The 213,753-nt window shown below is 44.6% G+C and overlaps 2 protein-coding genes across 2 annotated transcripts; one reads left to right on the top strand and one right to left on the bottom strand.

Moving 5' to 3' along the window:
• Positions 1-35,734: 35,734 nt before the first annotated feature.
• On the bottom strand, positions 35,735-38,651 carry lsm6 (LSM6 homolog, U6 small nuclear RNA and mRNA degradation associated). The gene is made up of 3 exons (XM_072462945.1): positions 38,551-38,651; positions 38,366-38,479; positions 35,735-36,061 (listed from the first exon to the last, which is right to left on the bottom strand). Exons 1-3 carry the CDS (start codon positions 38,642-38,644, stop codon positions 36,027-36,029), a joined length of 243 nt encoding a protein of 80 aa, XP_072319046.1. The 5' UTR covers positions 38,645-38,651; the 3' UTR covers positions 35,735-36,026.
• Positions 38,652-60,731: 22,080 nt separating this feature from the next.
• Positions 60,732-170,968, top strand: znf827 (zinc finger protein 827). The gene is made up of 14 exons (XM_072462525.1): positions 60,732-61,168; positions 89,179-90,417; positions 93,531-93,703; positions 94,500-94,989; positions 107,776-108,048; positions 126,284-126,526; positions 131,735-131,786; positions 133,156-133,256; positions 140,504-140,641; positions 143,527-143,698; positions 145,086-145,252; positions 156,310-156,513; positions 157,219-157,396; positions 168,767-170,968. Exons 1-14 carry the CDS (start codon positions 61,126-61,128, stop codon positions 169,551-169,553), a joined length of 4,260 nt encoding a protein of 1,419 aa, XP_072318626.1. The 5' UTR covers positions 60,732-61,125; the 3' UTR covers positions 169,554-170,968.
• Positions 170,969-213,753: the final 42,785 nt, after the last annotated feature.

The following is a 213,753-nucleotide window of genomic DNA, read 5'->3' as shown; positions in this document are numbered from 1 at the left end:
TATCTAGATTCTAACATACACAGTTCATATTGAACAAAAAGACACATCTTATCTGTCGCTTTTTGCATGATTCCAATAGAAAGTTGGAAACAGTCTCCATGGAGATGGATGACGGCCACACAAAAGTTACACTGCATCTTTACAAGTGTTTTTACTCTTACTCTAAGTTTAGTGCAGTTACAAGTCTATTTTTAAATAGTCTGTCTTGCATATTCTCTTCCTGCACGAGTCTGTTAAGGTTTGATATCTTTATCTCTTCCTGTACCCGGGACCCCTCTCTTCCTGTACCCGGGACCCCCTCTCTTCCTGTACCTGGGACCCCTCTCTTCCTGTACCTGGGACCCCTCTCTTCCTGTACCCGGGACCCCTCTCTTCCTGTACCCGGGACCCCTCTCTTCCTGTACCCGGGACCCCTCTCTTCCTGTACCTGGGACCCCTCTCTTCCTGCACCCGGGACCCCTCTCTTCCTGTACCCGGGACCCCTCTCTTCCTGTACCTGGGACCCCCTCTCTTCCTGTACCCGGGACCCCTCTCTTCCTGTACCCGGGACCCCTCTCTTCCTGTACCTGGGACCCCTCTCTTCCTGCGCCCGGGACCCCTCTCTTCCTGCGCCCGGGACCCCTCTCTTCCTGTACCTGGGACCCCCTCTCTTCCTGCGCCCGGGACCCCTCTCTTCCTGTACCCGGGACCCCTCTCTTCCTGCACCCGGGACCCCTCTCTTCCTGTGCCCGGGACCCCTCTCTTCCTGCGCCCGGGACCCCTCTCTTCCTGCACCCGGGACCCCTCTCTTCCTGCGCCCGGGACCCCTCTCTTCCTGCACTCGAGACCACCTCTCTTCCTGTACCCGAGACCCCTCTTTTCCTGCACCTGGGACCCCCTCTGTTCCTGCGCCCGGGACCCCTCTCTTCCTGTACCCGGGACCCCTCTCTTCCTGTGCCCGGAACCCCCTCTCTTCCTGTACCCGGGACCTCTCTCTTCCTGCACCCGAGACCCCCTCTCTTCCTGCGCCCGGGACCCCTCTCTTCCTGTACCCGGGACCCCTCTCTTCCTGCGCCCGGGACCCCCTCTCTTCCTGTGCCCGGGACCCCCTCTCTTCCTGCACCCGGGACCCCTCTCTTCCTGTACCCGGGACCCCCTCTCTTCCTGCGCCCGGGACCCCCTCTCTTCCTGTGCCCGGGACCCCCTCTCTTCCTGCACCCGGGACCCCTCTCTTCCTGTACCCGGGACCCCCTCTCTTCCTGTGCCCGGGACCCCCTCTCTTCCTGTACCCGGGACCCCCTCTCTTCCTGCGCCCGGGACCCCCTCTCTTCCTGCGCCCGGGACCCCCTCTCTTCCTGTGCCCGGGATCCCCTCTCTTCCTGCACCCGGGACCCCTCTCTTCCTGTACCCGGGACCCCCTCTCTTCCTGCGCCCGGGACCCCTCTCTTCCTGTACCAGGGACCCCCTCTCTTCCTGCGCCCGGGACCCCCTGCACAGTTGTCAGGGGTCTTTAGAGTGGTCCCTCTGATGACTCGCCCGGTGAGATCAAAACAGTCTGTGGATCAGGTGGTCTCTGGGAGTTGTAGTTGGCGCTCAGTGATGACATCAGAGAGCGGACAGGGAAGCGTCATCACCACGGTAACAGCAGCAGAGGCGCTGTCAGGTGCCGTGTCCTGATCAAGCGCATTTAACAAATGATGTCTGTTAAAATGTCTGTGATTTGAGGTTTGGTCACAATAGAAAGTATTAAAGTTTTTAGAATGTGTCAAGTGAAGGCGCTTGATATATAAATATACCTTTAAATATTATATACCGTAACTATCAAATGTACTGAAACTTCAGGTTAATATCTTGAATTCAAGTCAAGTATTTTTGAGGCAACAATTTCAAAGTTTCTTCTGGTGTTACAACCTCAATAAATAAGTTTTTGGTGTGGAAAAACCTTGGAGCTGATGCTAATGTTCTGACTCTGATTTGAGCTGCGGTGGCACTCCAAAATCTCTATTAAAAACAACTTTTACAAAAAAATTACTATTTGTCATCAAATGATTATTATGATGTAAATGAGATGTTTTGGCCCTTGATGACAGTAAAATGTTATAGAATTACTTCTGCTCATGTCCAAAAACAAATACAATTAAAGCCGCGGTAGCAAGACTTTTCCTCCATGTTCAGGGGTCAAGAATACACAAGTTGTGGCAGAAAGAATAAAGTCTAAAGAATAAAGTCTAAAGAATAAAGTCTAAAGAATAAAGCCTAAAGAATAAAGCCTAAAGTCTAAAGAATAAAGCCTAAAGAATAAAGTCTAAAGAATAAAGTCTAAAGAATAAAGCCTAAAGAATAAAGCCTAAAGAATAAAGTCTAAAGAATAAAGTCTAAAGAATAAAGCCTAAAGAATAAAGTCTAAAGAATAATAATTCTAATGCGACACGAGAGGAAATGTCCCATCAAAATAAAAGCGGAAGAGGAAGTGAAGGCATTCATTGCGCCCCTGCTGGCCAATTGTGAAAATACACAATATCTGCAATGCACTTTTTCATGGCGTCTCGAGGAGAATATAAACCATGAGTTTCAAACAAATCAGACAATGTTGAGTTTTTCACACAACGGGTAGGGGGCGCTATAGAGTAAATTTGTTAAATGGGTATTTATTTCCACTCAGACATAAAAACACATTAGTGAGTGAAATATGAGCTCCGCAGATCAATTCCAATAGGCGTGACTTGTCCTTGAAAAACAGGAAAGAATATCAACATTCTTTTGGATATTTATTACATTTCAATGTCTTTAGATGCAAAAAGTGTTGTTTTGAGCTCGATCGGACATAAAACCTAGGACAAGTACGATTTTGAAAAAAAAAAGTCAAGCGTGGCGGTGCCACTTTGATTCGACATGGCTGACTTCCTGTTTATTATAGAGCGATGCTGCCAGGTGTGTTTTACTCCTCAAAGGTCAGAGGTCAAAGGTAGCTCTATCACTGTCCCAAGTCTCATGTGCCTAGGCCAAAGATTAAGCGTTTAATGTTTTTTTCTTTTTTGAACTAGTCGGCACTGTTGCGACGGGCGTTCTCACAACCTTACTCGCCAATTATGAACTTTACCCAAAGAGAAAACAAGAAGATTTTTAGCTAAATCCCAAATATCTTATTTTTTGACAAACTTTTACTGAAATGTACAAAACCTTTAAAAAAAACCTTTATAAATATCAGTGTTGGATCAGCAAAATATAAACCTATTTTTAAACAATAAACAATAGAAAATAAGGGAGTGGCATCAAAAAAATAAACACATTTAGAGCATTTTAGAGTCAAAGTGTTTTGAGTTTCAAATAATTGTCTATTGTCTATTTTCAAGTTGATTTTTTTGTTTTGATAAAGATTTGTTCAAAGAGGTTTAATGCCAAAGTGTGGGACATTCCACTAAATGCATCTCCACGGAGACCATCGGGCAGAAAAGTGCCACCTCACCCTGTCCATACTGCACTGAGGAGGGAAGCAAGTTAAATGCAGCTAACAACAATAGCTTTGAGGGCTGGACCCATCAGAATGAAAGTCTGTGTGTTTTAGGTTTATGGATTTCAAAAACACAGAGGAGCACTGAAGGAGGTCAAAGGCGGAAAAAGGTACATTTCTTTGTCAATAAGAAATAAATTAAAAAGAAAAAAAAACTAATTACAAATTACAAAGACAAATTCATTTTTAAAAAAACACACAAAATATTCCTCCTTCAATCTTTGAAAATCCTCTCCTCATTATCTGGAAAAAGGCACATTTCTTAATTGATAAACAATGAATTAAAAAAAACAAAGACAAATGAATCTAAAAAATAAAACACAAGATATTCCTCTTTCCACCTGTTCCCCTCCTCCATCACCTGGAGAAGGCTCATTTCCTCACGATTCAGGGCGAGAGGCATTGAAGCGTCACGTCTTTTAAACGTTTCATCTCTTTATGTTTCAGGCCTGGTTTAGTGTCGTGGGAAACGCTGCAGGCGACGCTGACACAATCCACCGTTTTCATCAGTGCTGAACAAATCCAGGTCAATTCAAATAAAGAACAGGAGCTGGGGCTTGGCTCGGCCACAAGAGGGCGCATGGAGCTTACGTTTGACTTTGTTTGAGGCGCAAGGGGAACGTGAGCTGACGTTTGAGCTTGTGCATAATATGTTTGTCATAAAGCAGTGAAACTTATCAAACACATCGGAAATATTAGGATTTGAACCGATTCTAAACAGCAAAACATAATGTGGGAATTGATTCGATCTAAATGAGGTGTGAACAAGAGCTTAACTAGAACTAAACCAGGACTAAAGAAGGACAAGGCCTACTTAACTAGACCTGAACTGGAGGTAGATTTTTGTTTGTAGGCTCCATGGAGATGTTATTCCTTTGCCTGAAATGTTCCACAGTATGGCATTTAATCCATCCATCTATATATCTGTAAGGCTGATGAATCTTACATTCATTGCACGTTTGACTTTATGACTTTATGATTTTCGTGAGTGTGTTTGACTCCATCAGCTCCAGAGACGGAAGAGGAAGTCACTCAAAGGCCTTATATGGAAGAGCCTGAGCGCCACGGTAACGGAAGAAGCTTTTCACAAAACAACATAAGTTAACAATTACCATGACATTTGTTATAGTTTTTTTTTAAATAAAATAAATACAATTAAATACAGAAAATATTTATTTGTGAATGTTTCAATTAAACACATGTTTGATAAACAAATTAAAAAACACTTTTCAAAAAATAATTAAAAAAAAAAGAAGATAAATCCTTTCAGGAAAACCTTCTGTTCTTGACCTTTCCCTTTCCTCCTGCTCCTGGATAATGCTGAGTGAATAATAAAAGTGACCTAGTAAGGAGCGCTCTGATTGGTTAGCACAACTTGTAAACCAGAGAGCTCTTTATCAGATCATTTGTATTATTTGCTTTGCATTAGCCTGGAGAAGCTAACGAGAGGCTAATCAGAGAAGCTAACGAGAGGCTAATCAGAGAAGCTAACGAGAGGCTAATCAACTACTTTTGTAAACACTACTAAAAGTATTTGTCAAATTATTTATTAAATTTTCCTCAAATCCTATGTTTAAAAAGTACAACTGTAAATGCAGTCTTAAAAAAAACACTTTTACTAAAAGATATAGGGGGGATTGAGATACATTTGACCCATCTGAAGATACATTTGACCCATCTGAAGATACATTTGACCCATCTGAAGATACATTTGACCCATCTGAAGATACATTTGACCCATCTGAAGATACATTTGACCCATCTGAAGATACATTTGACCATCTGAAGATACATTTGACCCATCTGAAGATACATTTGACCCATCTGAAGATACATTTGACCCATCTGAAGATACATTTGACCCATCAGTCATTGCCTTTGGTCGGTCAGCAGTGTATTTCCATATTTTGTGTCAGGATTATGCATTAATGCATGTATTTCTTCTCGTGTATGTACAGTAAATGTCCTTCACATGATGTAGTATCATGTAAAGCTGAAGGACGTGGTGTTGTTCAGCCGGCCAAATACATGAGAACCCTGTAGAAACAGCTGTTACTGCTGTTGGTCATAGATAATACAGTGTATTCATGTACAGAAGAACTTTTCCACCTGCAAAGTACTCAAAGTGCTTTACTAGGCAACATGTGAAGTGTCTGGCCTAAGAACACAGTTCCACATATCCTCCAGCGCCCCCCTGTGGCCCCTGGTGCTCCTGTGGTCTGTCCAGGCCCTGTCCTGCTTCGCTTTGGGATCCGGCATTGGCCAGCAGGTGGGGCCAAAGGGCAATAAAAGTGTTCTTCACTCATGGTTCAAAACTGGGTACAGAACCTTTAAGCAAAGGAAATTAACACAATTTTAGAGGATTAGTCTAATTTAATTAACATAAAGTCACAAAGAAGTTTCAAGACACTCTGAGAAATGAAAATACATTAAAACTGCAAGCAGTGATAAATGGCCCTGGAGGGCTGCATCTCCAAATCCTTCTGTAGTCTTAAAGGACACATATTATGCATTATTTCTAGTTGGCCTTACTGCACATACTCTTGATAACATGTACTTAGACAGCTCATGTTCTAGAACCTAAAAAGCACACATTACTCAGGAGTTTCCTATGGCCACAAAGGGAATTACGTAAGAGAGATGAGCAAACCTAGATTTCCCCTGACATGCTCATTTCAATTCAATTTATTGTAACGCCTAAAATCCCAACAGTAGTTGCCCCAAAGGGCAATGTAGTTATGCTGTTTGTAAAGAACTGGATTTTACACTGGAAATGCTCAAATCAAGTCTGGTGATGGTTTATGGACTTAAAACAGTGCAGACAATCTCAGAACTTATGATGTCACAAAAGTGGGACATTTGGAATGGAGTGTTTTTGAGGCTCAGATGGGAGAGGACTTACTAAACATGATTCACCAAATAAGCATAAGTCCAGCTAAATACAGCTCCAGTATGTTTTTGATGAGGAAGAGTGTTATTATAAGGTTTAACGCGAAACATTTAACATAATATATAACCTTTAGGGCTAACAGATTACAGATTCATCCCCCACGGCCCACACACGATCAGGAACTCAAACCCAGCACCTTGTGGCTCTGAGGCAAAAGCACCACCAGCTCTTAAACCACTCGTCTGCTCTTTTAAGACCACATTCTGTCTGATCAGCCCTCTCTTCTCCACCAGTTCATAAAAGTCCTTTCGAATTGTGTTTTCCTAATCTGTGCCTCGTCCATAAAAGCCATTCCGCCGCGTCCGTATGGCCGGGAGCGCCTCCACTCTGCACTCTCCGCGCTGCTCGTTAAAACTCTCAAAGTGACGCCGCGTCCACCGAAGAGGCATCAACCTGGGGAGTGTCACATTGGATTTAATGGCCTTTTGTTCGCCGCTCTTTCGCTCCCGACCGGAAATCACTCCTTGATGAGAAAGGTGCTCTCGCCGAGACGGCCTCGTAATGCGGCGCTGTACACGCGAAGCCCCTCACCCAGCGCTGAGAGGCATTAACCGTGTTTATGGAGGTGCCCCGGCATGGATGTGGGCGCCGCGCCAACATGGGGGGGATGTGCACTGCAAAAAATGACTTGACTCGACTTCTCTGTTAAAGTACATTTTTATAACGATTATTCCTGTTTTTAGCGGTTTGGATTGTGATTTTAATGCATATTTTAATGTTATGTAAAGAACTTTGAATAACTTTATTTAAGAATTTTGCTATGAAATAAACCTTGATTGATTGATTGATTGATTGATTGATTGATTGGTGGTTTTTGACTAGTTTAGTATATTTTTGGACCTTTATTCAGCCACAAGGGGAAACTATTTTTGTTGCGTACATGCAGCCGACCAGTAGAGGTGGAAAAAAAGAGGTTATCAAAAAAATAGACTTTTTAAAAATAATAAACTAAATTAAATATCAGGATCATAAAGAGAGTAAAATACAATAAATCTGTTTTTACAAGAGAATTTTACATTTCAACTTCCATATCTGGAATTATGGACGGATGCTGCAGTTTCTTAAAAGGTGCACTGTGAAACATTTGTTCTGAAGATTGACAAGTTTAATGGTTCGTTACTCAGTGTACCTTTAAACATCTAAAGTGTACTGGGCTTTTCCTCGGGAGAAAACTCACACTTATATTACAAATACAAGAAAAAATGCTTTACAAAAATGAGAGTCATCGGTTTTATCTCTTCCAGTTCAGAAGGATGTGATTGACAGGTGGATTAGCACGTGGTCGGTCCAGAGCAAAACAAATATGGCTGCGTACGAGAGACAAGAGAAAGGAATAAGGAATATCACAGGGGACTGAAAAAATATCATATTGTGCTAGTAAAGTAAAGTAAAGTGATTCTGTTTGAGACCAAATCATGATCTGAGTGATTGAGAAACAAAGAGAAGGTGTTAGCCGTCACCTCCAGCCTCTCACTCTAAAACCTACAAACGAAATGAGAATTTTAACAGCCACGTCAAACCAGTAACATCAGCAGCTTTATACAATCGAAAAAACATTACCAACATAAAAAACATACCGTCTAAACCCGACTTGGAGAGACTTATCCATGCGTTTGTCGCCTGCTCACTGGCCTCTCCAAACGAGCTAAAGATTGAAAAAGTGCGGGAATAAAACTAACACCGACATCACCTCTGGGTTCGATCCGCAGCGCCGACTACAGCGCTCTCCGACCTTGAGCGTGACTCTCGCACGTGCGCATGTCAGTCTGGAGCGGCCGGAGCGTCACGGAATAACGTACGAAACCGTTTGCGTCGGGGAAAAGCGACACGTAAAAGAAATCCCACCGCTGTGTCATCGCTAATGCCGTCGTTTCAACTCTCGCGCGCCGCCATGTTTTTGCAGTGCGCGCGACCCGGGCCCCGCTTACGAGCGACAGCGATGAAGCCAAGTCATAACTCTTGTGTCTTGGACGTTATCCTTGAGCAATATCACCGCCGCTGGAGAGCTGAGGACACGCACCGTCTGATGGCACGCTGGCCCCGGGGAACAGGGCACTTGTTGAACCATAAAGAACAATTAGGCCGGTCGTTTCATCAGAGACGCAAGTCACTCTGGAGCATAAAAGTCTGCGTTTTTCCGATACGTTCAGAAGGAGATTGCCAAATTGAGTGATTTTTGATTTATTTTTCTGTGGATTGGCGACGGCTTCACTCAGAGCACGTACCGTAATTAAGCCTTGGCGCCATTTACGCGCTCAAAAAGAGACTTTTAACACAATGATTTGAATTCTGAATATAACATTTTAGATTTATTAATGTTACTGTGTTAACCTAGATTATGTTGCTGACAATGCCCCTTGTTTTGGGCTAATGGGGTTCTAATATTGATATTTCTTTATTTTCCCTTAGTAAAGAAATAAAACCTGTAATATGTGGTAATTTAACATGTGGTAACTTCATATACGATGCTGACATGATGATCAAATGTGTGGTACATTGTGGTTCAATTTTGGTCTATGTTTTATTCGATGCCATTGAAGGCACCGTATTTTCTGGACTATAAGTTGCACTGGAGTATAAGTCGCACCAGCCAAAATATGCATAATAGAGAAGAAAAAAAACATATATAAGTCGCACTGGAGTATAAGTCGCACCAGCCAAAATATGCATAATAGAGAAGAAAAAAAACATATATAAGTCGCACTGGAGTATGAAATGCGGTTGCAAGTGTGAAAATAACAAATAATATCACATATAAGTCGCTCCGGAGTATAAGTATAAGTATAAAAGTATAAATATAAGTGGCACCCCGACAAAAACTATGAAAAAAGGTGCGACTTATAGTCCGGAAAATACAGTATATTAAAGAATTTGGTATCTAATTTAATATTTTGTCAGTAAAATCAAAAAAAGGGGTTTTATATAATCTAATCTGAAATGTAGTGAGGTCCCATGGTGAGCTCGTTTCAGTATGAGAGGATATTGAAATTATTACTTTTTTTTTAGATAAGACTAATTCAACACTACCACCCCCACTACCTGATATTTCATGTATCGAATATTCATAGATGTTGTTCATGTATGTGCCAAGAGTGAAGAGTGTGACCCTATTACGTTCTGAGATCATTTGAGTGAAAGATGCTATGAGAGGCTAATACAGGGGTGTCACAGAGGGTGGCATTTTGAAACTTATACGGAGCAGAGGGCCACAAACAACCCGAAAATGTCGATTTTTTTTTTTTGCATTTGACATAGTTTTGATACCTCCACACCCTTAATAAGACTTGGAACATTAATATTATGTTGGTATAACATCAAAATGCATCAATCTCTCCAATTTAACAGTAAAAACTACTACTTTTTGTTTTTTGGACCAACTTAGCAGGAAGCCGGAGGGCCGACAAAAATTGGTCTGAGGGCCGCATTTGGCCCCCGGGCCTTAGTTTGGACATGCCCGGGCTAATATGTCCAAACTTTCATAAACTTCAAAAGTCGATTACTCACCAACTGCTGTATTTTACCAGTCTTTTAATAATATTGATGTTCCTTTATTTTCCCTCAGTAAAGAAATAAAGCCTGTAACACATTATAGAATAGAATGTGCTGGAAACTCTCAGGGGGCTTAACATGTGGCCACTTCATATTCGATGCTTACATGAGGCTCTTTTCAGAAACACTATCAGTTTTATTGCCATTTTCAGAAAGAAGTTGATGCGACAGTAAGAAATAAAGCCATGAATAATTATAGGATGAGTTATGTCATCAATACAAACATAGATATTGGCCTAAATCAAGCTTAAAAGGAAATGACACGTGGAAAACAACAAACGCCGACACTGACAGTGAAAGAAGCTCTGAAAAAGACAGATTTACATCCTCAGAACTGAGACTGAGTCGTGCAGGATGAAGGTGATGAAGGGGATGAAGGGGATGAAGGGGATGAAGGGGATGAAGGTGATGAAGGGGATGAAGGGGATGAAGGGGATGAAGGTGATGAAGGGGATGAAGGGGATGAAGGTGATGAAGGGGATGAAGGCGATGAAGGGGATGAAGGTGATGAAGGGGATGAAGGTGATGAAGGCGATGAAGGGGATGAAGGGGATGAAGGTGATGAAGGGGATGAAGGCGATAAAGGTGATGAAGGTGATGAAGGGGATGAAGGTGATGAAGGGGATGAAGGTGATGAAGGGGATGAAGGGGATGAAGGGGATGAAGGCGATGAAGGGGATGAAGGGGATGAAGGTGATGAAGGCGATGAAGGGGATGAAGGGGATGAAGGTGATGAAGGGGATGAAGGCGATGAAGGGGATGAAGGGGATGAAGGGGATGAAGGTGATGAAGGGGATGAAGGGGATGAAGGTGATGAAGGCGATGAAGGGGATGAAGGGGATGAAGGTGATGAAGGCGATGAAGGGGATGAAGGCGATGAAGGGGATGAAGGGGATGAAGGGGATAAAGGTGATGAAGGTGATGAAGGTGATAAAGGTGATGAAGGGGATGAAGGGGATAAAGGTGATGAAGGGGATGAAGGGGATGAAGGTGATGAAGGGGATGAAGGTGATGAAGGGGATGAAGGCGATGAAGGGGATGAAGGCGATGAAGGGGATGAAGGTGATGAAGGCGATGAAGGGGATGAAGGGGATGAAGGCGATGAAGGGGATGAAGGGGATGAAGGTGATGAAGGCGATGAAGGGGATGAAGGGGATGAAGGTGATGAAGGGGATGAAGGCGATGAAGGGGATGAAGGGGATGAAGGTGATGAAGGGGATGAAGGGGATGAAGGGGATGAAGGTGATGAAGGTGATGAAGGCGATGAAGGGGATGAAGGTGATGAAGGGGATGAAGGGGATGAAGGGGATAAAGGTGATGAAGGGGATAAAGGTGATGAAGGGGATGAAGGGGATGAAGGTGATGAAGGGGATGAAGGGGATGAAGGCGATGAAGGGGATGAAGGCGATGAAGGGGATGAAGGCGATGAAGGCGATGAAGGGGATGAAGGTGATGAAGGGGATGAAGGTGATAAAGGTGATGAAGGGGATGAAGGGGATGAAGGTGATGAAAGGGATGAAGGTGATGAAGGTGATGAAGGGGATGAAGGTGATGAAAGGGATGAAGGTGATGAAGGGGATGAAGGTGATGAAGGGGATGAAGGCGATGAAGGGGATGAAGGCGATGAAGGGGATGAAGGGGATGAAGGTGATGAAGGGGATGAAGGCGATGAAGGCGATGAAGGGGATGAAGGCGATGAAGGGGATGAAGGGGATGAAGGTGATGAAGGCGATGAAGGGGATGAAGGGGATGAAGGTGATGAAGGGGATGAAGGCGATGAAGGGGATGAAGGGGATGAAGGTGATGAAGGGGATGAAGGTGATGAAGGGGATGAAGGTGATGAAGGGGATGAAGGGGATGAAGGTGATGAAGGTGATGAAGGGGATGAAGGCGATGAAGGGGATGAAGGGGATGAAGGTGATGAAGGGGATGAAGGCGATGAAGGGGATGAAGGGGATAAAGGTGATGAAGGGGATAAAGGTGATGAAGGGGATGAAGGGGATGAAGGTGATGAAGGGGATGAAGGGGATGAAGGCGATGAAGGGGATGAAGGCGATGAAGGGGATGAAGGCGATGAAGGGGATGAAGGTGATGAAGGGGATGAAGGTGATAAAGGTGATGAAGGGGATGAAGGGGATGAAGGTGATGAAAGGGATGAAGGTGATGAAGGTGATGAAGGGGATGAAGGTGATGAAAGGGATGAAGGGGATGAAGGTGATGAAGGGGATGAAAGTGATGAAGGTGATGAAGGTGATGAAGGGGATGAAGGGGATGAAGGTGATGAAGGGGATGAAGGTGATAAATGTGATGAAGGGGATGAAGGGGATGAAGGTGATGAAAGGGATGAAGGTGATGAAGGTGATGAAGGGGATGAAGGTGATGAAAGGGATGAAGGGGATGAAGGGGATGAAGGTGATGAAAGGGATGAAGGGGATGAAGGGGATGAAGGTGATGAAGGTGATGAAGGGGATGAAAGTGATGAAGGTGATGAAGGTGATGAAGGGGATGAAGGTGATGAAGGTGATGAAGGTGATGAAGGGGATGAAAGGGATGAAGGTGATGAAGGGGATGAAAGTGATGAAGGTGATGAAGGTGATGAAGGGGATGAAGGTGATGAAGGTGATGAAGGGAATGAAGGGGATGAAAGGGATGAAGGTGATGAAGGGGATGAAGGGGATGAAGGTGATGAAGGGGATGAAGGGGATGAAGGTGATGAAGGGGATGAAGGGGATGAAAGTGATAAAGGTGATAAAGGGGATGAAGGTGATGAAGGTGATGAAGGGGATGAAGGTGATAAAGGTGATGAAGGGGATGAAGGGGATGAAGGTGATAAAGGTGATGAAGGGGATGAATGTGATGAAGGGGATGAAGGTGATGAAGGTGATGAAGGGGATGAAGGGGATCAAGGTGATGAAGGTGATGAAGGTGATAAAGGGGATGAAGGGGATGAAGGTGGTGAAGGTGATAAAGGTGATGAAGGGGATGAAGGGGATGAAGGTGATGAAGGGGATGAAGGTGATGAAGGGGATGAAGGTGATAAAGGTGATAAAGGTGATGGTGGTGATGAAGGCGATGAAGGTTATGGTGGTGATGGTGGTGATTATGGTGATGAAGGTGATGAAGGTGATAAAGGTGATAAAGGTTATGGTGGTGATGAAGGTGATGAAGGCGATGAAGGCGATAAAGGCGATGAAGGCGATGAAGGGGATGAAGGCGATAAAGACGATGAAGGCGATGAAGGTAATGAAGGGGATGAAGGTGATAAAGGTGATGAAGGGGATGAAGGGGATGAAGGTGATAAAGGTTATGAAGGGGATGAAGGTGATGAAGGGGATGAAGGTGATGAAGGTGATGAAGGGGATGAAGGGGATGAAGGGGATCAAGGTGATGAAGGTGATGAAGGTGATAAAGGGGATGAAGGGGATGAAGGTGGTGAAGGTGATAAAGGTGATGAAGGGGATGAAGGGGATGAAGGTGATGAAGGGGATGAAGGTGATGAAGGGGATGAAGGTGATAAAGGTGATAAAGGTGATGGTGGTGATGAAGGCGATGAAGGTTATGGTGGTGATGGTGGTGATTATGGTGATGAAGGTGATGAAGGTGATAAAGGTGATAAAGGTTATGGTGGTGATGAAGGTGATGAAGGCGATGAAGGGGATGAAGGTGATAAAGGTGATAAAGGTGATGAAGGTGATGAAGGTGATGAAGGCGATGAAGGGGATGAAGGCGATAAAGACGATGAAGGCGATGATGGCGATAAAGGCGATGAAGGCGATAAAGGCGATAAAGGCGATAAAGGCGATGAACGCGATGAAGGTGATGAAGGTGATGAAGGCGATAAAGGCGATGAAGGTGATGAAGGTGATGAAGGTGATGAAGGCGATGAAGGCGATAAAGGCGATGAAGGTGATGAAGGTTATGGTGGTGATGGTGGTGATGGTGGTGATGATGGTGATGAAGGTGATGAAGGTGATGAAGGTGATAAAGGTGATAAAGGTGATGAAGGTGATGAAGGTGATGAAGGCGATGAAGGGAATGAAGGGGATGAAAGGGATGAAGGTGATGAAGGGGATGAAGGGGATGAAGGTGATGAAGGGGATGAAGGGGATGAAGGGGATGAAGGTGATGAAGGGGATGAAGGGGATGAAAGTGATAAAGGTGATAAAGGGGATGAAGGTGATGAAGGTGATGAAGGGGATGAAGGTGATAAAGGTGATGAAGGGGATGAAGGGGATGAAGGTGATAAAGGTGATGAAGGGGATGAATGTGATGAAGGGGATGAAGGTGATGAAGGGGATGAAGGGGATGAAGGGGATCAAGGTGATGAAGGTGATGAAGGTGATAAAGGGGATGAAGGGGATGAAGGTGGTGAAGGTGATAAAGGTGATGAAGGGGATGAAGGGGATGAAGGTGATGAAGGGGATGAAGGTGATGAAGGGGATGAAGGTGATAAAGGTGATAAAGGTGATGGTGGTGATGAAGGCGATGAAGGTTATGGTGGTGATGGTGGTGATGATGGTGATGAAGGTGATAAAGGTGATAAAGGTTATGGTGGTGATGAAGGTGATGAAGGCGATGAAGGCGATAAAGGCGATGAAGGCGATGAAGGGGATGAAGGCGATAAAGACGATGAAGGCGATGAAGGTAATGAAGGGGATGAAGGTGATAAAGGTGATGAAGGGGATGAAGGGGATGAAGGTGATAAAGGTGATGAAGGGGATGAAGGGGATGAAGGTGATGAAGGGGATGAAGGTGATGAAGGTGATGAAGGGGATGAAGGGGATGAAGGTGATGAAGGTGATGAAGGTGATAAAGGGGATGAAGGGGATGAAGGTGGTGAAGGTGATAAAGGTGATGAAGGGGATGAAGGGGATGAAGGGGATGAAGGGGATGAAGGGGATGAAGGTGATGAAGGGGATGAAGGTGATAAAGGTGATAAAGGTGATGGTGGTGATGAAGGCGATGAAGGTTATGGTGGTGATGGTGGTGATTATGGTGATGAAGGTGATGAAGGTGATAAAGGTGATAAAGGTTATGGTGGTGATGAAGGTGATGAAGGCGATGAAGGGGATGAAGGTGATAAAGGTGATAAAGGTGATAAAGGTGATGAAGGTGATGAAGGTGATGAAGGCGATGAAGGGGATGAAGGCGATAAAGACGATGAAGGCGATGATGGCGATAAAGGCGATGAAGGCGATGAAGGTGATAAAGGCGATAAAGGCGATGAACGCGATGAAGGTGATGAAGGTGATGAAGGCGATAAAGGCGATGAAGGTGATGAAGGTGATGAAGGTGATGAAGGCGATGAAGGCGATAAAGGCGATGAAGGTGATGAAGGTTATGGTGGTGATGGTGGTGATGGTGGTGATGATGGTGATGAAGGTGATGAAGGTGATGAAGGTGATAAAGGTGATGAAGGTGATGAAGGTGATGAAGGCGATGAAGGCGATGAAGGCGATAAAGGCGATGAAGGCGATGAAGGGGATGAAGGCGATAAAGACGATGAAGGCGATGAAGGTAATGAAGGGGATGAAGGTGATAAAGGTGATGAAGGGGATGAAGGGGATGAAGGTGATAAAGGTGATGAAGGGGATGAAGGGGATGAAGGTGATGAAGGGGATGAAGGTGATGAAGGTGATGAAGGGGATGAAGGGGATGAAGGTGATGAAGGTGATGAAGGTGATAAAGGGGATGAAGGGGATGAAGGTGGTGAAGGTGATAAAGGTGATGAAGGGGATGAAGGGGATGAAGGGGATGAAGGGGATGAAGGGGATGAAGGTGATGAAGGGGATGAAGGTGATAAAGGTGATAAAGGTGATGGTGGTGATGAAGGCGATGAAGGTTATGGTGGTGATGGTGGTGATTATGGTGATGAAGGTGATGAAGGTGATAAAGGTGATAAAGGTTATGGTGGTGATGAAGGTGATGAAGGCGATGAAGGGGATGAAGGTGATAAAGGTGATAAAGGTGATAAAGGTGATGAAGGTGATGAAGGTGATGAAGGCGATGAAGGGGATGAAGGCGATAAAGACGATGAAGGCGATGATGGCGATAAAGGCGATGAAGGCGATGAAGGTGATAAAGGCGATAAAGGCGATGAACGCGATGAAGGTGATGAAGGTGATGAAGGCGATAAAGGCGATGAAGGTGATGAAGGTGATGAAGGTGATGAAGGCGATGAAGGCGATAAAGGCGATGAAGGTGATGAAGGTTATGGTGGTGATGGTGGTGATGGTGGTGATGATGGTGATGAAGGTGATGAAGGTGATGAAGGTGATAAAGGTGATGAAGGTGATGAAGGTGATGAAGGCGATGAAGGCGATGAAGGCGATAAAGGCGATGAAGGTGATGAAGGTGATGAAGGCGATGAAGGCGATGAAGGCGATAAAGGCGATGAAGGTTATGGTGGTGATGGTGGTGATGGTGGTGATGATGGTGATGAAGGTGATGAAGGTGATGAAGGTGCACTAATGAGATGTTCACTACAAGTACAAACATTACACTTACCTGAATGATTTCAGGTTTAGATCCTTATTTAAAGCCAAATTGTCTTGAAACCATTTTCCTCACTCAAATATTGAATCCCAGACAGTTATTTCCACATGGTTCTCATCCAGCGACGTCTCTGATTGGATGGAACCGTCTTGTCTTTTAAAGTGTCCCGCATTATTGTTCAGTCACATCTTTTTTTCACCATCGGCTGCTTTTTACCATACATTTTAATAAAAGTTCTCCTGAGCAGGAAGAAATAAAAGTTAGGCACGCGTCCTTTAATTTACGGCGATATCGCGAGCCACGTTTTTAAGGATGGCACCTATAGGTTAAAAAATATATACCATTTGTTGATTCACACAACTTATCAACACAGAATTAATGGCTGATAATAAATCAGTAAGAATAACGCATAAGTATTAATAAAACAATAGTGCAAAGGCAAAGATTAGGGACCGAACGCCAACTACAGCAGCGAATCGTAGAGTCAGGTATTCGCAGGTTCAATGTTCACGTCGCACGCCGCTGTGGCTCGTGGCCCTCGGTCTGAGAGGAAACCGCGACAAAGAGCTCGACGCGATACCCTCATTGCCATTTTGGGTGCGGGCCAACATGAGCACTTTACCTCGCACGGCAGACGAATTGGCCAACGGAACAAAAGGGGACAACGGCGGTAATTGCCTGTGTTCAGGGATTGGGTTGAAGCAGCGTGCCAATCTCCGGTGCGTTATGGCAACGCGTGGTTTCACAAATAGGACGTTGAGAAATGAGAGAGAGAAACGAGCGATCTCCAAACGCCGGTTTGACTTCACTCGGTTTTCAGTTTTAGCGCGGGCCGTGGTCATCGTTGGTCGCGATCGGTCTTGCGGTCGCGTGGGAGGAGCTCGGAGTGGAGCAGCTGATCTTCGACGGCGAGCAGAACTTAGGCGTCTGCTCTGGATTCCCACTCTGCTGCTCCGGCTTGAGGCTTGAGGATTCCCTGGTGGAGCTGAAGAGCATCTTTGGTCTTCTGCAACTCCAAATTGTACCATAATCACTCTGTTCCCCCCAAAAATACATCTCTTTTTTCACGAAGTCCCAGCTGAGGTTGTACATAAGTAACTTAACATTTCAGATGAAAACGGTCAGATGTGCAAAACCGAACGTAGGTATTAAAATCTAACTAGTTCCCCTTAAACTCCTCATTTCTAAGGAGCATGGATGGCTTTTTGGAACAGCTTTTTTACAGACTCTGAAGTGAAACTCTGTGGTTACTTTCGACTTCGTTATTAGCCACAGACAAAGTGCAGTGGCCCATTTTTGTCACAACGTGCTGGTTTTACGGGTTTTACAGGTGTCCAAGCTTTGAAACATTCTTGATTTAAACTGAAGAGGGGAAAAAAGCAGTCAAAAGAATGTGTGTTTTCAAGATATTTTTCTGCCCCTTCATTTGCCAGAAGAAAGTATGGTGAGAAATACGAGGAGAGACACCTGACAGCTAATATGTTGTGTATTTTGAAGGTAGCGGGACGAGACAAAGCCCGTAGCATTTACTCCACAGAAAACGCACACTATCCAACACAACCCTGCCTTGCCAAGTATAATGTACTATGTTTCCAACTGAATTGACATAGCAGCTCATTGTGCGGCGCGCAGGGCCTGCAGAGTGCAAGGGGTTACTAATAGAATTTGGTGAACATACAGTAAGTACACTTTCCCAAAATAGAAAGAGCGTGCTGTGTGCAAAGGTCAAGGACTCGCCTGGTCCGTGTTACTGTACTCACACGCACAAAAAAGCGCGGCGTATAGAATTAAGACCTGTACAACTCACTCTCAGACAGAGCTCGGCCATTGCAACAGTTGAAGGGTACCAAGCTACGCTCAGCTAACCTCACCATCTGCATCGGGCTGCCATTTGGAGCCCAGATAAATCACAGAAGCCCACGTCCATGCTGGGAACTGCTTCTTCCAGATAAGAAGGTCAAGGGTCACATTTCTGGCCAAGGTTGCACGTCCTCTGGGCTAAATAAAGAGCCACGGGGTCGCGGGGGGAGAACAGGCGCTCGCTCCTGATTAGGATGAAGAAACTGGACTTCAAATGTCTGTAATGCTGGAGTTTGTGCAGTTATTCTGAGAGATTGTTGACTGCACAATGTCAAATCTGGTCTTTCAAATGCAAAGCTCAAACAGCACCAGTCTATTCTATCCAGCATGTGATAGGAAGCAGTCATCATTGATTATTAGATTAGGATGAAAACAAGGGCTGCATTCTCCCGTGGCAGCTGTATTTTGCATTAGCGTTCCATTGTCTTGCTGTTGCTAAGGTGTATGTTTATTCTACGCTGACCTCACGTGCCCTTTGACCTCTGCAGCGGAATGCGAGCTCACAAGGTTAAAGGCGTCATTTACATCCTAAACACATGACGGTCTGTCAGGAGGAGGTCAAGTTCAGCCTGTTCCCACTGCACGAGGACCACAGAGGGCTTTTTAAAATGCAAACAAAAAATAGGCCCTTGAAGCAACATTTGCATTTATATGTGCGAAATAGGCTCTGATTTTCCTTGACAGGCTTTTTCAAACCCCTATATGTCCGTCTGCTGCGTGACCTTGAAAATCTGTTTCCTCATGAAGAAGGTATAATCACAAAGTAAGGGTTTAGTCCCTGTAGGAATGTATTTCCTCCACATTTATCTCTCTGACCTCGCAGAAGCCAGATTGTAGCACTTAGAGTCCCCCCCCAACCCAGTAATGCCCCCCACCTGCCACTTTGCATTGGCAGCTATGCTCGCACTTGTTTTACAATATAGTTTTCACAGTTAGGTTTTGTGTTAGGTCAGGTTTAGGAACAGTTTATTTCAAGTTGTGATTTGATTTAGCTATAGTTCCCTTTGGTTGAGGTTAGAGCTTTAGGAGAGGTGAGCTGACCAGGTCGCGGCAGAAGAGCGTTGTGAAAAAAATAACATAAAAGTGAGTGAAAGGTGAATACTTGAATGGTCAGGAGTATCTGTATGTGTAGGTGCATGTTTTAGGTTGAGGACGCCAGAGGAGAATGACCCATCCAGAAACAGAGAGAACGTGCAAACTATCCCAGCCTTATATAAATATATTTAATGTCTTTAATACAAGAGGGCTCACCATGGCACCAACATAACCATGTCTTGTAAAATACTGAACAAACTTCTGCTCTTTCCACTGAAAGGTCATACGAGCCTTTAGCTGCAACAATGAGCCATGGTCAGGGAACACACTGGACAATGGCCAAGTATTTGCAGGGCTGAAAGACAATGATTCACCACCGATTCTCCTATTGCCCCAACATATGCAGGGTGGATGGTGAGAGTAAAGGACCTGCAGCTTCCTGTCTGAGAAGTACAAGCTCTAACAACAGCAGAAATACATTTACTGAACTAAATGAAAATAGAAATGGTCAGAAATGTTATCACTTTTTATTTGAATATGGTTTCACAAAGGCAAGTCACCTCCTTTCAAACTGGAGGCAAAATTAACTTGAATATTTAACGGACATCAATTCCAAATGCTACTGGTTGAAACAAAACAAAAAAACAATTATGAATTTACAGGATAGAAATGTCAGTTAGTTTGCTTCTTTATTACAAACAATGGGAAAAGTTGCCTCAAAATTATATTCGCGCTTCACAAAAAGTATGATTTGTGGTTAAGTATGTTACATGTGTGTGAATAAAATAAAAACTATCGCAGGGTAAACAGTATTTGTGCAGTAAAACCTAAATATTTGGATTTTTCCTTCGTCAAAAATGCTAAAATTATATAAATAAAAAGACTATACCAATTTACTATCACACAAACAAACAATCATGCTCTGGTTTCACTCACATCTGTCTGAGTTGATTTAATTTGACAAAACCACATTGAATTTCACCCTGGAGAGACAAAGAGACCACAAGAATGGACTGTTTAGCAAGCTTTATTCGTGAGTTATTTGGCGCTCAGACCCCGGCGGAAGACGTTGCAATCATGTGCACTCCATGATCTATTTGTATTAGATGTCTCCCCCGGAGCCTGGAGACTGGTGGTGGTAGATGTGAAGAGGAGGTAGAGGATGAGGGGAATGTAGAGGAGGAGCTGGGGAGGTGGTGGGTCGCAGTACGGTTTGAGCGGCCGAGCCATCTGCCTGAGGGCTTAAATGCGACTGGTGCTGATTGGGAGCGGGGAGGAGTGACTGAGAGCGTTGATTGGGGATGAGGAGCAGGTGCGAGGGCCATGGTACAGACGCCCCCTGACCTTTCACCCTCCTTCTTTGGCCAGGAAAAACTGCATAACCTCTTTGGGATAAGCGCAGAAACCTGGGAGAGTCCATGGTGAAGTGAGGGATCTGACTCTCACAGACGGACAGGCGGGCGCTGCTTGAGTGCGATGATGGCGCTGGGGAGAGGGGTCCTTCCATGGTGGCCTTGACGTAGATGGATGGAGTTAGGTCTTCCAGGCTGAATTTACGCAGGCTTCATTTGTCCTATTTTATGACCAAGGAGCTAAGATAGTCCCACACAATTCCAAAAACGAGTGCGCCACAAAACAAAGATGGCCACCAACGAACGCCAAGACTCTCGATGCAAAAAAAAGTGCAGCGCTTCATTTCACCACCGTGGTATGATTTTGCCGTGAACCGCGCCCGATCACTGTCAAGAGACCGCCGACGTGCTGCTAAAGAAAACGGTTGCCAATGCCACCCTGTGTGTGTCTTGAACTTCGACCCGTGCCGGAGTTATATCCGTGAGAAAAAACATGTGTTATTCATTTCTCGATAACGCCGCGATTGTGCGTCTTTTGCCATCGATTGAACCGGGGCCGCCCACGATGCAGCTATTGACCGCGCGACGAGCTCACCTTGACCGCATCAACAGAAGACTTGCCCAAACGAGGGCCGAAAGCCAAACCGACGTGCCCAACCTGCCGTTTATTTATTTATTTATCCATTTCTTTATTTTGTCTCCCCCTAACCCTGGCCATTCACATGAAAAAGCTGAATACATTTACATAGAAGACAGAAAGTTGTCCTTGTCCAAGTGGGAACACGCAAAAGAGAGGAAAAAGAAAACATGTACGAGAAGAAAAAAAAGAGAAAAAATACACAGATTTTTTCCCCCGTCCTTGTCATTCTTTTATCCCTTGTGAAAAGGCTAGACAGTCATGCTGCAGTGATCACTCAGGGTCACGCAGCTCTTCTCCCCCTCACCCTCCCTCCCTCCTCGCAGGCCCCCCGGCTGTAGTTTATGTCCTCGGGCAGCAGGTGGTGCTCTAGGACCCTCTCTCTCTCTCTCTCTGTGTGTCTGCGCGTGTCCATTGCTTTTGCACATAACAGCCTGTCACCTGCTCCAAGTCTGTCCCCCCTTTGTCCCCCCTTTGTCCCCCTCACCCCGGCATCACTCACCTCCAGAGCCTCTGCGGCATCCAGGGGCGGAGGTGACGCGGAGGTGACGCGGAGGTGACGCGACCGGGGGACAAAAAGTGATAATAATAAGACTAATAATATAATGATAATAATAATAATAATACTGATAATAATAACGATGATAATAATAATAATCAAAAAAATAAAAATAATAATACTGAAAATAATAATAATAAAAAATATAGCCGCAAGCGGCAATGATCGGCCCTCGCCACGCCGCCGCCGCCACGCCGCAAGAGGAGGGGGCACTAACGCGCCCCAATTGTCCTTTTATTACGCCTACTGCTGAATCTGTGACGCTGTCACATCTTCTCCCCTTTGTTTTACCATCAAAAAGCTATTCTATTTTGAATTCTTGGCAAAATGTGCGGCTTTGCCGCACAGACACCGTGACTCTTTGAATAAAAATGTGGATAACTTTTGATGGTCCACCCCTGAAGATGAGTCTCACCAAATTTCAGGTTAATTGGGCTGACGCCCTGGGAGGAGTTTGTGAAAGTCTAAAGTGTAAACATGTTCTGGCGATTTCCCCATTGGAATAACATGGAAGGTTTCGGTCATCGTTACGGCAAAGCCATAACAATTAAGACATGGGTCTCATTGACTTTTTTGATGGGGATTCTAAAATTGAGTTGTGTGTCAAATTTCATAAAATTTCGCAAAACTAAACATTTAACCTCCATACAAGATCTGTAGGGGGCGCTGTGGCTCCAAATTAATTTATTTCACTTCAAGTAGGTTTAGGGCAAAGAGTTTAACAACTGATTCTAATTTGACGCAATTCAGACTTTATCTGCGCAAACGGCAGAAATGTTAAATTTGGGAGATTTCTGAAATTCTTGCTATAATTTGCGGCTTCGCCGCACAGAGACCGTGACAGGTATCAATGTAATTTGGATAACTTTTGATGTCCCACTCCTCAGTAGCATTTTCACCAAATTTCAGGTTTTTAGGGCCAACGCCCTGGGAGGAGTTCGTAAAAGTACTACGTTTGGAAAAACTCCAAAGTCATGTTTAGCCATTTTTGAAGCAATATGGCCGACATTTGGTTGGGCGGACGGCGTTGCCGTAATAATATTTTTTACTTCTCTTGTCACCATCTACCTCAGCGCCAAATTTCATGATTCTACGATCAGATTTTTTTTGGGTCATTTCTCATCTCTCAATGCATTTTTGGTACATTTGGGGGCGCTGAGGCGCCAATTTTTTTTATTTTAGAAAAGGGAAATAGCCAGAATGTAGAGAGGCACGATTTTTAGAGGTGTGCAAATTTTTGTGACTTTTCGTCAATGTTCACTGGGTGAAAAATAGGGGGGTTGGTCCCGAGAATAAGAAGAAGAAGAAGAAAGAAATATAGCCGCAAGCGGCAATGATCGGCCCTCGCCACGCCGCCGCCACGCCGCCGCCACGCCGCAAGAGGAGCCCCAATTGTCCTTTTATTACGCCTACTGCTGAATCTGTGACGCTGTCACATCTTCTCCCCTTTGTTTTACCATCAAAAAGCTATTTTATTTTGAATTCTTGGCAAAATGTGCGGCTTTGCCGCACAGACACCGTGACTCTTTGAATGAAAATGTGGATAACTTTTGATGGTCTTGAAGATGAGTCTCACCAAATTTCAGGTTAATAGGGCTGACGCCCTGGGAGGAGTTTGTGAAAGTCTAAAGTGTAAACATGAAAGGTTTCGGTCATCGTTACGGCAACGCCATAACAATTATGACATGAGTCATTGACTTTTTTGATGGGGATGCTAAAATTGAGTTGTGTGTCAAATTTCATATAATTTCGCAAAACTAAACATTTAACCTCCATATAAAATCTGTAGGGGGCGCTGTGGCGCCAAATGAATTTATTTCACTTCAAGTAGGTTTAGGGCAAAGAGTTTAACAACTGATTCTAATTTGACGCAATTCGGACTTTATCTGCGCAAACGGCAGAAATTTTAAATATGGGAGATTTCTGAAATTCTAGCTACAGTTTGCGGCTTCGCCGCTCAGAGACCGTGAGAGGTATCAATGTAATTTGGATAACTTTTGATGTCCCACTCCTCAGTAGCATTTTCACCAAATTTCAGCTTTTTAGGGCCAACGCCCTGGGAGGAGTTCGTAAAAGTACGACGTTTGGAAAAACTCCGAAGTCATGTTTAGCCATTTTTGAAGCAATATGGCCGACATTTGGTTGGGCGGACGGCATTGCCGTAATAATATTTTTTACTTCTCTTGTCACCATCTACCTCTGCGCCAAATTTCATGATTCTACGATCAGATTTTTTTTGGGTCATTTCCCATCTCTCAATGCATTTTTGGTACATTTGGTGGCGCTGACGCGCCAATTTTTTTTATTTTAGAAAAGGGAAATAGCCAGAATGTAGAGAGGCACGATTTTTAGAGGTGTGCAAATTTTTGTGACTTTTCGTCAATGTTCACTGGGTGAAAAATAGGGGGGTTGGTCCCGAGAAGAAGAAAGAAAGAAAGAAAGAAAGAAAGAATAATATTCCGATGCGAAAACAATGTTTCCCATTTTTCAAATATCATAAACTATACATTTTCGGAAAGCGCTCGCGCTTTCCTACCTCATGGTGTGGGTCCCTGGTCACTGACGGGTACTTTCGATAATTTTGAGTGGGCTCCGCCCACTTTGTGTTTTTGGCCCTCTATACAGTAATAATGTTCAATTTTTGCATTACATGCTTATATGCACGGAACATGCAAGAGATGGGGAACGTATTCGTGAGCTACTTAGCGCAAATGAGTGCTTTATATGGGGATGACGACCGCTTCGCGGTCGTCATCCCAATGTAAAGTGCTCGTTTAGTGCGAACTTTTGCACGGGCTTCGCCCGTTTACAACGGTAATGTTCCATTTTCCTACAACTAATTAGTATGCACGGGGCGTGCATGAGTGGAGGAGTGCGTTAGTGAGTGTTTGGAAGTGGGCGAGCGCTTCGCGCTCGATTTCGTGCGCACTACGTGCGCACTTTCGCAGCCGTGCTTCGCACGGCCTTACGAGATTAATAGGCCTCTCGCCAGCTTGTGGCGCTCGGGCCTAATAATATTCCGATGCGAAAACAATGTTTCCCATTTTTCAAATATCATGAACTATACATTTTCGGAAAGCGCTCGCGCTTTCCTACCTCATGGTGTGGGTCCCTGGTCACTGACGGGTACTTTTGTTAATTTTGAGTGGGCTCCGCCCACTTTGTGTTTTTGGCCCTCTATACAGTAATAATGTAAAATTTTTGCATTACATGCTTATATGCTCGGAACATGCAAGATATGGTGAACGTATTCGTGAGCTACTTAGCGCAAATGAGTGCTTTATATGGGGATGACGACCGCGAATTTAAAGTGCTCGTTTAGTGCGTACTTTTGCACGGGCTTCGCCCGTTTACAACGGTAAAGTTCCATTTTCCTACTACTAATTAGTATGCACGGGGCGTGCGTGAGTGAAGGAGTGCGTTAGTGAGTGTTTGGAAGTGGGCGAGCGCTTCGCGCTGAAGTCGTGCCTTGGTGTTCTGATGTTTTGGTGATTGGATATAGATTAGTGGGTTAAATATGCTACAAACACTAACCGTGCGCCTTTTGGCAAGACACTTCGGCCGATAGTTTGACTGTGTCACTACGGAAGACAACTACAAAGCATCATCAGTTTTATTTTGTATTAGGGACGTCGCGATTGTCCAGTCACAATATAATCATTAGAGCCCAAAAATAATAATCGCGACAGTTTTAGAAGCAAAACTAAGTTGTTTTAGTTCACTATAGCGTCCAAAAAATATACTTAAATGTAAATAACTTTTCGTATCCGGCTGTTGTTGTCATATTTAACTTTATTTTGTCTTAGTTCATTTTCAAAAAGCCTGACACAAACTTGAGGAGCAGTAAAGTCAGACCATGAATGAAAAGAAAATTAAGATTTGAGCGTTGTTCAGTCACAGTCACAGCAATAATCGTTAAATTGTGATGTTTTCTTTTTCCAATAATCATGAATAATCGTTAAATTGTGATGTTTTTTCTTACAATAATCGTTAAATCGTGATGTTTTTTTTTTACAACAATCATGAATAATAGTTAAATTGTGATGTTTTTTCTTACAATAATCGTAAAAAACTAAAATTTTATACCGCAACAGCTCTATTTTGTATAGATATCATCAGAGCGACATCAAGCAAAAGTATAGCCAGACTGGACCGGATCCGACTGGATGCACACAATCGCAATGTCTGGGGGTTCACGTCTCCGGGTCTGACGGAAAATAAACTTCTCCTGCATTACAACCCCAGCCTTATGCCTTTTCTTTCAACTCTCAGAATGCTGCCATTTATCTACAACATATATATGAACCGGATGATGAGAGAGTTCTGCAGCAAAGAACAGAAATCAAACACACTCAGAACTAGAGCCGACAACCGCAGACAAGACCAAGCACTCAAACGGTTCAAAGTCAGTGATGACGAGCGCAGCCTTCACAGCGGTCAGCAACAATTGATGCCTCTGGAAATGAGAAGAACTGGTTGGCTACCAAGACCTGTTATTAGAGCATTAAGTCCATACAGGGCTGGGCGAGATTGACAAAAATGAACATAACACGTCAACACAACAGAAATGTGTTAAAACATGTCTTTAAACGCGTTTAAATGTCAGAAATGTGAAATATCTGTGAAAATTATTACAAAAGTGAAGCAATATCACCTTTAATTGAAAGTTTAAAACAAAATGTATGTATTTTCAATAGCTTTTTGTAGCATTTTTCACTATAAACAATACTCAATAGTCAAATGTTGCCTAAAACAACACTCACGATACGATTTGAGTTTTGTCCGTGAATGTTGTTTTTAAAAAGACTACACAGTAACACGGTGTTTTAAATGTTCAGCTCAATAGTCTTGTTGTAGGTCATGCATCTGAATGGTATTAATTGGTTTCCCTGGGAGGCGTGTCGCTTATGATTCCGCCGAGGTAAATATTTGCCCGAGCTAACCCTCGCTAGGTGCCATAATGATTCTTTGTGTGTTGTGTACAATGCTTTGGCTGAGCACACATCACTCGCCTCAGCATATGTCTGGACCGCGTGTTCGCCCGTGTTCGCAATGCGGCTCAATCCCCCACGACATCCCTCCTTCCTCTTCTCCTCCTTCTTCTTCCTTCTTCTTCGTCTTCTTTTCCCTCCACAGCTGCAGCTTCGGCCCCAGTTTGATCAATAACGCGTCCTTCATTCTCAAGTCAGGCCTGACCTTGGCAGCCTTTTGTCTCCTTACAGGGGCCAGAGTGCGCATGTACAGGTTGGAAAACAAGGCTCTCAAAAAGGATTCCACCCTCGGATAGAAAAAGGGAAAAAAAACAGAATTCTACTTAGTGCTTTATCCACTGCAGCCTTCTCATTAACAGCCTAATGAATCATGTATTTATAGCGTCCTTATCTTAGACTAATGAGGTAGGGACACTTTTGAACTCATTTGCTAAATGACCACAGGCCACACTGAAAAAGGATAAACGTACAATTACCGGCCTATGGCTCCACAAGAAGGCAGCGTCAGTCGATGGCTTAAGAAGTAAAAGTGTGTTTGGACAAGCAGCGATGAGCGATGGTCGGCTGAGGCCGGTAAAGGCTCGCACACAGACCACCACAGCGGAGCGGGCAGGGGGAGTCCATCTAATAGATCTGTTTACATGCTAATCGTGCCCACAGTCGCCTGCAGGTGGCACCGTGCAAAGATTAACCCAGCTCTGAGAATTCAACAGCAAGATGATTTCCAAGTATCTCAAAGCCGCAGTCAACTAAATGACTTGCAGAGACGAGTGTTCACAGGTCAAACTCTGGTAAAGCGCCAAAACACACATAAAAACTAAGGTCAACAGTAAAGCTGCCATAAAACAATCATGCTTGTACAAAAGGTAATTGACCTGTTTTGTGTAGTCTTTGCAATCAGGATTTGTATCAAATAAAGACATATTCTTCAGTTATTTAAAGGAGACACACTTTGCACGCCTTCAATGAGCTTTTAACCTTGTTAGAACGTCGTTTCCTCGTCATTAGTTTACGCAATAAAAAAGTACCAGGAGGAAAGTGATGCCTTCTGTAGAGTGTGTAGGTGAGGAGGAGTGTAGGTGAGGAGAGGGGGAGTGTAGGTGAGGAGAGGGGGAGTGTAGGTGAGGAGGAGTGTAGGTGAGGAGAGGGGGAGTGTAGGTGAGGAGGAGTGTAGGTGAGGAGAGGGGGAGTGTAGGTGAGGAGAGGGGGGGTGTAGGTGAGGAGAGGGGGAGTGTAGGTGAGGAGGAGTGTAGGTGAGGAGAGGGGGAGTGTAGGTGAGGAGAGGGGGGGTGTAGGTGAGGAGGAGTGTAGGTGAGGAGAGGGGGTGTAGGTGAGGAGGAGTGTAGGTGAGGAGAGGGGGAGTGTAGGTGAGGAGAGGGGGGGTGTAGGTGAGGAGGAGTGTAGGTGAGGAGAGGGGGAGTGTAGGTGAGGAAGAGTGTAGGTGAGGAGAGGGGGAGTGTAGGTGAGGAGGAGTGTAGGTGAGGAGAGGGGGAGTGTAGGTGAGGAGAGGGGGGGTGTAGGTGAGGAGGAGTGTAGGTGAGGAGAGGGGGAGTGTAGGTGAGGAAGAGTGTAGGTGAGGAGAGGGGGAGTGTAGGTGAGGAGGAGTGTAGGTGAGGAGAGGGGGAGTGTAGGTGAGGAGAGGGGGGGTGTAGGTGAGGAGGAGTGTAGGTGAGGAGAGGGGGAGTGTAGGTGAGGAAGAGTGTAGGTGAGGAGAGGGGGAGTGTAGGTGAGGAGGAGTGTAGGTGAGGAGAGGGGGAGTGTAGGTGAGGAGAGGGGGGGTGTAGGTGAGGAGGAGTGTAGGTGAGGAGAGGGGGAGTGTAGGTGAGGAAGAGTGTAGGTGAGGAGAGGGGGAGTGTAGGTGAGGAGGAGTGTAGGTGAGGAGAGGGGGAGTGTAGGTGAGGAGAGGGGGGGTGTAGGTGAGGAGGAGTGTAGGTGAGGAGAGGGGGAGTGTAGGTGAGGAAGAGTGTAGGTGAGGAGAGGGGGAGTGTAGGTGAGGAGGAGTGTAGGTGAGGAGAGGGGGAGTGTAGGTGAGGAGAGGGGGGGTGTAGGTGAGGAGAGGGGGAGTGTAGGTGAGGAGAGGGGGAGTGTAGGTGAGGAGGAGTGTAGGTGAGGAGAGGGGGAGTGTAGGTGAGGAGAGGGGGGGTGTAGGTGAGGAGGAGTGTAGGTGAGGAGAGGGGGAGTGTAGGTGAGGAAGAGTGTAGGTGAGGAGAGGGGGAGTGTAGGTGAGGAGGAGTGTAGGTGAGGAGAGGGGGAGTGTAGGTGAGGAGAGGGGGGGTGTAGGTGAGGAGGAGTGTAGGTGAGGAGAGGGGGAGTGTAGGTGAGGAAGAGTGTAGGTGAGGAGAGGGGGAGTGTAGGTGAGGAGGAGTGTAGGTGAGGAGAGGGGGAGTGTAGGTGAGGAGAGGGGGGGTGTAGGTGAGGAGGAGTGTAGGTGAGGAGAGGGGGAGTGTAGGTGAGGAAGAGTGTAGGTGAGGAGAGGGGGAGTGTAGGTGAGGAGGAGTGTAGGTGAGGAGAGGGGGAGTGTAGGTGAGGAGAGGGGGGGTGTAGGTGAGGAGAGGGGAGTGTAGGTGAGGAGAGGGGGAGTGTAGGTGAGGAGGAGTGTAGGTGAGGAGAGGGGGAGTGTAGGTGAGGAGAGGGGGGGTGTAGGTGAGGAGGAGTGTAGGTGAGGAGAGGGGGTGTAGGTGAGGAGGAGTGTAGGTGAGGAGAGGGGGAGTGTAGGTGAGGAGAGGGGGAGTGTAGGTGAGGAGAGGGGGGGTGTAGGTGAGGAGAGGGGGAGTGTAGGTGAGGAGAGGGGGAGTGTAGGTGAGGAGGAGTGTAGGTGAGGAGAGGGGGGGTGTAGGTGAGGAGAGGGGGTGTGTAGGTGAGGAGAGGGGGAGTGTAGGTGAGGAGGAGTGTAGGTGAGGAGAGGGGGAGTGTAGGTGAGGAGAGGGGGAGTGTAGGTGAGGAGAGGGGGAGTGTAGGTGAGGAGAGGGGGAGTGTATGTGAGGAGAAGGGGGTGTAGGTGAGGAGGAGGAGAGGAGTGTAGGTGAGGAGAGGGGGAGTGTGGGTGAGGAGGAGGAGAGGAGTGTAGGTGAGGAGAGGGGGAGTATGGGTGAGGAGGAGGAGAGGAGTGTAGGTGAGGAGAGGGGGAGTGTAGGTGAGGAGAGGGGGAGTGTAGGTGAGGAGAGGGCGAGTGTAGGTGAGGAGGAGAGGAGTGTAGGTGAGGAGAGGGGGAGTGTAGGTGAGGAGAGGGGGAGTGTAGGTGAGGAGAGGGTGAGTGTAGGTGAGGAGAGGGGGAGTGTAGGTGAGGAGAAGGGGGGAGAGGGGGAGAGTAGGTGAGGAGAGGGGAAGGAGTGTAGGTGAGGAGAGGGGGAGAGGAGGTGAGGAGTCAGGTGAGGAGAGCGGGCGTGTAGGGTGCGGAGGAGGCGAGGTGGTGCGGCGGAGCGTAGGTGAGGAGAGGGGACATGTGTAAGGAGAGGAGGAGGATGAGGAGAGTAGGTGAGGAGAAGGGGAGAGGACGGTGAGGAGAGGGGAAAGAGGTGAGGAGAGGGGAGGAGTGTAGGTGAGGAGAGGGGGTCGGTCGGCTGAGGAGGATCTGTCGGTGAGGAGAAGGCGCAGAACTGAGATGAGGCGTCGACGGAGAGGGTGAGGCGGCTGAGGGAGAGGGGCGAGCGGAGGTGAGGCGAGGGGTAGGAGTGTAGGTGCTGTGAGAGGGGGAGTGTAGGTGAGGAGGAGTGGCACTAACTTCCTAACGGATCGGCGGCAGTGTCGTGCGGCTAGGGAAGAATGTCTGGGACTATCAGCACAGGAGCTCCACAGGGCTGTGTTCTTTCTCCCCTGCTCTTCTCCCTGTACACAAACTGCTGCACCTCCAGCCACAACTTTGTAAAACTAATCAAGTTTGCGGAGGACACCACCCTCATCACCATGACGACACCACCCTCATCGGGCTCATCTCGGACGGGGATGAGTCTGTCTACAAGAGGGAGGTGGACCGGCTGGTGTCCTGGTGCAGCGGTAACAACCTGGAGTTCACCCTCTCAGACTCCCCCATCTCCACTGTGGACTTCCTCCGCTTTCTCGACACCAACATCTCCCAGGACCTCAAGTGGGGGCCCACCATCAGCTCCCTCATCAAGAAGGCCCAGCAGAGGATGTACTTCCTGCGGCAGCTGAAGAAAGCAAAGCTGGCAGCAGAGATGATGGTGCAGTTCTACACGGCCATCATCATTATTAATTGTAAAAATGAAAGTTAGTTTTGCCCCTGTTTCAGGTGTGGTTTGCTTTGATCTGTTACACCAGGAACTGGTACTTTTACCAACATGCTGCACATGTGTCTCAGCGCACACGGCAGGTCTGGGATCTGCTCTACAGCTGATAATTAGTGATCGTTTCTGACAGTAACAAAAACAATAGAAACAGAGAGAAGTGCATCTGTGGACCCAAAATCCTGTAAGTACAACTGTCGGATTTATATATTCATCTTACTAATGTATCATGTATTTTGCTTAACATGTAATGTATATTATGCTTGAACATTTAGTTTGCTTAAAAGTCTACAGAATGTAGAGTCCTCAGAGGAAGAATTGTGTGAGCTGTTTGCAGACAGAGCAGTTTCTTATGAAAGACAAAAACAGATGGAAATATCTAACTTGCTTCGCAACGACAGGACTAACTAACTTGTTAACTTCACTACCAACAGTCTGTGTCAACAGTGTAAAGTGCTGAGATGTATTAAAAGTGTGGGCCAGCTGTCCTGTATGTGACCTGTACCAGTGACCTTTTCCACTTAGGGGAGGCTGGTTCATGTGTAACTAGTGTCCATCCATCCATCTTCTGCCGCTTTATCCGGGGCCGGGTCGCGGGGGCAGCAGTCTGAGCAGGGACTCCCAGACTTCCTTCTCCCCAGACACTTCCTCTAACTCCTCCGGGGGGATCCCAAGGCGTTCCCAGGCCAGCCGAGAGACATAGTCTCTCCAGCGTGTCCTGGGTCTTCCCCGGGGCCTCTTCCCGGTGGGACATGTCTGAAACACCTCCCGAGGGAGGCGCCCAGGAGGCATCCGGAACAGATGCCCAAGCCACCTCAGCTGGCTCCTCTCGACGTGGAGGAGCAGAGGCTCTACTCCGAGCTCCCCCCGTGTGGCCGGGCTCCTCACCTTATCTCTAAGGGAGCGCCCAGCCACACGGCGGAGGAAACTCATTTCGACCGCTTGTATCCGCGATCTTGTTCTTTCGGTCACTACCCAAAGCTCATGACCATAGGTGAAGGTAGGAACGTAGACCGACCACAACGGTCCGATGCAGCGACTGCATCACTGCAGCCGCTGCACCGATCCGCCTGTCGATCTCACGCTCCATCCTTCCCTCACTCGTGAACAAGACCCCGAGATACTTAAACTCCTCCACTTGGGGCAAGGACACCCCACCCACCTGGAGAGGGCAAGCCACCTTTTTCCGGTCGAGAACCATGGCCTCGGATTTGGAGGTGCTGATTCTCATCCCAGCCGCTTCACACTCGGCTGCAAACCGTCCCAGTGCATGTTGCAGGTCCGGGTTTGATGGAGCCATCAGGACAACATCGTCTGCAAACAGCAGAGATGAGATCCTGTGGTCCCCAAACCGGACACCCTCCGACCCCCGACTGCGCCTAGAAATTCTGTCCATAAAAATTATGAACAGAACCGGTGACAAAGGGCAGCCCTGGCGGAGTCCAACATGCACTGGGAACAGGTCTGACTTACTGCCGGCAATGCGAACACAGCTCCTGCTCCGGTCATACAGGGACCGGACAGCCCTGAGCAAAGGGCCCCGGACCCCGTACTCCCGAAGCACCCCCCAAAGGACACCCCGAGGGACACGGTCGAAAGCCTTCTCCAGATCCACAAAGTACATGTGGACTGGTTGGGCAAACTCCCATGAACCCTCGAGCACCCGATGGAGGGTATAGAGCTGGTCCAGTGTTCCACGACCGGGACGAAAACCACTCTGCTCCTCCTGAAACCGAGGTTCGACTATCGGTCGGATTCTCCTCTCCAGTACCTTGGAATAGACCTTACCTGGGAGGCTGAGGAGTGTGATCCCTCTGTAGTTGGAACACACCCTCCGGTCCCCCTTCTTGAACAGAGGGACCACCACCCCGGTCTGCCAGTCCAGAAGCACGGTCCCCGAACGCCACGCGATGTTGCAGAGACGGGTCAACCAAGACAGTCCTACAACATCCAGATACTTTAGGTACTCAGGGCGGATCTCATCCACCCCCGGAGCCCTGCCACCGAGGAGTTTGCGAACAACCTCAGTGACTTCAGCTTGGGTGATGGATGAGCCAGCCTCCGAGTCCCCGGTCTCTACTTCCTCTTCGGAAGACGTGACTGAGGGATTAAGGAGATCCTCAAAGTATTCCTTCCACCGTCCGACGACATCCCCAGTCGAGCTCCACCCGCACCGTAAACGGTGTTGGTGAGACACTGCTTCCCCCTCCTGAGGCGCCGGACGGTTTGCCAGAATTTCTTTGGTGCCGACCGATAGTCCTCCTCCATGGCCTCCCCGAACTCCTCCCAGGCCCGGGTTTTTGCCTCTGCGACAGCACGAGCCGCGGCTCGCTTGGCCTGCCGATACCCCTCGATGACCTACGGAGACCTACAAGCCAGAGTGGCCTGATAGGCCTCCTTCTTCAGTCTGACGGCATCCCTTACTTCCGGTGTCCACCACCGGGTTCGGGGGTTGCCGCCACGACAGGCACCGGAGACCTTGCGACCACAGCTCCGCGCAGCCGCATCAACAATGGAGGCGGAGAACATGGTCCACTCGGACTCAATGTCCCCAGCCTCCCCCGGGACATGGGAGAAGCTCTCCCGGAGGTGCGAGTTGAATACCCTACTGACAGAGGGCTCCACTAGACGTTCCCAACAGACCCTCACAATGCGCTTGGGTCTGCCAAGTCTGTCCGGCTTCCTCCTCCGCCAGCGGATCCAACTCACCAGGTGGTGATCGGTTGACAACTCTGCCCCTCTCTTCACCCGAGTGTCCAAGACACGCGGCCGGAGGTCTGATGACACGACAACAAAGTCGATCATTGACCTCCGGCCTAGGGTGTCCTGGTGCCATGTGCACTGATGGACACCCTTGTGCTTGAACATGGTGTTCGTTATGGACAATCCGTGGCTAGCACAGAAGTCCAATAACTGAACACCGCTCGGGTTCAGATCGGGGAAGCCGTTCTTCCCGATCACCCCTCTCCAGGTGTCACTGTCATTGCCCACGTGGGCGTTGAAGTCCCCCAGTAGAACAACGGAGTCCCCGGTCGGTGCACTGTCCAGTACCCCTCCCAAGGACTCCAAGAAGGCCGGGTACTCTGCACTGCTGTTCGGCCCGTAGGCCGCCACAACAGTGAGAGACCTGTCCCCCACCCGAAGGCGGAGGGACGCGACCCTCTCGTTCACCGGGGTAAACTCCAACACGTGGCGGCTGAGCTGAGGGGCTATCAGCAAGCCCACACCAGCCCGCCGCCTCTCCCCGCGGGCAACACCAGAGAAGTGGAGCGTCCAGCCCCTCTCGAGGAGATGGGTTCCAAAGCCCAAACTGTGCGTGGAGGTGAGGCCGACTATATCTGGTCGGTATCGCTCAACCTCCCGCACAAGCTCAGGCTCTTTCCCCCCCAGCGAGGTGACATTCCATGTCCCCAGAGTTAGTCTCTGTGTCTGGAGATCTGGTCGCCGAGGCCCCTGCCGTCGACTGCCGCCCAGATCTCTCTGCACCGGCCCCTTTTGGATCCTCCTGCGGGTGGTGGGCCCACGGGAGGGCGGCCCCACGTCGCTCTTTCGGGCTGTGCCCGGCCGGGCCCCGTGGGGTAAGACCCGGCCACCAGGCGCTCGCCATGGAGCACCCATCCCAGGCCTGGCTCCAGGATGGGGCCCCGGTGACGCCGATCCGGGCGACGTAAACTGCCTTGTTTGTGTTGTCATCATAGGGGGCTTCTGAACCGATCTTTGTCTGACCCGTCACCTAGGACCTGTTTGCCTTGGGAGACCCTACCAGGGGCATGAAGCCCCCGACAACATAGCTCCCGGGATCATTCGGGCACTCAAACCCCTCCACCACGTTAAGGTGTCGGTTCAAGGAGAGGGTAACTAGTGTATGGTCCAACCTTCCTTTTATTAAGGACCATGTAACTAGTGTATGGTCCTTAATAAAAGGAAGGTTGGATGGAGGAGACCGGCAGAGCGCTCAGAGTGGTGGGCTGTCCGGTGTGTGAACTGGAAGCCTGGTCCTCTTTGTCGTTTCTCCCCCGTATTCCACCGGGGTTAAAGATATGGATGGTCTAAAGCTTCCTATTTCTTCTAACGTTGTCTTCCTTCTCTCTGAGTAAAATATTTAGTATCAACAACTTTGAGTTGTCATTTTAATTTAAGTGAATTCATCCCTCAGCAGGTGATTTTTATCAAACAATTTATATCAGCTTGGAGTTCAAGGACAACTAAAGTATTTGAGTGATTTAACTCAACTCACTATAAGAGTAAACAGCCATTAGCTGTTCAATGAACTAAAGTTGCAATTCTGCTACTATAATTTGAAGATAGAATTAGCGCTTGTAGATTCATGTGCTATCACCTTTTTGTGTATATTGTTTGTGTTCTAATATTTTCTGTAGCAACAGAAGTATTCCCCGTTTATGCTTTATGTAAGTTTATATTTGGATGCAAATATATTACTGAATCTGGCCAATGATAACAAAAACAATAACAAAAAACAATATATATATATTATAATAAACCATACCACATCATATACACAAAAAGCCTTTAATTAGGAATATCATTTTTAACAAGGGCCACACTTAATCCTGTAAACAAACTCAGGAACAAGTTAAAAAAAAAAACTACATTTGAAATACAAGCCCAATTATTTTCAGATGACAATAACAGCAAAGTAGTAAACTGTTATTGTAGTAGTAACGTAAAACTTTGGATTTATGATAATCAATGATTATCAGAAAATAAAATAAAAATCGGTTTTCCCCATTTCAACATTTTACAAAACCTTTTATTCACTGATGTTTTTACAGAACCAAAAACACATCATTAGCAAACTCACAAAGAAATCACAACTAAAAACTGAAACATAAAACGGCCGCAGTTAAACTTTCCTCTTCTGCGTGCTGATGTAGAGAACTGTAAACAGAGGAAAAGTCCAGACGTCAAATCTCCGCTCGGAAAACACGCGAGTCCAAGTCCACATTACCGAACCTTCCGAAAGCGGGCGAGAAGGTGCGTGCGAGAAGGTGCACGGTCTCCGAGTGCAATTACTGTCAGTAAAAACTGTCATTTTCACTCTACTTTTAGCAAGCTGCTCATTTTGGCCTGAAATAGAAGTGTGCGGATGGAGCTTTTATCGCACTCAGCACTCCACCTGCCAGCGTGAGTCACAGGAGCTGAAGAGGGCCGCGGGTATAATACACGGCCGGCGTGAATGGACCGTCACACAGTGTGGAGGGGTCAAAGGGCAGAGAAAGATTGATTAAGCACGGCTTTCTTGTCCTTTCTTTGTGGAAGATGCGGATTTTCAAACATTGCTACATGAAAAATGACTAGTAGCCTCAGAATGGCTGACCAATTTGAGTTACAGAGAGTTTAATGCATTTATGAAGTATCCATATTTTTTCCAACTAATAACCCTGACCATATTTTCCGGACTCTAAATCGCATCTTTGTTCATAGTTTTGTCCAGGGTGCGACTTAATACTCCAGAGCGACTTATTTGTGCTATTATTTGTTATTTTCACCCTGACAACTACTAGGAGGGGCGGGCGCTCTAGGCTCTAAGCGACGCAGAAGAAGAATCTGCACTTCCTCTACCTCTGGAGTTTGTGGAGTTGTTTAGAAGTGACACAGAGGAAGAAGAATTCAATGGATTTAGTGATTTGGGGTAAAACTGATGCTTTGGTAAACTTGTTAGCATGTTCTTTATGCTATAGTTATCTGAATAACTGTTAATATGTTACGTTAACATACCAGACACTTACCACAGTTCTGTCTGTGCCTCATGTAGCTGAAGGTGTTAGCGTTAGCATACGTACACCTATTCACCATGTTCTCTAATCTTCTCAAGATGAAATATCTGTTCTTGGTCTTGGATTTTATCAAATAAATTTCCCCCAAAAAATGTGAATAATACTCCAGTGTGACTTAGTTTATTTTTTTCTTTTCTATTATGCATTTATGGCTGGTGCGACTTATACTCCGATGCGACTTATACTCTGAGCGTGTTACTAGAGGCTATGTGAGACTGCGATCCTCTGAGAAAGAGCACATTTAGTCTGTCGGCCGGGTCGATACCAGAGGTTATTAAACACGTGCAAGGTCTTTACTAAACCACTGAGAGAACGGCTGCTAAATACATACACTGTCGGCATTAAAGAATATAGTACATGTTGTGTGGCTCTGTGTGTAATTTAACACTTTACAATAACTACATGTATTTCTGCCTTGGTAAAGCACGAACTTAACAAATAGTTTATTAAGAATGATTCACACTTACTAACCATTTAACAACCCCAATTCTTAACCCTAAACACCTAAACTTTAGTTACTAAGCATGAAACAAGCTTAATAAACTATTTGTTATGAGTTAAGGATTTGTTCATACTTAAATTAAAGTATAGCTATTATATTGTGGTAACTGTAGTTTTTGTAAATAATCTAAATCTGTACTTCTCCTTGTACCGTAACCATGTACCGTAAGTTTATTTCATCATTGTGGCCAGAGAACTACAGATAAAATCTGTCTTTTTTACTCACGTTTATTCAAGTGCTTTATGAAACGGCACTGTCCCCTCTCAGATAAACAAATCTAATCTATTTCTGGGCAGTAACGATTTAAGGATCACACATTTAGTTCTTAATTCTGGAGAGACATTCAACAGTATTTCAAACTTCTAATGTTTTTGATTATCTGCAAATAAATAAATCTTTAGAAAAACGGGAAGTCTTATTAAAAAATCAAAAGTCTTTGGTATTCTATTAGTCGACTCTTCGCTTATGTTAAGACTTTTGAGAATCAGAAAAGTGAAACGTTGAAAAGTGTATCGTAAAGTAAGCGTATTTGTCCTCGTAACATATTTTTTTATGTAATTTTTGATTTTATATAGGTTGTTTTATCATTCGTTTTATGTCGCACCGAATCACCAAAGCAAGTTCCTATGTTTGTGACTTCTATTCATAAGCAATAAACCTTTTCTGACTCTGATTTGAATGGAACTACTTTGGGGCTGTAATGAGGTCACGTTCAGTGCTGTTCGAGGTTAATTATGACAAAAAGCCTTCCTGTTTCTCTTCCGCACAAATGACCTCAAGATTGACATCAAGTAACACTTCAAAACAAACACCCAAAATAGTGTTGCAACCCTTTTTTTAATAGTCTGAGGGGCTTGAACTGAATTCTAAAGCCCAGAATGACCCAGCCTGCCCGGGACTCACCATTGTTTCCCCTCAGAAAAGCATCTCCGTACTTGTTCTTGAGCTGGCCGTTCACGTACTCCTCGGTCTGCTCGATGGCGATGTTCATGTAGCCGTCCAGACACGCCAGGACCCCTGCGCACAAACACCACACGTGAAACACACACACACACACACTTGAGGGGAACCGCGTGGGGGGCTTTTACCTCTGTAATCCACCCCAGAGTTGAGCTTGACTACCACGGGTCTGCCGATGATCTGCTTCAGAAAGTCACTTGGCGTTTGCTTCCTCAGACTCATGTTTGGACTGGAATTACAGACAACGATTGTTAGTGCCAAGATGGCTACAACGATGCTAACAACAACTCTTTTATTTCAGTCTCTTTCTAAACAATATTAAACTCGTGTGTCGCGTGAAGTACGGGGCATGCATCCTCTCTCGATATGTCAAATGATGCAACGTGATAAAAAGCGAGGCAGATCGTGCAGTGTGTTAGCCACCGGAGGCTATGAGGCTAACGTGCTACGATGCTAATCATAGATATCCATGCTAACTGGCTACTGCGCTTTAAATGGGAAGGAGCGATGCATGTTTTGTGGGATTTAAAACACGTAGCTGTATATTTGAAGTACAGCAGAGGCTAAGTAGACCCGGGCGTACCTCGGTGTAGGGTTTGTGTGGAGTTAGCTGCTAGCAAGTCGTTCATTCAACGATTATTTCCGGCATGGAATTCCGGCTGGACCAATCAGAGGTTTGTTGCGTACGGCGGCTGACCCGGGTCAAAATAGCAAAGCGGTAACCTCCCAGTTATGTTTACTTTACGGTACAGACTATAGTGGTATAAATAACTCTAGAAAAACATACGCCGTGGTTACAGACGTCCAGCTACAGCAGCCATGTTCTGACTGTAAAATCTCCTGCAGTTTTTTCAGCAGTTTTATTAATTTGGCTTTGTAAATGACGCTAATGAAAATCACAACCAATTTAATAAACATTATTCAAAATGGATCTGTGTTTTGGGAGGTTTATTGACATTTTCAGTGAATTAACGCTCAAGATTCACGAACCAGGAACTTTCTTCAGTGAAAAGGTGCAATATGAAACAACAATATAATAGCAAAATATAAAAATTGGCTAACTAAATAAGATGAGAAATGAACTTACACTAAATACTTTGACTGAATATATAAGTAAATAGTATAGTAATTAGTAATTATAATATTTTCTTAAATCAGTATTATTTAAAATGTATCTGTTTTGAAGTCATTTGTATAATTATCGATGGTTGTGTCGATGTAGTGAATCAAGGTGCAAATACGCTGTAATTCTGCATTAAAGATCAGATGAGGTCAGAAAAGAGAGCCTTTATTTGTACCACAGTGGGAAAATTCCAATGTTGCAACGCACAGTTTATGAACAGCAAGGGAATATGAATATGCAATCAAAAATCAAGATGAATAACTATTACAATAGACTTAAATCTAACACATAATTGTGCAAATAGATTAAAAACACAAGGCTGCTAGTCGATAAGTGGCTATGAATATGGTTATGTACAGTGCAGGACGTGACCAGAATAATTAAGTGACTGACTTGTCACATATTATTAGGTTAAATGTGCATTTTCATAACTCAAGGAAAAAGGTCTACCACAGGCAGCAAACGTTTTTTGCTTTAGTGGTACTCAAAACTACCACTATTTGTTCTTTTAAGGCATTTAACCTCAACCAATAACATTTCTGACTCTGTTTTAATCATTTTACTGTTAGAATGTTGTCTTTTCTACAGTCACAAGATGAGATAACACTTAAAATGTCTGTAAAAGGATGAATCTGTTTGTTAATTAGGCTATTCATGAATAAAGAGATTGATTGAAAGGTGAACATGTAAAGACACTTCAAACTAAATAAAAATACATTTATATTCTCAATGTGACATCCATTATTAAGATAGATAAGCATGTTTTAATTGTTATAAGCCTAAATTTTAAACAAAAAGTAGTCATTGCGAAGATTTAATGATAAACTACAATATAATTAGCACATACATATAAGCTTTTATCTGTTTAACGTTCCAAAACAAGTCAGAGGGTATTTTGTACGATTCGCCGCATGCTTTGTCAGAGATCTGTAAAGCATAGGCCCACTATTTGCAAATAAGTTCTGAAAATGTTTGTGTAATTTGAGGAGAAATAAGGGTTCTTCTTTTCCTCCGACAACAATACAAGCCTTGATGTGGACTGGGATGATACTGGACAGAGGGCAAAGCTGCTCTCCAGATGCGACTGTGGTTAGATCTGGCACCGCGGAACAAAAGGAAAGAAGGCCTTGCATTTTATTTTCTCTTTATTCAAACCAGCGTTCTTCTTTTTTAATGATATTTCCTCCCAACCTACAAAACACATCAAACTAATCCTGTAATATTAGACAAACATACCATGCTGAATAACTTAAATCCCTTGATCTGCCCTGGAACAACTGAAATATCAATATTTCAAGATGGACTGTGGAAAGGGTCATGTCATAGTGTAGAATTACTTGCAATTATTTTCATATTCAAACGTATTTACATAAATTAATTCTCGCATCAGCACACAAACTAAGGGTTATTTAAAAATACATGGTAAATTATGATTTGTTTTTCTTCAGGGTGTAGTTATTGTTTCATTTGCATTCATCCAGTTCGGCTGTAATGCGCACTGTGTTATTCAAACTGATGTTTAATGGACGCGTGTAGCAAAGGAATAATTACAGACTATTTTAGTAATTATTATTTAGATATCTGGACTGGACTGACTCAATACACATGCTAAAATAGTAATAATCAGATCAAGCAAAGACAGCAGCATATTTTAAATATAAATGGGGGAAAAAATAGGTAAATAATTGGTACATAAAAATATCAGAAAGCAAAATAATAATTAAATGACTGCGCTACTGGACACATTTTAAATATAGCCAACAGTCTCACAGCCAATGAATGCTGTCATCGCATCCTTGGGCAAGACACTTCATCCACCCAGGCCATGCATGCAGCAGTGAGTAATTAGCGGTAGTTGGAGCGCTCCTTTTTCCAAAACACTGTCCAGTTCCTTTTGGTCACTCGCGGCGAGCTCCCGTAGCCCCACAAGTTATAACAAATATTTTTGCTCCTCCTGAACTTCCCTCTATTCTCTTATATCAAGGGCAGACGGCGTTTTGAAGGATACGCCAAAGTGAACCATCTGATACAAGTCTGAACGCTCGGTGCGCGACCCACACCGCACAGGTGCAGGGCTACAGGGAAAAGAAAGAAGAAGGGGGGAAAAAAAGGAAGAAAAAAAATGGGTCTGAGCGAGACGGACGAGGGTGGGATGTGCCCGTACATACTAACGCCGACACATCGCCGGAGAGGAGCGCGTGCGGGCGTGTGAGAGGCTGGAATCATAAAGTACTTCTTCTTGTGTGTCTAGACAGGTTGCTTGTTAGCAGGGCACGGCTAGCCCTGTGGAGGCTAGAGGTTAATTTGGTATCTGCTGCCGTGTTAAACTAAGGTCAGCGCTACAAGTCCTTAAGTCATAAACAAGAGTGGTTAAGAGCCATGTATACACCTAGGCACCAGTTAATGAATATTCAATGAAGATTTTCTGTTTTCCCCCCGCCACGTCCCCCTGGTCCCCGCGCCGTTGAAGGAAATATTTTAGGAATGAAGAAAACAACAGTTTATCTGCGCGGCCTTGAAAGCGTGACCTCTGCTCACTCCCACTTATGCGCTGCTTTGTTGTATCGCGGCGCAATTGAAAGCCGCGTTTCTGCTTTTCCGTGGCAGATTCATCGTAACAGTTCTGATGCGCCGATCCGAAATTAGACTGTGGCGAACGCGATAAAGACGTTACGATGTGATGCGTTTTTCCGGGTCGTAAAGTTTGTGGCGGGAGTAAAAGCTTCATGACATTACGATTGCGTCAGTGGAGTGGAGCGTCTTTGTGAGTGGACGGCGTGGGGAGCGTAAACGGGCGACGCGCGAACACGACCGTCGTTATTGCCCGTTACGGCGGCGTCGAACGGGTGATAATCAACCAAGCGCTGAGGAAGAAGTCAAAACATTAAGGCGTCAACACGGAAAGGATGCTGTTGTTGAGAGTCAGGGAAACTGGAAAGTGTTATTTACTTGGTCCATTTTGTAATTTCCCCACTTCTGATCTGATCCAGCGACACAATATGTTCAAATTAAACTGATTTGGAGGAAGGAAAAGGCATTTTTTTGCTACTTGACTCAACCTTAGAAAGTGCTCAGGGAATTCAAAGTGACACGACAACAACGTGTTTTTAAATTGTTTTATTACAGTTGTTGAAATGGGGTTAATTGTTAAAAGTCACATGTCAATGCATTCAGCCGTCTGTGCATTCTTTTAATTAGAGAGTAGGTGTAAATGACTGTAACAGGATTGTTCATAAACACTATCAGGCTGTTATCCACATTTGAAAAGATTCCACGTTGAGAAATTCAAAACCATTTACAATTTGAGTAAATATGCAGTGAATAAAAAATAGCATTTGTGTGTGTGTGTGTGTGTGTGTGTGTCTGTGTGTGTGTGTGTGTGTCTGTGTGTGTGTGTGTGTCTGTGTGTGTGTGTGTGTGTGTGTGTGTGTCTGTGTGTGTGTGTGTGTGTCTGTGTGTGTGTGTCTGTATGTGTGTGTGTCTGTGTGTGTGTATGTGTGTGTGTCTGTGTGTGTGTATGTGTGTGTGTCTGTGTGTGTGTCTGTGTGTGTGTGTGTGTGTCTGTGTGTGTGTGTGTGTGTGTGTGTCTGTGTGTGTGTGTGTCTGTGTGTCTGTGTGTGTGTCTGTGTGTGTGTGTGTGTGTCTGTGTGTGTGTGTGTGTGTGTGCCTGTGTGTGTGTGTCTGTGTGTGTCTGTGTGTCTGTGTGTGTGTGTGTGTAGTTATATTTTGGATCAAACTACATAAAAAACAGCCAACTACAAAGTACATACATGTCTTTACTCCCTAAAGGCCATAACCATTCAACACAAAACCGCTTGGACACACATCACAACGACACTGCTGTCAATTGGCAGACAAATCCTGTCTCCATCCCCAGACCTCTTCACCCCGAGGGGCGGGCTGGCCAAATAGAAAGATTATGGTGACGATCCATGCTATTGTAGGAGGGAAATGGGGGACCGGACCAGCGCAGACAGGCGAGCTTACAGACCCCCCCCCCCCTCCCTTCTGTGCCCTCATACATATACCCCCCCCTCTCCACATACTCATGTGGAGAGGGGGGGGCGGGGTCAGCGTGGGGAGAAAGTCTGGACTGCATTGACCTCTGTGAAGCCAGGTTTTCTCTGCAGGCCAAGCTCGATATGGAGAAGATAATGGAAAAGCTTGAGGGAGTTTTCAAATATAAAAACAGATTGGTAGACAGTGCATCCATGTTCCTGGTGCCAGTGTAATCCCCAGCTGGACACAGGTAATGGCTCCGAGGGGGCGGGCAAATGGCAGCTCCCATCAGGCTCAGGGAAGCACGGGATGGTTGCTCTGATGGTCAACTGGCTGTTGTATGAAACCGCACGGTACGATATGTGTGACATAACCACGACTTTTAGCTTTATTTTAGTATAACAGGCATTTGTGTATTAACTGGCATTTAGCTTTAATACTGCATGATAAAATACTTTGTAATGAACTAAGGTTATTAAGAAGTTTATTAAGAATGAGTCAGGCTTAATAACTAGTTTATTAACGGGTTTGTCGTTAGGGTTTTAAGTTACTAAGCCTAAATCAAAGTCTGTTCATCAGGAATTATGTGATGGTCACATGTAAATATATATATAGGGCTTTTCTACCTTCAAAGCGGTTTACTACAAAGAACTACTCACCCATTCCGTTTGTGATTTATTAAAACAAACTAAAGTTATATTAATTTCTTTTGGTCATTTGCTGCTTACAAAACATGAATGAATCAAACTAAAATGCATGCTGAATTATAAAATAACAACATAATAACCGCTTAAAGTCTACAAAATGTATGGACTATTTGAGATTACGTGTATATATAGGCAAATGTATACAGAATAATAAAGATAATGATGGTGGATCATGGATGCAGCATGTTAAATAGGACAACATACAGTAATATATGTGTACTTAATATTGTGTTACTGGTGTTTTTGCCTGGCTCCAGACCGGACACAGTTTCACAAAAGACTAGGCATAGTTATCTCAAACTTGTGTTGCTATCATCATGACACTTAAGACTTTAATCCATACGATAGATGTGCTTCAGTTCAATGTAGTCCACTTATGTAGTCCACTTATGTACAACATGTAAAGCAGTGGTGGTCCCAGATAGTCACTGAGCTTTTGGGCTGGCTCCTCATTATTCCATGCCAATGACACATCAGTCAGCCTCCACTTAATGACTCGTCTGTGGGCTCTGACAGTTGACAGTTCTGGCTTGCCCCGGGGCCCGTTCTTAGGAAAAGGGAGGGCTGGTAGGTGCACGGGGAACGAGGTGGGATGTAATCACTCCCTGTAATTTGGAGTAAATCCACTGAGCTCCTCAGTAGAAGATGAAAGCCTCGCTCTTGTTCGTCTCCCCCCAGTTACCAAGCTCCGGTGCTCGCAAAAAGCCTGAAAAGAGCGGTTCAGAGAAGCAATTCTGCCCGGCTTATGTCCCCCTGGGGTTAGTCCTGGGACCATCTCAAATCAGCTCCAGCCCTGGAGCCATGTTCGCTCCCAGAGGAGAGAGACAGACAGACGGGGGACGAGGAGACAGGCCCGGCCGGTGCTGTACAGTCCAGACGCAGCCAGCCAGCACAGAGGTCTCCTGAGATGCTCGGGAGAGAAGGGCTCAGCAGAGCTTATGCTGAGGGCTCTGCTGTCTGTCTTCTGTTGGTCACCATCGCTGTCACTTTATCTTCCAGCAGGCTTTAATGTCTCAATCTGAGGAGGGGCTTTTGGACCCTGTACAGCCTAACTCAACAATAATACCACATGATACAATGTAGAAAGCACAAGCAAGACCTTTTACATGTTTAACGTTTGTGTGCTTCAGGAAGAAAAACCTTTACAGCTGTGTGACTGTATATGACTGTATATGATTATAAAGTGTATCAAAACGTAGGTTCTTATGGCACTATAGAATCAATAAAGGCCGTTGTCTAGAATGTCCCAGGCAGCTGAATGACATAAGTGAAATGAATGACATAAATGTAAAACATCAGTATCAGCATTTCTGTGACATTCTGTATGACATAAGTCAATAAAAAGTGAGTAAAAAGGTCTAATGAAGTGAAGTTCTTTTTGCCGTTGTCCTTTTATGCTTAGCATGTCACTACAGACTCTCTCTGTCTAAATCAGTCCTACATTCCTTATGACCGAGATAACAAGACAAGTGTGCTTTTGTGTTGAGTCAGTAATAAAGTGCATATAGCCCTGAACAACAGGTTTTCTACATTAGATTTCCAGTCTAAAATCCTGGCTGGGTACATTGGCAGATCGCTCAGTTTGATGGTTTTGTCACAGTGTGCTATGCTACCAAGTTGTCAGAGAACCACTGTAGTGGCTTTGCTTGATAGATGGTGAATGGTGCTTATACAAGGAGCCACTCCAGCGCGCCCATAAATATGCATCGTGACATTTGGAACAAAGCCGCTCGTCCCCTCTTTCCTGATGAGCTCTGCCTGCATACTATAACATATTGCCATACTGTCACACCTTGTGTTTCATAGCCAATCGCTCTGTTCATCAAGTTGGCAGATAACCTCTAGATGCTGACAGATGATATGGGCAATGGCATTAGGGCTTTATTGTATGCAAAGGCACCTAGCGATTTTTCAGAGAGGCTTACTTAAGCCATTAATAACAAGTCCATGTAATCTAAAGTAGATGTAGGTAATATATTTCTGATCGAATAAGAGTTGAATGGATGCATATTTAAACAGACAAAAGCCTTTTGTTCCTTTAGGAGGGTATACGTGGTGTAGTTTAGGCCAATAAAACTGTATAAAAGAGTGCCTGGTGCCACACTATTTTGGAATCCCCTCAGCTCTTGTTCCATCTGTGTGTTCTGGAGCTAAACACTACAGTCTGTTGATGAGACTACAGAGAATCCTCTCACAGTCAGTGGCTTATCTGTCCCAGTCGGGTCTCCAGCAAATCACTCATTGCTCGGATATGTTATAGCAACTTTTCTATCAGGCATTTGGTAATCATAATTATTGCTTCGGTTATCTGTGCTTGTATGCAGATTGCCACATATTAGAGAGTAAAAATCCCTCCATTTTTTCCTTGCTTCTAACCTCACAAGCCCAACCCAGTTTCCTTGATCAACCCGGGGTCAGAGGAGAAGTGGTGTCCTCATTGTTTCACGCCGCCGTGTGTTGTGCAAAAGAATGCTGCACGTTCTCGTTGGAGCTGGCCTGCTTCTCCAAACACCTCATTGCTTCAGAAAAGAACAAATATCCGAGACAGCCAGCAGCAGCAGCAGTTCCTTTCAAATCCCACACACACACGCAGATTCCTCCCTCTTTCTTTCTTTCTTTCTCTCTCTCTCTCTGTCATTTGACCAGCAGTGCTTCCTGCCACCGAGGACCTGTGACTCAACAAGCAGAATACAGCAACTAGCCCACCCTTTTGCATATTCATAGCAACGAGAGCACTCCAGCAGCAGACCCATCCATCTTGTATGTAGCCATGTAAAAACAAATGCTGTGAATACTGAAGCGCAAAGAGGCGGACCGGGGTTTGCTGCCGGTGCTGGAAGTTGTAGGTCATCTGCCGAGAGTACACCAGTTTGAACGATGTCATAATGGATCGTTGTAGGAAAAGAAAGTGCACCCGGATCTGTCACGATTTTGTTGTTTCGATATATTTGAACAGATGCGTGATTGATGGTTGCCAGGGAATGTAGGCAATGTTGTCCAGTGCTGGAGTCTGCCAAAAGAAGGAAACAGCACTTGAGTGTCTCAATGTGTACTTTACAATATGATAATGTCGTATTATACAACAGCCGACAAAGTAAAAGGTAATCTTTTTTTTTTAATGAGGTATTAATGTTTATAAGAATGGGACATGAGCTAAATAAAATTGCATACGCTTTAAACTATGTTATATATGTTTTCCCTTCTCATTTACCCACTTGAAGTAGCATTTAGAGTGATTTGTACATCTTTATTCTTCAATCAAGATGCCATTGCACGAAAAATCCCTGTTACACGCCCACTGTACCTACTTCATGCTAAAAAAATTCCCTTCTTAATCGTTGGTATGTGCAATTTAGCCGTGAGCATGATTTGTTTTTTTTAGATCAATATTGCAATTTAAATGTCCAAAATATAAAAAAAGAAACCCATGAGTGTCATAGATTATAACTTTATAGCAGACGAAAGCATATTGTCTTCTTTAGTGTACTTTGTTGTGATATGAGGTGACATTTTGGTCCCGTACTTTGAGCTTTAACTAAAGAACACACACGATACATTATTTGTACATTTATCGACCTTTAAACATTCTCTTGAATAATTACTTCTCATGTTTAAGAACAGTAAAATAATGTTTCTATTGAAAGCACACATTACTTCACATCTGTGAGGCGTTCCTCGTCAAGAATTGTGTCAGAACTCCACCTACTGGCAACAGAGGGCATTACCATGAGGAAATAAACAAACGCTATCTTGCCCCTGACATGCTAATGCAGGCACGCATTTGTAACAAGCACGATTGACGGCAGAACGATCCCAACGAGTCTGGCAATGATTTATAGACTCAAAAACAGCACTAAATATGATTTGAATTTGAATTGAGTGTGAGGCGTGAACAGGATTCATCAAACAAGCTCAAATGAAGCGTAATACAACTTAAAGTACGTTTTTGATGCAGAAATAATGCGTTTAATATCTGTCCCTTTACCATCTTTCAATGCAATAAAGTAAAAAATCCAGTCGCCCTAGAACCAGGGGCTTGTTGGTTGGAATCCAGGTCTGTGCACGATATTTTCACCATTATGATTTAGGGCAGTGCCTTGGCAGAGGTCCGTGCTCTTTGAGTGCTGCTTGTTAGCATTTGATTTTATTGGACATATTCGCTTGAGCCAACAAAGCCACTACATTGTTTTACTGCTTTGGTTATTGACGAAATGCTTCTCCCCGGTCGTATCCATCTCGCATGTGCACCCATGTAAAAGCCCGCGCTGTAAATATAGGTGGCTGCATTAGAAATGAGCGGCGCGGCCTGTTTTACACTAATTTCTTTATCCCTTTCACAGGAGTGCCATGTTACAAGAGAATTCCTGAGGCGAGCCAATGGGCCGATAAATCTGCCCGAGCCTCTCTCTCTCAATTTGTCTCCGTGGAATGTCAGCTGGCACCGGCCCAGACACTGAAAACCTCCTTTCACAATGCGCCAATCCTACCAGACGAGATCCCATGTTGGAGCTGTGGAGGGTGGTGGTGGCGGTGGTACAAGGACTGGCGTGGATAAATTGCCACGTGCCTTATCTAGGTGCCTCGCAGACCCGGCTGTTAACCTGGAGCGGCTAAGTGGGTGACATTGACAAAACGCCGGTGTCGCCAGGAAAGAGTCCACGCCGTGATATGACACAGACACGGAGGAGAGCCCGTCGCGGCGCATCTGTCCCGCCGCTGCGATGCCACTGTAGTTATGAGAAAGTGTGAACGTGGAGCAGTGTAGTGTGTGTGAGATCGCGGTCGGGTCATGAAAAGACATCCATGCTCGGGGGGATCGTCGATAGGAAAACTAGCAATGCAACGTGCTCATTTGAACAAGTATCGATGCTGAAGAAATCGCAGAGATCTGAAAGGCTCTGATCTTTTCTTAATTGTTATAGAATGAGCTTGACCTTTATCAGAACTAAGAGTAATCAGAGTAATCCCTCGTTTGTATTTATCGCTTTATCGGACGTGTCACAAGACTGCATGCACATAATGAAGAGGCTGTAACTTTGTGTTGAAAAAGAGTACGTGTGGTGATTGGTATCGAATGGTATCGAATGGTATCGGGCCTTATTCCTGACACAGAGTTTGAATTGTGTGTTTATTGTGTCCACGACAGATGTTGTGAGGCCCAGAAATAGTCTGTAGCACTTTATTGATCTCCTTCCCAAATACTTCCGAGCGACAGGACAGTCCAATAATAACATGGTATTGGTATTTCACTTAAGCCAATATCAGTAGGCGAAGGGCCACACCTGTATTTCCGATTAAAGTGTCTGTGCTATCGCTAATGCTAAAGGAGAGCTACTGTAAGTATCCTCTGGTGCAGGGGCTGCCACGTCTCCACGGTGATGATAGGGCTTTGAATATTTCACGATACGCAATCGAAAAGGTTCACCGCCATTGTAAACGAAACAAAAGTCACAAACTAAACATATCTAGAGCCATAGTGACAAGCAGATGATGTCACCAGGTCAGGTTACAAGTCAGTTCTGTGAAGAGGTGACCCGTCCACAGTAAGAATGCTTGTTTTAAAATGTTCTTGTTTTAAAATGTTCTTGTTTTTGTTTCGTCAATAAAACACTGTTAATTGATAAGTTTATTGCCATGCTGTGGAACATACCAGGCAAAGGTAATAAAAAGAAGGCAAAAGCATCTCCATGGAGACAGCACCTTTAACATAGTCAAATATTAGCTTATCAATGCCCGTGACTCACGACTTTACAATATGGCTTAGTTAGTGGCAAAACACTAGACACTGGGCACTAGTTTTCTGTTCGTATTGAGCTCTCATGACAACATTTATTTGACAAATTGACAATTGGAATATTCATTTAAGTATAATAATCAAACCAAAGTATTTACTCAAATAAGAGAATGATAACTTCAAAATTCAAGTAGAAGTAGTAGTCCAGGAAATTGCTCAATTAAGACAGGTTCTGCTTAAGTAAATGTAAAATAAAGGTAAAATAAGCCTTTATTTGTCCACACAATGGGGGGAAAAAATAAAAGTCTAAACTTAACTTCTGGTTCATAATCTGTTAATTTGTGAAGGATAAAACACAATAAACTGCACAACATCTGAGATTTTCAAAGGATAAGCTACAACAATTAGAAAAAGTGATCATATCTGACTCATTTAATCATCATTTAACATTGTCAGTATAAAGCTTTTGACACTAATAGATTCAGTGGTAAGAGTAACAAAAACCTTTACTCGAGTAACTACTGTCACACTGTAAAATAATCACGACAATCAAATAGGAGTAAAATATTGTGTCTGGAATCGACTCAAGCAAACTACGACGCCTTGATCATAGCTGATATTTACTTGTTACTTTCATGTTGAAGAAATGACCATCATATGAATTGTTAGCTCAGAGGATTACATTTGTTATCAGCTCATTCTACCGCATCAACCGAGACAAGATAGCAAACAGCGCCAACGCCAAAAACTCTCCACCTCGCCTCATCATTCATGTTGGATGGTCTCACATGTGGTAAGTAAATGAAGCAAATGAGCTCCCACTTTGATTAATGGCATGCGATCTCCACGGCTGAACTGTTTGGAGAGTCAGCCGCAGTGTGAAGAGAAAAGGCCTGCATGGTGGCGTTCCGTGGCAGCGTGGCGCAGTCTCCCACATAGCCCGGGCCAGGTGGTGGAATGGCAGAGTGGGAGAACAGACCATGTTTGTGTGAAGATGCAACAACTAGCTCGCACTCTGTCTTTTTTTCTTCTTCCTCTCCTTCCTCTCCTGCCTCTTTCCTCCCCGGCTCCTCAAACAGACTGCCCGAGCACTCTTTGTATTGTATTAAAAGGTTGTAGGTTAGCAAACAACAAGATGTCTTCCCACCTGTATCCCCCCCTCCAATGAGTCATGAATGAATCTCCGTCTTTGTGCAGTATTTGCAAGAGGCATATTGATAGAAGCAGAAGATGATTTAAATGTCAGGATATCAGTTGCTTCTGCTCTGCCTTCTGCGGGTTAGAAGCAAGGTGTGGTTAGCATAATGCAGGCTGATGTTATGCTGTTTTGTCTTTTTGATAGAATTTGTTTTAAACAGGTCAAAGAAGTTGTACATTTGCCGATGCATTTGGGAAAAAAAAGAGTGCAATAGAATATAAAATAGTGAATATTTCATGTTTGACCTTCTGAAACTAAGGCAGAAGTTGTGATGTACAAAACATTGCTTATTCCAAAACTTGTACAGTCAGTAAAGGTTATAGAAATGTATAAATCCATTGTTTCTCCATGAAATGATTTATCACATGGCTGCCTGCCATGTAATGCATTCCAAAAAAAATCAGAAATGCAGTCATGTAAAGACACTGTATTTTGTAAAACATGCACTATTAAATTGTGCCGAGCAAAATAAAAGCCCAGATCAATACCACTCCAGCCTCACCAACACAGACATTTCAGCACAGCCAAGTACACAAGCGTATTTAAGAGGTTCATGTTACTGCATGACAGTTGGCATGAGTGTAAAACAGGCATGTGCCAAGAGGAGCTGCCAATGCCCAGCACGGCTGGTTTTAATATTTTAATGTGTTTCATTACAACAGTATGGGCCAGATAGCCTTTCTGACGTCCAGACAATTGTCTGCAAATGAACAAGATTACATGACAAGCCCTGAATGACAGAGCTACCCACTGCTGCCTACCCAGGCCACTTATCTGATGGTAGCCTAGCAACAGATCCCTGACCTGGCTTTGACCTCCACCCGATAAGGTCAACACCTGAAGGCTTTCCCATTGGAGGGCTAGTGCTGGGAGGGGTGGAGCTTGGGGATGTGGGGAGACAAAGGACTCACAGAGCAAGGGCTGCTCCTCTGCATATAACTCTGCTCCCTGCTGACAAAGTGTACGTACAAAAGCCTGCAGAGCCTCGGAGCAGGATTTATCATAGCCAATGTACCCATTTATTCATGTTGAATAAGAAAGAGTGCATTTGCTGATACAAAAGCCTCTTAGCATATCCAGGTAGTGCCTTATTCTATACAAGGTTATGTACATCTCCCCTTTGGACGCTGCATCAGCTCCAGCTCTAACTGTTTATAATGAACTCTTTTGTTGTGGCAAAACACGGCAGACGCATCACGAAGGAGGTGCTGAATGTGAAATTAATGGAGCACAGCAGCCCACCCCGATAGACACACACTTCCCTCTCTATCACCAGCGGACAAAGCTCACTTGATTTAGCAGCAGTGATATGCAAGTTAATCCAAATTGTGATGGTGGCAATATCCTATTAGAGAATGGCAATAAAATCAAGCTGGGACTGGTAACACATTACAGATATCAGAACATGTTGAGCACGCTCCATTACAATACGAAGTGACATTAATCAGTGGGGGTCCGCTTGCACACATTGGGGCATAAAATAAACAGCAAATCATAGAGTCGCAGTAGCAGGAGCGACGCAGAGCCCCAAAGAACACGCAGTCGCAAATTCAAGTGCTCGGGAACGGATATCATTTGAACAGGAGAATAAATATATATAGAAAAAAACAATTTTATCACTGGCCTTCTGCTAAAAAAATTACAGCATATTGTAAATGGAAGGTTAGTCAACGGCCAAGGGCATAGAGGTGCGCCGATTAATATCTGTTCATTCTTTTTATAAGTATTTTTGTTCACGCATTTTTGGAAATTAAATGGGGTTTTCAAAAGATACGGGGAAGAGAGTAGTAGTTTTGTGGTTTTTTTGCATTGGGAAACTAGTTCATTCTCCTAATCCCGTAGACACCAAGCCGTTCGCTCTTGGTCTACATATTTTGTCAACAAGATTATCACTTTTTTACTAATTGTGCTTCTCAGAGCAGGTGGAAAGAGTACTCAAACTGTATACTCAAGTAAAAGGGCAGCTGTTGTTACTTAAAAGCATAAATGGGACTCTTATGTTAGAAAGGTGCCAGGGTATTTGGATGTCTTGTACATTTTTCATGTATTTTTTGGTTACTCTGTGCCATGTTTTATGTGTTTCCATGTGTTTTGTTGAAAAGCTGAATAAATAACAGAAACTGACAATAAATAATAAAAAAGTACCCAAAAATCTACCTAATATTTACTCATATTTGTATTTACTTTCTTTACTTAGAAGTTACTTTACCTGATACTTTTACTCCTACTCAATACATTTATTATGAGTAAATTACCCTAAATATACAGCTGTATACAGCTTATAGAAAATGATTTGAACAATTGTGTTCCTTACTCATTTTTTTCTTTTCTTTGTGACCTTCCTTTTAAAAATACCAGATTTTGCGCATTATTATATTTTTTTGTTTGTGTCTCTATTTACATAAGCTTCAAATTATAAATCAGATGTCATTCTTACTTGGGCAGTAGTTTCCCCCCAAATAATGTATTAGACCAAGTTTATTGTAACAGCCCTCTTATTTAAGTATGCTTTTTTTTTTACTTCAGACCTGAGTCAGATTGATGATAATAAAGCATACATTGCGTCTAGAGGAGCCTAATAAACGTGCAGTATTACATTTTTAGTTTGGAGAAAATAGCACCGCTAAGAGGAAGGACTGGCCTTTTTTTTCTTCTTTTTTTCATAAGACCTCTGGCCCAGTTCACCCGGGGCAATAGGCTCCTCCTCTGTGTATGTGTGTATACATGTGAGAGTGCAGGCGCTGGCTCCTACTGCAAGGACCGGCTGAAGGTCATAGGGCAGGAAGTTGGCCACCTGCCTCTGTCACACTGCACCCGACAGAGAGGAAGTGGTGGCACACTAAGTAGACTTTCTTTGCCCTGTCCTAAAAGTCATAAATTATACTGAAACTATCAATGCACATGTGGAGTATTGCAGCTGAACTTGCCTGTACATTATTCATCACATTTATACTAATTATCTAAGAGCTCAATTTCAGTAACCTCACGACACAACTTCAAAAATCAATAACTGTTCAGCATCATTTAACAAGGCATAATATAATATTTTAAACTGTATTTTGAATTAACATGCTAAGGTGAAGCTGTCAAAACAAATAAAAGGAGTCCAAGTATCGAGCCCTGTGGTACGCCATGGAGAAACTGTGAACCTTTTTTTTTCTTCTTTATAAATAGATTTTTGAATTCCATGTGGTCCTATTCATGGGTTTCAGGCATAAGGATTTTGTATAATAATGGAGGGCACTTGTCAAAGCAATAGCACAATTCAATTCAAAAAATGATATGAATAAAAGCAGAGCTAGTGAGCACTGCGTGGGTCTAGAGTTAGATCGCAGTCGGGTGCTCATCAACCATAGAAAAGACAACTTACAAACAATAGCGATTTAACCACTCAGAGTGCTTCAGTTTTTTGCCTTTCTCACTCCTATTTTTTGACACTCTTATGAATAGGGCATTCTTTGACATTTTTTGTAAGTAACAATATAGTAAAATATATCTTGTGAATGGGGAAAGGTCCTCAGAAAATCTTCAAATCAGTAAAGAATCTATGCCTTGAACCCATGAATATCAACACAGACCAAACCTTGCAGAAGCTCATCTCATTTTTCACTTTTAATACAATCAATTTTGATGTTAACAGAGGAGCTTCCACCTCAAGAAAATGTATTAAGATAGTCTATTGCCATGCCAAGGATGCAAATTTTACAGTGGGCTAGAATCGTGGCACAAAAGGTCAAGCAGAGCATTATCTTTTAAACACACTGGACAACCATGTAATGTACATTTTTGAGGCAGCTTAATGTTTAACATGAAACTTCTTTTTGTAAAATAAAGATTTCATCCCCGGTTAATGCATGTGACTAGTTTTTAGGTCCACCACTGCTGAATCACCAGACCGGCACAGGGATCTTTCCATTGGTATGTGCTGGAGGCGACAACCCTTCTCGCTCCGTGCATAAATGTGCCAAGCGAGGACGAGAGCATGGAAGGCCAGAGGGCAAAAAGGGAGTGAACCACCTGCTTCTGTCACACTGTCAGGATGAAGGCGGATGAGTGCAAATAGGGTGAGTGTGTATGCTTGGGCCCGCTCGCTACATCGCGTAGGAGTGGGACAGGTGGCACACCGGACAGGCCTGGCACAAGCAAACCCAGGATTTATCACTCAGCCACAGTCACGGATAGGCAGGGGACAGATGTTTCTGCTTACCCCAGGGCAACATCCGACTGGCCGAGCCTAGTGTTAGCCCCGACAAGCCTATCCCAGTGCAGGACGGGGCCCATGGGGGGAATGTGGCGAAGGAGCCGGGAGAGAGGCACGAGGAGACAGGAGGAAGGAGGGAGAGAATCTGGAGGATGTTCACTATGCCCCGAGGCGCAAGCGAGTTAGCTCGTTTTTCTCCTGTTCCAGCATCCACCTGAAACTCATTTAGCCCCAACTAACTGTCGAGCCACTATAGGGAACCATTTTAATAAGTGGTAATAATGCTGTCTGACAAGAAGAGCTGTTTGCAAGGCAGGGAGGCCGCTGCAGTTATTAGACTTTCGCATTTACATGTTTTTCCTTGGCAAATTTGCAGATCTTTGGTCGCCCAATAAGGCATCTCTATCTCTCCGTGACTATTTAGACTGAAGTTAATAAGAAGGCAAAGCAGGAGAAACTCGGTGTGCTAAACACTTGTTTGGCATTCCAGAGAAAAATGGGAATCCAGAGTGAGCCATAATTTACACATCACAAGGTCTTTGAATGAATAAATCAGAGTGGCCAAAGGGGATTTATTTTGCTGCAGGAGCGAGAAAAACAGAAGACACAGAACAACCACATAAACTGCAATACTTTAGACTCAACTTTGTGCTATTTCCCTTAACACTGGAGGAAAACATAAAAACGTATTAAGTTGGATCTTTGCCTCATTTTTGCTTTGTTATTAAAACAATATATATAACCATATATAACAGAAACACAAGTAAAAAAAAAAAACAGACACTGATGGCAAAGAGAGCATAAAAAAAGAACTGAACAAAAGGACAATATGAAACTTGAAGACAAAGGATTTGACCAGCCAACTTTTGGGATATAGTTCAGCTCAACCGCCTGAGTCCTGAGCCACTTTAGCGCACTCTATTCACCACTGAAGATTTGACCAATGCGAATGAATGATAGAGCAAGACAACGTTACCGCTCTTCTCGATTAAAAACGTGTTGACTTGCTTGCTCGCGCTGTCTCCTTCAAGCAAAGCTAATATTGACACTAAACTGCGAACGGGCGTAGAAGAAGGTTACAAATACAACTTGCATTTTACTCCTAAGTCCTAAAGCGACAAACGATGCATTCACTTCAACAGCCATGCCTTTTTAACATTTTTATTTATCCATATTTTCTGGAGTATAAGTCGCACCAGCCAAAAAATGCATAATAGAGAAGAAAAAAACATATATAAGTCACACTGGAGTATGAAATGCAGTTGCAAGTGTGAAAATTACAAATAATATCACATATATAAGTCGCTCCGGAGTGTAGGTATAGAAGTATAAACATAAGTATGTCACACCCGGGCCAAAACTATGAAAAAAGATGCGACTTGTAGTCCGGAAAATACGGTATTTATTTTTACATTAAATAAAATGGGCTCATCGTCAAGGCCAAATACCTACAATTAATTATTTAACAAGCTCAAATGGACAAGTGAGCAATAACATCAGAAGTATATGCACATAATGCATTCCGATTACAATTATGATTACATAAAACCCTAGATTTGATTTAATTTCTACTGAATAACCCTGGATCATAATGATAATCATGTGCAGACATTTCAGATGTTCTCTCCTCCAGTGTTCAGAAGGTTCAAGTGTCCAACATCATCAATGAGGAAATACAGAATGAAACGGACAAAAATATCTCCCAATAGAGGACGAATGGGTCTAATGACGATCCGAACAAAACGTGCTCGAACAATCTCACAAAGAGCACGTGTTTTGTCGCATTCAGAGGCCGCTTTTTGCATTAGCGCGCGGCGCGTGGGGAGCGGAAGAAATCTGAGCGCCCGCCGCCGGTAATATGGCCCCGCGCGTTCGTCCCCGAGCAATGAGGAGCGACCTTTAGGTTCAACCCTGCGCCGGGGTCGTGTCGTGTCGTTGCCATAGCGACAATCGGGAAGGAGCGTGCGCGCGCGGCGGCCCGGCATTACCTCAGCTGCCTGGCATTGTCGGGGGTCACGGAGCGGACTGTGACCTCGCCATGGCGACTGAACTCGACTGGGAATGAAAGCGGCGCGTTAGACACACGTTAGGAGAGGATTATTACTGTTAATGATGACTTTTATAGTGGAATGATGTGGTGGGCTGGTCACTGTGGTGTACTTTTATGTATATATTGAGGTAGGAGTGTGGTATGATGAGCTTACAGTACTAATTATGGAGGAAAGACTGGATACAAATATTATGTACATTAGTACACGTAATAAGGAGATTATGCTTGTGTATACTGTGTCCAAGCTCCATCATTGAATTGATAAATGGATGGAAAGATAGAAGGCCTGGGTATTGCCTTGTATCTCAAAACAATAGCATAAAGAAGTATACAAGGTCCACGATACGATACGAATCCCAATAGGAGTATCAATATCAGCACTTGATATGATACGTCTTCTGTTTGGATGAAGTAGAATAACAAAATGCACCGGGATTTCACCTTTCACAATATCTTTAATATCAGAATACAACCATCCAATGATTAAGTCACGTGTTCAGCTCTTCAGATTCAGTCTTGATGCAGCAGTCTGTGTGTTAAGAAGTGTAGAACTCTGCAATTCATGATGTCTTTATGTTGTTTAAAAGTGAATCACGACATCTCGATACAGTCTTTCACGATAGATCTTGATGTCGATATATTGAGTACAGCCATAATAGATGGATAGATAGATAGATAGACGGACAGACAGACAGACAGACAGAGAGACAGACAGATAGATAGATAGATGGATAGACAGACAGAGAGACAGACAGATAGATAGACAGACAGACAGAGAGACAGACAGATATATAGACAGATAAATGAATAGATATCGTATCGTGGACCTTGTATACTTCTTTATAGACGGATAATCATACTCTAAAACATGTAGCCAGAGTAGTAAACTTCCACACTGGCAGCAGGGCTTTTGCAATACAATTCACCATTCTAGTTCAAGATAAGCCTTATAGAAACCGTACAAGGATTTTATAAATATATGTTTTTAAAAAATGAAATGAATCTTTTCACTAATGCGAGACATTTACGAACCCCATTGAGGATTGTTTTCATTCTATTTCTCCTATACTGATGTGGTATACATCTGTGGGAACATACAAGACTATGATATATTCTTACCTGGAGAGAATAATGCTCTTCCCAAACATGGGAAATTTTGGACTGAAACGTCCTTCCATATAAGGCAGATGCCACGGCCCACGCCTGCAAAAGAGCAGAAATGCCATGATCCACTTACCTAATGACATGATTTATAAGAGACATTTTGCTTTGATTTGAATCATACGTCATGGTGAGAGTTACAGTATCAGGCGTTTAATGTAAAGTACACAAACTTTTCTATTTACTTCACTGTAAGTTAATAGTCATCAGGCATAACACAGACAGAGGGGGAAGTGCAGATGATAACTTATGTTTCCAAACGCAAGTCGAGTTATCCTGAGGTAAAAATGAAGTATGTACAGTTTGTGAGCAGTGGAACACACTCCCTGGGCTTGTTCAAGACTACATCAAGAGGTCCTGCCATATGCATATTTTCTGCTCTCCGGAATCATGTAGAAACAATGCGGGAAAAGTTTAATATGCTGTATTCTCATGCAGGTCTAGTTATTAGTGCAGGTGAGAGACAAACCTGGGCTGACGTTAAAGAGGACATGCTATTATTTTGTCTGATACATAGTTATAATATAAGAAAACTTAAAAATATTATCTTTACGGCAGTATTTCTCAACCAACACAGGGGGCACACAAGCACTAACCAGGAGGTACTTGGCCCGATTTCAAAATTTAAAAGGGGAGTTTTCATATTATCTAAATAAAAGCATGTTTCAGACACAAATATCATTAATAGCAATGACGTGATGTGGCGTCTTGGACACAGGTGAATAAAATGACTCAAACTTGCATGAATGACTCTAAACTTTGAGAAAAGAAAACAGTTGTAACATTGGTAAAAGCTCTTAAAAGTCAACATGTCTCATTTTAAATGGAAAAAACAGAAACAGACATTGTAATTCTGAGCATTATGCTGGTCATTATGCTCTCAAATAAAAAGCTAATGCCCTGTGTTGCATCGTGCATGCCACAAATGCAATAATATATTTTCTTTTTCTATTCGTGGAACATGTTTATGTCCACTCTCCTCCTGATAGAGCCCCATTTAATCATGTTGTTCTGTTTCCTAATTAGCAGAAATGCAAAGTGTCTTTGTCACCTGTGGACAGCCAAGAGGGCTAATTTGGGCTTTTCACTAATTGCCACGGTAACGAGCCTCCTGCGCCTCCGCTGGGGGTGGGTGGACGGCATGGCAAGAGAGGAGGACTGGAGGAGGAGGGAGGAGAGGATGGAGGGATGGATGAAGAGGAAGAAGAAGAAGACACAGCTCCTCTCACACGCGGCCGAGGTGTGAAAGAACGCGGCAGGCCAACAGAACGCAGCCTGGAGGAGTCCAACTGCAGGGAGCGGGGGACAGGCTGCTCTGTGAAAAAGCCCCAACACCCAGCCGGGAGGGAGGAGGAGGAGGAGGAGGAGGAGGAGGAGGAGGAGGAGGAGGAGGAGGAGGAGGAGGAGGACACGCTCTGGCCACTACAAGGAGCGGGCAACTTTCACCAAGAGATGGCCGGGGATAATTACTGGACACTTCTCTGACACCTGTTATTCCCCCACCTGGGCTGATATTGGTTTTCTCTCACAGCGTCTTTTGTTGTTCTTTTAATAGAGGGAGTCTTGGTAGGCAATTAGTGGCTGGACATGTATGAAGCATGGGGGCTGGCAGCAGAGGGTGGTGGGGACACACACACTGCCAACTCAAATATAGAATGCTTTACCATGTAATTATAATGACAATTCAGCCATAGGAGCTAAGCTCTAATATATGTTTATGTTCAGCTTTAAAATGCAGCCAAGACTTTAAAAATGCTAAAAACACATAACGTTGTCAACATTTAAGCTTTTAATGTTTGACTAAACTTTTAAAGTAGCCTCTTTTCCCTTGTATTGTATTTTAAATGTGTAAATAGTTCCTTATTTGTGACATAACTGAAGCTGGTCAGAGTTCCACGCCACATCTATGTGACTCTATTTTCACCTGTTCATTTGCATACACGCTCTCGCGCGCGTGCGTCAGGTTGGTACAGTTTCCACAGACGCATAAATCAGCTCAATGTAATTTGACTCCATCAATATGGTCTCTGCGCTGAATTACGCCTTTTCAAATCCATTTTGTGTTCAGCAATACACCCTGGAAGCTCGGGGGCACCTTGTCCGTGCGCCGCTCTCGGGGGCGCGCGCCCCGCGTGCGTGCGTGCGTGCGTGCGTACGTAAGCGCAGGAGTCTGTTTGCGTGTGTGCGAGTGCGCGTGCGGCCGTGAGTATGCGTGAGTGTGTGCGCGCGTGTGCGTGCGCGCGTGTGTCTGCTCTGCTGTTGCTGCCCTTTGATCCCTGCATTAGTGTTAGTTAGGGGCTCGGAGACACACTTGCACCGAGAGCAGCCATAGTCAAGACACGGCAACAACAACAGCGGCACCTCCTCCGCCGTGTTCCATTCCCAACAATACACTTTAAAGCAGCAAAGGAGCAAAGCCAGGTGCACGACCAAGTCCCTGCCATCACTGGCGCCTCCAGTCTCAATGGGAAAAACCTTTTTTCTTCTTATCCCTAAACAAGGACGAGAATGTGATTAAAAACGGGGGAAAATGCCAAGGAGGAAGCAGGAGCAACCCAAGCGCCTGCCTTCACGTAAGTGCTTCTGCCGTTTCGTGCATTTTGACCGCGCTCCGTGTGTTTTGCGCAGTAGTTTAGGGTTAAAGAGGTGAAACAGACAAAAGACTCGGCGTAGGTTATTTCTCCCTTTTTAGGTCCGAGCGAGGCAGCCATGTTGTTGGCGACGGGCAACGGCAGCGAGGCGGCGGCGGACAAACGAGACGTGGCTTTTATGCACGGGGCGGAATCGGCTCAGGTCCGGTTCCGCTACAAGGTTGTGGCCGTCGGGGGCATACGTGTGTGTCGGTCATGCGTGAGCGGGGACCGCGGCGGCGGAGCCCCGCTCGGTAACGTGCTCGCCGTTTGCTCGGTCGCTTTCGGGCAGAAAGGGGAGGTTCTGGGAGTCTGGCCGCAATAAAATGAAGGGTCAGTCGGATCAGACGGAGCCGGAGTCTGACTACCCCCCGAGTACCCCCAGAACACCCCCAGAACACCCCGCGGTCCGCGCTAGCCTCGCCGCTATCGAGCAACTTCCACGTCTGTCCGCGGTCGTATTTGTAACTTTGCGCTGGTAGTTTCGCCGCCGCTTCTGCTTCTCGCGCTTGTTTGTCGACGACTTTTCAAAGTGTAACCGTGAAGCTGGAGCCCGTGTGCGTGTGCGGTTCTTCCAGCCCTCCCCGTCCGCGCGCGGGGCCGTGTCAGAGCCGCGGTCGGTCACCTGAAGTTCAGGGTTTTTCCCCCTCTTCGCGGCCGCGTACGTCGCAGACAGACTCCGATCAATAACGCGGTTGGCGAAAGGAAAACGGCAGCAAAATAAAATAATAAAACACACACAACACCGATTTTCCCCGCGCTAAAACGCACTGCCCGGCGCGTGCTCTACCCGTATCCCCCGCGTGGCTTGTTCTTTTGTGTTTATTTGAGTTTATACTTGGTACGTTTGACCCTCGGTATCTTCGCATTGTGCCGTTATCGGTGCGCACTTCCGACGTCCCGCCGCTAGGGGAGCCCTTCTGTGGACGCAATGACATGTGATTACTAAAGGAATTATCGGAGTGACATTTTTTTTTTTTTTGCTCTTGATGTATTTTCTTTTTTGTTTTGTTGCACTCCATTAGTCATATTGGTATGCAAATGCTCTGAATAATTAAACGGCGTGTGTGTGTATGTGTGTGTGTGTGTGTGATTCATCTTTAGATAAACGAGGTCCTGATACATTTATCTTATGACACTGCCTTTTGTTAAATGTCACAGCGATGATCAGACTATCTCTTTTTTTAATATGGTCCCCCTTACTTTATTTTGAAGTGGAAAGGTGTCTGATGGAATGACTGCCCCCCCCCCTCGCCCCCCATGTACCTGCTTTAGATTAACATTACTGACAGTCTTAGTGCATTATTCATTTCTTCTTTTTTAATATTTTTTATTTTTTTTTTAAATTGTACGACACAATATGCCGGGTTGGCATTTTGCGTGGTGTTAATTTCAACTGTTTCTGCGCCTGACCCGAAATTGAACTTGAGAAATTGCATCGCTTGCTCGGAGGCGCAGAGGTGGGCACGAGGGGTGACGGCGGGTGCAACGAGCGACTGTCAGTGCAGCCTCTTTGTGAGGGAGCGTGCGAGCGAGCCGACGGGAGGAGAGCGAGGCTATTTGTACAGCGGGTTCTTCGGGCGATTTGAAGAGTGGCACGTGGTTCTGCTCGGAGGGTGACGCGAGTCCGGCGTGCCACTCTACAAACCCCCCCCCCCCCATCGCCTGACCTTGTTTTTCAACGCGATTTTGTTGTCGGTACATCTCAACCTGCAAGAAGCGCTCACAACTTCCGCTTAAAGAAGATGTATTATGCTAATGCTAACACGTAAGGGATGTCAAGATTAGTAGGTATAACATATTATTAGGTAAGAACCACAAAATAATACTTGTGACCGTTTTTAGAAGCAGAATTAAGTGTTTTTTGTGCAATATATATATATATAGCCCAAAAATAGACCAACCTTTTAAAATAAGGCTTTTTTGTTCACATTTTGTCATTCATAAAGTTCATATTTGTATATATAACAGATACGAAAGAAAATGTAATATTTCACTGTCGTTCGGTCACGATCTCCAATAAATAATCGTTAAATCGCGATGTTTTTCCTCTTAATAATCGTGACACTAAAATTTGATATTGCCCTACTGACCTAGTTGTAAGCTGTACACTTCTTTATCTACAGTATTGATCTAAATTGAGTCATTAAAGTAACAAGTCTGTTCCTAACTTCCGGCGCTGATTTCCGCAGGCCCGTTTTCACGACGTCACTGCAAACGTCATCACAACACAGGGCCTCACCTGCCTCACCCGTATTCTTCTTCTTCTTCTTCTTCTTCTTCTTCTTCTTCTTCTTCTTCTTCTTCTTCTCCTTCTTCTCCTTCTTCTCCTTCTTCTCCTTCTTCTCCTTCTTCTCCTCCTCCTCCTCCTCCTCCTCCTCCTCCTCCTCCTCGAATTCACATAAGAACTTGCTTTGGGGATTCGGTGCAACATAAAACAACCTATATCAAATCAAAAAGATAAACAATTTAAATCTACTATTGGATATAGAGATAAAAATAGACTTAACTATGTACACAAAATTTACAGTTACATTTACAAATGTAGTGCAGAAAGTGAACAGTGCAGTGAGTGATTGATTAAATTAGGCAAACGTGGCAAAAGAAATGCTGCTGAATCATACGAAAAAAAGAAGAAGTAGCAGAACATTAAGTAAGTACTGTATGGGGGGGAGGGGCTAGGAAAAAACTGCAATTTTCAATGCAATTGCGTCTTGAATGACTCAAACGAGAATAAATCACTGCAGATACGACGGTTATAACATGTTTAAACACTCTTAGAAGTCGATTTGGCACAATATTTCCTCGTTTTTGCCCGTCTGTGCTTATACGGGCATTGACATATAAATATATCACAGATCGTTTTGACTAAGTTGTTAGGTTTCGATCATTTGACGTGACTCATTGTGTAGGATATGATGACACGAGAGGGACACAAATATAAATAGCTAGAATGACCAGCTCTGCCTTTGACGCAATTGGGTAATTTAGCCAAAAGTAAATTTAGTTTTCACTTAATACGTTTTAGCACCTCGCTGATCTCTCTAGGGAAGGCTTCTGAAAATATTGTTTCATTATAAAGTATTAGTACTATAAAGGCGGGCTTGTAAAGGCCTTATAGATTTTAAGGACTCAGTGTTACCTGTCAGGTCGTGAGGTGTGCAAGCAGTGACAGTGTTATACCTGTAAAATGTGATGCAAATCCTTCATTTTCTGTATGATTTTCTATTTTTGAGATGTTACAGTTGCACCAGGACAGCCTCTCCTTCAAATTTAATTTTTCAATTTCTGACTCATTTCTAAAATGTTTTTCTTTTAACACATCTATCTGCAAATGTCATTTTGTACCGTATTTTCCGTACTATAAGTCACTCCGCAGTACAAGTCGCAAAAGCCAAAAAATGCATAATAGAGAAGAAAAAACACAACATAAGTCGCACTGGAGCATGACATTTGGGGAAATATATTTCATCTTGAAATGCAATTTAAAATAATAACAGACGAGAGAACATGTTGAATAGGTGTACGTATGCTAACGCTAACACCTTCAGCTACATGACGCACAGACAGAACTGTGGTAAGTGTCTGGTATGTTAACGTAACATATTAACAGTTCTTCAGATAACTATAGCATAAAGAACATGCTAACAAGTTTACCAAAGCATCAGTTTTACCCCAAATCACTAAATCCATTGAATTCTTCTTCCTCTGTGTCACTTCTAAACTCCACAAACTCCAGAGGTAGAGGAAGTGCAGATTTTTCTACTGCGTCGCTTAGAGCCTAGAGTGCTCTCTTGTGAAATGCGGTTGCCAGTGTGAAAATAACAAATAATATCACATATAAGTCGCCCCTGAGTATAAGTCGCACCCCGGCCAAAAACTATGTAAAAAGCGGATTGTACTTGGTTGCACGTATAGTCATTGAAATGTAAGCTACCAAGAGCGTTGTGGAGGAGAAGGTATGGGCTGCGTCAATCCTCATGACAGGATCGTTCAGTCTTGTTCAGTCTCTTTGTCTTGTTCAGTCTATAGCAGTCACTTTCTTTTCTCGCACGTCACTATATTTCAATTAAACCCGCTTTTATAATTGGCCTGTAACAAACTCCTCTCACTGCGCTGCTGTGTGCCTTCCCGCTTCAGACCCCAAAGTAATGTCTTCCCTGATTCTTGGACTTGCCTACACACTCAGTCAACAAACTGTCACTCGAAAGTACAAATTTGTCAGAAGCTTTTTGTGCCTTGTTTTGGATCTTCCCACTCTAGAATGGAAGTGTCACCTCATGCCATTCGCTGTCAGTCTGTGTGGTTTTATTATTCAGCCAACAACACCCAAGCGGCGTGCCAGCCTAGGAAAAAAAAAAAAAAAAAGGCGCACAATATCGAGCCTCGAATCTCTTCATCTGCGACGAGAAAGGCCAAGCTAATACAGCGGCTTTAATGCTAGAGGTGCTTTATCTTCACGCCTGGAGATAGGGCTCGCGTAGCTCCTGGTCCAGCGCCCCGCCCGGTCGCCTGTGGCCCCGGTGGAGCGCACACACGTGGGGAAACAGGCGACCCGTGGGCACGTGCGTGTCCGAGTTAGCGCGCGCGTGTCGCCCGGGTACATAAGCCGGCGATGGAGGTCAGCGTGCAGTATGGCGCCTTCACTCTTACAAGTAAACATGACCTTTGGTGCCACGACGAAAAGTGCCGTTTTTATATGACCTTGCGCGGTGTTATTGTTTGCGTAGCCCTGTGTTATTACGCTCAATTAAAGCGGGAAAGTGTTTTGCGCTTGTTTCTGTAGGATTTGGATTAGAAAGTAAGTAAGATTGTGGAATTTGTCATTAAAACGTCCCGGCTTTGGGTGATGTGCTGTCAAATCACGGGGAGGAAAAAATCTGTTTCAATAAATGCATATTGAAATTTTGTTTAATTTGTTTGTAGCGGTGATGGGAAATATTGTTTTGCATTCAGGTGTTTGAAGTGACGGGTAAAAAAAGAACATCTGTTTGTTTTTTAATTTGAAAAGGAGAGAGAGATGGAGAGAGGGAGGGTGATCCTTAAAAAATGCTGGCTGCGAACGTCTGATTTTGGGACATTGTTCAGTTTGGAAGGCTCATTTTGGTACAAGCAAATGAAAAAGCCTGAAGATACAGTTGTGCCAATTGTAAGAGTTGGCCAGGTAACCGCCATTTTGATTGATTTTATTTTTCATTTAACCCGGACCGTGCCTCATTTTCAGAGGGGAGTCTGTTGTACATGTTTTTGGTGTTTAGGTGCGGGGAAACCGAAGCACTACACAGAAAGACCCCAAACTGCCCAAGACGTTCTTTCCAAACATAATCCACTTTTTGATCGATTGTTATAGATGATCGTTTTCTACATCACTACTTTCTTTTACTTTTAAATTGAGGTAGGCATTTTCCTAATTGTGCCTAGGTCTTGTATACGTTTTAGAGACGCACTAGCTTTTTCTGTTGGGAGTCCAACTTTGCCCGGAATGTTCCACACTATGGCATCAACAAACACGGGTCTCGTCTCCACAGTGCCGACCTGTAACTCTGTGTGACTTTACCTGCATGTCGCTGCGGAAATGTGCGAGATTCATTGCCGCGCCGTGCAAAGATCTCGGCGACGCAATAACATCTTCATAATAGAGTCGAATTGAAACATCAGTTATATCGTGAGTGTTGTTTCGGAGATAATGTGAGTGGTTTATGATAAAACGCACTGCAAGAAGAGCTGATTAAATAGGTAAAAGCAAAAACATATGCTATAAATGTCTGAATACATGTATGAAGTGATATTTCTGCACATAAGAGAGAATTGTGTGTCGTTACTGTTGTTTCACCTGTGTCTGATACTTAAACCCGAAGTAAAATACATTTAAAGACACGTTTTAGCATATATTTTTCTCCAGACACTCTCACCCCTGCGTTATAAGCGTTACACAGTGCACCTTTAAACAATTCTACGAACAGTTGTGCATGAAAAGACGGCACCCTTGCTAAACATCTGCTTACCAACGCAACCTTTCATCGTCGTCCTCTAGATTTGTACCCGTAAGTGTGTCCAATGAACATATTCTGAGTCGGATAATGAAGACCGCAACCTTTAAACGTATGGGGGGCACTCGGCGTCAGTTCACCCTGCCCACAATTATCTACATTTGAAACGGGAGCAATGAAATAAAATGCCATTTTGAACATTCACGCACGTATCCTCTTCGCCTCCTTCAGCAGCCAATAGCCGAGTGACTGGGTGGCTCTCTACCTTACTGTAATGGCGGGTCACTGGCTCCCTTCCACTCGCTATGATTATAATGACCTTGGTGCGGCCGGGGCCTGAAAACATTGGATTAAGAGGAAAGGGAAAATGAGAAGAGGTTTCCATTTCACTCCTGGCATAAAAAAATGGCGGGGAATTTCTGCCAAGAATCCCTCACCTCCACCGCCAGCGCGCTCGCACCACCAGCGCCGCCGACATGCGAGCCCTGGGTGGATGGGGCTCGGGTACCCTGGCGGTGTCACCCCGAGTGGAGCTCAAGCGAATAATGATACACAGCCTTTAAGTTAGAAATGAATTAAAGGGCAGCGAGACAAAGTAGCGGGGGCTCACCTCGCCGTACACCGTCCATAAGAGCACATTTACATTTAGCGAGTGAGCTGGAACATTTTAACTTGCTAATGTACTTTTTAAAGGGGCTCGTTTGAAAGGAAGTTACTGGCAGGCAAAGGGAAAAGGCTACTAGATGAATTTGACCGCAAGTTTTTGTTGTTGTTGTCTGAATTACTATATTTTTAAGAACATTTTAGTTTTCATTTACAACTTGACACATTTCTCACTTTTTCTCGCGATTTCAACTTCGGAGTGCATTTTTTTCCATGTAAGATTTGTGTTTTTCCATGTTGAACGGTTGATTCCTTGGTTTCAAATAGGTCTTGATCTCTTTCAAATATGTATGGTTCATTAATTGAATAATTTCTTTAGCATTTCGAGATGTGGTGCAGATCCCGGTACATTCGAGCATGACTGAATATTTTGGAGACAAATGTGGAAGACAAGTTTGACCTGTAAGACAAGCGTGCAGCTCTGGTAATAATGATTGTAGTATTGGGCAGCATCTTGAGGCCGAGACCTCCACAGGGAAGATACACACTCTTTTGGCACTCTGTTGCATCCCATAATTTAATACCAAACAATCTGCTCTTTGATTGTGAATTCATTACTACCATGTTGCCCAAAAAACATGTCGGACCTGAGCATGTCGGACCTGAGCATGTCGGACCTGAGCATGTCGGACCTGAGCATGTCGGACCTGAGCATGTCGGACCTCGGCATGTCGGACCTCGGCATGTCGGACCTCGGCATGTCGGACCTCGGCATGTCGGACCTCGGCATGTCGGACCTCGGCATGTCGGACCTACTGTAGTCTCATACCAGTAAAAAGATTGATTTGAATTATCCGCTGAGTATGGGGCCTTATTATCTCTGTAGGGAAATCCCTCGTTCAATACATCGCTGGGGAAACCTGTGAGGAGCAGTAGGTGCCACAGTGCAGTTAGTTTTTCAAGTTAGCTCTTCATCCTTTAAGCTACGTACGGACCGCAGACGCCTAATCGCGCCCGATTCTAATTCTGTAAAGGTAAATAAATAGATGTTCAGATTCACTACTTTAAATGTGAATTATGTGGATCAAACCTTTAGTTTTATCTTCATTTTTCATTGAAGAAAATTCTGTATTGAGTAGAAATAATTGAATTCCCTATTCTGTTATTTTGAAAGTGTGACATAAATCCAGGCAACCACAGTAGTCCCTCTACCTGCAGTACAGTACCTGTCTGTCTGCCAGGTCTCAATCAGGACCCCCTCTGAGTGCAGTGGAAGTGCCTGAGCCTTGGTAACGATTTTTCCCGTGTTGACAAGTCACAACATGGAGATCTACAGCTCGGAGAGCAGCCCTTTGGCTACGCGGAGCCTGCTTGCACTGAGTAATGGCAATCTCACAGGAGTAGCAGGCTTTCAGCTGGCAGCAGTTCATACGGAACAGCTCGCCGGTGCAGCTGGGAAAGACAGAGCAGAGTGGTGGTAGCAGTGGAGATGGAGGGAGGGAGGAAGTGGAGAGGAAGAGCTGTTAAGAGCTTTGGGCGGTTTCTCTGTTGTTGTACCACACAAGTGCATCCAGGCCCTGCAGGACAAGCCTTTAACAGGCAGGAGAGATGAGAGCATGAGGAGGAGGTGCTGGTCTGGGGAGGGAGCTGGCCAGTCGTGCCAGACGCCTGCTCTAAACAGCCATGTGATTTATTCACTTCACTCCTAGAAACACATTAAAATCTCATTCTTGATATTTCAAGAAATTCTGCTCTTGTCTCCAATGAGTGACTCTAGGCCGAAGAATTTTAGATCTGTATTAACAGCGTTTTGATCCAGGTAGCTTGTGTTTTAGTTTTATATTCTTTACCTTTTGACTCTACCTTTGACTATACCAATGCGATGTGATCAATAGACATAAAGACACAATAATTTGTAGGTTTAACAAAAGGACTGGAGGTGGCTTGAAGCCAAAATGGTGAGCTCTGTCGCCCTCATTGAGTGCACTCTGCACAGTGCGGTGCTATGAGATGACCTCACTTCCTGTGTGGGCAGAGGAGGGCAGTAGGCCTCTTACACATGCACACAGTCATTCGCTCTCATGCTGCCTGGCTCCAGTTAGCCTTTAGAGCACTAGCCAGGCTCCTAAACCTCTCCTGCCCCGCTGTGGAACTATTTCCACTTTTAGGCAGTCAAAGCAAAGGCGCAGGGAAGGCTAATGTCTTTAACTAGCCAGACTAACAGCTGTGTGTCTGCAGCTTTTGGGACACCAGATCAATTTTATAGGCAGATTAAAAGTACAGTGGAGGAGGGGCTGCTGCAGACACACAATAGTGTGACCATAAGGTTTTGAAAGCTCTCCTGGGAAACAATATATCACCTCACAAATGAGAGCTGGTTTTGGCTGAGGGACAAAAATCCAGAAGTTAAAATCAGTGATGGCATGTCATGTCAGAGAACAGCTTTGTTATTTATGATGTCAGAGATCTAGGTAAGTCTTGATTTGGTCTGTGGCTCTGTGTCTTGGAGGCTAACGTATTAATGAATTGCAGTTACTACTATAGCAACACCTAAAGTGCTTTTTAGTGCCTCTTATTCCCTCATTCACACATTTCCACACACTAGGACTACTGTGGTTGCCAATGAAAGGTGCTAGCCTGTCCACTGTTCTGGGCTGGCCACACCAATCTACTGAAAAGAGCAAGATTATACTATCAAGTCTCGTGGATGCTGCACCGTGCCTCACAAATACAGTGCCTCAGTATTTTATGTTGCCTTTTTTTTACAATAGAAAGTCTAAAAAAGAGGGAAATTCAATTCACACAATAAACTAAAAATGGAACATGCATTTGACAGTCATCAGCCACTTTTTAATCAAGTGGGAGTGTGGTTGATGGACAGTAGGACAATAGACCCCCAAACAACTATTCTTCCGACATAATTTATTCTCCATCAAACCCGTTGTCACCAAGATCCTGTTTGTACCCCATTTTATTTTTATTTCCCCTTCCATAGATTGGCTTACAGATGGGGGGACGTGTACTTGCAGTAGTTTAAACACAAAATATATCGTTCAAATAATAGTTTTTAGTAGAATAATAGTTCAATCTTCTCTCTCAACCCCACTTTATCCAACCAAACGTGTTGAGGAAAAATATTAGTCTTTTGGCATTTCTCTTAACTAAAACTGTGTGAAAGGACTTTTAAAAGGCTCCACATGGCTAATTTGCATTCTTGCTCTACACTACATTAATTAGTTGCAAATTCACTGACACTGACACTGACACACTTTTTAGCTTAAATTCATGTCCCTTATATTCTTAAATATTTTAGGATAATGCTGACTAGCTTTCTTCTTGGAATATGTATAAGCATTGCTGTCTATATTGAAACCTTAGCGTGATCCCTTAGCATTTAACCACATGAGTCACAATCTTATGGCATTACAATGTAGTACGGGTGAAAGCTCTTTTCTGCAAATTAAACACAAGTATTTCAAATGTCGTTTTGTTTCTGCATACCTGCTATGTCTTGACAAAAGAGACCCAAGAAATAATGGGATAGAAATGTTCATTTGCCATAGGAGGACGCTAAGTCGCTTATTACCGTATTTTCCGGACTATAGGTCGCACCTTTTTTCATAGTTTTGGCCGGGGTGCGACTTATACTCCAGAGCGACTGTGATATTCGTTATTTTCACACTGGCAACTGCAAGAGGGCGCTCTAGGCTCTAAGCGACTCAGAAGAAGAATCTGCACTTCCTCTACCTCCAGAGTTTGTGGAGTTGTTTAGAAGTGACACAGAGGAAGAAGAATTCAATGGATTTAGTGATTTGGGGTAAAACTGATGCTTTGGTAAACTTGTTAGCATGTTCTTTATGCTATAGTTATCTGAATAACTGTTAATGTTACGTTAACATACCAGACACTTACCACAGTTCTGTCTGTGCGTCATGTAGCTGAAGGTGTTAGCGTTAGCATACGTACACCTATTCACCATGTTCTCTAATCTGCTATTATTTTAAATTGCATTTCAAGATTAAATGTCTGTTCTTGGATTTTATCAAATAAATTTCCCCCAAAAATGCGACGTATAGTCCGGAAAATATGGTATATATAAACTGAAAAGAGGATAAAAGTGGCAACAGTACACAAAAATGTGATTAACCATCTGATTAATTCAAAATATTGACTATATGTTGCATTGCTTTGACCCAACCATGACCTAATACTGCTGAGTTAGCATTTTCATACACTGCTACACAAACCTTGCATTGTTGACCCTGGGCACTTGGAGACTCGCTTATGCCCTTGTGACCAGCTCGTAACGCCGTTGTTCATTCTGTCCTGTTGTGACCGCTAGAGTGGCTTGAATGAGAAGAAATGAAGTGAAATCAGACCGGGCAGTGCTCCGAACGACTGAATGGGGGGTTCCTCGTGAAGTGAATCAGATGGCCTGGCTCATGATCGGGCCGTATGTTCCCACTCCCCGAGAGTGTTTTGAACGGGGGCCATGTTAGTTCAGATTGCCATGTCATTAATCCCTCATACTCTACAGGGGAGTGGTCAGCGGCAGATGTATTTGCACTTCCTCCAGAAGGTTTTCTAGATTAGCGCAAATCCTCGCAGAAAAAAAAACGTTTAAAAACCTAATTTGGCACGCACCACCAGACTTTGTGCCGGCCAAAGACAACCATCCCTCACACACACTCTGACACCCCTGATGTTTTTTTTCTCGCTCTCTCTCTTTTTTAAATCAACTACCTTTTTTGTAGCAGAGAAGTCGATTTTGGACAGGGCCGTGGAATTGTTTGGAAACCGGCTTCTGTCATTTGCATGTAGCAAGCTGCCACTTTTCCAGTTTCAGTGGTTTGACCTTGTTGTACCTGCCAGCCAGAAATGAGATCATCAGGAGAGGGAGACGAGAAGCTGACATCTCTCCTCCACCTACCCGTGGCTTTAAGTGATGGTTGTCATAGCAATCATTATGCCACAGAACAGACTCGGGGTGGGTGAAGGATGGCTTTGAATGCGGCAGCCTCGGGTTACAACCTGGCTATGACGGAGCAGAGAGACCTCGCGTGGTTTGGGTGCACTATGATCCGCTCACAGTAAACAGTCGCATGCATCGCACATCAGGTTCATATGGATTCCAGATTGACATTGACATTGCCCTGGTAATCTCTTTTTTTTTTTTTTTTATTCCTTGGAAGAAAAAGGTGTAACGCAGAGAGAAAGAGCAGCATGGGGCGAACAATGCCTCTCATTCCCATCAGCTGCCCTGGCCAGCATTTAACATGGAGATTGGAAACGGAATAAGCTCCCCCCCCCCCCCCCGTTCTCCCTGGACCTGCATGTAAATGAGGTTAGCGGTTAGCATTTCCTGCTGTGCCACTGCAATTCCTCTCCCCCTCTTGCTGCTGCTTTTACGCTTTTACGCTTCTTCCTTTTTCTTTTTTTCTTCTTTTTTTTTTTTTTATAATGGTCTGAAAGTGCTCCCCCCTTTTCCAGGGCAGGGACCGGGACCAAGCCTTATTAGTGTCCCCGTCCTAAGTGACAGGCTAAAACGTACGCAGGCATTGCTTTGGGCACCTCTGCCAAACAACTATCAAAGCTTCTTCTGCCATGAAAAAAAAAACAAAGGGAAAAAAGGCATCGTGAATATTCCCTCGTCTCCCCCTCGAGTCCTTTCAGATTCACTTTATTATACACTCTACCTAGGTGTCTCTTCTTCCTTTACACACATGTACGTATAGAGTCACCTCGTCTCTTTTTCTCCCCCCCCGGACTTCGCTTTGTGTCCACCGCTCGGCTGTCGGCTACGTCTGCAGAGCACAGTGTCCCTTTTGCCAATAGGCCGATTTACAAACAATGCATGGACGTCACGCACACGCACGCGCACACGCACACTCCACTTCCCCGTGTGCACAAAATCACCTCTGTCTGAAGCCCCGGCATGCCACAAAGCACACGCTGCGGGCCAAGGTTCTTCACTTCTAGCACCGCCCTAAAGAAGGTATTTAACCTTGCGGAGAAAATATGGATTGTACCCTTCGAAATATCCGTGTTAGGAAGAAATACAGTAGATCTCCTTAAAGCTGTCAAGTTTATTGTCTTTCAAGATAATGAAAACAAAGCCTGTAGTTAAGACCTTGTGCGCTTCTCCACGTTGAAAATATGACAAACAAATGAAATTGAAAGTTGTTTTTGTGTGAAACCTTTATACGTTTTTAGTGGGCCACTTTTGCATCGTACGCGCGAGACATTTTTGGCTGAAACTCCAAAGTGGAAGAGTTTTTCCTTCGTAACCTCGTCTTTGTATTACCTGAGCCGCATTGGATTACCGCCAACTGATTACGACATATTCTTTTGGTCTGCGCGGGTTGTGTCGGGCGTTGTTGTCGGGCCTTGCATCCGCCATAGAGTCCCTCCATTGAAAGGCATCTCCGCCATCGTCCATGTTTCTGTTTCCTTGTGTGTTTCTCGGGGGGGTTGAACATGAGACTTGGGGGCTACTGCGAACTGAACCTGATTCAACTATTTCCACAGAGTCGAGCCGTGGAAAGTCTAGGCAGTAGTTTGGTGAATAAATGTGGGGTTTGGTCTCAAAAGGGGAGTTGTTGATGATTGTAGTTCTGTTGTGTTGTGTCGTGCCATTAAGCTTAATCCGGATGGTTATGACAATGTTTTATTCTGAAATGTTTGTTTAAAGCGGTGGTTCTCAAACGATGGATCACAGCCCAGATAATGGAGATCAGATCGAGCTTAACAAAAACATCTGTTTCGACGTCACAACATTAAATAGATTGGGTATTGACCACGGTTCTCCCGATAATGATCCAATGTTGGATTTATGTATTTTATCTTACTAATGTATCATGTATATTATGGTAGAAAAAGCTTCAGTTGTAGTCATCTGGACTCAGTTAGAAAAAATAGACCTTTCGACTCGCATCCAAGAGTCATTGTCAATAAAAGAATTTAGATCGAGAACTCCGATATTAATACTGTTCTGTGGTAAGACCCGCCCATTGGGCGGAGCCTTCCTGAAGTAGCAAGAGTTGTTTGTTTCAACAGAAACTCCCCTCTTGTATCTACAATGACTCTTGGATGAGAGTCGAAACGTCTATTTTTTCTAACTGAGTCCAGATGACTACAACTGAAGCTTTTTCTACTATGGAACACGCCTGGACGAATGAGGGATTACACCGACACATGTATATTATGCTTAACATTTAGTTTGCTTAAAAGTCTAAGAAGTGATTCTAAGTGTGTGAGCTGTTTGCAGACGGAGCAGTTTCTTATGAAAGACAAAAACAGATGGAAATATCTAACTTGCTTCGCAACGACAGGACTAACTAACTTGTTAACTTCACTACCAACAGTCTATGTCAACAGTGTAAAGTGCTGAGATGTATTAAAAGTGTGGGCCAGCTGTCCTGTATGTGACCTGTACCAGTGACCTTTTCCTCTTAGGGGAGGCTGGTTCATGTGTAACTAGTGTATGGTCCTTAATAAAAGGAAGGTTGGACGGAGGAGACCGGCAGAGCGCTCAGAGTGGTGGGCTGTCCGATGTGTGAACTGGAAGCCTGGTCCTCTTTGTCGTTTCTCCCCCGTATTCCACCGGGGTTAAAGATATGGATGGTCTAAACTTCTTATTTCTTCTAACGTTGTCTTCCTTCTCAAAGATTTAGTTCTATCATCCAATACCTCCGTCAGACTTATTGTATTGAAGACACAACTTCATCCTAATAAATGTGGACCTTCATTTTAAAGCTTCCCTTGATTGCCACATAAAAGACATTAAATCGTGCAAGTGTTTACGAATGCTAAAGGAGACGTATAGGTCAAGGCTCATGGAGTATATTAAAGGGGTTCAAGAGTTACGAGAGTTGCACAGCACTTTCACAGCTCCGCCCACTCTGCCAGCGTCCGACTTCAGAGCTTCAGAACCAGCACCAAACCGAAAAGAGAGCATGAACAATGCTCGGATTTGCAAAGTAAATACACAGACTTTATTTTGATGGGATTACTTATAATTGATGTTTTTACAAATTGGTGCTTTGGTATTTTGACTCAATAGGCTGTTAACTTTCTCTTAATGCAACTAAAGCACAGGCAGGAGAACACATTTATTGGTCTTGTTCATGTAACGTTTAATGCGCAATCACTCTCGTAGTGGAGAAAAAGACGTGTGTAAACTGATGTGACGGGAGCCGAAGAGCGAGCTCAGAAAACACCAAAGTTATACCTACTCCTGCTTTGGAATAAATGGCTGTTTTAGTTTTAATTAAGAACTTTTATTTCACAAACTCATCCAAAAAGTAAGAGCGAGGCGTTGTGTGTGCATGTTGAAATCAGTCCGTCAGAAAGGATCTGTGTGTGGGTTCAAAATAGATATAATAGAAGAATAGATATTCTCATTCTGACTAGCATGTCACGAAGGCCATAATTCTGCATTTGAACTTACCGTTTAAAGCAGATGAGGTGAACGAATCATAAAATAGCTACAGATCAAACGCGTGTCCCTGTATGTGAACCGGATGTAGCATTAAATAGCATTAGATAGCATGTTCCCTTTCACTGCACAAAGATGGATGCCACCCACACATGCCTTTTTTTTCATATACATTTATACAACAGTCCAGTCCGGTGATTTGACACACAACACCTTTTTGTTCAATTGAATATCCAACCTAATAAGGGCATTTTTCTATGTGTGTAGGATGTATTTCTATAGTACACTGACACATTTATCTTTGCCCAGCTGTTGCAATAATAGGTCAAGGAAAGTTAAGGCCGGTGTTTCCTTGAAAAAGACCCCCACCTGGCTTATGAATAAGTTACTTGTGGTGGTCAGCCAGGCCTGCTTCATTTCATGGTTGTTTTTTTTCCCCATTGTTATTCAGAATATCCACAATAACTTGCTTATGGCTTTTTCTTAATGGGAATTTCGAATTGCTCCAGTTCAGTGCAGGCTGGTCACTAAGGGACATATTGATGAGTTGAGCTGGTGTTAAGCTTTGAATGCTGGGATTAGATCCATGCTACTGGTCTAATACCCACTAATACAGGGTTGTTAAATCTATGCTGATCTCTTTTGACTCTTTTGCATATGTCTGTGTTGTACAACAAACTGTAATGGCTTATGTGCAGTAACTCCGCAGTAGTACCTTGTGATATGTGGTGGGGCCCGCCCGATATGGATTTTGGGGTTCCGATATGACACCCATTTAAAAGAGGGTCGGACGTGTCTATAGTCGCTATAACTGCTGATATACTTAGTCATGTAAAATAAATAGTACAAAAATGAAATAAAAGGAGACATTTAGTGATATTCTACCTTTCAGTGAGTTTTAAAGGCTGAAAGTTTATCTTTTTGATATACTTCAATTATTGAACTGAATTCATGAGTCTGAAGGTGTGATTAGCCTAATTCTTTCTATTTTAAATGCGTAAATGCCGAATGTGTGAATCCCGCTCTCGACATGAACACCCTGGTAGAGCGCTCAGATGCCCTGACCCACAGGTTGGCGGTGCGATTGCAGTTGCCTCATGTGAAACCTGCAGTTGTGTTCTTGGACAAGAACTGGTTCCTTGATGTAAAGTACTTTGAGTACCTTGAAGGTAGAAAAGTGCTCTATAAATGTGACCAATTACAGACCTTTAACGTCTCTTTTCACAACTCGTTTACATGTGAATGTGAGTCCAGTAAACACGATACAGCTACACTCACTTTACAGAAGCCAGAGGACAGGGCCAATGTTTACAGTGCTGTGTTAGCATTTCACAAGCTAACATAGCTGTCAACTTATCAAGGAGGCTATGCGTGAGATTTAGACACGCCCCCCTACACATTTTTAAGCACTGTGTACATAGAAGAATTGGCCAATTTTTGACCCCCCCTCCCCATGATGCGTACATACTAAATGGATGGCCCCGTAGGCTTCTTCTTTGAGTTTGAGTTGAACCACTGACGGATAGATACGTTTGAAGAGATTTGTTTTTCAAAATCTTTATGGCCTTTGCTGTCGATGCAACTGACGCTCCGATTGCAAACTGTGCATTGAAAACTATGTTTCTCTGCTTTCTCTATGATACAAGCGTGGGACTGTGTCCACTCTGTTTTTAAATCATGACTTATACCTGGCCGCGCCACTAAACTTTTTTTCAGCGGAATAGGTTCACTGCCACTGCTGCTGCCGCTGCTGTCGCTGTCCCACTGACGGGGACAGCTGATAACTTGCGTTCTAAAAAAAAGTCCTATATTGGCCCTGGTGTGATCTGTGCTGAAGTTAACTTTTATTATCGAGTTTAGCCAAGTTCAGAGTATTTAAATCCAGCGACGTCTCAGTCAGAGCAACACTCACTCTGGAGCTGCATTCAGCTGCACCACGGCATCTCGGACACACAAACGACTGCACAGAGACATGGAGCTACGACATCTCAGACACACAAACGACTGCACAGAGACATGGAGCTACGACATCTCAGACACACAAACGACTACAGAGACATGGAGCTACAGCATCTCGGACACACAAACGACTGCACAGAGACATGGAGCTACGACATCTCAGACACACAAACGACTACAGAGACATGGAGCTACGACATCTCAGACACACAAACGACTACAGAGACATGGAGCTACGGCATCTCAGACACACAAACGACTACAGAGACATGGAGCTACGGCATCTCAGACACACAAACGACTACAGAGACATGGAGCTACGGCATCTCAGACACACAAACGACCACAGAGACATGGAGCTACAGCATCTCGGACACACAAACGACTGCACAGAGACATGGAGCTACGACATCTCAGACACACAAACGACTACAGAGACATGGAGCTACGGCATCTCAGACACACAAACGACTACAGAGACATGGAGCTACGGCATCTCAGACACACAAACGACCACAGAGACATGGAGCTACAGCATCTCGGACACACAAACGACTGCACAGAGACATGGAGCTACGGCATCTCAGACACACAAACGACTGCACAGAGACATGGAGCTACGGCATCTCAGAGACATGGAGCTACGGCATCTCAGACACACAAACGACTGCACAGAGACATGGAGCTACGGCATCTCAGACACACAAACGACTGCGCAGAGACATGGAGCTACGGCATCTCAGACACACAAACGACTGCACAGAGACATGGAGCTACGGCATCTCAGACACACAAACGACTGCGCAGAGACATGGAGCTACGGCATCTCAGACACACAAACGACTGCACAGAGACATGGAGCTACGGCATCTCGGACGCAATAAAGTCAATTGAATTACATTTAAAATGTAATTCAATTGTTTAAAATGTAATTCAATTGTTGTATTATGCCCAGGTGGAATATCTATTAATCTATCAATCCATCATAATCATTATCATTATTATCATCACGATTATTAAGTGTTTTCTACATTCCAAATAAAAATGCATACAGCACTGCTTATGTCTATCTTAGATGTTCAGTTTCTAATCTGTTGTTGTTCTGTTATGATTGCTATAATTCTGTGTTTTATGTTTTATCATATTGGTGTAACAAGAGTGAATTGTGTAATTTTAAAACAAATTGAGAAGAATCAGTTTGTGTTTCTCCACAGAGCCAGGGCCTAGTTCCCAGGTTATTAAGAGCTAAAACCCTTATTTAAACCTTAAGTTCCTCCATTTTTTTTTTTACAAGTGACAAGCCGTCTATGTCCGCTGGAGTGATGAAAGCAGAGGTCTTCCCTTTGGGCTCCACAGCCCCTGTATCTGCTGGACAGTTGAGTTTTGTTATGAAATGGGAACTCCAATATCAGAAATTGACCCATTTTTGTTTTTTCAAACCAAAATTGGAAAAGCAAAAAGTAGTCATTATTTAATTTCTCACTGTAAATAAAGTAATATATTATTTTCTTGGGAAAGACCGTGAAAGTGCCCCGCCCCTCTCACTTTCAGAGGGTAAATGGTTAGCAGGTACACGGACCCTTCGCTGTGTTTCTACAGACGAGAATGTTGTTTTATCATTAGGTTATTCATATTTTGATTGATTCATGCTTTATGAAGTCGTTCTGTATTGTCCTGCATTTGAGTGCTCTGAAAGCTTGTTTTCCCCTACCACCCATCCCTATGCCCTGCTCTATATACTTACTTTACTTAGGCCACCCATAAGAGAACTTGTTTTCTTACACTCCAGTTCTGTTCTTCATACTCACTGCACGCTCTATACACAGCTCTATACGCAGCTCTATACGCAGCTCTATACACCTCTGCAGTCTCGTTTTATATCGATATTGGACTTTACAATTAACAAAATCATAAATTATTAGCAAAATATGCCTCTCAACATTGCTTTGTTTTGCTTCTTGCGTTTTTTTAACCTTTTATAGAGCGCTCCCTTTGTGAATCCCTCTGTCTTTGGTACAGATGGGATGTTGCATTTCCCTGTAGTGCTTTTGGTGAAGGTGATCAACATGACCTAAAAATGTTTATGCTTTGTTGTTATACATAAGTAAGAAATCGTTAACTTGTGATAATAGTTTAAATATTGTCTAGATTTAAGACTTTCTCTGTCGTAATGTTCAACATTTGCTTTTCTTGTGGTTTAATGCAGCTCTATCTAAAACAACACTTCCCATATGTACTTTTTAAGCCACTATCCATTTTTTTGGACGTTGTTGCTGATGACGGATGATCGCAGATATCACACATAGAAAAATTGGATGTATTATAATTTGTCATACTATAAAGACGTAGGTGCAAGTTTTCTGCCTAGCATTACAGGTTTTATAATAAGAAGACACAATATTACGTTGTTGCATTGGAAATTCAAGGCCGTTGTATTGTGACTTTGGTCGTTGTATTGTGACTTTTCACATTTTGATCTGATTAATCAATTCAAGAGTTTATTAATCTTGCAGCCCCAGTAGCTAGGTGCACATTTATTGAGCCGTGATGGACATTGACCTATAAAAATGGTAACAGGATATTGTTGAAAGTTGTTCAACATCAGCTCACATTTTAGCCCATCATAAGTATTTATCACTACGTATGATGGACTTTTTTCGTTTATAACTTTGTTGCAGGGTTTTGGTTAAGATTAGGGTCTGCTTTGGGGATACTGGGTAAGGTTGGGGCCAGGGTGAAGGTGGGAGTTATGGATTTACTTTCAGAAATCTATTTTAAACGGGACAAAACACTGCTGTGGGGGTAAAAACAAACCTCTAAGAAACACAGGAACATAGAACTGCGCGAGCTACGGCAGAGAACCAAATTCCGACCCTCAAAAGCATTATTATTACGACCCCGAGATTTAACCCACCCACACGGCCCGGTCACGTCACAGCCCGGCGATTGTTCAAACGCTGTGTTGATTTTATTTCTTCTTTTTGTGTATATTCCCATTTTTTGTTTAGACGTCCTTTGACTAATTGCCCGAGCGCTCGGTCCAGCGAGGCGTCGTTTTCGGCTCTGTTTATGCGCAGAAGAGAAGTGAGTGTGAATTAGTTTTACAGATAAAAGAGGAAAAGGGAAAATAATACCTTTTTTTTTTTTTTTATTTGAAACGACTGCACTTTCAACCACATTTTCGAACTTTGGAAAATAACTGAACTGGAGGGGAAATGACAGGGTAGCTAACTTGTGTTTGTTCTCCTGGAGCTAGCTCAGAGCATTTCCTTTTTTTTTACATTTTTTTTATTGAAAGAATAAACACAGACCAATCAAAACTTGTGTGTAAATAAAGATACAGTCCAGTAACATAGTCAAAAAAGAATAAGAAGAGGGAAAAAAAGAAAGAAAAAGAGAGAGAAAAAAAGGAAAGCTTAGAGCATTTCCATTTTTCGTGGAATTATCTTGTATTCAAGTTACATTCTGGTGGTCCTCCCTCTCTCGTCCCCATTTCCATTTCCCGCTGTCCCGTCTAATAAAGCCTACAGGCCAAAAATAACATTACATTCTATAACCATTCACTTGTTTTGTGTATTCTGACCTTTTAACAGAATACTTTGGTGCTCAAATCAGATAAATAACGCTTTTTTGTGGACTTGTTTTGAAATGTTTTGCTGACGCTGCACATTTCAGACACTCCGTACAAGTTTTGGGACGGTGACAGGCAAACTTTGGCCCGTGTTCACTCGCCAATTAGAGCCATTAGCCGCTAACGCTACCACGCCGCTAATTACCCTCTGGTTCAGAACGATAAATCCGATTGCGAGACGGCGAATACGGATTTTTAAAAACTGAATCATGTATTCCGTAGATTTGATTTCGCACATGTGGTTGTGTTTTGCGGAATTTGTTGACACGAACGAAACAAAAAACACATGGGTCATTCTCTTTTGTCTTTTGTTTAAGTTCATAATTGTGGAGAAGTCACGTCAGTTAAGCACGGCAGCTTCACTCTTAAATGTCTCTTGTGGGATTTTGATGATTGTAATTCAAACACTCGCGTGGCATTAAGAACGATTGAGGAGTTTGTTCTCCTGCAAGCCACATTCCTTCAAGGCCCTATTGCGCAATGTTCAGGTTTGGAGTAAAGTCGCTCTTAGTTTGTTCTTCCTTTGTTAATCTTTGTCTTGGTATTTTCTCTGTAGTCGAACTTAAACAGTGCATGTGTATGGAAAACAAGGAAAAGCAGTAACAGACTTGTGTATAGAGGTCAGCGGAGGGCATTATGATGTCGAAACAGTAGCTGGAAGGATTAGAGAGTGTCTGAAGAAGGTGTTCGGACTTTAAAAACACAGAGGAACACTTGCATTAACGCCTGATTATTCGGTTATTCGATATTTTGTGATTATTTAGGCCACAATATAATCATAGTAGTTCAATTTAAAGAAATTAGAAGCAAAATTAAGTCCTTTCTGCTCAGCCTTTCCTCAAAAAAGTCAAACTAAATGTTAAGTGCTTTTTTATCTCGCCGTTTTTATCAAATTAGTCATTAAGAAAGGTTGATTTCGCTTGATAAAGTCTGATAAAGCGGGTCACATAGTTAGGAGCGGCGGTGCGTCAAGAAAACGAGAAGGAAAGAACACGTAGGATTTTATAGTCGTTTCGGCCGTCGTGACAATAAACGTGACTAATTGTTAAATGGCGATGTTCATTCTCACAATGATCGTTATGCAAATATTTTGTAACATCCCTACTGCCTGATGACCGTGCACATGTGGGATTTTCAACTTTCCAGAGAACCAAAATGCAACTCCAGTGATGCTTTCGACGATAAAACAATTGCGTATTTGGAGTTTCGTTTACGTGTTGATAATGCAAATCCATAGTATATTTATTTGTCAGAAACGCAAACCGTAATAGGACAAGACGGCTCAATACGTCTTTAGCAAAGGCCAGGGTAATGGTGTGAAAATGTGTCAATTTAGTGCAGTGGAAATGAGATGCAAGCAGTTCTATAAACTCCAGCTCCATTTTTAGCCGTCTGAAATAACGAGCTTCAGATCAGATTTAGTTGTTTTGCGGTGCATATGGACAGTCTGCTATTGTGTAGGCCCATAGCTTTGATGACACATCTGAGCTCATGAGCCAGCCGTACTTTTCTCTCTCTCTTTTTACATGTGATGCTAAAAATGGAAGGGAAAAATAAACCAAGGGGGCAAAGTGCACTTCATCTGCAATGAGGAATTTCAGAGGTCCGGGGCTCTCAGTCGTCTCATTCTCTTCCAAGAACACTTCTCCTTCCTGTTTCACCTCTGGCACGCCGCCCAAAGTGCCCACAAACCACCGGGGCCAAGGCCGAAAATACACAGATGGTAATTTGCGCTACTTTTCAATACGACTCGACTACCATTATATATAGCCCCGCCGCCCGAACCCTGATCCGCCGCCAGAGTATCGGCTCACCTCGGATTCCGGCGAAAAGATGGCCGCTTTATGCTCGTCCCGGGCTGTAGCGGAGCGGGGAATGGAGAGGAAGATCGCTCCTGACTGACGAGACTGATGGCTCTGACATGTTTGATGGAGAAAGAATCTGGATATATCTTAAGTATATTTTTGAAAAATATATGGAAACATTTTGCAATTATTAGCGTCATTGTGGATTTGCCTGATTCTATTTTTTTTTATTAGATTGCGTTTTTCTTTCCCCGAGTTCAAATGTTTTTTCATTGCGTTTGACATTTGCATCCACAATTTGAGCTTTGGAAAGTAACACTTAACTTGAGGGAAACAACTGAACTTGAAGGAGAAAACTGAACTTGAGGGGAGAAAAACTGAACTTGAGGGGAGAAAAACTGAACTTGAGGGGAGAAAAACTGAACTTGAGGGGAGAAAAACTGAACTTGAGGGGAGAAAAACTGAACTTGAGGGGAGAAAAACTGAACTTGAGGGGAGAAACAAACTGAACTTGAGGGGGGAAACAAACTGAACTTGAGGGGAGAAAAACTGAACTTGAGGGGAGAAAAACTGAACTTGAGGGGAGAAAAACTGAACTTGGGGGGAAACAAACTGAACTTGAGGGGGGAAAAACTGAACTTGAGGGGGGAAACAAACTGAACTTGAGGGGGGGAAACAAACTGAACTTGAGGGGGGAAACAAACTGAACTTGAGGGGGGAAACAAACTGAACTTGAGGGGGAAACGGGAAACAAAATGAACTTGAGGGGGGGAAAAATGAACTTGAGGAAAAAAACAGGAAAGCTAGTTTGTTACGTTAGCTTGTTAGCTAGCATGATTTTGTGCCATGTCTATATTTGTGTCAAAAGTCTTAGAGTCTAAAAACCAAGCTGCTAAAAGTTTCTCACAACAAACACTCGCACTCTCCTGAAAGCGCTGTAAAGTAGTGTCACGCTTATTTTGCCCGAATTGTGCTCGGCACGTGTTCATTGTTACACTGGCTGTCTTGTTTAATCAACTTTGTAATTAAGTAACGGAAAACCTGACACGAACCAAGAAGAACGACAGTGATGCACCAGACTGACGGTGGCATGATCATATTTGAAGAAGGGAGTTCATGTTGGCTCGCTCCCACATGTCCAGCTGGATTTATTCAGAGCATCTGTGTTCTATTTAGTTTTATTGTTCACCGCCGCATTTCCAGTTCGATAGACAGACGCAAGGGGGAACGAGGGATGGAGCGAGGACGAAACAGAATCATAAAAACAACCGAGCGCGTGGGTGTGCGGAAGATTATGGAAAAGAGAAGGCAAGAGATCCTGATCCAGCGCGTCCCAATTAATGGAATTACCTGCCTCCTCGAGAGTACAGTTAGTCATTTGCAGAGACGTGAGCGCGCCGGCCCAGCGCTGCTCCCGCCATATTGTCCGGCGCGAGTTAATAAGCCAGCCCTGACCGCCGGGCGCGCTCATTAGCATCGCCCGCGGCTGTGGCAACCCCCGCCAGGGCTCGGCCGGACACTTAATTACCAGCGCAGCTCCTTGTGCGCCGCATCCAAGCTCTCTCTCTCCCCTCCTTCCCGTGTCCTCACCCCGTGGCCCTGCCTCCTTAACCCGGGACCATAGACGCGCAACGGCTCCGACCGCCTCCGACCGCCTCCTTCAAGCGGCCCGAGCAGCGAGACACGCCGAACACTAATCATCCTCGCAATGACTTTAGTCTGTGACACACTTATTTTTTTTTTTTTTTTTTAATGTCGCCTCACTTTTTCTGCCTTAGCAGTGGGCGACCGGCGTGTTTTAGTGATTGTCTGACCCGCACAGACGCTCTCCATTTGGCGCGCGCTCCCTCCTCCTCCCCCCCCCTCTTTCTCTCATTGCTATATTAGCTCACGGCCATGACTCTCCCTTTGACATCGGCTCAGTATTGATGCACCTCCGTCCCTGCCTTAATCGGCTAATGGCTTCCTCTCCTTTTCCGCCTCGCCAAAAGCCCCCTCCTAACCATCCCTCTATCTGTCCCTTCCTTCCTTGACTGTCTCCTCTCACCCCTCCGCCCCCGCCCCCACTCAGGCCCGAGGTCAGCGAGGCCAATTTTCATGCCTGGCTAAGTCACAGAATAGCTTTGTGTGTGCGTTTGGAGAGTGAGGCGGAAAGGGGGAATATGGGAGTCAGCAGCCCAGCACGAGTCATGTGCCGAGTGACCTTCTGACCTACCTTTACTCCGGTCCCTCTCCAGTCTCTCCTTTCTCTAACCTGCGCCATTCTGCCTCTGATGACGTTAGCCGAAATCTGGATCTCGCCCCAGCTTTAGCGCGGCCATAAGTCAATCTTCGCTGGGAAAAGGCCAAAGCGATTGTGCCAAGTTCACAAATAAGAGATTGTTGACGGCACACAGCGAGGTAAAACGGAACGCAGGTCCACTAAATGATTCTCTCTGCCTTCGTGTGACTATTTTTTAGCATTATCTGCATGTGCTGATTAAATCTACGTACTGGATGCCACTCTGCTCTCAAATTCACAAACACAACTTGAGTAGTAAATGTGGTTGTTTGCATTAGCCCCGCGAGTTGCAGGCTAAAAATGATGTGCAGAGTGATGGGCAGAAGTGTGGAGTTTTTTGGTGCCGTCTGTCTAGCCCACTGTGTGTCAGTGATTCCAGGACGTGGTACCGTGGCCATGCAGAGTAGGGCTGCAACTATCAATCATCTAATCGTGACTAGTCAAAATGTTCTTCCCGTGTGTCGGTTTCCTCTACCACTAAAATCATGTATAATATGCAGTATGCTGGTGTATGATTGAGAGTGTTGTTGCCCATAGCTATAATCCGCCGTGTTTAAAGCATGTATATCATGCATGTTCATTAACATGCTCTGTTACGACCATAATGGACCAACAAAACACCACGTCTTTTGTTTTGAGTTGGTTAGGTAGTGCTGCTGTTAATTCAGTAGGAGTGCATCTTACACACATCACCTTTAACCTGACCACATGTTCATTTTGTGCATGGTGACGGACAATCTTTGCGTCCCAGTGAGAAAATGCTGTACCACTGACTCACTGGTGTGTGAGTGATAACAGATCCAGACTGCTGAGCACCCTGCAGCTGTTGGTCTCAACATGCAAGTCATCCCCGCCATTGCACCGCTAAATGGTTCCCCTTCAGTGGCAGCCACTGGTTGCATGTTCATGTGTGGGGCTGTGTAATCTGTCGCAGAGCCCCCCCTGTACCAGAGGCAAAGAGGCAGTATGCTGTTTGGATCATACACTTGAGGAATGACTTTTCAGTGAACTGTCTTCATTGCTTTCACGTGAGCTGGTGTTGAGCACCGCTCATGAGTAGAACTTAGATGAATGTTTTTTAAGTTGGTGAAATGTGAAATGTCACTGTGCCACAGGGGCAGCAGGCTGCATCGGAGAGTGGTGTAGTGTTCTGTAACCCTGAGGTTCAGCGGTGAACTTACGACGCAGCCGAGTTCCGCCTCAAACATAAGACCTTGGGTCAGAAATCTAGTGATTTCCCTCTAACCACATTAGGGCCATTAGTGGCTTTTTGCATGTCACATGGAAATGGGTCAGGCCCTGCCCTGCATGACTCACAAGGCCCCCCCCCCCCCCCCCCCCCCCCCCACCCCCCTCTGCTCAGGGCTCTTAACCCTGCTCAGGTGCCAAAGTGGCAAACGTGCCAAAAACATAAAATAATTGATGGTGGTGTTGTGCCGACAGGCCCTGTAATAAACGTGTGTATGTTGCTCTAAATGTCCTGCATAGGCCTTTCACCATAGACTACTACAGCTTCTAAAATGTGGTGGAGGTCAGTTCTGTCTGATTCTCCTGCATGTACAGGAAGTAGACACTAGTGTATGGAGGACTCAGTAAGATCCAGCAGTGTCCTTCTGTATACGACTTTCTACAGGACAAGGCAAAGTGTTGCTCTCATTTGATATCATATTTCGGACTTTTCTCTCTGTGTGAGTCGAGTGTCTGGCTGTACAAGTTTGTGACTTGTGTCTGTGGTACTTGGCACTCCAGTCAGCAGCTCTCATGTTGCTCTGAGGCTGTGTGTGCTGTATGCAGGGCCGGGCAATTAATCGAAAGCTCAACAGGCTGAGATCAAATCATTTGAAATCGTCAATTTTTTGTTAAATTGACGATTTTGTTGAAAAACATTAAAATTAATTGAGAGTTCCAGAGTCGATGTGAACATGTGGTTTTGAGCAGAGGTCATACTTTGGAAATAGACATTTCAAAATTATTTGTGTTAAATGGCTAGTTTATATAATATAATATTTTATTTATATATATATATATATATATATATATATGAGTTTTTGTTTAATAAGAGTTCTTGAGTGTTTTTTAAAATTTTCTACAAGTTATCTGTTCTTTTCCTCTGTATCTACTTGGTGAAATTTCGATTGCAATTACAATGCATGTGTGGACAATAAAGGCTTATCTTATCTTATATATAATATTTATTTTTAATTATATTTTAATTCCCATATGGCCTTGCTGTGTGTGATCTCTCCTGCAGCAGGAGAGAGCTCATACTGGGTTGTGATTGTGGTGGCCTTGGTGGACCATGGTGAGGCACGCTGGCCAGATGTCAGCTAACTCTAATGATCCCAACAGGTTGCTGGACTAGGTTGCTTAGCAACCACTCAGCCCTGGCCTGTAAACAGAGCGCGACCCACCAGGCCTCTGTCAGGGTCACGAAGGGTGAGCACAACCTTGGTGTATGTGTATCGTGTACATATACACGCTGTATTGAAGTGCAAACAGTTGTAATGTAATGCCATTTACTTTTAGTTGTATACATTTTCAAGTTTTTAAGACAACTCTTGTGTGTCTGATCTTTTGTGAGCTTGTGCACTGTAAGTCAAAGACAGAGAAGGAAAATACAGTTTTGGCATTTTGTTAGCCCAGTGTAGGTCCTTTTGACATACTGTTATGGAGGTTGGTTATTATGTATCAGGACTATTCACTTTTCTTTGTTCGCCCTTGTCTGGCAAGCTGTAATGTTTTGCTTATGAATATTGATACATGAAGTGTATATTAATGACCCTTGGTGACCTTAACCCTATCCTTATTGGCTCCCCGGTGGTATCCGCAGGCTCATGAATATTAATCTAGTTCTGTAACCTCCATTACCCTAATCTTTGCTGTCTAGCCTCCCAGAAGGACCCGTTGTCATGGTAACCCCTTTACTAGACTCTTCCAGACCAATGGTGGGAAAAATATATTTAAAAAAGAGAGAAAATCAAAATTACTTGCGCATGGATGCACTATATAAATGGTACTTTTTTATAAGAAAAGAGTTCTTTGTGTGATTTGGTCAGGCCTGAGGATACAGTGCAGTCTTGTGCTCATATCAGGATTCACAGTGTCCTCTGTCCAGATGACTAAATCTCCAAATATCCTGCAATCATTGTCTCTTAGGCTGCTCATCAAAATATGTATTTTTAAAGTTTCAACAACAACAAGACAAGAGCAAAAGTTCTGATTGTGTTCCCTGTGCCTTTGCTTGCAGATTTGGACGGTCATGAAGGAGGGCTGGACAGTGGTCCTGTGGAGGATGAAGGCTGGTTTGGGAATGCTTCTGACACTCGCTCTGAGTCGTCGTATGGAGACACTCAGGATGAGCTGCTGTGTGCCCGGGGTTCCTCTCCAGAGGACGGGCCTGGAGCCAGTGCAGGCTCCACAGACCACGACACCTGTGGAGCAGACAGCTCTCTGGGCAGCTCCACCCCCGTCCATCGTGCCTCCCTGGAGCTGCTGGGGCTGGACAGTGGTGCGTTCTCAGCCCAGGACACTCTGTCGTCGGTGGTGTCGTCGCTGTACGGGGAGGCGGCATCTCGAGCCCTGGGCAAACCCCTCAGCAGTAACCTGCGGCGCCTCCTAGAGGCAGGCTCCCTCAAATTAGACTCTGGTGACCTACTGGGACACTCCTCTCGAGGGGAGTCCCCCCCAATAGGCCTAGCCCCACCCCTCACCCTGTCCCCGTCCTCTCACCACGCCCAACAGCTAAGTGCTCTTGCCCGAAAACTTGCAAATAACAACAGTGGCTCAGCATCGCCCGCCTCTTTGGCACCTTCACTTACCAACATCAAGCAGGAGCCCATGGACCCTTTTAACTCACCCAGCAATGGCAGTGGCTTTGTTTGGGCTGGGGTCACTGATAAGTGGCCCCCAGCCAGCTGCTCCACGCCCTGTGGCTCCAGCCTGTCTCCGGACTCTGCCATACAGAAGCTTAAAGCAGCAGCCAATGCTGTGCTGCAGGACAAGAACGCTGTGGCCTCCTCCACCTCCTCCTCCTCTTCATCCACCTCTTCTGTGGTGCCCGCTCTGGGGACATCGGGGAGAACAGACGACATGGTACGCTTCGATGCCTTCAACTCTCCCTTCAGCCCACAGTCGGCCAGCTCCACTCTCGCGGCACTTTCCAAGAAAGTCAGCGAGCGAAACCAGGCCTCCACGACCAATGCTGCCTCTGACCAACAATCCCCAGCCAGCTCCTTCCTCTCTCTCGTGTCCATGACCTCCTCTGCTGCCCTGCTCAAAGAGGTGGCAGCCAGAGCAGCGGGAAACCTGCTGGCAGAGAAGAAGGAAGGCTCCCCCTTAAGCACGTCTGCAGTCCTCCAAGAGGACGTCAAACCCCTGCTGGAGAAGAACCAGAAGATGCCGACACCTACATCTACTCCCACCCAAGGCCTAGAGCTGCTGCTGCCCTCCACCCCAAAGGGCAGGGCCAAGCCCAACAGCCAAGCAGGTAATGCACTCATACAGAGTTGGGGCTGGGCGATAAATGTAATTCATTCAATGTGAAAAATGGCTAAATGGTTTTAAATGGAGGGCACCTGTGCTGTGTCCAGACGTGCGCGTGGACTGGTCAAACATCACTGTTCACACTTCTACTGCACTTCTCGCCTTTATCTCTTAATTAGAGCCGCAAGTTGCATCTTTGAGGAGCCTTAAGTAGTTTAATCTGTGAAAGTTGGCTTCGCAGCCGCTTTCAGTTCTACTATATTCCGTGAATATTTTCAGGAAGAGTCCGGCAAATAATCCATCATCTTTTTGACGGGCCTTTACTACGCCTCAAGAGCCGCAGCATGTGCTTTATGAGTGCACATGTCACTGTTTGCATCTTGTCTTCTCTGTGGAAAGTAAAAGCAGCAGCCCCGCTCCCAACTCCTCCCCTTTTCCCCTTGGTGTGAGTGTCCATGACGACGCTAGACGAGAAGTGCAGCAAACTTTTAGATTTGAGATGCGTTTATTCCTGACAGTAATCTTGTGCAGAGTACAGGAGACAGGGCAGTGAATTCATTTTCAACTGGATTAAGTCAAGAGTGAGGCCAATAAAGCATTTACAGAAAGACTATTGAATTAAAATGAAAATAAAACAAGCAAATGGTGAATTGAATTGCGTATGCGATGACATTTTAAAATGCTTGTAACCTATTAAACCAATTTACAATAAACTAAAAAAGACCGTACGGCAATAGGCATTACGGGTTTTATAAATATCAGGCATATTCAAATGTTGATCTTCCCTAAAGACCAGCAGTGGTGGTGACTTTGATTAAAATCGTATTTGTCCATATTTTTTATTGGCTGTATCATCCTTCAATGAGTTTACATCACATTTAAAAACACTGCAGTTGATACAAGCCTGCACATCAGCAAAAATGTATACTCTTTTAACTTTTCTCCCATTTACACATCCATATTATTGTTAAAATAGTGTTATTGTGTTCATAATACTGTAATTGTATTAAACCCTGGCCATTAATAATGCAACAGATTCATTTTGGAGCAGATTTACTTGTCTCACAAAAGCATTCAGGACTTCATGACATGTTTTCTCCAGTTTGTAATGGCTTCCTTCTCACCTCAGTGGCACTGAAGTGAAAGTAGTGTAGCATCAGTTTAACTGTCAGCCGAGCATTGAGAGGCACAGCTGAGAGAAAACAGCCCTGGCTGGCCTTGTAGTCTGGGAAATGGTCTGCGGGCTCCACGGGGGGTTCCGTCTGAGACCTCGCTGCCTTCCCAGACCAGCTCGTTTGTGCTGGGACGTGCGCGCTGCCAAAAGGGGGCCGTCAGTGTGCGCTCGCCTCAGCGGGGAGCCCTGGAGTCCATATCCATCTCGGCAGCCTCCTCCTGGCTTCGACCCCCGCCAACCGGAGCCCTGTGCACTGATCAGCAGCGCAAACTTCAGGCCAAACACATCATACTTTCCGCTGACTGGATACAGATGCGTGGCCACTCTCTCTCTTGCTCCCCCTGCGTCCCGCTCCTTCACACTCGGCCCGTTTGCTCAACCAATGGCCACGCAAGCTCGCCTTTAAAGCATGCGAGCAGATGCCTGACCCCAGCAGTACAGGAGAAGTTGATATATTCACACGTGTAGCTGGATGCACTTCTTTAGTTTTGTCTAAACGTGGTCTATTCCTGATCATGTAAATACGGTCAGTTCTCTGTAAATGTTGCATCGTATTTCCCAAAACCAGAACTAATCACACATGCAGAACTTCAGTCTCATCAGTGGTTTTTCATTAAGGTTTCAAAGGATGTTCACGAGCTTGTTCCAGTCTTGACCCCTTTTTTACATCACTTGCTCCTCTGTCTATAAAATGAATAAAACTGTATTGTAATAATTAGTACTTTTCTTCTGAGATAAGATCCTGTAATGTCGGCTCGTTTGCTCCTACAAACACAAGGCTCTCGATGTCCTCCCCGAGCCCTGAGCACGGTCGGGCCGAGCTGTGAACATACAGTGCGACGCGTGTAGCTCCAGCAGCAGCAGCAGCACATACTCGCGTCTCCCCTGCACATTCTGAGCGCGCCGTCTCCGCCTAAGTGGCCTTAAGGGAGAACAGAATGTTTTCTCTGAGATGGATGGGCACTTTTCAGGGATCGTGTCGCAACCTCACCAAATCTAAAATGGCCGGATCAAATTGACTCCAGACAGACGAGGCAGTCGATGTAATATTCTGTGATCTGCATGCTAAAGAGGGGCTCGGCTGTAACCCGCGAGCCGCCAAGGTCGAGCGGCGCTGTAAAAAAAGGCAGGTAGTTGTTCGGTCGCCGGGCTGGGAAAAAAAAAAAAACAAAAAAAAAACGTGACCTTGATTATTGACTGTCGTGCGTCGTTTTATTGTCGTCCCTCGTCGGTCCCACCATAAACCGCCTCCACCGCCGCGCTCTGCATAGTTACGGCGGAGCGCTAGCATGAAGCGGACGCGCTAACAATTAGGATAAAGCACGGCGCACTGTCCGCTCTGCTCCCCGACTCGGTGCAAGTCGTTTTCGCATTGTGATCCCGGCGCCGCTCCGAGAGGTTTGGGCCGCAGATGGCGCTTTATTGTTGCAAATAGGCGGTCTCCAGGTTTTACACCTCAGGTCAATGAATGGCTGAGCACAGTAATTTCACCAAACACTGATTACCAGATGTTTTTTCAAGGAACGGCGCTGGAATACTTATGAAGCCATCCTGACAGGCCCGGGTAGAATTTGTAATGCAATCATGCCTCTTTCTAATAAGACCAATTAAACAGTAATGGATGCCGGATATGAAGCCAACAACAATAATCGAGATACTAAAACATGCTCGAGCCTTCACTTCCATTGTTTCATTGCTCGCAGCTGGTAATTCCCCTGATAACTCCACTATTAGATGTGCACAAGTTGGCTCACACACAGAGGCAGCCCTGAGTTACTTCACAGCTCCTCTGAAGGGCTGATTTTTTTTTTTTTCTCTCAGGAAAAAGGTGTATTTGAGAAAAATAACAGATTGTACCATGTGCTATAAAAGTGATGAGAGGCTTCTGACACTCCTCAAATGCTTTCTCCCTGTCATAACTCTGACCTCCGCTCCTCTCCAAGGCTCTCCAGAGGATGGTGGCAAACCGTTCCAGTGTCCGGTGTGTGGACTGGTCATCAAGCGCAAGAGCTACTGGAAGAGACACATGGTTATCCACACAGGCTTGAAAAGCCACCAGTGTCCCCTGTGCCCCTTCCGCTGCGCTCGCAAAGACAATCTCAAGTCACACATGAAGGTGAGACGGACACACACATTAGCTGCAAGTCATGGAGGAAAAGTCTCTTCTGATTACATTGGAGTGTTCCACTCTTCTACGCTAATATTTAGCCTTGTCTCAATATATTGTGCATTTCTATAACACTTTATGTTTAAATTATATTCTCACAATAAGGGCTTTGTTTGATTAATTTTCTTGTTAAGGAATGAGGAAGTGTGTCATGTGGATCATTGTTACTGCAGGTCAAGGCTAACATTCACAAGCCAGTTCACAAAGTCTTTGAGAATTCATCCGGCCCATGTCCCACTGTTGTGGCGGACCAATCACAGCGCAGCATTGTGGTTTGGGCGGAAGTCAAACTTAAACAAATATTAGACCCATTTTATTAGATTTACGCAGTATTGTGCCTTTTACAAACATGCACATAGAAGTACTTTGTGTATTTGAGGATGAGGAAGTCTTTCTCTGACTGATTTAACAACAGTTTGATTTTTGGCTTGTTCTGTTGTTGTGACGCTTCGACCAATCGGATTAAAATATTCGTCATGACGTTACGTCTTTTCCCAACGGCTTTTGGCAAGAAACTTTCCTGAGTGATATATGTGTAGAACACAATTCAGAGTGATGCACACATCAATCATGTATGAGCCAGGTTAGGTCAAGGCCATAAAACTAAATCTGCCTAAATATTTTCCACGCGGCTCATGGTCTCTACTGTGAAAAGAGTCTGTGCACATAGTTTTTTCTCTTTCTTCTTTTTCTCTTGAATAACATTACAACGTGCCAGCTAATGTCCAGACCTGTTTTGCTGCAGGTCCATCAGCACCAGGACCGAGGCGAGACGTTTCAGTGTGAACTGTGCCCCTTCACCTCGTCCCGACACTTCAGCCTGAAGCTCCACATGCGCTGCCACCAGCACTTCCCTCGCACAGACGTCAAGGTGAAGGAGGAGCTGACCACGGACACTGAGGGCGAGGGCTCCCAGATGGGTGACAGCACCCCAGGGGAGCTAAGGGGGAGCGAAGTGTCCCCGCTGCGCTTGGACAACCACACGAACACCTCCCCTCCTCTGGAGGCCTCCTCCAATCATGTTCACATCAAGGAGGAGCCCCAGGAGCGCGACCTGTCTGTGCTGTCTCCTTTCAGCCTGTGCCGCGAGCGTCCCAGAAGCAGTGCCAACTCCCTGGACCTGCCTGGAGTCACTGTGGGGGTCCGCTCCAGTCCCACTGCCCCTATAACAGCCTCCATCTTCAGCCCGGACATCAGTACCAAGACAGCCACTGACCTGCTTATAAAGCTCTCAGGTGAGTGCCCAACACATTCGATTTGCATACAAATGACCACATGTCCCATCTTTGGCTTGTTGGTTCTTTGGCTTATTTTAATAGTATTTTAGTTTGTCTCAAGCCTGGGTTTTCAAACTTTACTGAAGTAAAATGTGCTTACCTACTGAACCTTTCACTTGCAACATACAGTGAACTTGAAATCGTTAAAGTTGGTGTGACATTTTTCAGAAAAATGATATTTTTATCTTGGAAGAAATAAGAAGTCTGGCTTCTAATACACAGTTCTGTCTGTAGCAGGAGGAAAGTCAGATCACATCATTCTTGGCTTTCCAAACACAATATCTATGAAGAATAACAGTCAGTACACATGCTTTGAATAAAGGTTGTCCTGAGTATAAAGCATTAAAAGTTGTAGTCTGATAATGTTAGTAGTATAGCTTGTTAGTTTTGTTTTAAATGTTGAGGAAGTTGGCAGCACGTCTCCCGGGATCGGAGAGCCTGTTGAGCAAATGTCGGTAAACGTGTGCGTTTTGGTACAATAATAGGTTAAGTCTTTGTGTAACATAATACGTACAGAAAAGCTACAATGAACAGTTGTTCAACAAAGTTGTCATCACTGAGATCCAGGTCAGGCCTTTCGCTGACGCTCCACGTTTTGAAACAGACAAAGCGACAGGACGTGATTTGACCCTAGGAGCTTTTAAACGCACCTTTACTGTATTTATATCCCAACTCCACTGCGTCATTTTAACGACTGTACCACATTCGAATGCACAGTCGGCTTGATGTTGTCTCCCCTTTGGCCTAAGTTTTATTTTGATTCCTCTCTGTCACCAGAAATAACATTCGTAAGAAGTGTAAACGGTTCTATGTTTATCGTTCCAGGTCAAGGCTGCGGTATTTATCTGCGAGCTGTTTTTAAGGGATTTCAGCACAAGAGCAGTGCGAGCAGTTGGATGTAGTTTGAGTTTGACAGAGACAAACGCGTCTTGTTTATGCCATTATCTCATAAAACAATGGTTAACATCAGAATATGAAGTTTCGGGCACTGTAACCATTGTTTTGGTTCCGACGTAACTGTGTTTTCGGTATAAGACGAGATTTAAAGAGGTTTTGTTTACTGGCTCCAGTCTTATTCCCATGATGCAGTTAAAAAAGTAGGTCAGAGTGTTGTATTTTCACATGCTTAAGTACTGTAAACTGTAATCTGGGGTGGGTTATACGGGGAAACTACATGCTATAAGACTTTTCGCCCTCTCGTAATCCAGCCTTTCAAAATGTAAAGTTTCACATTGAAAGTGATTGAAAGTTTTTCCATTTTTTACATGTTTTTTGGTACTTTCCTTCAAATTGTGGAACATTGCTTTGATATCAAAACTGTAATTTACAATATATTCATGGTCATTGTACCATACATTATATTTGCACAGCTTTGATCAATTGTGTCGACACTCAAGTGCTATTAGTTTTCAAAAATCTCGACTAAGGGAAACCATTGTCGTTCGTACTTCATAAGACCACCACCAAAGATCTGTGTATGTTAGTATGTTAGGATGTAATTATGAATGTTAATATGACCTCGATAAACCTGTTCAAATCAAATAACTATCGACTTTTGCTATATTATTGTTGATTTGCTCACTTAAAAAAAACAATGATGACCAAGTCCTTTTACATTTTGTGCGTGGAAAATTATCCAATCAGAAATCAGATTGAGCTCCTCATGTTTAGGTTGCCAGATCGTGTGACAAAAACAGCTTTCCAATAATCCCAAATGTGCTCTCAATGATAAACGGTGCCATCAATATAATATTATATTATAATCAAATGTAAGTCATTGTTTTTGTTTTGTTTTTATTTATTTATTTTTGTATTTGTATTTTTTTTAATTATTATTTTTAATTTATTTTTTAAATTATCATTATTTGAATTATTTCAAAACACATAAGGAAACCTTCCAGGACAACGGAACAGAACACACAATATAAGAGGGACTGATAATGTGGTCTGAGATTGTCTGAAAAGGTAAGTTTCGCTGCAATCGCATTGACGTTTAAGCTGCGAGACATTTAAAAGAAAAGTTATTAGCGAAAATTAAGAAGCGACGGCGGGCAGTGGGCTGTGGTTGCTGACGGCGACTAATTAGAAGTGCTTAAACCTGAGCGTAAATGCCGGGCTCAAGGGCACGTCGGCAAATGGATTAATTTTCCTCACCCACGTTCTGTCACTTTGTCAGCGTTGTTAAAGATCTGTAACCTGTGGGCATTCTTCTGCTGCCAGCCCTTAAACCTCCTCACCACTTCTTTATCCTTCTAAGTATTTATACAACATATTGGAATAAAAAAAACCTGACCTTGAGTTACGTTTTTGAAAACAGTTTTATGTTTATCACGCACTTGACTCAAAAGCGTTCAGTAATTCCGTGCTTAAGGTGACGCATTAGCCGTTCTTAAATCCCTTTCGAGCACGAACCCGACACGTTCTGCCAAAGACGTGTGATGAATTGGCGCGTGATGATGTTTGTATTCCAGGGTCAAGAAACACTTTGGCACAATTACGGTGTTATTTGAACAAAATCGGCTTCATTAATACAAAGTGGTATGCACGTTTTGTGTCGGGTGCTGAAAAAAAAAAAATCGTAAGTCGTGTTTTTGTGCGTCTTACTGTTAAAAAGAATGAAATGTGTTGCTTTCTTAGAGGATTTTGGGTTCTCTTGTTTCGTTGAATGGCAGCGAGTGTGTTGACCGTGACCCGGCAGAACATGAGGAGTTAAATAAGAATTCAAATAAGTTCTGAGACATTGTTTTGCACTCACTATTGCTCTTTTGTTTTCTGACCACTTCTGAAACCGATGATGTCATAAACTATAATAATCATCATATTTTCCATATGTTTGTCGAAATGCCTTCACCTGGTGTAATAGAAGAATAAAGTCTGGCGGTAATGTAACACTTGGATACCAACCGCCATAAAACAACAACAACAACAACCTGGTGTAATATATAGCGTTCACAAGCATGAGAGTTGAAGTGGGTGTAGTGTCTTGCCCAAGGACATTTTGATCACATAATCTAGCGGTCTGTCTGTGTATCTGTGACGTTGCCATGACTCCTGTGTTCACTCTTTAAGGCCTTAACACATGATGCAGCATTATTCGTACACAGTTGTTGCAGACGCTGCTGTGTAAGGCGAACCAGGACAGAGTTTAGATGCATTTCACCGCGTCGCCGAGTATGAAAGGACGAGTGTCACGGCGATGGCAAGATTGATGGAAAAAGGTTGACCGAGGTTCAGCGCCCGGGTCGAGGCCACCGCTGCCACTCTTCCACTTAATGCTGCGTAATTAGATTGAGATCTTGAGCGCGGATGCGCGGAGAAAACCCTGGGAACATTAGATTAATTAAAAATGTATGCATAATTCATAATTAAAAAGGAATTCATAATTTGAAATGATTAGCGCCCTCAGCGGCGTCCCGTGACCCTGGCAGGACGCATAGGGAATGGGCCGGCTTAGTTAACCCCCCCTCGGTCTAACTCAACCTGGCCCTGCACAGTTGCCCCCCGGGTGCCAGCTCCGCTTCACTCCCAGACTGCACAATGGAGCCCAGGCTACTCCCACAGGAGCCAAAATGGCGGCCCACAATGTCAGCCCAGTGTCAAGTGGCGTACATCTCAGTCGGGGCATCTTTCAAGGAGAATGAGGTGGAAACGGGAGACACAAGGATGTTTGACTTGAATGAGTGCGGCCGGGTTTTAATGAACGCAAAGGCTTTGATCGCAGAGTCCTTTTCCCAGTCTCGGGCAGTGTTGGAGTTGCAGGATTACAAGAAGAAGGTCAGTTTGAGTTAATTTTAGCAGAAGCACATTTTAATCGAGTTTTCCCCCGTTTTTAATTACCACCAATCTCTCCGATTCATCTCCGCGGCCACTTCTCTTCGAAAGCAACAAAACGACGATGACAGAAAAACAATTGCGACCATTGGAGTATCTTGCAGCCATCACATGTTACTCGTTTAACGTTACACACATCTATACTTCCGACTGATCAAATCTGCTTGACTAATGTGTGGTACAGTAAAGCTAAGGACAGGAGCCAGGATAGTTGTGCAGCAGAACTTATATTTGACCTTGACCACAGTATGTACTTAAATTCTTTCTGCGCTTTATTTTTCTCTTTCATTTAAAAAATATATCAACCATTGTAACATCCCTCTCAGCGCGGCGTCGCACCCCACAACGCTTAGGTGAAGGCCGGGCGTAAAAATGACAGAAATATCCTGCCACAAAAAGGAAAAAAATCAAACCTATAAAAGGGGCTGAAGACTTGCCATTGCCGAGGAGGGAGAGGTGAGCAAGTTCCCCCAAGGACCTCTAGACTCTATTTCTTTTGACCTCCCTGCCAGCCCAGATTGAGTGTGCACACCAGCAGCTCATCCCGCCTGCCTTTACAGCGCCAGCCCCTCCATCTCACCAGGCTCTGGAGGGGGGGGGGGGAATATAGACATATACAGTGACAGCGAGCCAGGAAGAGAGCGCCGACCAGGGAGTTGCCGTCAAGTTCCCCCCTCGGGCTCAAAGAACCAACGAACTCCGCACGACCTCTGACATAATAAGCATATCATTTTTATGGGGGGGGAAGAGAACTACGCCGCGCCCCGCAGAGCGTCGCAGCGATCGCCTTTGATTTGCCGCGCCGACACGACCGTTAGCCGTCCGGTGTGATCCGCATTTTTGATTTTCGCCGATGAAAGCCGCCGATGCACTTTGAAATGCACGGAGGCCCCTCGCCCCCTCGGTGCCCAGCGGACCCCGAGTTAATAATGACAGTGGGCACCGCTGAGCCCCCCCTGCAGCGGTGACACTGGCACCGGCAGCTTGACCCCGGCTGGGTGCGAATAATTGGCATGCAGGGGGCTGTGGGAGGTGTTGCATCTGTCATGGCGCTACCAGAGTTGTCTTATTTATCCTGCTCCTGAGAGACGGACATGCATGGGATGCTTTGCAAGTGTGAAATGCACACACTGGAAACAAGATTTGGATGTTGCAAAATATAGGCAAATGAAGAACATGCTTGTAATAGTGCTATTTTTAGTGCTATTGAAATGTTCCATCTCTGTAGAGCTGATACAGTTCATCTACAGTTACTGCGATCTGTGGGTTTAAAAGCACGTTAAACATTGTCACATTTGTGTCCATGTCTAATCCTGCCTGGCTGTTCACATGATGCCAATATGTTTGTATGTAACTGAGCAGTGTAGATGGAGCATGAACAAAATCTAATAAAGCAAAGCGTTTTTGCTATTCTCAGTAGTCAATGCTGTTTTCATGTTTTGTTAGGATTTGAGAAGCACATAAATGCTCCAGTCACCTGACCTCTAATGGCATTTGTAGAAATATTGCTCTGAATATACAGTACAGTATATAGTGTACAGTATATAGTATACAGTGACTGCTTTTATGTTGTTGTTATAAAAGACAAAACATTTAGTCAGTCAAGATTACTTTGGGCCAAGCATTTTATTCAGATTTTGAGACTCTGAGATACTCATATATGAATAATAAACAACTGGCCACTAACTGGAAAAAATTAGAATTGCATTTAGAATCTCTTGTGGGAGTGACCCAGCCCTAGAGGCAACATCATTAGTGGAATCCGGCACCCACAATTTCAACTCAATTAAGAACTAATCTGCATAATTGCAACATGATTGAGACTGTTCTGTAAACATATTTACAACTTTTACTTAGACGTTCACTCTAAACTCAAGCTCCATCATAATTAGCTTATTTTGTCAATATTTGCTTATGAAGCTAAGTCCGATACGAAAAAGATATCCAGATAGCTCAAAAAGACTTTATTTCAGTTTAATTTGAGTCCTTTATGCTGTACTTAATTGTATTCTTGAATATTTCTGTAAAAATATCAGTTAAATATTCTGAATGCCTCCATGGAAAAATGGCATATGGTTGAATATTAAAACTAGGATTTTTATAAATAGCCAAGAAGGAACTTTGAACTTGAATTAGTAATATAGAGCTGGAGGGCTTCTTCTGTCACACAGGCCAATGTGTCTCACTCTCGCTGATCACACCAAGCATTCTATTTTCAAGATCTCTAGCATTCTCTCTATGTTACCTTTTTGATTTATTTAAATGGCAAGTCGAAATACAGTGAGGAAAGTAATTATTTGATCACCCTGCGACTTTGCCTGTTCTCCTTCTTAGAAATGATGGAAGGGTCTGAAATGGTCGTAGCCTGCAATATTCAAGGGCAAATTCAAGCTGGAGTTGAACCATAGTTTTCAGTGTGTAAGTCCAATGCTGCACCGATTACACCATCTGAGCTGAGAAAAGAGCTACCACTGACATGAAAATAAAGCGGCCAAAATGTACAGTCTGGGGACACCTTTTCTCATATCTGCTCAAACGATCAGATTCAATTGTGAATTGTGTTGTGTAAAATGTGTTCATGTGAATGTCGTGAGGGTTAAAAAAGTCAAGAGATTCGGATAAAAACTATTCGTTGAACCCTGCACTTCCCCAAATGCCCTTTGAAACCTTTTCTACCTCAGATTACTCCTAGACATTTAGGGATATGGAAAGTAATAGCACCCATGACATCATCTGTACAAAGAGGTTTAACAGTTATTTTGAGTTGAAGTCTTTAAACCTGTCAATCGTTTGGCAGAGAGGCAAAAAATGGAAGAGTTCCCAGTGAGTGCGCAGATTATTGTAAAGATTCCTTGATCATATTTCTGGATACACATGTGGCTCTTGACGGTGACAAGGCAAAGGAAGTCAATAGAGTGGAATAAATGACCCATGTGGCGCTTCCTCACATGTTGTTTATAACGTCCACTGCAGAGCCCGGTTGTCAGGGCCTATACTTTGTGCCTGCTCCTCTCCAGGTGCTTTCCGCATGTTCCTCTGTGTGGCGCCCCGCATGAGCAGACAAAGGCAGGTCTTTTGTGTGCGACCCCTTGCTCCATACATCCCCGCCGCAGCCATCACTATCGCTGTCCGGCGTCTAGCACACTGTCAGCTATTGTTGGGATCTCAACCTGCCCCACGAAGCCCTTGCGCTTTCCCCCCCCCTCCCCTCCCCCTCCGCGAAAAACCAGCAGCCAATTGTCAGAGGGGGAGCAGGCTGGTGTGACAGAGGTGGAAAGCTAATGAAGTTATTTGACGGCAGCCCTGGCCACGGAGCGAGAGGTGAGGCGGAGTGGACAAGCGCCTGGCAGCGAGACGGATGAGGCGCGAGAGAGAGGAGAGGGGGAGGAGAGGGGGGAAAAAAGGAAAAAGAAAGAACAGAAGTGGCATTGGTGGCAGGTGTCAGAAGGGTGCGATAACATGGAGACAAACTGATAGTATCGTCCAGCCCGGAGCTCGGGAGTAGCCTCGCGGCGCTGACACGGACCGCGACTCCAGCGCACGAGCCCGGACAGACCAAAAGCCCAGTCACCCGGAGACGGCCAAGTCCGCCTCGGATCTCGCCTTCGCAACACGACGTGTCGCCGCCTGGACGCTCTTCATTGTATTGTTATTGCGAACGTGTGACAGACAAAAGGCTAAAGTGTAAAGCTTGGCATCGCAGGCTGAACTGTTCCTGTTGCTAGTGTTCTGCCCAGGCGCCTTTTGTGTTATTGAGCCATCAGCCTGGGATAAAAAAACATGCCCATTGGATTAGGCTACTAAATAATTCATTGGGCCCCGTTACATAGATTCTGAGTGGAAATACACTCTATTTATAGTGGCAGCCCAAAAGGTCACCAGAGTGGTGCTAGCTAGGGCCCTTGTTTTTGTTCTCGTAAGGCTGCAGAGGAGGCTGTGGCTTTTTTTTGGGTTTAAATGAACCAACTACAGTCTTCATCAGGCATGAGGGCGGCAGGCATGTGGCAATGTTCAGACTCTGAATAATGTTCATGTCGAGGTCTGCATCATGGCACAATGTATTCATCATCAATCAATCACATTATTCCTATGCTGTATCGTTAGAAAACCACGGCAATGTTATGATTATTCACAATTATTGACAGACTTTTATTCCCGTTGTCTAATGGATTATCAATAGTCAACGAGCAGCTTTGTGAAATCACACTGTCTGAATTAACAAATGAAGTTGATGTCATAGATTGAATTGTAGTGACTTGTTCTTGCTTTGTAGTTCTTTAAATTACACGGTGAACTGAATAATTACGATTATTCCCTAATCAAACAATCATAACGTCCATTTTAATATATTACGCCCAAATGTGATGCCACCTAACCATAAACTGACACCACATGCTTTAACAATAGACTTTTCACGTGGGCAGTGATTTTGTACAATCTTTAAGGAAGAGTGAAAGTGTTAGGCGTTTATATTTGAGCACTTTCAGAAACAGTTTGCTGGGGCACACGCCAGAATTTACTCCTTTTAACAGTTGGCGTTAAATATTGATATAGCCCTGGCTTGGCTTCCAAAAGGAGCCAATTAAATATTTAAATTCATATCAATATTCAAAATAATGCATTTTACATGATTTGATATGTGCAGTTCTCGGGTCAAGCATTGAAACGGCTCAGCTGAATTCATACAAAGTTACAATTCTATATTTATGGCAAGCCAGTACAAAAAGTGATCATTAGATGCTCCAAAAAGCTATTAAACCTGGAAATTAAAGCGGATATATAAAATTGGAAAAGGCACTGGGGCGCTGGGATTTGAAAAATGTCAATCTTTGTCTTTTTGACTCCTAAAAAGTCTATACCTGGTTTTCGGAACGCCAAAACGTACAGTTCTTGCATGACCCGGGACGCAGACTGTTGCCGGCATCAACATCAACGGATCCGGATAAGCTCACGTGTTCGGCGGTAATTGCGGCGTAGTGCATTTGAATGTGTGTGTTTTAGCCGTGTGGCGGCGGTGACCAGGCGCGCTGTCCCCACCTGATCCGACATGGCCCAACATGCTTCTAATTAGAGGACGTCCTTCCCGGCGCTGACCAGGTTATACTTAGCCTGCCCGCTGACATCCGACTGCCTGACATTTCCAGCTGGTGCCGCCTGTGACCCCCGCGCCACCGCCCCTGAACTTGAAGGTCACCGACGGCCCCCCCCCTCTCCAAAAAATAAAAAAAAATAAAAAGTCTTCTACCTCTTCCGCCTGCCATGGTGTGGCAGTGTGGCATCGCTGTTGTTACACTACATGGGTGGTCTGACCGCAAGCACCTGTCCCCTTTTGTGCCCCCGCTATCCCCCCCGGCATAGATCATCATTAATCAGAGGGGCCGGAGCTGGCGCAGATTGATGATGCGGGCAGGGGGGCGGCGGGCCTGTGGCGAGGGCAGAGATGTTAGGTGAGACGGCAGGGTGAGGAGCCGAGCAGATCGCGGCTGGGGCCAGAAGAGACTGGACAGCGCACGGCCCAAGAGTGATGGCCTCTCGTCCGCTACTGCCCCGTGCTGTACACTGGCCTCTGTGTTCATTCAGCTCGGAGGGACTGTTTTAAGTGGACCGCGTTCTGCCGTTTTTGTCACTTGAGAAAACATTTATCTCTAGAATTTGTTACATTATATGTTATATTTGTTATATTCAGTGACACTCACCTGTATGTACTTTCCCCCCCTTTTAATATAATCTGAACAAACCCGAACAAACTAATAAAACACGACCAGAAAGTGAAAAGTAAAAATCCAAAGGAAACAAGCAAAATGTCAGGCAGGCACATGGTCCCAATATCTGTTAAATATGTCAATTTTCTCCAGTTTATAAATATCCAACGCTATCTGTCTTTCATGTACTTTAAAACGTTTTGGGGGTTGGTATATGGACATGGTAACATGGTGTAAACATGTCCTGAGCGTTTAATAGTTTTGCGTTAATATTGAGTTTTGACTTTTTTATGTCTATTTAACAGAAAAAGTAAAAATGTCCTCCTATTATTGCTGGCTTTGAAGTGTTCAAAGTACTTCTATCAACCCCACAAACAATTACATCAAGCAGTTTAATGCCAGCAAATTTAATTGTGGATTTAAAATGAGGTAATTAGACAACATTATGCAGTGATGAAAAAGGGTCAGTATGAAAAAAATATAAAGGAACCATGCCACTGTTAATAATGTGTTGAACTTTGCCATAGCAACAAACGGTCCACATTGCATTGCTATAATTATTTTTTGATAATGATATTTTTTAAGTACACTAATTTAGACCTAATCACAAAGGAATTTGAGTCACAAGATCTTACAAAGTTTTTCCTTTCACCAACTTTATTAAAAAATGAAAATATTGGGACAACATTTATTTTATAGATGTTTATTTTATTGATGGGAAAGTCCCATTGAGAGGGGGAGGAGCCTATTGTATATGGTTTTAGTGGTAGGGGAAACCGAAGCAACCGAAGCACCTGGAGAAAACCTGTACTATTTTTTGTATTTACAAAAAACATAAAAATTAAGTTAAGACTGTAATGCTGGAAAATAACTGGGTCAACATTTGGCGTTGTCGGCAGGATTCTCAGCTGACACTCTAAAATATGCTTTGCAAGATTGTACAGTCGTTAAAACCTAGTCTGGATCTGATGTTTTTGTAAATTTTAGTTCACTCACATCCACCAAGGGCCACAAAAAGGGGAGCTTGGCCCACTGTTCTTTTCTTGGCGCCTATCGGAACTCCCTCCATGTCTAATTATTAATTATTCATCTGAGGCGTATTAGATGTGGCCCAGTTTTGCTTGAAGATGACTTGAGAGTAGAGGGATCTTTGTGGCGGACCAGTCACTAACCTAGGCTAGGCACAGCACTGATATTTTGATAAGACTTTAGACGATCGCAACACGATCCACAACTACAGGAAGTGTTTTATGTCCCAGTGTCTGAAGTGGATCGAGAATGTGTCAGAGGTAGTGCGGCTCGAGGATTCAGATTAAAAGTTTAAAGTAGAAGAGAATAAATTGCTTAGGCTGGGAGAAGGAAGGAAAGAGCGTTCTAAATGGTTTCTGGATATAGAGGGTACGGCTGAATGGTGAGGCCCTGTGGCACTCCGCTATCTGTTTTTGAGAAAATGGAACAGTTTGATTAAAATTGCATGAAGTAAAGTTGTTTTTGTTTTTTGCGTCAAACGGGAGACATTTTTGTTCAACCTTCCGTCAGTATAGCTTTTAGAATATTGCTATGGTCATAAAAGGGTTGGTATAGATGGAATCAAACGTTTTTGTACATTGCTCTAATAATCCCTCTAGTTAAAGGGGCCGCACCTGAAAATCTGTTTTGCTCCAATAGATATTCTGTAAAAGCAGATATTTGTGTGAAAATGAGACTACAGTGCGCTGTCTGCCTCTAATTATAGACTGTTTTATTCTTGACGAAACAGGAAATGCGCTATTTGCATGCTAGTTGTGGTTAACTTTACCGTGAGGGGAAAGTTTGGATGCTTGGAATACGTATGTGAGCCATACATGTCTACTGCTACAAAGAGTTTAAAATTAACAAGTTCAATTCTATTAAGACAATAACAATCAGGTACAGTGCCTTTTAAATGTTTTTGACTTAGGTGGGGCTAGAGCTGCAACTAACGTTCATTTTGCTAATCGATTAGTCTACCGATTATTCTTTCAAATAATCAATTAGTTCTTTACACAGCAAAAGTGACTTGATGAAAAGATTTTACCGAATTTGACGCATATTAACCTTTTTTCATCAAATACACAAAATTTACACCATTTTACGTATAATTTTAAGGCAATTGCGGCTCTAAATCGTCTTTTCTCAGCTCGTGTATGGACCAAATAACAATTAATGAATTACTAAATTAATCAAAGTTTGTTTAAATAATTGATTAACTTGTAGCATACCTAGTTGGGACCAAAAACTAATATTTGGGCAACAGCAAATAGGAAAAAATAAAACTTATCTTGTTATGATCATCAATTTGTTTTCATACACGAATAAATGTGTTATTGCTTCTTGAATATATTACTGCCCTTCTTAAATCAATGTAATCCCCCTCTACTTTGCAATAAACATGGGCATATAGTGGCATAAGAATAATTATTGTATTAAATGGATTTTACTTTATGCATAATAACTGCAAAAAACGTTTTATTACAGTCGTGTATCCTGCCTCCTGCACAGGCTTAAGAGATACACGCTACAGAGTAATTCTAGATAGATGTTGCCCAAAAGTTTTGTTGAGAGATATGTTTTAGAAATCAACTTCATCGCTCACAGTTGTGACAACCTTGTTACAACTGTGTTTCCTCGTCGCTCAAAGTTGTATTTTGATTGATTCCTGTCTGTCTGAGTATTCTGAAAATTAAGGCAAGGCAAGTTTATTTGTAGAGCACATTTCATACACAAGGCAATTCAAAGTGCTTCACACAGCAGGAAAAATGCATTAAAATCACAGAGAAATTACAGAAACAGAAATACAATAAAATTGACTAATTAATAAAAAAATAAAAAACACCTAGCCACAAAGGGTAACGTGTTTTCGGAGTCCAACTGTCTTTTAAATCAGTCCAACTGATTGAATCAGTCCAACTGATTGAATTAACAACAAACAAAATCTACCGTACTTTTGTTATAGTTCAATACTAACTCCTTGAAGCATATTATGTCTCCTTAAATATTTTATTATGCTGTTTAAAAGTCGAGACTAAATAGTTCTGGTTTGTTTTGTTTAATATGAGTCAGCACTTTCTCTTGAGGTTCAAACTGTATTTATGTCTCAAGATTATATGATTGTGTGTTTTACTATAATTATGCCATATTAGCAACTGTAACTAAACCAACTTTTACTTTTCGGTCATGTCTTCCTATGTAGCGGCCAACCAGAGGGAGTCCATGAAGTCTCCATTCCGCTTGAAGGAGGAGCCCAAAATGGAGGAAGCCCTGAGCCCTAGACCGGCCTCTCGGTCCCATATGCACTCGGGGTTTCCCAGCCCCTTCTGCCAGGACGGACCCCTGGGGGCCACCACCACCCCGGAGCGCCCTGCCACGCTAAAACCCCGGGAAGCCAGCCCCATGTCCAAGAACAACCTGCTCAGTCACGATATCAGCGTGAAGGTGGCATCGGAACTGCTCATGAAGCTCTCAGGTGTGTTTGTGGGTCGGGATGTGGGATTGGGTCAAGCAATCTGTGTTTTGTGCTCGGGGAATAATACTGTTGGTGAAATGACTAAAAGAGCTAAAAGAGTTAGCATTGCTGAGACTCTTCATTGTAGAGCTCCAACTAAGAATGAATTCAGTTGTCGACTAAATACCAATTATTTTTTCAATTACTCGACTTTTTAATATATTATCAACGAAATAAATGTTTAAATATGGTCACCGAAGGCATCTAGATGTATAATATTTACAAAATAAAGTGTATTATGGATGGAAATCAGAAATAAATTATTCTTTTTTGACAATTTGTTATAATATCACCACTGTCTTTGTTATAAAAAGGTATTTTTCCAGATAAAGATTACGATTATCAAATTAAGACTTCCAGTTATTACAATCAGTTGTATTCATTGCAGCCATGTTTTAACTATTTAATTCCTGACATATTTTTAACAATAATTGTATTTATTGCAGAACGTCAAAAAGGATTTGACAGAAATTAACAACAAATGGGTGTATAGGGCATTTGGTTTGTGTTTTTTGTATGCTGAAAACCAAATATAGACTTACTTTGAAGTATTTTTGAAATTCTGAAAGCGGCAGGGAGGGAGAGGGACTTTAGAGTAGATTTATTAGAGTTTGGGTCAGGAAAGGGTCAAAGAAAAATACAAATTATTGCAGCATTCGGGCAACGCAACCGCCGCCAGTGCAACTTACACATTACAACTCGATAACACCAAGGGTTCAAAGGATCGACCTCTGCCTGTCAGTCTGCATGAGGAAAAGTGTCAAAAACATATATTCAGATTTAGATGTATAAATACTTTGGCCTTTTCTTTTTTTCACGTCAACCCCCTCTAACCACATACTGCATAAGCGCTCGTCTTTATCCGACGTCCATCTTGCTCTCATTGCCGACACTGCAGTTTACCATCAGTCGCGCTTTACATTGACCTCGACTTACCTGTGTCTGAGGCAGAGTTAAGCGCTTCTTGACGGGCATCACGTCTTCCGACAGAGCGTATAGCGGCAGCAGTTTAGCCTCCACGTCTTCCACTTCCAGCTCGGCGAGAACAGTAGCAACAAGTCCTCAGGCATCGGACTTCATCGTATTTTTCTAACTCCGAAGCCAAGTCTATGTAGAAATTGTTGTTTTGCAATCATTATTGACTAAACTGCGTCCCTGCGAAAGTAAATCAATTCTGAAACTTATTTTAGAATTTACCATAAATGACTTCTATTGGACAGGTGTTGAGCCCCTCGCATGCTGTTTCGCGGGCGATAAAGAATCAAATTTGCCGTCCCGGTAGTGCTGGATCGAGCTAAAATGATCATCTGTTAATTGCCAGCTGAATTTGAAATTGAATTTAAAATGTTGGCTTAATTTCTCTTAATATGCTTTGAAGCGTGTAGCGCCCCTCATCATTAACCTGACCAGCAAAACAATTTCCAAACAACAACAATGTGTGTGTAATTAAAACTATGCTTAACGTAAGACAAATGAGCACAGTGGAGATTTCTTCATATTTTTTTCATGCTAACTTGAAGGTGCATAGGTTAACCACTTGTTAGATTCGCTTTCTTTACATATACCGTATTATCCGAGTATAAGTCGCACCAGCCAAAAATGCATAAGAGAGAAGAAAAAATCTTAGAATAGGAAATAAGAAATGTATTTGATGCAATGCAATTTAAAATAATAACAGTTTAGAGAACATGGTGAATAGGTGTACGTATGCTAACGCTAACACCTTCAGCTACATGACGCACAGAAAGAACTGTGGTAAGTGTCTGGTATGTTAACGTAACATATTAACAGTTATTCAGATAACTATAGCATAAAGAACATGCTAACAAGTTTACCAAAGTATCAGTTTTACCCCAAATCACTAAATCCATTGAATTCTTCTTCCTCTGTGTCACTTCTAAACAACTCCACAAACTCCAGAGGTAGAGGAAGTGCAGATTATTCTTCTGCGTCGCTTAGAGCGCCCTCTAGTGGTTGTCAACGTGAAAATAACAAATATCACATAAGTCTTACCCCGGCCAAAAGTATGACTTATAGTTCGGAAAATATGATAGTTTAATTTAATATACCTGTAAATAAACGGAATTAGGCTTAGATCAAATTCAAACTCAAACTGGCTCGCCATGTCGCTGCAAATGCAGATGTTGGCTGTCTTTACCCCTCGTGGTCAGTTGTGTCGCTTGTCTCCGCTGACGTGGGCCTGACACAAACACTATACTGGTGGCACATTCTGCTTCCCTCAACAATATGTTCAGTGCCTGGTGCAAAACTTCTCTTCCCGTGCAGTGACTTTGACTGACACTGCTACTTGTTTTTCTCGTTTCTCTTTCCTGGGCAATCTGCTGTAACGAGATGAATGTTGTTGCTTATAGATCAAGTTGACATTTTTCTTCAATTGCTAAAGATGCATTTAAACGATTTACAGTGAAAAAGTGTTCCCTTCACCCACTGTTTAAGGTTTTAAAAAATCTAACTTTATTACATTTGGTTTGAAAAATGATGTAGAGTCTATACATTATCCTAAGTAATAGTACAATGATATGGATTAGTATTGCTCTAATTTTTGATATAGTACCTTTTACCTTCCACACACACCATTTGTTTTTTGTCGTTTTCTTGTGAACACGTGCATGATCAGCAGTGGAATAAATACTTCTCAAATTGCCTGCTTTTGATTTAGCCATTGAAAATAAAGGAGTCGCCAATGGCAGGTTTCCATAGTTTGATAAATAGACCTTAACGTACACAGTATATCGTCAGTTAAATCCTGTCGGCTGTTGTTGGTTGTAGTAAACTCCGACTATGTGGTCTGCTTTTACCCAAACCGCTCATGTGTGCTCTGCTGCCACGGTCAACTATTGTACTTTTACCTCCACCGTGTCTTGTGTGACGAGCAGAGTCTACGCGGTGCAAGGTCCTTTTTAATCTTGTTTCCTGTTCTTAAAAACATGCACGGAGTTGTGTTTTGTTTCGTCCTTCATATCTAGACTTTCTCCATCAGTCTGAAAAAGCCAACAGCACTTGACATGTTCATACACCTTCATTGGACTCATGTTGATCACTTAAGCTCTAAAATTGGCTTAAGTGTGCCACTAATAAGCCCTTAAGTCCTTGTGCCCTCTGCTGGCAGTTTTTTATGTGCAGAATCAGGAAATACCAAAGCTAGCATTATTGATTTTTTTGTTTTGTTCGATGCTTGAAAATCCCGTCTTTATTGTCGTTATCCTGACACTGTTTAATATGTCAAGTAGGAAATTGGACGTGCAACGCTTTGTAAAATGGCCTTTGTTCTTAAATATCTCCTGTGTATTATTTACAGTAGGGAACAGAACACATTCATCCACAGCTGTGTCTAAAAAAGGAAGCTGAAGCATGGCTCGCTCCAGTTGGCTCCGCAGACCAGAGGAAGGAGCAGTATGTCAGATGTGTTTATCTTTTTGTCCTTAAAAGAATGTTGCTCTCCATTATGGTCTGGTCGCTCTTGCCAGTCCTATTGCCTTCTCTCAGGGCAAAGGGCTCTTGGTGTTTGAATGCGGTTGTCAGAAACCTGTACATTCCTTTGAACAATCTCTATTAATACCATTTCCGCTGCAAACGACTAGCTATCCAGTCTCCATGGTGTGTAAAGCCCTGTCACAATGTAGATGCTCCTGCAAGTGTTTTTACAGTACATTTGAAAAGTAATTACAAATAAGAGTTTATGGACCCAGGAATCGGGGTTGAATATTTCGCACAAATTGTTTTTCTCAGTTTGTGCATCAGATTTGCCTTTTGTAGCCGACTAATGAGTACATATATAAATAGAAGAGAAATTAGGCAAAAAATATGGCTTTGTGTTGACACAAAAATGTTGGCAATAATTTAATATCCCAGATAAATACATTTTGTAATTACTAATGGTGCTAATACTTCAAAATAACATAACATTTGTGGTCCTTGCTATAAAATAATAGAGATATCGGTAAGGCAAGTTTAAAGGATACTTATTATGCTTTTTTCAGATAATTGTCATTGGGCTATAACATAAGAAGATCATCATTTTACATTATGTCTATTGTAAAACGCAATTTTGATCCAAAACGGCAAAGGGTCCATTTACTTCCTGTTTGAAAGCCCCGATAAGCCCCACCTCTTCATAGTGACACTTCGCCCTAACAAGCAGCGTGTTATCATTTACATTTCTTAAAAGTGGCTACGTGTAATGTTTTAGCTTTACATTTATCACTCACTGAGTCTTTAATTATTCAAATAATCGCAATGAAATGGGTGGGGGGTGGGGATAGGGGGGTAAGTGAAAACAAGAATTTTCCGAGCAGTCGAGCCTCAGTTGCGGCACCGCACGGGACCGCACGGGACCGCACGGGACAACATGCAGGAATCAATCATAAGAATAACATGTCTCTTTTAAAAGAAGTAGGAGCGTCTCTCATTTAACAATACATTATAACGGGATAATCTTAATCATCATTTATCTGTTTGCAACAAGCTGCTAGTGTCCACTTTGGATTAGGACAGGAGTTTGAACAGAAGAGTGTCTCCTCATCTCCTACAGTCGAGTTGCCTTTGGAGCCTCTCACACCAGCACTGCAAAGGTCGACCCAGGTTAGGTAAAAGATGCCGCAGCATTCATCCACACCGCCTTTTCCCTCTGCCCCCTCACACAGTTCCCCCGGAGCGCCAGTGCAGTGCCCGTCCGTTTCCACGGCAACCGGCGGGGGCGGCTAGATGGAGAGGGCCGTCTCAGAGTGACAGGCTTGACAAGAGTCTGGACCCTGAAGTGACCCAGGGGGGAGGAGGAGGAAGGCGGGGGAGCGAGGCAGGAGGAAGGGAAGCCAGGGAAAGGTCATTTGCGTTAGTGTCACGTGTTATTATGGTCATGAGGTTCAAGGGCATCTGCATGGAGACCTCTCGGTGCCCCCCCGGACGAGAGGTCAGTTACAGAACACAATGAGCCAGTGAGTCGGCCTAAACAGGGAAATCTCATCTGCTGCAGTCTGAAGACCCATTCATGCTCTGTTTCAGGACAAAGCCTTCAGTCTGCAGCTCTTTCAAACTGAGAGTGCGTCTTTTGTCAGGTATGTCCATGTCCACTATGCGAGGAATCTGCTGCTTACATAAAGGTTACTCCAAGTCCAGACACAGTACTGCTGCAAATGCGTTCGGCTTCTACCACAGTCAGAGTCACTAACACAAGTATTGAGACTAGATACTCATTTGAACAAGTATCAGTGCGGGAAAAAAAGTCACACAAACAGGACAAAATGTGACCGTTTGAGTTGTTTTGAGCTTTATCAGTACTGGGATAATACCACAATGTCTGTAAAGAAAGAACTATTATTTTGTGTCTAAAATGTCTAAAAAAGTTGATCACTGTGGTGTCTAAATTGGTATCAAGAATCAAGTGTATTCCTTAGTTGCAAAATTGAGTTGAAATGTTGACAACATTAATCACAATACTACACATAAACTTCTCTCTTCGTCTCATATTAATTTAAAGATTAAGTGATCATAAGAACGTTTTGGAGGGCTGGTCATAGGTTTCTGCCCTCTTGTGGGCGGTGCTTAACGCTTACCTAAACATTATACCTTTTTATATGATTGTCAATGAGCGATGACATTTTCAGAGCGCTCAAAACGTGAAAGAGCTACTACAGTCTAATAACGATAAAAGTGCACAACAGAAGTAGGAAACGAGATAAACCATAGCGCACATGTATTACCATATTTTCGGGACTATAAGTCGCACCAGCCAAAATGCCAAAAAAAATGCATAATAGAGAAAAAAAAACATCATTTGCACTGGAGTATGAAATGCAGTTGCAAGTGTGAAAATAACAAATAATATCACATATAAGTCGCTCCGGAGTATAAGTATAAATATAAGTATAAGTCGCACCCCGGCCAAAACAATGAAAAAAGTGCGACTTATAGTTCGTAAAATATGGTACTTATTCAGACTTTGGGATCACACACATACACAACTGATTACCTTTCCCTCTTTAAGTAATATGTTTACATGAGTATCTTGTTGACCAAAGTGTCTTTCATCTCCTCCGTCATTAGCTAGCTGTGCGCTATTGAAGCTAAGAACACATTTTTATGAGTGGTGCTGCCCATAGTTCTGCCACTGGAATGTTGAGAGGTATTTGCAAAACCTCTACACAGGCTATGATAAGTAAAACAAATCAGCACTTTATCGTCAACGGAGGATCCAGCCGTAGCCTAATTAAATCTCCTCTTGGCCTCATCATACGTCTATACCAGTGGACAGTAGTGCATCATTACTGCACATTGCGCTGTAACACAAATTGCATCATCTCCTAACTGGGTCACTTCTTGCCTTCCCTGTCTCCTTCCTCCTCCTTCCTCCCCTCCTTATCAAACACTGCTTCTGTGGCGTGGAGTGGCCTTGCTAGCGCTTACCTCCCCCACATCTGTTTAAAACCAGGCTGCCGGTGTCTAGGGGCTAATTACGCCCGGCTAAGTAGTCCCTTGCGCCAGCGGCTAACGCGGACTAGCAGATGGGTGCCGGTGTCGTAGGGCAAAGGGAATATGGCGGCGCTGTAAGGAGGGACGGCGGTTTCGAGGGTGCCACAGGGCGCTAGGTGTTGCCCTGGCAGACTGGCATCGTGTGGGTAACAGCCGCGCCACCCACTCACCATCCAGCCACCCTCGCTATAGGTGCGAAATCACACTTTCACTGACTTAACTGGCTCCTCGTACTGAGAAACGGGCCGACCAGGGCCGAGGATGTCTCTCCATGGACTAGGTTTTGTCTCCTGATAAACCTCCACAATAACGATACAGAAAAGAGGGGAGGCAACGGAATATGGCTTAAGATGAAATGAGCGATGTTGACAAAAGCAAAATTCAAGATGCATCAGATATTAGGGCGAGGCTGTGGTCGACTAAAGATGTGCCTTGTGCGTGGATTAATCGACTAAAAGGGAATGTGTTGTGGTATTTACAAAATAAACTAGAGCTACAGCAGTATTAAGGAACCAGCAGATTAAACTGTCCAGCGAGTCACAAAACTCCAGCTAACTTGAGCCATGCTTTCCTCTCACTGCTGTTATACATATAAAAACTATTAATAATTAGTCAACTAATAAAACGTATGGTGGACTGAGACATCATTGAACTTTTAATCAACTAAAGAACTAAAGCTTCTTTGTTGAGGTTCAAGTGCTACAAAAAAGTGAATAAACTGTCAAATTATCCACAGGAATGTAGAAACGTCGCTTTATCAGACTGAATACATTGCAAGTTTGTGTATTTCAGTATAGTATTTTTCTGCTTTAGGGAAATGGTTTGAAAAAGTGTAATGCATTTTTTGTGAAAATGAAAATATACATGTTAAGGAAGGAATTTATTTTTTTAATTCCAATTTCTTCCCTTTTTCAATTTGCTACACAGCCTAGCAGGACATCACACTTCAGAACAGGCAGGTTAACAGTTAGAAAGACCTTTTTATAATCATTTAATTTCAGAAACGATAATGAGACGTAATGCAAAAAACACGGTCTAATAATACAGCCAGTTGCATGTGTCCGTATGGTGGATGAGGTGGGAGGAGTGCGCTCATGCCCAAAGGTGTGTGTGGGCTTCAGACTTGTGTTACTCTTGCGTGCGTTCCTTCAGGTTGCAGGTATAGTCCGGCAGAACACACACGCCTTGTCTCGCGTCCCTCCGGTGGTGGCGGGGGTGTAGTCTTTCTCTCCGAGTCTCGGGTTTCCAAATCTACAGGCCGGCTAGATGTCAGATAGTAGTCAAAATAACAGTAATCCCTTTAGTTACACCAAGCATACATTTAATTAAACAGTCACATTTCAGGAGCTTGTTGAGTATAAAAAAGTGTAAGGTCATACAAGTTTAGCTGCCGTGCGGGCATCCAGTCAGAGGCTGATGACCGTCACCCACAAAAATACAGTTTCAGTCCTGAAAAGATGTTTAGTTTAGCAAAGTGAACGATGTAGTTGTTGTGGAAGTAAGTGTCTAGAAAAAGCAAAACTAGGTCCGGTAATCAGGAGAAATGTTCCAAATTCAATCTTTGATTATTCCCATTTTATATAGAATGTTGTTGACACATTTTTGACGTCCACTGATTCTTTTTCTACAACATCGATTGTATTTACATTTTGTTCGCCGCAGTAGTATATTAATTTCCCCATTGTGGGACAATTAAAGGTTACCGTATTTTCCGTACTACAAGTCGCACCAGCCAAAAAATGCATAATAGAGAAGAAAGAAAAAAATATATATATATATAGTCGCACTGGAGTATGAAATGCGGTTGCAAGTGTGAAAATAACAAATAATACTATATATAGCCAGAGTATAAGTATAAGTCGCATCCCGACCAAAACTATGAAAAAAGGTGCGACTTATAGTCCGGAAAATACGGTATCTTATATAGGTCTAAAACTACTTAAAAAGAAAAAGGTCCGTTGACTTCCCTTTCAAAAATGCAGAACTGATGCTCTTCATAGTAAAGTTTAATTATATCAAGCAGAAGATTTTTACTTACCATATTTTTCGCACTATAAGGAGCACTGGATTATAAGGCGCACTGTCAATGAATGGTCTATTTTACTATAAGTCGCATTAAGGGAAACAACTGTCAGATACGTCAGTCAGTTGAACTTTATTAATGCAGTATGAAAGTAGCCATCTTTTCGTCGTAATCTTTTGGCAGTTGCTGCGAGATATTAATGAATCCATATATAAGGCGCACTATTGTTTTTTGAGAAAATGAAAGGCTTGTAAGTGCGCCCTATAGTTCGGGAAATACGGTACTTGTTTTTAATGTTGAAAAAGTGCTAATTGACACGCCTTATCATTTTAATCTTTGATTTAGTCTCGCTAGTTCTCACAAACCTTGGGCACATCACTAGTAATCTCATACAAGCATTTCTTTTGTCAGTATGCGCAACTTTAGAGCGGTTTTTTTCAGATTCCAATCAGCTCTCTTTCCAAATTGTTATACGCCGCGCTTTCTAACAAGCTTGTGATCGATGAAATGTTTTACAATTGGATGCGGACAGCCCGTGGTCGTCTAAAGAACTGTTTTAACAACTCACTCGATGGGGTGGAAAACAAACACGAGAAAACACGAGTAATGCAGCTTTTAAGTGTATACCAAACATTACGTTACCTTTTATTTGTCCCACAACAGGGAAATTGTAGAAAACTGTATATTTTTTGTCTGCTCATTACTAATTGTCATTCATATTCAAGATTTTAATGCGTCGTTCAGTCGATTTCCAAACTCAATTAAAACCCACGTTGTTGCAGACAGCCGGTAAAAGAGAAATACCATATTTCCCGGAATATAAGTCGCACCAGCGAAAAAATGCATAATAGAGAAGGGGAAAAAAATGTATAAGTTGCACTGGAGTATGAAATGCGGTTACAAGTGTGAAAATAACAACACATATTAGTCGCTCCTATTAGAAAAAGTATATAATTATAAATATAAGTAGAAGTGGCACCCCAGCCAAAACTATGAAAAAATGAATCCGGTATGTTTAGTTTGAGGCCGTTTTCTCACATTGGAGCATCTCATGTGTCAGCAAACACAGCCCTGGTTGATATTCTCCTGTTCATCTCCTGCACTGGTCGTTGTACTGGTCGTTGTACTGGTCGTTGTACTGGTCGTTGTACTGCTCGTTGTACTGCTCGTTGTACTGCTCGTTGTACTGCTCGATGCTGAGCCGTGTGCCGCGCTGACAGTATCCTCGCCGTGCCTCCTGGATGTGGCCGCTCGCTGACCCCTGCTACCATCACCCCCCCTCCCGCTCTCTCTCTCTCTCTCTCTCCCTCCGTCAGTCTCTCTCTCTTTTTTCTTCCTCTATCTCTCTCTTCTCCCTCGTTCTCTACTTCCCTTATCTCCACCTGCAAGCGCCGAGTGGCCATTTTCAAATCAGCCATCATCTTTTGTCGAAAACCCACTTAGGATGAAGGCCTCGCTCTTCCTCTGACCCGGCGCCGCGCCCCGTGTTATTGTCGGGGAGCTGCGCGTCGATGCCGGCGTCAAGCTCTCTAAAAGGCTGTTTATCAAGCGGGCCAGTCTCGGAAGCCGCGTCCTCGCTCACCCCCGGCGGAGGCTGGACGGGGCGAGATTTCTCAAAAGTTGAGGATCAATCGTGGCAGTAGCCGGCGTGTGAAGTCGGCTGCGGCGGCTGCTCCCGCGTGACATGCAGTCTCCACGCCGCGGCCTTTGAAGCAGCTGAACTCTTCACCCCTGTCTGAGCAGGTCGGCGAGAGAGCGGCAGGAGAGGGGGATCGAGAGAGGAGGAGTGTGAGGACGAGTGGGGGCCGGGGAGAGGGATGTGCGGGTGCAGAGCGGGGTGCGGGTGAGATTAGGAGAGTGGGCAGAGGGGAAAGGGGGGAGACGTGTAAGCTTTGTTTACAGTAGAGCGTCACTGCGACCGTCAGCTTTGGTACAGTAACCTATAAACAGCGTAAACAGCATTTCTGATCATAAGTGTTGTCAGTGTCGTACTCGCATCAGCTGTGGTTGGATGGAATCGGTTCGTTATCGTAATGACCCTTATGATTGGTTAAATTTGTTTGCGCAGGTAAATATTCGCTATGTAAAGGGATATCTACTCAAATCTATTACTATAATAGATCTCGGGCCAGTGTACCGCCTGTGTGTGCCAAGTCTAGGGCTGTGCAATTAATCAAATCAATTATTAATAGGATCAGCTTGGGTCTTTTCGATTGAGAAGTCTGCATCCACTCCTCTGTCAGTAGAAGCATGTTGTGCGGAAAAGGGTTCAGACTTTGGAGGAAAACAAACATCATGGCAATTATTGAACCTCTGCGTTGTGTTGCTCAGGAATTCAATATTAGCCATTATTATTTGTTGTTAATGAGTCAAAATAAACTGATCTCGAGCTCGGTTTCAGTAAGGAATAGCCTCGACGCTCTATGCCACTTTCGATACTTTTAATGATGGCAACAAACACACTTTTTATGCCGTATTCTCCGCACTATAAGGCGCACTTAAAGCCTTTAATTTTCTAACAGTGCGCCATATAATCCAGTGCACCTTATAGTGTGGAAAATACGGTAAGCAATAAACTGTAAATTTCAACACAAAATAATATATCTTTCTTTGTGCTTCTGGGCTCATACTAGTTTTGAGAACGCTCAAAATCACTCTAAAACTGTTAAAAAAAAAGTCACATTTCATCTGTTTGAGTGATTTACTTTATTATCGATACTTGTTTCAGCTCCCGTTTTAATATCAATTAGCATTTGATTTTCAATGCTTTTGACACCCCAATTACACGATTATTATATTTTTTGTCCTATCGCTCGGCCGTAGTGGACGTTGTAGCCATCTAAACTGCTTTAACCAACACATACAGTATGACCCTTAGGACTTTAATACAACAGGTCATACGCGTCCGTCCATTCCAAACCTTCCCGTCTCCCCCTCCCCTCTTTCCTCTCCTCCATTTTGCCCTGGGGGGGAGTGTTCTCTTCATTTGGCCGCTCCTTCCCCTCTCCCTGCCCTTCATCTCTGCCTCTGCATCTCCCACTCTACGTCTTCATCACGGCCTGTCAAGTTCAACTATTTGGCGCCGCGTTGTCATCGCGTCAAAGCGCTGCAATAAATCGACTTTGCATGCATTAAAGCCGTAGCCCTATGTGGCGGGGTGTACATATTTAATTCACTGCGTAGCGGGTTGTCACGTTGGTATGGATTCGAGTAGACACCGGGGTCAAAGGCGACGGCTAAAAACAGGAAATCCACTCACAGTCGGTCCGAGGATGAAGACTACAGCGAGGCTTTGATAAAGGAGTTTTGTGTATTTAGCACAGGTGAGGCTTTAAGCGGGGGATTTTACCACATAAGTAGCAAGAGAAAAGTGTTCGTTACGATCTAAGAATATGCAAGACGCTACTAAGCATTTAGCATTTGTGTTTTATTGATGATGACTTGATTCAAAGGAATTTAACGCATATCCTACTGGTTTAAAGATGACACAACTGCATGGAGATGAAAAGATAATCCAAAGAATAAAGTCTTAAGTCTACAATGTACAACTACAATTACAATTACAAGTAGGATTTAGTTGTAGGAAAGGATCTGGTAAACACTCCCAAAAAATTACATGACAAACAACATGGCAATATATCAAAATGTGTATAATATTATGAATATTTTGAGAAATGCAGTATTGTAGCCACAAAAAGAGCTGTTTAGAAATAAAAATGGAAAATGTTATGCTGTAAACTTTCAAATTGGTGGTATTATTTCCACACTTTTTTAGTTCTTTAGGTATTTCACATTTGTCAACGACATTCCTCAAGCAATTCAGTTTTTGGACACGTATTAACATTTTCATCCTATTTCATCCTTTTTTCCTTTTATTACTGAAATAAACTAAAACCAAACAAATTTCCCTCTTAATTGACCTGATATCGTCTGAGATATAATTTTTTGTCAATATCGCACACCCCTGATTACAACTTTATCAGCTAAATCAATATCTTATTTGAAGGACAGGAAATGCTGTAAAACATTCCGCATGGTTACAAAATGCTTCACACAATCCCATAAATAAACATGAGGATAGACTGTCGTATCAAATAAAATCAGACTTCGGTGCAGCAAATCAAGAACAAGGGTATATAAAATGAGAGTCATCTGTGTTTGCTCTGATCAAACCCCATTTCAGGGCCAGTTTCTCTCACAATAGTTAATTGCTCCCTGAATGTTGACAGTGTTTGCAGTCTTTTCGCATTGCACTGTATATCGTTAACTAAACCCCCACATCTCCATAGGCTTTGCACCGAACGCCGCCTTCAACGAATACGAACGAATTCAACTGACTTTCTCTCAATCCTCCCTCATCACAATCCTCAGACGCCTCAGTTCTTTGAGCCTTGATATTCCCTCCGCTCCGAACCGCGTCGCGCGAACAAACCCGACGTCTTACAATCAGCCAAATAGTCCGCCGTTTAACCCTGATTTCCGTCACCGATCCGCCAGGAATATTTTTAGTTATCGTTCAATTGCCGCCGCGTTGCCAAGGCTATAATTACTGACAAAGGTTTGCAGCACTCTTCGCGCGAACGTCCTCGCGGTCCTGTAAAGGCAGAGAGTGAGGCGGGAGGAGGAGGAAGAGGAGGAGGAGGCGGCGGCGTCCGAAGAGATGACACATAAACGCACGCGGACACACACTCTCTTAGACTTGAAGGCTGCTTTTATGGCTTCGGAACATTAGGTCGTGACCCTAGCCAAAAAGCCAGAGCTCTCACGAGTGTGGGAGTAAGACATGTTTTCATTCCTTTATTTTGTGTCAGGTAAACTTTTTGATTTTATTTTCCGACCGTGCCTTGCTTGCTTCCAACACGAGGTCGTTCCCGATCAAGTGTCTGCCCCGGATGTGTCATGTGATCTCTGTAAAGCCCCGGGAGAGTGGCCGGGGTGCAGTTTGTGACCGTGGAGGTGCCGCCGAAGCTCTAATCTGTGTTCTAGGTTGAGCAATGGAACTGTGGCACAAACATTTACTCTGCAACCAAACAGTGGAACTGCTTTAGCTGGTTCAGAGCCAATAAGAGGGGCCGCCGCGAGAAAATGACAGCTCGTTGGCTAAATTGGTATTATCTTAGTATAATCTTACCTCAAAAAATTGTATTGCAATATGAAATGCAACGTGTAAATTAGAGCAAAACGTTCAGTGAAAAAACAACTTTGATGTAAAATAGAACCGGGCAAGTCATGGCTAATAATATACTTATATATATCTATACTTATACTCCGGAGCGACTTATATGTGATATTATTTGTTATTTTCACACACCGCATTTCCTACTCCAGATGTTTTTTTTCTTCTATTATGCATTTTTTTGGCTGGTGCAACTTATAGTCCGGAAAATAGGGTATATGTGTTTAAGTTTTGTTTTTTTATCAAGAGGTTTATCCAAGAGGTCAGTAAAGCGGTACAGCTACAGCAAAGTAGGGTAGAGTTGGACTTAGGAGGAAGAAATTGCGCTTTTCACCCTCATTTATGATCATGTAATCAATCCTGGAAGCCATTTATTATTTTTTTCTTTTCAAAAACATAATAAAAATGGTTCAGTATTGACTCAAATAAATCGACATGGCGCCAAACGTTGGATGTAAATGCACTAAAGGTGTACGCCCCATTAGCCAGCAAACCCCCAAAAGTAACCACGGTGTAAACATGAGCACGATAAAGACACACATGTGATACACGCTGTTTTCCATCCAGCGTGTAACCGAGCTTAGTTTCTCGTTGTTTTTCGTGGCGCTCGCCGTGCCCCGCCTGTGCGTGAGTTCAGCCGTGCCACAGCAGTGCACTCGGATTGTGTCGTCAGGGTGATGATCCAATGATGGAAGTGTCCCTTATTTGACCTGTGCCCCTTGCCACCGCACCCTCCCTCCCTCTCACTCTCCCCTCTGCCCACACTGCCCCTCCCTGGCTGCTCCTGGACAGCTCCAGCCACCTGATTAGAGGATTAGCGCGGGCCGATGGTTGTCAGAGCACCCTCCGCGCTGGCTGTTCCCAATAAACCAGGGAACCGACACCTATGGGAACCTCACACACGCCACATCCACTGGAGCGTGAGGGCGGGGCAGCGGCGGAGGGGGAGGAGGGGTTAGCTCAGGGTCACTGCTACTGCTATCTACCTCCCCGTGCTCCCCTTCCCCTCCCTCGCCTCCCGATGCCCTGCCAAATTCATATATCCCATAATCGCGCTGAGTCGACGTGTCAGCAGCGCCGTATCAGCCGCACTGCTTTGTCTTGCTGCCGCTTGTCACTACAGCGCTATAGCAGGAGTCAAAGGTCATGGAGCAATACCACGGAAATGCACATGTAGGAGTTTCTACATCTTTTCTACAGTAAAGAAAAATGTATTACATACATGTAGTCCATAGGCTGCAGATGTAATACTTTGTCCTAGCAATTCATTATTTTAATGGTGTAATGTGTAACTTTTATGGTGGTGAATCCGCCTCTTGCTTGTCTCCATGCTTCACAATATGGCATTAAACTTGTATATCTCCATGGAGACACGCAGGTGATGGCGCCAGGCTAATAACAGGTCGGATCTGTGGAGTCAAAGCCATAACATCTCCATTAGATGCAGATGGGGAAAAGCATCTGTAAAAGATATATTATAAACCTAAAGAATGTTTTGTCAACTTCTTCTTTCAAATTAAACAGTTCTTAATGCCACATTAAGACACATTTTCACACTTGTACTTCTGTTGTCGTAGCTGTCCTGGGGCAGACACATGGCAGAAATAACATGCCAAAAGGCAAGACTGAAAGTGTTTTTCATCCCACATTTGACAAGCTGCTATTGTAGCCCACCTGCCCGAGGGCAGTCTGACAGACGCGAGGCAGACCACCACCAACCATTTACACACCTCTTTCATACCAGGCAATTACCTTCTAAGGTGGTTCCAAGATAGAAGATAGAGTTTAGTCATATGCAAAGAAATAACCTAATAAAGATTAAAAAGTAAATAAAAATACAGAAACGGTTACAATTTAGTGGTTGAAAACATGACATACTTTGCTATAATAATATCCTACTTTCCTGTGTATTAGTTTGCCCACAGCTGTTGAAAAAGCGCTTGCTGCGGATCAACCCGGGACGTTCCTCACCGATGCTATGCTGTCTATTTTTATCCTCACCTTTTGAACTCGTGCTAACAGTGAGCAGGGCTGTTTGTAGAACCCATTTAGCCCATTGTTGGTCATCACCTCCAGTTAGCATAAACAAAGTCATAGCCTGGCAAGGTTCATTTTCCAAGGCTGGTTGCGTGTCTTCCTGTTTGCTTCACTGAGCCCTCCCCCTGTGACCTCGCCGTGCCCTCATGCCCTAATCGTCACACAGTGCCACACTAACCGGCTCAGTGAGGCTTTGGAGTCAGCAAGGATGTTTGGGCTGTTGTGCGGATTTCCCTCATTTAGCGTTAATGTGTGCTTTTTTTTAAATACAACCTGGATCAACATTAATTTATGTGGACAGTTTGGGGAATTCGTAAATACTCTAGTCAGAAATGTATTGGTTTAGTAATCTTATCGAAACAATTATAGGCTATTATATTCTTCAGTTCACTTGCACTTGAGAATGCTAACAGAACTGACGGTTATTGTGGTTAAAAGTAAAAATGAAGATGCTAAATAAATTGCAAGTGCAAGGTAAGAATAGTATGAAAAAAGGATTGCATTTGTAGGAACAAACGTTTGCCTCGCGTTCAGAATCAATCGCAGCCTTTTGATAGCTCTGCCCATATAAGAAACTTGCATGTTTCTTTATTTTACTTCATTGGTGTATTTTTTATGTTGACAGGTGTAGATATTGAGTGTTCAGTTTTTTTTATAACAGTGTTCCCCGTTACAAAAACCTACTTGCATTTGTACTTAGCTTCATTCACGCTCGTCTGATGACTCATGTTAAGTCCTTTCCCCTCTTAAAAACACTACGTTGATTTAATTTCCCGGTTTTGTGACATTGTAGATGGAGGTTCAGGATCTTCTGCATGATTTTTAAGTCCATAACTCATCGGCTGACTCGTTCTGAGTGCCTGCTTTGTTTACTTCTATAGTAAAGGGCACTCAAGGCTTGAATAGGCGCATTATGTATTTTTTCCTGGTGGAGAGGAGCAGTTAACGCTACCAAGGCCAAGTTACAAGTCAGATCTGAGGAGAGGTGACTCTGCATACAAAAATAATTCTTGTTTTTCCAAGTCATTTAATTTGCCATATACGTCTGTAATTGAATAAATCCATGATAGATAAGTTTCACTGCGGAACATTCCAACTAAGTGGCGTAGCCTCCACCTGAAAAGTGACATAGTGCACCTTTAATTTCATCCATATTAACTACATTCATGAGCCTAAGATAATACATGTACTCACACATATTTATGATACTTTAGAGTGTGGAGACGACAGTAACTAGAGTGAACCCATCTTCTAGAAGTCCAGATCATCATAATGATACAGGATAAAGTGTTTGCTTGAGATATCACAATAAAATTAGACAGTTAAGAGGTAAAAAAAAAAAACCTCCATCCTCATTTACACTGATCCACTGACCCCAGCTACAGGCGCGAGGCCACAGACAGAGGTCGATGTGCTGCAGTGAAAGACCATTCCGGAGGAGTTGATTTGTAATCTGATAAACAAACTTTTACCAAGACCTCTAACATCGGAGGTTACGTCTTAGGACAGTGTGGGTTGTGATTGAAATGTAATGCCTTGTTTTTATTCAACTTTGGTTAACACTGCGGCGCCGCTCAATGGTAATGTCAGAGACCCCGTGTCAACGTGGTACAGGAGAATGAGGGAATGCTAACTAAGCTATTATCATTCTAGTCTGATTTCAAATTGACAGAAGGGATGGGCCCGTCGGACACAAATCTCGCTACAACAACGCAAAAAAGCTATGGCTGCGTATATGAAGTTCACTCGTCACGTCATAGTTTAAAGCAGCTCTGACCTGTTCCTGTGCCACCGTTGAATGACGCTGTAGCTGATTTTTGTGTCTAAGAACGTGAAAAACAGATCTACCGTATTTTCCGGAGTATAAGTCGCACCAGCCAAAAAAAATGCATAATAGAGAAGAAAAAAAACATTTATAAGTCACACTGGAGTATGAAATGCGGTTGCAAGTGTGAAAATAACAAATAATATTACATACATGTCGCTCCGAAGTATAAGTATATAAGTATAAGTCGCACCCCGACCAAAACTATGAAAAAAAGTGCGACTTATAGTCCGGAAAATACGGTAGTTAATTTTGTTTGCAGCAGTCCAAAGTCACTTTCTCATATATTACGACCATTCTAAATATTCACACGCAGTTTTCCCTTTGTGAGGGCAAAGCGAGTTTTGCTGTCTCAATAAAGCTTAAAACAACTACCGGTAGCATGCTAAGAATACACTTCTTGGTTTAATTTAACAATAAAAGTAGATACAGACAGCACTCGGCAGTTTCATTTTGACTCCAAGAGCTGCTTTTACAACATAACTGCACTGGAGCAATACAAAGGCTCAATTACATGGGGAAAAATCCAAGTATAGCCTTCTAAAGACATGGTTGGTGTGGACATTTGGAAGCGACTCTGTTGTGTCTCTGGGTGCACGTAAAATGCTAATCAATGTTTTTTTTTGTTTTTCATTGTGTATTGCAGAAAACAACAAAGACGCCCAGTACCAGAAGATGTCTGTAAAGGCCGAGCCCATGGAGGTGGACCCGCCCCCCGCCCAGCTCACCCCGCCCGCCTCTCACCTACTGGCCTTCAGCACTTTAGCGGCGAGCGAGAAGACCGAGCCAATGAGCAGCTTCCCCAAGACGCTGGCCCGCCCCCAAAAAGACCTCTTCTCCCAGGACATATCGGTCAAGATGGCGTCCGAGCTCCTGTTCAAGCTGTCAGGTACGACGCTCGGGCCCGGAGAAGTTGGAATGTTGTCATAGTTCGAGGAGCACCAAAACTTATTTTAGATGTGCCGAGTATTCACTTTTACTTGGTACTGTCACCCACTAACTCCGTACAATGCAAAAAATACAGTCGTCTCCAGTCCTCTGTCCCTTCACTTTAAATTTATACTTGCAGCATGTCTTTTTCCAGGCACTCTCACTCGTTTAACTCTGTACTTTTACTTCAGCCTCAGTGTGTACTCCATACCTTACCCTAGTGAAGGATGTTTGTCACCACATCCTACCTTTTCCCTACACTGACCGTGACTGTGACATTGAGACGGGAAGCAGCTGTTTGTGCTGCTAGATTAAAACTAGCTTTGAGGCAAAAGTGCGTCTCCAGAGAAACAAGTGTCATTTTAAAGAGCCACGCTTCTAGCTCAGACTTTGGGCCTATTTTCGAAGGCTTCATCCGATTTCAAGAAGACGTGCCCCACATTTTTCAACTTGTGCACTTGAAAAATGTGTAGTTTTTGTTTGGGCAATGGAAAATCAGATTTTAACCATGTTGCAAAGGTGTTTCTTCATTAATTAGTTTACTCGCAGTTGTATTTTAATTGATTCCTGTAACGGCCTCCAACTGAAGCTTCTCTGTACTGTAGTATTTTGATAAATTAAGACTCAATGATACACGTTTTATTCTATTATCAGTCTGTCACAAAGGCACTGACAATGAAAATCCTGCAAAATGATGATCTACTTATGTTACAGTTCAATACCGAGGAAAAAATGATAATATGTCTCCTTTTAATACTCAATAGTACAAGTAGTAACTTACCAGACCATAACTCTAGTGTCAAAAACAAGCTTAGCAATACATTAGTACAACAAATCATATGTTGGCAAAGATAATGAGTCAATGCTGCACAAAAATATGATGAATACATTTATTGTAGTACATTTACCGCAGTAATCCTGATCATTCTCATAATTTTGTCCGTGTTATGTATTGGGTTTACGTCGTGTGCTTGTGTTCGACTCAAACGATGAAATGACGACCAGGATGAAGGCGCTGGCAGTATATAGGCCGACGGCGCTCTCGTGGAGACCGCATCCACGGCGACCATCCCCCCCTCCCGCCGCACTCGTCCTCCTCCTGTTCTTGCATGTATTCACAAATTCACACACTGACAGCCATTTTTCTCTGCGCGCACACCTTTACACGGTCGCACGAGGCTCCCTGGGGAGGAGTGTCTGTCCCGGCGGCCCCCCACCGCCCCCTCCTCCGTTCTCAGACATGCCGACTCGAGCACACTTGGCTGCACACACACACTCTCTCTTCTTTCTTTCTCTCTCTCTCTCTCCTTTACATTTTCTTCCTGTGCCGCATCGCCATGGCAACGCGGAAAGAGACCTCTGTCCTTGGCGATCCGTGTGACAGAGCGTTTAGGGCGGCTTCGGTAAAGTGGGGGGGGGTTGTATCGGAAGAGGGCATTGGCGGGAAAGGGAGAAGGGGCGCGCACGGGGTAGAGTCGGGAGCTGCCCACCCAGGGAGAGAGGGACACAGGGCCGAGTCGTAGCCCCCGATGAACTCCCGTCGAGGTGGGCTTCGGTCAGGAGGGGGCAGCACGGAGGAGAGTGGGCCGCTGCTGCTGCCGCTGCCGCTGCCACACAATGAGCAATCAATAAGAATTACCCAGAGCAGTCAGACCTCAGAGACACATCAGTAGCAAGGTCGCTCCGCACACGGAGACGCCCGGCGCTTTGAAATTCATTTCACTTTGAAATGTACACATATGGAGCCATTTTCGGGTACTTCTAATACGGCTGGATGTACTCAGACACTGTGTATTTGGAGTACCGTATAAAGTAGAGTGTGACCTTTACTGTGTGTTAAGGCGCCGGCGCTACATGTGAAAAGGATTAAATCTTACATTTAGAGATGTCAATTTGAAAGCTCTATTGTAATTAACGCACATAAATGTAAGAAAAACTGCATTTCAAGTGTTTCATCATGTTATGCTTTCTTAATGTGCATAATTGCCTAAAATTGCTCATTTTGGGACATGTAAACCTGATAAATGGATAGAGTCAGGTTTACATTTTTTGGATATCTTCTTTAGTATTTGAGGAATCAAGATCTTACAGAAAAAACTGTAAAAAAAACATCTAATTTTACAGGATTTTAAAATATTTTTTTATTTTTTGAGTTAACCAAAATCCGTCTTATAATTAGATATTGATCCTTTCTGCACGGTTCGTCATAATCCTGGTAAGTACAGGATTGTAAAGTTCAGTGTGTGTTTATGTTTGTGCATAGGCTTTATGTTCATTTTGAGAAAACAACCTTTTGAAGTTACCATGTCCCATATAAATCTATGTTGATTAAAATAAATGATATAACATCTTTAGACGCAGATATGTTGAGAGAGTAAACTGGCCAAAAAACTAAAACGTTTTTCCTGTAGCGTCTCACCCTAAACACTGAAGCAGCCGCCAAATGACGTGTCAGAGATGTCAAGAATAACCGGTTAATCGATAATCGTGATTATTCGGGTCACAATATAACCGTGACAACTAAAAACTAACGATCGCGACTATTTTAGAAGCAAAATTATGTCATTTATATTCAATCTGGACCCTGAAATATACACCCAAATGTACAGCGAGTTTTCTGTGGCAGTTTACACCACAATAACTTAACTTTTGCATTCAGAAAGTTTGAATTGATGAAGCTGGTGGAGTATTAACGTAACAGCAATGTGTTCGAATGAAAGAAGAATGAAGAATAATTCAATTGTGAGCTTTGATATTCTGGGTTCTCATGGCTCTCCTCCGGTTTCTCCAGCTCCAGCATAAACCTAAAACTTACTCCTCCAGCTAGTTACGCCTGACAAAAAAGTGTACCTCAACATCAAATCCCCCGAGTCCGAAGAGCTGTTCTTTTAAATGTGGCGACTAACTGTATAAAATGACGTAGAACATGGAGTTTCTTTTGTGACTAACAGCGCTTAGTGAGTGCTGACCTTTGACCTTAGCGTTACACGGAGCTATAGCATGACACTATTGTATTTGACAGACACTTTCCGTTCTTTGGTCCATTCGGTTTCAGACAGAGAAGAAAAGAACACTTTAAAGTCGCACAGAAGTGCACTTTCCTCACACTTCTGACGTCATCATAATTCTACATTAATCAATTTTAAACTTCTTGGTTGATTAGATTCTGAACCTCTGCACTGTTGGTTTATATTTTGACTACAATTTACAATTTCGCTGGTATTTAAAAAAACAATATCAGGGATGTTGAGATGAATGGTCAGTTGTGATTTTGGGTGTATGGAAAAGGAATATGACCGTTAAAATCATCCTAATCCAGATCATTTTAGAAGCAAATTTAACTTAAGTTTACAGTAAACCTAAATATAAAGTGTTTTTATCCATCTTTTTATGTTGTATTAACTTGACTTTATCGTTCAGAAAGTTTACAATGTGAATGAAAGGGGGAAAAAAAGACAATTCTCGCAATTATCATAAATTCAGTGGTGTAAAAGTAGTTTGAGGTACCTGCATTTTACTCAAGTAGTATTTTTTTTTATTTTTTTTACAGCGGATACTTTTTACTTTTTCGTCACCGCATCTGAAAGCCAGTATCTTTACTTTCTACTCCACTACTTTTGCTTTAACTGGACTGAAAAACAAAAGGGTATCTTCATATGGTTTGAGGGGTTGTTTTTAGCAGGTTAACGGTGACATCCTGCACAAAGGTTTTGAGTTCAAGTCCCAAAAATGTATACCGTATTTTCCAGACTATAAGTGGCACCAGGAAAAAAAAGCACAATAGAGAAGAAAAAAACATGTATAAGTCGCACTGGAGTATAATTCACATTTTTGAGGGGAAATGTATGTGATAAAATCCAAGACCAAGAACAGACATTTCATCTTAAAATGCAATTTAAAATAATAACAGATGAGAGAACATGGTGAATAGGTGTACGTATGCTAACGCTAACACCTTCAGCTACATGAGGCACAGACAGAACTGTGGTAAGTGTCTGGTATGTTAACGTAACATATTAACAATTATTCAGATAACTATAGCATAAAGAACATGCTAACAAGTTTACCAAAGCATCAGTTTTACCCCAAATCACTAAATCCATTGAATTCTTCTTCCTCTGTGTCACTTCTAAACAACTCCACAAACTCCAGAGGAAGTGGAAGTGCTGATTCTTCTTCTGTGTCGCTTAGAGCCTAGAGCGCCCTCTTGTGGTTATCAGTGTGAAAATAATGAATAATATCACATATAAGTCACTCTGGAGTATAAGTCCCACTCCGGCCAAAACTCTGAAAAAAGTTGCGACTTACAACTCTGTGATTCGATGCAATCACATTTAACGCTTACAGATTTCCCCCATTCTGTGTGAGATCATTTTGCGTTTACATTATTAAACAGGTACAAAAAATGTTGATTTTTTTTTTTTTTTTTTTTTTTTTTTTTCATGTTCTACTATTGCTATTTTTTTGGTCTTTACTTTTACTTAAGTAATAATGTACATCCTCCATCACTGCGTACATTTCATTTTTTTTGCAACCCGACTCTGCATATTCTGTGAAACCCCTAACCTCGCACAGCCTTACATAACTTTAATGTGCACCTAATGTTTATGTTAAAGCTTTGAGGCGGACGTAGCGCTAACTATGGTCACTTTTGCACTCCTCGATTGTTCCACATTTTTGCATTCCGCGCGCTATAGGTAGCGACGCACAGGATCCCACATGTGCCATCTGGGTAGCGGAATGCATTATCACTTTCTCTCAAAATCGCTGCCGCCGTGGGGCTAACTTTGGGTCCTGCAGGGCGACTCCGGCCGAGCACGAGACTCCCACCACTCCAGATGGCCGCTGTGCCCCGCCGGCTCCGACCTGCGCGCCGCCCGCCACCGCTCAGCCTACAGTCCGCGGGCATTATTGGCCGGCGTACAGGGACATAATGGAGCTTTTATGTGCGCGCGTTATGTTTAACTCCGAGGAGGGAGCGAGCCGCCGTCGGCCGTTTACTCGGGGCTTACGGGAGATTAAGTTCCTGTAGGGAAATTTGATCAGGACGTCACTGCGTTAAGTGCGCCGGGATCAGAAGGGGGCAATTCAACTGTTTGGATGATTAAATGTGAGAAATTAATACAGTTGCTTTACTTTTCTTATTCTTTTTCTTTTTTTTTTTCAGAAAAAGTCAGCAAAGCCCACAACCACAAGGACGGCAACATGGTGGGAACAAGGTGAGTGAACAGAAAGTTCCACCGATCACGTTCATAGTGTTGCTTCTGTCGCCACAATAAAACACGTTTTGAGGCATGATATAGATCGTTACACTAAATATAATGATGAGCAGTAATATTGGAAGTGCTTAATGCCACTGACCCGGTAACACTAAAGCCTGATATTTCCATTATTTTAGTTTTAAATGAACAATATAATTAAAAAACAAAGTGAAAAAGCTGCACTAAATCAATTGCGGATATAAAGCCTCTGACAGGTCGGGCGACTCTTTGAACTAAAATGCAGTTAAGATAAATATATTTTTGAAATGCGCTAAAATGTTAAAATTGTTATCACAGAATAGCTCATTTTCTATGTTTATAATTTCCTTCCTGTTTGTAATTGATGACATCGCAGTAGGAAATTATCCGGCCAAAACAGTGGGCCAAAACTCATCTAATGTGACAATATTTTTAATTTGATAAATAGAAATATATGAGAGCAATTTTATTTTGTTGAATAAATGTTTAGAGGGTCAAAAAAGTTGTTTGTTTGTTTCTGTGTAAACTTTAACTGGAATGACAGGAATCCTTAGTGTGATGTCACTTCCTGTCATTTTCTGAACATTTTTCAACGTTTTCTCCACAAATACCTGCTCGATTGGTGTGAAACTATCAGTTATGTTTACGACAGGTACAAATACACCAAATAAAGTCTAATTTAGAAAATCATAAAAACCTGTCATAGGCACTTTAAATAATTGGTAATTAATCAGTCATAGATGTTAATTATTGGATAATTCTCTGCACAAATGCTCATAAATTACAGAAATTCACAAAATGTTTCTTAACATTACAAAGAAAAAGAACACGCAACAAAATTTGAGCCGCAAAAATATTGTTCCGGCTTTTAATGATTGAACTATAAGTTGATGTCGTTGTCCTGTTTGTTTGTCTTGAGATATTACAGTCGAGTAACAACACAGTATCAATGAATATTTAATTAATAATCGATCGAAGATGGTTTTAATCCTCGACAAATCATGTGCCGAGTGTGTTTTAAGGATTGTTTCATTGTTTTTGAACGTGCAGATTATTACAAGTTTAACATCTGCGTCCTGGTTTACTTCCTGGTTTACTTCCTGGTTTAGTTCCTGGTTTTAGTTCCTGGTTTAGTTCCTGGTTTACTTCCGGGTTTACTTCTGGGTTTAGTCCTATGTTTGGAAGTGTGAACACCGCCTTTTAATACTAAGAGCCTGATTCATTACATTAAGAACCCGTTTGAGCCCAAATTAGTACGTTTAAACCCATTTGTACATGTTAAATGTTTCTCTTGATGAACTTTGCATGATTGCGAGCGCCTGATGACTCATTCCCCGTGTGTTTTCAGTCCTTTTCTAGACGAGTGCTTCAGACAATCACCCTTTAACTCGCGCTCCAAGAGCTCATCCCCCGCAGAGGCCGGCTCCTCCAACCGGCCCGACCTCCACGGTAAGTTCTCACCTGCGACACGGCCATGTGCTCCGTCTCAGAGTGCCTTCGGAACGAGTTGCCGGACCGTTCGGGGAGCGTACGAGGGTGAATAAATACGAGAAAAAGTATTGGTTTATTTTTCAGACTCAAAAAAACAGACACAAAGACTGCTGTGCCGGTGTTTCCATCAGGAAGACGTGTAACGCTCGGCACTAAAAGAAGGGGAGGGTTATCACAACAGAGCCCCAGTGTCACTTAAGCCACAGGGGGATTTATACGTGTTATAACAAAGAACAAAACTCTGTGAAACGATCTATAAGCACATTATTATAAGATATGTTGACCTTTATTTGTCCCACAATGGGTAAATTTCAACACGGATTAGGCACAGAAACAGATTTGGCACAGAAGTATAATGATAAAGAAACGGATAACTTATACAAAAAACTTCGTAGGGAGAAGAACTGGCACAGTCTGCATCGTCATCTTCAAATGTTTAAGTATTCAATGCAGTTGTACCGATCTAAAACGCATCCAATGACAGTATGCTCGTCCAAAAGTATTGAAAATCACATGCTAAATAAATAATAAAACTAGTATTGAAACTAGATCCTGTGTCAATGCTGGAAACAAAAAACAAACAAAAAACGCATAAGCAAGACAAGATGTGACCTTTCCTGAACAGCGTTAAAATAATCATGAGTAAGCAATAGTAACTTAAAGAGAGTAGTATTATTTTGTGTTGAAAATGTCTGAAAAAGATAATAATCCTTGTGGTGTCAATATCAGTATCGAGCCCTGTTGTTCCTAAGGTAAGTCTTATTTTGTGGTGGATACTTATCTACTCCTTAGTATCAAAATGGAGTTTGAAATTCTAAACGGTTGAAACACCAGTTACAATTCTTCAAAATGTCAAGAGAAACACATTCCTGACGTCTACAGAACATTTTTATTTACTTGAAATGTTTATTAAGGCGTTACCTTCACATCAAACATGAAAAATAAGGCCCGGTTCCAGCTCCGACAATTTGCTGAATGTCCTTCCCTCTCACATTCCCATGTCTTTCTTTCTTTTTTTTTTTTAAGATTTTGTGGCCCGTAGGCTTTATTGACAGGAAAGTACAGAGTGAAATGGGGGATGAGAGAGAAAGCAGGACATGAAGTCAAATTGTCAGAGTCGGGAATTGAACTCACGCCACGGGCAGCACTCTCGTCCCTATTTCATGCTACATTGTCCTGTCTAATAGAGGAAAATACTACTTAATACATCTTAAATATCCTGTGAAGTCTAATCTAACACAACGATAAAGTGAACGTGCTGAAAATACACAGATTTGTACAGCGAGGCCACAATAAACTCAGCCGCCGACTACAAAATAAGTGTAAATACGTGCTCCATACGTGGTTACATTTATAGCATAGCACACAATAGTACTCTTCTTATAGCTCTATGAAGCTATTTTCTCTGCCCTGTAATTATGCACATATGAATGTGCATAATTCCACACACTGCAAACAAAACACCCACCACACGCCCGACTTTGTCCTGAGAGCAAACGCGAGTCCTCCTCACCATTCCGCTCCTTTTTATCTCCACATTCACATGTTCAGACTAATCACCAGGCCCCCGTGCGCCCGCCAACTCCTGCCCCAACCCCGGAGCCCTCTGCCCGGGTGCGCCGCACACCGCCCGCCTTGCCCCGCCTCCCTCCCCGTCTGCTCCCGTGAACTGGCATCCCGGAACCTCTCCTCTGCGCTTCTCTGGCACTGACACTTGCAGAGGTTAATTAGCTTGTGCCAGCTTTGCCTGTCCCACTGCCAGTTAATGAAAATCTGATTGGCTCCTGGGTGTCAAGAGTGTCCTGAAAGTTAATTCGCCCAGACCCACCTTTCGTCTCTCCCCCGCGTTTCCAAGCAGCACATCCTCCACCTCCTGCTTTAACTGTCGGACTCTTAAGGTTTTATTTCCTTTCTAGTAAATTAAATGTACCGACACAGGAACACTATCGCTCTTAGTAACATGGGGAGGTGGGAAGTTGTGCCCATAGTAACTTTTTCAATAGGTTATTTTGATACTTGTGAGGGATGCTTTTTAGTACTGTGACATCAGTGCTGACATCTGTATCATATGGGTACGGATCAAGTGCTCTGAGGGACACCACCATCTTGACCGGGCAGTTTGGACTGAATGACTAATTGTACAGCAGCTGCACGTTACAATCAACATGGAGCCGATTGTAGGCCTACTCTGCCTTTAGTTCTTCATCTTTTCAAAACTGACTCTAGGACTCTCTCCATCGGGAGTTTCGGGCCGCTCCACTGTACAAGCCACAGTTTAAACAGACGCAGACGGACCAGGGCCACAGATGAGAGCAGTTTTGACTCTGCAGACGTGTTCTACGAACCAAAAGGAGCCACAGACTTTGGATGATGAAAATTGGCCTCATATTCAATTAGAAACAGTGAAAAAGAGCGAATGCGTCGAGCTGGCGCGGCAGAGCGCGGAGCTGACTCTGCGGCGCACGCAAAGCCAAAGTGGTTCAACTTCTTACAAGTGTCTAAATCGTGTTTTTATAAAGGCAACAGAACGCGACAAAAGTTTGCAGCCTGTAGTGTCTTCTTTTCTGCAGAATACAGACAATTATATAACCTCTACACCTTTTAGGTTGTCAAAAACCTCCCTATTTTTACAGGGGGCACCACTGAGTATTTCTGCTTCATGTCTGGCCCTGTGTGAAAAACACTTAATATAATGCAGTTTGTTGCTTAAAAGAAGAAATATGAACATAAATGCTCAAGGTATTTGTCTTTGTGAAGATATTTGGCTCTAGTCCTTGTAAACGATGCTATGATTCATTACTTCTAGTGCATATGAAAGCTTCTTTTCAGTCTTTAATTCTTTATAAATGTGGTTGGGTGTATAATGCACCATTTATTATCAAACTTATAAAGATAAAAAACCAAAGGCTCTGCATTTCTATTTCTATAAGATCATTTGCATTTATCTGTAATATTAATGTTCTTTTTTAATAAATAACTTTTTAGTTTACACCCAACGCATCCCTACTATTATTTTACTGTACTTTTACTTATGCAATAGTTACTATGAAGACACAATAATACTCCTCGATAAAGCTGGGAGTTGCTACATATTTAAGCTGCATTACCCATTTAGTCTCTTATAAATGAGTTGATTTGTTTTTTCTCTTCAGAAACTTTCAGAAAGAGACAGAACTTTATGACAAAAATCAGACCACTGCCCATTGTTTTCATGTATTTATAAAATCATTTATCACTTCTAAGTAAGAGCCATGTGCGTCATTGTATGAGTCTTTGGGATGAAAGCTGATTGGCCTTAATTGATCTATAAAAGCAGTTCCGAAGCTTTATTAGTGGCCAAAAACCTCCCATGCATGAATACAAACAAGCGCCGTGCCAAAGGGTTTGTGAGCTTGGAACTAGATTGAAATACTTCCTTCAAACCAGACGCTCCAGCTTTAAGATATGAACATGGCTCCTCTCTTTGACATGGTATTGCACGTCAAACAGTACACAGACACAAAAATGAGCTCTCTTTCCATGTACACTGTATATTGCTAGTCGTGTAGGGCCCTAAGCGCGGGATGTCGGTGCGCCCTTTAAGTACCTCGCCTCACAAATCAGCACGTGCAAATTGTAACAGCGATCTTAGCGTGTCGGGCTCATGTAAAGAGGGTGTTTCCTCTAAGTGTCGCTGACAGTGAGAGTGTAGGAGAGTGTGTGATGGCGCTGATCCTCCTCTTCCTCTTCTCTGTCCGGCCTTCATCCCCTGTTTGTGTCTCTCTCTCTCTCACACACGCTCGCTCGCTTTCTCTCCCCTCTTACTTCTGATAGCACTAATTAAACTATTAACCACTTCAAGGGCCGCGCCGTCTCTCTAATTGGCTTAATCAGCAGTGTGTCGGCGCGGTCATGGCTTTCCGTCACCTTATGCGACCAGGGGGCATCCCGCCAAGAACTCTGGCGCGAGACGGGACAAGTTAAAGTCCTGCATTGGCTGAGGTTGGGTTACACGGTGTGGGGTGTCCAGCACTGGATTACGTTCACATTTTAAACATCTTCAAGCGAGCGAGCAATATTTCTTTGTATTGCATAGTTTGTACACAGTAAATTACTTTGTGCTAAGCGTTTTGCAATCACTAAAATGTGTTGGTGTTGCGAGTGTAAAATCACAGCACAAAACGGTATACGATATACGGTATAAGAGCTGAAATGACTGGTGTCACTGGTGTTTTGATCTATTGCAATACCACAATGACTTAATATCATATTCTGCTCCAAAAAAATATTTTCTTGTTACTGACCAAGACCGTTCTAAAACTGCTAAATATTGTCCTATTTATGGAATTCTTTCTGTGTCGAAACTTGGTTAAATAGTTTTAGTATTAATTCAAATCTGGATTTATTTTATTTATTTTATTTATTTTATTTATTTTATTGATTTTATTGATTTTATTGATTTTATTGATTTTATTGATTTTATTGATTTTATTGATTTTATTTTTAACTTTTGAAGTACATGCATTTTAAATTGGGCTACACAATTCACACATGGAGCGCGGACATGTGATATACGGCGATTTACAGTTTAGAACCTGTCGCATTGAACACATTCTGTTCGTTAAGCTTCAAAATGCTGTGTGTTTTATTACAATCCATTCTCTCATATTCACTGAGAAATGAGTCTAATAAGGCTGCGCAGCGCAGCAGCAGACGGCGAGTGTGCCACGAAACCCCCTGGTTCAAAAACAACCGGCGTATATGTGCAATTTATTTATTCTTTGCAAATTCCATTTATTTATTCAGGAGCGCTGTATAGCCCGAAGAGTACGGTACAACTTGTGATATATGTTTATAAAGTAAGATTCTACAGTACAGTAAGAGTCCACATTGTACACAACTCTAGGAACAAATCAGAAAAAGTCTAAAATAAAAACTACTAAGCTAATCCAGGAATCTCATGCATTTCAGAACATGTTTGTGGAGGTCCAAACTGTAAGTAAAGCAAGATGTGCCATTTTGACCAAATACAGTAGGATGTTTTGAGAGGAACCTTTTGCCATTTCCATGCATAACCCGGTGTCCTTATGGTCGATCAAAGCCGGCGTGTTATATATTGTCGTACAGAGTTCGGCTGAGGTTCTCGGCTTCTCGAGTTTCTCTGACATGTCTAGAGTCGTGCCACCTTCAGTGCCGAGCTGCACTTTGTGTGAGCTACAGAGTGGAGGCTGATTACTTCCTTACTTCACAGCTAAGTGTAGCTTTACTGTGTGTGTGTCTGTCTGTCTGTCTGTCTGTCTGTCTGTCTCTGTCTGTCTCTCTGTCTGTCTCTCTCTCTGTCTGTCTCTGTCTGTCTCTCTGTCTGTCTCTCTGTCTGTCTGTCTGTGTGTGACCTCGCCTCACACAACCCCTGCTCTCCCGCACGACCTGCGACAGATATACAACGCCGTGGAAAACTTTAGCATAAAAGGAGATGTCGCTTTTTTCTGTTATGGAAGATTTTTCTGTATTTATGAAATGGCTTGGTGCTTAGTGCTTGGTTTGGCATTGAGAATATCACAGTCTGGTGTTTGTACTTGCATAGAGAACATTTTTGTACAAGAACTATATCAGGAATGTTGTCGACTGCTTTGACTTTTACTCTTTCAATATCAAGGTTTAAAATGTGACCTTTGAACAGACTTCAATCAATAAAACATTGAAAATCGAATCGCAATAAATACACTAAACTTAGTGCATAAGCATAAATGTTTAGGTCACACTTTACAGCACTTATAGCGTCTCAACAAGGATAATGCGGTTTGCAGTTTATCATCAAGAAAACACTGCTAGTAATTTACAATAATTGGTGTATGTGTTGGAAGTAGGATAAGCATATTACCTTTGAATCAAGTAGAATAACCAGTTATAACCACTCATTTACCTGCAGTTGTACTAGTTATGTGTACATGGAGTGGTGTTTACACTGCTCTGTGTCATTTACAATGACGGAGCGGAGAGAGGGGTTCAATCTTAATTATTTACAAATGTATCAAAGCTGCAGAAATGGTCCTTCTCTTGTCTCTTTGATTACAGCTGCAGTGGAGTCAGTGTCAGGCGATGCAGAGCTGCAGGCTCAGAGCAAAGGACCAGGGCTTTGTGTTGACATTAAGAATGTATTTTGCGGCGCGTGCTGCCCCCGGGCAACGCACAGAGCAGCTGTCAAACGCTGCCAGACAGGTTTCAGTCTTGTGGGTTAACAAATTAGCCCACAGAGTATCTGAGTTCCTATTGTTTCCAGCCGGAGCGAGTGATCCACTAGCTGCTCTCACCTTTCAGTTATAGTCATGTAGGTTGTGTTGTCTGAGATGACTCTATATTTTTAAGTAAGTAATTTTTATTTGTATAGCGCATTTAAAATCCAAAGTGCTTCACAATGAAAAGACGGATATTAAAAGATAATTCAAACATCAGACAGTACAACAACAGACTGTAACAAAAACATTAAATTGGCATAAAATTCCATTCCTTTCACAGGCTCAGTAGCTGTTAAAAGCAAGTCTGAAAAAATAGGTTTTTAAAAGAGATTTAAAACAGTCACTGATGAGGCTAATTTAAGGTCTTGAGGTAAACTATAAAGTAAAAGATGTATTCTTTGTGTAGAGTGCAGCACCGAGTCTGAAAGGTACTAATGTTTATAGACCTGTTGCATTCTTGTTAATAGCTTTTACCACCCACCATTTTCATTTGACAATGCAATGTATGTGAGGCTGCAAGCTTAATTAATCAAATGAAAATTGCAAAGAGATTGTTCGTGATTGGAAACTTGCAACTGCTGTTGTAATTATTCAATGTTCTTGTCAAACAGCAACATATTCTGTCTCATTATGGAAACAAAAGAATTGCAAACCCTGTAGTTTAGATTCATATTGTTAGTTACTTTGGATCTCTACAAACATGTTCTGAAATGCATCTAATTCCTGTAATAATGTTGTTAATGCTCTTGGACGTATTTAAAATGTGCAGTGAAAGTGAAATCCTAGTTTTAGAACATAAATCATAATCTAATCGTAATACTATTGTGGACTCAAAGATTATTACCGGATACCACGTTGTATTGAAGCAAATTGCAAGGTCTTTCTGTTCCAAACGCTAAACTCCACCAGCTCCCGCTTCTCACTCGGGTACAATTTTTGCAATTTAAAAAAAAGTCCGCCGCTCATTAGCCGTTTGTCCGTGTTTTTCAGACTCTGAAAAGGACAACGGCGAGCCTGGCAACGGGATCGCCCAGTGGAGGCTGAGCGAGCAGCTCTTCCCCTGTCCAGTCTGTGGCAAAGTGTTCGGAAGACAACAGACCCTCTCCAGACACCTATCCCTACACACAGGTACGTCACAGCTAACGAGCTAACGAGCTAACGTCCACGCTACAGGCGCCGCTATGCATTTGTGTTTGTGTTTACGCCGAGTACGGTAAGTAAATAATGCCGACTGGACCAGATTACCATTCCTTTAAAGAGATTACCGCCGTGATTAGTCTCACTGGGATTTCAGACCCATCTAATTACATGGCGAGATGGATGCCTCGCAGCAACATAACGAACGGCACGCGCACGCCGGTCAGTCTGGTGCGTTTTGGTCCGCACGGTCCAATAACGCCGATCCTGATCCCCCTTGTTGTCCCCGGTGTGTTGATTACTCTTGTGCTTTCATTCAGACGGCGCTGGTGGCCTGCCCTGGCATATGGAGACCCCCTCCTCTGTCCCCCCCGCCGTTATTGGAACGACAAATGTTAATATTCTGAGATATTCACAGGGATTAAGTTCAGTCATGGCATTTGAAAGAGATTGCGTTTATCAGAGTGGCGGAATAGGGAGGAATTGTTCTTAGCCCCGCCCGATTCTAATGAACCATTGTTAAAAAAAACTGGAGGAAAAGTTATTTGCTCAATATATATTTTTGTCAAGTAAAATGGATCATGTGCATAATGGATGTATGTTTGTATAACCAAACCGAACTTTTTAATAAGTTACAGCTCAGATGGAGTTTCAAATATAAAGTTTCTGTGACCCAGATGTTCAAATGACCAAATGGAACGTTTCCTGCTCAGGCCAGTACGCTATATTTAGTTCCAAGACTAAAACATTTATTTGCTTCAAGCTTTGTCAAATTGGTATGATTCAGAGTTAGAAACTAGTTAAAAAACAAAAACACCTCTAAACACGTTTTGACCCTCTAAATATGAATTCAACTAAATAAAGGTGCTCTCATAAATATTTGTGACATTTGAAGAGTTTTGGCCCAGTGGTTGCTGGGTGTGATGTCATCAATTACAAACGGGCAGTAAAATTATAAACCTAAAATGTTACTCCGGGATATTTTATTTAAAATCAATTTATCTGAACTGCATTTTAGTGCCGTGTGTAGTCCAGCCTGTCGTAGGGACATTAAGAGTGTAGTCGCTCACCACTCCATCTAGTGGTGGAACTTGATTAAGCTGCATATGTTTGTCGTCGTACCTCTGTGTACTAATGTAGTCCTAAAGGAGAAATAATATGCTTTTTTAATTTTTTTTAGTTAATTGTAAATAGCAATCGGGGGCCTCAGCTGCAGGACAATACAGGACTACTCAAACATGCATGACTCAAATCACACAAAATACACCTTTGCGTAAAATAATGATGAGGAAACGGGTTAAAAGCTAATATGTCTCCATTAAAAATGCTAAGAGTTTGTCGCTAACACGCTGAGAACCCAATTCAAGGTTAAACTGCGTGTTTGTCCATCACGCACACAAAAAGCTAGCCGCTACCCGCGCACATGATAACGACCGTATAAATCCCCTTGACCGGTGTCGTGAAATCGCCCTAAAACAAGCAACGCAACACACAGCAAATTACGAGTGGATTAGACATTAATGCAAAACGCCCTGGACAGCAGACTAAATTACTGGGCACACAAATGGAGTCTCATGTACAAAATGCCCCCACACGTTTGGACACGCTCGCACACGCTCGCACACGCCATCTGAGCGCGCTGGCCGTGAACAGCTTGGCCACACCACAGAGAGCAGAAGCAGGGGCATATGTCAGTGTGATGGTCTTTTTGGTTTCCCCGGCGACATAAAGGTTGCCTGGCTTCATGTCCTTTGGGCAAACGGGGAGCGTGCGTCTTCTGAGCGTGCGTGTGGGCGGGGCGGGTGAGATCTGGGCGGGGGGGGTCATTAGTCGCCATGTGGGTACATTTGTGAAGAACCAACGGTGAAGTGTAAGGATGTGTCTGGACTTGGAGAGCACGAGATTTGGGCTTCTTCTTCTTCTTTCTTTTTTCTTTTCTCGCCGATGGGTTCTTGGCTGCGTTTGAACGTCGTCGCCGGTTTATTTTTGGTGATTGTTGATAACCGCATAAATTTGAAGAAGTAGTCGAGACCGCTTCCAATTTGCACTGTGAAAAAAATGAATGATAGAAGGAGACAAAGACACGCTGCCAACCTATCACCAACGTACGGGTGTTCTACTGTGAACGGTTATCGAGACGGAGCCGCAAAATACTTTTCTCTCTTATCCCCCTGCGCGCAGGTAGCGTCCGATTCGCTAGGGCTGCTAATTGGATCGGAATTTAAATCGCGACATTTCAAGCAATTGCTTTTATACCGTCAAAATGTACTAGAGAGAGTATTGGCGTCACGAACGGAAAGAGAAACGCTCACGTTGTTTCTGAACAAAAATAAATCAATTGTATTTTTGATGACAACATTTATGTCATTGAAGAGAGCAATACGAGTCACACAATACACTTAATTAAATGGTCAGTTTCCGTGAGTGTTTTTTACTCATGCCGCTTTTACCTGCGCACTGCTCTCACACCACCGTTTGTTCTATGATTGGCTACGCTGATTGCGATTCTTCTGCTTTAGTTATAAATTCCCATGCAGACGGCTGGTTTATGGTTTAGCGCTGCCCGGTGTGTTTCGGATGAGGGAACAACGTTAAAGCGCAGTTAAAAGCCCAACGATATTTGGTCCTGGTCTTGTCCAAGTTTATCTCCGATTGTTTGTGAGTGAATCATCCGACAGCAGAAAGATTCCAACTTCATCCAGGCCGCAGAGGTCGTCTCCCGGGCTGAAACGTTGCTACACCTTCACATCTATTCATTATCCCGACGGTTCCGGCTACGACGTCCGGTTAGAGGCGGGGATTTAAGACCCGCGAGGCGAGCGAGGAGCGTGCAATGCCATCCTCAGTGACCGCCTGTCGCGCTGTGTGTTTTCCAGAGGAGAGGAAGTACAAGTGTCACCTGTGTCCTTACGCCGCCAAGTGCAGGGCCAACCTCAATCAGCACCTGACCATCCACTCCGTCAAACTGGTCAGCACGGACGCAGAGCAGATCGTCAGCGCCGTCACAGCCGACTCCACCGAGCGCAAGAACTGCCCCTACTACTACAGGTGCGTGTCTGACCGTTAAACATGAATATTGTGTGTTCACCTACCAATTTTGTTTGTATTATCATGTAAAGATGTGATGCTAAAGGTTGAATCAAACACCGCTGGACCAGCATTGTCGGTCTTAATTTTGACGTTAAATAAAGATGAGGTGGTAGTGTATGTTAAGTATTTGAAAAGATACGGGCAAACCTGTGATTTAAGTCGTGCACTGTTGTTTGGCTCCTGGTCAGAAGTGCAGAACCTTAGCAACCAAATAGCGACGCCTTCCACAAAGCTAACCTTGAACTGTCGGGGGGGGGGGGGGAACTAGCAGACGTGAACCTTTAGAAGACTGAAGTATCTATCCGTGGGGGATTTAGCACGCTGCCATTGAAATTAATAACACAAATTGAGGTATTATTTATGTTGAATGGTCCAAAATCATCAAGATTTTGCCTTTAAACAGGAAGCCGAAACCCGTGAATTGCCAATCCGGCCTCAATATTTTCTTTTTATTTACAGAGCGCTTTACAACACTCAAGGTGACCAAAGTGCTTTCCAATAAAAGTCAAGGCAATGCAAAAAAACACACAAAAAAACAAAACATAATTCAATATATTCAACGGTGCAAACTATGACATGAACTGTACGAAATAGTGTCTGAATTAATACGTTTTAAGTCCACGTTTAAAAATATCGTTGGTTATTTGAGACTTAAAGTGCCCATGACAGGTTTTTATGATTTTCTAATTTTGACTTTATTTGGTGTATTTTTACCTGTTGTAAACATGAATTTTGTATTTGGGATGAAAACGTTGAAAAATCTGTAGAATATGATAGGAAGTGACATCACAATAGGGACGCTCATTCCAGTCTTAATTGGTGCATAATTTACACAAAGAAACAACTTTTTTGACTCTCTAAACATTAGTATTATTTGTCATATTTAAAAAAAAATTATGAGTTTTTGCCCAGTGTTTTTCTGGGTAATCACAGTAATTACAAACAGGAAGTGGAATTATAAACCTAAAATCTAGCGATAAAAGGGTTATGCGTTTTAGTTCAATGAGTCGCCCGACCTGTCATAGGCACTTTTAAAGGTTGCCCGTATCCGTGGAGATGTTATTGCTTTGCCTATAATGTGCCACAGTACCACATTAAACGTCTCGATCTTGCATTTATTCAAAGTCTTTTTAGTTGCACATCTTGACGCCGGGGGAAAAATAAATAAAAAATCACTGTCCAGCTTTTTAATCCTCTTTGTTCTGCATTTCCAATTGTAATGATTTGTCAAATGTGGCGGCGTTTGCGTGCCACGTATGAATTTATGCAGCAGAATGTGGCGCTGCCCGTGCCCGTCTGTGCGTCTCACTGTCGCCTGCTTTCGCCCCGTGTCTTGTGCGTCCAGCTGCCATGTGTGCGGTTTCCAGACGGAGCTGAATGCCCAGTTTGTCAGCCACATGTCGCTCCATGTGGACAAGGAGCAGTGGATGTTCTCCCTGTGCTGCAGCGCCTGCGACTACGTGTGCATGGACGAGAGCGACATGAAGGGACACATCAGCACCGGGCACGCAGGTATTCAAGTGGCAGCGCTGGCAAAAAAGTGAACAGCCTGAATACTTCAAGTGCCTATGACAGGTCTTTACGATTTTCTAATTTACACAAATAAACAACATTTTTGACATTCTCAACATTCAATTCAACAAAATAAAGTCGCTCTAGTTTGTTTTCATTTGTCAATTTAAAAAAGGTGACATTAGATGGATTTTTGCCCACTGTTTGTCCTAGTGTGATGTCATCAGTTACAAACAGGAAGTGAAAATATAAACCTAAAAATGTGCTATTCTGTGATGTGTATATATATATATATATATTTATACATTTGAGCAAATTCAAAATATATTTTATCTTAACTGCATTTTAGTTAAATGAGTCGTCCGACCTGTCATGGGCACTTTAAACTAAAAATGTTTTTATATTAGCTGAAAAGTTTTAGTGTGGCCTAAATCAAAATCACAACTATGATTAGACTTGGAAACATTAAAGAAACTACTTCTATCTTGTGGTGACAATTTTTTATTATCATTGAGGTATTTAAATTGGCCGTGGCTGCAGAGCCGCGGCGCGGTCAAATGGCGCAGCAGTTTCAGGAACCGCGGCACTGCCATATCTAACCTTAACTTTAACCTTAACTTTAACCTTAACCTTAACCTTAACCTTAACATGGCAATTTCGTCCGCTCTGTAGACACTCCCATTTAAATTGGTATGTAGTGTCAAAAAGAACCAACACATAATAATAATCGTGACAATTTTAGAAGCAAAATTAAGTATTTTTAGTTAAATCTATCGTCCAAAAATAGACCTAAATGTAAATAACTTTTTTTGTCTTTCAGAAAGTAAATTTTTTTGTAAAGCTGGTAACAAACTTGAGGAACAGTAACATGTTATAACTTAAACTTAAAGGGGACTTATTTTGCAAGATCACCTTTAATAAGATTTTAAACTTGTTAAAGCAGTATTCCCTTGTCATTAGTTGTGTGAGTAATCCTGCTTTGACCTTTAAATGAGACTCGAGTGCTCAGAAAATTCATGTTTTCACCCACCCCGTATCTCCGCCCACTTCCCTGTACATAGTCATTACTGCGAGTGACACGTGTCTGGTTCTAAAATGTCACGTGGCCATTTCCAAAGTTAAAACGTGTAAATCTGTAAAGTCCTGACTGTTACCGTGAGCGTCGCTATGAAGAGGCGGGGCTTATCAGTTCTGGACAGGAAGTCAATGGACCTGTTCTTATTATTCAGCCATTTCAGCTCAATATTGCACTTTGAAACGAACAAAATCAATCTACTTACGCCACAATTTGATGCAAATTACCTTAAAAAAAGCATTATATGTCTCCTTTAATGCACTTTATTGCGCTTTAATGTTACACAAAGCTCAACCTGTGTTCTGTTTTTCGTCCGTTTCCTGAGCAGCTGAAGGTCGATACGCATTTTGTGGCGGATATGTAGAGCCAATGTCCATCCTTTTCCCCACATTTTATATTACAAATTGCTACCTTTTACTATTAAGCAGTACAAGGTATAGCGCGAACAAATAATATTTCTAACAATGATTTTTAGTCCTCTCTACAACGCCGCAGTTTAGTGCAGTGCCCCCTTCTGAAGGACTGGAGCTAATGGTGCACTGAAGCTTCATGTTTTGTTTCGTTTTAGGTCTCTTATTTAAGAATAAGAGACCTACTCGGATGTGCTCAAAACTAACAAAACGAACATCCTGACATGGCAGAAAGCTTTAAAAAAAAAGTCATTTTAGCTCATCCCGTTACATCACTTTTAAGAATGCGCAACTTGAAAAGAATCTTGAAAACAGACGAGTTGAAATGTCAGACAAACAAGGGCAGAAATAAACTTATTGTGGTGACAATCAAAATGTTTGACACGAATCCCAGTTCATTTAATATGTTTGTTGCAGTATTCTGAAGTCTTTTTATTCTTGAAGTTCACTACAGGATCAATAAATCATCTACACATCTTAAGATTTGGATTTGTACCGATGCTAATGAGGTTCTAATGAGCAATAAACAATAAACTGGCATGTGTAGGAATAAGAGGATGACAGAAAAGCGAGCGTTCGGGACAAGCTTAACTAAACTGTAAAGCGTCTTAATCGCATTTTTTGACAATGTCGCCTTTTTGTCGTCTCTTTTTTTCAGCCAGCAATCCTTTTTCCAGCTTTAATTACCGACGTGTACATGGATGTGTCTCTGCATCGCATCAAACTACCTTTAAATGATATTAAAGCTATAGATTGTACCAGTTTTCTGTTCCCATTGAACAAAACACAGAATATCACTCCCATTCAAACAAAATCCACACACCGTAACATTAAGCCCGAACGGCGAAGTCGTTTGTCGTTAGCGTTGTCGACGTTCTGCCCGTTGCCGTCGTGGGCGCGAGCTTGCACGTGCCGCCTCTTGTTCACAGCCCGGAATAGTCGCGGCGCTGATTTTGGACGCGCTCGCTATTGTCTTGGCTCTGCTCGTTCGGCGCGTTGGATTCACATCCTTCGACGAAAGAAGAGCGGATGAATTAGTATGTATTTTTAGAGCGCTCATCCCGCGATGGTCCGGAGAGGCGTCGGTACCGCGCCCGCCCGTCTCCACACAAAAGGATAACCTCGCTTAAAATGTAATAAACCCCAATGAGCATCGACGAGCTCTTCACCTTTGCCAACGCGATCCATCTGTTCGTCAGGCTGTGGTGTTATAAGACGCTGATCAATGAGTGGGAATATTGCACCCGTTAAGAAGACTCTGAATAAAGGACCACTCTACGGTATCTGAACACATGACCGCTTCAACCACGCTGATATTAATCGTCATGAGTTTGAAGTATGCGGCGGTTGTGCCAGAAACGGTTGGACAATAGCAACAGATCGTGCAGACGGCAAACAGTCTTTAAGCCCAGAAAATTTACTCAATTATGGGCAAATTAATTGGTCAAGCGACTCGCCTAATCATCCAACGTGAGATCACTTCATTCAACGTTTTTGACACGTTTGACATATTTAAAAAACGGGAGATAATCAACAGACTGTGCGCGGTAAAGTAAGCGACTAGGGCTGGTTGAGTGGCAAAAACTGGCGTCATTAGAATTATTTGGGGCATAATTGAAGGCAAGAATCTTTGTTTTGTCAAAAAGTATTGACTTTTCAATCTTTAATAACTCCTGTAGATTGTCAGGTGGGTGGCAAATCGTGGTCAGTCTTGAAAACCTTTTGTCCAGTTGAACGGTTTGTTTGCTTTTGCCATGGAACGCAACAGGACGACTGAAGTCAGAAAAGTTAAATTATTTTTCAGATTTTGTGTGCATGTGTGTTTTTCACTTGCAGGTTAAATTAAATAATAAATAAAACATAATAATGCATGCGTCTTCAATATCGGACCGCTGTGCCCTGCGTAAAACCTTTTTATCGACGATAAACTATAACTGTGCCAACTGGTTTGTGAACGCAAAGAACTCGCTTTTACTTCCTCCTTTCATGGTTTGAAACTCTGGTACCACAGATTAAAGGGGGTAAACTCACTGGCATGACCCCTGCCTCGTGCCCGTAGCGCAGCGTCGTAGCAACCCCCTCCTTTGTGACCGAACGCCACAACAAGCGAAAAACAAAAGCGCAACACGTAAAGTAGAGTCAAAAATCCCGTGGCCTTTAAATGTCCAAATTCCTGAGCAATGAGCGGTGTTTTTATAGGCCTTCCTGTCCGTTAGAATCAGTGGTTCCTGTAACATTAGCCCACTATAAAGTTGTTAAATGCTGCCAGCTCTTAAGTTCAAAGGACAGTGATGAGAGAAGCGGCAGAATAACATTTCAGCTGCAGCTCTGTCCCTGGCCCCCGTGTGGACTTTCAAATGTGCGCTCTGAACCCCGCTGGTCGATAGGACTGTTTTTGTCTAAAAGATCTTTGTCCACTTTATTGCAGACTGTTGCCTGTGTGTGTACTGTGTGTGTGTGTGTGTGTGTGTGTGTGTGTGTGTGTGTGTGTACTGTGTGTGTGTGTGTGTGTGTGTGTGTGTGTGTGTGTGTGTGTGTGTGTGTGTGTGTGTGTGTGTGTGTGTGTGTGTGTGTGTGTGTGTGTGTGTGTGTGTGTGTGTGTGTGTGTGTGTGTGTGTGTGTGTGTGTGGTGTGGGTGGGTGGGTGGGTGGGTGGGTGGGTGGGTGGGTGGGTGGGTGTGGGTGCTGGTGGGTGGGACTGCTCAGGGGTCTTTGAGGGGCCGCTGTGCCTTGTTTATCTGAGGAGGTTGGCCCTTATTGTGCCCAAAGGGAAAGAAATCAATAGGCCTTGGGTCTGCAGAAGACGAGCCAGCTTTACGATACCACTGTGGCACGGTTTAAGTCCCTTAACCTGCGCCGGCGTTTGTCTCGGGATGGACAGCGACTAATAACCGCGCGGTCTGGGTTCCTGTTATTTGGGTTTCACTTCCAAATATAATCAAAACCCTTGACAAATGTAAGTGAACAGGGTTTTACTCAAAGCTAACTGGGCAATCTACATCAGTGGAGCTCAAAAGTTGTGTAATTAGTGGTACTTATGAACCTTCTGGGTGTACTGCAAGTCTAATTTTAGTTATATGCATCAGTACTATTTTATATCTGTATCATGGATGTTTTCATATAGAGCTGGGCAATTAATACATTTTAAATCATTTGTAATGGTCAATAATCAGTTTGGAGTCTTTTTAATTGAAAGATAATAATAATAATAACTTTTATTTATATAGCGCTTTTCAGTGACCCAAAGACGCTGAACATATATAAAAAAGGGGGGGTATTTACAGACAGGGGGGGACAACACGTACAATACACATTAATATACAGATAAAATGAACAAGACAGAAGAAGTAGAGAGAAAAAGATGGGGATGTAACAGAGGGTAGAAGAGTAGGGTGAGAGAGGAGGAGGATCGGAGAGCTCGGGAGGGGCGGTGGGGGATGAGGAGGTCAGACAGGTAGGGGGGGGCAAGGTGGTGAAGAGCTTTGAAAGTGAGGAGGAGTATTTTAAAGTTTATGCGCTGCTTGATGGGGAGCCAGTGGAGAGAGCGGAGAACGGGGGTGATGTGATCACGGGACCGGGTGTGGGTGAGGAGGCGGGCAGCGGAGTTTTGGACCATTTGGAGTCTGTGGAGGGAATGGGAGGAGATGCCAGTGAGGAGGGAGTTGCAGTAGTCAATGCGGGAGGAGATGAAGGCATGGATGAGGGATTCAGCAGCGGGGAGGGTGAGGCAGTGTCGGATTTTGGCGATGCGGCGGAGTTGGAAGTATGAGGTCTTGACGATGTGGCTGACATGGGGAGTGAAGGAGAGGGTGGGGTCCATGATGACACCGAGATTGCGTACCAGGGTAGAGGGGGTGATGGTCGAGGTGTCGATGCTGTGATGAGTGAAAAGGGACCAGTTTTATTGAGAGTGGATTTGGTGCCAATGAGGAGGAGCTCTGTTTTGTCACTGTTCAGTTTGAGGAAGTTGAGAGTGAGCCATAATTTTATTGTAGAGATGCAGGTTTCGATGTGGCTGAGGGGAGGGTTTTGGGTGGATTTGGTGGTGAGGTATATCTGGGTGTCGTCAGCGTAGCAGTGAAAGTCCAGGTTGAGTTGGCGGAGGATGTGACCAAGGGGGAAGATGTAGCAGATGAAGAGGAGGGGGCCGAGGACTGAGCCCTGGGGGACCCCCTGCGTTACTGGGGAGAGGGTGGATGAGTGACCGGAGAGGGAAATGAACTCTTGCCTGTTGGTGAGGTAGGATGTGAGCCAGTCAAGTGCAGAGCCCTCAACACCCAGTTGGCGCAGCCTTTGTAGGAGGATGGAATGGTTTATAGTGTCAAAGGCTGCGCTGAGGTCTAGTAGTAACAGGATGTTGAGAGCCCCGGTGTCTGCAGAGGTGAGGAGATCGTTGAGTACTTTGACCAGGGCTGTTTCAGTGCTGTGAAGTGGGCGGAAGCCATATTGGAGGGGTTCATAGAGGTTGTTTGACTGGAGGTGGGTGTGAAGTTGGGCGGCGACGATGCGTTCCAGCGTTTTTGAGAGGAACGGCAGGTTGGAGATGGGGCGGTAGTTGGAGAGGTTGGCGGAGTCTAGGGTGGGTTTTTTGAGGATGGGGGTGATGGAGGCCAGTTTGTAGATGGAAGGAACATGGCCGAGGGATAAAGACTGGTTGAAGAGGGTGGTGAGATGGGGGATGAGAGCAGGGAGGCAAGCCGAGTCGTTGGGAGGGGGTCGAGAGAGCAGGTGGTGGTTTTGGAAGCGGTGATGAGGTCTATGATATGAGAGGAGTTAACAGAGGAGAAGGTGGTGAGGGGAGGGAAGGGTGGGTGGTCAGGGAGAGGGGGGGGGGGGGCAGGGGGGGGGGTGGTGATGGAGTTAATGGAGACGGCAGTCATGGAGCTGTTGATTTTGGAAATTTTGTCATTGAAGGCAAGGAGGAAAGAGTTGCAGAGGTCAGGGGAGGAGGGTGGAGTGATGTCCGGTGGCTGGAGCAGCTTGTTGACGGTGGAGAACAGGGTGCGAGGGCTCCGGTGGGAGCTGTTGATGAGGGTGGAGAGGTGGGCAGATTTGGCGTCACGGTAGGAGGAGATGTGTAATTTGAAAGCTTCGGCGTGGACGGTGAGGCGGGTTCTTTTGAGGAGTCGTTCGAGTTGGCGGCCAGTCTGCTTCATGGTGCGGAGTTCAGGGGTGTACCAGGGGGCGGGGTTGATGTATGAGACGGAGGAGGTTTTCCAGGGGGCTAGGGAGTCAAGGGAGTCGGAGAGGGTGGTGTTGAGCATGACAGCATAGTCGTCGGGGGAAGAGGGGGGGGAGTCAGGGGGGAAAGCAGAGGATATGAGCTGGGAGAGCGTGAGGGGGTTGATTGACTTGATATTGCGGTAGGTGATGGTGCGTTTTTTGGGGTTGTGGGGCGAGGGTAGGGGGGCGGAGAAAAGGATGCAGAGATGATCAGAGAGAGGGAAGGGGAGGGGGTGGGGCTTAGAAATGGGTAGGAGAGAGGAACAGACTAAGTCCAGAGTGTGGCCTTTGGTATGGGTGGGGAAGTCAATGTGTTGGGTGAGATGGAAGCAGTCCAGGAGAGAGAAGAAGTCGGATGTCAGTGGGGCGTTGGGGCAGTCAATGTGGATGTTGAAGTCACCAGTGAGTAGGAGGCGGGCAGAGAGAGAGGATGCGATGGTGAGGAGTTCAGACAATTCAGTGAGGAAAGAGGGGTGGGGCTTTGGGGGACGATAGATCAGGATAGCGGCGATAGAGTTGAGGAGGGAGAAGGCGAGGTATTCAAATGATGAGATGGATGGAAGGTTGAGGTTCAGTTCAGTGATGGATGTAGATTTTTTATGAATAACAGCAAGACCTCCCCCACGCCCGGAGAGGCGGGGTTTGGCAGTGTAAGTGTAGTTGGAGGGAGTGGCTTGGTTGAGAGCATAGAAGTCCAGGGGCTGTTGCCATGTTTCACAGAGGAGAAGCAGATCAATGTTATTGTCCAGTAGCAGTTCAGATATAACAGGTGATTTGTTGGAGAGGGAGCGGCAGTTCAGCAGTGCAAGGGAGATGGATGGGGGCGTGGAGATGGATGGGGGGGCAGGGGTGGGGGGGCGGAGGTTGCTGAGGTTGGCAGTGCGGCAGGTGGGGGTGACGGGGGGGCGAAAACTAGTCCAGAGTGAGGGGATAGGTGAGCCGTCGTTGGAGTGTTGGTTATGGGAGAGACCAGAGCCCCGGTGGATGTAGCGGGGCCGGCGAAGGATCCCAGCTGAGCTAGCTGCAGAGGCAGCAGCAGCTGGGAGACGGTGGTTATGGTTGAGGAGGTGAAGGTCAGCAGCGGTGTAGGTGAGTAGGCGAGAAGTTGGTGGAGCGGTGGAGCGGTGGCCTGGAGGCGCGGGAGTGATAGTCCAAGGAGGAGATGGAACGTAGCAGCATGAGAGTAATCCAGTTAGTATGTTGGCGGTGGCTAGAGGCTGGTTAACTAGAAGCTGGTGGGCAGAGAGTTGTGAAAAAGCAGCAGTGGACCGGGTGTTGAAGCTGGTGGAGTGAGTGGCGTTGGTTGCCCCAGACCTTGTCTGCACGGCAGGGAGGCCCCGCGATACCATGACGGACCTCAGCAGGTGTTAAGCCAGCTGTTAGCTGGCGGCTAGGGCAGTAGATAGTCCAGGAGTGAGGGAGGAGATGAGCGATGGACGGTGCAGTTATGTCCGATGAAGTTAAGGAACAGGGATGTAGACAGAAGACAACACAGAGACGCGGGAACAAAACAAAACAATGGAAACGACTAACAAAACAAAGACGTTGGGACAGAAGCGGCAGTCCACATACCAGACGCCGGCGTTGCTCTAGCCCAATCAAGACGCATTTGAGTCCAGTTTTGTGACCAGATCGCCCCTGTCTGTGGAGCGGGGAAAGCAGAGAAACGGGGCTGTACCTTGGTTGTATGGGGCTGCTTTTCTCCGGGTGGAGCCGGTGCCCCGCTCTCCGTGTCTGCTCCTGTGGCGGGCTGGGGCCACACCTTCGCCCAGGTACAGACCTCCGGGGCGGCGGGTGCGGGAGCGCGGAGCCGGTGTTCGGGCGTGGTGCAGCGGAGGAGAAGCGGAGCCGCGTGCGGCTCGTGGTGGTGCGTGCCGCTCGTGATGGAGCCGGTGATCGGACGTGGAAACGCCGGTGCAGCGGAGGAGAAGCGGTGCCGCGTGCGGCTCGTGGCGGTGCGTGCCGCTCGTGGTGGAGCCGGTGTTCGGGCGTGGAAACGCCGGTGCAGCGGAGGAGAAGCGGTGCCGCGTGCGGCTCGTGGCGGTGCGTGAATCCTCAGCCAATAAGTAAAAGAATGTGGTTTGGAGCGGAGTTTAGACTCTGGGGGAGACATTTGTCTAGCTGTGTATTAAACACCGATTATTACAGGTTTATGAGCATGAAATCAGCATTTAAAGTCATTTTTAATTTGTTTTTGAAAAGGAAACATGAGGAGGGGAAAATATATTGAGAATTTTTTAAATTTTTTTTCATATCACCCTGTTCTATATTCAAATGCCTGTATCAGTAAAATGCTTCAAATTGTGGGCCTTGCGATGGATTTAAAAATATTGATAGGAATGAATATCAGCAACTAACGAGTGCCGGTATCTCCTGAAAAACATCAGTATCGTCGTAGTTTTTATTCACATCTTTGTTCTTCGTTGGGTTAGTCCTTGTTTCGAAATACTTGTAAGACATGTCCACTGAGTGCGTTACAAACCAGGCATTGTCCTGTTATAGAACCGATTTGATGGCACTCAGAAAAGCCATACATTTTCTTAGATGGCGTGTGAGATGTAATTAGTTAACATATGTTATATTTTAATGATAAATACCTGGCAAGTGAGAAAAATGTATCTTCTTTTAAAGCAACCTTGCTATCATTAGAGTTCACTTTGTCTTCTGTATCTTACAGTTGAATTACCGTTCCGAACATTGTCAATAGTCAACATTCTTCCTTCCAGCACCTTCCGCGCCGGATGACCTCTCCATTTTTTTACGCCGCCGTTCTGGTCAACCCATTCGCCCCAAAAACAAAGGGGAAACGTATCTCATATTCAGGGGGGGCTCTGGGTCAGGGTCCAATGACTCATCACACCATCTTCTGTGCCTCTAATTGGAACCATGCACCAAAGAACGTGCCTCCTTTATTCGACACCACCGCGCCGCAAATGACCCTGGTATAGATTACGCCGAAAGCGATTAATTATATCTTTACTGTTAAAAGATCATGAATTCCTCCATCCTCGTATTGTATTATTGTATGTGTCGCTTGTATAATGGCATAGCAGTTCCACGTCGGTGCTGCCTTCTCTCCCTCGCCGAGTGAATGGGCTTTGTGGAGCGGTGCCCTGAGATGCTCCCCGCCATCTTAGCTCCTTCGGCCATGACCTGCGCTCCTCACCCCTCCCTCCCTCCGTCCTACCATCCCTCCCCCCATGCGCCCTGGCCTCTCGTCTAATTCCCTCCTCACTCTCCCACTGAATTGCAGACCTTAAAGAAAAGGGGAGATCGATGAAAGCACACTGCGTCTTGATTGGACTGGCAGCAGGGCCCCCCAGTCTGAGCGGCGTGCGAGAGGTCCGCAGCGCCGTGCGAGAGGTCTGCAGCACTGCAGACCGAGGAGTTATAGGGGACGAGGGAAAGATGGCGGCGCTGGTCGGCTGTCGAGTGCTCTTTGTATGGAGATGATGCGGGTTGGAGTGCGGTGAATTATAATGTAACGAGCAGTAGAAACTCGATACTGATACTGAGGAAGATACTCAATTTCAATGCCACAATGACAACTTAAAAATGCTCTTTTAAGGTCAAGGTTTTAGACAATAGACTGATATTTTTTTTTCTTCTTTTTTTTTAATGCGTAGAATGAATAACAAAATAAACTGAACAAGACACAGAGAGCGAAAAGACAAAAAAGAGTAATTCAAAGAAAGTTAGACTGGTATTCTCCTTTTCTCATTTATTCCAGTGTCCGTCATGTTAGTCTTTCCACAGGTATCCATCTGTCGTTTCCATTGTTGGAGTTTTACTAGACTGACATTTTCAACACAAAATAATTGTACTTTCTTTATTAAACCCTGTGGTCATAAACTAGTTCTATGAAAGCTCGAGATAATTCCAAAACTGTTTTTAAAAAAGGGAATTGAGTCAAATTAATGTGGATTTTTGTTGTTTTTGGCAACCGTATTAACTGGTCAGAAATCAGTTTTGTATTGGCAATTTATATTATTATTATTATTATGTTTTATAGTATTATAGTTTTTTACCCAATCTTTGTTTGAACGGACAGAAAGCAACATGAAATGGGACTGAAGAGTGGGGAGAGACATTCATAAAATCCCGCATTTCATAAATAAACCATAAAAAAACAAACCTATTTGATACAGGAGTTGAGCTCATCATCAATTAGAGAAGGATGTGACTGGTACTCTTTAGGTACATATGTCCGTGTCCTCCAGAAACCACACTGTAAATCTTCATGTGTGTGTACTTTGTGTATAGGAATATCTAGTAACTATAAGTACTTGTGTGTACTTTGTGTATAGGAATGTCTAGTAACTATCAGTACTTGTGTGTACTTGTGCCCAGTCCTAAACTCCAGAAGTCCCCTCAGTGAGACCAAGAGCACGTCCTCGTCCATCTCGGCCCTCAGCGACTCCCTCAACAGCTCTGAGGGCGGAGACCACAGCAGCGAAGAGCTCAAGAGCCTGCTGGCCCCGCCCTCCTCCGCCGGCAGCCAATCAAGCTCCGGGAGCCACTCGGGATCAGGAACTGAAGACAAAAATGAAAAAGGTAAGATGAGAGAATATCGCAAAGTCACAAAAACAAGTTTGTGTGGAAATATTGAGATAAACAACAGTATTGTAAACACTTTAGGCCTAGGGATGGGACAATAAATAATATTGTTTATTGCAATAAAAATGGGCAGACAATAGCCGCGATAATTATACCACAAGAGAAAAACTACACCTATGTTTTCATCTAGGTCATTGTTGTTTTCTTCACTGACAAAGTACAATACAATGCAACGTATTCAAAATATTATTATCCATAAAATTTTTAGACTGGCAGCATTTTTTTGATTGTCGTGATATTATCGATAATAACAATAATTTGATGATAATGACAATCGTGACAAAACATTTCAATTTAGTCCCATGCTTATTCATACCGCTGACACAGTAACCCTTAAGCAGGATAATTGCAGTACACACTTTTCTGTATTCTGTGGTGGAAAGAGCATAAAGAAACACTTCAGCATTTAGTATCTATAATGAGTCATGATTGAGTTAATTTTCGACCCTAGAGCAAAGAGCTGTAGCAAAGGCAACGACAAAAAAACAAGACATTTTCCTCTTGGCAAAGAGGAAAATGTCTTGAGCCCAAAATAATATTGTTCATCTCTCATTTATTGAAGATAAAGTCAGCATAGTAGTAGCAGTTTTGTGTGGTAAATGTCCAAAGTCACACATGTTCCTGTGGTGTCCTTGTGCGCAGGCTTCGAGTGTGTCTTCTGTAACTTTGTGTGCAAGACGCGCAGCATGTACGAGCGGCACCTCCAGATCCACCTCATCACCCGAATGTTCGAGTGCGACGTGTGCCACAAGTTCCTCAAGACGCCCGAGCAGCTGCTGGAGCACAAGAAGTGCCACACTGTCCCCTCCGGAGGGCTCAAGTAAGGAAAGCAAGTACACACAGAGGTTCCTAACTCCTGCTCCCTACGCCCTGCGCCCTACGCCCTCCTGCTCCACACACACGCTGCTCACAACATGCAGGAACACACAGGGACACACAGGAACACACAAAACACACAGGAACACGCATGAGACACTGGAACACGCATGACACACAGGAACACACCAAAAACACGCATGAACACACATGACACACAGGAACATGCATGACACACAGGAACACACAGAAATACGCATGACACACTGGAACACGCATGACACACTGGAACACACCAAAAACATGCATGAACACACATGACACACAGGAACATGCATGGCACACAGGAACACATAAAACACGCTGGAACACGCATGACTCACAGGAACATGCATAACACACAGGAACACATAAAACACACAGGAACACACACAAAACAAACAGGAACACACATGACACACGGGGACACACAGGAACACGCATGACTCACAGGAACATGCATAACACACAGGAACACATAAAACACACAGGAACACACATGACACACAGGAACATGCATGACACAGGAACACACATGACACACAGGAACATGCATGACACACAGGAACACATAAAACAAACAGGAACACACATGACGCACAGGAACACACATGACACACAGGAACACACTTGACACACAGGAACACGCATGACACACAGGAACACGCATGACACACAGGAACACACAGGAACACCCATAACACACAGGAACACACAGGAATACTCAAAACACACAGGAACACACCAAAAACACGCATGAACACACATGACACACAGGAACACACATGACACACAGGAACACACCAAAAACACGCATGAACACATAAAACACACAGGAACACACACAAAACAAACAGGAACACACATGACACACAGGAACACGTGTGACACACAGGAACACGTGTGACACACAGGAACACGTGTGACACACAGGAACACGCGTGACACACAGGAACACGCATGACACACAGGAACACGCATGACACACAGGAACACGCATGACACACAGGGACACGCATGACACACAGGGACACGCATGACACACAGGGACACGCATGACACACAGGGACACACATGACACACAGGGACACACACAAAACAAACAGGAACACACATGACACACGGGAACACGCATGACACACAGGAACACGCATGACTCACAGGAACATGCATAACACACAGGAACACATAAAACACACAGGAACACACACAAAACAAACAGGAACACACATGAAACACAGGAACACACATGACACACAGGAACACGCATCACACACAGGAACATGCATGACACAGGAACACACAGGAACATGCATGACACACAGGAACACATAAAACAAACAGGAACACACATGACGCACAGGAACACACATGACGCACAGGAACACACATGACACACAGGAAAACGCATGACACACAGGAACACCCATGACACACAGGAATACTCAAAACACACAGGAACACACATGACACACAGGAACACAGATGACACACAGGAACACACCAAAAACACGCATGAACACACATGACACACAGGAACACATAAAACACACAGGAACACACACAAAACAAACAGGAACACGTGTGACACACAGGAACATGCATGACACACAGGAACACGCATGACACACAGGAACACGCATGACACACAGGAACACGCATGACACACAGGGACACGCATGACACACATGGACACACAGGAACACACGTGACACACAGGAACACACGTAACACACATGACACACAGGAACACACGTGACACACAGGAACACACATGACACACAGGGACATACAGGAACACACGTGACATACAGGAACACACATGACATACAGGAACACACATGACACACAGGAACATACAGGAACACACATGACACACAGGAACACACATGACACACAGGAACACACAGGAACACACATGACACATAGGAACACACAGGAACACACATGACACATAGGAACACACAGGAACAAGCATGACACACAGGAACAAGCATGACACACAGGAACACACATGACACACAGGAACACACATGACATACAGGAACACACATGACACACAGGAACACACATGACACACAGGAACACACAGGAACACACAGGAACACACATGACACATAGGAACACACAGGAACACACATGACACATAGGAACACACAGGAACAAGCATGACACACAGGAACAAGCATGACACACAGGAACACACATGACACACAGGAACACACAGGAACAAGCATGACACACAGGAACAAGCATGACACACAGGAACACACATGACACACAGGAACACACATGACACACAGGAACACACATGACACATAGGAACACACAGGAACACACATGACACACAGGAACACACATGACACACAGGAACACACATGACACACAGGAACACCCATGACACACAGGAATACTCAAAACACACAGGAACACACATGACACACAGGAACACAGATGACACACAGGAACACACCAAAAACACGCATGAACACACATGACACACAGGAACACATAAAACACACAGGAACACACACAAAACAAACAGGAACACGTGTGACACACAGGAACATGCATGACACACAGGAACACGCATGACACACAGGAACACGCATGACACACAGGAACACGCATGACACACAGGGACACGCATGACACACATGGACACACAGGAACACACGTGACACACAGGAACACACGTAACACACATGACACACAGGAACACACGTGACACACAGGAACACACATGACACACAGGGACATACAGGAACACACGTGACATACAGGAACACACATGACATACAGGAACACACATGACACACAGGAACATACAGGAACACACATGACACACAGGAACACACATGACACACAGGAACACACAGGAACACACATGACACATAGGAACACACAGGAACACACATGACACATAGGAACACACAGGAACAAGCATGACACACAGGAACAAGCATGACACACAGGAACACACATGACACACAGGAACACACATGACATACAGGAACACACATGACACACAGGAACACACATGACACACAGGAACACACAGGAACACACAGGAACACACATGACACATAGGAACACACAGGAACACACATGACACATAGGAACACACAGGAACAAGCATGACACACAGGAACAAGCATGACACACAGGAACACACATGACACACAGGAACACACAGGAACAAGCATGACACACAGGAACAAGCATGACACACAGGAACACACATGACACACAGGAACACACATGACACACAGGAACACACATGACACATAGGAACACACAGGAACACACATGACACACAGGAACACACATGACACACAGGAACACACATGACACACAGGAACACACATGACACACAGGAACACACATGACACATAGGAACACACAGGAACACACATGACACACAGGAACACACAGGAACACAGATGACACACAGGAACACACATGACACATAGGAACACACATGACACACAGGAACACGCATGACACACAGGAACACACATGACACATAGGAACACACAGGAACACACATGACACACAGGAACACACATGACACACAGGAACACACATGACACACAGGAACACACAGGAACACACATGACACACAGGAACACACAGGAACACAGATGACACACAGGAACACACATGACACACAGGAACACACATGACACACAGGAACACACATGACACACAGGAACACACATGACACACAGGAACACACATGACACACAGGAACACACAGGAACACACATGACACACAGGAACACACAGGAACACAGATGACACACAGGAACACACAGGAACACACGTAACACACATGACACACAGGAACACACGTGACACACAGGAACACACATGACACACAGGGACATACAGGAACACACATGACATACAGGAACACACATGACACACAGGAACATACAGGAACACACATGACACACAGGAACACACATGACACACAGGAACACACAGGAACACACATGACACATAGGAACACACAGGAACACACATGACACATAGGAACACACAGGAACAAGCATGACACACAGGAACAAGCATGACACACAGGAACACACATGACACACAGGAACACACATGACACACAGGAACACACATGACACACAGGAACACACATGACACACAGGAACACACAGGAACACACAGGAACACACATGACACATAGGAACACACAGGAACACACATGACACATAGGAACACACAGGAACAAGCATGACACACAGGAACAAGCATGACACACAGGAACACACATGACACACAGGAACACACAGGAACAAGCATGACACACAGGAACAAGCATGACACACAGGAACACACATGACACACAGGAACACACATGACACACAGGAACACACATGACACATAGGAACACACAGGAACACACATGACACATAGGAACACACAGGAACACACATGACACACAGGAACACACATGACACACAGGAACACACATGACACACAGGAACACCCATGACACACAGGAATACTCAAAACACACAGGAACACACATGACACACAGGAACACAGATGACACACAGGAACACACCAAAAACACGCATGAACACACATGACACACAGGAACACATAAAACACACAGGAACACACACAAAACAAACAGGAACACGTGTGACACACAGGAACATGCATGACACACAGGAACACGCATGACACACAGGAACACGCATGACACACAGGAACACGCATGACACACAGGGACACGCATGACACACATGGACACACAGGAACACACGTGACACACAGGAACACACGTAACACACATGACACACAGGAACACACGTGACACACAGGAACACACATGACACACAGGGACATACAGGAACACACGTGACATACAGGAACACACATGACATACAGGAACACACATGACACACAGGAACATACAGGAACACACATGACACACAGGAACACACATGACACACAGGAACACACAGGAACACACATGACACATAGGAACACACAGGAACACACATGACACATAGGAACACACAGGAACAAGCATGACACACAGGAACAAGCATGACACACAGGAACACACATGACACACAGGAACACACATGACATACAGGAACACACATGACACACAGGAACACACATGACACACAGGAACACACAGGAACACACAGGAACACACATGACACATAGGAACACACAGGAACACACATGACACATAGGAACACACAGGAACAAGCATGACACACAGGAACAAGCATGACACACAGGAACACACATGACACACAGGAACACACAGGAACAAGCATGACACACAGGAACAAGCATGACACACAGGAACACACATGACACACAGGAACACACATGACACACAGGAACACACATGACACATAGGAACACACAGGAACACACATGACACACAGGAACACACATGACACACAGGAACACACATGACACACAGGAACACACATGACACACAGGAACACACATGACACATAGGAACACACAGGAACACACATGACACACAGGAACACACAGGAACACAGATGACACACAGGAACACACATGACACATAGGAACACACATGACACACAGGAACACGCATGACACACAGGAACACACATGACACATAGGAACACACAGGAACACACATGACACACAGGAACACACATGACACACAGGAACACACATGACACACAGGAACACACAGGAACACACATGACACACAGGAACACACAGGAACACAGATGACACACAGGAACACACATGACACACAGGAACACACATGACACACAGGAACACACATGACACACAGGAACACACATGACACATAGGAACACACAGGAACACACATGACACACAGGAACACACAGGAACACAGATGACACACAGGAACACACATGACACATAGGAACACACATGACACACAGGAACACACATGACACACAGGAACACACAGGAACACAGATGACACACAGGAACACACATGACACATAGGAACACACATGACACACAGGAACACACATGACACACAGGAACACACATGACACATAGGAACACACAGGAACACACATGACACACAGGAACACACATGACACACAGGAACACACATGACACACAGGAACACACATGACACATAGGAACACACATGACACATAGGAACACACATGACACATAGGAACACACATGACACACAGGAACACACATGACACACAGGAACACACAGGAACACAGATGACACACAGGAACACACATGACACACAGGAACACACATGACACACAGGAACACACATGACACATAGGAACACACATGACACATAGGAACACACATGACACATAGGAACACACATGACACATAGGAACACATAGGAACACACATGACACATAGGAACACACATGACACATAGGAACACACATGACACACAGGAACACACATGACACACAGGAACACACATGACACATAGGAACACACATGACACACAGGAACACACATGACACACAGGAACACACATGACACACAGGAACACACATGACACATAGGAACACACATGACACATAGGAACACACAGGAACACACATGACGTAGTCTTCTCCACATTTAACATTGATATAACCCTCATAGTTGTATTTAGAAAGTGCTGCCTCCACTACTTTTACTACAGTGATGACTTGTAGTACTGTAGTCTTCTTAAATCTGCACTTGATATCATTACTCAACGTGTACTATATGTTAGATGAATGTTTGTTTTCAGTTCATAAAGTTTACAGGACAATAAAGGTCTTTATTCCACTATTAGCGCCACATATTTGACTTATCCCCTGGAGGCCCAATTATCGGAGCAAACATTTCCCTTTGTACCAGAGCTTTGTTTGCACAGATCAATGTGCTCCACATTAGAAACACAGGTCTAGGTAAATATGTATTACACTAATAAGTTTAAGATTTACACTGGCCCCTGTTTGTTACAATTCTACATCACGACTAAATCAAATGAATTAAATAAGTATTATTATAATGATTAATTGACAAAAACTTTCCCTGATTATTACTGAAAAAAATGTATGCTAACCCTACACACTGGTGCAACTTTACGGTAGTATTTAACTCTCAAATCTCAGATAACTAAAATAATCCAATTACGGTAATCGGTTGAGATATTCTTTCAATTAATCAATTACTTTAGATCGCAAGAGAGATTATTTACTTACTTTGACACCTTCTGTAAATATAGTTACAACAAAGTAGTTTAGTCATTAAAAACACAAATTGTACATGTTTTTTGAGTCATTTTTATGTAAGTACTGCTTTGTCAAAGTCATGAAACCCGTTTGCTCAGCACATTTCACACTTTGTACAGTTCCGAAAAACGATTCATCAACCACTAAACGATCATTTCAACCATCGATTTGTTGCGATTAATCGATGAACTTAAACCTAAACTCGATGCTAATTCAAACCATCAGCGGGCAGTGTCGGGCGCTAACACGGCTTGAAACAGATTGAATAGAAGAGCGTTTGTGGAAAGTGGACTCGGCGTTATTATCTGGAGTCGGTAAATGAACTGCGACCGTCGGTGCTCGTCTGGCGAGTGGAACTTATTAGATACTGGCTCCGACAGCGGCTCCGACAGCGGCCCCTCAGAGCAGAAGGCTGAGTGAAGGCTGATGGGAGCGGGCCCCCCTCCGGGTCCGCTCCACAGCCCACACCAACACACAGAGTCTAAACGCACACAAACACGCCCGAGCTGATGAAAGCTGTCTCACCGCCGCCGCCATTACACCACACGGCGTACGGAACGGGGACACGTCTGGTCCTCGGCGCGGCCCTGATCAGACTGTAGGGAGAGTGGCAGCTGTGCATGATGGGAAATCTTACGCCAAAGTCACGGGCTTCATACGTTCACTGCACTTTTTAGAAAATGCAGCGTTTACTTGATCGTTTGTTCTAATAATCAAAGCTAAACTGACAAAATGTTTAGCAATCTGACCCACAACATCATAATAAAATAAAATACAATCACAAAAAATAATCATAAAAATAATCATAAAATATAGTAGTAATAATAATAAAATCTTTTTTAAGAAATCAATAATAGTAAAAAAAATAAATAGATAATACAAATAATTATAATCATACAAAAAAATGTATATTGAAGGTTTCTAGATGGAGACTTACAAAATAAAGTCTATTATTGATGAAAAACAAACAGTTTACTCTCTTTTTGACATTTGGATGACAAACTTTATCTACTGTATGCAGTATGTAAAGTGTCTTGCCCTTTGACACAACAGCAGTGTGCGCCTTCAGTTAATCGAATGCTTCACTCCAATCATGCACCACATTCGGAATCCAACGTAAATAAATACCGACAACAGAAATCAAGTTCTATTGCGAATTAGTCTGTTAACTAAATGGTATATATTTTGAACGGGGAAAATGTGCTCAAACTTATGAAGAAAAAGTTGTACCACAGATGTATTTGGTTGGCATCACTAGCAATGTGAGTAAACGCGTGATGATCTTCAGAGCCAGGACGTTTCACTGCTCATCCAAGTCGCGTCTTCACTCTGACGAGCTGAAGAAGCGACTGGGACGAGCGGCGAGACGTCTTTGTTCGCTCTCGTTTGAGGCTAAACCCAAACAGAGTGAACAATGGGGCCAATCAGACGACAGCTCACACCTTTGAGCAGTTCAATAGACTTAACGAACAACTGCTTAAACAACTGCTTTGTGTTAGTTTCAGTGTAGTTAGCTCCTCCCTTTAGACACATATAACACACAAGGACTTCACTCTGCATTCAAACACACACACACACACACACGATGATTGGAAGAAGAATCGAATATTGCCGACATGTTAGCGACACACATACACACTAAAGCCCCTCGGAGTGACTCTTAATGCTCAGTCCCAGGGTCTTTTTGGTTTGTTTTTCCTCACTCACTGCCTCTGCGGCTCTCGACATCTCCTCACACGCCCCTCCATGTCCATCCTCTGCCCCTACAGGAGCCTTTGTTGTACTGCGACACATTTCTGTCTCATTTCAGGCCATCTGTGATCACGGCATCCGACCACCGCGCGCCGCCGCCGCTCACACGTTCGCCACTAGCACTTTGCCGCTACGTTAAAGACAAAAAACGTGAACGTGTCGGAGTTTAAAGCAGTTTAAGGCTCATTCTGAGTGTGATTTTTTATTTTTTTTTGTATGCCATAAACATCACGTCATGTTGCATCTCTGTAGTTATCAGTGGATGTTTTTTTAATGATTATTCTTTTGAGCGATTCGAATGTTGTACACGTAAGGAGCGCTGGAGCTTCCAAAGTGTTCACACCGTAGCGGCTAATGCGAAGGGTTGTAGAGTGTGAGTGAATATCTGTGAACACGCTTTTCTAACAGTTTTAACATGTATCTTCTGTCCGGTGTCAATGTTTGTCAAAGCAGATCGAGTTCTTTAAGCTAGCGGTCAAAAAGGCGAGCGAACGGAACGGGCGGCGGGTGTCGTTTTTTTGAACATCAATGTGTAAAAAATGTTTTTAGCGCTGAAGACGACCGCGGGGGAAATTCTGTCGCTTAAAAATGGCGTCAGCGATCGTACGGCCGCTCAGACGTGGCGCAGCAGCGTAAATGTAAAACCCTCTGAACGCACGCCCGACAACGACGAAAAACAAATTAACTTTCATGAGCTTTTAACCTCGTTCGAACGCTGTTTCCTCGGCGTTAGTTTTACGCAAAGTTGTGTTTTGATCCTGCAACTGAGGCTGGAGTACCCCATATCCCCGCCCACATCCCTGTACTTAGTTATGATTATATTAAAACATTAAGACTCAGAATTATACATTGGGTTTGGTTCTAAAAATGTCATGTAGCCACAAAAGAAAATCCTGCTTGTTACAGTGAAATGTCACTATTATCAATATTGCAGGTTTCAAACAGGAAGTCAATGAACCTGTCTCTGTTATTAAGCGGTTTTAGAGCATAATTGCGGTTCACAATGAACAAAATTATCTACTTATGTTATAATTCAGTACTAAGTAGGCAAAACAAGCATAATATGTCTCCTGTAAAGACGTACGTGATGCTAAAAATAACATGCTTTAGCTCAAATTTCTGTTAAACTTGAATATTTAAGTCAAATGTTGGTTTATTTCGCATAATTTGAAGTGTTTTAATCACTTTTTAAAACTTGCCGTACAAATTACAACGCGTTTACTGCTGTTATGCTCTATTTTCGTCGTATATTCTCGTACTTTCTCTAATATTGACATCCCCCGCTTACAAACCCACCGCAACAAAAAGCGACCGCGCGCCGAATGAGATGAATAACAAGTATAATTTCTATCTATAGCCGTAGTTACCGTGGACGCAGTGCCTCAGACTTAACCCGCAGTGTGCGAGTGTGATTAGTGTTGACTCACATCCGGTCACGCTGGGCTCTCGACAGGTGCGGAAGGAAACGGGAACGCAAATATCCCATAATAGACTCCGATTTATCACTCTCCTGCTGCCGCTCTGACCACTAATGAAACCAGGGTTCACATTTAAGAATTCAGCTTTGTGTGACGATGATGTAAAGCATTTTTTTTAGTGTGTGTGCAGTTAGCCAGGGAGCCAGGGCCTTGACCATTCTTGAGTCGGTTTTTCTGAGGTGATTCTGTTCTGCAGGGTTTGTGAAGCGCTTTGGGGCCCAGAGCAGATGAAAGGTGCTATTTAAATGTAAGTGCCACTCCATTCCTTCATTTCCTTCATGTCCTACTGCAGCCTGTCACCCCACTCCCACACACATTAAAGTGCCACACATACGACCCGAGCACACACAGCACTCCTCCTTCACCTGTCCTTTCCTCCTCATCTGTGCCCACGGGGTTCCTACTGCCATGCTACTGGCCACGTGCTATGGACTTATTCAAATTAGTCGTCTTGTGACCTTTCGAGACTAAAGTAACTGCCATTTTTGATTAAACTTAGTAATAGTTTTTAAAAATTAGGGTTTTGATTTTATGTTTGCATCACACATTGCATCGTATAAAATGTTAATTATATCAAAGTTTCATTTTTAGTTGTGGTCGAACCATTATTAGCATTTATTTCCCAGGTAAGAACCCACTGAGATCGAGACCTGGGATATATTTGATTATATATAGTTTTACAAACATGTTTTGACCTTTCAGCCTTGACAGTAATAGCTGCAGATGTGTGTGAAATAAGTGACTGTGGGCATGTTGAATATGTAGGAACCCTGTAGACGGTGTATTTCTGTGAGCGCTGCCAGTAACACTTCCTGTGTGCTGTCCTTCCTGTGTCCCTGGTCCCTGTGTGGTTCTTGCAGGTGCCCTTTCTGTATCTACTCCACCAATCGTCCGGCGGCCATGGAGTGCCACCTTAAGACGCACTGTAAGATGGAGTACCGCTGCCGCATCTGCCAAGGACTGTGGCCTGACCAGGCCGCGCTGGAGGGCCACATGCGCGCCCATCGCCTGGGCAACCACTACAGGTGCGAGCAGTGCGGCTACCTGTCCAAGACGGCCAACAAGCTGATCGAGCACGTGCGCGTGCACACAGGCGAGCGGCCCTTCCACTGCGACCGCTGCTCCTACAGCTGCAAGCGGAAAGACAACCTCAACCTGCACAAGAAGCTGAAGCACGCGCCGCGCCACCTGCTGGGCTGCCACGACTGCCCCTTCACCACCACGCGCCCCTTTGTCTACAGCCGCCATGTCAAGAAACACCAGCGCACGGCGGAGGAGGACGAGGAGGAGGAGCGGGAGGAGAGGGCGTCTCTGGCCGGGTCCCACTTCCTGTTTGGAGCAGGAAGCAGCGGCGGCAGCAGCAGCAGCAGTCCACTCATGAACCTGAGGGCCTCACAGGCTCTGCAGTCTGTGGCACTGTCCCTCACTTTAGGCAAGTCTCTCCAGCCCATGAACGGTAGCCCCTCTCTCTGCTCCTCTGTGGAGCACTACACAAACTGTGAGCGCCCCCTCATGCCCCTCACCGCCCTCTACACATTCCATAGCGCCCCGCGGCCCGGCACCTCCCCGCCGCTCGCCTCCTCCTCGTCCCACAAACACTCCTTTCTGGCTTACCTGGGACTCACAGAGAGGGCCAAGACTGTGTGACTCAGAGCGCCCACTCCGGGCGCTCGCTCTTTTCCAATCAGACCAGCAGAATAAGCTGGAGCAGACTCGCATATAAACATTTATAAGAGTAAAAGGCTGTACATGCTAAAGGCATTTATATCAAGAAGCTGCTTTTCTTATCAGTTCTATCAATTGAATTATTACTTCTTCAGCTACTACTCTATGACTTTCTGTTTTTAAATGTCTGAATGAGCTGGAACCGGTTGCATTATCTGAGGAAGCTAATGTATCTCTGTTTTATAGCCATTTTCTTTTGTCGTTTGACAATATAAAAGTTGAAAAAGACAAAGGAAAATTTGCAAGTGCTACATTTTAGTGCATTTTTGTCTATCGCTATGATGCATCAAGATAGCATGCCTGGTTCTGTGTTTCAACTTAGCTTTGTCGTCATTAGGAAGCTAAAGTCAAGTGTTCGCGGCGGACAGGAACGAAAGGCACGTTTCCAAAGCAACGCCTCAAAACCACGCACTTACTTATTTATCAATCTTGTACATAGTTTTTGTAGCCCCTTTCCTTTTTTTTTGTTTTTTTTGTTTGTGAAACCATATTATGCATAAGCGCTGCCTCATATCCCCGGCGTCTCTAAATCGATACCGTTTTTGGTCGTTTTAAAGCTTACAAAACATAAGCTGCGAACTCGGTAGACGCGACTCTATTCGGACGTTATTCTATTGATTATTTGCACTCCCCGGTCGGTCAAGGTGAACCGTAATTGCTGAGGCCGTGCGAATATGAGCGCAGCTTTATATGCACACTATGTACCACGCATCTATACTTGGAGGAGATATGAGATAATTGTTTTGTGGAGGTGACCGGGCGCCGGGTTATTCCCCCCCCCCACGCCGCCCGGACACCGCAGGCCGATTCAATGGTGCTTTTTGGAGATTTTTGTAATTTTTTGTGTATAAAAAAAAGAGAAAAAAAAAATGTTCCAAAATGACTTGAATGAATGTATTTTTCGTTGATGTACAAGTGACGGAGAAGTGCGAACAGGGACGTCGTCTGGGGAAGCTCGCGGTGGCCTTCTGTGTCATTTTTGTCATTTTTCTTTCTTTTTTTTTTTATGTGTTTTTATTTTAATTTTTAATGTTTTTTGTACTGAGCCTTTTACATCATGACATTTTCTACTAACACGCAAAAAAACAACAACCCCAGAGCAGTGCTGCTGTTGGCGATGAAAAAGACGCAGGCAGAGACGGTACTTAGCGCTTCACGCCCCCCTTTTTTCCATTTTTTTTTCTTTTTTTCGTTCCTGTCATTCGTCTGAGTTTTAATTGCACTTAATGTAGTAACACTTCGAGCCAAAAGCACTTAATTTCGTATGTTCTCTTCTGATTTTTTGGAAACTTCGGCCCACCAAGATACTTCTGTGTGAATTGAAGGTGTTCATTTGAGTCAGTGTGGCATCAGAGGGCCCTGGATCAGTGTGGCATCAGAGGGCGCTGGGTCAGTGTGGCATCAGAGGGCCCTGGATCAGTGTGGCATCAGAGGGCCCTGGATCAGTGTGGCATCAGAGGGCGCTGGGTCAGTGTGGCATCAGAGGGCCCTGGATCAGTGTGGCATCAGAGGGCGCTGGGTCAGTGTGGCATCAGAGGGCCCTGGGTCAGTGTGGCATCAGAGGGCCCTGGGTCAGTGTGGCATCAGAGGGCCCTGGGTCAGTGTGGCATCAGAGGGCCTGGGTCAGTGTGGCATCAGAGGGCCCTGGGTCAGTGTGGCATCAGAGGGCCCTGGGTCAGTGTGGCATCAGAGGGCCTGGGTCAGTGTGGCATCAGAGGGCCTGGGTCAGTGTGGCATCAGAGGGCCCTGGGTCAGTGTGGCATCAGAGGGCCCTGGGTCAGTGTGGCATCAGAGGGCCCTGGGTCAGTGTGGCATCAGAGGGCCCTGGGTCAGTGTGGCATCAGAGGGCCCTGGGTCAGTGTGGCATCAGAGGGCCCTGGGTCAGTGTGGCATCAGAGGGCCTGGGTCAGTGTGGCATCAGAGGGCCTGGGTCAGTGTGGCATCAGAGGGCCCTGGGTCAGTGTGGCATCAGAGGGCCTGGGTCAGTGTGGCATCAGAGGGCCCTGGGTCAGTGTGGCATCAGAGGGCCCTGGGGCAGTGTGGCATCAGAGGGCGCTGGGTCAGTGTGGCATCAGAGGGCCCTGGGGCAGTGTGGCATCAGAGGGCCCTGGGGCAGTGTGGCATCAGAGGGCCCTGGGGCAGTGTGGCATCAGAGGGCCCTGGGTCAGTGTGGCATCAGAGGGCCCTGGGTCAGTGTGGCATCAGAGGGCCCTGGGTCAGTGTGGCATCAGAGGGCCCTGGGTCAGTGTGGCATCAGAGGGCCCTGGGTCAGTGTGGCATCAGAGGGCCCTGGGTCAGTGTGGCATCAGAGGGCGCTGGGTCAGTGTGGCATCAGAGGGCCCTGGGGCAGTGTGGCATCAGAGGGCCCTGGGGCAGTGTGGCATCAGAGGGCCCTGGGGCAGTGTGGCATCAGAGGGCCCTGGGTCAGTGTGGCATCAGAGGGCCCTGGGTCAGTGTGGCATCAGAGGGCCCTGGGTCAGTGTGGCATCAGAGGGCGCTGGGTCAGTGTGGCATCAGAGGGCCCTGGGGCAGTGTGGCATCAGAGGGCCCTGGGGCAGTGTGGCATCAGAGGGCCCTGGGTCAGTGTGGCATCAGAGGGCCCTGGGGCAGTGTGGCATCAGAGGGCCCTGGGGCAGTGTGGCATCAGAGGGCCCTGGGTCAGTGTGGCATCAGAGGGCCCTGTTAAAGTGCCTGTGACAGATTTTTACCATTTTCAAATTTTTCCTTAATTTGGTGTAGTTGAACCCACTGTACGTATAAATTATAGTTGCACAACAATCGAGCCGGTATTTGCAGAGAAAACTTTGAAAAATCTGTTGAAAAATCATTCGAAAATTACAGGAAGTGACATCACACGAGGCTTTATGCATAATTCACGCAAAAGAAACAACTTTTTTGACTCTAAGCATTCATTCAACAAAATAAAAAGTCAGAAAAAATTTGATTATTTTTGCTCAGTGTTTGCTGGGTAATTTACTACTGTGACGTCATCAATTACAAACAGGAAGTGAAAATAAAAACCTAAAAAAATAGCTTTTCTGTGATAACATGTTAAAACATTTTAGCTAGATTCTTAATATATTTACCTTAACTGCATTTTAGTTCCACGAGTAATAAAATTTACTTTAATAAAACAGCGACAGAAGGTTTCAGGTTCGACTCCCGGGCCTTTTCTGCGCAGAGCACGTTTCTTCTCCCCGATCAACCCAAAGCGTACACAATAGCTAATATCCTCCAGCTTCGGTCCTGACCAAGCCTGAGACACGAGGCCTCTGCTCCCGACCGGTTGCCCCTAGCAACACTGACTGATGGGGCAAATGCAGAGAACAACCATTCTAATATAATATAGTATAGCATGATCTTAAAAACGTACAATCAGCGCTACTCCCACTTTTGAGTCACACTTTAACGAACACGTTACTCTATATGGCTCTACATTTAACGTTTTCCTTTAGATAATAACACATTTTAGCAGTTTGTTGATTATTACCATGAGGTTTTATCGTTCTGACAGTTGGGCCGGGTTTTGCCTCTCGCTTTAATAACGTCCATGATACAATACGTTTCCCGATACGTTCATATCCATGTCAAATTCAGCTTAAGCCTAGTATATATGCGTATACTACTACTACTTCTACTTCTACTACTGCTACTTCTACTACTGCTACTCTGTTGCCGTGCTGACCCAGGCCGTATGGCACAACTGTAGCTGTAAAGTCTGAACTCGAACGGCCCTCACACGGATGCTGCGTGTGAAATACAATTAGCCTGAATTAGACAGCAGAGGTCAAGCTCACCCTGGGAACCCAAAGCTCCCAGGCTAAATTGTAAACGCCAATTTTGCACAGTGCTGCACTTTTTTTGATTATGAAACTTATGTATTTATCCGCTGACGCGCGAAAGAACGTATGTCTCAAAGATGCATACTGGCGTTTTATTTAGAAAAGAAAGCGTTACCCATTTAATGATATGGCGCAAAAACCTCTTATTTGTAAAGAGGTGGTTGTTGTTGTTGTGGTTGTTTTTTTATTATTATATTTCTCCTTAATTTGTTATATCATTGCATTGTCAGAATTGGACACAGAATGATTGACAAGACCAAAATGTGGGACGTGATGTTAGGATCGAATCCGTCACGTCCCGGTTTGAGACTGGACTGTATCTCTGGAGGTTTTTTCTACATTTCGATGTCATAACTTCAGACTTCAACTATTGAACATCGTCGTTATTTCGTAGCGATCGGGTCCACCATTTACGCCATATTATCTCAACCAGGTCTTACGGACAGAACTCTGACCTGTCCCGCCTCGATTTTTTTAAACCACGGGCAGTTTTTTGAAGTTGTGGCATCGCGCGATCGCAACCTCGTTCCTCTTCGTCATGGAAAGAACGCCCCCGTCACACATGTATACGTCTCCGTTATCTTTTATACTCTAGTGCCACTCGGTGGAAGGAAACCACCGGAGACTTCTGAGGATGAGTCAAACGAATTGTCAGGGTCCAAACAAATATATGAGAAAAAATGATAATAATAGAAATGAATGTGTCCTTGACTGTGACACCTTTTTGTGAACTGTCTGCCTTTTATTGAGAATCACCAATGCAATGTTTTGACTGCGTACGAGAACCAGTATTCGATTCGTTTAGCACTTATTTGCGTTGCCCAAATGTTCCGTTTTGAGCTTCTTTGACTACTTTTCCGAGCACTTCGGAGCGTGCGTGACATAGACTTTCCCTTTTTCTCGGCACTTATTCGATTCATTCAGCACTGTCTACGATCAGCTTTAACGTTCAGCTGTACTTTCCGATCAGCAAAAAGGCTCAAAATCGACTTTTATTTCCCTGTTTTTGGCACTCGGTGAAGATTGGTATGTGCTGTACAAAGCTTCTTCTTTTCATTTTTTTTTTTTTTTTCATTATTACTCCATTGTTGAGGCTGTACAGGGTTGTGACGATAACTGGTAAATAGATCATTTGTACTTTTTGGGTTTTTGTATTTGTTTTTCTCGTTTGGCATTATTTTATGTTCAACTTGCCAGATATAAATGTAACAGGATTTGAAAGTAAAGCTTACATCAGATATTACTGCTCTGCTTTGTCTGTGTGTGTGTTTTAATTTGCACTTTCAGGAGGCATTTCAAAGCATACAGTAAACATTATATTATCCGGGGGTTCCAGAGGGAAATCAGCTCCGTTTACCATTTAAAAACTAATCAAGTTATTTGTATAGAGCTTTGGAACAACTGCTTCTCATTAGTGCATCAGGACATGTACAAATAAGTCAATCTTTTATACAAAGCAACAAATATATAATAAATGTATATATTAAAGACGGCAAATGTGAATAAAAAAAGTCTTTAGCTTGGTTTTGAACGGAAGCAAAGTCGTGCTTGACCATAACTCCAGGGCCAAAGTCTCGTCCAGGGCCGTTTACTTGAACTGCAGGACTATGGCCAGGACTAGAGACTTGAGGTGGGGGTCCGTCCAGCCGGTTCAGGAGCCCAAAAGAGTTAACGGATGAGTGAGCACTTCGGACACCGCTGATGTTGTGAAAAAAGTAGTCCAATAGGACTGGCAACTGAGGACTGTATGAAATGTCCATTGGTGCTGTGGATGCAAAAGAGTGAATCCAATAGTGTCCTGAGGTTTGGTGAATATACGCTAAACAACTCTGGACACCACTGCCCGTCAGGAAGATGGAATCGTTACATGTATTGAATGTCCAGCATGATAAATTGGGTGGGGTTCAAAGGAAATGGAAAGGACACAGGAAAGTGGATCGAATGGGGGGAAGGGAGGGGGCGGAGGTACGAAGGGGCCCGGTGGCTCTGGAGTGGGCATCCCCGCGCCCAGCAGGAGCAGCACGACCAGCAGGGGCAGCAGTAGCATGGCAATCATGGGTCAGAGTAGCCAGGTTAGTGTTGGTCGTAGTAGCATGGCTATCGTTTCAGAGTAGCGTGGTCAGAGTGGCAAGTTAGCATAAAAATGTAGCCATGCATCCATTATTCAAGAAAGAATAGCACAGGTTTGAGAAGCCTGTTTACGCAGCTGTAGGAATATTGTTACAAAGCACTGGAAGCCTTCTTGTCTGGTGATGGTGGAAAGAAAAGATGCATGTACGAGGAAATGCAGTGTGGCTGAAAGGGCCAAAGAAAGTAAGATGATCCAACACAGGAATCAGGCACGGAGTGAGTGATACCACTTGGGCCCCACCAGGGGTCGCTATAGACGAGCTATAGAGGAGTGGCTAAAGGTGCTCTGATGACGTCAGAAGCACAGGAACTAGGAAGTGAGGGATACTCTCTGTAAAAGCGGGAGACTTTCTGCTTCTTTGCGCGTTGCAGATCGGCCACAGTCCAATCTTTGATGTCTCGTCAGCTTTATGAAGTGTGCTGGGTGAACAAGGCGAGCGAGGTGGCGATCAGGCGGCGGTGGATACACGTCCCGGAGGCAGAGGTCTGTGGACATGAGTCGGGGTCTCCTCTGGCTCACAGGACGCTGGAATCATTAGTGCTCGGAGGGAATTGGTAATTCCGGACTGAGAACGCCAGGTATGAATCGGGTATGAATCTGCTGGGTTGATTCTGGAGCTCCTGATGTTAACGTCGTGATGCGTTGGTCTGGTATACACGTGTTCGCACATCCGGGAACTTGTGCAGTGGCAACCGAGTCCGCCATTTTGAAAGGGGCACAACAGCACGTCTACTACATACGAAATCCAGGAAATATGAGGCCAAAATGCCAAAAACCTGCATTCTGTTGGGACATCGCTCTGTTGACTGACATTATAACTTTGTCGTGTGCCTTAGATTGCCGTTATCGTCTAAAGAATCAAAGTATTCGTAGCTCATTAAGCCGTAGAAAAGGTGCAGTCGTGTTGGTTTTTATATATCGCGTGCCCCTTTTAAAATGGCCGCTATGGGGAAGTCCCGGCTGTATGACGTCACCGCGAACGCATGTATAAGAAGGCTTTTGGATGATAGAGGTGTGGTAAATAAACTCCATTATGTGACAGAAGCAGTTGAAACCTGCCGGATAAACTTACACAACATATAAACCTTCAGCTACATGTCCTTAACCAAGAACCTTTAGACCTGGAGAAAGATCCACCTCCGGACAGGTTTCCTTTGCCCCAGAGACACTTTGAAAGGCATTTTCATACATCAGAATCAGAAAATGTTTTATTGCCATTGTCAGTGATTAAAATTCACTTGCATTGGCAGAAAGGTGCAACATAAAACATGAACATGAATTATAATCGTACAAATGTAAACTACGATTAAACAAAAGAAGTAGGTATAAGAATGTAATAGACTTAAATACGAATTATACGCAGCACGATCAGAACGACTATCACAATCTAGCAGTTGTTGTTGACATGAGTTTGTAACAGATGCAGTAGATAAAGTGTTCATGAGTCCGACAGCAGAGGAAGTACCAAGAACTAAGTCCCTATAATTCCCCAGTCCCTATTTAGTCAGAGGAACCACCCAGTCCTCTTTTACTGGCGTTCACACAGCGACAGTGGCTGAAAGTGTCTAACTGGATATAAAATTAGAACATTTAAATATCAATTCATTTAGGAAAACAAAAGTATATATGTTTTCCTTAATCCAACTCCGACTGTTGCACGAACCAATGTCAATGGCACAAAAACAATGAGATTAACAACAAAACAGAATAATTCACGATTTGTGTAACAACTTTCTGATTAAGAATGACATTTTTGGAGCTGCTGTGTCCAAGTTCTTTCTCTTGTGTGTCAGAAAAGTCTGTTTATAAGTCAAAAAATGTGTGAAACATGTTTTCTAATAAAGTAAATGTACTTCTTCTGTTAACAAAACCGTTCCAGGTCTGACTAGAAAGTGCCGTCCAAAAGTGTGGCCCCAGTCCCAGGTTCCTGCTCGTGCATCAAAATACAGGGACTGGATTGTGTTCACGTGCCAAAACCCTAAAGCCGTTCAAACGCAGAGAACAAATTTCCATATGGGGACGATAAAAATACTTTTTTCAATCGTTTTGGGGCTGCCGTAAATAATTCACTTGAAAAAGTGAAAGTATTATGTGACAAGAAACCCTGAGTAAATCACACTGAAACTATCTCTCAACATAATGAGTGTTGACCACTGTTTAGAAGATGAAAAGTGCTATTTATTGTTTAAAATGCACGTTAAGCGATGCAATTTTTCAAAAGCGTTCTGATTTGCTCCTTTCTGACTTAAAAAATGAGCTGCATTTCACATAAACAACGCAAAGCGAAGCCTCTAAACACGATGATTGTGGTCTGCTTAATTACCGCGTCTGAATAGAGAGCATTAATTATGTGCGTTTCTGGGTCATTTGACTGTCCCTCAGGTTGTGCTGCACTGTTACTTATTAGGCTTTATCCTCCGGGGGCCCTTTTAAAATAGAAGTGGTCATTCAGGTCCGTGAATTGTGGAATTGCGTTCGTCGATGCAGCGGTCCTTATCTGATTTATTTATTTAACGTCGGCGGATGAAAACCCTGAGAAGACTAAGTGGACGGAATTTTTTTTTTTTAAAAATACGCCGACTATTGAAACACAAAAAATATGATTACGCGGTGAATACGGTTCCACTCGCACGGCTAATGGTTCCATCACGTCGGTGGAGAGTCCGGTCCAAACAGTTCAAGCACACATTTAGATGAAGGGGAAGAACCTTGGGCGGCCGGCACACGGATCGGGTCACGTTTGTAGAGCAGAGACAAGTAACAGGGTGAAACGCTATGATAAACACCATCACCAACACCAACACGTGCACTTAGCTTATTCCGATACAGATGTGTTGTATTTCTTGTCTTAAAGGCACTGTATGTAACTTTCCAGAGGTGGGAAGTCTCCTGCATTCACGTGAATAGATAAGATAAGATAATCCTTTAATATCCACACAAGGGGAAATTTCATTGTTGCAACGCAGTAGAAACAGGAGGAAAGGACAGATTATAGTCATAGATTATATAGATTATAGTAGTATAAGTTTCAAAACACACTCTTAATAGAACTCTTATGAACAAAACAAAAAACTCTTAACAAAACTCCTCTCCTATCTTAATAGGGAATGGAGGGGGGGAAATAAAATAAAATGGATAATGAAAATAAAGATAAAAATCAGATATTAATAATTATAAAATAATGATAATAGAATAAAATTAAAATAAAGTAAAAATAGCTAGCACAAGACTAGGTAATACTATTAGCAGGTAAGTAAACCGTATAAAAAACAAAATAGAACACTCTTATTTACAGGTATTGCACATGGTTGATTCAGTATTGCACATGTTCAGGGCTGTGTTTGTTGGCAGTGTTAGTTGTAGAGTAAAAGAGAAAAAAGAAACGAAAACCTCCCCCGTGCAGATAGATAAGTTGAGTACCATACTGTGGAATATTAGAGCCAAAGGAATCAAGCAGATGGTGACCCTCCTCCAGGAAGAGTCAAGTTTGTGGAGATACAACCGCAGTAAAGACAGTTTTATACATTTTTACTGCAATAAAACCATCCGCAATCAAATAACGTGCTTTGTTTTAATCCATGTTTTGACTAAAATGCTACGTACTGTGTCTTTAAAGTGTTTGACAAGCCTTTCTACTCCTTAACCTCACTGGCTATGGAGGATGGGTCAAACAAACAGTGAGTCCCTGAGGTTCCAGGACCTCAGGAGGGTTTGGGGGGACGCCAAAGACTCTGTAAGTTCTGAGGGTGAGATGATCAGAAATATAACGTGCCTCTTCGGGTTCTGGATGACCCACAGGCGCCTGTAGTAGAACATGTGTGGCGTCCCAGTGGAAGAAAACTACATCACATCACTTATTAGGATTTTGTTGGGAAAATGTGTCACGTTTTTTTCATAACACCACGTCAAAGTGCTCATTATTCACAAGGAAAGCCAGACTGTTGGAGAAAGTGTGGCACCGGGAGACAAACCATGATCACGTGTTTTGGGACTGAAATTGACGTTGCCATTGCCGTCCCTCAAGAACTATGTACTTGGGCCTCAGAGCTCCTGCCATGGAGTAAATGGATACCTTTGGAACATACAGCAGGAAAAAGCCCATCACAAAGAAATGGCTGTCCCAAACCGCACCAACGATCAAGGACTGGACAGACATCAGACAAATGGAAAGTTCCAAATGATTCACCAATTGCGTTCTGAGCATTCTAATTGTTTGTCGTAATGAGCACTTTCCACACCTTTAAAATGCAACTTTTCGATTAGATTACCGTGTACATGTTCTGGGCCAAAACAGATTTGACTTTATTACATGAAAAGAATTGGGTCCAGCCCCTTTAAAGGTCCCATAACATGCAAAATCGACTTTTCAGAGCTTTTAACCTTCTTACATTGCTATTTGTGCTTCATATATGTACCCAGAGTGTTTTTTTGATTGATTCCCGCAGTGTTTAGCTATATTACAGACTATCTCCTTTCCTCGAATCTCCAAACTGACGGGCGGTGGGGCAAGACCGCGTCATAACAACAGGCACGCGTCAGATCGCTCTTCACAAGGGTGGGGGCGAATATCAAACCAAGCCTTTTGCATTTCCGGGTTGGTGAGGGGGTCCAAGGTCTGGGTGATATTTCTTAACTATTATGTTAAGGGTGTTGCACAACCCTTATTATTATCAATTATACACTTAGGACAGACTACGAAACGTGAAAAAAAGCATGTTATGGCACCTTTAAGTTTGTCCTAATCCTCTTGTGACGTGTTTCTTTCAGCAGAGGTTTATTGGGCCTGTTTTTTTCCCACTATCATGTGAATATCATCGTAAAGGCCCAACCCAACTCTGGAAGACGACTCCAATCTTTACGCAACGATTGACAACGCGTCCGAGGAGACGCAGCGCACGGGCCCATAATGAATGCAAAGGTTTCCTCGATGCCTGGTCGATGGACGCTCCCGCTTCCGTCCTGACGTTACGAGGAGTTGAGGAAGGCCCCGCCGAGCCGAGAGAGACTCCACGCGCAGTCTTTTTTTTTTTTTTTACAACTGCGGCGTGGTCGTGGTAATAATAAGGGATGGGAGGTGTCATGGCGCGCACGGAGCTGCCGTTTTTATTGGACCGATGGGAGGTCTGCTTCCCTGTGCTTTAGCTGTCGTCCTAATGAAAGTTACAGCACGTTCCCGGCCAGGCAAAGGTTGGGCCCGCCTAATGAAAACAGATGAAGCAGAGATAAAGTGTTTGCCGACATTAAGGGACTCATTTATCACCGTTAGCCCCCGAGCTACGGAACACCTTGGTCCGGAGCGCTCCTTCAGCCAGCCCTGCCTCCCAGCACCGCCTCCCGCTCCTCCTCATCCCCCCTTCTCTCTCTCTCTCGCTCGCTCGCTCTCCACTCAATGTCAGGAGGTATGGTGACGGGCCATTGTTTACATCCAAGCACTGTCACTCACAACTCTGAGGTTATTCAATCCAGAGCGAGGCGCCGGTCGTTTATCGGACATCGTGTCGGCTGCAGTGGTGGAATGCGAAAGCTTCAGTCGGACCTGCAGCCTATAGGAGACGTGGGATTTAATGAATGGCATCAGCTAATGTAGACGTGCTTCTCTGCTTTTCATGCCAAGGTATAGTGGAAATAATGTCCGGCGCATGAAAGAGCTGCTTTGTCTTCGCCGTGCAATTCATGGTGCGACGTGACATCGGTTATAATTACGTTCTAAAGTTTATTTTTGAGAACCGAGGAATGAAAGGCGTCTTGAAGCTCGTACTGGCCTGACTGTCTGGTTGTCTATCCTTGAGATGCTCAGGTCTTCAACATAAACGATACATTAGGCTAATCCTGCAGCGAGGTAAGAGCCCGGCGTAAGAGCTGAACATAACAGGCTCAGAAAAGCACTTTATAAGGCAGTGTCTTTTTTGAACATCACGATGATATTCGGGTCCAGCAGGAACGCCCAGACTTCAGGAGGACAGTAGTAGCGAAGTTGGTAGAGGGCTCGCTCTCTGATCCGGAGGTCGGCGGTGTGAATACTGTCATCGTGTTCTTGGGCAAGACGCTTCACCCGCCTTGATGCCCGTGTCTGTGTGCGCCGCTGTGTGAATGGGGGAGGAAAAATGCCCTTTCCTTTCCACACACACGTTCTCCAGTTTCTTTGAGGAGGACCCCGAGGTGTTCCCAGGCCTGTCCCCCGAGGTGTTCCCAGGCCGGTCCCTTGAGGTGTTCCCAGGCCTGTCCCCCGAGGTGTTCCCAGGCCGGTCCCTCGAGGTGTTCCCAGGCCGGTCCCCCGAGGTGTTCCCAGGCCTGTCCCCCGAGGTGTTCCCAGGCCGGTCCCTCGAGGTGTTCCCAGGCCTGTCCCCCGAGGTGTTCCCAGGCCGGTCCCCCGAGGTGTTCCCAGGCCTGTCCCCCGAGGTGTTCCCAGGCCGGTCCCTCGAGGTGTTCCCAGGCCTGTCCCCCGAGGTGTTCCCAGGCCGGTCCCTCGAGGTGTTCCCAGGCCGGTCCCCCGAGGTGTTCCCAGGCCTGTCCCCCGAGGTGTTCCCAGGCCGGTCCCCCGAGGTATTCCCAGGCCGGTCCCTCGAGGTGTTCCCAGGCCGGTCCCCCGAGGTGTTCCCAGGCCTGTCCCCCGAGGTGTTCCCAGGCCCAAGCTAATGAACCAAACTCATTTTAATCTTTTCTTTTTAATCACTTGTATCTATGATCTTGTCCTTTTGTTCAACTAACTTAACAAACCTTTTGAATTTCACTGGATGATGTCACCAGGTGGGCCTGTATCACCGACTATTTTGATGATCCTTGTGTTATTTACCTGGTGCTTTATCCAGCTTTATAGAATCTCATCACTTCTTCTCTTTGAGGCTTTTAAATCACCACCCACCAGACATTTTTTCGCAGTCCTGAATGTCGGGCCTGAATGTGCGACCACGCCCTCCCTGTTGACCTGCCCCCCTCCCCCTCCTCCCCTCTCTCATCTACATGCTCATCTCGTCCTGTATTAATGAATGTTTGGGGCTGTGTTTAAAGCTGCTTAATTAAGTTGAAAGCGGCGCTGGGGGCAGTGCGGGCGCTCGTGACCTCTCCACCAGGGGAAGTGTTGATTAGGAAGTGAGCAGACACACAGCCACTGCAGGGGATGTCTATCGATCTGAGGACACCAAACTCATTTGGATTTACAGATGGGATCATCACCGACTCAAGGATTTGAGTATAAAATAATAATGGGTTTTCTCAGATGTACAAAGTTATTTTAGACGTTGTGAACTAGCGTAAAAGCTTCTGTTGGATGAGGAGTCTAGAATGTGAAGTAGTCTTCTAGATTTCCCAAGTAAATCTATAATTCATTAATTTTCTACCTCTTGTTCCTGTTTGGGGTCACGGGTGACTGGAGCCTGTCCCAGGGACTTTGGGCCGTAGGCGGGGCGCACCCTCGACAGGAGCCAGCTCGGGTAAATCTAAGTCTATTGCAAAAAAATTGGAATACATTTATTTTCTTTTTTTTAAAGCAATAACGTCATGTAATTCTACCTTTTTGATCAATATACAGTATTTACATGTATTACCCAATTAATTATTTATTCACTTTTTGCTAAATTAAAAATACCATATAGGATGTGATTAAAACACATAATCCTTGTGTATGAATATTAAACTGATGATAAATTGGTATTGATTTATTACCATTTTATTTGCTTATTTATTAGGATCCTTCATGTGCTGGATCCGAGGGCCCTGCACATGTTCCTGGGGTTTAATGATAACATGGCTCTAAACACGTACAACACTATTTGTATATGATATGTACATATTTACATTACAATTTTTGAACCTTAATTAAGCAGTTCATCAATAAATATAACAAAATATCATCTTTCTGTTATCACACAAAATGATCTTGCATATCACAGCCATAATTAAATATAGATATTAGAGCAATGATACAGGAGAAAGGGAGAGGTCAAATCTACCCAGAAAGGTTTTAATATGTGTCTTTAATATGTGTCGTTGATTAATACTCATCAGGATTGTCCCAATGAGACTCAGAATCTCTTTTTCAGTCTAGAGGAGAGTCTTAACATTAAAGCTACACAAACACCGGGAAAACTTAAACAAAGATCAGAATTATTGTGAACGTTTGATATGTTCAGGTATTGATAAGGTCGAGCTTCTGTTCATCTTCTTCTGCTTCATCCGGGACCAAGTCAAGGAGACGGAGAGAACATGCAAACGTCACACAGGAAGTGCCTGCACCACCTCGAGGGCCAAACCCAAGACCTTCTCACTGCATGAAGTGGGCATCGCCGTACAATCCGTAAACATGTGACAAAAAGCAAACCGGAATATTTTCCAAACTCTTTGTTGCTACGGTGACCTTTGTTAACAAGCTAAGGATTAATCTGCCGTCTGTTTTGTTGCTTGACAAACGACAGGCAACACAACAACCTCCTCGACGCAGGCCCCTGAAGGCCCCCGAAGGCCCCTGCACGTCTCTATCGTCCGTGAGAAACCTTTTCACTTTCCCAAAATCGTCGACTTAGTGAGGAATTTCTGTGATAAGACCAAAACATTTTCCCTCTAGTTTTCTCTCATCGCAGTAATAGCCCTTCACCCGGGCGCGCTCTGTCTGCCGGGGCGACCTCCTGGCTGCCCCTCGCTCCAGCCGGCCGCCGTGGATCGATAGCGTGTTAGCTTTTTGTTTGTAGGTCCAAGCTGCGCGGCTTTATTACAGCGTTCTTGTGGGAGCGGCGCGGGGCGATGTGAGTGAGGAGAACCCTCTTGTTTGCCAAAAGTGTAATCCCGCCGTGACCCCGCTGACCTCGCCCAGAGAGAAAAGCTGCTTAGACACCGGTGCGCGTCTATGGAGCTGCTCTCCCCGCTCATCCTGCTCCATGAATATCCAGCTCGGACGCCCCTCTGCGGCTGCGGTGACCCGAGCCCGGCTGCAGTTCTGTCGGCTCGGACACGCGCTGGGATCACGTCTGATCATCTGCTCTTACCCTACGTCGTGAATGGTGTAGACTTAACGTGCGTTTGACGGGTTGACATGTTTTCCCGAGCACGACTTTGTTTGTTGGGATTGTCCCTGTGGTCAATATTTATCATTCAGTCAAGTGGAAGTTTGTAAAGACAGAGGGAAACTAAAGAGAGCCGAGTTCAAAAACAGAATCCCTCTGTCTATGTCATCAATAAGCATCGACATCATTTAAACAGTTTAAACAATCCTTAAAGAAAATAAAGATGTTTTCAGGTATTGTTGTGTAGTTGATATGGATTTTGGCCCATATGGATTTTGGCCCATATGGATTTTGGCCCATATGGTTGCTAGGTAACAGTTATAGAATTACCTCTATGTCACATCTGCAGCTAATGTCCAACCAGGAAGTAACATTGTAAACGTAGCTAAAACTGTCAAATTGGGGGGAAATAGGAATTTTTTGGTGTGAAATCTTGATTATAATCATTGTGTTTGATGAAATGTATAGTCTAACATGTCATTATGCACATTACTACATTAAAAGAAAAACAAACAAGAATATAAGAGCATAAGAATGGTGTTTCGTGGTCTCCCTCGATGGTCGTCAGGTAGAGCTGTGCTGACTGACAAAAGCAGTCGGAAGCTGTCAGTGTGTCAACTCAACCCACATTCATGCCTGGGCAAGGTGGGCGGAGTGTCCCAATAACACAACAACAACAAGAACAGATTCCACAAGTTGGAACTGGTATCTGACCTTCAGATGACCTCCAGCACACGAGCCACTGCTGTCCTAACTCGTTTCCCCTGGTGGGATAAATGAAGTCACATTCATTACACTGTGGGGACGGCCATTTGCAACAGAAGCTATTGATCACAAATGTTGAATCTGTTGAAATGTGGTCCAAACAGAAAGGCATCGGAGCGACTGGAAGCAGCAGCCCTAATGAGTGACTGGCAGCAGGTAGTCACATCACAGACAACTCTTTAGGGTGCATTTCCAACTGGGTTTAGCCACAGGATCTGGCAACACAAAGCGAGGAGCTCATTCTGCTTCTGATTAGATAATTAGCCAAGAAACTTAAACAGCTTTTACATTGTTTTAATAGTAAAAGTGTTATCAGTCAAATCTGTGGTTACTATGTTTGCTTCACACATCTGGGCTATGGACCCTGAGGTTTAATAGTATAAAAATACATACAGTGACCTTTAAAGGTACATGATGTCACTTGTTTGTTGGGGGATTCCACCTGCTGTCTCCATGGAGGCTTGCCCCTCCACAGATCTAACCATTTCATTTCATCACATGTTTCTCTCTATGGAGATACAGTAGATGCGTTCACTGTCATACAATGGAGATGAGCAGGTGGCACACCCTCCTCCAGAAAGGTCATATTTCCTTAAACTTGCTCCACTCATGACCTGGATTTTCCACCTTGTGAAAGTTCCAGACTTAGAGCAGAGACAGACCCTCTTTTGGGTGAAGGGAAAATAAACACTGCAGCGTGTTGTACTGCAGACAAACTGCAGACAAACTACAGACAAATGAAAAGACCCCTACACTCGATCTGCCATTGGCACAGCAGAGCATCGCTCCACAGCGTGGAAGAGTGAGAGTCACTTTGTAGCTTTTACTGTTGCTGGTGATTTGTGTGATTAATGTTTGTTTTCTCTCTCGACATTTTGAACAAAGCAGATTTTATGTCAAGTATTTTTTTTAACATGCAATGAATAATTGAATAATCCTATTATTCTTCTTTACACTTATATTTAGCATATTTAGCAAATAATTCCTATATTGCCCAAACCTATATGTTTATACTCTTGAGTTTGTATTAGATACTTTTCATTCAAGTAACAATATGATAAAAGCAATAACATCTCCATGAAGAGGGGCAGATGACGGACCCTCCTCCATAAAAGTAACATAGTACATAGTACATAGGACATAGTACACCTTTAATACAATAGTACATTTTCTCCTTCTCTTTCCATCACCTCAGCGCTGACGTACTTCATGTTACAGTCAGCAGTGTGTGATAAGTCGAGGCCACAAATCCCTGGAGGACAGGACTAAACACAATATCTGAATGTATTTGCTGTACTCTGGAGCTGGTGCTGCATGTAAACATGTGGACAGCGCCATGGCAACCACCACAAGCCAAACCTGAGCTGCTTTAAGATAACATGTCTCACCCGCATCACTGTCCTATATCCAGTATATTTACACACTCCACTCCTCCTCCTGCTTCCTCTCTCTGCAGGGGATGTCCCAGAGTCCAGCGGAGGATTACCCAGAAGCCTCGGGGACGGGCACATCCAGACCTGGGGCAGCCTGTCACTGCGGGGGGCGCGGATCAAACTGGACTGGACAATATGCGGCTTCGTTGTTGTTCTCCTCTGTTACCATGGCACTACATGAAGACACAGACATAGGTTAGTCTGTTTCCAGGGGCAACTCTTAAAGTCATGTCCGCTGTGACATGCACTTACATGTGAAGGGATATGGAACTGTACTTTTGACAGCAGTATATTTGTAGTATAATTGTTTGAATGTAATGATGAAAGTCACATTTAATAGTTACTTAAAGTGCCTATGACAGGTTTTTCTAATCATTACTTAGTTTGATGAGACAACGTGTGCTATATAGATATATTTATCACAGGTTTTACGTCAGAAAAATTAAAGTTCTTCTTCTTAGTTGGTGTTTTAAAGCGTTTGGTATCCACGTATTACATTCCCGCCACCTACTGTAGTTGTACGTCTTAAACATAATCCTTTAGTGAAATCTTAAATATCATCATGTTCACTACGTGTGTGTGAAAACTAGCTTCTGGACATGATGAAGTGTTATGTCATTGCCAAAATAGTTTTATTGGTGTCAATTAAAGTCATTTAATTAGCCAAATATAGCAACAATTCGAAAAAAAACTAAACTCAAATAAAAGCCTGTGGTTGTATTTATTCAGTTTTTATATTGCACACACAAAAACATGTGTCCCTACTGTGAGCGGGCATCTCCACAAACCTAACTCTGCGGTTTCCATGGACACGTTTGTTCCTTTAGCTCTAATATTCCACAGTATGTCATAAAAACTGGCCTACATCCACGCACAACATTTTGAATGATCGTCTCACCTTTCACAGTGGTAAAAATACGCTCGACATTTGCACAAATAATGATGCTACGCTCCGTCACTTTTATGCGAGGAAAAACAAAACCTTGTACTTGTTACTGAGAAGACCACCGCAGATCAGGTTTGTTTGCGTCGTTACTGAGAAGACCACCACAGATCAGTTCTGGTCAAGTTCACCTTGGTTGGTTTGGCCACGAGCGAATGTCTCAGATCACCACAGAACTCACTAAATATACCGTAAGCTTTGTTTGATTAGCCCATCTCACCAACACACTAGATCATACACTCATAACTCACGGAAGTCCGAATTTGAAAGTTACAGAATCCAATATGGCGGCCCTCGTGGCGGCCCAGATCACATGCGAAATACATATTCTGTCTTGCTGGAGATTTTGGGTTCGACTCCCGCTCCGACCTTGAATTTTTTTTCATGTTTAACTTTTTTAACTCATAGATTAGTCTAGTTTGTTACATTTTTTCCCCTCGTCTCCTAACTACTACCACAACTTAGGGTTAAGGGTTAGAGTGGAACAGACTGTAATGCAATGAAATAAAGCTTTTTAGAGAGAAAAATGCCTGAGCTGTATCATCGGGACCGAATTTCGGACTTCCGTGAGTTATGAGTGTATGATCTAGTGCCGACCTCATTCATACACCTGCATACATGGACGCTGGAGGCAAGGGCGGGGCAAAGTGTCTTACCCAATGACAGTGTGCACTACCGCCCCCCTGTGGCCCCTGGCAGTCCAGTCGTCTACCATCCCAGATCATAGAACCTTCTAATCTAAGTCTACGCTCTTTGCGAGACTGCTCAGAACATCGCCCCATCGCAAACCCTTCCTTCCTCGCACATCCCTTCTCCTTCTCCTTTTTTTTTTTTTTTTTTTTTTACACACACACTCTAAAACGGTGATGATTTCAGTGGCTTTCTGACTCTTCTACGCGTTCATCGGCGAGAGCTTAACGCTATCGCCCAAGGTCAGGCCCAAACTAATCAAGCGCCTCATCTCCCCGGACGAAGTAATGAAGTCGAACGCTGACCCGCCGCCGACCCCGCGAATCCGTGGAGGAGAGGAGCGTACCGGCGCGCCAATTAGACCCCAAAACGCAAATATTAAAACGTCGCGCATTAATAAATACGGGGGGAGAAAAGGTACGCGGGAAAGATGTAGCGCTTTCGGTCGCCGCCGCGAAAAGCCCGACTCGTGGAGGATAATGGGCTTGTGAGCTTCTTCAGATGATTTGTACAGTCTTGATTACAACCTGGTTAGCTCGCCTAATTATCTCGTGCACTTGAGCTTTTAATGATTTTCATGATTCAATTATCCCTAACCGAATTCCAGTCCTCAATCAATTAAAGGCAGAGGCGCGCGCCCATCCATCTTTCGCCGCAGACACGGAGAATCCCTTCATTCGTTCTCATTTCACAGAGAGAGAGAGAGAGAGAGAGGGTCAGGCAAATTAACTAAGGAGGCATCCGTCTGCGTCTACTTGGCGTTTTCACTCTTTCAGCCCGTTTCCATGTGTTGGAACAGAGCGTTTTAGCGTTCAGTAAAAACAGAAAGACAAAACAGATCGAAATAGGGCTCGGAGTGCATCGACTCTCAGCTGGTGTTTCTTTAATTCATGCAGATGTGTGAGGTAAGTTTGGGTTAAACGGCGAGTGGACGGCCTTGGACTAGAGTTTTCTTCCGGAAAAACATTGGCGTTTTTTACACGGCAAGAACAAGAACTCAATTCAGCTCGAAAACGTTAGCGGCGGCTACAAAGAAACCCTGACTTGACTGGAATAGAGCGCTGCATGTGACACACAAGTTATCAAAGCGGTTTCACTGACTCTTTTTTGAGTTGCCGTGATAAAACCAGCTGTACACGACCAACTGTTGCCAAGTGTTTCAACTGGATGTGGTGGAAGTACTTTTTCAGCTGGACACACCCATTTCCCACCCTTTGTATTTGATTTGTTCTTAATTTCCAACAGGCTCATTGCTTTCCAGTGCTAGTATTTAACATTTTACAATGTAGTACGTTATTTTAAGTAAAACGAGTGAAAAATATTCAAAACGCGCAAAAGAAAAACCCGTCAAAATACTGTTTATTTTGTATATTGAAGTAAAACTGGATTATTATCATCACTATTTTCTGTGGAGGCTCGGTCACCTGCTCGTTTCCATGGAGATGTCATTGCTTTAACTAAAAAGGTCCCTTAATATGGCATTAGACCTGTCTCTCTCCTGTGAGCGCAGGTGATGTCACGAGGCCGAGTTACAGGACAGATCCGTGGAGAGGCGCATGGATAGATCATTGCCACGTACCGAGGAACATTACAAGCAAGTAATGACATCTCCATGACGACAAACAGGTGGCGAACCCTCCAGCAGAAGAAGGTTGCACGGTGCACCTTCAAACGATGATGATCCATTTGTAGAACACATGTATCGAGGTGATCGAGCGGTTTAAGACCTTTTAAAGAACATCACGTTAAATCAAATAGCAAATTAGCAGCGCTGCAGACGATTCGTTATCGCCCGCTCTGAACGATCGTCTCATTTGGCTGAGATACCGACCGCTGGACTCGCCGGCCACATAATAGATGCCCGCGGGTTATACATATGGTAATAACGGCCGACTCCATATGTCTTTCATGGCTTTACAAATCCATTGTCAGTTCAAAATGGAAAGGTCAAGACCCTCCAGTCGGCAACTCTCTTCGGCCATCGTTGATTGGCGTCACCGGTCGGAGCAGAGATGGAGCATTCATGTTCTCATTCTCACTCTAGACGGCGGATTTAGGGGGATTTCATGCGTGTTTGAGTCAGCGCAGCGGCTTCTTTTTTTTTAAGCAAAGAAATTATAAGGTAGAGTCAGGAACAGTGTTTGTGAGTTTATTCCCAGAAGTGCAAAAACAAAACGCAAAAAACTAATCGGTGCAGAACAGACAAATGGATATTTACAGCAGCAGTACAAAAGATAGCAGTGCTTTGATTGGCTCTGGAGCTGGTGCCTGCAGTGCACACAACCTGGAACACACACTTCTTTGTGGTGATAGGGGCCCATTTTTATACTGTATTTTCCGGACTATAAGTGGCACTGGAGTATAAGTCGCACCAGCCAAAAAATGCATAATAGAGAAAGAAAAAAAACATTGGTTATCTTAGTATTGAACTACAACATAAGTCAATCCTCTGTTTACATTGTGCTCATTGTCTCAGCATCATTGATAAAAACAGCCCAGTAACAGAAACGGGTCAAATGACTTCCTGTTCTAAACTGCACATCTGATAAGCCCCGCCTCTTCATAGCAACGACGATTCCCTGTAACAAGCAGCAGCTTTTCATTTACATGTTTTTCTTTTTGAAACATCGCCACTCGACATTTTAGAGTTGTCGTTTTTTTTTCCCTCAAATAATCACAACAGTGTACAGGGATGTGGGAGGACATAGGGGGTAGGTGAAAACAGGACTTGTCTTATCATTCAATTGCCCATGACAGGTTGACTCATTGAACTAAAATTCAGTTAAGATAACATATTTTGAATTTGCCTAAAAATTATAAAAATGTTATCACAGAAAAACACTTTTTTTAGGTTTATAATTTAACTTCCTGTTTATTGATGTTAATTGATGACATCACACTATGAAATTACTCACCAAACACTGGACAAAACCTCACGTAATGTCACAATTTTTTTTAAATTAAACTTTATTTGGTTGAATTGATGTATAGAGTCAAAAAGGTTATTTCTTTGAGTAAATTATGCATAAACTTTGACTGGAATAGCCCTAGTGTGATGTCGCTTCCTGTAATTTTCCACAGGTTTTTACATTTTTTTCTCAACAAATACCTGCTCGATTGGTGTAAAACTACAAATACTACAAATACACCAAATAAAGTCAAAATCTGAAAATCGTAAAAACCCTGTCAAAGGCACTTTAAGCCTCAACTGCAGCACAACACAGGATTCAAACATGCACGACTCAATCAAATTACAGTTATGTCTCTTTAAATCAGCACGCACACATGTTAACACTTTTGAGTACAACTGCTTTGAAGGTGGCACCATTCACTACAATTATACATATTTTTTAATCTCATGTGCCAGGCCCTACACTTTGAAGAGATAACCGAAGCCCAGTTATTTTTCACAACAGGAGCTCGGCGACAACCGCAACCGAGCACGAGTCACCGCGGCGCTCGTCATTAAATACACCGAGCTGAAAGTGAACGTATCCCACTCCTTTCATCTGCAGCCTTTGTCCTGCGCCTGGTGCGATGCCAACGCTATAAGTGACAGCAGCCCGGCATCCATGAAAGCGCCCGCACCCGCAAGAGGGACCGGCTTTTTATTGTATCGCATGTGGACATTTGGGTGACAGCGGCGTCGTTAGTTTATTCCACCAACAAGAGAGCGAATATTTATCCATACTTCAGCAATACAGAGCTACTGCAACCATGTGACGAAGAAAGAGGTAATGAATGGCACTGGGATTTTGGTGTTTTTGGCATTAAATTTAGCCGTAAATAACAAAACAGCTTAAAACCGGATCAGACTGGTTCACCTGGTTTGGACTGTGCTTTTAAAGCGTTTAGATGGCGCAGATTGTGCCCTAAATCTGCCAAATCTGGACATCTGATTCACTTTTCACCCTCCGATATCATTAAAGACGGCTCCCTGGAGAGCTTAGTGAGGAATAAACGTTATAAAACCCTGTATGTAAAACATTTACTGATATTGACAATCAGCATGAGAAGTTGTTGTACACGACAGAAGCGAATTCACTCGCGTCAATGTAATAAAACACACGATCACTCATTTAGTTCGTGATTTTATTAAAGGCGCAATGGACGATTTTTCGGCGATTTGCGAACTCAGGCAGAAGTGCGCATGTGCACTCCACCGTGCGGACTGATACAACACACACATGCGTTTGTTTATCAGCGCGACGGATCGCATCGCATCTCTCGTCCCCCGTAGATTTCTGTCTCTTATGAGTCAGCTCGAACTGTCTTTCTCCGTCTTCATTTTGTCCCGTACACTGAGGGAACTATATTATGATAGATCCATGCGCTTAGGCACGCGGAAACGTGGGGACGAGCCTGACGCGGCTGCAGGTGAGAGGTGCGTTTTATGATTGATACGTGGCAGGACTAATCGCCACGAGGAAATAAGACTCGGGAGATTTGGACCAAAAAAATCGTCCATTCAACCTTTAAGCGCTTGTGATCATTTTTCCCTTCAAACTACTCTCTCTCTCGCTCTATCAAGTGATTCATAACTATTGCCGATACACAATCTTAATAAAGGTTTTGAATCATTATGAGAGACCCAAACGCCAAAGAAGCCACAATCTCTGAAACTCCCATAAAGTCTGTTGATTGCACCCAACGCCGTTCATTTCATTCATCACTGTCTCTGCCACTGTGGAGTCTGGTGTTGCATGCTGGGACACAGGTCTCTGGCATCTCGGACCTCCTCCACTCACGCACAGGTTATCAACGTGTCCTGCCCAAGGACACAAGGGCGGCACGGATTGGTCGACGCTTGAATTGGAATCGTTTAAAAGAGGTTCAAAGCCTATTCCTTTCAACAGAAAAAGAACACGCCTCCAGATCAAAGCCTTCGTATTTGTTTTCGAAGATGAGAAAATGGGCATTAAATTGAGTCATATTTCTTTAGAATTAGCGTTCCGAACGCGACGGCGCCGCGGTAACCAACATGTCACAAACCTTTGCCCTTCAGTGCAAGTGTCGACCGAGCGCGTCCAAAAGGCAGAACGCAAAATCTCAAGGACTTGTAATGGCTGATTTTTGACAGCGAGGCAAAGGCAACGAATGCAGCCAAATTAGCAGTTCAAAATGGTTACCAAGGCGCCAAGATAGTCATTTAACGGTGGGTCTGGTCTCCGCGCCGCCTCGTCCTCCCTACCTTCAGCGCTGCTCGTGTGGAAAAGCGCTTTCTTTTGAATGTAAATAGACTCCGGGCCACGTTCACCAGACGCACTTATGTGTTTTGTAGTGGTGTATTGTTGTTTTATTTCACAAGCAGTGGCTCAAACGCCAAGATCTTAAAGGCGTTTGACTCCTAAACATGAAAGAGATAGTGAGCATAAAGCAAACACTGCATTATACTAACACTAATACAGGAAGTTGGTGTTAATTGTCGTCCTTTTTCCGGTTGTGTGGAAATGTCAAGCTGAACGGAAGTGCAGAGGCAGAAGCCGGGGTGGATCAGGATCAGCATCAGCATCAGGATGAGGATGAGGATGAGGATGAGCATGAGCATGAGCATGAGCATGAGCATGAGCATGAGCATGAGCATGAGCATGAGCATGAGCATGAGCATCCTTGCTTTGGTACAACATAAAACCATGAACAATGATAAAAACCAGACATATAGAATCAAAACGGGCACGGATTAAAGAAGAACAATTTACACTTACACAAAATGTACAGTTAAATGTACAGATGCGGTGCAGAAAGTCATTTCACCCTGGAGAGACAAAGAGACCACGAGAATGGACTGTTTAGCAAGCTTTATTTGCGAGTTATTTGGCGCTCAGACCCCGGCGGAAGACGTTGCAATCATGGGCACTCCATGATCTATTTGTATTAGATGTCTCCCCCGGAGCCTGGAGACTGGTGGTGGTAGATGTGGAGAGGAGGTAGAGGATGAGGGGAATGTAGAGGAGGAGCTGGGGAGGTGGTGGGTCGCAGTACGGTTTGAGCGGCCGAGCCATCTGCCTGAGGGCTTAAATGCCACCGCCTGGTGCTGATTGGGAGCAGGGAGGAGTCACTGGGAGCGTTGATTGGGGATGAGGAGCAGGTGCGAGGGCCATGGTACAGACGCCCCCTGACCTTTCACCCTACTTCTTTGACCAGGAAAAACTGCATAACCTCTTTGGGATAAGCGCAGAAACCTGGGAGAGTCCATGGTGAAGGAGGGATCTGACTCTCACAGACGGACAGGCGGGCGCCCGCTTGAGTGCGATGATGGCGCTGGGGAGCAGGGTCCTTCCATGGTGGCCTTGATGTAGGAAGGAGTTAGGTCTTCCAGGCTGAATTTACGCAGGCTTCATTTCACCCTGGAGAGACAAAGAGACCACGAGAATGGACTGTTTAGCAAGCTTTATTTGCGAGTTATTTGGCGCTCAGACCCCGGCGGAAGACGTTGCAATCATGGGCACTCCATGATCTATTTGTATTAGATGTCTCCCCCCAAAAACTCGGGGTCTGAGCAGCTGTGTGCCAAGGTTATTACGGATACTCAGAAAGAACAGGACAGCAGATACTTAGAATAGAGTAGACAGGTCAGGCCACGAGGCTGCCATTGATCACGTGGTGGCCCGAGAGGGGCGGATGCGTAGCGACGGGGAGAGTAGGGGGCGAAGCCCTGAAAACTATAAGCGTCTGAAATGGAGGCCTCTATTCACGGAGATGTGGTGAAGGACCGAGGACGGGAATATGAAGCGCCTGGAGTAGATAAGAAATGACGTGGACACGTGGAGAGCTAGAGGATGCGACTAAGGAACAGGTAATGAGGAAATATGAACCACCACCAGTATTTGTTGCGAGACGAGACTTACTCGAGATGCGAGGAGCGTTGAGCCACCAAAATTGGAGGCAGGTAGGGACGAACGTACGGGTATGGGCGAAAGGGACTGTCGCCCGAGTTGTTAGAGGGCTGTGGAGGATATGCCCTGAGTGGCCGCGGATGTGGCGGCTCCTATTCTAAACCGGTGCCCGGTGAGACGAGGGGGCGGATTGCATAGGATCGATGTTACCTTCGGGTATTTCCGAAACCAGGGGGCTGCCTCTGGAGTTAGGAACGGCGGGGAATGAAGTGCGCCGTGGTTTGACCCGATTGGGAATTTACCCGATGCCCTGAGCCACGTGTGCGTGCTGTGATGATGCAGGGGCTTTACCTTGAAAGTTAAATTATAATAGAATTCTGATTCCCCCCAAAAACGAAGGAGGCGGCAGATGACAGAGAGTGGAGGTGCCGGCAGACGGCGGAGAGTGGACTGGAGAGCGCCGGCAGACGGCGGAGCGTGGACTGGAGAGCGCCGGCAGACGGCGGAGCGTGGACGGGATAGCGCCGGCAGAACGTAGACCTGAAAGCGCCGGCGGAACGGCAGAACAGAAACCTGGAAGCGCCGGCAGAACGGAAACCTGGAAGCGCCGGCAGAACGGAAACCTAGAAGCGCCGGCGGACGACAGAGCGTAGACCTGGAAAGAACGGCAGAACGGAAACCTGGAAGCGCCGGTGGACGACAGAGCGTAGACCTGGAAAGAACGGCAGAATATAGAACTGAAAGCGCTGGCAGAACGGCAGAGCATGCACGCCGGGACAGACGGCGGAGCGTGCACACAGTTGCGCGCACGCAGAGCGCCGGGCAGATGGCGGAGCATGCACGCAGTTGCGCGCAGTGCGCCGAGCAGACGGCGGAGCGTGCACACAGTTGCGCGCGCGCAGGGCGCCGGGCAGACGGCAAAGCGTGCACACAGTTGCGCGCGCGCAGGGTGCCGGACAGACGGCGACGCGTGCACGCAGTGCGCCGGAGCAGACGGTGAAGCCCGCACGCAGTGCGCCGGAGCAAACGGCGAAGCCCGCACGCAATGCGCCGGAGCAGACGGCGGAGCGTGCGCGCAGTGCGCCGGGGCAGACGGCGGAGCGTGCGCGCAGTGCGCCGGGGCAGACGGCGGAGCGTGCGCGCAGTGCGCCGGGGCAGACGGCGGAGCGTGCACGCAGTGCGCCGGGCAGACGGCGGAGCGTGCACGCAGTGCGCCGGGCAGACGGCGGAGCGTGCACGCAGTGCGCCGGGCAGGCGGCGGAGCGCGCGGGCAGTGCGCCGGGGCAGGCGGCGAAGCGCGCGGGCAGTGCGCCGGGGCAGACGGCGAACGTGCACGCAGTGCGCCGGGGTAGACGGGAGAAGGTGAACTGCGAGCGCCGGTAGACGGCAGAAGGTGAACTGCGAGCGCCGGTAGACGGCATAAGGTGAACTGCGAGCACCGGCAGACGGCAGAAGGTGAACTGAGCGCGCCGGCAGGCGGCAGAGCGTGGACTGAGAGCGCCGGCAGGCGGCAGAGTGTGGACTGAGAGCGCCGGCAGGCGGCAGAGCGTGGACTGAGAGCGCCGGCAGGCGGCAGAGCGTGGACTGAAAGCGCCGACAGGCGGCAGAGCGTGGACTGAGAGCGCCGACAGGCGGCAGAGCGTGGACTGAGAGCGCCGACAGGCGGCAGAGCGTGGGCTGAGAGCGCCGGCAGGCGGCAGAGCGTGGACTGAGAGCGCCGGCAGGCGGCAGAGCGTGAACGGGAGGGCGCCAGCAGGCGGCAGAGCGTGGACGGGAGAGCGTGGACAGGAGAGCGCCAGCGGGCGGCAGAGCGTGGACAGGAGAATGCCGGCAGGCGGCAGAGAGTGGACAGGAGAGCGCCGGCAGGCGGCAGGGTGTTGACCTAAAAGCGCCGGCAGGCGGCAGAGCATAGACCTGAAAGCGCCGGCAGGCGGCAGAGCGTAGACCTGAAAGCGCCGGCAGGCGGCAGAGCGTAGACCTGAAAGCGCCGGCAGGCGGCAGAGCGTAGACCTGAAAGCGCCGGCAGGCGGCAGAGCGTAGACCTGAAAGCGCCGGCAGGCGGCAGAGCGTAGACCTGAAAGCGCCGGCAGGCGGCAGAGCGTAGACCTGAAAGCGCCGGCAGGCGGCAGAGCGTAGACCTGGAAGCGCCGGCAGGCGGCAGAGTGTAGACCTGAAAGCGCCGGCAGGCGGCAGAGGTGGAAGCGCCGGCGGGCGGCAGGGCGTAGACCTGGAAGCGCCGGCAGGCGGCAGAACATGGGCTGAGAGTGCCGGTAGACGGCAGAACATGGGCTGAGAGTGCCGGTAGACGGCAGAACGTGCGGTAGGCCTTAGATTATAATAGAGTTTTAATACCCCCCAAACCAGAGGAGGCGGAGCGACCGTGTAAAAGCGCCGGGAGTCGGAGACGGAATGATTTGTCATGGAAAAATGAAGAAATGTTCCACTTGTGGAGGAGGCGGGACCGAAAGTGAGGTGGGGCCGACGCGTCGCCAAACAGATGAGTCGAGAGGGGAGGGGGCGAGCTAGCCGGGTCGCGCAGTGTGGAATGAACACTGAAGTAAGATGGCCTTGGAGGAACAGATTTGGCCCATTAAAACGACCAGAGGGGCCCGGAGCGAGCAGATTCCGGGCAGAGGGACAGTAAAGGAACAGTCTGTGGGGCTGGACCGACTGGACCCGTGCTGTAACTCCTGATACGCGCATGCGCGAGTAAGCCGGCTTGACAGGCAGTTTGAATTGAATCGCGGGCCTTTTTGTGCGGCGCTTGCGCTGATCGCTTTGCGACGGTGAGTGTAGCATGACTAGAATTCCCGTACTTTCGGCTATGGAAAGGTGCTCCAGAAAGGGAGCTGCCCTGAGATTTGGGAAGTTTGAACATAGCTGGCCGCACCGTCATGCGCCCACGGTGTAACGTGGGATATTTTAAATGTGAATATATATTACATGATGCGACGTAACAGTTGTCTTTTGGACCGGGGGATTGAGGTGTGCCTGCGGACTGGCCACAAGACCCATTTCTAGTGAATATGAGTCTGAGACATGCAGCGCATTTATTTTATTGTTTGATTATATATTTATTATTAATAAACCCACGGAATGTTTGGGAAAGCTGAGGAGCGGATACACTTCTGATGAATGAGATTGGAGCGAGCTGAATAAAAGCCCTAAAGGAATGAATGGCACGATATGTACAATGCATGGAGCTGCCTCAATCTGCTCCACGGGAGCAGCCTGCGTGAGGTGAGAGGGCGGAACAAGGATGTTAGGAATGAAAAGACGAAAAGTTAGATTGTTGGAGACCCGTAGTTGGGAACCTTGGAATCTTGCTTAAGATTGTGATTCAAGCAATATTCTCGAGATGAAGACAATTTAAAAAATACTTAATTTCGACTGGGGAGATCGCTGGGCGTTCGGCCTGGGGGCCCCGTATGGCCAGCGGCGGGCCTGGGACAGGCCCCTGGAGTCGAGGACAGAGCGCTGCCGCGTGTTGGAGCCTGACGTGGACAGGAGCATGTTCTGGAGCTGGACCCGGTGTCACGTGATCCGGTGGAGACAGCTGTGGCGCGGGAGGAGCCACGTGAAGGAGACGTCCCGCCGCTCGATGCGGAGGAGAGGCCCAGCAGCGTGCGCGGAGCGGCTGATGATGATTTCCTGGTTCGTGCCGCGGGGCGCGCGGCAGGTGGATGGGACGTTTCGAGCTGAGGTGAGGAGTCTTGTAATGAGAGAACGCGGCGAGACGCTCAGCTCTTCCACCGGGTCGGGTGGATGCGCTCTTCCGAAGCCGGAGGACCGCGGGAGGACCCGGGGCCCCCGTGAGAGGAACACGGAGGGTCATCTGATTTGAAATCTGACATGATATCAGTCGCAGTACGGTTTGAGCGGCCGAGCCATCTGCCTGAGGGCTTAAATGCCACCGCCTGGTGCTGATTGGGAGCGGGGAGGAGTCACTGAGAGCGTTGATTGGGGATGAGGAGCAGGTGCGAGGGCCATGGTACAGACGCCCCCTGACCTTTCACCCTACTTCTTTGACCAGGAAAAACTGCATAACCTCTTTGGGATAAGCGCAGAAACCTGGGAGAGTCCATGGTGAAGGAGGGATCTGACTCTCACAGACGGACAGGCGGGCGCCCGCTTGAGTGCGATGATGGCGCTGGGGAGCAGGGTCCTTCCATGGTGGCCTTGATGTAGGAAGGAGTTAGGTCTTCCAGGCTGAATTTACGCAGGCTTCATTAGACAGTTCCTAAGTGATTTTTGTCTTTCTATAGATACTTTGAGATATGTCAGGAATAATTGGACATGTTTTTCATGGCAGCTTTGTGTTTCTGCAGACTTAAATATACCAGTACCAGTTCACTTTTTCCATAAATAAAGGTTACACATTCTTTTATTCCAAAAGAGCGACAGAATTATGATAAAATGTGTTTCTTTTCTTCTTCTTAATTTGGCTCAAATTAACTTTATACAGCAAAATGTGAAGTGAAAGTAGTTTCTCCAATGTTACGCCGTCTGTGCAGCGCTAAGCTAACGTGTTTGCTAACGGCAGTTGGGGATGCAGCCCACAACAAACTGACTCTGAAACATCTGATTTAAGGAGAGAAAGGTAAAGCCTAAAGTCCTGTTCTTTATCTGCTTTTCCACTTCTGTGTGCTTGATTTTCTTCTTTTAGATGTTGGACACAAATGAAATAGTGTAATATCAGACCGCAGCGGCACTTTCACATGTTAGCTGTTGTTTGGAGCTCTCACAGGAGGAAATGTCATTATTCACCATTGACTCTCGTGCTCTCCATCGCCGACAATGTCCCTTTTGAAATTGGAGATAGTTGGAGTTATTGTAGTGCAGTAGTGTAGTATTCTGAGGCCAATTGTTAGTTACTTTATATATTTGCAGAATTCACTACTTGGATTTGTTTTTTGTTTCTTTATACATGGAAAACCCAATGAGGAAAATTATCTTTTTTATGGGTCCCAAATAACACAGGATACTGAAACACAAATAAAACCTTAGAGCTGAACCTTAGAGCTGAACCTTAGAGCTGGACCTCAGAGCTGAACCTCAGAGCTGAACCTTAGAGCTGAACCTTAGAGCTGAACCTTAGAGCTGGACCTTAGAGCTGAACCTTAGAGCTGAACCTCAGAGCTGAACCTCAGAGCTGAACCTCAGAGCTGAACCTCAGAGCTGAACCTCAGAGCTGAACCTTAGAGCTGAACCTCAGAGCTGAACCTTAGAGCTGAACCTCAGAGCTGAACCTCAGAGCTGAACCTCAGAGCTGAACCTTAGAGCTGAACCTCAGAGCTGAACCTTAGAGCTGAACCTCAGAGCTGAACCTCAGAGCTGAACCTTAGAGCTGAACCTTAGAGCTGAACCTTAGAGCTGAACCTTAGAGCTGAACCTCAGAGCTGAACCTCAGAGCTGAACCTCAGAGCTGAACCTTAGAGCTGAACCTCAGAGCTGACTGATAAAGTTCAGAGGTTTTAAGACTGTTGCTGTAGAATACATATATAATATCACTGTCGTCTGGATGAACTGTTTTCTACAATTAAAATTAAAACGCCATTTTATTTCTAATGAAGAATTACAATCTGGCTTTACGTCGGTGTAATCCCTCATTGGTCCAGGCGTGTTCCATAGTAGAAAAAGCTTCAGTTGTAGTCATCTGGACTCAGTTTGAAAAAATAGACGTTTCGACTCGCATCCAAGAGTCATTGTCAATAAAAGAATTTAGATCGAGAACTCCGATATTAATACTGTTCTGTGGTAAGACCCGCCCATTGGGCGGAGCCTTCCTGAAGTAGAAAGAGTTGCTTGTTTCAACAGAAACTCCCCCTTGTATCTACCGAGCTAGCCTATTCAGAATTTTAATGGGCTATTAGAATCCTCTTTGTCTGGCTTTATCTTAATCTGGCTTTACGATTATTTGTCTTGTGCGTGTTTCAATTGTCCTTTTTTTGTTCGAAAGACTTGAAAGGACTATTAAGTAAGAGAACATACAAATGTGGACTTTCCGAGAGTGCAGCAAACACATCGTCCGCTTTGCTAAAACCATCAAATGCGCCGCGCCACATCCTCCGTCGTACATATTCAGAATCAAGCGCTTAAGCTAGCAGGAGAGATCCTATTAGCGCGTGGTAAAAGCAGGCCCGTCCAGGCGGCCGTACTGTCTTCGCGAGTCCTTGCATTTCGGGGACGTCGGCGAGCTCGCATTCCCTGGCACAGTTTCCAGCGGCGCTCCCCCTCCAGAAGCCAGAGACGGCCCATCACAACAATTACCCTGACAGCTCTCTCCTAAAGTGCTCTTGATTTATTTGATTTAGCTAAGATGAATGGCCCTCCCTCGTAGCGGGCCTGGCACCGCCGCACAGGCCACCGCTCACACAAAGTACAGGTGAGTACGCTGGGTGCTGGACGTGTGTATTGATACCGCAGAGGGCCGAACACGCACCTACGCACTCGCAGATCACGCCGCGGAACATGCCAGAGCACAGGTTTACACAGGCATGCGCTAGCGCCGGGAAGGATGGGCCGAGTTCCGACAGGCACTTAGAGAGAGCCGCGCCGGGGCAAGTTCAAGACCTCACTTTTTGACCCGGAAAGACTGCACTGCGCTGAAACTTTTATCTGCATGCACTTTGCAGGGGAAAAGCTCAGCGGCTGGAGATTGATGTGAAGGTCGGCGTGAAACTCTGCAGAGAAACGGTCACTCTGAACAGAATGGACCAGAGGTAATCCTAGTTACAACTTGACTCTAACAACTGTTCATTTTCTATAGAAATGTAAAATCACATTATTGATGACGATGCAGAAATGTCACGCTCATACACGCGCCCTGTCGGTGAAGCATGACGCTGCTGCTCAGAGACACCTGGCCTCACTTTGTGCCAGGACGCTGCGCATGTGGCACGGCGACAGTTGCCAAAGCAGCGTTCCGGTTCTCCAGTGTGGTTGGACTGATGCCTGCCCATCTGCCCGGGCTGACGGCTCTCTCTCCCACTACATGTGTCCAGAAGGCAGGATGTGCTCTCATGTCCCTGGCACGCCTCCCTAACATGTCACGCTGGTGTGGCAGAGCCCGAGCCCCAGGCCTGTGGTGTGGCCACTGCCCTGGACCTGAGCGGGAGCCAGCCACACGCACTGAACACCAACTGCTGACCAACCACCGTGGAGAGAGCATCTTGTGCAGGAAAGAGCGAGCGTGTTCGGTCAGTGTAGAGGTGGAAGAGGCCTAATGGTCATTAACGGCTCTCCAGTTGGCAGAACGCTGAATACGGATCTGTTTTGGGAAGTGCATTACTGTCACTTAGGTGGTCACTGAACATTGTATTCATATAAACTAGTTTTTTTCAGTTACAAACAAAAAATAAGACGAAGCAACATTATTGTGTTGATTTATCTAACGTTTATTCTTAACTGTTATTTCACTGCTGCTGTATTTCTGGGTGATAAAACTAGGCAATAAGACATCACTTCTCAAAAGGAGGTTAGAGAAGCGTGTCAGGACCCTAGGCTGCAGCAGTCTCCTCCCATTAAAGAGTAGAAATGAACATAATAAATTAGGACTTGGCACCGCAGCCCGTACAGCCTGACAATGGGAGCAGAAGACGGATAACATGCATATTTGGTGTGGCCTGTTGCAGATGGTCCTGGAGGTGCGGGAGGGCCTGGCTGGCGCCGAGGCCCCTCAGGGCACCCACTGTGAGTGGTCATTAACACGGGAGCAGCCCATGCCAGCGAGAGACTGGCCGGGCGAGCAGTAGTTAACATCGTGCGGTTAAACAGCTCCAAACACGGCCTGCATTCTTGTCCTGGTGCCAAGACAATAAACGTGAAGATCTTTGGGCTCAGGTGAAAGGTTTGTCATACGCTTCACACTCTAACAATTCCTCAATTATTACCGTATTTTCTGGACTACAAGTCACACTTTTTTCATAGTTTTGGCTGGGCTGCGACTTATACATATATACTTATACTTCGTGGCGACTTGTGATATCATTTGTTATTTTCACACTTACAAGCGCATTTCATTCTCCAGTGCGACTTATATATGTTTTTTTCTTCTCTATTATGCATTTTTTGGCTGGTGCGACTTATAGTCCGGAAAATACGGCACTTCAATTTGCAACTTGACTGTGTACAATTCTTGGTACCAAATGTCAAAATACTCCTAACTTACAGCAGTCACTTGGGCAACATACATCCAAACTGAACAGCAGCACAGCCTCAGTGCAAAGGAGCCGACACATCACCGAAGACCTTTGGAAGGAAAAAAGACATTGTTCCATGGCCATCGGGGAAAGGTGAATTTCTAGTCCACTGCGCCCCATCGCTCACTTTTGCTGAATCTAAGGTTATGGCCGGCGCTGTCTGGCAGTTATCCATACATGGTGATTCATGGTGTGTGTGTGCGTGTGCGTGTGTCTCGTGCACGGGCGAGCTGTGGACAGGTATGACAGCGTGACCTCTACATGTTACTGTGGAGAGTGTGCACGCCGGCCCAGCGTTGCCTGTCATAACAGGGACTGGGCTGGGTGCCCCGGGGCCGGCGGAGTGACCAGGCCAATGGGCAGCCAGAAATAATGGAGACTGGCAAGAGGGCAATGAGGGGTCAGTCGGGGAGGGAGGGTTGAAGGGGGGGTAAAGAGGGACACGTACGACAGGACTAGCACTGGATGGAAGGAAGAGGAGAGCTTCACTGTGGGGAGGAGGGAGAGATAATGATGTGGGAGCGAGTGGGTCAATCAAAGAACAGGCAGAGAAGATAAAAGAGCGGGAGAAGCAGAGGAGCGAGGTCCCTGTTCGCGGCGCATTACCTCCTCCAGCCTCTGAAGATGGCACAAATTATGCACAAAGGCAGCTAGGAAAGGGATTTTTCTGTCTGCGCCCGACACCTTCAAACCAGAAAAATAAGCCGTGCTTCTAACGAGATGGACCACCCAAGACGCTGAGGCCCGGTTATTTTAGTTTATTTTTTACCTGGGTTGAAGCATTTGACTTGCCGCGATAAAGAGTAATGTTTTTGCCGAGTGTCCTAGAAATGTGGATGAAAGGGAGAAAAGTACAGTGCTATATTACAAGTTTTATGAAATGATCCCATTTCTGATCTGTAACAATAAAGTGAAACAGCAGCTTTCACTTTTTAAAGGCTTCGACAATATGAAACTGTAAACATGTTAAATAGTGCATACAATTTAATAGTTTATTGTCTTACTTTGTAAACGCACATAGTCAACACTAAACTGCCTGGAAAGTGCTAACGTGTATTCAATGTAGTTAGTAGTAGTTTTGCAGGCAATGTATTTCTTATCGTTATCTTTTCAAGGGATAAATTATTATTATTAGCAATATTGAGTTGCATTATTCATTACTCAGTACTTATAATTGTATTTTCTCATCGATATCTTAGTGATTTTGGGTAATACGGTTTTGTCCTATGATCAAGGCTCGAGTGTTTTGAAAATGTCTGTTTTCACCTCCCTCCTATGTCCACCCACTGCTCCGTACTTTGTTGCACTTTCTTTTAAATATGGACTATGGGCCATACATGTACAGTGATGAGAATAAATCATGTACCGTATTTTCCAGACTATAAGTTGCACCTTTTTTTTTTTTTTACAGTTTTGGCCGGGGTCCGACTTATACTCCAGAGCGACTTATATGTGATATTGTTCATTATTTTCACTCTGACAACCACAAGAGGGCGCTCTAGGCTCTAAGCGACGCAGAAGAATAATCTGCACTTCCTCTACCTCTGGAGTTTGTGGAGTTGTTTAGAAGTGACACAGAGGAAGAAGAATTCAGTGGATTTAGTGATTTGGGGTAAAACTGATGCTTTGGTAAACTTGTTAGCATGTTCTTTATGCTATAGTTATCTGAATAACTGTTCATATGTTACGTTAACATACCAGACACTTACCACAGTTCTGTCTGTGCCTCATGTAGCTGAAGGTGTTAGCGTTAGCATACGCACACCTATTCACCAGGTTCTCTAATCTGTTATTATTTTAAATTGCATTTCAAGATGGAATGTCTGTTCTTGGTCTTACATTTCCCCCAAAAATGCGACTTAAACTCCGGAAAATTTGGTACCCTTTTTTTCAGTGATCACAACACCTAAAGAGAAATCTGCGGCTTGCTACGATATAATGCCACGATGAAGATATGGTCAGTTCTGCAGTTTCAATGGACCTGTTTGAAACAAAGGCTTTTTTGATCAATATTGTGGTTTGAAATGGCCAAAATGTACCTGTATCTACCTCATAGCACAATATCTCCAAAACGGGTGACATGTCTTCTTTAAGTATTTTTGCCTTTGTTCTAATGACCTCAACCCCATCTTTGCAGTTTGCTTTGAATCCTGCTGTATCTACTGGTCTTTCTGGGGGTGACGCCTGCAGACCCCGAGCGTCTGAATTCACTTAGGCAGCCTTGGCCAGCAATTAAAGTCCTGGATTAAGAGTGATTGCATTTTGTGTCCTGAGGAGGCGCTGCTTGCCATCTTGAGAGGTCTCATTAACATGGCTACTGCAAGCGCTGCCACAGGCTGTTAAAAAATAATGGAGACATTATCAACCTTAATGTCCTGTACCTGGAGTGGGGAAGATTTTATAATCACTATTGTAATGGGCCACAGGCTGCCAGTTGTGCGAAAGGGAAAGGTTGGATGCAGATAACCTCTTTTTTTGGGAGCGGACTCTGTGTGTGTGTTTTTGATCCGTCTCTGCACGTGGGGAGACGTAGCAGCTGGATTTCATTAATTGAGTGCTGGCAGCGTTGTGCTCTGGCGGCAGGGGTGAGTCGCGGCGCTGGGATTGGTCTCTCTCCCTGATATCATCTTCCAACCATAACTACAAATAATTATTCACTCAAATCCATTACCGGGGGTCAATCAAGTTCCCCAATCAGTTCTAAAGTCCAATTACTGGCGCCGAGGCTGGATTCGCGCCTTCCTGCACATGAAGGCCCTGGCCCACAGGCTGCCCAGTAAATTACACTCGGCAAACAGAAGGACGTGTAGGAGTGGGAGACGAGGAGAGGCGCGCTTCCTCAGGTGGGTAATAAAGGCGAGGTACACGCCGGTCTCCCAGAGGCATTCTGACCGCGTACCAGCTAGCTAGACTTCACTGGGTTAAATAGAATTAGCCCGCGCAATGAGACGCACTGCGAATGCCAACTGCGGCTCACATCGCATCCTTCAACGCGGCTGATGTAATAAGACGGGTCGTGTTGTAATGGAAGCTCAGCACACTGACCCACCGCCAAAGACGTATCGCGGTAGTCGTTTGTACGAGACTTCTAAGGTTGTTTTTATGCTTGTTTACCACAAACTGTATGATAACTATGCTGAATATGTACTGTATTTTCCAGACCATAAGTTGCACCTTTTTTCATAGTTTTGGCCGGGGTGTGACTTATATGTGATATCATTCGTTATTTTCACACTGGCAACCACAAGAGGGCGCTCTAGGCTCTAAGCGACGCAGAAGAAGAATCAGCACTTCCTCTTCCTCTGGAGTTTGTGGAGTTGTTTAGAAGTGACACAGAGGAAGAAGAATTCAATGGATTTAGTGATTTGGGGTAATACTGATGCTTTGGTAAACTTGTTAGCATGTTCTTTATGCTATAGTTATCTGAATAACTGTTAATATGTTACGTTCACATACCAGACACTTACCACAGTTCTGTCTGTGCGTCATGTAGCTGAAGGAGTTAGCGTTAGCATACGTACACCTGTTCACCATGTTCTTTAATCTGTTATTATTTTAAATTGCATTTCAAGATGAAATGTTTGTTCTTGGTCTTGGATTTTATCAAATTAATTTTCCCCAAAAATGCGACTTATACTCCAGTGCGACTTAAAGTCCAGAAAATACGGTAACTTTTCTGAAGAAGTGTCCGCCACCTGCTTGTCTCTAGAGAGATGTCATTGCGTTGCTTTGAATGTTCCACAGTATAATATTAAACATTTATATTGTATTCATTCAATTACAGGTGCTTTTAATGATAAAAACATACCCTGAAAAATAACATGCATTCTTCCAGAGTGGGCTCGCCTCTTCACAGATTTGACCCGTAACTTGGTCTGGCGGATAAGGAGGTTGGCCATAACTGAGGAACAATCAAAGCAGTAACATCTCCATCCTCCACTAGAAACGTTACTTGGTGCTGTGTATAAATATGTGTCGGACTCTACATACTCATCCGCCTGGAGAGATTCTGGCTGAAAAGTCACTATGAATACTTGAAGCTGATTGGCCAAAGCGTCACAACAGTGGAACGGGCAGAGAAATCAAACTGGAGATGTAGTTGAGGGAAACGCACTGACATCTTTCCCATCAGCGGGAGCCAGGCCACATGGTTTCAAGCTCAAGAGTTTGTGAACTCACAGACATCCCGAGAATTCCTCTTTCTGGCCAGGGTCACATGGTCAAACTTCAAATGAACAACAGAAAATGTGTTTGCCTTTTGCCCAAACACATCAAGATCCACCAAAATATCCCGCTAACTAATCAAAATTAAGAGGAAAAATTGCTTCTTTTTCTCACAGTATGCTCCATAATGACCCATCCTGTACTGCATCGCGGGCCAACCGGAGTAAAGTGATCCCCGCAGCCGGCGCAGAATGGCTCTCACACACTCATCTGTCACTACACGGCGACGCCAGCGCTGCCAGTGGAGAGGGAGCCGGCTGCCAACAAGGCAAAGCGGCGTGTGTGACAGCGGATGGATGTACAAGACCTGTAGGAGGTGAGCGCTGTGCAGTGTGTGTGTTTAAGAGAGCAGCAGAGGAGTGTGTGTGTGTGTGTGTGTGTGTGTGTGCGTGCCGAGCAAACAGAGCGTCAGTGCGTGACCGCCTGTCTCTCTCACACACACGTAGAGAAGGCACTGAAACTGGACTGTCGGGGCCTGGATGACATTTCCCTCACTGTCAGGATTCCCTCACGCTCTGATCCGAGCAGAGAGCAACCAACGTGCATTTCGGACAAAACCCGATGGAGAGCAATCCTGAAGAATATCCAGCCATCTTAGCTTAGTTGCACATCCATTCATCCGCTTGTTCACGTGTCCTTGGGCAAGACGCGGTGGCAAAGAATGTGCTTGACGTAAGATGCAACAAAGTGCGCATGAGGAGGAGGGAGCGGACAACAGACGGATCAACAATGGACGCCTTGAGAGCGGCTATATCAAATGTATTCATGCGTTACTCATTCACTCCCTCGTACTCGGTGGAGGTAAGCACCGTGAGCAGCTACAGCCGCTGTGTGGTACGCTGACTGACCACAACCTGCGACGTCCACGACCGCTAAGGTTGGTGGAGAGTCTTGCCCAACACAACACGGTGACTCAGTGCTCTTGTCATAAGCTTAACTGATGTGAAGTCATGGGCCTGTCGCCGTAACACATTTAGAAGTAAGATATACTGCTATGGAAAATACCTTGATAAACCACTTTGTGCCAGTGACACAGTAACCTTTAAAAAGCAGGATGATAGCAGTAAATCCTCTTGTAAGAACCAGGTTGTAGAGAAAACATGGGCTGCAATCAATCAGAATCAGAGAAGGTTTAACATAGGAACTTGCTCTGGTGATTCGGTGCAACATAAAACAATGAACAATGATTAAACAACCTATCTAAGTCAAAAGAAAAGCAATTTAAATCTGCTTTAGGATAAAAATAAGATAAAAATAGGCTCACTATATACACAAATTTACAGTTGAGTTTACATATGTAGTGCAGAAAGTGAAGAGTGCAGTGAGTGATTAAATTATGGTTAAAGTGACAGTGTTTAAGAAGTGTTCATGAGTCCAACGGCAGAGGGAAAGAAACTGTTCTTATGACGGGAGGTACTGGTCCATAGCCTCCTGCCTGAGGGGAGTGGCCTCCTGCCTGAGGGGAGTGGCCTCCTGCCTGAGGGGAGTGGCTCAAATAGTCCGTGTCCAGGGTGAGAAGGGTCGGCTGTGATCCGACCTGCTCGTCCCACAGCCCTGGAAACATAAAGGTCCTGCAGAGTTGGAAGTCTTCAGCCGATCACCTTCTCAGCAGAGGCACAATGCGCTGTAGTCTCTGTTTGTCCCTGGCTGTGGCTCCAGCGTACCACACGGTGATGGAGGAGGTGAGGATGGACTCAACGATGGCCGTGTAGAACTGCACCATCATCTCCGCTGTCAGCTTGGCCTTCCTCAGCTGCAGAACGAAGTACATCCTCTGCTGGGCCTTCTGGATGAGGCAGCTGATGGTGGGCCCTCAATGAATAGCACAATAAAACACAGTCGTTAGTTAGAGTCCACAATGAGTCTTAGAGGTTACGTATTCAACTCTCTAAAGCTCAGATTTGATCATACAACAAAAAGCAATATAAGAAAATAAGGAAAAAATAATCAGTACACATGATAAATACTGAGCCCTTGTTAATATATTGAAGTCAATGTGGTAAATATCGTGACAGGCGTCCTAACTGTGTATAGGATATTGCAGTAATCAAGTCAAATAGACTTCTCAGCTAGACCTGAAATACAAGCTGCTTTTATTATATTTACAAAAGCACTTATGTTCTCAAGCACAGGTCTGGCCAAATGAAGTGATGGTTACAATAAAGCAGAGCCAAATATGACAAACTATTGTCCTGCGAGCATAATACACGGTCAGCTGTACCTTTTCCATTGTTCTAAAGCTTAGTGCTTTAAACCGCTTTTCAGTAAAATCCCGTTAAATCAAAGAGAAAAAAAGTCAAGAGCCAATTCTTCAAAATGCTATTGACGTTACTCCTCAGGTCAAACTCCCACAGTGCATTGCATTGTCTGTATTACGTAATGGCAGACTTGTGTGCCTCCCGTGCTATAAAACCATTACTTTGTTGTCGAACCCTCTCCAGGACGCATTGTTGAAGCCCCTCAGTCCAGACGTTGAGGTTTTGAGGAGAAAAGCCTGACTTTTTGGGCTGCAACAACAAGCGTATGAGGGCACCGCGCTTTTTGTTTTGTCCCGCGCCAGGAAAACAGTTTGACTTAAGACTGCTGACACAAAGAGAGCCTGTCGGCGTAAGCCCCGACCTCATCAAAGAGCCAGTCTCTATCCTCTGCTTACATTCGAGGGATCTGGCGAAATGCTAAACACATGTGGACCGGCCCGTTGTTTAGGCTAAAAATGGCCGATCAGAATCCCTCCGGCAGCTTAATCCGCCTCAGTGGGAGCGCACGGGCTTGTTTACACCGGAGACGACACGTATATGAATATAGGAGCGTGTGTTCTCGGAGCGTCCGGAGCTGCAGGACTCCGTGTTCCCTCCGCCACGCCGAGCCAGTGCACGGGCGAGTGTCAGCGTGATGGAGGTGGAGGGTATTACTCACAGCTAATGAATCCATCTGCATTCAAGAGGCGTGCTTCTCTCCAGACAGAGGGGGGGGGGGGGGGGCGCTCAGCAGGCCTGGGAGACACACTGCAGTCACTAGAGGTGCCATCGCTGAACGTGCACAGGTTAGGATGGGTTTTTACAGAGCGGGTTATGTACAGTAGAGGTCCACAACCGACGGGTTACGGCACAGAATCGGGATGCGCGCTTCTTCAATTCTTTACGACGAGTGAGGCTGGTCACCGCCGCGGAGCCAAACTCAATCAGAACTGTGCAATCAGGTGCGGTTGTTTCTGTGACGCGCATTGATTCTGCAGAAATTTGCTGTGGTTTGTATCAGCGACGTTTTTTTCTTTTCTTTTCTCCTCATAAGCAGCCATGTTTGTTTTTTATATGGACAGACCGTGCACGTCTCTAATTGGTTAAACTACCCGTCAATCACGCCCATTTGAACTCGCAGGGATGAAAACAGTGACCAGACTGATATTGATCTGTAAAAAAAATCCAGCTAACCAATACCAGGCCGTAGAGGAAAAGTCTTTCAAATTTGTTTCATCAGAATTACGAACAGCAGAAGAAAATAGAAAGAATAGACTTAATAAAATACAATAACTCAAAAAAACCTCCTGGGCATTAGAATAGCCCAGTTTATGAATATTTTAAAATCTTTGTTGAAAACCTATTTGTTGCTTTTAACACAAGCTGAGCAGAACAATTGTATAGCATTTTTTATTTTTTAAGCTTGTTTTTGCCTTGTATGTTATATTGCATTTTGCACATCCTTTGTATAAGTTGTTTTGTAAATAAACTTGACGGTACATTTGCAATTGATAGTTTACAGCTAATTTATTGTGTTTTACCTGTGTAATTTGATTGTGTAAAAAAGACAGCAAAAAGACATATAAAAACAACCCCAACGGCCGTATTGTCTGGAGTATAAGTCGCACCAGCCAAAAAATGCATAATAGAGAAGAAAAAAACATATATAAGTCACACTGGAGTATGAACTGCAGTTGCAAGTGTGAAAATAACAAATAATATCACATATAAGTCGCTCCGGAGTATAAGTATACAAGTATAAATATAAGTATAAGTCGCACCCCGGCCAAAACTGTGAAAAAAGACTTATAGTCCAGAAAATACGGTATGCACTCTTACTCAAGGTGGGCGAAGTGTCTTGCTTAAAGACACAATGGCTCGGAATATGGATTGAAATTCCATACGATACGTGTCCCGATACACGGATATCTCTTAAAACCACAGTTAAATGGAAACAAAATGCATTGGAATGTCATGTTATATAATATTATAATACAACTGTCCAATGAGTACTTCACCTTTTGAGCCCAGCAGGTTAATACTGTGTAACTCTGCAATTTATAATGTACTTATGCTGTTTAAAAGTATCACAATACAGCATACCGATATATCTATCACGATATATCGCCGTACAGTACAGCTTTAGATTGAACTCATAAGACAACTACTCTACGGCTCCAGTCTCGCTTCTCTACTTTACAAAATATGACAAAAAAAGACAAAGAATTGGAAATATAAATGATTTGCCTGCCGTTTTCACATAATTCACAAAAACAACACAAATGTATTTCCCAGATATTCAATTTTTATTCCATTTTATTATCGTTACAATATTATGCGCGGGTCAGACTCAGTAGTGTCCTTACCTTTGTAGTGCCTTCTGCCCCGGGGCGCGTTGAGGAAGACGTGACCAGCATTCCGTTGCCAAGGGCTTCTCGAAACACAACGACACATCGCCAACAGGTGGGTCACGTGCCTCGTCCAATCACACGGCGGGACGCATCGACCCGACGACCCCGCAGACGGCGACCGCCCCGTTTTCTTTAAGTCCACATTGTCCGTCCTAATGATAGTTTTACACAACTCTTATCGCGTTCGGGTTTTGACCTTCAACACCTTCGTATTCAAGTGTTTAACCCGCGTTGCTTTTTTGGCCGCCGGCGTTCACAACATAAATCACCTGCAACTCCCTCCTGCAAAGCTTTGGGGAATTCTAACTTTGACCCCCAGAATCTGCTGCAGTTTGTCCAATGAGACGTTCCCGTGAGATGAACCCTCGCCGATTCTGGGAGAGCGAAGCCGTTCTTTTGCATCGCACGAGACGCCGTGAAAGCAGTGCGACCTATACGTGTGAGGGCGTGGTCACACAGGTCACCTGGGGGGAGGGGGAGGGGGGGGGGGGGGGTAGGCTGAGCCTGGCGTCCGCGCGGTAACGCTGTACAGTAACAGTAACCCGGGTAACCTGGGACGGCGTGTGCTCTGGCTGGAGTGGCAGCTGCTGACGTCCTCACCTCTGCCTGACCTGGCACCCTGGGCAACCTATGAGAAGAGAGTGCAGGAGGGGGCGGGGCGAGACGCAGGAGAGGGAGGGAGAGAGTGAGAGAGTGAGAGAGTTAGGGAGGGTGAGGGGGAGTGAGGGAGAGAGTGAGAGTTAGGGAGGGTGAGAGGGAGTGAGGGAGGGAGTGAGGAAGCGAGGGAGTGAGGGAGGGAGTGAGGAAGCGAGGGAGAGAGGGAGGGAGTGAGGAAGCGAGGGAGAGAGGGAGGGAGTGACTGAGGGAGGGAGCAAGGAAGTGAGGGAGAGACTGAGGGAGTAAGAGAGGGAGTGAAGGAGGGACAGAGGGCGAGAGGGAGGGAGAGAGTGAGGGAGGGGTGGTCTCTGGGTGAGGCGCGCGGCAGGCACAGGGAGACCTCTAGTGGTCAGAAGGAGGAGAGACACGTTGTAAAGTGAAACGACATCAGAGCGTCGTCGTTATGTAAATTCATTTGTGGCTTTATTGTACTTTTCTGGTTTAATTGCCCGTGAGTTAAGGCTGTGGAAGTGGCCTCAAACTGGGATTTAAAAAAGATGGCATTTTATTACGTTCCAATAAAATGTTGAGTACGTTTGAGATGCGTTGTTAAATTTGATGAATCATCGGGCAGATTTTAAATTGAGTGGCAGTTGTACAGAGTCTTACAAACGCTTTCTAATGTTGACTAAAATGTTTAACCTTTTTAAAAATCAATTATTTGGTAGATATATTCAAATGTAGATTTTTATTTAAAAGGTCATGAACATAAAACCTGAAGACAGTTGTAATGTTGATTCCTTCTTAATTAGAGCT

The sequence above is a fragment of the Eucyclogobius newberryi genome, unplaced genomic scaffold (assembly GCF_026437365.1).
Source record: "Eucyclogobius newberryi isolate DKJ021-1_F unplaced genomic scaffold, fEucNew1.0.hap1 SCAF_4, whole genome shotgun sequence".
NCBI lineage: Eukaryota > Metazoa > Chordata > Actinopteri > Gobiiformes > Gobiidae > Eucyclogobius > Eucyclogobius newberryi.
Note: the sequence above shows the minus strand (reverse complement) of the source record. Positions and strands in the feature narration are given on the sequence as shown.

Excerpts from the sequence above, each read along its gene's own strand:
- znf827 (XM_072462525.1), top strand. The coding sequence starts at position 61,126 with ATGCCAAGGAGGAAGCAGGAGCAACCCAAGCGCCTGCCTTCAC. Across the intron at positions 93,704-94,499 it reads ATCTCAAGTCACACATGAAG|GTCCATCAGCACCAGGACCG; the intron begins GTGAGACGGACA and ends GTTTTGCTGCAG. Across the intron at positions 156,514-157,218 it reads TGAAGACAAAAATGAAAAAG|GCTTCGAGTGTGTCTTCTGT; the intron begins GTAAGATGAGAG and ends CCTTGTGCGCAG.
- lsm6 (XM_072462945.1), bottom strand. The coding sequence starts at position 38,644 with ATGAGTCTGAGGAAGCAAACGCCAAGTGACTTTCTGAAGCAGATCATC. Across the intron at positions 38,480-38,550 it reads CTCTGGGGTGGATTACAGAG|GGGTCCTGGCGTGTCTGGAC; the intron begins GTAAAAGCCCCC and ends GTTTGTGCGCAG. Across the intron at positions 36,062-38,365 it reads TTTTCTGAGGGGAAACAATG|TTCTCTACATCAGCACGCAG; the intron begins GTGAGTCCCGGG and ends CTCTGTTTACAG.